Source organism: Pseudonaja textilis, chromosome 7 (assembly GCF_049901715.1).
Source record: "Pseudonaja textilis isolate UNSWEBS1 chromosome 7, rPseTex1.2, whole genome shotgun sequence".
NCBI lineage: Eukaryota > Metazoa > Chordata > Lepidosauria > Squamata > Elapidae > Pseudonaja > Pseudonaja textilis.
This window is the reverse complement of record NC_141996.1, coordinates 17304773-17566897: the sequence shown is the minus strand read 5'-3', so window position 1 is coordinate 17566897 and position 262125 is coordinate 17304773. Positions and strand designations below refer to the sequence as shown.

The following is a 262125-nucleotide window of genomic DNA, read 5'->3' as shown; positions in this document are numbered from 1 at the left end:
TTTGACATCTTTCAAGTCAAAAGGAAATACAGAAACCTAGTGGATGTCGGTGTAGAAACAGCACCCCTGAAGTTTGCATCACATTCTGAGTAAAAGCGACACAGAGGCTATTAAATCATGCAGGAGGTGTAATAAATGAGGAAGCATGGTCAATCAGTGTGCTGTGCGACATAGACAGTGTGGTGTAATCTGCAGCACCATTTTGAATCCTCAAGTAATTTAAGACACAGACATATACCCTCACACACATATATACAGAGAAAGATCTCTCTCACACACATACATAATTGTATATTTTATAACAAATCACATAACCTGAAATTAGTAGATGATCTACTGTTATGTTCCCTTTTCACTTAAAACAATGGGATCCAGCTTTAACAGTTGGGAAAACTTCCCTAGGGTTCATTCTTTTTCTACAAGTTTTTATCACATTACACTCTAGTATATAATTCACCACAGTTTTAAACTTGATTGCCTAGACTCATTGCACACTGATAGCAGAGGAGCATATTACAGGTTATAAAAAGAAGATTGGGTAATAAAAGTACAATTCTTTGTGTAAGAATTACTTACAAAGGATTTGAACATGCATAAATATTATTTTAGCCAAATTAGAAAAAGGCAGTAAGAACTATAAAAACAAAGACTGCTTAAATCATGATAAAACATAAATCAGTTGTGTACAATATAGTACAATTCCCTCACTTAAAAGTCCAAGAGTCTGAGAAAATAGTTCAATCAGTTTGTTTAGCCTCTGGTAGAAGAACAGAGTTGGAAGGGATCTTGGAGATCTTCTAAATCTAGTCCAACCCCCTGCTCCAGCAGGAGACACTATACCAGCAGTCACCAACTGGTGGGCCGTGAGAAAATTTTGGTGGGCCACAGAGAAATCTCACTTCCAGAGCACCCCCACAAAGCAATTAATCCAGGCAGCACAGAAACACAAGGCTGCGCCGCCCACATGGCCCGCAGGAACCCTCCCCACCCACTCACTCCTTACTCAGTATGCCTGCTAAATTGCTATTTTTCGTTTTTCCAACCATCATCTGTTCTACTGTGCCGGGAGATTTAGATTAGCTAGGAAGCAGGAAATGGTTGGATTTCTTGCTTTCTAGCTAGTCTTTAGATCTTTGGCTCAGCACATCCAAACCTCCCTTAGGAGTGAAGGTTTGCTTGCAAGCAAATTCAGTGCAGACTCACAGCAAGCAAATTTGAGAGACTGAGTTAGCCGATGGCAGATAGATAGATCACTGAATGATTCTGTGAGCAACTCAATCTGCCTGCTTTGCCTGATTTTGGGTAAAAGTTGCTCTTTTTTAATAAAAAATTCAATATTTATATAAATATTTATAATATTTACATACAAGCCATGCCAAGCCAGACACATGACCATCAAGCCACACCCACAAATTAGGCCATGCCCACAGAACTGGTTAGTGGTCCCTGGGATCTAAAATTATGAGTTTGGTGGTCCCTGAGGTCCAAAAGGTTGGCGACCCCTGCCCTATACCATTCTGGACATATGGCTGTCCAATCTGTTCTTAAAAATCTCCAGTGAAGGAGCACAATTTCTCAAGGCATTAGTTCCACTAATTAATTGTTCTCACTGTCAATAAATTTCTCTTTAGTTAGGTCAGCTCTCTATTTGGTAAGTTTCCAAATTACCTATTGTCCTGCCTTCAGATGCTTTGGAGAATAGATTGCCTTCCTTCTTTGTAACAGCCCCTTAGATATTAGGAGATTGCTAGCCTTGTTGGGTTGGCACCTTTATTTACACTTGCATAGCTTAACTTACTTATTATTTAAAGTAAGCAATTTATATATTTATATAGCTGCTGGCTCCAGATGGCTTACAATTAAATATTGGAAAATATGGTGGTAAATTCTACCATATACTAACATCATTTTTTTTAAAAAAACCCTTTTCCACCCCTCCCCCATGCCAGCAAGAATACAATTGTTAGCCACTTGATAGGCTCCATTTCCATTTGTGGTTCCCAGGCCTGCTGACAAAGCTATATTTTAGGGCCTTTGAAAAGGCCTTCTTTTGAAGGTTGGACACCAGAGGGAACTAGAAGGAACTAAAGATTACAATTAAGAGAACACTGGATGTATTAAAGGGTATTTGTGAATAATGGACTTGGGAGTTACTTTTAAGAATGTTTGCCATTATAAATAGCATATAAAAGTGTCATCGAAGAATAAGACTGAGACTAATCTGAAAGTGAATTTAAAAATAAAAGGTTACAAGAATGCTAAGAAAAAGGTTGATATACTGGATATACAAATGAAACCAGTTGAGTCTTAATAATTAACAAGTGTTACAAATAACAAACAAGAAGAGTGACTTAGATAACTTTCCCAAATCGGATTTACAAGAGACCTGTTAAAGTAATGAAGGATTTTGTGAAAAGGAACAAATAAAAAAATGAAATCAAATTCTAGAATATTGTTTTAAGGGATTAAAGACCAAGATTGTTAAAAGGGAAGGATTATAAAGTTGATTTATTTGATCCAGTTTAATATAGAATTCTTTATTGGCCAAATGTGATTGAACACACAAGGATTGTCTTGGTGCAAATGCTCTCAGTATACATGAAAGATACATTCGTCAAGAGTCATATGTTGCTATCTCTGGTAACTCTTAATGAAATTTTGCTGACCATCCACCCATGCCTTTTTGCTGTTGTTGTTGTCTATAATTTAAAAGTTGATTTGCCATTTTCTTTCTTTCAATATGTTAATTTCCCAGATGGGGTCCACCCAAGTAATAATTAGGGCTGACCTGCTTTGCTTTCCAGTGGGCACCCTATTACAAAATACCCTGAAAATTAACTTTCATTTTATAAGTTTACTATTAGCTTGGGAATGCCATTTTCAGATCTTGGTTAATATGGTTATTGATATGGGATAGAATTATAAATGAAAGAAATCATTAGAAAAAAAACTTATGATATTGTTTTTAGAATATTTTATATTACATTTTATTTGCATGAAAATAAATTATACAACTTAAAAAATAAAATCCAAAAGTTAAGCAGTACATCAAAATAGTTCAGCCAGACTGCCATACAAGAAGAAACTGCTACCAGTCAAAATTGTACAGCATTATCTCATACGTAGTGGCATACATTCAAACTGTAAATTACCATATGTAGATAGATATTACAACCTTGGAAACTCAAGTTTGCGCTGTACTCCAGGCTACATATAGTCCATTCACAAAAATGCTCTTGAGTACTGTTTTATTTCACACATAGAACCTTGAATTTACAAACACAGCATTCCAACTAGTTCCATGAAAATAATTTTGCACTCAAGATGCCAAAATTTGTCCATGAACCTATCAAAATTCTCCTCTGTATTTTTATATGTGTACCTTTCACAACTGATACCATAATGCAAATAAAATCCAAAGTTTATGATTACTCAGGTCATGTTGCCTTAAAAAAAACGGGGAAAGAACCACCACTAAAACTTAACTACACTATGCTCCAAGAAAAACAATAAATGAATAGATAGTACACGAAGACATCAATGGGATTAAGAAAAAAATGGAAGACTTCAAAGTAGAGTATGAACCTCATTAGTTGTGACAAAACATTTTGTAAGTATAGTTAAAATCAATGCAACTCACATTATTTTTCATAGCATATTTTTCACATTTATAATATAACCTAATACAAACCACAATGGCAATGCTCGTGGCAACATTTTTTTTTCCTAGAAGCAGCACCTCTTTATTCTAGGTCTTTGGAGGGAACAAAAATAATAATAAAAAATAATCCAAAGCTAAAAAAATCAGCTTGAAAAGTGCCATATCGCAAGGACTGATTATTTAATTTACTTTTAGATGTGAAAAGTATCCACACTTCTGCATATATTTTAAATCCATATATAGCTACCTTCACAACTAAGATAGCCTTAAGGGCATCTTGTTGAAAATGTCCAAGCAGAAATGCTAAATGTGATGCTGCAGCTGTAAGAAAATTGCTGGTGTGAGGTTTGAATCATGTTTCACATGGCATGTATTCCAATGTGCATAAATACTGAACTATGCTTATAGCGTATTGTTTGTTCTATTTTCTGGCTTTAAACCCACTTAAATTATGAATGAAATGGGATTAAAAAGTAAGACACGTGTACTCAATATTTTTAATGTAAATAAGTTTTCCACTAGCAACATCCAGGCTAATGTATACCTGCGGATGGTATCCCTTCAGAAAATAATCTTTTACACTGCATCAGTTATCTCTGTTTCTGAGAAGCAAAAGGAAGTATAGAGAGAGGTAATTCTGAGGAGCTATTCATTAAGCCTAAAGGAACTTAAAAGTCAGACACAAGATTTAATTTTTAAAAGACTTGCCCTGCTAAGAAATGAAATCATTCTGAAAGTCAAATTGCTAGCATTTGGACATCATTAAATATGAGGTTTATGGCTGGTTGGATATTCACTGCCACGTGCCTGCTCCTTTCGCATCCGAAGTAACAGGAAGCAAAGTCAAAAGGACTCTACCAAAGAAGTTTAGAAATATGTACATACTTTCTAAAAAAAAGTTTTTGTCTTTTTCTACCCATTTCTAACTTTATTTCCAAATCTAATACGGAGTTTTAGAAATCCTGTAGCATGTACAAAAGACTTCTGGTAAATCAATTTTAGTTTAACATATATTGGATGTTGGATAATATATACAACTTTTTTTCTGACTTTTATTCACAACATTTTGAAATTGAAATTTTAACAATCCTATGTTAAGTTTGCAGCGAACACTTTAAAAAATATCTCTGTTCTACAAGTAATAAAAAATGCACATAAATACAGAAGATGAAACTTCAGGTCAGCACCCTGTCTTCATTTACTTTTTCATAACCATGAATGCCTGCAATTCTTCACTGCATCATAGTAGGGTTTTCTCAACCTAGCCCTGGGGACATTCATTATAGTTGGTAGCTATAATCTGTATGTGTGCATCAGTGCAAGGTTTTGAGGCAGAATTCAAAGACCAGTTTCCAATTTGGAGGAGGAGACAAATTTTCCTTCCCCTGTGGACATGTCATGCACTCTTTAAGAATTTATTCAGGAAGATTGTAGACAAGGGAGTACAGATGAGAAATCAGAAAATCTTGCAGTTTGAACCGATTTCCATTTCCACTGGATTATACCCCTGGCACTGTCTTGTTATGTAAAATACAGCCTGCTAAATTCATTTGGTCCACAATTACAATCTGTCTTGATCTTACTTTTCTACCAATTAGCAGCCATAGTCTAATGTAACAACTGAAAGTTAAGAAAATTCATATGCATTGCTAAAATCTCAAACATAGTTTTGCAAAAGAGGTGCTAACAATATGGCACAATAGGAAATCATTTAGAGAAACTAAAACCTTGGGAGTCCTTCACTAGCATTTATTTTAATCTGACATTCTGTATTCTTTTTTCCCTCTATAAACTATTTCACAGCCTTAGTGTGTGTTTCTTCACTTAAATCTGAGGCAGACTTTTTAAAGGAAAAGAGAAAAGGGCCTTCAACATAGTGATGGGTTTGATACATGTCACTAAGCTTATGGGGCTATGCTACAACTGTTGTTGGTAGAGTAAGTCAACAGCCTATGCGATTGATCAATCTATTAGTTGATCAAACTGGACAAAAAACATGCCTTCTTCCACGCTTTCTCTTTTTTTTTTTTTCAGAGTTTAATTACATGTATAAACATAAGTTTAGTTATTTTCAAATAAATAAAGGAATATATAAGGATTGTCAAAATGTTACTATTTTGAGGGAACTGTGTACTGGTTATGTTTAATGTACTTCTTTTCTGCCAGTATTAAAATAGTGAATGCCAGTATTAAATGTATAAACAAATACATTTAATATTTTTTTTCACTACAAACAGATCTTTCCATGAATAAAGTGAACTTTTTTTAAAAAGGGGGGAGGGGAGAGATTGAAGCAAACTATGTGATATATATAATATATCCTGTTAGGATTACTAGTATCCCAGTATTCCAATCCAATTTTCATACTGAAACACTTGTTTAAGCTAACAGATAAATATGTATATATAGATGTGATGCATTTGTGTGTTGTTCAAATATTACACATGGGGAAGAGATCAAAAGGAGGACAATACATTTAGGCAGTTGTTCCAAAACACAAAGTATGAAGTGCTACATCTAACCTATTTGCTTCTCTCTTTCTTATGTGAAAATGAAAACTAGCAAGTTTTTCAGTGCATGAATATCTTGAAATATTTTTCTTTGTGCAAGTTCTGTAATATAAAAATCCCAGATCTGTTCTTTTCCAGGTACAACTCAAATCCTAATATTCTCACAATGGGCTCTCTGTGAATGTTGTTTCTCCACAAAACCAGCATGCTGTTAAAAATGTGCACAAGATGAGGGGAACACCATCATGCTAACTGAAAAAGAGAGAGAGAGAGAGAGATTCACAAAATAAAGTCCTCTGATCAGGTAAGGCAGGAATTTGAGTAAGTAATGCAGGTCAAGTCCTTTTACAGCACAGTCTTCTTGTATTTTTTTTTCTGCCCAAACCACTCCAACTGCACATTTCTTGGCATTTTCCAGTAAATCCTTAGGCTATGCCATGTATATAAATGTATTGATATCAGATTCATCTCTTCGGATATATTTGTGTTCTATAAGCCATTCAATTTGCTCTTTTATCATTTTCTTCTGTGGCAAGAACATATTTTTTAATATCTCTACTAATTCAGTCTGAAGTTGAGCATTAGTAATTTTCTTCCGCATTTTCATTATTTGGATGATAGCCTCCTAAAAAGAGGGGAGAAAAAAGGAAAAATTGCACTTTGGATATATTTGTCCAAGACAAGCAAAGTGGATCTAGCAAACAAGTTGAAAGAGATATCATATACACAATTGCCCAAGCATCTGGTTAGGTCACTCTGTTAGTCTTCTGTAAACTAGAAGTGTTTGTTTTAGTAACTGGGAAGGTCAGACTAGCTTAGATAAAAGAATACACTTTATATACATACTCACCCACCTGGTTGCATATGGTTATTTTTAGCAATATGGTTATTAGTCATGTAGGAAAATACTAAATGCATATAGCTTAACCTGAAAATGCAACCTTATGTCATACAAAACAATTGCTCTTATAACACTGGATTTTTGTTAACGAATGTAAAAGACAATTTCCATTTGATCTTACTAGCTACTCCAATGGCCTACGTATTTCCGTTAAGGTCCTTTTCCTTGTCCTCTACATTTCTCTACATTGCCTTGTCCTCTATATTTTCCAATCTGTCACTCACTAAGCCACACTGTCTGGGAATTCTGGCAGCTGCAATCTCAACGCACCTAGAAGGTGCCAACTTGAGGGAAGGTTTAATTACTCTCTGTAAGTATGGGACAACATTATTTATGATCCAATATATGGGCAAAATGGGATAGAAGGATCACAGAAAGAAGTGGACCACTCAGAGTTGTCATTTGGACAGCTGAAGGCAATATTTCCTAAGTTATAGTTTGCAACATACAAAATGATCTAGAATATCCATATGGCACTGCAGAGCTAAATACTGTCAGTTACAGGCTGATGACTATCTTATGGCCAAAGTATTCCTTTCCTAGACATACATACAAACTTGGCCTCAAAGTCAAGAAACTTACATTTTAGCATTTTTTAAATTTACAAATTTGTATTTCTTTATATTTTAGACTCTGTTCCTCCACCCCTCCCCATGCCAGATTCTACTAATGGGCACTTGTTTAATAATGCCTTTATAATAGCAATAGCACTTAGACTTATATACCACTTCTCAGTATTTTACAGGCCTCTGTAAAGAGATTTACAGAGTCAGCACATTGCCCTCAACAATCTGGGTCCTCATTTTACCAAACTCGGAAGGATGGAAGGCTGAGTCAATCTTGAGCCAGTCAGGATCGAACTGCCAAACTGCTGGCAGCCGATGATCAGATGTAGCCTGTAGTACTGCATTCCAACCACTGCGCCACCACAGCTCTTGTCATCCATGCAGTATGTGCCTAGTAATGATGAAGCACACTGCTAGAACTTGGTAAAATTTGGTATGCAATGCCAAATGAAAGGAGCCACCTTGAAAATGGCTCCCTGGTATCTTCATTGTTGGACCAATGAACAAGAACTTTTAAGTGGAAGTACTAAAAGATCAATCTGCATTTCTTACTACTCTTTTTTTCCTGTACTTCTTACTACTCTTTCTTTCCTGCACTGTATAAAATGAAACCTACTCAAACTATCTTCCTTGACGTTTTCAGCTTGTGTCTTGTAACTTAGAAGAAAAACTATTTTTCAACTGCCTGCTTTGTGGAGCCCTTCTGATAACAAAGTCAGACAGTTAATGTATGAATCTCCACAGCCTATAGTGCCAATTCTACTTTTCATCTACTTACATATTGTGAAAGAAGGGGGGAGCATTGTCAAGCATCAAAACACCACTTTTTGAACAGCATACTGTAATTGCATATCATATCTCTTAGGTTCCAGAATTACACAAAACAACAACCTAAAATCAACAACCTAACATACCTGGGTTCGTAATATTCTTAACTGGACTATTCCTTCATTCTCTTCTTCTCTCATTCTCTCTGTTGTTAACTGCAGTCTACCAATAAGGTTTATTTTACCTCTTTTTTGAACTTTAGCATTTTTTCTGAAAAAACAAACAGAAAATGCAAAAAAATAAATAAAATAAACATATGTAGGTTAGTTTTAATTGGTGGACATTCTTGAAGATTTGGGAGACATAACTACTTGGACTACAGAGTGGAAACTGAATACAGACATTGAGAATTGTATCCATATAAAATTTCCAATGATTTTTAGGAAAGCAATCCTATTTTTTTCCATTTACTTGAAAATGTAATGGCTTTTTCACAATGCTCACAAAGATTTAATTTTTTTATATTTATACATATTACGATGGCTGAAAGCACTCTGATGGCCAATGGGACATTAATATTTACTAACAAAATAATGTGCTCTAACACTATAATCAATATTACAAATCCTTAATATTCAAAGTGCTTTACTCATATTATTCTGTGTTCTTCATAACAGTATAATTTAATTGCCAATATTGCATATTTCCTAAAAAAACTTTTGTTATAACACAATCTCAATACAATGTATAAAAGAGAACTGAAGCTGAAAAACAGTTCATCACAAAAATAAACTTCAAGCTGAGAACTGCTGGATTTAGTACTTTAATTATATTATTCCAGGCCATCTGACCTATCTTTAATGAGAACTCTATCTAGGCAAATGCTGTTGCCATTAGACAGTATAAGCAACAATTTATGAGAAACTGCAAACAAAATGATTTGATTGCACAAATGACTTCATTGTCCTTAGTGTCAGCAGAGAACATGGCATGTGCATGGGAACAACTAAGCTTGGCCTATCTCTTCTCTGCACTGTCTCTGTATTACTATTTACATTTGGCAGTTAAGAGAGCCAAACCAGGTTAGTACCTGGATAGGAGACTGTCAGAAAATACCAGAGCTGGAAGAAAGACTGAAAAGTTAAACTGTATCAAAAAGAATTGTTCTGCACTGTTACCAAGCATTCTGCATGGTTATGCCATGAAATTTCAGAATTCAAACTGACCTCAGGAGTCCTGCTATTCTACCTTAGAAACATAAAAAACCCACTGCTGCTATATGGATGCCCATCTAATATAAACTATACTATGCGTAGTATTTCATCTCTTTGGGCATTCATATGTTAACAATAATCTGTTTGATATTATGATGGCACTGAACCAAGGGATTTACAACTTTTCCTCAAAGTTCTGGCCACTGCAGCAGCCCTGTAGTCACTGGAACACAATTCAAGTGCTTAACAGCCAGTTTGCAATTATGACAAATTGCAACCACAACGAATTTTTATCTATGGTACTACTTTAAAAATTCTAATGAACTAAGAATAACTTTCTCAGAAGCAGAAGATTATGGTCCAGGGAAGGCAACCCACAGGATAATACTTAGTGCATTACTGGAATACTTAAGGGAGATGGAGTTACCTATACTATACAGTTATATATTTTACAGTTCTGCTTTAAAGATGTCTGGTCATTTTAAAGAAATGGGTTTGCCAAGATCCTTCATTAGCAAAATAAGATAGTTGTAATTTATTTCAATAAAACTTGTAAAGAATTTAAATCTGTTTGATTTAAGATAATCCAAAGAATACTTAAATTCTGGTCTTCAGTCAATATAATAGCTTTGATGAACTGAAATTTCAGGAAAGGAAAGATTTGTATTTCTAAAGCTGAACATACAGTATAGCAAAACATTTAATTCTTACAATTTCAAACTGTAAAAAAATGTAATTTAATTCTAATATATTATTAACTTTATTCAACTTTAAGACCAGTTGAACTATTCAATATTAAATGTTATCTTTGGATATCCATAAAACATTTGTGAGCAAGCCAGTTATCACTTCTTACATTAAACTGAACTCCTGGTTCACTGAGAAGAGAGTTCCCTCTGTAAAGTCTTTGGGTGAATTGACTAGAGGTTCATACAGCAAAACTTGACGTTTCAACTTTGGAAATGCTACAAGAGACTGTAAATTAGGAGAGAGAAAAGAAGGCTGTGAATCAAATATCATCAAATATAGATCAAATATAGAGATCAAATTTTGTCATGCCTTAATTGACAAAATTCATTTAATTTCCTAAGCAAAAGCTAATAATTTTTGTTACCTTAATTAGATGTTAAAGAAAAGCCTTATGCATTACATTTGATCATCCTGAAATGTAACCTGATAATAACCTGATATCAGCAAGCCATTTTAGACTAATTAAAACATAAACATTAAACTGCATATTTTAGCAAAAAGACATAACAAAACATATAACTTCTTTTAATATATTTCACAAAGCTATAACTAATATGAAAGCAAGATAAAATAAGGATTAAGAGAAATTGAAATTGAAAATATTGGTCTATCAATGTGAATATGAATAAGTACAGCATCTTATAATTTGATCTATAATTTGCAATGAATTGGCAAAATATTATTATATTCACATATAAATGAAAAACACTTTATGGAAACTATTTTGTGACAGATGCATTTATCCAAGCTTTAAGAGAAATATTCTGAAAGACTTATATGAACTGAATGCAGAATCAATGCAACAGAGGCAAATGAAATTGCTTTTTAAAGAATAAGAGTGCAAAGAAATGATAAATAAGGCAGAACATGCATTTTATTTATTCAAAAGATCCCATTTCAATTCCAGATACATTTAGAGAAAATATATAGTGAAAAATATATGGAAAACTGCTGATATAATAAATACTTTAAATGCATTTTGGTAGGATGTTCCAAATATTTATCAGCTTGTTAAATATGCTTTTAAGAAGATTGTTATGTAAATTACTCATGCAGCCTTTTAAAGATATACTAGATTAGGTTTGGCATTCTTTTGCACTTTAGACAGTCCAATGCAATAAAACAGCACAACGTATTCAGGTTTTTGTTTTTAAGAGTTTACCAGTTTCTTCTACCTAAGCAACCAGAAAGTAGCAATACAGAAATGCTGGTTTGGGCTGAGAGCCAATTTGGTGTAGTAGATAAGGCTCCGAGCAAGAGACCATGAATTTTAAACCTGATTTAGCTATAAAGCCAACTGGGTTATCTTGAACCAGTCATTCTCTCTCAGTCCTAGGAAGAAGATAATTGGCAAACCAACAGCTAGATGAAACTACTTTTACCAATAGAATAATTCTATTTGGGCAGCTACTTGGTCAGCTATTTTACGACCTCCTCACGTATGCATTTGTACTGGGGCGTGTGGGAGAGGACGTCAGCCAGAAAGTTCCTCCCCCTTCGATGTGTTTTAGAACGAGGTCGAACTGGTTAATAAACAGGAGTGTTTATTAACTTCAGCTTGGATAGAAGCTTTGAGCAGAATACTAGAGAGTTATGTTCTGGCCCTTGGGCTAACATTTTTTGTAGACAAATTCCATATGTGTCCAATCACAATTGGCCAATAAAGTATTCTATTCTATTCTAGACAATGCAAAGCTGGAGAGCAGGGCTAATACTTTAGAGGACAGAGAAAAGATTAAAAAACATATAGCCAAGACTGTGCAATGGGCTTAAATGCAGAGGATAGAATTTAACAGGCAGAAATATAAAGTCCTTCATTTAGGTAGAAAAATGACGGTGTATGTATAAGATGAGGGAAACTGATTTCATAGTATGGAAAAAGAACCTAAGTATTCTTATAACAGAATCAGTCCTGATCAAAGGAAGTTATTTGTTGTTTTTCTGGTCAGATCTCATTTAGAGTAATACAGTAGTTCTGAGCATGATAGTCATGCAGTAACAAACTGAGCCAGGGATAGTAGCTTCTTTGAAAAATGCAATATTACGAATGCAATTATCTTTTAACAGATAATAAGTTCTCATCTTTCCTTCCTAGGAGTCGTATTCCAAAGATAGGTTTTATTTTAAAAGTAGAAAAGATTTAAGTTTCTTTGTTTCCTACATTAATATGAATGTTCCCATAATGCTATTATAATATGATCAAAGAGCCGAATACTTACCCATAAAGTTCTCCTAAGCTCAGCATCTGGAAGTTCTGTCGCTAGTTTAAGGTTTTCAAAGCTAATTTTTTCTCGGGGTCTCTGATTCCATGCAAAAAGCACAGCCAATTGAAACGTAGTAACTTCCAAATCATACTGGCCAACTTCATTCTTGAAAGTTATCTGTTAATGACCAAAAATTAGCAAGTGAATTTAAATGTGCTTGTAATTTCAGGGTGCCAAAAACCAAAATGCAAACAAGTGACACAGGCATGCTTACAATTCCATTGGACATTAAATGATGCCAGTGAAGCTTCCGGCCACTGTGGTTCTTTTTGTAGAACTCTTCAACCTCGGGGATAAGATCTTCTAATTCCGTTGGCAGTGATACAAAAACTTTTTCAGAACTTCTGGACCAAGCCCCAGCATTTAAAATTTTAATATTCACAGAATCAGCTGTACACAAAACAAACAGAAAGCTCAGCCAAGTAACACTAAAACTATCAACCAATATATGAACGAAGTCAAAGAAACTGAATGCACAATTTTGTATTATAGTTATCCAATATGGATTTGTTAATGATAAAAAGCAAGATAAACAAATATAAATAATCTTTCTATAACACTGAGAATTTTAAAAAGTAACAAGTATAAAAAGTACCTGGGAGGGCCAGTTTATTATTTTTGTGCATTTCCTTGAAGGCCTGGTTAAGATCTTCAGATACCTTAATATCCTGAAACATCCTTGCCAATTTATTTACATAATCTGCTGGCATACCTACTTCCTGCAAAGAGAGAGGATTGAAGCAATAACTATATGATTTAAATACACTAAATACTTACTACTGATCTTTTTTGTTAGCAATTAGGGCCATGCAAAATCATTTCAAAGACTCTTTGCAAAGCAAGTGAAGTGCCCCTTCAAACCCGCCTCTTGAATTGTAACAAAGCCCGAGTGGTTTTGTACAGCTCTGAGTAGGTATTACAACTAGCAATATCCACATACTAATGTAACATAAGAACAATTTATTTCCCACATAAAATGTACCAAACCGGAAAAGAAATTCTTCAGTTCTTCACTACATTCATGCATGAGGGGAAAAGCAAGAAGCTAGATTCAAACCACAGGCCAACTAGCTATTCTTTCTATATAAATCTTTGTTAAATCATTGTTAGGACCTTAACGTACAAAGTTCAAATTTTATTTTATTTTTAAATTGAATAAACCACTTGATAACATTAACTTAAAGACCAGGCCACAGATAAGATTCAATAATTCACAGCATGTGTGATTTTAAATTAAAAGCTATGCTTTCTAAAGAAAAGAGTATATAACAGAATTGATGAACTTACTCGCAGCCATTCAACCATGTTCTCTTCTATTTCACTGTCTGCTGATATATCCAATATAAGACGCCTTGTTAAATGAGCTTTGTGGTATCTCATAAAAACATCTTTGTTCTGTACATACTTGAGTACCAATAGCTGTTTTTAAAAAGCATGATACATATTTTTACGATTGCTATTAGTATTTACTCCTATTGCAGAACAGCAATTCCAGAATATATTTTACCAGGAATAATATATCCCTGTATTAACCCCACCCTTCAAAAATCCCTACATGTATCAACGTATTCAATCACCATTGAACAAAATATATCATCACTTCATTTATACAGACACGTCCATATTACTGCCTTTTGATCATATTTTAAATAGCTAAAATATGCTTGTAATCAAAAGGCAGTATACAATACCCACCACTTAAAATGTTTGAATATGAACAGTCCCAAAATGAAACACAATTGCTAGTTCCCAATAAGGATTGAAATTGCTAATCAGTGATAGGAAATGTTCTGAGGTGCAAATTACGTACATTAATATACTGAAGCTCCACTAGTTTGATAGTATTAAACTCCTACTATCATCAAATAGTCACCTTTATCTAAAAATCTATATATGATCAGATTTCAAAAAGATTTAAATATAATAAATGTTACTGTATCACATTTTCAAAGAGCATAGCTTTAAATAAAATATGTTGAGATAGTTTCTCTAAAAAGCAATTTTGAAAGATGGCCATTTGCTAAAACATCTTTCCAACCTATAGCACGCAGTTTCTTAAGATGAAATTTAATTTTAGATGTAGCAGGCTTCCTCTCTCCCTTTTCCTCTCTCTCCAGGGAGAAACAAAATGTCAACAATATCAAAAACAAGGAAATATTACTTTTTTAGACGTTTATTTTTGAAATAAACTTTGGCAACAACTAATAAATTGAAAGTTTCATTTAAATCCAGTGAAGATTACAAAAATAAAACCACAATCTTAAACTTACTTCTTACGGAAATATCACACATTCAGTAGAACCTTTGAGTACTCAAGTACAGGACTGCATTATTACTGATTTATAACCATTAGCTGTATTATGGATGACACCTTGCACTCATCAGCTACTATTTTAAGGATTAAACCAACATATCACTGCATTCTAATCATAACTGACCTCTCACTTCTATTAATTCAGATCGAGAGCAATAGAGCAATGTTCTGATAGTTTTGGTAGCAGAAAGGCTATCAAAGATATTACCCAATCTTCACATTTATTTCTCTCAAATAAAAAACTAGGAATAAAAAAGAACATACCACTTCTTTAAGTTTTGCTTCAATTTCTTCAGAGGTTAATTTTTTGCTTAGTGGTGTTTTTCTTAATAACATATCACAATAATTTGCAAGTAACTCTGGGCATTTGGACTCTGGTTGTGTCTTCAATCCAACACTAAGGAAAAAAGGAAAAATAGTAGCCAAACGTTATACCGAATCACTAACATTGGTTTCCTGCCATTATACCAACTTATTCATCTATGAACATAAAAGGAGAAATGCCTTATGTAAAAAAAAAATCAATATTTTTAAATGTTTGCTTTGTGTAAATTTATTTCTTTTATTTCAAAGTGACTATATTAATTTGTACATATAATTTTAAAATATAAAATAATACATATATGGGAAGCTACAGAAAAGCAGTTCAATATGTATGAGAAATGAAAATTTAAATATTGTAAGATCCTAAAGGAATTGTCAAGACATTTTCTATACTATTGCCGATTTAATGTGCTTCAAAATCATAACCATAGTTCTAAGTGAATAAGCAAAAATGTCTAGAATCATTTATTTTTTAATATAATCCTATGGTTATCACCAACATTATCAGTAATGGGCTTTGGAAATGCATTAAACCAGAACAATGGATTTTGGCTGTTTTAAGAGTAGATATGTAGATATACATATCTGAGTATCTGAGATTTAGTACTATGTGCATGCTTCTGTGCGCATTTTTTCCAAAGTTTGGAATTACCCAGGTTAAAAATAGGTATATTTAAGCATTACAGAAAACAAGGAAAATACTAAATATCCATTCAAAATATAAACAAAAATTAAATTCTGTTATTGTCAAATATTCATTCAGATTACTTACCCCTTCTGTTTCAATGGTAATTCAAGTTTAAATATTGTAGCATCATTAACAACTGCTTTATATGCCTAAAATAAAAACAAGGCATTCAATATAGGCATTCAATCTACTTTTTCATATCAAAGTATGCTCTTAAAAACAAAGCTATGTTAATTTTAAAAGTCACTCTTCTTAAGTACAAAATTCCTACATTACATTGGGAAAATAGCCAAAGCACAGAAAATGTCTTAAGATACTTGCTACTTTCAGGGTGAAGTTTGAAGGTTACTGTTGCTCATGAGGAAGGGGGAAAGGATACAGAAGAAAGGAAGGGGACATAGATGTAAGTCTGCAAGATGCTACTATACCAAATTAGCCCAAAGGTTCAGATATTTTTCTGTATCTTGTTACCCTGCTGTAATCTGTTTATATTTCTAGATCTTCAAGGTGAATTAAAGTATACAGTGATACTATTATTTCTGTGATCCTTGACAAAAATGTCTCAGTGGGACTCCCTGACAGTGTCTTATCCACGTACTAACAAGGCTTGTTTCTTCTTAACTATCATGTCTTACCCCTGGAAGGCGCCTTTACTTTTATTTAATTTGGAATAAAGGACATTCCAAAATGATTTTTCTAAGTACTGTTGCCAGATTAGAAGGCATTACATTTCCTCTAGCCTATCAATATCTTTTAAAATGTTATTTCTGCATTGTAAGATATTATGTCATGCTAGAGACATTTGCTCACTTTTTTGTGAAATTTGAAGTATTTTCAATTCTACCCTGTGATTATTTGAAAACTCTCTAATTAATAATGATTTTCATGAAGATACTGATGAATCTTATTATTAAAGCAAGATTACAAGTATAGCAATGCAAACATATAAATAAAATCCTACTATCTCAATAGCTAAATCTCTACAGAAAGCCCAATTTCTGGTAATTTACTGGTATGATTTCATAAACACCCTGACTAATGCTTCTTTAACATATTTCTAAGTCACTTTCTGTTTTAAAAAAACCAAATACATGTAAACATGTATTATCAAAAAATGAAACAAGAACCAGCTGATAACTTACTTTATCTCTGGCAGTAAGAAATCTTGGGTCATCTTGAAAAGCTTCTTTAACTAATTTGCTAAATCTATTAAACAGTGTAAGCAATTGTTCTACATATTTTTCAGAATCCTAAAATTGAAAAGCAAAACAAAGAATAAAATACCAAGCCTGTGAGAAAAAAAAATAGCAAGCAATCATAATCAACTGAAATCTCCCTCCCCCTCTCTTTCAACTGCATTTCTGGTATAGCAGTCATGAGCCCAGGAATATTACAATAAGGTACAAATGGTCTTCTTGTGGTCTAATTTATATCTCAGAAAATCACACTTTGTGCAAGTTAGTCTCCAGAAAAGTTACCAGCTGCCAATCCAATAGGACATTCTCCCACTTGTTTTCAACTTTCTTGTTTTCTTTAGCCATGATTCCACATGGCATCAGCATGAAACCCAAACATACCTAAAAGTCATAGGATGTTATAAGATACCGCGATAGTTTTTGTTGACTCTTTGACAGCCTGAATGTTAAACAAAATTTATAGGGGTAAGGAAAAGGTTTTTACTTTAATTTCATTACATTAGCTGCACTAGCTGTGAAGATTTCTGTCTAAACAGCTCTGTCAGAATAAAGCAACTATGATGGCAAATTAAAAATAAAAATGCTGCCTCAATACATAGAATAAATGGTCTTAGATTACTTCTTTTTAACCTGTCTTTTTATCGATAGAAAAAAATCATAAGAAGTTGCCACAAAAATATGCTTTTTAGAGAAAATCCTGATTCCACATTTAACTATCTATTTCAGTACCTAATGTCGTATTTAAGCAGCTAATTCAGATATAATTGTTTTATAAGAACAAACAGCAAAAAAAAATCACAAGATTGCTCCTCCTTTATGGATGGCAACAATGATGCTGGTTGAATCACTGGATGAAGCTGACAACTGGCTGGCTTCACAGTAGGAACATCATTCTACGCAAAGAGAGCACTGTAAGGCATTATATCCAATCTTCACTTCAATGACTAGGTTCCAGTTGTTAATTTGGCTAGTCCTGCAAGCAAGGATGCTTTCAAGTGATAGTTTTTAAAAAAAAATCACAAATAGAACAAATTGTTTCAAAGCCAGGATTCTTGCTTGTTGCTCTCAGAACAAGCCAGATAAATAAAATAGGCTGCTTTCCAATATGAGGTGAAAGCCAGAGTGTCTTGTTCAGATAATCTAGCTTCCAAACCATGGATGAAGTCATTTGTGATTTTGCATTCTAATTTTTAAAGAAGTTGTAGTACTTTCCTATTTAATTTAGTTTACTTTAACATTCATTTTTTTCATATTAATTTCAGCAATGTAAGATTTTATTTTGCCAAACATTCTTGGTATTCCTAGCAAACACTCTTAAGAGGAGATAAGGGATAAAAATAGAAAATGCTCACTTACAGTAGTAATAGTTTCAGCAGCTGCTACCATATCTGCTAATCCAGCATTAACAATATGCTCTTCTAAATCTTTTAACATAGGCTCTATTCCATTAGGAACTTTATCCATCAAAGAAAACATTAAATGTAATTCTGAAGACAAAACATATTGAAGAGTCACAAGTCAAATCCATAGTAATAGTTCATCTGTCCATCTCTCTTTCCTTTATATACAGTATTACTCTTGTTTACTGTCAAATATAAGCCATTCAAGGAGATTTGTAAAGGTGACAAAAATACTATATTCTGTTTCTCTTTAAAGAATGTTGATTTCATGTTGTCCTAATTTTCTAATAAACCCGACAAACTACTAAAAAAATTTCTAGGAAGTCTGACTTGAAATTAAATAGCAAACTTGTTCCAAGTTTCTGGTTCCCGCAATTCCTGACTACCAAACTTAGAGCTTGGTTTGAAAATCATGTTCCTGTCCTTGAACCAATTCCCCACCCCACCCCAGCATAACACTTTCATTACTGCAATACATATAAAACAATACAAAACCACAATCCTTAAAAACTAGTCATTACATATACATTAAGAAATTTCCCAAGGACTATTTTTACTCTGTCTTTTGTAATATAGAAACAAAAGAATCTTCTGGCACTTTAATGATATCTGTAGGTGTTACTCTATAAGGATTTATAAATTACAGCCCATTTCATCTGAATATAGGCCTGAGGAAATAATACAAATACACTCACATGAACACAAATACTAAATGGAAGGCAAGAAATTATAAAAGGAATCAAAATGGTAAAGAGAAAGTGATCATTAACAGTGGTTAGAAGTGATATAGAGATTCTTGTATTTCATGCAAAAAAATTTGGTACTCAGCTAATTTCTGAGAAACGGACTGCTTAGCAGACATAACTCAGTTTTTCAGGAAAGAAGACCTAGGTTTCTTATTAAATACCATCTCTGTAGTAATCAATTCAACATAACCAAATGTATATCCATGTTTCAGGACTATATTCCAAGCAGACTCCTCAAAACCTTACACACTAACAAACTGTTATGGGATACGTTATTTGCTGAAGATACACTTAATTTTTGTAAAGAGAATTTAGAGAGAGAAAGGGGGCTGAGGAGAAGAAAGAAAATTACTTTGCAGATTCAAAAATTGAATTCAAAAGATTAACTTCTGGGTTTTTTTTCTGGTTAACAGAGAATTGTCCTGATTGGTAGTATCAATTTCACCTTGATTTATATTGAAAAGCTAGGCAGAATCAATTCTAGTTGATATTTGGGGAAGGAGACAATAAGCCCAGAAGAACACAGTAGCTTTGCCACTACTTCTGTACCAAGAAAACTGTCCTTGAAGTCACCCAGGATTTCGTTCATATATTTTAATTGGAAGTCAGCATTGTTTCTCAAGGATAAATCAGCTTAATTAGTATGGGAGTCAGTGACAGCAATCAGAAGCACAGTTCCTGGCCCATCTTTAAAAAGTCCTTCACAGGAAGATATCAAAGAGCTGGCTTTTTCAACAAATTTGTTGCAGATTGTTATTATGTATTGATACTAGGTAAATGTAAGACAAATCATGATTAAATCATTTGGATTAGGAAGCAGGCACAATGCTCATAATTTGGGGCTATGCAAAGCAATAGCACTTATATTTCGCTTCACAGTCCTTTACAACTCTCTTGAAGCGGTTTATAGAGTCAGCTTATTGCCCCAACAAGTTGGGTCCTCATTTTACCCACCTCGGAAGGATGGAAGGCTGAGTCAACCTTGAACCTGGTGAGATTTGAACTGCCAAATTGTAGGCAGCCAGCAGTCAGTAGAAGTAGCCTGCAGTACTGCACTCTAACCACTGCGCCACCATGGAATTTTAAAGAGTGGATTAGACCTCTCCAAGCTGCTTCGAAGTCTGTCCTGGCAACTTGTGCATTCACATGCATGCACAGATGCTTTGCTAGTAGAGCTACACATGCAGACAGCACAAACAGCCTTCGAAGAAGGTACATGAGCCTTCCCAAAAACATGGCTGCTTTAATGCTTCAGGGACTGCTCTGCAAAGCATTAGTGCAACCACTTTGCAGAGTCCTGTTTATTATATCCAATTACCTTCACAGGAATGTTTAATGGCATACTATTTAAGACAAGCTTCAGAGACAGAACAAACTATGTGGGAAATGCTGCTTTATGCACCAACTTCCCATCACCTTTCATAGGATTATGCAAGGAAGACTATTTGGGTCACCAAGCTGTCTTTATTGTTGCCACTTTCCATAAAATTTCATTCCCCTTAAGAGCTGAAAGAAATATATTTGCATAAGGTATAATATCTTACTATATTCAGCCCTGGATGAATGCCAAACAACTGCTGTCAAGATAGGGAGCCAGAATTATTTTTAAGGTCAGATGCCAACCCAAGCTTTCACTCTGGAAATTAGAAATGCAACTCTGAACTAATAGCAACTGCTTCAAATAAGGAACAGCTTTCAATTTTCTTATTACATAGAATACACCATGTAATCATGAAGTATATTTATGGACTGTAACAAAACATTTGGTTTCTCTAATTCACTTTTCCCAAATTTCATAATTGGTTCACTCTGTTTAAAAAAATGGAAAATAATATGGAGGAAACAACATCAAGACAAGCCCTGGACAAAAAGATGCATAGCTTAATAGGATTCCTAGGGCTTAAAGACATACTTGTATATTTAAACAGCAAATTCTTTGTAATCCTGAAAGGCTGATTAAAATAACAAAGTTGGAAGAGGCCATTTAGCCACCAGATCTACCCTTGTGCTCAAGATAGGAAGCTAATATATTTGAATAAGGAGAGAAAATATATAATAGAGTAGTATAAAGGGTTTAGAAGGGAATTGTATTCCCATATATTACTAAAGTAACTTGTGTTCAAGAATAAGACTAGACAAAAAATTACATTAAACAGATATATGTGATACAAGAGCTGATTTGGACTAGGAACAAGTCAACTGAATCCTTATTTCACTAATAAGAGCAATGAATAACCAGACCCATCTATTTTACCTACAATTTTAAAGATCAACAGTTCTAACATCTTAAAAGAAGGGACGATTATAAGTAATGACAAAAATGAAAACGGCACTGCATTATAATTTAAAACAGGGGTCCCCAACCACTGGTCCCTGGACCAGTACCGGTCCGTGGAACAATTTCTACCGGGCCGCCGGTTTGCTGGGTGCCGCCATCTTGTTTTGATGAAAAAGTGCTTCCGGTGAGCTTTTCCAGGTAGAAAGCAGCATTTGGGTGCTGAAAGAATCCTCGTGCCTTAGTTTCATCAAGGGGGGGGGGCGGCTACGAACAAAACTAAGGCGTGAGGATTCTTTCAGCACGCATGGCAAGGTGAGCTGAGCGACCGTCCCGAAGCCGTCGCGAAGCCCATTGACACAGGTACAAAGGAGGAGTTGAAGGTGGCGAGGAGAAGCAGGGGACGGCTGGCTGGCCGGTCGCTCGGCTCGGCTCACCTTGCCATGCGTGCTGATGCCAGTACCGGGCCGCGGATGATTTTGTGATGCCGGTACCGGGCCGCGGCACAAAAAAGGTTGGGGACCACTGATTTAAAACATGTAACCAAAATGGTGTAGGGCAGAGAATAAGTTTTAACTACACTGTAATATTTTCCTTCTGTCTTTAATAACAAAAGAATTGTAATCCATTTTTACTCCAACTATCTGCACGGATCAAGGGAGGAAACACATTTCTTTTTACTTTCCATAGCTTCACTTACTTTCTGTTTCATTGCGTTTGATCATGCCTTGGCATTCAGCTAAAATTGTCTCTTTAAAGGAAGTCACCAAAGCATTCACACAGCACTCCATAAGCTGGGAGGGGGGAAAAAAAGTTAATGTTCAAATGTACTCAGAATATTATTGTTTCAATACATTTGCATGGAATGGGAAAGTTCATGCAATACTACAAAACAGAGTTTCTCCTTCTCCCCACCCAAGATGTATACAATATCTAAAGAGGAGAATGGCAAAGACCATGGAGAAGTATTAAAATTCTATTAATAACATATCTGCTTAGGTAAATAAAACAGTGATTCTTAACCTTCCGACATCCGAAGGACAGTACGAAAGTCTTAGCTGGCAAGACAACACAAGTGTCATCAAAACTCTGGTGTCTAAGTCAGCAGGTCAAGCATGTGGAACAATATACTTTCTGATTTTCCAAGATTTGTAGTTTCCTAATATATTTAATATCCCGTATGTCCTAGAATGCACCATGCTGGGAGAGGATACCATGTACTGTTATTATACATTTATAAAGTATAAAAGTCTTTAGTATACCAGAGAACTCCTAAGTGCTCTCTGAACTTGGTTATTTTGCTTGCAGATGGTTCATTACCTACTAAGTACAATTATCAGTGCAAGCTGATTATTTTACTAGTAGTATATTAATCTTTATTATGGTGGTCACATTTTTTCATATTTACAAATCAATCAATGCATAGCATTGTTTTCTTAAAAGAGCAATTTCAACAAAGAACCATAAACACAAACTTGCTCATGGTTATGAAACAGCAACTGTTATGTTTACACTTTTAGAAACAGAAGGATCTGCTTGGAAAAAGGAATCATTATCTTGCGTCAACTTCTGCAACAGAGGACTATCTTTGACCTTATGGAATTTTTGTTTTTAATTGCACATGGTATCTGGTACTATGTTAATGCAATCAGATATTCCATAACTAGATTTAAAAAAAACCAAGGTTGAGTATTTTCAGACTTGTATAAGTAGTGATTTAATTTACAAAACCTTTTAACATATTAATTCTTGATATTATTAAAAGAGTACTTACTGCTTCTACAGAGTTACATTCACGCCTTGTTTCTAAATACCGTAGTGCTCTTTTTTCTTCTTCCTTTAATTTAGCATCTGCCTGTGCAGAAACAGAATATCATCACTTAAAATATTAATATGTAACCAACAGACTTCTTCAAAAGAACACCTTCACACTTACATATTTCATATAGTTCTGTACACCATTCTGCTGCAAATACGAAGGGGCTTGAGTTCTATAAAATCTCTCTGTTGAATCTAGGTATGCTTTTTCAAAATTATCCCGATAAATCTGGAGTTTATCATCAGGATTGGAACACAGATTAACTGCAACAAGAAATATCAAATTAAAGTAATTGCTTATCACTGTAAGAAATATACTTAATCTTGAAAACAGGAGTTGTATAAACTACAATAATTTGAATATAAAATCACTACTTGTCAGAATGGCCCTCAAGCAATTTGGGGAATAATAAAATCTATTTTAAAGAGGCTGATCTTGATGTTTTAAATTCAAAAGCATGCTGAAAGTTTTTGGACTGACTACATTACATTCATAGCCACCATCTTAAATTAATTCATATTCCCAGACCATGGGTTTTGATTTATTTTTACTTCCATTTTGTAGGTTTTTCCTATGTAAAAAGCAATAAAAATTTTCCACTGAGGTGTCCAATATAAACCCTTACTTACCAGATGAAAAAAGACAGAAGTTGAAGCTTGTGAAAAACCCTGCAGTTTCTTGGTCATTTAAACTTCACATGGAGACTTAAAGTTCTAACTTGGCATGGCAGTATTAAGAAAACAAATTGACTGAACTTTTTATTGCAATGACTTAAATCATTATACACACTCACTTACACACACACACATTTGTATATATGTATTACTCCTTAACGCTTCTAAAAAAAATTAAAGCTTACTAGTGTAAGCCTACTTGAAGAATGCAAGAATGATTTTCATATAAAATGTAATAATCTTACATAACAAGACATACCGTAAGATTCTCTAACACCAATGACAAGTTGAGAGTCAAATGCTTCTCCTAAACGTTCAGCATGGACCAACTTCATTGCACTGTCTTGAAGGCGAGTTTTTATGTTTGAAAATATGGACTCATTCCAGGTATCTAGCATGAGCTAAAAATACAATAATAATTAAACAGTAAACCTGATGGACTGATTTCTAAAACACAAAACATAACTTTTATTTTATTTTTAGGTTTAAAGGATCTGGCAGATTTAAAATAAATTGTATTTCTCTCTGAACCAGAAGGAAAAGAGAAAAAAATATTTTTTAAAAAAAGCATGCCATGGCTATGAGGTCTATGGTTCAATAATTCAAAACTGAGTCTGCATTTATAAGCAGAGGACACAATTAGTATACAGTTACCATGGAGATGAAGACTGATGGAAATTACTCATTTCTGAAAACAAAAAAAGCTGCGAGTTTTAAATTTGCCCTTGCCATAGATAAAATTCAATATCACTAAAAATAAGTTGCAGTATTTAGGGCAGCCAACAGCAGAAACCTCATGGTTGTTACATCTGGCTTAACTTTTCCCATCTCCTACTATTTACTTTTACTTTTTTTTAAAAAATCTGCATGAAGAAAAACTCTGGATGAATCAAACCTTGCATATTCTTTACTCCTATCTCATTGGTTCCCCAAAAGACCTACTGATTAGAGGTACAGCATTTCATTCTTCTACTTCACCACGAAACAAGGCTACAATGAAACCTAGCACTTACCTTCCGTACAATACTGTCTTCTACGTTGGATTTTTTATTGCTGCCTTGTTTACCCATGAGAGTAATTTCTAACTGACAAAATGGCTTGGGTAAGATATCACATTGTGTGAAGAATTTACGCCATTCTACAATATAGGCTTTCAGTAATGCAGTATCATCTTGGTGGCTCAGCACTCTCTGAAAGCAAGAGAAGGGCAAATACGAAAACATTTAGAAAGAATTTCCACTTCACGGAGAAGTAGACATTACAATCCCGCTCATTTCATTTTGGATATTGAGGTTTAACTTCATGTGAGCGGGTGTGAATGTATACGCACACAAACGTCAACACAATAACATATTTTTTCAGAAAATGGGCCTGAAATTAAGGGAACAACTGCTAAAGAAAAACATCAAGAATATGAATTAGAGCTTAAGATGCCAGCTTCTTATACTTAAGCCTTAGAAGTTATCAAGCCACTGAAGCAATAACCTGAAATGTATTCAAAACTATGAATCATGTACTATATGGAATGATACTATGCATGCTTATTTGGAAGTATGTCCTCAGAATTTTTGATGCTTAGCTCTATTTACTCTCAGTGCATTTGAATAAAAAATATATAATTTTAACCAAACAAATGCAGGTATTTAATAATATGTTTTCATAGACTGCTTTCTAAATAGGTAACATAAATGAACTGAGAATGGGTATCAAAATGTGTAATGAGCTGCTCGATATAAATGAAGAAACATTATAAAATGAGGTTCTGCAATATTTAACTTTTAAAATGAGATTTTACTGACATAGAAGCATTATCAAGAGTTCTTCAGAAAAATACAGGCATACAATTTCCATGTAAAAAATTGTATAGCACAATCAGAATGTTCAGTTCAGAGATTAGTCTGAATTGTATTTTGGAGGCCTAGACTAAAGCAAACATGTACAGGGTGATGACAGTATATGTTTGCTATTGATATATGAGATATATATGGAAACTAAGTATACATGTATAGACTAGATTATCCATACTTAACTCTTGTTAATTTAATTGAGCCCAGATTAATCAAGACATTTATACTGATTTTACAGTGACTAATTTGGTTTGAATCCAAACTACAGTTTAGGTGTTACAGTACTGAGGTTTTTTTGTGCATGATACACAGTATCCTATCAGGAAGCATTTGAATGAAGTGTCGGAGTTCTTAACTCAAAGGTGGATGTAAAATTTCATAAAAATATCATATTATTAAAAATACTTGCCAATTATGTTTAACTTACTGCTTGTGCTTGTTTAATAAAATCAAGGATATCTTCTTTCAAGGCCTGATGTATTTTTGCTGGGCCTTTATCATCCCACAAACAAACGCCATGGACATCTCTACAAAACATGCAAATTCAAATCAAGTTAAAATAATTTCTCAATTTATTTTACGTGTTATATAATAAATTGCTTTTGTGTGGGCACCAAAAATGCACAGATCCCCCCAAAAAACTAACTAAATGAAATGCCAACAATACTATGCTGATCATAACTAAAGTAGGGGAAAGAATAATACAATACTATCTTCTTGACATGTAATACACGTTTTATAAATGAATATGTAAATTCACTATTATTGCTTGAAAGATCAATTAATTAAAGAAGCAATCAGATTCTCACATTTTTCGTTTGCAGATAAAAACTCAAGCAGCCTAAACCAAAGTTCTTATGACATTTGAAGCTAATGATACAAAAGTTAATATCCTATATGTTAATAAGTTATTCCTAGATTATGCCTTTTAGTATATGATGCCTCATCTTAATTGCTTTGGTTGTAAATGTAAGATCTTCAACAGCCCTTAACAGTCAGCACAGATGTATTTAAAACAAATTCCCGTGAGAAATCCATCACAGTGTCTTCCTTTGAACAACCGCTCTGATAAGACACTGCAAAACAAAAAATAGTTTTCTATTCCAAGAAAGAGACATTTTAGAAGTTACTTACGAAAATAGATCAAACCACTGTTGTTTAGTAACAGATTCCTGCCGTAAAAGCTTCAGAACAATTGGGCGCATAAAATCCCATTTGTCTTCAAACTGAAGTGATCCTTTATTCTTTAAAGAGAGAGAGAGAGAGAGAGATTTTAACTGAATGGAAGTGAGTGTTACACCTCAATCATATTCAGAAGCTTTCCCAGTGGGATGTGTTTCCAAAGAAGCATGTATAGTATTGAAACTAGAACAAGACTGATGTTAGACAACCTGGCTTTAAATATTTTATAGCAGATTATCATGTGAAATCCCATGATTATACAAAATGCTGTTTGCATTTCTTTCAGACATAGATACATAAAGCGTATACATATATGAATGAAACACATGAATAAAAATAGCATGAAACACATGAACAATAAACAACTTCATATTTCAAATATAAATGCACGACTGTTTAAAAATATCAGGTAAGAAAATTAGTTCCCATTTCTTCTGAGTGAATAGTTCATGATTCACCATGTAAAATAGGATTATGGGGGGGACATACTATTAAATCATAATGAAACACTGATAAAAGAAACAAATAGACTTAAAATATCATTGCAATTTCATGACTAGATAATAGTCTATACCACGAAGTACAGTACTAGGAATGTACCATTTTTATTTGACTCCAAAATACATATCAGCAATGTTTTGCAATCAATGATTCTGGAACTATATAAACACAAAGGGACCTCATGTCACATTGCTCTCAATCTAGTCTATGTGCCTGAAAAACTGCTATCTCCATATTAAAATATACGATGAAAAGGAAAATACATTTTAAATAGCTGACAGTAATGTTTATGTGATACTCTGAGCTGCTCAAAGGCAGAAAAGATTAATTGCTGCAAGATCTTCCTATTCTACTGAACTTTTAGATTCAAAAATAGTACATAATTATATAAAAATAATCACTGATATCAAATATTATTACCATTTTACTACAGAACTGCCTCTGAAAAATATGGAACCTGCTATATATTTCCAACCTTTGTTCCTATCATATTTTTCTTGACTTATTTTTCTTTGTGCATTGTTTAAAAAAACGCTTGTTTAAGAAAAAGAATAAGAGAAATTCATAATTTAAGCAGACAAAAATAAGATGTTGAGATATAATAATGACAAGTAACACTTATTGTATTTATGAGTTTGCTTCTACATATATGATCATCCTTCTTGATCTTTTACCTGATTCTGTCCCATAAATACTCTTTCAAAAGCAACATATGCTGCAACCCACCAAGAATGCTGCCTCTCTACAACCTATTAGCATCATGGTAACTCCTTCAATGTGACAGAGAAGGTCCACCAGGTACACTCAAATTAAGCACTGCACAGTGTCTGGATTATTCTTTTCCTAATGCTGTTGAGAGTAACTATGTGCGAGTTGGGTGGCCATAGAAATCTATTTAACAAATAAGTAAATAAACAAGTATCTAAAATAAGACCCTCAGAGTATCTTCATGAAATCAAATAATTTTACAAAATTTAGAAGAACAAATCCAAGCAAGGTTTCCACTTATTCTCTTTATGAAGTACTTTTATAGACCATGCCTTTCTTTTCTCGCTTGATTTCACCATTTTCCTGATACCTGATTCTGAATAGAAGCTCATTGCTCAATTTGAAATCTTTTTCAAGAATAGAGACATTAGCAAATAAGATACATGACTTCTAATTAAATATCAATAGTTGAGCATAGGCATAAACTGTCACAAAGCTTCAGAAGAAATGCTACCATATTTTGAGTGCTGCTGGCAGATAATATAAACACTAAGACTACTAGTTAACTAAATTAATATAATGGAAGCTTATATTATACATTATTATTTCTAAATGTTGTGCTATTTCTCTTATATAGTCATATTATATCATCATTATCCTCAAGAACTTTACTGATACACCTGGATTTTTAGCTCTCAATAAAAAGTTTACTACACTACAGTGAAAATGCACTTATTTCTAGAAATGGATTATTCTATGAGCCTAGAGTAGAAGTGTCAAACTGGATTTCTTGGAGGGCCGGATCAGTATTGTGGTTGTCCTCCGCGAGCCGGCTGGTGGGGGGAGAGATGGGATGGATGCCCTCCTGCAGCACCCTGCTGGCCAAAACAGGGCACGGAAGGGCTGGCAGAGTGCTGCAAGAGGCCATCCAGGCTGAAAACTGGGCACACGGGCCACCTGTGTCGCGTTTTCGCTAGCAGAGGCACCGTACTTTGCTATTTCCAGGCCAGCCCCACGGGCTTGAGTTTGACACCCCTGGCCCAGAGCATGAATGGACATGAAAAATAATTTCCCAAGATCACTGAATATAACTACAATGTGCACTACAAATCTGGTCTTTCCACAGTGTGAACAGTTCAACATTTCACACTAACAATATGGCTTAATGTAGTTTTACTGAATAATCACAATTGGATAAGTTTGTAATACGTGCTTAAATTATAAACCAAAGTCTAGTAACCAAAATAACTGAGTTCACAAAAGATATTAAACAGGTTTCCTAATGACTAAGCACACTGGGCAAACTTGGCAATTGAAAGTTGTTTCACTAGTGTAGCTCTACTGCAAGAAGATAAGAAGTGCTGCAATCAAGGAATTCATATCAGCCCAATTTAGAAATGTGTTTCTGCTCGTTTTCTTCTCCCTTTTAAATCTTGGAAGTTAGGAATCTTGAAAGGTAGGAGTACAACAGTTGTTTAGCTTGTAGGACCAACTGGCTGCACAAATAAAGCAAAGAAACAAAGGGCTGTCTAGATAATACAGCTACAAAGAAACTGGGACAAGTGATATTCCAGTAGTACCATCTGTATGAAGCTGCACAAAAGATAAAAAAAGATATCACAGGATGTGCCTGTTGATCCATTAAGGTTTTTATTCTCAAAAAAATATTTATAAAAATGCAGCCAATGCATGTTAGCCCCCCCCCCCCCACACACACCTCTGCTTCCTTCACTAGAAAGAAGGGTACAAAAAACAATTGGTGAAGAAAATATGAAGGAGAAGGAAATGAAGGAAGGAAAACATGACAGTAGCTGGGATTAGAACTCTATCTTCAACAGACTGAGGAGGAAGGGTTGTGTGTGAACATTCCTTGCAAAAAGAAGACTTAATTAGTACCAGCAGCAAACTTTTTTCACTAATCACAGTAGATAAACTAATTGGTTTGATCCAACAAATCAGACTCTTCACTGTAGAAACAAAAGCCTTGCAAAAAGACAACATTAAAAAAAGCTCTAAAAATAAATATTTCCTGGAAGGGGCTTATGTCTTATAGCGAAATACTGATCAAAATATGTCTTTGATCTATTCCTTATTGAACAGAGTGGGAAACTACTCCAATGTTTGGCACTTCATCCTAATAACAAATATTTATCTAGACTTCGTTATGTACAGCTAACAAAATTCGTAAATTCAGATAATTCAACATGATTAGTTCTAAAAGCTATTTTTAATAACAGTGTAGGCCATTTTGAAACACAATGCATGAGGAACTAATGCATGAAAGTTAATCAATAAAACCAATGTTTGGAAGGCCTGCTCACCTAAAACTCTCCTCAGCACCTTCATGCAAACTGCATTAAGTCATGGCATAACTTCTTTTAACTTTGGCTTAATGTGTTGTATAAATCATGTCAAAAGTGTTCTAAAACCATGGTTAAGTCATGGCCTGATGTGATGTATGAATCTTAATACATCTATTGAGAACCATAATTCATGTTGCTTTCATTTTTGTGTAAGCATAAGAATTGGTGGTTTAAAATCCTTCTACCAGCTGGATACATGCCAAGAATGGTATTAATTTTACTTTGCACACATTTACATTTTAATTGTTTTATTAAGCAAGCCAGGACTTAGAAACATAAAAGAAACTTCTGGGTAGACTTCTATTTCATATAATCTGGAATATTATCAAGATAAATTCTCAAAATCCATTTGGTTCTCCTCCCACCAGATTAAAAGCCTGAACCATGCAATATTTACACAGATGGCCAAGCTGCATAACATTGGCATCTCCAAGCACATCCATTCTATTCATAAACACTAGAAAGTTTGAGAAACTAATGCATTTCATGAATTCGTTATACATCAGATTTCCAAGAATATGAACAGGACAATATGAGCCATATGAATGTATGTTGTTTATTTACAAATAAAATGGCAAACAACAAGGCTCAGCAGACCTTGATTGAAAAATATTGATTTAATTTTTAAGTGGCTAACCTTCAATGGAAATATTAGTCTCATATATATTTAAATATCTATATGATCCAAAAATGAAAAGGAAATTTTTGTATGGATCCTTTTTAACATATGATTTTAAATATCATTATACACCACTTCTTATTACTGCTTTCTACCTATTTCTGAGATTCGTATTTTTAAAATAAATCTCAACATTTAATAATCAAAAATAATTTCTGCCCATCTACCGTTTATATAAAAAAAAAATTAAGTTTGAAAATGTTGTCAGTGAATTATTTTAAAACAAATATACTTCCATACATTCCATACCATTTCATACAATTTTGTATAAATTATTTATAGAGTAAAAATGTTAATATTGAAATAGCATATAAATCTTATGATATTTATTTAGTAAAGTTACATTCCATCATAATTTAAAGACTTTTTGTGACTTACAGAGAATACAGGATAAGAAAACATAAACTTTATACAGCCCTCAACATAAAGACAGACTAGCAAGTAAAAACAGAAAATAAAAGATAGAGAAATGCTTATTAATAGAGGTAATAGTTTTTAGTCTTTTCCTAAAAAGCAGCAGGGGGGAGGGAGAATTGAATCTTCAGAGAAAGGCCTTTCCAGAGTACCAATACTGCCATAGAAAGCACCAACACCTTCTAACTTTGGGACACATCTCAGATATGTGGGTTACAAATAATTTCTTCCTTCAAGATCTAGTGGATAGGATCACTGAAGCAGGAGATCCTCTAAATCAGGGCTGTCAAACTCCCGGTCCATGGGTGGATGGATCACGTGTTGGTCATGCCCATGCCCCGTTTCCCAAAGGGAAAAAAACTCCTGATACGTTATGTGGCACCGCTGTGATGACGTGAATTCGACACCCCTGCTCTAAGCCGCTATGTCACCAAACCATGAAGGTACACTACCTTAAATATATCTGAAAACCAATTGGCAGCCAGAATATAATCAGTGTTATAGGCTCCCAATGTTTAGAACTAGGTACACAGTCAGCTGCTACATTCTGGAACAGTTGCAGTTTGAGTTGTATGGCAAGGGCCATGCTAGTTATATCTGCTGCTCAGGGAGAAAATGGGAGTCCAAAAGGATCCCCTAAAATTACATGCTTCTTCACAGGTAGGGATAATACTGGTATTGATAAGAGAATCCTGATGAACCTATAGCAACTTCATTTTATTTGGGTTCAATTTCAGCCTGTTTTCTCCAATTCAAATTCTGTGGCCTCTAGGAATCAAGATAAAACATTGTCAGCATCTTCCTTACAGCTCATAGTATTTTGAAAGTGGCTATCAACAGCATGGGGATATCATACCTCAAAACATCAGATGACCTACCCCAGCAGCTTTGTATATAATTAATATGGATCTAGATACTAAAAACTTACATGTTCACTCCATGAGAAAAAGTACTTTATCCATTATATACCTGAACATCAAAAATTGTCATATGATTTTCATTAAAATCATAATAAATCTTAGAAATGGCCTTGTATTATTAGTTTAAATATATATTACGAAACTTTAATAAGTGATTGTTCTAACTGTAAAATTTAATGTTATATTACATTCATCAATTTATAGCAAGGTTTGGCAATCTCTTCTGCAGACTGAGCCATAAACTAGCCCACCAAATTTTAACCTTATATATCGTGTGAACTACTCAGAGAATTCAAGTGCAGGCTAGTCTGAGCTAGATGAAGCAAATAGTAGCATAAAGTAAAATAGAATAAATAAAAGCATAATTTAGTTTCCTCTATTACTACTAAGACATTTAGTTCATATACATTTTTATTTTTCATGTATTGTAAGTGGTTACATACGCCTACTTTTATGAAATAAATTCAATTATTATGAGCAAGAAACGCTTGATTAATGGAAGTAGATTACTACCAAATTATTGAACACAATATACAAACACAATAAATTAACTGAAGATCTGTTAAAGCATATTAGAGAGATAGGAAACATTTTAACTATGTTCCCAATTTTTAAGAACATTAAATTTAAGCTACTACCCATGTTCAATACTGACAAAAAATATCTGCACTAGAAACCTCTTTAACTTTATTCTCAATACATTTCTAGATTCTCTGAAACATACATTCTCCAAAACACATATATTCCCACACAAATGTCCTCTCTTTCCTTCTTTCCATGATATTGGAGTTCCTCTATAGGCCTATACTTTTATTCTATGGCTATTTAATGAAATATAAAAATATTTAATATTTGAAACGTACGAACATATTATCAAGTAAATTATTTCATCACACTTTTTAGAGCAGGAAAATGCAGTATGGAAACAAAACGACTTTGGGATTTTTTTTTTGACAAAGTGATAAGTTTATTTTCAAGCAGACCACTGTCTGCAGTTAAGGATAACCAAGCAGAAGAAAATCGGATCCACCAGATACCAACCAAAGCCCCTCAGAACATATTGTCATTCATATTTGCATTCACACAACACAACACAGTCAACACAACCATGCTTCCCCCCCACCACCACCTTAACACTTTTTGGGGCCAATCACTCTCCCTCCTCAGCCCAACCCACCTCACAAGAGTTGTGATGGTGAAAACAGGAGGCATGATGAATTTTAGCTGTGTATGTATGTGTGATAGTCATAATAATAATCTAGACTAAGAATATAATCTAAAAAGACTAGTAATAATAGCACTCTCACCCATCAACCATTATTAACAGGGGTTGAGCGCAGACAACACACCAAGTGGAAATTTCTAGCCGGCTAATTTGCCTTATTATTAAGATGTACACAAAGCCCAGCCAGCTTAGGTGGTTTATACGGTGATGTAACCGAGTCCAATTCAGGCAATCTCGGGTTTAGCGCGTTACATGAACCGGGCCCCTCACTCTCTTCCTCACCGATACGGGGTCAGACCTCTAGGTCGGGTCCCTCGTCTTCGGACATGGTCGGTTAAAAAGAGGGAGACCCGGGGGGGGGGGATGTTTGGCCGCTCCTGGCTTGAGAGTAGGGCATGAATAAAGGGTGCGAAGGTTGTTCCCTTTGCAGGACCGCGGAAGTTAAAAGTCCGGGTCACGAATACAAATCCCCCCCCCCTTCACGTCCTTCCAGCCCCACTGATTTAAGACTCCCCTCCGTCACTCCTCCCTTTCCTGACGGCCCTCCCTCTCCCTCAGAAGCTCCTCCAGCCCCGGGGCTGCTGCTAGTGGTCGGACGGGCCAAGCCGGGCGAAGAAGGGGTGCCCGCCTCGCTCCCTCTCACCTTTAAGAGATTAGACGCCGCCATGTTCTTCCCCCAACCCACGCGCGCTCCGGAGCACGGCGGGGCCTTCCCGAGCCAGCTGCTCCGGCGCCCTCCCCGCTCTTCGGGGACGGCCTTCGAGCTGAAGCCGGTCTCCGGTTTACATGGTCTCGGACGGGCCGCGGGGGAGAGAGGGAGGGAGCGAGCGAGAGCGACCGAACGCGGCGGCCAGGCGAGGGTCGACTTTCGGCTTGACTGCTTGCTCGGCGCCGGAGCGGCCTCCCGGGGTTTCTTGCGGGCCGTGGGTCTCAGCGCCTCATGGCGACGGCGGCCCCGCGGGATTCCGGGGACTGGCGGCTGGAATAGCGGCGGCGGTGGAGGCAGCGGCGTTCCGGCTCCTCGCGAGGGGCCGGCCAAGCCCGCATGATGCGGTGCTGAGGAGAGGAAAGTCCAAATCCGGAGTAGAGAGAGAGAGAGAGAGAGCACTGTGCCTCGGGCCCATTGCGCCATCTACCGAGCGGAGGCCGTACTTCCCGTTCCTTGGGAGGAACCCGGGAAGAAATGTTGGCACCGCTTTCCCTTTCCGGTTGTTTGGTGGGTTGGGTTGGTTGTTTGGTGAGTTTGGTTGGTTGGGTTGGGCTGCCTTGGGTTGGATGTTTGGGGTTGCTTGGGTTGAGGTTGGGTTGGGTTGAGTTGTTTGGTTGGGTTGAATTGGGTTGGATGGTTGTTGGGTTGGGTTGGTTGGGTTGGGTTGGTTAGCTACTTTTTTGCACAAATATCTGAAACCAGGTTTATATATCTGATTATGTTTTTACTCATTATGGAAATGTACTTTATTTGCACCACTGTTAAATAGAAAATCTATTTTCTACCTAAGCGAAATGGAGTATAATTATGAGTAACAAGACAATTAAGAAAAACGTTTTGTTTTAAATAGTATTTCTTTCATAGATCTTTAAAGATTCAGAGAGAGATTGTTTATTACATTTTATTGTTAATAAGAGTCGCAGAAGAAATATCAAAAATATTTACTAATGTGACAAGTTTTTGGTTTCTTTGCTATATGTAATTTCAACAATAGCAAAGCATTGCAGTTGAAAAACAAATCCATTGGTGCAGAACAGCATTGCATTATAAGCATTGCAAAGAACAATGTGCAGAACGGCATTGCATTATAAGCATTGCAAAGAACAAAAAGATGCTTTTTGCTGATTTATGCTTGAACCATCTGACCAACTAACAAAAGCAATCCAAGGTTTGGGACAAGATTTCTGTTAACTTCCTGTAATCTTGAAAACTAAGTAGGACTGAGCCTGGTTAGTATTTGGAAGAAGACCAATGAGAAATCCCAGGGCTATGATTTGCAGATTGCAGAAGCCAGTCCTTTATTTGAACGTAGCGTAGGTCATGGTCAAACTCTCCCAAAAGCATAGCAGGCTTCTGCTGTCAGTTTGCCAGAGAAATAACATGGATGTTCTAGTGACATGACATTGAACTTTATTCAATTTCCTAGACATGTTTGAGACTGAACTTGATGTGTTCTCCATCTAGATGTGGCTCTGTGTGTGCATGTGTGTGAGAGAGGGAGAGGAAGGGGATTTTTTTTCACTTCTATAATCATCATCTTTTATCGACCCCATAATCCCTTGCAAAATAGAGTCCAGGCAACTGAATGGAGCTAGCAGAGTGTTTAGTGGCCGGATGCCCTTCCTGCCACCAATGCAGAGTTTTTTTCAGCAGATATATTCTCATTGTGCCCAGAGAAATATCAGCCTCTACCTTGGATTGAACTCACAGCCTCCTGATTGTGAGGTGAGAACTCCACCTTTATGCCACTCCTTTTCACTTCACTATATGGAAGATTTTAATGGACAGAAGAATTTGATAGGTGTAACCGAGGATTTAAATGAAAGGAACAGGTGTCACATTTTAGCATACTGCATTTCAGAAATAAGGGTAAGTAAACCAAAGCAGAAATTCAGTGGAATCCCATGTTTCATAGTTCATTTCAGTTTTACATAAACTTTAAGCAGTCATTTATAAGCAAGAGTATTGTAGAAAATAGGTCACTGCTTATCAGGTTTTGACTTATTTAAGATGATTGCTTGCTTGTTGGGTCTCAAAAGTACTTTTTTCCCAAAAGGCAACTGGAGTTTCTTGTTTTTCTTTGAAGATGTTTCGCTTCCCATCCAAGAAGCTTCTTCAGCTCTGAAAGTCCAGTTGCCTCTTTAAATACTTTTGTTGGGTATTTGGCTAATAATATCCTCCTATAACAACCTCTTATGTTGGTGTATGTGAAGCAGAACCACTGTCAAATAAAGGTCTGGCTTCTCCAATCTTTGTGTGCAGCAACTGATAAAATGTCTAATTTTGTAGAATACAGTTAATGTACAGAAGTTTTGGCATTTGAGCTTACAGGCTTTGGAACTCTAGGAGAGGGTTCTAACTTGTCCATCCTGGCTAGATGTTTGGAAGCTGTAGTTCCAATACATAATAATTTGTTGTAGCATCCTGCATTATAACCAGCATTCTGGGGGAAGAAAGAATTTAGAACAGCATGGACTTTCTTTAGGCCTATATGTTTCATGTTACTTCCAAAGAGTAAAAAATGTGGGCTTAGGTAGCCCTTTAATAATGTGGAGTGCAGCAGGGGGCAGCCTTGGTTGAGTGGGTTTCTCCCTTATCCCATCACCAATCAATTATTTATTTTCATTTATTACTATCATAGTGCCTGGGGTCAAGCTAACTCTTTATGGTTAAGAACATGGATCCCGTTAGATCTCAAGGCGAAAGGCATTCCACAGGGCAGGGACTACTACGGAAAATGCATGCTTCCTGGCTCTCACTAGATGTCAACATTTAAAGCAAGGGATCATAACATTAAGTTCCCTCAGAATCTTGGTTGGCACCCCAAAGCTTTTATTTCAGATTGTCTAGAGCAGGGGTGTCCAACCTGGGCAAATGGAAGACTTGGGGACTTCAAGTTCCCAGAATTCGCCAGCCAGCCATATTGAAGTCTACAAGTCTCAAAGTTGCCCAGGTTGGACACCAATCCTGGGCTGTGGCTCAGTACCGACCTATGAGCTGTTCGCAATTGGGCCACTGAAGTTGTGGGCAAGTGCACACACGTCCATCCCCACTTGTGCAAGCAGTGGCCGAGGGTGTGCTTGTGCGCTCCATTTGCACAAGCGGCAGGGGTGCTTGCCTCCTGCTACTTGCACAAATGGAGCTGCATGCACGCTCGCCTGCCCTTCGCGTGGAACCATCCCCTCTCCTCCCCTGCCCCCGAATCCACATAGCCAGATAAGTTGGAGAACTCCGCTCTAGAGGATATCTAATGAAATTTTCACATCGTCAGTTCTATGCTCCTCTGTGGGTAATCATTGTCCTTCCTGCTCCTGCTTCAATTCTGCTGCAATTATTTATCTCATTTATTTATTAAACATATATGCCACGTGTCTCACTGTAGCAGTGACTCTGAGCGGTTTACAGCATAATAAAAAGATAATACAAAAGAATTACAAATTAAATAACATTAAATAAAGACAAAAACAAATTCAAGAGGACAGGTGACATGGAGGTGGGGATCTTTTTTTGATACCCCTCAGGCACCCCCAGCACTGAGCGTCCCTATCAGGGCACTAGGTGGATCAGCAGAGTCAGGTTATAAGGTTCTTCTGAAAGGCCAAAATGTGGGGGGTGACCAATGGGACAATATTCCAAAGGGTGGGTGGCCACAGCCAAAAAGACCCTGCCAGCGTTTTTCTTCCCAAGGGAACTGGACTGTTTTTTTCCTTGAAGAAGATGAAGACAAGGTTTCACTTCTCATCCAAGAAGCTACATCAGTACTGATGGCGGGAAACGTTTTGCTTCTCCTCTGAGAACCAAAACATTTTCTTCTTCCTCAAGGAAAAAAAGAAAAGAAAACCCAGTCCAGTTGCCTTTTGAAGAAAAAAGCACCTTTGAGACAACCATGATTTGGATGACTGAGGATCTCTACAGATCTGAAGAAGGTTTCTTCAGTTGGAATGAATTGGCTGAACCAATCCCACTGAGATGAAATGGGTCCTAAGTTAGTTATGCTATGGGCATCCCACCAGTATTTCCCAGAGTAATCTTCAGAGGGATCTTTAACTTGGGAGTGAGATTTTACTTTTTTCCAACTCAGTAACACCAACTCAGTAACACCATCGAAATGGTTAAGAGTTTTTTCATCCCTCGGTGTGAGATACTTCTCAAAATTGGAGAATGAGTGTAACAGCATAATTGAATATCGGTTGAAATTCTCAGTTATCCAGGTCATGGTTGTCCCAAAAGTGCTTTTTCAGGATATCTCAAAGGTACTTTTTCAGGAGGCAACTGGATTTTCTTCTTTTTCCTTTTGAAGATGTTTTGCTTCTCATCCAAGAAGCTTCTTCAGCTCTGACAGGATAGTAGGGAATGGAAGGATTTATATTCCTTGCAGATAGCTGGTCATTTGTATTCTTTTAGAGGGTTGTTGAAGCACTTGGAGGTTTATCTGTGTCCTCAGGGTCACCTGAGTAGTACTATCCACACTAACCTGTTAGAGCTGAAGAAGCTTCTTGGATGAGAAGTGAAATATCTTCAAAAGAAAAAACAAGAAAGTCCAGTTGCCTCCTGAAAAAGCATCTCTGAGACAGCACAAGTGAATGTGAATGTATTAGTGTATCTCGCCCCGCCACCAATCTCACCAGGTTGTTCAGTGCTTTCCATCCCCAAAAGGTTTTTCTCCTCCTGGCCTGGAACTTCTTTTGTGGAAAGTTAAACACAGATAAACAAATGGGTAGGCCTGAGGTCCACAGTGAAAACAATATGGAGAATTTGTATGATTAATACATCCTATTTCATGCACACAGTGGATGTGAAGGACACGTGAATGACCATGCTTCACTTTTGACAATATTCACAGTTACAACATATATATAAAAAAAACTTGTTAGCAACAAATGATAAATAAACCTGAGTCGGCTTTGTAGAAAACAGTTATATACGTTTTTCAAAAAGTTGCAAAAGATGAAAACCAAATAATTTTTCCCTGTTAAAAAAAACTGCACTTTTGCTTCCACTGACTTGCTGACTCCCACAACTAACTATTAGAAGCTTGCTTTGCTTTTTAAGCAAATGCTGTTGATTCTTATGATCCTTATAGAATCCTGCAAGCCACACGTAAGTATTTTAGGAGCTATAAGCATCTCAGAAGCCAAAGATCACTTACTTCTGATCTAATGCATCTTTTAAAATGATCTTTTACGAACAGTTGCCTTATTCTCCAACCCTTTGTTAAGTTGCATGGCATGCAAAAGATTTTAGCAAGGGCATTGTTCTCCCAGCGAGGTAGCTTCCTCTGAGGAATGTACAACATTTGGAACAAAACCACTCTTCACCCCTTCCCATCCATCCTGTATTGAAATCTCTCCTTTTTTCACAAGTTCGTATATGTCCTTAGTGAGAATAGTGAACGATTCTTCAACATTTGTGGCTTCCTTGGCAGATGTTTCTATGTATTTCATGCTACAGGCAGATGCTAATTCTTCGGCTTCCTCTCTCGTAACCTGGCGCTCTGATTCCAAGTCGCATTTGTGTCCCACCAAGATGAAGATAATCTGGAAAGGCTGAACATGCATTTTTGCTTCATCCAACCAATCATATACATGTTCAAAAGAAGACCTGTTTGTGATATCGAACACCAGCAAGCCGCCTACTGAATTCCGATAATAGGAACGGGTGATTGACCTGTAAAATTAAAAGGAAGAGACAAGCTCAGCAGGAATGTTACACTTTTTAATGTGTACATTTCAAAAACAATGGGGATGATGACGACAACGAGTATCTGCAAGATCGTGTTGCTTTTTTCAAAACAATAAAAGCATACTCTGTTCTTCCCTACATGTGCCAGGTTTGGCCTTGAATTGTACAAGTGCTGAAATGGTGTGCAACAGCGCCACACTCACACCTTCTATGGATGCAAGTAGAGCTGGATAGAATTAAAGTGAAAACAGACAATTCTGTTGTCTTGTCCAACTTGCTGATTTGTGCAAAAGTAATTCAGGGTATCAATACCAGCTATTCTGGGGAACTGTGTCTCCAGATCATATGTGATGCTGGAATACATAAACCAGCCTCCAAGAAAAAAATAGCCTGTTGGATAGACACTTTCAGTCTAGCCTTCTAATTTCTCAACTTCTTCATGCAAATATCAAACAAAAATGTATTAAATCTCAAAATATCCCTTGCATCTCAGGCTCCTTGCTCCCTACTTCTACCCCAGTTCTTTTTAAGTATTAAGTATTAAAAAAAAATGACAACTCTTAACAAGCTGCAAAGTAAAGCACCAGCCTAAACCAAAACGTTCATTTCCAATGATACTTCTAACTTCAGGATATACACTGGCGGCATTATTATAAAATACTAGTGATGATTTGAAGTTACAATGGCAGTGAAAAAAGTGGCTTATAATCACTGTATGTCATATGTCAAGGAAGGAAAAGGAAAGTGGACTTGTGGACCTGTGAATGACTGGTCACAATTGCTTAATGATGAGCAAAATATTCTTTACATGTATTCAAATACATTTTTTTCTCACTGGTGCTTCACACATCCCAGATGATGGATAACCTGTGATTTGTTCATAGGTCTAGCCTCATAAAAGTTCTTTTTTGTTTTTTTAAAAAAGAAGTCAGAGCCTTTCCAGCTTTGTTTCCATCTGTTACTCTTCTACTGCTGTATTTTTAATACTGCACCATTGTTCGGATTTGGTGCCTAGTACTATTTTTTTAAAAAAATATTTTCAAATGCTTTTAGCCTTTGTTAGCCACCCGAGGAGCAACAAAGATATAATTTCCCAAACAAACAGAATCACCTGGAAAGAAACTGGCCTTTCCCAGGAACGGAGGAGAAACTAACCCATAATTAAGCTTATCATCTGTTTCTCAAGAATTAGAATTAGGGGTGTGCATATTAATTAGAGGTGTGCATATTATTAACATGTAAGAACTGCATTTGCAGGTACTTTACCTGGGGGGTTAATTGGTTTAATAACCTGGCTTTTCCCCTCCTTTTGGTTAAGGGGCAATTTGTCCCTCATTGTGTTTACACAAGACTGTACACCAAGTCACAAGCCAGCTACTACCTTTTAGCCTCATTCCATGTGGTTAGTCTGTGATACAGGCAGTCCTCAATTTACAATAGTTTGTTTAGTGATGGTTTAGTTACAACGGCACTGAAAAAAAGTGATTTATGACAGTTTTTCACACTTATGACCGTTGCAGCATCCCCATGGTTAATCAATCAAAATTCAGATGCTGGCAACTGACTCATGTTTATGACGGTTGCAGTGTCCCAGGATCATGCGATCGTTTTTTGCAAACTTCTGACAAGCAAAGTCAACGGGGCAGTCAGAATCACTTAACAATTGTGGCAAGAAAGACACAAAAGGGGGCGAGTTCACTCAACTAGCTCGTTTAACAACAGAAAATTTGAGCTCAGTTGTGGTTGCAAGTCAAGGACTTAGTCTGTACGTGTGTAAACTTAATAGCAGTTAGGTTAGCAGTTAGGATTAATTTCACAAACCGCAGTTCAGTTAACTGGGACTTAGTATATTGTGTGAAGTAAATATGACACAGGTAGGCAGGCATATCTTGTGGATTTCCTGCTTCGAGAGAATCCAGCTTCAAGCTTCCAGCTGGATCATAGCTGTAAGCAGTGATGGTGTCATCATGACACAATGAGTACAAATTACATAACTGATGTCATGTGTGACATCATTCCTCCAGTGCAGATGCTCAGTTCCACTTGTGTTTTGCAGCCAGCTAGTGTCCAGAGTTATACAACTACAGCTAATACAACTTATAGTTATATAAGCCTTATCCTTGGTGAATCCATCCGATTTCAAAGCTGTGTCAGCAAATGCCTACTAACAGTTCTTATGGCATGGAATTTCTCAGGGATCATGAATCGCTTGAAAGTTTCCCATTGTCCAATCTTGAGTTTCTTTGGTTCTGAATTATCAAAAATGGACCAGAGCAAACAACCAAGGCTTGCTTGTTTAAAGAGAACTCTTGGGGGCAGCTGAGGCTTGTGTGTGTGTGTGTGTGTGTGTGTGTGTGTGTGTGTGTGTGTGTGTGGCAAAAATTATCTCTGTTCTTGGCTTGCCCACAAAGCACACCTTCATTTCAGAAGCCAAGGAGAAGCCACCCTAGTCTACCAAGCAGAGAAAGAAGTGTTTTGCTTCCTTTAAAAATATTTCTTGCTGCAAAGCGCTTGCACTTGCACCTGCACCCCCACCCACCCACCCTTACTTGTACACGCTCTTTATACCCACCCAAGCACAGAGTTCGGGTTATCGCACGAAAGCCACAAATTATATCTCACTGACGGGAATTAATTTCTCCGATTCTTAGAGGCTCAGATTCGAAATCGCAAATTCGAAGAGTGAGTATAAAGTTAGCCGCAAGCACACTCGTGAATTAACGCGCGCGCGTGTACACACAGAGAGAGAGAGAGAGAGAGAGAGAGACGCAAGTGGCAAAAGTGGGCGTGGCCAGGGAGTGGCACTCTGCACATCCTCAGACGCCCAGGCGGAGGATGCGGAATCCGTTTTACTATTTCTCCTCCGGACTCAGCCGTTGGGGGGCGGAATTAAAGGAGAAAGAGAGAGAGAGAGAGAGAGATTTTGGAAGGCGAATGCCAGCAAAAGCGGGGTGGGGAGCCGGAGCACCGACCGGGCCAGCGTCGGCTGTACCTGAACCTCTCCTGGCCCGCCGTGTCCCAGAGCTGCAGTTTGATCCTCTTGCCCGGCTCGATCTCCACGAGGCGGGAGAAGAAATCCACCCCGACGGTGGGATCGCAGTGCATCGGGCCCGGGAAACGGCCTTCGGTGAAGCGATGCAAGAGGCAGGACTTGCCCACCGTGGAATCGCCCAGCACGATCAGGCGGAACTGGTAGATCCAGATGGCCGCGTCCATGGCGGTCTCCCCGCTGCCGTCCGCCTGCTGGCCGCTCCCCTTGGCCTGATTGGGGCGCCTTCTCGGGCGGTGCCTGCACCGAGCTCCGACGGCCCCTATCCCGGGCATTGGCGCAGCAGGAAGGAAGGGAGGAAGAAAGGAAGGGAGGCGCCTTTGATCTGGCGCGGGGACTCGACCCGAAAAGCCGGAGATTTCCCCCCCTCTCCCCGGGGCGTAGGGCTGCTGGGGCTTCCCCGCACCACGGCCCGAGTGTCAGCCAAAAGCCGTGGGGGGATCGATAAGGAGACCCTCACTCTCTCCCTTTGGTCCGCCGTGCCGCCTGCCTTGCCACGCTGCCTCTCGCTCGGCGCTTCTTTGTTCCCGTACGCACCGAGTTGCGAGGTGGAAGACTGGGAGCAGCGGTGGGAGGGGGCTGGGTTCGCCTCCCAATTTTCTGTCCCTGGTGGGTTGCAGGAGGAGGGAGAGGGAGAGGGGGAGGGCGGGGCTTGTCCACAGCCTTTATTCTTGAGATGAGAGGAGGGAGAGAGAGAGAGAATAAGAAAGAAAGAAAGAAAGAAAGAAAGAAAGAAAGAAAGAAAGAGGGGTGAGGGAGGGAAAGAGAAGCTGTTCATTCTTGACTGATGGGTGGGTGTATATGGGGTCAGACTTTGTGGGATGGGAGTTAGCAGGGCTTAGTGTCCTCCTCCTCCTCCTCCTCTTCTCTTCCTCCTCCTCCTCCTCTTCATCATCTTTATCTTCTCTCTTCCTCCTCCTCCTCTTCTTCTTCTTCATCTTCTTCTCTTCCTCCTCTTCCACCTCTTCCTTCAGTGCTCCCTGTTTTGATCTGTGCTTTATGTTTTCCATTAACCAGAAGAAGGCACACTTTGCATATGCTCAGGCATTATTTCAGCCATCTGTCCAGAAATCCTAGGAATAGATAACAGATAATCAGAGTTGGAAGGGACCTTGTAGGTCATTTAGTCCAACCCCCTGCCCAAGCGGGAGACCCTACACCATTCCTGACAGATGGGAATCCAATCTTTTCTTGAAAGTCTCGAGTGATGGCGCTCCCACTCTCAGGATAGGCTCAGGAAAGATTTCTCAGTCCATCACCCAGCAAAATATCAGGAACTGACCGAGCTGGTCAGGACCATTTCTGACTGCCTGGTGGAAAACAAGGGTTCTGACTTGGAGATTCTGACATGTGCCCGAGTAGCTGCCTCGTTACAGACAAATTCTCCACTATAGTGTTGGCAAGTTTAAGAATCTTAAACCATCTTAAACTTCCCAAGGTTGGGAAATACTGGTCTAGTAGAAGTGGAGAACAAGGAAGAAGGGGTGAAAAAGGAAACCAGAATGAAGAATTAGGATGCTGGGGTTGCATCCTAATCTCCTTATTTGCATGCGTGTAGGTATCTGCTAAAAAAGGTTTGAACTGCACAAATAAAAGAAAAATACAAGAATATTCGGTGAGAAATTTTAACACAACCCCCTCCCCCCATGACTCTTCAAGACCTTAGAGCAGAGGTCTCCAAACTTGGCAGCTTAACAAGTCTTAAAGTTGCCAAGTTTGGGGACCCCTGCCTCAGGGGTTTTCTTAGAACCATATCCACCTATAGAGAACCTGGAAGAACCTTGAATGTTAGTCTCCATCTTGTAAAGTTGGGAATGATGGCCACTGTAATCCAACACATCTGGGCAGTATCACATATGGGAAAGTGTCTTGGAGGACTGGAGATCAAATTCCATGTCAGTTTTAATATTTCACTACATTAAAAGAAAACCCAGCCTCTATTAAACACATTGCATTTCAGCGTTATAAATCCACATGCCCTACATTCCAATAATTAATAGTCTATTTTTCCTGTCCTGATTCATCTTCCTTGCCCATTGTATCACAGGTTGAACAGTTCTTTTTTTGTCACTGTGTAACGGATGCTGTTTATGGGCTGGTCCTTACGACTTTTTGCCAGCATACTCTGGCACCCATGCTGCTGTTTTTCAGTAGGGAGGAAAGCCCGCTATAGAAAATGGAGCAAAGGTTAAAGGCAAGGGAGCTATCCATTCAGCACCTCACTTAAAAATTGGATGCATCATCAGCAACAAAACAACAGTCCATTTTCTAAGAACAAGTTGGTTGCATGCTTAATACAAGTGTCTTGTGTGTCTCTGTGTTGGGGTGAGGGTGCAAAGAGAAAGAAACTGCAACATTCTGAGAAAACTAGAAGTAAAATCCAAATTGGCTTCACGTTTTGCAAGCTGGTATCCCCATCTGCACTTTTGAATTAGCATGCAGTAAAAGAAGGAACATTTCTACATCAAAAGAGGAACAACCATTAGGTAAACACTAAAAAGAAAACTAATCATCAACAGTCACTTGGCTGTACATTTATTCTTGCCTTGGGCTGTGGGTCTGAAGCTGCTTTAGGATTTTCAATATTTTTTTTAAAGGTTATTGAATGTTTTGATTTAAATCAGCTCTGGATTCTGTGTGTGTGAAAAGTGCATAATACATGTTTGAAAATAAATAATACAGAGGGATAAAAGCTCTGTAAGGGAGATGGATGGTTAAGAAGTTTGATATATAGATATCAAACCTACACACACACACACATATACACACATACACTCTCTTTGTGTATATGTGTATGTATGTGCATGTGTATGTGTGTGTATCAAACTTCTTAACCATTCATCTCCCTTATAAAGGATCTTTTAAACAATGAAACATATCCTTTATTCTGTGTTCAATTTTTAATCAATAATATATTTATTATTGATTATAGTGTGTGTGTTTGTTCCCTTCCCTCTAGGGATGGGGATCATCTTCTTTTCTTAGCTGACTGAGACAGTGTTGTCCAAAGACACTTCCATGGTCATGTGGCCAGCATGACTATATACCAAGGCCAATGGGATGCTGCTATCTTTCCCACCAAAGTGGTACCTATTTATTTAATTGCATTTGCATGCTTTCAAATTGCTAGGTAGGCAGGAACTGAGGCATGGATGGGAGCTCATTCATCGCACAGCACTTTAACCACTGAGCCATCAAATCCACCTGTGGGGAGGGCAAACTGGAAACAAGTTTTCTTGATAGCTTCTACTTGATTTTGGAAGTGAAATACAAACCAGATTGAATGTGAGCCTTTCTGGCATGGAAATCTTTTGAATCTTGCTTCTTGCTGTGTGCATTTTATTTGTTATTTTATTAGGTCTATGTTCCACCTTCCTCCAGAAGTTATAGAAGGCATATACAGTATTCTGCCTTCTACATTTTCCTCACAACAGTGAGAACCAAATATGGTTACATTTATTGAGCCAAAAACCTCTTGTACATATTCCAGACCTTGTATCATATATCTGATTTTTGACATCAAACATTAGGACCTGATGGAGTGTTACAAGAGTCTCTATTATGCATATTGGATGGAACAGCATGTGTTATATTAGAACAAAAAGAAACTAATGTTCCCAATTGGAAAACTGGGCTTGGTGCACTGAAGACATTTGCCAGTAAAATGTTACTTAGGAGGAATCACACAAGAGTATTACTTTTCTCTTTACTCTCGTCCTTACCTACTCTAAAAGATATGCAAAAGACCAAAGACCACAGGTCTTTCTTGATCACATGAACTAAACAAGTATATCTTGAAAATATCAGATTGATACACCAAATACAGTATTTGATATATCAAAATGATTTATTTGCTGAGTCATCCAGCTTTTATTCAGTTAATTGTCTGGCATATAACAGCCACATTTTATTCCAGGTAAATAATGAAATAAATAATCTGAATTTTTTTACATTCTCATCAACAAAGCTCACAATGATTTCTAGATCAAAATAGTTGGTCACGTTCTGTATTTTATTTGGTATTCTGTATAGGAGTATATCAAAACTAAAGAAGTATTAAATAACCAAGTGTTCGCATCTGAACTTGTGTATTCTTCTTGTTAAAATGAACCCTGCTGATGAATCAGCTAAAACTTCAAATTTTTGTAAAAAGGCTCTGAAGTGATAGAGGATGATATATGTTTCTGGCAAGTGGTTGAATCTGTACAGGAATGCCTTTCTTCTTATGGCTAACAGTCTGAGTTAGAAATGTCAGGAGATGTTGGTAGATTCCAAAATATTCCAGTAGGTAAAATGATCCCATTTTTCACAATACAAAGCTGCAAACATTTCTTGACTTCCCTGTACTATTTATTTTTTGGTAAATGTTTCTACTATCTGGTATATACTTATATTTAAACAAAGTATGATTGTACTGTACTTTTACTCTTTATAAGTATCCTATCAACATTTTTTATAATTAGTGAAAAATGATGGAACCAAAGCTGGGGAATTCTGGGAGCCACACATCTTAAAATTGCCAAGGTTGAGGAACACTGCAAAAATCACAATCAATACAGAATAAATAATGCAATCAATTAATCAATCGCAACGTGTTAAGAGAAAAATGTTAAGAGCATCTAGCTGGGTTTGGCTGAACTTGGATTGCATGGATGGGAGACCATCAAGAAAACCTAGCACTATAGAGTAGACCAGGGGTGTCCAACCTTTCACCTTCCCTGGGCCACATTAGAAGATGAAAATTTGGTTTGGGCCGCACATAAAATAAAATAACAGTAACAATACCTGATCATCCAAAAAAACCATAGAAAACATAGTTAACATATTAAATTTATTTGGAAATGAAGTTAGTGAGATGTTTTTATTATTAATTATTTATTAAAAATTATGTATTTTTTATCACAGTTTTTTTATCACGGTTTTTTTATCATGGTTTATTTTCCAGCCAAATTTTGCGGGGGAAAGCTCGCCCGCCTCGCGCCTACCTCTCCTCCTGCAAATGGCCCAGCTGGATGAGGCAGGACTGGAAGGCAGAAGCAGCAGCAGCGACGGGGGCAGAAGCGGCAGCGACGGCAGGGGCAGAAGCGGCGGGGGCAGAAGCGGCGACGATGGCGGTGGTGGCAACAGCAGGAGGTGGCGCTCTGACGGCGCCTGCTTTTTCTGTTGCTGCTTGGCCTGGCGCTCGCCTCGCCCTGCCTCGCGCCTGCTTCTCCTCCTCCTCCTCACTGGCTCTGGCACAAAGGTTGGGGTGGGCACTGGGCCGCATTACAAGGTAACCTGGGCCGCATGCGGCCCTTGGGCCGCAGGTTGGACAAGCCTGGAGTAGACTGTGAGTTAAAAGAACATTTCAGAAATAAACAGTGGCAAAACAGTTCTTTTAACATCGCCATTGTATATGAGTAAATTTCATAGACATGTCTAAATAGGTTCCTAAACTTGACTTGAAAGAATTCCTTCCTTTTACATGAAGTATATCTGTGTGTTTACACACACATACACACACACACACGGGGGGGGGAGACAGAGAGTGTATATGTGGGATTTTCACATAGCACAAAAGTATTTATTTAACCACATTTTAGCAAATAAATTAAAATTGACTGGATTTCCATCTCATACAAAGCTTTATAAACCACATTGACCAGATTAATGCAATCCACTAAGCAAGCGCCTTATGGTTTAGTATGGTATATTGATTTAACTTGGAGTGGAGAAGAAGAGGAGGAAGAATGGACATCTATAAATGTTTGTATTATGTCTATGTTAATTTACTTAGCATGTAAATTAATAGTTGGCCTTAGTATCGCGGTCCAACTTCTGTATAATGGGATTTAGAGACAAAAAAAATTTTCAGCATGTTATTTTAGTTATTTTAATTATTATTTTTTCCATATGAATCTTACTAGACTTATCAAATGGAGGCCAGAAATAAACCTGTAAATCAGGGGTGTCAAACTCAAGGCCTGTGGGCCGCATCCGGCCCACAGGGTGCTTAGATCTGGCCCGCAGGCCCACCCAAGAAACAGTGAGGGGCAGGCCCGCAGTGCCTCTGCCAGAAAAAACTGGCTCCAGAGTTCCGTTTCCGGCTGCAACAGCCTCCTGCAACCCTCTGCCAGCGAAAATGAGCTCCATTTTTTCTGGCAGTGGGTTACAGAAGGTTGTCGCAGCCGGAAACAGAGCTCAGGAGCCTATTTTTGCTGGCAGAGCTCTTGGGCTGCCACAGATGCCCCTGACATGAGTGACATCAAGCAAGCCATGCCCACTTGGGCCACACATACCCCGTCCCCCTGAGGTCAAGCACAACCCTGATGTGGCCCTCAATGAAATCGAGTTTGACATCCCTGCTGTAAATAAAAACATATCAGCTCTTTTTGACTGGTTGCTGTTCACAAGTGACCTCTAGTGGTAGTGAAAAGCAGTTCCAGATATAAGATATCCTGATTGGTTTGTTTGTTTTTTATGATGGGGATGAAGGTTATAAGCTTGCTTCTTTCTCAGAGAGCTTTTGTAAACGCTCACATTCTAATTCATTCATTCATTCATTCATTCATTCATTCATTCATTACTTGGCTGTCCATCTTACCACAAGGTAACTCGAGCAGCTTACAATATTAAAGAAATAATGCCTATACAATATCTATAAACACTATACTATAAAAATACGAATACTTAAACATAACTAAACGATGGGGAAGGAGAGAGGGAGAAGAATGAGCAGGGTGGGAAGTGGGATCTGTTATTAATCTATCAACCTTCCCCAATTGGCGCCCCAACTCAACTGGCAGAACTATCATCTTTAAACCCAAAAGGCAGGTGCAACGGCAAAGAAGGCTTTTCTCCTGGACACCTTAAGATGGAAAACCATGGCTGATGGGGCCTGCAGCTGGCCTCCTCTGCTCAATCCCAGTGGGATGAGATGGTTCCTCAGCCTGGATCCAGGCCATGGCATTTTCTTGCACTGTTTCTTGCAAAAATGTTTACAGATGTTGGACTGCTGGCATTACCTAGTTGGGTAATGAAAGGTCTGCAAGCCAACAACAAGCTCAGAGAGCACCAATGTCTTCACAGCTTAACCTGAGCCACAATATCATCTTCTATTTCAGGGGTCTTCAAACTTGACAGCTTTAAGACTTGTGGACTTCAACTCCCAGAATTCCTCCTCCAGTCATGTTAGCTCAGGAATTCTGGGAGTTGAAGTCCATAAGTCTTAAACTTGCCAAGTTTGAAGACCCTTGTTGTATTTGTTCTATTGTTTCTACTGAGGCACTTCTAAATCATCAAGCAGTGTACTCGAGTGGTGATAATGGGAGTCTCGTTAGGATGAGAGATAAAAGTAGCCATGTGTGGATCATCTAAGCAATTGTGAATAGTATATTATAATTTCTAATGGTACATTGAATGCACCCTTGGAAGACCTGAAAGACCAGATTAGGGACATACCATCATGGGGGAAAAAATCAGCCTATGTTGTCTCTAAAAACTGACAATGACTTTTTGGCCCATAACCATCATTAATGACACAGTAGCACAATGGTTACCACAACTGTTGGTTTGAAATGCAGTAGAAATGTCTTTTAATTAATGTCTTTTTTTCCCCTGAGTTATCAATTTTGCCCTTGGACTTTTAAAAAGTAAATCTAACAAGATATTGTTTCATCATTTTTTGAAGGAAAAGGATTATATTCCTTCTGGATTTCACCTAGCCTGGAGCAATGATAAAATAACGTACTACTGGATTAAAAATATCTGGCTTAAAAAAAAATACTGATAAAACTTATAAACACAACTCAGTTCCAGTAGAGAGAAGTTCCCTGAGAATGGGCCCCAGCATGGGTCCAAAAGCTTGGAAGAGTAAATCTTCTGTCCTGGTGAACTGACCCAAATTCGATCTCGCAATAAAAATTATTCCTAAACCAGCAACTTTCTGGTCTCAAGACACATGTTCTTCCTATTGTAACATTACAGACAATTACAGGCATTAGAGAGCAAAAGGATGGTAAGAAAGGAATATTTACTTTAAAGCATGATGCGTTGTTTGCAGGTATTTGCATTTTGATGCTTTAACTTTATATATGAATTTTAACTTTACATAAGTACATTTTATATAAAAGTTAAGTCTAGGAAGACTTATCCATATGAAGTAGATAATCCATTCTTTCTTAAAACAAAATGGTGGGAAGACATAGTAGCAAGGTTGTCTAATTGGAGGACATTAATATGGACTTCTTTCCATACTAAATAACTTGAAATCTGGTGCCATAGCTACTCAGTCTAAAATCAATTGTCTTAAACTGGCTTAGAGTTTGAGCAGAAGGCAGGAGCATCTTAAGCATGTGGGCACTTACACTCCAAGATGAATCAAACCTCAGTTGCTGCCTAAGTAACCTCGCTTCTAGAAGGAACAAACATTTAAAAGGATTATAAGCAACAATAAAGTCAAGAACAAAGTGTTAAGTGGAGTTCCTTCAGAATAGAATGTTCTGTTCAACATTCAGATCTAAGAAGATAGTGTTAAAACATAACAGATATTAAATTCTCCAACTGGCTAGGAAAAAAACAAAGGTGCCAGATATCTGGCTTGGTACCAGTACATGTAAAAAAAAATCTAGAAGTCTTTCTAAACTATCAGCTGAAATGAACAAGCAGTGTTGTGCAGCAGCTATTAAGGCTACTGAGATGTTGGGTTGTAACATTCAGAAGCGGGGAAGTAATATTTCCACTGTACACTTCATCTGAAGTATTAGATTTATTTCTAGGCACCCCACTTTAAAAGGGCCATGGAGAAGATCACAGGCAAGCAATCAGAATTATGAGTGTTCTGGATATTAAGCCCCATGAAGTTGTTTCAGTAGTTGGCTATTTTAGGACATAAAGTAGCAGTATTTATAGAGTTGTAGATAAATAGATATTTTATTTGTCTTCACAAACTGTTGCTTTTTCTGACTGACATTTATTTTTTGTTCAATGGATTTAAATTTATTTAAATTAAAACAGCCACCTAGAAATCTTTCAAACAAGGTAACTAATAGTTCCTCTTTATGCAAAATAGATCAGGCATCAAGTAACAAATTCACTTTAAATACCCTCTAATAACAACATCCAGTTGAAACGATGGGGTAAAACGCACCGTGATGTTTTGTTAAAACACATTCCGTGAAAAAAATGTTGGAATTGTTTCTAATTCCAGTAAGGGCATCTGAAATGAGGATTGAAAATTGGAAATGCATTTGGCTTTGTGCCCAGCCTAAATGTAACCTCTTCCAAAACTATTTTCTTACCAGCTATATTTAAGGAGGGGACAAATGCTGTTGAAAGAAAAGCACTATACTACAGTACCAATCATCAAACATTCAATTGGATAAACACTCACAGCCATGTCTCTTAGAACCAGCAAAAACAAGGGAGAGAAAGGACACCATGTGCCTTGCATTTTAATGCTCTGCAGAGTGAAAGGAAAGAGCTTTCGGCAATTTATTCCACGCAGTGGGAAAGCTTCCTCAAAAAACAAACAATTTAAAATGTACAGTTAGTATCTTGATACTCAGCTTCTTTGAAACTCATCGAATTTTCAATGCATTTTCACAAGAAAATGTTGTCCCGATACTTGTCATTTGTTTGGTACTCAACGCACAGGCAAGCACTTGTCGGTGTTGGTTGCCTGATGACTTGTTACCCTCTCCACCCGAAACAAAGAGGGAGACATTAGTCACGCGATAGCTCTGTCTACATCCCATTGCAGTCTTACCTTACCTTCTGTGGTCAGTTTGTGTATTTTTGCTCATTTTAAATTCACCACAGGTAAAGTGAAGTTTCTATTTTAGTTAATCTAAATATTCATTAATTTTTAAGTGTATTTCTCATGTAATGATATACAACACTATATTTTTACATATCACCTTAAAGTGTGCATTGTCTTTGGTTTGGGAATGCATTAAATTTATTTAAGGTATTTTAGTTTTAAATTTAGTAAGAGCCGAGGTGATGCAGTGGTTAGAATGCAGTACTGCAGGCTACTTCTGCTGACTGCCGGCTGCCTCCAATTTGGCAGTTCAAATCTCACCAGGCTCAAGGTTGACTTAGCCTTCCATCCTTCTGAGGTCGGTAAAATAAGGACCCAGATTGTTGGGGGAAATATGCTGACTCTGTCACTGCTTAGAGGGGCTGTAAAAGCGATGTGAAGTGATATATAAGTCTAAGTGCTATTGATATTAACATTATTCTTTATGGGAAAAATTTATTTGGTCCTCACTGCTTTTGGTACTCGTTGTGCCTCCTGGAACAATCAGCACCAAAATACCACTGTATCCAGTGGTGGGATTCAAATGTTTTACTACTGGTTCTGTGGGTGTGGCTTGGTGGGCGTGGCAGGGAAAGATGCTGTAAAATCTCCAGTCAGAAGTGGTATTTGCCGGTTCTCTGAACTACTCAAAATTTCCCCTACCGGTTCTCCAGTACTGGTCAGAACCTGCTGAATACACCTCTGACTGTGTCCTGATATTTCTTGAAACAAATTTAAGGTGTTTTTTTTGGCAGGGAGGGGAGGATTCAACTTTCCTAAAAAGGAATGAAAAGCCAAATTACTCTTTCGTCTGAATTGTGCATGATACACCTGTGTGGTCAATGACTATGCCCTTCCCCATGATACTCTATCCCATAGCTCTCTCTCATCACATTTTCTCTTCCCCTCCCTTCTGAATAAACAAAGTGGTCATTAGAACCACCTAAAGTTTTGTAACACTGATACATAATGTTGGACTCTCCTGGATACACTGTACTCCATGGTTCAGAGATAGGGAGCTCCTAGTCTTGGTAATGACTAGTGCCCTAAGCGTCTTCCCTTTGTCTTTTTAATTGATTTTTAACAGGGTTTCAACCATTCTTGCTTCTGTTTTAATTAAAAAATCACAATCAATACAGAATAAATAATGCAATCAATTAATCAATCACAACGTGTTAAGAGAAAAATGTTAAGAGCATCTAGCTGGGTTTGGCTGAACTTGGATTGCATGGATGGGAGACCATCAAGAAAACCTAGCACTATAGAGTAGACCAGGGTTGTCCAACCTTTCACCTTCCCTGGGCCACATTAGAAGATGAAAATTTGGTTTGGGCCGCACATAAAATAAAATAACAGTAACAATATCTGATCATCCAAAAAAACCATAGAAAACATAGTTAACATATTAAATTTATTTGGAAATGAAGTTAGTGAGATGTTTTTATTATTAATTATTTATTAAAAATTATGTATTTTTTATCACAGTTTTTTTATCACGGTTTTTTTATCATGGTTTATTTTCCAGCCAAATTTTGCGGGGGGGGGGGGAGAAAGCTCGCCCGCCTCGCGCCTACCTCTCCTCCTGCAAATGGCCCAGCTGGATGAGGCAGGACTGGAAGGCAGAAGCAGCAGCAGCGACGGGGGCAGAAGCAGCAGTGGTGGCGGGGCAGAAGCGGAGGCGGCGGGGGCAGAAGCGGCAGCGACGGCAGGGGCAGAAGCGGCGGGGGCAGAAGCGGCGGCGATGGCGGTGGTGGCAACAGCAGGAGGTGGCGCTCTGACGGTGCCTGCTTTTTCTGTTGCTGCTTGGCCTGGCGCTTGCCTCGCCCTGCCTCGCGCCTGCTTCTCCTCCTCCTCCTCACTGGCTCTGGCACAAAGGTTGGGGTGGGCACTGGGCCGCATTACAAGGTAACCTGGGCCGCATGTGGCCCTTGGGCCGCAGGTTGGACAAGCCTGTAGTAGACTGTGAGTTAAAAGAACATTTCAGAAATAAACAGTGGCAAAACAGTTCTTTTAACATCGCCATTGTATATGAGTAAATTTCATAGACATGTCTAAATAGGTTCCTAAACTTGACTTGAACGAATTCCTTCCTTTTACATGAAGTATATCTGTGTGTTTACACACACACACACACACACACACGGGGGGAGACAGAGAGTGTATATGTGGGATTTTCACATAGCACAAAAGTATTTATTTAACCACATTTTAGCAAATAAATTAAAATTGACTGGGTTTCCATCTCATACAAAGCTTTATAAACCACATTGACCAGATTAATGCAATCCACTAAGCAAGCGCCTTATGGTTTAGTATGATATATTGATTTAACTTGGAGTGGAGAAGAAGAGGAGGAAGAATGGACATCTATAAATGTTTGTATTATGTCTATGTTAATTTACTTAGCATGTAAATTAATAGTTGGCCTTAGTATCGCGGTCCAACTTCTGTATAATGGGATTTAGAGACAAAAAAAATTTTCAGCATGTTATTTTAGTTATTTTAATTATTATTTTTTCCATATGAATCTTACTAGACTTATCAAATGGAGGCCAGAAATAAACCTGTAAATCAGGGGTGTCAAACTCAAGGCCTGTGGGCCGCATCCGGCCCACAGGGTGCTTAGATCTGGCCCGCAGGCCCACCCAAGAAACAGTGGACTCTCCTGGATACACTGTACTCCATGGTTCAGAGATAGGGAGCTCCTAGTCTTGGTAATGACTAGTGCCCTAAGCGTCTTCCCTTTGTCTTTTTAATTGATTTTTAACAGGGTTTCAACCATTCTTGCTTCTGTTTTAATTAAAAAAATTTTTTTAAAAAAATCTTATACACTGTTTTTGTATTTTAACTTTATTGTACACTACAAAAGTCTCTCTCTGGGGGAGACAGATGGCTCATAAATGTAAAAAAAGAAACAAATACATAGTCTGGAAAGTTGTAGGTTGCTTTTCCAACTATGTGTTGATTTGTCAAGCACTATTGTATACTAGGTTTCACAAAACAGAAAGGGAAGAAAGAGAAGTCAGAGATGGAGCCCTGCAGAGTTAACCTATTCTCTAAAGCACACGAGGGCAGGACAAGAAGCAATGGATGCAAACTAATCAAGGAGGGAAGCAATCTAGAACTAAGGAGAAATTTCTTGATGGTTAGAACAATTCATTGGTGGAATGACTTGCCTTCAGAAGTTGTAGGTGCTCTAATACTGGACGTTTCAAAGAAGAGATTGGACAACCATTTGTCTGAAATGGTTTTGGATTGGACTAGATGATCTCCAAAGTCCCTTCCAGTTATTCTGTTACCGGAGTGCATCTATAGGATCTTGCTGTTTCCATTGGAATGATGGAAACATTATCAAAATGCACGCTCTTTGGATTGTGTGGATCCTGAAAATACCACACAGGATATGCTTTGTGTAAAAACCGAGTATTTCCCTCCCTCAAGGGCAGTGGAAGTCTTGCAAAACCCTGTTATCAAAAACCCTTATTTCCAGCAGAGAAAATATGGAAGGCAACCATGAATTTCCCGCCTGCTGAAAGTCTTCTCATCACTCCAGGCCAAATCTGACTCATCAGAAGCTACGAGGCGGGAAATGTTGCAGAGCCCGTTCTACAACTTTAAAGATGAATCTCCTGGTATGAGTTATAATGCTATGCAGTCGGTACATCTGAATCAATACTGTTCAGAAAAAGCAGTACATTTTTAGGAAAAAAAAGTTCATAAAAGTGGTCTGAAAAACCCCAAAACAAAAATAGCCTGGAGGTAAAAAAATCAAACAAAACAAAAAGTGACACAATGCTTCATGCAATGCACAGCTGAGCCCAGGTGCTGCAGTGAGAGTGAAATCCCCGTTGTGGAACTTATTTTTTGTGACCTTGCCAAGTAAACACTATTTCAACCTAACTTACCATGCTGTAGTGAGATGAAATGAAAAGGGAAGAAGCATGCAGGCAGCCCTAAGCTCCTTAAAAAAATAGGTGGCAAATATACATGTAATAAACAAACACAGAGCTCTGCCCACATTTTCACACCTAAGAGGTAATTTCACAGTGGGAACTGTGCATACTTACAGCAATTAAAATCATGTTGGAGATTATCATCTTACAACCTTTTGTTTAGTGGCCATTCGACATTACAATGGCACTGAAAAACGCTGACCTCCAACTGGTACCCACACTCACGATTGTTGCAACATCCTCACGGTCACATGATCAACAATCGGGTGCTTGGCAACTAGCATCTATTTATGATGGTTGTAACCTCCTGGGGCCATGTGAATGCCATTTGCGACCTTCCTAGCCAGCTTCTGACAAGCAAAGGCAAGGTGGGAAATGGACTTGCTTAACAATCACAAGATTGAGTTAGCATCTGCCGTGATTCCCTTAATAAAAGTGGAAAAAGGTTAAAAAATCAGGCGTGACTCTCTTAAATGAGCCAAGGTGGCGCAGTGGTTAGAGTGCAGTACTGCAGGCTACTTCTGTTGACTGCTGGCTGCCTGTAATTTGGCAGTTCGAATCTCACTGGCTCACGGTTGACTCGGCTTTCCGTCCTTCCGAGGTCAGTAAAATGAGGACCCAGATTGTTGGGGGCAATATGCTGACTCTGTAAACTGCTTAGAGAGGACTGTGTCATGTTGCCGTCATATGACATATCATGATGTTTTTTTCCCTTCACGGGGCTGGGTCTACGGGCCACAAGTTTGACACCACTGTATTATTACTATTTGTAATCACTATTTGATTTTATACTCTTTTGTTTGCCATAACTGTGAGGCCCAAGACAGCAGTATGTCCACCTCTGATCCCTGACACCCATTTAGTACCACTCAGGGAGCACATGTAACTTAAGGGAGGCTATGGACATGAGCGACTTTTGTTCCCCCACGACTGTGTAAGACTGTTCATGACATGCGTTCTCTGGTCCATAAGATGATCTTTATGAATTAAAACAGCACCTCAAATGGATGCAGAAGACTACAGGCAGTTCTCGACTTGAGACCACCACTGAGCCCAAAATTTCTACTGCTAAGTAAGACCATTGTTAAACACATTGTGCCCCATTTTATGACCTTTTTTGCCATAATTAAGCAAATTAAATGAATTGTTAAATGAATCAAGCGGTTGTTAAGCAAATCTGGCTTCCCCCCACTGACTTTATTTGCCAGAAACTCCCTAAGGCCAGGACCCCAGAAAGGCTGGGGTCGACAATCCCAGGACCCCAGAGAGGCTGCAACCATTGTAACCATGCACCCAAAGTTTGATTCCATGAAGTGGGGCTAGAACTCACAGTCTTCTAGTTCCTAGGCTAGCACCTTAACCATTACACCAGATTGGCTCTGTTTAAATTTATCAAACAATGTTCCAGCTGCAATCAGGAATCATTTCACCAAACTTGATTGCAGGAAATATAACTTCAGCAACAGAGTGATCAATGTCTGGAATACTCTACCTGACTCTGTGGTTTCTTCCCCAAACCCCCAAAACTTTAACCTTAGACTGTCTACTATTGACCTCACCTCTTTCCTAAGAGGTCTGTAGGGGGCGTGCATAAGCGCACCAACGTGCTTACCGTCCCTGTCTTATTGTTTCTTTTATTTTTCTTATATGTATTCATTTCATGTATTCATAACTAAGCTTATCCTTATACTTATTATCTTATAAGTGATTGACAAATCAAATAAACAAATAAATAAAATGAAAACTGTTCACAAGCTTGAACAGTTGTAACAGTGGTATTTATACACTACTGGAAAAAGGCTTGAGTGTCCAATGCTAAAATTTGGCTTAATGAAATTTGTAAACCCTCAGGCTTTGAATTTGGTTTATGCTGGAGAAGAGGTAATGGAGGAATGAAGAAGTTCTTGGAAAAAAGGTAAGAAATATAAAGCAGAATCACAGCAGATGGCACCAGCTAGTCAACTTTGGCTGATGTTAGAAGAAACAAGCAAAGCTCAGACCTGCCTAGTATTTGTACTGAAATTCACCCAGCTAGCTTGGAAAGTCAAAATAATATTTTGTTTGCACAACTCGTGGAGTCACCAGGAGTCAATCTGAACTCCAAGGAGGCTTTATCTTTATTTCTAGAATAATAAATAAAGCTGTCCATAAATGTAGCTACCTAATTGTTGAAAAAACTGTAGCCAGATTTGGGGGCTTCACCTCTATTCTTATCCTGCCTGAGGCAGAATTTTGGACAGCTGGAAAACTAGTATCTTCTTTCTTGCTATGCTTTACACGCCGTTCCAGTAAAATTTTCCTCAAGTAAGAATAACCATCAGTGGTGGGATTCAAATAATTTAACAACCGGTTCTCTGCCCTAATGATTTATTCCAAGAACCAGTTCACCAAACTGCTCAGAAACTTAACAACCGGTTCTTTCGTAGTGGTGCGAACTGGCTGAATTTATAACCATGATGATTCATGAACCAGCAAAGCTGTTGATTGCCGTTTTATACAGATGGAAGGAATACACGAGCACACAATAGATGCAAACTTAAGATAAACCGCTCCAAACTCGATTGCAGAAAATACGACTTCAGCAACAGAGTGGTCAATGTCTGGAATGCACTACCTGACTCTGTTGTTACATTCTCAAACCCCCAACACTTTATCCTTAGACTGTCGATCGTTGACTTCACCCCATTCCTAAGAGGTCTGTAAGGGGCGTGCACAAGCCCACCAACATGCCTATCATCCAGTGATGGGATTCAAAAAAAATTACTATTGGTTCTGTGGGTGTAGTTTGATGGGAGTGGTTTGGAGGGTGTGGCAGGGGAAGGTTACTGTAAAATCCCCATTCCCTCCCCACCCCACTAACCAGCTTTCCAGCTCCGTTCTCCTATGCAGGGCAACAAAAGAAGACCCAGCCGATCAGCTGGGACTCGGGAGGCAGAGAATAGATTGGGGTGGGGGGTGGGGCAGTCAGAGGTGGTATTTGCTGGTTCTCCAAACTACTCAAAATTTCCGCTACCGGTTCTCCAGAACTGGTCAGAAGCTCCTGAATGCCACCTCTGCTACCATCCGTTTTAATGTTCCCTTTTATTCGTATCTATTTCATGTATTAATAGTCATGTTTATACTTGTATATATTATCGGATGCATGCTTGACAAAAATAAATAAATAAATAAAAAATCCTCAGAATAATAATAATAATAAAAGATTATTTCAGGGACAGAGGCGAGCCAAGCCGTCTTACCCAGGAGAAAAATCAAAGGATCTTTCGGCCTGGATAAAAGGGAAAAAAGATGCCCAGTTTTTATCCCGACGTTATTATTGTTTACTGCGCAAACAAAGCACAGCAGGCTAAATTGTAAACACGGCCGGGCTGCCCGGGGACGTTCCCGCCACCTTCTTCTTCGGCCTGCCTGATGGGCAGGAGCCCAAACGAGGCAGGCCGAAGGCGGGCGCCGGCTTGGAGAAGAGGAGCGGGTGAAGCGGCAGTGTTGCCCCGCCCTTTCCCCCTCCTCCGGTGCGGCCCTTTCTGCGAGCATCCCGGAGGCGGGCTGGGAGTGAACTCCTCGCCAGCTCGCCATGGAGGGCGTCCGCTCCGCTTCGGTGATGGAAAACGGCCACCCGGCCGCCCCGCCGCCAGCGACCGCAGCCATGGAGGTTTCCCTCCCGCGCTCCTCCTGCGCCTCCAATCTCTGGATCCGCCTGAGGGAGAAACTCTGTACGTGGTGAGTAGCCGAAAGGCGCAAAGAGGCGCTTCGCGAGAACCGGGGAGGGGAACCTGCTGCGGGGAAGGGAGAGGGAGAACCCCGCGGCTTCGAAGCCCCCCGAGGCGAGGGACATTCCCTCCCGCCTCTTCCTCAGCCGCCTTCGGGTTAGCCTGGTTCTTCCAAGCGAAGAGCCGAGGACGCCTTGCGCAGCCGGCGGGACAAGGAGGTCAGCATGGAGGCTGGCAGTTTCCGAGCCTCTCGCACGTGTTTCGCCTGCCCCGGTTTCCTGCCGCCGTTGAACTTCAGAATGGTAGGTTGGTTCGCGTTCCAGGATTAGAATTTCTTTCTTTTCTTTTTTAAAAAAATGCTGAACCTGAAGAGAGGAAAGGTTCACGGACTGGGTTTGAGTCCCGGGAAGGGAGAAGGAGTCTGCTGGCACCCTTTGCACGTGCTCAATTCGTATTCTATTATCCCAAAGGTGTCTCTCCCCCCCCCTCCCCCCCAAATTCCCCACCATCCAGTCAGAGCTGAAGAAACTTCTTGGATGAGAAGTGAAACCTCTTCAAAGAAAAAGCAGAAAGTCCAGTTGCCTCTTGGAAAAAAGCACCTTTGGGACAACCATGACCTGGAGGAAGGGAGTCTCCAACCTAGAATCTGGGGTTCTCCAACCTGGATGACTTCAACTCCCAGGATCCCCCAGCCTGAAAAGCTGGCTGGGGAATTCTGGGAGTTGAAGTCCTCCAGCCTTAACAAGATTGGAGACCCCTGACCTGGATGACTGAGAATCTCCATAGATATCCTGTTCCATTATTTGATAGGTGCCCCGCTCTGAATTCCAATATAGGACACCTGTTTTCTGTGCCTGCTGGAAAACTCATACAGATCATTGTCAACAGCATCGCAGATAGTCCTCAATTTACAACAGCTCATTTATAGTGACCGTTCGAAGTTGCAACAGTGCTGAAAAGAGTGACTTAGGACCGGTTTTTGCCCTTAATGACCGTTGCAGCATCCCTGTGGACCCACGTGATTTACATCTGGATGCTTGACAACTGACTCACATTTATGACGGTTGCGGTGTCCATGTCCATCCTTTTTGCCAACTTCTGGCAAGCAAAGTCAACGGGGAAACCAGATTCATCGAACACACGTGTTACTAATTTAACAATTGCAGTGATTCACTTAACAAACGGGGCAATAGAAGTCGTAAAATAGGGCAAAACTCACTGAACACATTTTTCATTTAACAACATACATTTTGGGCTCAATTGTGGTCATAAGTTGAGGATTACCTGTACAGTGTGTATGTGTGTTTGTGTGTGTAGGAAAAAGGACATGATCACCAGCAGAATACAGTACTGTCCAGGTTGACCTCTTTCTTTTTGAGTTAAAAAGTTCCAGGACCAGATGAGAAATCTTTGGTGTTCCTAACTGCAGAGAGATTTCTGCAGGCCTTGTGTAAATCTCCTTCACATACCGTTTAACTTCTGCTGACTTTGAAGACACAACCACATCTATAGTTTTCTTGGCAATAGTGTGGAAGTGGCTCAATGTTGCCACTGATCACATTGCTTTTTCATAAACTTTTCCTATCTAGTATTGTAATCTTGGTCTTTGCTGGTAGGATAATCCCGGTCTGCATTTACCTTTCAAGGCTACTCAATGCCGACCACATGCTATTGAATCTAGGAGCTATGAGACCTCTGGAAGGAAAGGCAGCGTGAACTGCTGCAGATAAATACCTTAGATGTGTGTCAGAATATCTGAAGGTGTCCAAAGCGTTTTTTAGGATGTCAGATGCTTTGTACTTGAGAAGAAAGGTGGAGAATCTGTGGCTGGATTTTTCAGATGCCCTCAACTACAATTCTCGGTAGCCCCAGTTAAGCAGCCAAATGGAATAATATCCAGAGTTATAATTCAATATTATCTGGAGGGTTACAAGTTCCCAACTCCTGCTTTAGAGATGTCCTAAAAAATGATAATTCAGAGGTTCCAGAAAGCTTGTGAAAGAAGCTACCAATTTTTTATTTCTAGTTATTGCTATGAGGGAGACATGTGGTTAAGAAGTGCTAAATATAAATAAAGCATGAATAATTGCTCCAATTGCTTAGCCATATCTAGACTGAACCAGGGGGTTTCTATTTGGAAAACCAATATCCCTCTTTTTAAAATTATATTTCTTTCCCCAGAGCGAAAGTACTTTTGCAGGAAGCAATGGACTAATAATATTCTCTGGTAGAGAATAAAAATGCATACCCAACCTTCACTTATCTCTTCTTTTCTAACCCTGTAGTTGTAGTTTTTTTTGTTGGATACTAGGAATTGTATAATATATAAATAATATTGAAATAGTTTATTATTGAGTTTGCATATTAGCCATCCCCTCCATTGACTTGAGCCGTGGTGGCTCAGTGATTAGAATGCAGGCTAACTCTGCCCATAATCAGGAGTTCGATCTTGACCGGTTCAAGGATGACTCAGCCTTTTATCCTTCCGAGATTGGTAAATGAGGACCCAGATTGTTGGGGAAATATGCTGATATTGTAAACTGATCAGAGAGTGCTGTAAAGCAGGGGTCTCTAATCCCTGTTCTATAGACCAGCACCGATCCACAGCATGCCAAAAATGGATCCACGCAAACAAGCGAAGCCCCATCCAAAGGATGCAGGCAGCATGCGAAACCACGCCCCCTCCAGTCCATGGGAAAAAATCTGCAAGTAACAGGTCCCTGGTGCCAAAATGGTTGGGGGCCACTGTTGTAAAGTACTGTGGAGAGGTATATAAGTCTTAAGTGCTATGTGACATTGAAAAAAACTAGGAGTATAATATTGGTTTGTAACGAACCAGCTTAAGTAATTTAATATAGCTACTGTGTGTGGGTCCAAGGGGTAATCAACATATCTATGAGCTCTGCCTGAAATCTATATTAACATTACAGAAAGTGCACAGGGTGTCAAATTCAGATTTCATTGAGGGCCGCATCAGGGCTGTGGTTGACTTTGGGGGGCCAGGTGTGGGTGGCTGGCCAGGTGGGTGTGACCAACTGGGTGGGCGTGACCAGCTTGATGCCATCCCCCAAACTGCTGCCATGTTTCCTCTTTGCATTGGGCAGCCTAGGTTGACACCACGCACTGGATGGGGCCAACTGGGTGGGTGTGACCAACTGGGTGGGCATGGCCAGCTTGATGCCACCCCCCAAACTGCTGCTATGCTTCCTCTTTGCTTTGGGTAGATCAGACTGAAATGATGCGGGCCAGCTCCTTAAATTTTTCAAGACGGCCCCACAGGCCAGATCCGACCACATCCTGGCTGCATTCGGCCTGTAGGCCTTCTGTTTGTCACCCCTGGCATAGACTGATTCACAACAGACATACACACAGGGTGGATCTTTTGGATTCCTCACATAATATTCTAAAAATATTGAATGCCACTCTTTTTATGCCAGAGCTGTAATAAGTTTGAAGGTACTTGGTTATTTGTCTTATGGGCTTGTTCACTTGTAAATCCTTAGCGGGTAAATATTATTACAATAATTAACCAGGCTCTTCAAGTCAGCAGGGGTTACAGATTATTGTATCCCAAGAATCTGGAATTCTTCCATCTCTGAAAATCTTTGGATGAATCAAGTTTGTAAAAGTGGTAAAAATAGTATTCATGCACTTTTGTATGCCCAGAAGTTGCCTTACTAATAATAGTCAACTTTAAAAATTTTGAATTTGGTCTCTATCCACTTTTTTTAATGGACTTTTTTTAATGGACTCCTTAAAATCGGCTTTTAATGGACTCCTCTATTCTTTTCCTTTTTTTGGTCTTTTTTTTTTTGGTATAATATAAGATTCCCCCTCCCCCTTTTCTCCCCCTATAGATTTTTATACAATGGATTAGGTTCTTCTTTGAAATATGCACAGTCTTTTAGTTGTATCTCAGGTAGATTACATATAATATTTAACATTAATAATAACAAATGCTAATTGCAATGTTTTTAAAGTGCAATTAAATGGACAGGGAGTTAGAAAAGGAAAGAAGAGAGGTTATTAGGAAAAAGGCAAAAAAATAAAAGAATCACAGCAGATGGCATCATTAGAGTGCAGCAATATTTTAAATTTTTCCATATAAATCCTACTACGATAGCTGTTTTAGAGAAACCATAGGAATTCATAGGAAAATCTCTCCCTTGAAAGCTTAAGCACAAATACTCAGGGACAGTTTGCTGTCTGGGGAATTCTTGGAGTTGAAGTCCACATATCTTTAAAGATGTCAAGGTTTACTAACACTTCTCCCAGCAAGACCTTGATTAATCTATAACCAACTTCTTGCCAGGCGAATAGCCTAGAACAGCTGGAGAATTCTTTGGCCTAAAGGGCATTGTAATTTTATTATTGTTCCACGACTGCCCTGAACGGTCTTTTAAATTAAAAGTAAATAAAATTCAAACCTTTTTCTGAAGATAATTATTGGCATTCTTTTTTTTTTTACATTGATGAATTAAGCAGAAAAATGGATTACAAAAGAAAATCTTTTTCCCATCTGGCAGCCAAGATCTTCCTGCTCCTGTTCTGCTTAAGGAACTTGTTTTGAGACGTGAAAGACTGGATGGCATTACTGTGATTGATATAAGGGCAGAGTAAATGGTTTTAAAGGTCAGGCCTATTATTATGATTAAAGTGATGCTCAAAAATGCAGAAGAGTTTGTCATAATCCAGTGGTCATTTCCCAGATTCCAGTCTTCCCATGGCGAGTTTCAAATCACAAGGATTTTGGTCACAATATAATCCTTTTGGTTCCCTGGTATAAAATCTATGTAACCCATTAGGTGTCAAAAATAATTTGATGGGACATAAGAAAAAAAATCGTGGTATTATATTTTACCCAACTTATGCGAAGATGTTTAACATCAAAAATGATTAGGGGACTGGAGGCTAAAACATATAAAGTATGGTTGCCGGAATTGGGTGTGCCTAGTTTGATGAAGCTGGAAACGACTAGTACATATGTGCAAGGGGAACCTTTACCTTTACCTTAGTTTGATGAAAAGAAGGACTAGGATGTGATAGCAGTGTTCCTATGTCTCAGAGGTTGCCACAGAGAAGAGGGAATCAAGGTATTCTCCAAAGCCCCTGAGGGCAGGACAAGAAGCAATGGATGGAAACTAATCAAGGAGAGTACCTGCCTAGAACTAGGGAGAAATTTCCTGAGAGTTAGAACAATTAATCAGTGGAACAACTTGCCTCCAGAAGTTGTAAATGCTCCAATACTGGAAGACTTCAAGGTCCCTTCCAATTCTGTTATTCTATTCTATTTTAACATTGGCAGCTTGTGTGTTTTCTCTTAAAGTCTACATAGCAAAAAAAAATAAGCTTGTTTTATATTCCTTATGTGTGCATCAATGGGATTCAATTTTTTTTACTACCAGTTCTGTGGGCGTGGCTTGGTGGGCGTGGCAGGGGAAGGATACTGTAAAATCTCCAGTCAGAAGTGATATTTGCCGATTCTCCGAACTACTCAAAATTTCCGCTACCGGTTCTCCAGAACCTGCCGAATACCACCTCTGGTCTGAATCCACCCAATTATGGGTTTTCAACAGTAATCAATACGTAATGCACTATGTGAAATCAAGCTTTGTTAGCTTTGGCTTCTTCTGTGACACACCATAGATTTTGTGAAGATATCAGAGTGCTGGATTTACATATAATACAAGGAATAAACATGATTTACAAATCAGCATAGTGAATTTACTCAACGGACAAATTCAAAACTAAATGGATATTTTTCTTCTTAGGATGCATACACCCAAAATTAAAATAGATTCTTGGCCTAATTATTCTCTTCTTCTTTGTTTACCAGCTTGCTTAATGAAGAGTTATTGTAAAGGAAATAAAGTGTTCCAGTAACATGGATTTTTTATTCTTTTTCTTTATAGACAAAATGGTTAGTTTTTAAAGTCTGAAAAGGGAAGAACAAACTACATTTTAACATTAGGTAAAACTAATAGAGTTTGAATTCTAGAGTATGCATAAGCAAATTCAATGGAAGTTCATTCTGCCTGATATTCCATCCAAAATGCAATTCTATGAGTATTTGCTTGATTGCAACAATATTATTTTTTATATAATATACTTCTGGACATAAATCAGTTTTAAGTTAATTTAGCCTTGTCTTAATTTATAGGGCAATCTTTGATTTACAAGTAACCTGTTAAAAAATTACCTCCAAACACACCTTTGTGTTTCCCTTTGTCAATTAAAAACACATTTATGAACTCTGTTAGTTATAAATGGGAATGGAATGCAGTTTTGGAATGTTGTCAAAATGTTGAAAGTTATTCATTGTCACTTATTTCTACTTAAAAACGGTCAGATTTAAGGAATCAGACATCAAAGCTCTTTAAAATAAAAGGTGACTTCAGTCTTTCATTTAAAAATCAAAGCTCTTTCAAAATAGAAGATGGCTATAATCTTTCTCCTTGTATACTTGAAGCCCAATTGGGATCAATTTGATTCTTTTTTGTGTCTGGCCCCTTGGAAGAGCACAACCATGTGATTATGTCACATAATCTCTCCTTTTTGTTGAAATAAGTACTAGAATAAGTATGTTAAGCACCCGTTATAATTTAAATAGACCGGATTATCCACCCAAAAGACAAAGAAAATGGTGCAATCCTTGAAGGATAAAAGAATAGGTTGTCTCTTTGTGTTGCATGTTGTTATAAATGCAGTGCCCAGATCTGGATATATTGCAACAGATGAGTCGGATGACTGATTTTTGGAATAATTGTATTGGACTAAAGTGTATGGAGCTTGACCTATCGTTATAAGACAACTGCCTTTGAACCATCTACAGATTCTTAGATCTTAGATTAACAGAGTTAGAAGGTACTTTGTAGGTCATCTAGTCCAACCACTGCCCAAGCAGGAGGCCCTACACCATTTCTGACAAATGGCAGGCCAATCTCTTCTTGAAAGTCTCAAGTGATGAAGCTCCCACAACTTCCGAAGGCAAGCTCTTCCATTGGTTGATTGTTCTCACTGACAATTATTCTGATGATCCCTGAGGGCAGCCCTACACAGAATTAATTAAACTACTTTGGTTGAGAAGTGTCAATTTCAGGAATAGCCTTTGTTAAAATTTCTTATTCAAGGAAAGGCTGCACCAGTCATCCAGACCCTGAGAGCCTCCATGTACTGGTTAAGGACTTTGATTGGATCAACTGTTCTATTGGGACTGGAGATATGCAACAAGTTATCCTCAACATCAACATACAGATGGTAATTGACCTCCCCAGCAACTCCCAGATGGTCCAAAGATACTACAGTCAATGATATTGATTGTTGCTGAGAGATCCATCAGAACCAAGAGAATCTCCTGCTGTTGTGGTCATTTTGATCTATGGAAGTAACATCCCCAACCACTTTTCCCTGGGCACCATCTTCCATCATTGCTTTCCCGCAACATTTTATTTTTTCCCACTCCTCCTCTTCTCACTGCATTTGCTCATATTCATTATGCTCCTTTATCTCCTATAAGAAAAGACTCAGGTGCACCAGGAAGGAAAACCACAACATCAATCCACATTATTCTGTCTTCCTCGTATGGAACACTTTAGCTCTAGTTCGACACAACTGAAGTAGAAATATACACTGAAATGGATGATCTGGAGGCTAGATATGTTTAATCCTGTGATTTTGTTGAATATGTGGGTATGTTCAGTTGAAGGAAAAGAAGATTAAAAGAAATTATGAAGGCATTTCCTAAACACCTGGAAGATTGCTGTGCAGAAGTGGGTCCAGTTTTCTCTTGCTCTGTACAGCAAACTAGTGCCTGGTTGGTGGAAACCTCAGGAAAACAAATTTTGGCTAAAATGAGGGGTGAAAGTTCTTCAACAGTGGAAAGGCTCGCTTTGTGGGCAAAGTGAGGGTTAGATTCTCCTTCTTTGGTGATATGTTTAAACAGAGATTGAATGGCCTCTAATTTAGGATGTTATTTGTCCATCCTTCAGTGCAGTCTGCACTGACCAGGACATCAAGTTAGATGTTCTCCAAGCTCTTACAAATTCTTAGAATCTCTGAAGGCATTGACCATTTAAACCTCTTACCTTCAGAGTAAAACTAAGAGTAGCTATCTCACTACAAAGTCTTATTTCTATTCATTGTGTGTGCACTATCCATTAAGTCCTTGTTCTTTTTAGGTTACTGATTAAAATGCTACATTTATTCAAGAGCCTTTAGTGAGGAAGATCATCAACAAGGTTAATACTTTCAATTTGTTAAAAAAAAAAAATCCTAAGCAATCTGTATTTACTGCAGCCTTCCCGGATAGTTTCGGCTAAAACTCCTACTATTTCTAACTAGGAAGTAATTACTCTACTATTGAGAGATATAATTGATATATCTGGAAAGCTGAATATTTGGTGAGGGGAAGAAATCACCGCTATTCCCATGCACATTGAGACTCTTAACAAATCCTAATAGGTTTAATAAGATCCCCTTTGTAATGGTATGTGGGAACAACCCTGGAAGACAGAAGGAGAGTTACGGACTGGAGAATTGGCATGTAAAAGATGTCTCAGCCCATAGAAGGGGTGGATGCGGGAAATGTTTCAGAATGGGTTGCATTGATAGGTAGGAAAGTCCTTGGGATATGGGGTGGAGAGCTATTGCCTGGGGAATGGTCTGATACATAATAGTATATAGAAATGATGGTGGGAGATTTGTACTTTGAGACTTGCAAGAGTGTAGATCTATATAGAGTAGAATTAGTTTACCTGATAACCTATCTGGCCTACCTGGGAAGGCTGACACCAGTTATGCAAGTCTGAAAGTACCATTCTGCTGATCTTACAGAGGATCCCTCCTGAGCCTCTTCCTTCACCCACTATGCAGCTGTGGGCTGTAATATCTCTTATCTGACTGTTCCTCATGCAGCATCTCTTCATCCATCTCCCAAGGTCTTTCTCACATACCATTACCGAGATCCTCCTTAGTTTTTTCTAGAGAGTAAGAGGAAACAGAGGAGAAATACTTTCAATTTTATAAGACGTAATTAATATATAAAAAAGACAGAGCTAGAATTTCCAAGTGTGCTTTTCATCTGGATTAGCCCATAAGGCTGCTGCTTCTTCCTCGTCCGTGTCTGGAACAAAATTTAAAGTGCCACAATGAAGCCTTGTCATTGTCCAAAAATAAGTCATTGTCTTTACTTGTTTCTGGCAGTAACCAACATACCAACAGATGGGCTGGGTTCTGCATCTCTCCACATTCGCACACTGTTATTATCGCTATGAGCCTCCACTTGAACATATGGGATGACACTTAGACACTCTAACCCACATCTATTCAGGGTCCTCCAAGTAGTATTAGGGTTGTCAGATCCTTTAGCCATATCCTCTAATGTTATGCCTTGCGCGATGGTCTCCTTCCTCCATCTTTTAATCCAGTGTTTTTAACCCATAGGGCTAAAACCCTTGCAGTGAACGTGCAAATGATCAAGGATATTGCATATTCACAGGTGAACAGCCCTTATTGTGGTTTTGGGTTGGCAGAATAAATCAGGACCTTATTCTGCATAACTTAAAGTCTATCTGAGATCATTCCCATTACCTCATCCAAGAAGAAGCGATTAATCTTTTCTGTCATTGTAAAGTGGGGTAGGGAAAGGCAGCCAAAAGATAATTCTTCTTTTATTTATGGGATGATAAATAATTGATAAGAAGTGGTAATCAATAGCTATCCCAGTAGCACAATTAGGAAAATTAGCAGAGAAGAACATGCTTATTATGCAAGCATGCCCGTGGTCCTTTCTTTATGGAAAACAGATTTCCAGAGCTGATATTACAAGCGTTTTCGGCCATCGTTCTAATATTATAATGTTATATTCCTCTCCTTTGTCTTCCTTCAGTAGTAAAACATTTGCGAACACATTGCCTCTTTAATTTCCATCATTTTGGCAGCACTTCTATTTGGCACATCTTTTTATGTACTATTAATCTCCAATATTGATTGTGTTCCATGGGGCAAAAGTTAGGTGTTATGACGCATTGAGCTGTTCACATAACAAAATGCCTCTATGCAGTTTAATGCTAGAACTTGTATGTAATATTGCACTAGGGAGAAGCACCAGGGAGAAGCATAGAAGAAAATTGTTGTAAATAATAATGCATTAAATTAATAGATTTGCATTCTAAGAATAGGCCTCTGAGACCAACGAAGAAAACTATGATATGGTAGGATTCTTAAAGTTAATAAACAAAAGAAGTTATGAGCAATGTTTAGGGTTGGTTGAAATTATGAGATCACGTATGAACATTGGTACTGGCATTAAATGTTTGCCTATTCATACAAAAGTTCTTGTGGATGGATTACACCATTTGCCAGAAAACAAACTGGTGATCATCACTTGCTCTTGGTCTTCTAGGAATGTCTGTCAACTTAGTTTGTTGTTGCTATGGTTCATCAAATCAACTGTGACTTCTGGTGATTTCAAGAACAAGTCCATGCAGGATTCTTGGTAATGTTTCTTCTTAGCAATAGCACTTGGATTTATATACCACTCTATAATGCTTTACAGCCCTCTCTAAGCCTCGGTGGTGCAGTGGTTAGAGTACAGTAGTACAAGCTACTTCTGCTGCAGACAGCTGCCTGCAATTTGACAGATCGAATCTCACCAGGCTCAAGGTTGACTCAGCCTTCCATCCTTCTGAAGTGGGTAAAATAAGGACCCTTATTGTTGGGGGCAATATGCTGACTCTAAATTGCTTAGAGAAGGCTATAAAGCACTGTAAAACAGTATATAAATCTAAGTGCTATTAACCATTGCATCACCATGACAATTGGCGGTCTCTTCCTAGGGCTGAAAGAGAGGGACTGGCACATCCAGTTGACTTTTATGCCTAGGTAGGACTAAACATAAAACCTTAGGTTCCAGTCTAGTGCCAGACATGGCTAATTTCATTTTCTTTTTTTCTGGACAGAGCAAGACTTTTCTAAACAAGGATTGGCAACAATTATTAAGTTCTAAGAACATCTATAGAATCCCTATAGAGCCTGGAGGTATTCATGTGAATGCAAGCTATCCTTCACTTTTCATATGCTACAATTTTTTAAATGAAAAAAAAAAATAGAAGTGCATATCCCACCGTAAAACATTTTCACCTTCATCCTTAAAAATTGCTGTTGCTATTCTAACTTCTGCAGTTTAAATATTCTCCTTTGAGAATGGTAGAAAATTTTCCCCGCTTGAGCTGCTATTGCCTAACAGTGAGAGCTGGATAGCATTGGAAGTTGGTTCAGTAGGATCAGACCTTCTCTTCACCCAAGTAACCAAATGCCATTTTTTTCTTGCTTTTTTCAAGCATCTGGGTCAACTGATAAATGCTTTGCTGATTAAATTCTTCTTGCTAATAGAGATACAAGTGCATTTGCAAGGCCATTGTCATGTATTACGAATTTCCCTATTCTGTAAATAGACAAATAAAGCCTTTCTAAGTCACCCTCCTTTTCCATTTGCAGGCGTATTGTGAAAACACTTCTCCTGGGTCAGATACTCTCCTTGCTGATTTGCGGGACTGCGGTCACAAGCCAGTTTCTTGCTGACAAGTACAGCGTCAACACTCCAATGCTGCAGAGTTTCATCAACTATTGTTTGCTTTTCCTAGTGTACACAACAACTCTTGCGTTTAGGAAAGGTAAAATGGAATACATTGAGTTCAAAGTGTTACTCTCCAACCATGTCCTCCTTTAGAATAGTCCATTCCTAACTTAATTAGTTCCTTCTTAAATTTTATCTCCTTCCTTCCTTCCTTCCTTCCTTCCTTCCTTCCTTCCTTCCTTCCTTCCTTCCTTCCTTCCTTCCTTCCTTCCTTCCTTCCTTCCCTCCCTCCCTCCCTCCCTCCCTCCCTCCCTCCCACCCATCCATCCATCCAATGTATATGGCTCACCAACTCACTAAGACAGCTCTTGATGACTAGCATAGAATTAAAATAATAGGAAATAGCAATAGCACTTAGACTTATATACCACTTTACAGTGCTTTATAGCCCTCTAAGCGGTTTAAAGAGTCAGCATATTCCCCCCCCCACCAACAATTTGGGTTCTCATTTTACACCACCTCAGAAGGATGGAAAGCTGAGTCAACCTTGAACCTGGTGAGATTTGAACTGCCAAACTGCTTGCAGTCGGAAATCAGCAGAAGTAGCCTGCAGTACTCCATTCTAACCACTGCACCACTGTGGTTCATATAGATTCAGAGCCATCAAATCCAACATATACCTCTTATGATGTGGATATCTGACTACCTTAGCCTCAGCTTCAGAGAGTGCCTTTTTCCCACATTTCATTTAAGTTCCTGTGGAACAGAAAAAGGGAGCATCTGAGGAATAGTAGATGGACTGACATGTTTGCTTTTTCTTTAGATGGCGATGGACTCTTGCAGATCCTAAAGAAGAAATGGTGGAAGTACATTTTGCTTGGATTGGCTGATGTTGAAGCTAACTACACCATTGTAAAAGCCTATCAATATACAACTATAACAAGTGTCCAGGTAAAAACAATAACCTATATTTTGACATGTGAAGCATTAATATTTGTATTGCGACAAGAGTTTGTCTAGGCAATCTGCTGTTTATAATCTAATATAGTAGGGTAATCCAAATTAGATCCTAATTTCAGTCATGAGATTCACTGGGTGATCTTGAGACGATTTCTATGTTTTATAGAGTTGGTGCAAGAATGCAGTAATGGTGGGGAAAAATAGTTATGCCACCTTGGGTTTACTGAAATATAATTTCAATATTGTACAATAAATTGGTAGGAGAATAGCATTAGCAATAGCATTTTGACTTATGTACTACTTCATAGTGCTTTACAGCACTCTCTAAGGGAGGGGTGGGGAACTATGGCCCCTTTATGATTTGTGGACTTCAACTCCCAGAATTCCATGCTGGCTCAGGAATTCTACAAGTTGAAGTCCACAAATCAAAAAGGGACCATAATATCCCACCTTTGTTCTAATTAGTTCACAGAGTCAGCATATTGCCTCCAACAATCTGGCTCCTCATTTTACTGACCTCGGAAAGATGGAAGACTAAGTCTACCTTGAACTGGTCAGGATCGAATTGCTGGCAATCGGCAGAGTTAGCCTGCAATACTGCATTCTAACCACTGCAACCACGGGTCCTATCAGAATGCTGGTTCCATCTGTTTTAGTATAGAAATGGCTGTTAAAATACAGCGCTGAGCCTCTCCCTGTAGCTCCCGAATTCAAACAGAAAAGTTACCCCACATTGCTGCACTGAAAAAGTACAATGATCTCATTTTATATGCTCCCTAAAATGTGTCTTAATGCTCAAATTGATCCCTGATTTTTAAGCTACTAAAAGCCTTCAGGCAAAGTAAAGCCATTAATGGAAGATCACAGCATGCAATCTGTGCCTTGCATAGCCTTGAATTCTATCAGCTTTTTTGCAAAGTAAAACATTGTACTTTTGTGCCCTTTGTTATGTCTGAGGCAACTGCTGCTGAGGTGGATGCAGTTGAAGTCACAGCTTAACAGTGAATGCATTCTCAACTTTTCCATAAATGCAAACACAGTTTTAGTCTGCAGTCTACTAGATACAATCATTTTCTTGCTAACAGGATACTTTTGATGTTTCGTCAGGTTTTTTTTCTGTATGAGGACAGCATTTTGATAATACATATATTTGTATTGATGCTGCAGAGACATTTCTATTCTAAAATTAGGACTGAATTGAAAAGAATTGCGTTTATTCAGTTGCAAATTCTCAGGAGAGTAGGGAGGTTTTGGTGGAAGGAACTCTCTTCCCAGCCTGACAATCCAACCTTTTTTCTCTGTAATGTTAAAAAAAAAAATCACAAAATAGTTTGTGGAAGTGGTTAAAGGTAATGGACTAGAAGCTTGGAGATTGTTGTTTGAATCCTCTCTTAGGCATAAAAGCTGGCTAGGTGACTTTGGATCGGTCTGTCTCACCCCTAAACTGGGAAATCAAAGATATCGGTCTACCAACCTGTATTAGATCAAAGTGGAAGATTACAGTCGGTGGGATTCAATTTTTTTTTTACTATCGGTTCTGTGGGCATGGCTTGGTGGGCATGGCATGGTGGGTGTGTCAGGGGAAGGATACTGTAAAATCTCCATTCCCTCCCCACCTCACTAACCTGCTTTCCAGCTCCATTCTCCTGTGCAGGGCAACAAAAGATGCAGGGCAGAGAATAGATGGGGGCGGGGCCAGTCAGAAGTGGTATTTGCCAGTTCTCCGAACTACTCAAAATTTCCGCTACTGGTTCTCCAGAACTGGTCAGAACCTGCTGAATACCACCACTGATTACAGTCCACAACCTTCAGCAAAGAGGTCTTCATCCTGCAGTGGATTGATTCAGGATGTTGTTGAGTAATAAACATTAAATAATACCCCAATCTCAAATTTAGACTATTGATTAACCTGCTTAACTATTCCTTTTCTAAGCACCTGGGTTCATATCGATGTTATAATTCAGTTAGTGTTTGGAGAGCAATATTTCTATCCATAAATCAAAAGAAACTCTCAAGGTCTCTTCAAACTACTAACTCACAGATACGTCTTTGGAAATTACTTTGGCAAGTTGCAGAGTTGTTTTTTTAAAAAAAGAAAAGTACTTAATTTGGTAGAATGACTTAACAAAACATTCACCTCAACTGGAAACTTCCTCCATGAGAGTGATCCAGCTGCTTGTTTTCAATAAGAAAAACCAATGCGGTCTGCTTTGTTTTTCAGACTGATTTTAATTTGAAAAACTGTTTCGCAGATTTCTTTCTTTCTTTTGAGCCTGCTACAAGTAGGAACCCAGTTGCTGTTTCCCAGCTGCTAAGACCATGTGTGGTGATCTTGGCAGTGAGCTTCTTTGCATTGTGGTGCCTCCTTCTGAAGAAATCTGCATAAAATCCTAGAATTCTAATACAAAGTTCTTCTTTGGACCTTATTTAAAGTTCAAAAGATTTATAAAATTTTCTTAGCCTCACCGTAACATCGGAGGTGGTGTTCAGCAGGTTCTGACCAGTTCTGGAGAACAGGTAGTAGAAATTTTGAGTAGTTCGGAGAACTGGCAAATACCACCTCTGACTAGCTCCGCCCCATCTATTCTCTGTCTCCTCGCATCCCAGCTGATCATCTGGGTCTTCTTTTGTTACCCTGCACAGGAGAATGGAGCTGGAAAGCAGGTTAGGGTGGGGAGGGAATGGGATTTTGCAGTAACCTTCCCCTGCCACGCCTACCAAGCCACGCCCACAGAACCAGTAGTAAAAAATTTTTTGAATCCCACCACTGATCGGAACAAATGATCCAGTTTTAACTTGAAAGTCTGTGTGATGACCTGGAGTGTAACACAAATGTAACAAAATCCAGAATGTAAATAAAGGTCTCCAACTTGTCCCCACTGTTCAATAATTCTCAGTTGGAGATAAAACGTACTAAAAATAGTCTTCAAAAGAAAGCCATACAGTCTGAACTTAATGAGTAGATAGAGGTGAAATAAAAAACTGAACAAACTACAATGATAAAATTTCCACAACTGACCAGAATAAGTAATTACCAAATTCAAGAAGATAACAAGGCACAGTCTGTTGGAAGGACACCAACCAGGATAACTTCAGCCCAAAATAAACATGCTTTGCTTCTGGCAACGGTGTGTTGTAACTGTCTCTCTTATGTACTATTCTCCCCAGCTGCAACCAATGAGGAGGATCATGGCCGCTTCCTCTCTTGTAAGCCAAGTTGTTTCCTTCTCTGTTCCTCCCTGCGTGTCCTAGGATGCAGAGGGGATGGGCCTGGTTCTTCCTCTGACTGCCCAGCTGGCCTCTGCTCTTCCCCAGCCTCCTCCACAACCTCCGGAACCACACCTCCACTCCCTGTCGGCTGTTCCTCCTCTCCCTCAGAGCCCGACTCTACCAAGGACATGACAGTCTGTAACAGTGTTTATCAACTGTAGAAAGTTTTAAGATATGTGGACTTCAACTCCCAGAATTCTCCAGCCAGCATGAAGTTCAGTTGAAGTCCACATAACTTAAATGTGTGCTATGGTTGAGAAACACTCGTCTATAATACTTAGTTAAATTTATATCTTGCCTTTTTTCTCTGGAGCGCAGAATTTCCTTTTTTTAACAGCACAGCAATGATCTTACAAGGAAGGTTGAACTGAGAGTGTTGGTTCAAAGTTACCCAACTTCCATGGCTGTAGACACTCTTGAACCTGGGAGTTACTAGTTCTAATCTTAACACTTAACCACTTCTCATGGTATGGAGATTTGGGAATAAATCAGGAGGAAATGGATGCTAAATTTCAAAGATCAGAGGAAAAATCTCTTCAATTCCTGCTGTGTGGTGGCCAAGTTTTTATTTTAAAATATACTCAAGATAACTTCATGAAGCAACATACTTCAGTTGCTGTTATTAATATGTTGTTAAAGTTTTGTCAAAAAGTTTGACTGAGGTACTAGACTTTGACTAGGACAAAGATATAGTTGGCATGAAGGAGGAAAAAAACCCCAAACAAAGCAGAAATTTGCTTTAATTTAAATTTAGAGTAAGGAAAACATGTTTCACTAATTTAAAGCTAATAACATGGCTGGTCCATGTGTAAAGCAACTTCCTTTAATTTTTCAATTTATCGGCAGCTTTGGAAGGACCTTAGAGTTAGTTTATATAGCTCTGTGTTCCACTGAAGCAAATTTAAAAAGATCTCTTCTGAGTTGAGTTCAAACATTGAGCTTTCTCTGCAACAATTTGGAAAGACTGCCTTCTAGAATGTTTTCCCATAGCATAGACTTCAGTCCTTGGACTTCCTTATGGTCTCTTATTGAACTATTAACCAGGTGTCATCCTGCTTGACTGTGGCTGGTCTACCCAACTAGTTGCTGCTACTCACTGTGTAAAGATTATTTAGGCTTTGTTTAACCTGATTTACACCAGTTAGATACCTGAATATCTCTTCCTATTCTTTTTTTATGATGGAGTTCTCTTTCTTTCTGCATATGGCAGCTCCTCGACTGTTTTGGGATTCCTGTGCTGATGGCTTTATCATGGTTCATCCTCCATGCAAGATATAAATTGATCCATTTCATTGCTGTTGCCGTTTGTCTATTGGGCGTAGGGACCATGGTTGGTGCGGATATATTAGCTGGAAGGCAAGATGGTGAAGGTAAGATTTGGGCAAAATAACTTGCTAAGTATGCCATGATAACTTGCTAACTCTAACCATGATAGCAGCAAGGGACTTATTCAATATTTTAAATTCATTGATGAGACTCAGATTTGTGTCTACTAATGAAGAATGTCCTCCAGAAAAATCTGGCTAAACAAAATAATAGCTTTTCTTGTTTGAACACAGACACAAAATTTCTGCTCTGTTAAGTTCAGAAAGTCAGTGTGCTTCATTAGTTACCTAGATATTTCCAGCCTAAAAAAGTTAGCTAGCTAAATTGAATGGTGTGTATGTGTATGTATGTGTACGTGTGTGTATGCACAGTAACACATATTTTTATCTAGACATCCATAGCAAAATAATTTACAAGAAAATCTTTGGCAGGTAAACGGTCTGTTCTCTCTTTTTTTAATCACAAAACAAACTGGGAAAAATAATCCACCCCAAATATTTAGAATTACTATTCTACTATTCTACTATGCTAACTGTACTGTATGGTACAGGGAGTCTTCAATTTACAACAGTTCATTTAGTGACCGTTCAAAGCACTGAAAAAAAGTGACTTTTGACTGTTTTTCCCGTTTTGACCATTGAGGCACCCCCATGGTTATGTGATCAAAATTCAGACACTTAGCAACTGACTCGTATTTATGACAGTTGCAGTGTCTTGAGGTCATGTGATCATCTGTTGCAACCTTCTGACAAGCAAAGTCAATGGGGAAGCCAGATTCACTTAACAACCGTGTTACTAACATAACAGCTGCAGGGATTCACTTAACAACTGTGGCAAGAAGCGTCCTCAAATCCATATTTTGCCATTCAAGATACTTGCAGTATCTTTGTGATACTGTCTGTGCTCTGCAAATATACGATGCTTCAAGTTTTCCACCTTAGCTGCAAAAGAAAGAGCTTACTGTTTTTTGCTTCCTCTGCAGCATATCCCATGCTCTGCTCCAAAAAATCGGGAGCAGTTCTCTTCCTCCAAGGCAGGGGTGTCAAACTTGATTTAACTGAGGGCCGCATCAGGGTTGTGTTTGACTTCCGGGGAGCTGGAGTGGGGGACGCCAGGGTGGGTGTGGCCAGCTCGACATCACTCATGTTGGTGGCACTTGTAGTGGTCCAGAGAAAATGGACTCCCAAGCCCCATTTTCAGCTCCCATGGCCTCCTGCAACCCTCTGTCAGCGAGAATGGAGTTCAGGAGAGCCATACGCGACCCTCCTGAGCTCCATTTTCACTGGCAAAGGTACCGTGGGCCAGTCCTTCCCTGTTTCCAGGGCGTCCCCGGAGGCGGAATACGGCCCCCAGGCCTTGAGTTTTACACCCCTGCTCCAAGGTCTAACCTTTGTGGTGAGGAAAGCTTGTGAGACCCCTTCTTCCCTGCCACCATATTCCACCCCTTATTCCATGCAGTTTTTGAGGAATGGGAAGGAAAATCCAGCACTTTGCATGATTTCACTGCCAGCCCGTTTCTATTGATACGGTTCTTAACTCGGCCACAAAATCCTTTAAAGCTTTAACAAGTCTCTTTTGTAAATGGAGAAATTATCTAGGTCTCTTGGTTTGTTACTCGTGTATCTTTTATAATTAAGACATCATCCAGTTTCTTTTATATATCTAGTGTAGCATCTTCTTCCATATCATTCTTGAAGCCTATTATTTTTTAATCAGTACCAACTCTCATCCAGTAAAACCTGTTCCTCTGGCATAACATCTGTTAAATATAGTTTGCCTTTAGAAGATAGTCTAAAAATTAACCTTTGGGTCCATTGTTCAAAAATATCCTTCGATATGTCCAAAGTTAAAATATTTTGCTTCATTCTATATTAGTAAGTAAAATTTTAAGTGTTCTCCTTTAATTGTGATCTTTATTCCCTCAGTTTCCCTCTTTTATGCTATCATGTTTTTTTAAAGAATTCAAAACAAGCATTTTTCTATGGGAAGGACTCCAAAATCCATCTGGGCCCTTGGTGCATTTATAATCACATTTCTTTTGCTGTTCATTCCAAAGAAAATTGTTTGAAGTCCTTAAACGCGTATTTAGAACAGCTTTCACTAAAGATTAAAGGAAACTTTGCCAAGTTTTTCAGACTTGCCAATCCAAAGATCCCTAATAGCTGAAAAGCAGTTAAAAGTAATTTCCAGAAGTGAGTAGAAAAGAAAGTTCAGATAGTCCTCAACTCATGACCACAATTGAGCCCAAAATTTCTGTCGCTAAGAAGAACTAGGGTGGATAAGATGGCGCTGTTCCAATTCGAGCAGGGGGCTAGGCTAGATGACCTCCAGGATCCCTTGCAACTCTTATTCTACCTTCTAAATGTAGCTTTGCTCTATTTTATGGCCTTTCTTGCCACGGTTGTTAAGTGAATCAGTGCAGTTGTTAAGTGAGTAACATGGTTGTTTTGTGAATTGGACTTCCCCATTGACTTTGCTCGTCAGAAGGTTGCAAAAGGTGATCACATGACCCTGGGATTCTGTCATAAATATTATGAGTCAGTTGCCAAGCACCTGAATTTTGATCATGTGACCATGGAGATGATGCAATGGTTGTAAAAAAGGTGGAAAAAAAGGTCATAAATCACTTTTTCCAGTGTTGATGTAATTTGAAACAGTCACTAAATGAATGGTTGTAAGTCAAGTACTACCTGAATATGAACCCTGCGCCCTTTAGAAGATGCTGACCCTGCCACCCAGTGGTGGGATTCAAATTTTTTTAAGTACTGGTTCTGTGGGCGTGGCTTGGTGGGCGTGGCATGGTTTGGTTGGCGTGGTGTGGCTTGTGGGCGTGGCTTGGTGGGTGTGGCAGGGGAAGGATCCTATAAAATCTCGATTCTCTTCCCCACTCCTGGGGGAAAGTTACTGCAAAATCCCACCCCACTAACCTGCTTTCTAGCTCCATTCTCCTGTGCAGGGCAACAAAAGAAGACCCAGCCAATCAGCTGGGACTCAGGAAGCAGAGAATAGATGAGGGCGGGGCCAGTCAGAGGTGGTATTCCAAACTACTCAAAATTTCCGCTACCGGTTCTCCAGAATTGGTCAGAACCTGCTGAATACCATCTCTGCCGCCAACCCAATTTAAGCAAAAGATGGCCATTCCCTTGTTCTCTCGTAGCTGCCAGAAAACACTGCCTTGCAGTCTCCTTGTGAGGAGCAACTGTTTGGAGCACTTGTGAGTGATCTCATGTCCTCTTCTTAACTGGAGAGGAATTATGAAGAACCAGTCTACTGGATGGCTTTTCATTGTCATACAGTCTTTGAAGCTCCTTTTAGCAGAGCCATCTTCAGTACACAATTTCTTCCCTGGGAGCTGCCTTTTAAGTTTCATAGGGTTTTTTTTCCAAGTAAGAGTTTCATATTCTAGATAAAATCATAAGTGTAATAAAGGCTAAAGTGCTGAAGTCTCTGGCTGCCCTGATGATAGGCAGAAGTCCAGTTGCTCTTATCCTCTTACAATGGCAACATAGTCCTCAGAAATTTTTCATTTGTTTAACATCACTTATTTAAAAGACTGTTACTCTGCCTGAAAAAACATCCCCAGCCCATAAAAATGTGCATTTCTGTTGAAAAGAACAATCTGGACATTGAACAAGGTTTTCAGTAGGATCATATTGCAGTAAGGCTTATTAAAACAAGGACTAAAAGTCTTGGCCTGAAAATAAAATAAAATAACATCCATTTGGAATCTTTCTGAAATGAAGAAGTTGGTACAGCGCTTAAGGAGATTGATCTATTGATTTTCATGGAAAGTTAAGTTAAGCCCTTAATGCAAAATATAGAGAGATATGGGGAGGAAATCTAAGATTCTGGACAGATAATCATTGGCATTAACCGAATGTGTGGTTTCTGCTGGGGTTCTTAAAATATCCAAGAGCGGGCAATACATTTGTTTACTGCAGAATTCTCTATCAAATAGAATCCATTACACACAAGTTGTCTGAATTAGGATTTTGTTTTTCAGTCACTACGTTATGTCTGACTCTTTGTGACCCCGTGGACCACAGCAGTCCAGACTCCCCTCATTCATATTTGTGTTCAAAGTATCATGATGCTTCCAGTTGGAAGGAATAGCAGGTGATCTCCCTGTTGCTTGGAGACACCCAATTGGTGGCTCCTTTCACACCTCCATTAATGTGTCCACCTATCTATCTACTTGCAAGTGCACACTTTCAAACTGCTACATTGGAAGGAGATGGAATGAATTATGGGAACTCCCTCTGTCATGCAGCAGCACTTGGGTTTTGAACATGGACTTGCTGATGGTCAACACAGCATACTAACCACGGGAGCCATTATGCTTCATGCCAGGCTTCTCTGTCCTCCCCTGTCTTCTAGAGTTTACCCAAATTCATGTTCATTGCGTTGAACACTATCTAACCATCTCATCCTCTGCCATCCCCTTCTTCTGTTGCCTTCAATCTTTCCCAACATCAGGGGCTTCTTCAGTGAGTCCTCAGTTCTCATTAGGTGGCCAGAGTATTTCAGTTTTAGCTTCAGGATCCGTCCTTCTAAAGAACAGCCAGGGTTGTTTTCCTTTAGTGTTGACTGGTTTGATCTCCTTGCAGTTTAAGGGACTCAAGAGTCTTCTCCAGCAGCACAATTTGAAAGCAGAATGAGGATTAGGTACCGTGTTTTAGAGCAAGAAATGTTTTCTTATTTTGTAAGGGCAGGAATGATTTAATTTCAAAAGAAAGCCAAACATGGAAGCGTTTACCAAACTGTCGAAAGCAGTTTTGCAGCACAAGCTCAGGTTCTTTCCTAGGTGTGTGTGTGTGTGTAAAGTTGTGACATGTGCTTCATAGAAGTGGGGCTTATGTTGTGATGGCACAATACTGCCATCATTCTCCTTCTCTCCCTTGCCTCCATTGCCTTGCCCTGTAGATGCCAATGAACCCAAATTGTTCTGAGAATGTATCTAGACTTCAGGGTCAAAAATGACTTACAGGAAGTCCAAAACCTATGACGGCTACATATGAATAATTTCAACATCTTCAAAAATGTCTCTAAAAGAAACTCAGGGTTTGATGGCAAAGCTGAGGCAAAAAATAATCATCATCATCCACAGAGGTCATTTGCTGTATTGTTTTATAATCTTTGTGATTTTATGGTCTTTAGATACACACATCTAAAGTCCAAAGCTTCTGTAGAATTTAATAGGGAAAGTTTAGAACTGGGAGGAGACAGGGGAATAAATAAAGTCTAGATATTAACTGCAGCTGCATGTGTGAAGCCCCATGCCTTTTTACGTGCCTAAAAGGGTACAGCTTCAAACACATGGTTGCAACTGCCATTGTGAACTTTTTGATAATCCTAGATTTAATGCTGATTTCCAGGTTTTCTTTCCTTGTTTTTATCATGCTGAGAAGAGAAACTTGAACAATACTTTCAGTCAGATAAAGGTAAAACAGTAAAGACATTACAGGCTAGTTGTTGTACAACTAGTTTTGTACACTTAAGGCCAAACATTTTTGATGCTTGAGTTGAATTCTTTAATTCAGAAGATTGAATTCAGAATTGAATTTTTCAATACCTATAGGTAAGTTCCTCTTTTACTAAACACTTTCCAACAATTATGGGAAACACTACAATTCATATGGAATCTAATAATTGGGTATCTAAATAGTACTATTTCTGATTTTTTGAACTTTTCTAAATTTCATTTTTTTTCTGATTTAAATTTTGTTTTTAAACATAATTTAAAAGGCTTATTTTATTATATTTTGTTTAGAGTTTGTATAATGTTATTTTCTCATAAACTTTAAGAATGCTGTCATTGATCTCCAACTAGCTGATATTTATATTGTTCTGAAGCGTTATTTCCTTCTAAGTTATAAAGAACTATCTGTGCAAAAATATTGGAATCTGAATACCTTCAGTGTTCATAGATAAATTTGCCTGTGTAAAAATAATGACACAGGAAATAAATTTGAATACAATTAAAAACTTTCAACTTGGCTCTCCTGCCTCTTGATATGCTCAGAGACACAAATTAAAAGATATATAAGTCGTTAACTGATATATTTTGAAGGTAAAATATTTTTAAGTTGAGATCCTTACTGGCTGATCTCTAATCAATAATATGGAAATAGTATCATTATTTTAATCTGGGATGTTTTCTGAAGATTCTGGGTGTTTTCCAAAACCTGTCCTCCCAGTCTGATTTTGCTTAGGTTTTTCAGGACAGTCATGATCATTTATTTGGATGGTGTGCTTTAAAAGGAAGGTAAATCTAAGAAAAAGTTCTAAATCTCATCAGTTGTATGTGTGAAACTAGTTAACTCAAATCAGAAGTGGGTTTTGATGAAGCACTAAACACTCAATGTTTATTGTATATGGAGAAAGGAGACACCACCTCTTCAACATTTCAATAGAGTAGAGTAGAGTAGAGTAGAGTAGAGTAGAATAGAATAGAATAGAATAGAATAGAATAGAATAGAATAGAATAGAATAGAATAGAATAGAATAGAACAGAATAGAACAGAACAGAATAGAATAGAATAGAATAGAACACAACAGAACAGAACAGAACAGAACAGAACAGAACAGAACAGAATAGAATAGAATAGAATAGAATAGAATAGAATAGAATAGAATAGAATTCTTTATTGGCCAATTGTGATTGGACATACAAGGAATTTGTCTTGGTGCAAATGCTCTCAGTGTACATAAAAGAAAAGATACATTTGTCAAGAGTCAAGAATCATAAGATACAACACTTAATAATAGTCATAGGGTACAATAAGCAATCAAATCATACTAGGAAACAGTCAATATAAATTGTAAGGATACAAGCGACAAAGTTACAGTCATACAGTTACAAGTGGGAGGGGATGGGTGATAAGGAGTGATAAAAAGATTAATAGTAATAGTAGTGCAGACTTTGTAAATATTTGGACAGTGTTGAGGAAATTATTTGTTTAGCAGAGTGATGGCATTTGGGAAAAAACTGTCTGTGTGTCTAGTTGTTCTGGTTAATATTGGAAATGTTACTAATCATCCTTTTAATTTTACCATTCAAATTCCCTCTGTTGTTATTGTCCCTGTTTTCTGTGCAGGAAGTGACGTGGTGGTTGGAGATGTCTTAGTCCTCCTTGGTGCTTCATTATATGCCATTTCGAATGTGAGTGAGGAATACATTGTGAAAAATCTGAGCAGAATGGAGTTTCTAGGAATGGTGGGCTTGTTTGGGACTGTTATCAGCGCTCTGCAGCTGTAAGAATCTACTATATGTATTTTAATTGTAATTAAAGGAAACCATTCACAGAACAGGGTGGTTTCTCTTCTGTGTATTGGTGGGTGTAATTATTAACCCATTGTTAACATCGCAATTAACCTTTGTGGGTGTTTGAGCATCTGTAGACTTGAAAGGGTATAACCAGGAGAGAGCTTCACATTTCTTGACTTGGGCCACCAAGCTTTCTTATACTTATTGCTTCTTGTCAACTTTTTGTGTCTTTTCATATATCTCTTGCAGTCACGTTAGCTCAGGAATTCTGGGAGTTGAAGTTCACAAGTCTTAAACTTGCCTAGTTGTCTTACACCCTTGTCTTACACATATAATGTATAGGACATTCTGTAATAAACAGGACACAAGGTTATAGGGGAAACTCAGATTTCACCTGACAATTGAAGATAAATACGTTTTGATTTGCTTGCCTGATCCAATGTGCACAATTCATAGCCTGAATTCAGTGTTTATCAGTCTGTGAGCTAACTGCAGTCAAATGGATTGTCAAGTCCAGCCAATGGTTATTCATGCAAATAATCTCTTTGACTTTCATAGAATTAGTCATGGAATTAAGGATTCTATGAGATTAACCATTAGTGGGTTCAGATCTGGACTTTCTACATTCATTGCTACAGACTGTTTTATCTTTCACGGTTTCAGTAAGCAGACATTCAACTATTTTTCTCATTGGTTCATTTCTATGTTTGCTTATTTACTTTAGAATTTGTAGTAAGGCACCTATGTTGGTCCTTTGAATTTCCAACACTTATTTGTAATTACATAGTTAAAACAGAGTCTTTTTGAATTATTTGAAACAGTTCTCGTGTTTTTTGTCATTTGGACTGAGTTACTGTTTATGTATGTTTTTATGTACACTGAGAGCAAATGCACCAAAGACAAATTCCTAGTGTCCAATTACAGTTGGCCAATAAAGAATTATGTTCTGTTCTAATTCTGTTCTGTTCTGTTCTATTCAGTTCACCTTCTCCATACTGATTTATTTGATTGTATGAACTAGAGACTTAAAGCTGTAAATTCGCTGCTAGTACAGTGTTCTTCATACTGTTTCTTAAGTAATAGTTAATATTAATAGCAATCTGATTTTCTGGGTGTGGTTCAATGGTGGGATTCTAGCAGTTTTCCTACCGGTTCAGTGATCGCACACTTTGTGCATGCATGCATCTAATTCATGTGTGCATGCATTTAATTTGTGCATGCACACACCCAGGGGTGGGATTCTACCAGTTCGCATCTATTCGCTAGAACCGGTTGTTAACATTCTAAGCAGTTCGGAGAACCGGTTGTTAGAAGAAATTACTGGCCTAATCCTGTAAGGAAGGCAGGAAGGAAACATTCTGGTGTTGTTTACAGAAACTGCCTCTCCGTTATTACATTCTTGGCAGGACTAGACTTCCTGTCTCAGGAACGTCTCTGGAGTTTTTTTTCCCTCCTTTGCTGGTACTTTGCTTGTGTGGCGTGGCCATTCAAAGTTACAATGCCACTGAAAAAAAGTCACTTATGACCATTTTTCACACTTACGACTGTTGCAGCATCCCCACAGTCATGAGAGTCCAGGTGAGGAGATGCGTGCCTCGATGTGAGTGATATTGAGTTGGCCACGCCTAGCCAATAACATGACCACCAAGCCATGTCCACCCAGTCACATGACCACCAAGCCACACCCATCATTTAAGCCATGCCCACAGAACCGGTTGTTAAAATGTTTGAATCCCACCCCTGCACGCACCTAATTTGTTCTTGCACGCACCTAATTCGTGCTTGCACGCACCTAATTCGTGCTTGCACGCACCTAATGCACACACACAGCTTTCCAAAAACCAGCTGAGGCTCTGCCGCGCCAATCAGCTGAGAGGATAAAGAAGAAAAAAGCGCAGGGGAGAGCAGGACTGCACTTTTCTTTATCTCTTCCTGTGCTTTTCTCTTCTTTTTCCTCTCAGCTGATTATTGGAGCTTTTTTTTTACTACCTGTTCTGAACTGGGCCAAACTGGTAGCATTTCACCACTGGTGTGGTTCCTTATATAATTGAAATAGTTCAAGGGAGGTCAGGGAACAAACCTGCATATTATTAGTCAGACCATACTCTTTGTATCAAAGGCCATTTAGAAGAGGACGAAATATTTACACCAAGGCTAATGATATGCTATGTACTATTGTTTTCTTTGCATTTACTTGTATATTTGGACCAGTTTTATACTTTTGATATGGCCAAATGACTAAATCAATAAAGTTCTTGTTCTATTCTAATAACACACACACACACACACACACACACACACACACACACACACACAGGAGGTATCAGCATTTAGGGAACAATTTTCAAAACCCTATTTTATTTTATTTTTGTTTTAGAACAAGAGATTTCTGATAAAAAGAAGTGACAAAAATTGTTAAAGAATAAATATACTTATTTAGCTTCTTTATAAAATGCTGATTAACTTTGAGAAAATGATGTGGAAGTATATTTTTAATTTCCACTTTAATCATCTGTCCTGACTGAATTCTTGATTGATTGAACAAGTAAATATGTTTCAGTTAGTAAACTTCTTTTCTATTATGATATACTATGAATACCTATTTTTTGATATGCCAAACGTTGAGCTATGGACTTGAGTACTTGAATGCAATAAAACCATTTGTAGGTTTTTATTTGGAAAGTTCTGGGTTATTTTTTTTTTTTAAAAAAAAACCCTCTTAACTTGTGTGTTACAGTTTTCAATTCATCAAAAACTTATTTCTCTGCTTTCTAAAACGTCATATTTAATATATCATCATCATCTGTATGCTACCTCCCAACACTTTGTAGCACATTGTTTTATTTTAAGAAAATTTAATTGGCACATTGGGCTCCTTTCTCTAAAGGTTTATACTGTTATAAATCTGTTCTTTAAGGAGCAAGAAAATGTATCTCAAAGCTGTGATTCTATACATTCTGACTTGAGATGGTCTCTACTGAACCCTCTGGGATTAACTTATAAGTAAAGGTTAATTTGTTGTAAACTGATTTGTCTATTAATTTAATCTATTGCTTGTTATTTTATTCAAGACTCTGAAAACAATACCTTCACATTTTAATGAACATTTCTTTTCTGTTTTTATTCTTTCTCCTCTTTTTCCTTGCCATTTTTAGAGCTATTGTGGAACATAGAGACATAGCTAACATTCAGTGGAACTGGAAAATTGGTATGTATGAGTGTTGTGCAGCACAGGGACAAATAAGCTGAATTACTTTGCAAATCAGGCCTACTTTCACTATGTTTCCTAGTGAACTAAAATAAACAACAAAGTGCGGATAGAGAGGAGTTGGGGTTTTTTTTTTGCAATACTATGTAGCTTTATTAAGAAAACAAATGCATAAAATGCAGGCATTCTGCATTGAATATAAAGGATCATTACAATTAATTTAATCGTCCCTGCATGATAAGTACATAACAAAGTCACTGTGTACATGTCTTCATTTTGAGGTCATCTCTATTTACTATAGAAGGCTATAGACATGACATTAATTGTTAATAAGTGTTTAATTTGGCAGTCTTGAATTCCCATTTGTTGTTCGGCTACTGTTTATTGCCAGCCAGGAAGACCAGCAATTAGGAATTAGGACAGGGGTGTCAAACTCAAAGCCCAGGGGCTGGATCTGGCCCATGGGATGCTTAGTTCTGGCCCACTGGGCCATCCTGGAAATAGTAAAGGACTGGCCGGCAGCACCTCTGCCAGTGAAAATGGAGTTCGGGAGGGCCGTGTGTGTCCCTCCTGTTCCGTTTTCACTGGCAGAGGGTTGCAGGAGGCCACTGCAGCTGAAAACAGAGCTTGGAAGCCTGTTTTTTCTGGGCAGAGTGCTTGGGTCACCACAGGCGCCCCCCACAAGTGATGTCATGCTGGCCACGACCACCCTGGCCATTCCCACCCTGCCCTCCTGAGGTCAGACACAACGTTCATGCGGCCCTCAATGAAATTGAGTTTGACATCCCTGGATTAGGGACATTGTTGTCTTACCTAGTTTGGGAGAATCTGCAGATAGATTATGACAGTTCTCCAGAAGTATTGACGGTGGGGAAAAAAGCAATTTCTCAATATTGGTGTTTTCCCTTGTCTGATTTTTAGATTCTTGGCATTCAGTCTCTGAACTGACAAGTCATTGCTTTCTTTTCCAGCCCTGCTCTTCGTGGCTTTTGCCTTGTGCATGTTTGGGCTGTACAGCTTCATGCCGATTGTGATTAGAGTGACCAGTGCCACCTCCGTCAATCTGGGCATCCTGACAGCTGATCTCTACAGTCTTTTCTTTGGACTTTTCTTGTTTGGCTACAAGGTGAGTGAGACTGGGATCCTGCTAACTGAGCGCGTTCAAGTATGATTGGAATAAGGAATTAAAGCATCAACAGTTTTGCAACCCTTTAATAACTAACTGATTTATTGTAGTGTAGTTCATTGATTAGAATTCACATTTATTGCAACACTTTGTAGACTGTGGTCTACATAAGATGCACAAAGAATAAAAGAGTATCTGCAGATACCTTATGTTTTGAGGGAATAGAAGGATGTTATCCACCTTCCTTGGTAATGCCACTTTGACTGCCAAGTGTCTGATCCTACAGCAGACAAGAAATAAGATAGGCAGTTATTCACATTAGCTTAAATTAGGACAGCTAGTAGCTACATGGAACCCCCAGTCCCTTTTTATGTCCCCAAGAGTCCACATAAGTCACCTCCCCAAAGTCTAGTAGCAAAATATAGAAGTGTGCAGCTTTGCTGGATTTATTAAGCCTCTCTTTATTATCCCAATTTTCCTAAAACCTGTTCTCCAATGAAAAAAGCATCATTTCTGTTCCTTGTGGCTATACCTGGAAAAAATTTTGGAATTAAATAAAGGTTCCCTATCATTTTAACGCTGATTTGTTGACTTACCGTGATTCTGATTATATTTTTCAGTAAGTCAAAAACCACAATTCCAAGACTACATTTGCTGGGATCACATGTCATACTCAGCTAAAAACAAACTGAATAAACTAAATTTTTGTAAATTACTTCAAACGTATGAACACAAGCAGTGTCGAGTTTTCCTAAAACTTGGAATCCTGAAAGCATCATGAATTCTGAGATTTCTGGTGCCACAGCATGAGAAAATAGCAATTTGGAAAAGTCAGAGCATATATTACCATGGAAAGAGGCCAGCCCTCTGTTAAGCGCCCAGAGATAATAACCATACAGTCTGAATAAGACCTTGAAAGTTTACCCTGGTTTATTTAGTGAAACTGTCCGCTTGCTGTAAGTCTCCAACACAGAATGTTTTAGATTGATAAACCAGCATTATCTACTGCATTTGGAAACTGATTTGCTGAAATGTCTTTGAGGGGATGAGATTAAGCTTCTTTTAAGAAGCTTAGATTTATGACTCCAAAAGGTCATTTTTCCTAGCAAAACTGCTGCCTCAGGTTCTTGGCCTAGAGCTAGTTTCAGACCTAAAAGAGTAATTTCTTTTGGTTTTAAAGCTCTTTATTTTCTATATAGATCACCTTTGTACTTCTGATTGGATTTTTAAGTTGTGTGCATCTGACAAGAACATCTTTATACCATAATGTTGGTATATATTGCTGTGCGTTTTATAATGTTGAGGGTTGAATTAGGCAAGGTTAGGAAGTGACTCACAAACAGCTTTTGTTTCCATTCATAAGGTCCATAGTTCAGTCACATTTATTTCAACTTTAACAGAAGGATAGGAAATAAGCATGGCTGGCAGTTTTGGAGAAGCAACTTTGAGTCAGAGTATTTAATAAGGAGCTGGAATGATATAAAGCTACCGCCCAATGAGAACCTTTATTGCACTACCTCTTGTTGATTAAAGATTATTGAAGCTTTTCAGCTTACTCAGAATTCTTTACAGGTTCTTTTCTCAGAAGCATTATATTTAACCAACTAATTACATTTTTCTTATGATGGAAGAGCTTTCCACACGTCAGAGAAATTCATTCAAATATGCGCAGGCCAATGTTTAATTGGACAAAACTTTATTTGTGATTGGATTTAAAGACTTCTAAATGTTTACAGCAGGTATGCATGACGATTTGGGCACCAAAGGCCACACTTTGATTTTGAGTGACGTGCTAGGCCTCAGTGCAGAAAAGGGAACTTGGTTTCATTTCATTTATATTTAAACAGAAATATAGCCAATTATAGTTAATATAATTATTGCCTAATTACAGCAGGCGATGGTATCTAGCCAAACTTTGCTGACCTTGAAAAAACTGAGCAGATATGGATCCAGTTAATATTTGGATATTGGGAATCTCAGGGCTATAAACTTGACTTGGAGGTTGGAAAAACATCTCAAAAGAAGAGAGTGCCAACCTTGTTTCATTTAGTTGCCAATAAAACAGGATAAACATATTAATATAGGAGCTTTCTGGGGCACTCGTGAGATTTTGGAAGGTCTTAGGAGGATCCATGTGGTCAACTGTTGACTAAAAGGATTAAATCTTGCCTCTTAACTTTTAGTGACAGAGATCAGTGTCTCCATGGGAATGAGTCTTCAGGTTCCCTTCCCCAAGTCGAAGGGGGGTAAAATACAGGCCTATTCTGTAAATTTCCTTGTCTACCAGCAGCAATGAAAATATAGCATTGGAAGCAAAAGTGCTCACAATCTGTCTCCTGATTTGAATGACTGCCAAATTAGAGTGTTACAAAAGGTTTTGAGATAGCATTTCACCTTTGCATATGGATTTGGTGCTTTGAATTAGAGCTGTTTCCTCATGTATGGAGCCCTGGTACATTATTTCACTAGTGCTAGATAGCTTGGAGCTGCTTATAGATTCTTCTAGAATTTTTGGCAGGCAGGTCATCTATTCTTCGTCGGGGGACCAAAAGTGCTTCAGAGTTTTTAATGCTTTTCTGATCTTTTGCATCCAAATCTTACAGCTAGATACATTTCAGCATACATACCAAAATCCAAGGTCAAAGCTCAGGATGGATACCAGTAGATACCAGCATAAATCTGCTCCTGTAGCTAAATCATCTTCAGTTTTGAAGGAATGTTGAAGCTAATGCTAGACCTAAGACTTATTTTCTTCTGTCCTTTCTTTGTTCAATTGTTTGAATCAATAATGGAAGGGAAGGTGAGAAGTAAAACTGGCTAAGGAGAGCAAAAGTGATGTGAGTTTGAGACAAGGCCTAGAATTAACCCTCCCTCTCCCATCTTCTCAATCTGTCTGTCAAATAGCTTGAGTTATCCCAGTAATTTATCCAAATGTAATTGAAAGAATTTGATACAGTAAATCCTCTATTGTTTCAGTAAAGCCTTTGCTTTTCAAAAGAAGCAACAAAATGCCTATCCATTTCGTATAAACTATGTTGATGTTGTCTGTATCATATTATCATATACATGACATCATATAATTGATGCAAATTATATCATTTACATAGTTTATGCAGTGATGTCATAAGGCATGTACTATCCCTCACTCCTCTGGATTCCCATGTTTAGGCATAATTATGTATTTATTTATTTTGTTATATACATAAGTAGTGTATACTGGAGGTGATGACCCTTTGAGAGCTGTATGCAACGAAATTTCATTTTAATGCATGCCGATTAGTGTACATTCAAAGTGTCAATAAAGTTATTATTCTATTCTAGAGTAGATGGATTTTATGGTTACCCATTTTGTACGGAAGAGACCATTCATCTCTGTACTTTTCTCTCTCTCTCTGTCTTTTATGTTGGACAGTTTTCCGTGCTGTATCTCTTATCCTTTGTGGTCATCATGATCGGCTTCATCATGTATTGCTCCACCCCAACCCGTACTGCAGAAGTCCCTTCAACCACCTTGCCAATGGCAGATAGTACTGGATTTGACAACCTTGCTTTAAAAATCGAGGAGAACCACTTGGATTCCACTGACACTCTGACAACGCAGAGCAACAAAGATGACAGCCAGGCAGAAGACACACCTACAAAATTAACAGCCTTGTGAAATATGAAATTTCAGCTGGTGGACATGCTCTGGAGACTTCAGAAAGCACCAGGTGGCACTACGTATTATGGTGGACAACCTGGAGAAATATCCATGATGGAATTTGTGTTCATGACAAAGTCTAGAAATGTATCACCAAAACAAGGAGGGCTGAGATCCTTACTTGGAACACCAGTATTAATTCTTGTTCACTGAAGATTATTCTTAGAGTTGACTGGTGAATAGAAAAGTAGAGACTAGACTGTCTTTCTATCAAAGAAAGCCAGATCATACTCAGAATAAACACGTGTCTTATTTTGAGTAATTTCTTACTCTCTCAAACTTACACATGGTCAAGGAGGTTAGCAAAAAGAAAATAGAAAGACCGAAAACAAGAAAAACACAAAACATAAAATCAGATGGCAGCTAAGATCAGAGAGGCTGGGAACAGAGATCAAGGTTAGTGAAGCATCCTTACCTCCCAGACTGCTAAACCATGAGGATGGGAAATCTTGCATTTTGGAAGTGTGAATCCTGTAATAGACACTGATCTTCATCCTGTTAACATGCAGACACAATGTATATTGTTCACGTTAATTTAATCGCAACACAATTCTTGAACACTAGTATATTTAGGTTCCATCACATTGACTCCTGATGCTAATAAATGAAGAAAAAGCACGACTAATGTTATGTGAAAAGATACATCAAACCCTTATTCCAGTTGTGTGCACGTACGTGTATGCACACACACACACTTGAAGTGTACCTGTTCTGTTGGCGTAGTGTGCAGCAACCAAACAAGATATTTTATTTTTTTGCAGGATATAATCTGTGTAGATCAATTTCTTTGACAATCTAAAGATACTGTTAACAACAAGTGGTTTTCCAAATTGTATGAATGCATATGTATATATAAACAGAAGGGAGATATTTGTCACCTTGCTAAAGTATAGTTGCTGAACTATACCTTCCAGCATCTCTCACCTTTGATCACACTAGTTGGAGTTGCTGAGAATTGTAGTTCAGCAACTTCTGGAGGGCCCTGAGTTCTCCCACTCCTGTTATAAACAGAATAAAATGGGAACTCTGATCACCGTTCCAAATTCAACTCACCAGCAGCTCCAAGGAGATAATTTGAATGCTCTTGGTAAAGTAGAAGTAGTATATTCTACTTCACTTGAAAAGTGTGATAAGAAACATACCTGATTTTTTTATGGCATTTAAAAAATAATGTGACACTTCCAAGAATTATTGTCCTACCTCTGGGAAAAGAAAACATGGAGTCAAGTCTTATTTCAAAGTGGCTTGGAGGAAAAACACATAGACTACATTATCTCATTGACCCCTATGCATTTTTGTCTTTTTGGAACACAAGCTACTTGAAAAATTCTAGGGAACTGTTCAGAACAGGTGTTGGTACTTTTTAAAGGTAAAGGTTTTCCCTGTCCAAAAATCATGTCCGACCCTAGTGCATGGTGCTCATCTCCATTTCTTAGTCAAGGAAGCCAGCATTGTCTGAAGATATTTCCATGTTCATGTGACCAGTATCACTATACGCCAAGGCATACAGAGTACTTTTTCCTCCCCACTGAACAGGTACCTATTTATCTACTCTCATTTGCATGCTTTTGAGCTACTAGGTGGGCAGGAACTGGAGCAAGAATGGGAGCTCACCCTGTCGCACGGCACTTGGGTCTCGAACACAGACTGTCAGCTTTCTAGCTGATAAGCGCAGTGTCTTTAACCACTGAGCCATCGTGCCCCCTTGGTACTTCTTTGCCTTATTTATTTCACATCTACCCTATATATTCTTGTGGGAAAAGTAGGTAGCTGGAACTTTCTACGACCACATTGGGGTGGTAAGAGCTATCTTATCTGTTATGGAAGACAGGATTAACTTAAGGACCTCTAGGATCATATGGGAACAATATAGCAACTTAGACTTATATACTACTTCACAGAGCTTTACAACCCTCTAAGCGATTTACAGTGTCGGCTTATTGCCCAACAAACTGGGTCCTCATTTTACACACTTTGGAAGGATGGAAGGCTGCTGAGTCAACCTTGAGCCTGGTGAGATTTGAACTGCCAAATTGCAGTCAGCTGGAGGTCAGGAGAAGTAGCCTGCAGTACTGCATTCTAACTACTGCATCACCATGGCTCGTAATATGCTGCTTTTGATTTTTTTTTTCTAGTTAAAAGATTTACGTTACTGTATAAAATTTAAAGTTACAATTTATCAAATATAGCCATTCTGCCCATGAATAAATAGCAAAATTATTTGAGGCTTTTCATCATCCGTTTACAAAGGAAATGAAATGTATAACTTAGTTTTGCTTAATAGCCACACAATAAAACATTATTCTGAGTTTTCACTCATTGTTTGATTTCATTATTTTAACTTACTCTTCAGAAGAGCACCAACTGGTGCATATGGGACTCCCTTGTCGCTGCAATTTTTTAAGATAAATTAAATATGGTGCAAACTTGGGTTCCTGCTCTTTCTGTGCTTGCTACAGCCCTCTTGAATTATATTGAAAAGTATCAGGCTGTTGTATTTGAGGAAGCATACATGCTATAGACTCAGCTTTTCTATATTCCCCTTGTGGTCTTCCAAGAAGGTGGTGAGTTTACAGCATGTGTATTAAACTCGCCGTGTCAAATTGTCGCCACATGATGTTTTGTGATGTTTTTCCCATTTGTGGAGCTGGGGTGGGCGTGGCTTGTGTGTGACACATCTGGCCTGCGGGCCGCCAGTTTGACACCTCTGGTTTACAGCAAGGGTTAGGCCTGCTAATATCTAATGTTCCTGGTAATGTTTTGGAAGATGTTTTTCAGTATCTTTTTCCAAGATATTTTCAGTCAAACCAATAGCTCTTGAATTCCAACCTGCACCTCATCCATGAATTAACCTGAGCTGATTTCTACTTAACTTCTGAGTTCTGCCCAGGTCAATATAGTCCCACTATCTTCTAGAGCAAGTTTGGTCTTTCAGTTATTGAAATTGTAGGGTTAGTAAGTAAAGTAAGTAAATGAAAAAAGAAAACCAAGAGTCTGATAGCAACTTTTATTTTTTTAAAAAAGTTAAATGGCATACATTTCAATGAACTGCGCTTGCTTCACCAGATGCACAGAATAGCCAGACTGATGTAGAATTTGTGGACTTCAGCTTGTCTGGGGAATTCTGGGAGTTGATGTCCTTAAGATTGTCGAGGTTGAGAAACGTGTTACATTAATACGATCCGATAATTTAGGTCAGGGGTGTCCAACTTTGGCAACTTTAAGGCTTGTGGACATCAACTTGCATGCTGGCTGAGGGATTCTGGGAGTTAAAATTGACAAGTCTTGCCAAACTTGGATACCCCTGATTTAGGTGGTTTCAGAAGGTAAAAATTCCTGAGAGTTTTGAGGTGGTACAATGGTTGAGATATTGGACAAGATCAAGGAGGCCTAAGGCCTTGTCCATCCTAGCCCCAGAAGTTTACTGGGTGATTATGAGTCTGTTGCTTGCTCTCAACCCAATCTACATCGGATGATTGCTGTTATAGGGGTGGAAAAAGTGAGAGTAATATGTGTATCACTTTGAGTTCCTGCACAATACAGGATAAAAAAGTAGACTAGTTCAGGTAGCGAATAAGTTCAAAACCAAGTAAACCTTTAGTCAGAAAATTCTGTCCTTGTAATAAAAATTTAGAGAATCAGGGATCTAATCCCATGGAAAGCCTTTCATAGAGCAAGGATTGTTAGCACAGAACATTTATAGACCCCAATAAAATTCAAATTAGCTTCATCTTGCAAGCTGTCATGTGAGAAAATAAGAATAGCACCAGGTGAGTGAGGAAGTTTGCTAGTGATATTGCTGAAATCTCACCCAACGTTGCACTTTGTATTCTGTGCTAGGTTCAGAAAATTGGTATGCTTTATTCGTTACCTAGATATTTACAGCCTACAAAGATAGATAGATGATAGGTATTATAAGTAGACATAACTAGAGGATTTTAATAAATACATTTTTGGAGAATTTAATGCTTTGAAAAAAATCACGATCCCTGTATTCTTCACTGCAAACAGTATTTACAGATTACAATGGAAATACGTGTGGAGATCTTTAATGCTACTACTGGCATTTGTTCCTTCCTCACATACAAAATTCACCTTTAACTCAAAAAGACTAAAGTGGATCAATATATCATTTTTTAAAAAAAACTCAGGAATCAATCAAAATTTCAAAGACAAGTAGGCTGACAATAAATTATGCATGCTCTCCTTTTCTAAGAATGTGTAATAATGCAGTGGTTGGGTATGCATGTCCCTCATTCCCATGGTACATGGTTATTTGCTCAATTTTCATATAACACTACTGAACAAACCACTTCAGCTTGGTAACTTTAAGATATGTGGATTTCAACTCCCAGAATTTCCCCAGCTAGCCAAGCAATGAACTAATAATACAGGTTGATTTTAAAAACATGGTTGGGCAAAATGTGCTTGTCTATTTTGTTCAGTGTCGTGTGAACAGGTTTAAGTGTCGTTTCAAATAGTCCCAAAGGAGCCAAGCAAACACCAGTGTTTGTTTGGGCCTTTTCAAATGTGATGGGGTTGGAAGAAAAGGCACACTCTTTGGATAGGTTCTAAATATTTTATATTTGCATCTTAAGCCACTAGATGGCATCCAAATGACTTTTTTTTTTTCTATTACCAATGCAGGCATTGGAAGAATTGGGTTCCCTGGAGTAGGAAAGACTGCAGAATTTTTGAAAGAAAAAAAAAAAGATTTTACCTTGAAATGTAAATATAACCGTGGAGTCTTATTTGCACAACTCACTTAATCTGGATGGTTAATACCATTGGCCGCATTTGTACAACATGCTGAAGCTATTTAATTTTGTATGTGATTCACAGCAAACCTGAGGACAACTTCATCATGTATAGACCGATGAAGCCTTAAGCTGCCGATAGCTCTTTAGGAAAACGATCTTGGCAGCCATAGTTGATTCGGTGAGGCTGTTGACCTATATGTGAAAAAGGCAAATTCTATTGTAACGGCCAGTAGGAAAGGAAGAAAAAAATTGTTACCGTTAGCTGTTTTGAAACACAATATTATCATTCCATTGGAATGTAGTGTTCTTCTAAATACTAGTTTCAGAAGAGCCATGAAAGGGAGACCCTGTCTCAATATTCCCGTCGCTAGCATCTGTGAAAAACAAAATGCTGGATTAAGGTTGGTCTCCTGCTCCACCTGGGCTATCCTAATTTTTTTTAGGATGGATCGAAGAAGAATCTGGTTGGACCAAATTGAACACTCATCAAGTACAGCATTTTATTACCCAAAATTGTTTATGGAATTTATTTTATTGCTTTCTGGTCTTTGGGTCAAGATCAAGGGATGAGTAGAAGATACATTTATTGAGCAAATATTTTGATTTTCCTGCCGAAGCACAAGTTGATGCGCATAGTACTTCCTTTTCCATGTCTTTCCTATATAAACCAAGCTTCCATGGTGAAGGATAGACTTGAGCCTAGATTATCTCAGCCATAATCTAAATTAGTGGTGGGATTCAATTTTTTTTTACTGCTGGTTCTGTGGGCGTGGCTTGGTGGGCGTGGCTTGGTGGGCATGGCAGGGGAAGGATACTGCAAAATCCCCATTCCCTCCCCACCCTACTAACCTGCTTTCCAGCTCCGTTCTCCTGTGCAGGGCAACAAAAAAAGACCCAGCCAATCAGCTGGCACTCGGGAGACAGAGAATAGATGGGGGAGGGGCCAGACAGAGGTGGTATTTGCCGGTTCTCTGAACTACTCAAAATTTCCGCTACCGGTTCTCCAGAACTGGTCAGAACCTGCTGAATACCACCTCTGATCTGAATCCTTGATTTAGTATTTCTCAGTCTTGGCAACTGAAAGATGTGGGAACTTCAACTCCCAGAATTCCCCAGTCAGAATGCTGCAGCTGCATTAATCATTCTACACACTGCTTTTCAGTGAAGGTACAAATAGGTCGCAGATGTTCTTTTTTCTTTACCTCTGATGATCTTGTCTTTGTGCTTGGAAATTGTCTGTCATGTGAAACCTTGATAAAAGCATTCTCCTTTAATGAGTTAATTCCCTTTCAAAGCTATCTCAAACAGTAGTTATTCCTGGCAGTATATGTCATATATTCAGCCATGTCTTCAGAGGGCTATAAAAAGTAAAGGTGTTGTACACAATAAAAAGAGATGGAACTTCATTCACATGATTGTGTCACCATCTTAATTAATCTGCACCTAACACTATAGCTATATTCTGAGGATTGCTAGAGAAAAGCTTTCTTAACTCTCTTTCTCCTGGCCAAATTATTTAAGCTTTGTGTCTCTTTGCCCTCTGGAAAGCAGCCCCTCCCTATTAGGAATCAAGACTACATTCTACGACTACAGTGTGCCTCTGATATATGATTGTTCAACATCAATGCAGGATCAAACAGGTTGTTCACACTCTGAAGTTGCTCCCTTAAGAAGCACTAGTGACTCAGTGTGTTAGAAAGCAGTATTGCAGGCAAATTCTGCCCACAGCTGGAGTTTGATCCTGATAGGGGTCAAGGTTGATTAGCCTTCCATCCTTCCAAGATCAGTAAAATGAGGACTGTTTTGGCGGCAATATACATATAATGCTTACATTGTAAATCACCCAGAGAGTGCTGTAAAGTTCTATGGAGTGGTATATAAACCTAATGCTATTGCATTTAGTCTAGTCCCTAGCCCTTAGAATCAGCAACAATTCTGTCTTGTCAGAATTTTTTTTGTGTTTATATGAAGATAAATGCAACCTGAAGAATTTCAGAAAGCTATTAAAATGAGGCATTATAAATTCCCATCTTCTATAAACAGCAATTTCATGTCTGTTCACTTACCCTTGACATAAAATTGTATCTTGGAATCTAAGCTTCCCAACAAATATTGGAAAAGTCTGTCTCTCAAAATATATGTTTCAAAGATGCCCAAGCAATTTATGGATCAGTTAATGAAAAAGAGCCATATTTTACACTATAATTTATAATAGTTTACAGTTCTGTTATTGAACCACATATAGCTGAAGCCATTATGATGATTATAGCCATCTTTAGCAAAAATACAGTTGCATTAAGTTTAATTGAATGTGACATTCTCTTGGATGGATCTTTGACATGAACCTTGACAAACTTCTGAAGTAAAATAATAGTGCTACAATTATGACTAACTTTGATGCTATCTGAATATCCACCAGTGTTGTTATTGCACTCTTTTTACATCAATTTATTTTTTAAAGGAGTGGATCTCTAAATAGGCTACTTAACTCTACAGTTCAATCCTTGTTAACTTTATGAAGCAAACATTATCCTATACAAACTAATTTGTGTCATACTGTTTGAATTATCCCTCCCAAAAATTAAATTAGTGTTCCTTAGTCTTAGCAATTTCCAGATGCGTGGACTCCCAAAATTCCTCAGTGGCTGAGATTAAGAAACTGGTATATATCAGATTTCCCCATGTTGTCCTAATTTCCAAGCATATATTATATGTTCACCAACAAATTTATGTTATTCTTAACAAATTAGAACAGGGGTCCCCAAACTTGGCAACCTTAAGACTTGTGGACTTCAACTCCCAGAGTTCTCCAGCCAGCTACACAGTCACCTTCATCTCTACAGTCAGTCCTACATTCTTAAATTTCAATGGGATTTTTACATGTCCTTTCTGGGATTCTCTTTAACTTCAACCTCTAATTCTGCCTCTGGCATTACAGAACCTAAAATGCCTATTGCTGATCCTGAGATCATCTCTTTCTTTTCTTACATTTTAGAAGGAAGCATAACTGATTTCTTTTGGCTGGGCATTCTAGAGTTTGTTTGTTTTTAAATAAAACTTGTGTTTAATTATAAATAAAATCAACCTTTTTAATAGTCTTGGTCCAGAATACCATCAAATGTTGACATCTCAAGTCTCATTTCAGATATATTGTGCCAGTCTATGCAGTTGCAAAAAAATGTGGCAACATCTTGATGCTAAGGCTAATTAGTGGAGAAATTAAAAATATGACTTGAGTGTTTCTGTAAATTAAAAAGAATCTCTACTTTTCAGGTAGGTGCTAATCTGCATCCATATATATGCTCATCCCGGATCAGGATGGCAACAACTCGCAAGAGCTTCATAAATTGTGGGTTATGTAATATTGGGGAGAAGAACTGAGAATAGATAAGAGGGTAAGGTGATAATTCTACGGTCTTTTTATGCCACCTTTCTCCTCTATGTCTGCTCCTAAATAAATTGTTCTTCTGGTGTCCATATTTTTCACACAGGTAGGTACAATGTTATGTATCAACATATTCAAATTTTAAGAGCAATAGCAATAGCTATTTGAATTTGAATTGCCAAATTGTAGGCAGCTGGCTGCAGAAGTAGCTTGCAGTACTGCACTCTAACCACTGTGCCACAGAGGCTCCTTAATCTTGCCAAAGGTCAAAATTTTGGTACAAAAGGAAAGAACAGGAGTTGTTTTAGTCTTAGAATGAACTGAGATGGTTTTCTGTGGAGGCATGATGTTTGCAGGAACGTTGGTAACTTGACCGACTTATGTTTTCTTCAGCTAAGAATAGGCCATTCTAGGCATCTTGCCACATACCAGGATTGGTGACCATTTAAGAGAACAAAATCCCACACATTCTGAAGGAGGGAGGAGATGGGGTATTACTTAAACAGTTTTGTAAGTAATCTCCTTTACTCCTGTTTTAGGTTTCAGATATTGACAAGAAAAATAATTAATTAAAATGCCTGTCTAAAGATAACCCTGCAAAAGTCCCGGATTGGATTTGTCTTCCCTGATGTGACTCCCATATGGCTGTGAGCTATATGTGAATTATGCAACTGCAGATCACGCTAACATGTCGCCTTCTCTGGCATCTGTCTTCTGATTGAATGGTAAAGTTTGGTCTATCTTTTAAATCCTTGACCTGTGGTAGCACATTTCCACATTTGTGACATGCACATCGTAGTTCCTGTCTTTCTGTGCTTCTAAAACATCGAAAACTATAGGGGAAGAGCTGGTATTAAAAATCCCCTTCCTGAGGAACTTTCTACTGAATGTTTTGGAAATTGAAAGGTGCTGGGGTATGAATAATCAAGGGAGGGGTTGCAACGCAGGCACACTTCCTATGTAGCCTAGAGCTTCTGAGATTACACAAACTGATAGGAACTTCAGAAGTTGCATCTGTGATGGTAACATGAGAAAGGATCCAAAGCTGTTTTTATAGATGCTTGCCATTAAGTAGATATGTAGCCACTTTGCATTATCCATTTGTTTTAGCTTCAAATGTACAAAATGGCGTTGTGTGACATAGGGCACCCTTGCTGTTACTCAACAGGAAATAAGAAACGATAATGTTGGAGTCCAAATAAAGAGCCCGCAGAGGGCTAGCAGCTGTCAAAAATGAGAGGAACATCTTTATAGGGCAAACAAGTTTTCCACATCTCTCTCAGATGGCAACCATAGAGGGACACCGAAGGGTGGGCTGCTGGGGGTTCACAGGGGTTTGGGAGGGCCTCTAGCTAAGTGCAGTTCAGAGAACCCCCAGGTGGGATTCAAATTATTTTTACTTCCGGTTCTGTGGGCATGGCTTGGTGGGCTTGGCAGGGGAAAGATCTCCAGTCAGAGGTGGTATTTGCCGGTTCTCAGAACTACTCAAAATTTCCACTACCAGTTCTTCAGAATTGGTTAGATCCTGCTGAATACCACCTCTGCCCCAAATCCCACTCCTGGCCGGCCCTGCCCACCCCTCCCCGAAATCTCCACGTGGCCTGTTTTGGATGCAGAGAAGTGCAAGGCACTCACAGAGACTCGGGGAGCGTGAAAAATGGGCCTCCTGGAAGGCCAAAAACGGGCCCATTTCTTGCTTCCAGAGAGCCTCTGAGGCCCGGGGAGGCCGTTTTCGCCCTCTGGAGGCTTGAGGAAAGCCTCCGGAGCTTGGAGAGGCCAAAAAGGCCCTCCTGGTTGCTGTGCAGGAGGCCGACTAGGCCATGCCCACATGCTATGCCCACCCAGCAACCGGGCAGAGAACCCATTGCTAAATTTTTGAAGCCTACCCCTGGGGATACCACTGCACTAGTGCTCTCTTTGTTAGATTTTTTTTGAAAGAAACAATATTATATTTGATATTAACTGAAAAAGTCACAAAAACAGTCAGTCTACTCTGAGCTATGGTTCCGGTAGAGAACAAATGCTCATCTGCCACCTTTCTAGAGCCTCCTTTGATCCCCCATCACTTCTTGGATGAGCCTTGTAGTTTTCTTGTCAAGATTTCAGAAGTGGTTTCTTCCTAGAACTGAGAGCAAGTTACTGGCCCAAGGTCATCAGCTGGCTTTGTGCCTAAGGCAGGACTAGAATTCCCGGTTTCTTGGTTTCTAGCCTATTCCTTTAACCACTATACCAAATGGCTCTCTACCAAACATTTTAGGTAGCAATGATAGCATTGCCTTGTTGGCTTTTCATTCTTTTATTCAAAGTTTGGGAGTATCCTATGGGAATGATTTAAGTGATTTGGGAATATGTCATTGGCTGCTTTTTTGGAGTTTCTGGGGATTTCATCTGTGCTTGGGATGGAGGAGTCATCAAGTTGAAGCCCACCTCAAAACTCCTCTCTTTCCTGAAACTTTGCCCCATTCAGTTCTGTCTCTTTAATCAAGAATAGGAACTTTTCTCTGGTCTAAAGGTATTACAAGGTATTGTATTGCCTTTTAATTCTCAGAGATTGCCTGGCTTATGTTTGCAACAGAAACAGTTGTAATGGTTGGGCTTGCATGACTTTGTTTAGCTCAGCACTTAAAACCTCAGAAACCCAATTATTTCTGGATTGCTAGCTAAGGCTGGTAGCCTAACAAGCTTATACTTGTCGACTTGTCTTTTATTAAAATATTTATATCTCCGCATCTTTTTAAAATGTCAAGGTGGTTTACAATAAAATTCAACAGAAAATTAAAAACAATGAGAGTCATTGCTTGTTGTAACTTTGCACTCATCTCTAGTTCTTAAATGGATTGAAGGAGAGACCCTGCAAGTGTTCATGTTTAGCCTAGAGTCATAAACCAGGTCAAATATTTAAGTCTTAGCTAGACTTTCATGCAGCAACACCTGTTGAGCAGGATTAATGATGTTTCAGATGTTTAACAGAGCTGCTTGAACTTCCCTGAAGGTTTTGCTTGTGTTAAATTGAAATTAACAGAACAGAGGTATATAACTCTTATCTATGACCCAAAAGTTTGTTGTTTTGTTAATCTCAAGTTACAATTCTTGCTTTTGTGAACTGGAACAAAAGATTAACCCAGAAGCATTGCTAAATATAGGTTAATTTTTTTGTCCCTTTTATCATGCCCTGGTAATTTGCAATTGTTCTACCTCCCACTTTCCCCCAATTTTGATTTATTTCAAAGCTTATTTTATTGTACGTAAATGAGGAGAACTGGGAGTTGACTATGAGAACTCCATGGGAGGATTAGCTTTCAATTTTTTTCATGGTCAAATTTATATTCTTAAAAGTTGTATAAAGGGCTATATTTAGCACTGGACTGGACATACGGAAAAAAACACAGTACTATACACTGAGCCATTGTAAATGTTCTGCCAACACAAACATGATCAACATGAGTTGATCATGCAGCAACCAGGACTGGCATTGGCGAGTGGAATTTCAGGGAGAGATTACTTTACTGTGGCGTTTTCCACCCTTAGCCACTTGAAGATGTGTGGACTTCAAGTTCCAGAATTCCTCAGTAAGCCTAGCTTGCTAGGGAATTCTGGGAGTTGAAGCCCATACATCTTCAAGTGACTAAAGTTTGTGAAACACTGCTTTACTGTCTACATTGCCTCTGTCCCAGAAGTGGTATTCAGCAGGCTCTGACCAGTTCTGGAGAATCGGTATCAGAAATTTTGAGTAGTTTGGAGAACTGGTAAATACCACCTCTGGTTGCCCCCGCCTGCTCTGGCTCCTGAGTCCCAGCTAATTGGCTGGGTCTTCTTTTGTTGCCCTGCACAGGAGAATGGACCTGGAAAGCAGATTAGCGGGGTGGGGAGTGTTAGGAATGTAAGTCACCTAACAGCTATTTGGGTTGGAAATATATAAACTAAGATAGACATTTTAATACTATATCTTTAAGAAAATGCTAAAACTATAATTGGGTGTGGTTCTTCAAATGGCCATAAGATGGAGCCAGAAACCTGGGTTGTTTTAATCTCAGAAGAGAGTGTGAGTGAGTCTCTGTATCTTCTGTTGGGAGAGAGTTGCCGTTCCTCCATTTTTCCCAATTGACTGTTATTCTTGGATTTGATGTAAGTCTGTTACTGAACTGTTTTTGATACTGGACTTTGTTATTGGATTATCCCTGGACTGAAAACTGACTGATTTAACCATGAATGACTTGGACTGTGTTTGAACTTTGCTTAAATGTTTATTGGAAGTAAAAACCTACATTTACTGTACAGTGTATCTGTGTGCTGTGTGTGTATTATTCAACATTATTCTCACTACGTCTCCCTGTATGTGCTCATTCTCCTAATGGGGAATTACCTCAATGGGGAGGGAATGGAGATTTTACAGTATCCTTCCCCTGCCATGCCCACCAAGCCATGCCCACCAAGCCACGCCCATAGAACTGGTAGTAAACAAAATTGAATCCCACCACTACTCTGTACATTACATGGCCTGTAGCCTGGCAGCACCAGAGGTGGAGGTAATGACACTTTGCTCTTCCTACCTGTATGTTTGTCTTCTTCAAATATGTCTGAAATTGAAACAAGAGCCAAGAGAATCAAGAGACAAGGCCCTGAATCCTAAAGGAACTTAAGCATGTTTACAAAAATCTCCTGTACCTATTATAGTCATCTGAATATCCCAAATAAGCTTCACTGTGGCTTTGAAGAATTGCTGAGAAGAGACAATAAATGAAAGTTTTCTTCTTTAATCAACCATGGGACATTCATGATATGAAATTCTCATTTATTGACTTCTTGAAATGAATGTGCAGATTGAAGTCCAAGAACATATGATCCAGGTTTAACTTACCATTTATTCTCTCTAATAGAGAACTATAGGAATTTTAATTCTATGAGAAGTACACTATGGAATAACTAACAAATTATCATTATTTCATGAAATTACAGTTTCCAAGATCTTTAGAAGCTAGAACAGCTGAAGTGATAACAATTGATTGTATAATAAATAATACGCACATTTTAGTTGTGCATTTTAATTCAAATATATTCTCTTTGATCAAATAACACTAGTAGATTCATAAACAATTATTGAAGAGTTACCTACTAAATATAATAGGAATTACTTCCAAATAAAGATGTAAGACCCTGAGATAAAAATGATTCTTAAATTTCTCACATGCATTCTTCCACTTATATTTAGAATTAATTCATTATTAGTATGTATATTTCCAAGGAATATAGTAGTAGCATATTATTGATGTTTGGAATTAGCATATAAGGAGGGAAGCTGAGACCTTATGGGCTGTAGTGATCTTCACAATGCATGAGATAAGGGAAGAGAGAAAGGATAAATGACGACAGAAGTCAGAAAGTAGGGTTGGGCATAGGAAATATGGAAGGGCATAGTGGTGGGAAGAGATTAGGGCACAGAATGGTTGCATAATAGATTGTAATCAGATATTGTTATTTCAGTTAATACTGGGATATAGCTGCTCAGATGTTTCTTAAATAAAAAGGTATTGAATATTTTCAGCCATTGATATCCTACTCTAGGTATGCTCAAAGATTAATACCTCTCACACCACGTGTTAGTTTGAAACATTTGACGAGAAAAAAGCCTAGTGCACTACAGGTTAAGAGTGGTGGCAGCTGATAATTCCATGGAGATCTGCAAGAGGTTTGATGGACAGCAGATAGCTTAATACAGTGGAAAGAATGCTTGGAGAGAGCAACATCAAGTTAAAAGGCTTAACTTCTGTAAGAAAGTGCTCTTGCGTGAAAGAAAAACATTTAACTATTCTTCATTCTAGCACTACATGTAAAAATCAAAAAAATGATGTTACAGGGAAAATGCATCCTGACATCATCTATTTCTTTATTTGGGCTAATATTTTGTCATTGTTGGTCATGTTAATAGTTTGGAAAATAAAATATACTGACAACCCAGAGTCTTCTTGGAATCTGATGATCACATGCCTTAATGTTTATCACTTACCTACTTGAAAAGGAATGGTGATATGGAAGAACTACACAAGAATATATATATGGACCTGTAGTTGTCTTTTGAAAGTAGAGAACATAATGTCTGATTATGAACCGAAATGGATGCATGGTTCATGCTATAAATATCTACTGCTGTCTTCACTCTGAAAAGATGTCACTCTAATGGCCATTTGGTTATCTTAGAAAAGTTTGGAAAGTTGTTGGAAAGTGTTGGAAAAGTGTTGGAAAGTATTTGTTGGAATCCAAGCTCAACTATTCCGGCATGTGGAGTCAATTATATTATAGGCAAGAATTAGGAGGCCCATTGTGAACACAATGTAAGGTAGTTATACTTGGGCAAACAAGGCCCACAAAATTGTTATGTTTGGAATACATAGGTAGTTGTCTAGTATACCTATTTCAGTATTATTGACTGAGTGCTGATAATGCTACAATACTGATACACACAGTGGTGGGATTCAATTCTTTTTTATTACTGGTGCTGTGGGCGTGGCTTGGTGGGTGTGGCAGGGAAAGGATACTGCAAAATTCCATTCTCTCCACCCCACTCTGCAAGGCAACAAAAGAACACCCAGCCAATTGGCTGGGACTCCAATCAGCTGGGACTCGGGAGGCAGAGAATAGATGGGGGCGGGGCCAGTCAGAGATGGTATTTGCTGGTTCTCTGAACTACTCAAAATTTCTGCTAGTGGTTCTCCAGAACTGGTTGGAACCTGCTGAATACCACCTCTGGATACACACCCCAGAGATTCTGTGTTTCAAGAGCCTGAGTGCTGAGAGATTGGAGGCTGAACTCAAGACGATGGAATTGGGAAGGAGAGAACATTTTATGCTTGTTACCTATTAAGAGTCCTTCTAGCAAGGATGGGAGAAAGATGCTTTGATGTCCTATTTGCGGGCTTCCTAGACTGTTTGGGTGGGCCTCTGGGTGAGAAGAAATGCTGGTAGGTGGGTTAGGCCTATCCAGACAGGTAGATAATTCCCATGTTGTTAAGACAGGTGTTACTCTGAGCACATTTAGCAAAAGTGGAAGACAGTTGGACTGTTTATGTGCTGGCTTTGAAGAGACTTTTTACCATAGTGTGTTTTGTGAAGGAGTGGATGTACTGGGTGATTCTTCCGCTGGGGTAAAAAAAAAAAATAGTGTTGTTTGATGCTCCCGGTGTATCTCTGAAGTCACTGCTCATGTGTCTGCTTGCTATTATTGACACAAGTCATTAAACTTCAAATTGGTTTCATAAACACTTTCAGAATAAAGTCAGAGTAAAACAGCCCATCAAAAGATAAGTATCAAGAACAACTGATTTCAGGGAAAGGTCCTCATTGAAAGATCAGTTTTAAAAAGGGCTTTAACCATGTCGGTGTTAGGGACCAGTGGTGGGACTCAAAAAATTTCACTACCGGCTCTGTGGGTGTGGCTTGGTGGGCATGGCTTGGTGGATGTGACAGGAGAAGGTTAGTGCAAAATCCCATTCCCTTCCCACCTCACTAACCTGCCTTCCAGCTCTGTTCTCCTATGCAGGGCAACAAAAGAAGACCCAGCCAATCAGCAGAGGCAGCGAATAGATGGGGGTGGGGCCAGTCAGAGGTGGTATTTGCCGGTTCTCCAAACTACTCAAAATTTCCACTACTGGTTCTCCAGAACTGGTTAGAACCTGCTGAATACCACCTCTGTTAGGGACCTGAGTGTCATAGAAAGGAAGTCATTCCACAGGACATGTATTACCACAAAGTATTACCCATCTGTGCATTAATGTTAAGTTGAACCATTGAGAAGAATTCCTTTGAAAAACAAAGGTCCCTAGGAGACTCATGTAATAAGGATCTTTTTAAAAGATAAACTCAGTTCAAGAAACATTGTGGAGTCTTGTTCCTTAGAGCAAGAAAGGTTTTGTCTACCAGGAGATAAATTTGCACAACCAGGTTCTGAAAACTTTCATTATGCAATAACTCTGTTACATGATGTTTGCAGGTATGTCATGTAGAACGCATTCAGAGATGTCCTTGTTGTGATTTCAAAACTCACTTGCAGGCAACAATGTTTGGTGGGAAAAAAGGAGCAAGTGTTGATATTCCCAATGAAGAGATTTGGTATTCCTTGACTTACAATCATTTGCTCAACAACCTTTCAAAATTACAATGGCACTAGGTAAAGCAATATATAACCTATCCTCATAATTATGACTCTTGCAACATCTCCAAGTTCCCATGATAACAATTCGGATGCTTGGCAACCAAAATGTATTTGCAATGGTAGCAAAAGTTGTAAAACTGGATGTGAATACTTAATAATTCAAATTCTGGACCTACCGTAATTGTGATTATAAGTCAAAGACTACCTTACTTTTATTCTTGAATTCTGTGCCTTGGAGACTCTCAGATGATGGTGGTAATATATGGAATGAGAACCCCAGTTTTAACAGCTGTGATATTCTATACAAATTAATACATGGATGACCTCAAGTGACACAGTTTAATAAGATATGCTTATTTTTACAGAACTGACAAAAGTGTGAATGTTGTTGCTAATATGCAGCTAGCAGCCCAAATAAAATAATATTACAATGCAGAAAAGCTAGTGCAGGAGAGCTGATTTTTTTCCCATCTCCTTTGCTCCAAATATGTCTTGTCTGAAATTGAAACCTCAGTTCTTTTGCCTCTTTATCCCCTGAAAGTTTACTGTTGACACTATTTCCAGGTATTTAAAAAGCAGTAGCAGAACTGCCCTGCAGTAACTTAGCAACTACAATATTTCTGCAAATGCCTTGGGTATATACTGAAAGAAAAATATGCCATCTGCTCACATGGCTCTCGTTTTGGCTATGGCAACATGATCTGACAAATAGTAATCAGTGGTGAAGAAGTGGGAAACACAGCTGTGACTTCTGACCCAGGTTGTTGGTATTTCTCTGCTTGTACCCTACAAAACAGGGGATTAGGAATTTACAGATTAACAGAATTGGAAAACCACAGATCTTGATTACACCTTAGCAGCACCCCTTAGCATGTAAATAAGACTCAGCACTATCTTTGACATCACCAACAAGATATGGTACAGAAAATAAACCGAACAAAATGGCAGTCACGTCCTTTTCCTCCCTATCCTTTGGGCATGACTAGGATTAAATCCAGCTCCTCTTTTTGCCTAATCCCATCAGACCCAAATTGACCCTTGCTGTTGTGGTTCGCTGGCAGCAGGTGAGGTCAGCTGAGGTCTTGGAGAGCGAGGACTTGGATGAGGGGCCTGTGTGTTATGCAGGGATGGGGCCAGGACTACCAGAGAGTGGAGTGCTGCCTTCGGAGCTTATGGAGGCTGGAAGCAGTGATGCAGAGGACTCCGAGGAGCATGTGCCCAGTGTGCGTGTGCACAGGGCTGCTCGAAGGAAAGAGCAGCTGCAGCAGCACAGGTGACTCGGGAGTAAGGCTGCAAGGTGATGGCCCCTCTCTTTAGGGATAAAAGCCAGCCCTCAGAGGTGGGATTCTTTGCAGGAAGCAAAAACGTCCTTGTACTTCAAGCTTTGTGGAAGTTCGGACTATCGTGGTTTGTGTTTGAAGACTTTTTGTTGGAATATTTCTTGGCAACTTAACCTAGTGCTTTTGGCAGCCTTGCACAACCTTGGCAGGGCTCATTCTTATCAGAGACAATTAATTTTAATAGCCTTTTAACCAAGAATTAACAGAATTCACAGATAAGCATTAAAAGGTTTTGATTTTATCTCTGTTTGGTGTTTGTTTACTTGGAACAAGGTTTGGGTCAGAACACTTGCTGCCCAAACAACCCCCTGCAATCCCATCAAACCTAAGAACAGAAACTTCCTACAAGCTCATAAGTTAAAGGTTCCCCTCGCATGTACATGCTAGTCATTTCCAGCTCTGGGGGGAGGTGCTCATCTCCATTACAAAGCCAAAGAGCCAGCATTATCCGAAGACATCTGCATGGTCATGTGGCCGGCATGACTAAATGCCGAAGGCGCACGGAATGCTGTTACCAGAGGTGCTATTCAGCAAGTTCTGACCAGTTCTGGAGAACCAGTAGCAGAAATTTTGAGTAGTTTGGAGAACCGGCAAATACTACCTCTGACTCTCCAGTATCCTTTACAGTATCCTTCCCCTGCCACACCCACCAAGCACACCCACAGAACCAATAGTTCACCACTGGCTGTTACCTTTCTACCAAAGTAGTCCCTATTTTTCTACTTGCATTTTTTACATGCTTTAGAACTGTCCCAGGTTGGCAGAAGCTGGGACAAGTAACGGGAGCTCACTCCGTTACGCGGTGCTAGGGATTCAAACTGCCGAACTGCTAACCTTTCTGATCAACAAGCTCAGCATCTTAGCCATTGAGCCACCCTAGCCATAGCCCAGCCCAAAGTCAGCCCTAACAAAATGACAACCTGAAAAAAAACCCACCTATTCCAACTTCGATCATTTGATGATTTCCTTCATCATAAACTTCCTCACTCTGTTGTCTTCCTGAAAGGTCCATTTTGCCTAATAATTAGACATAACCTAAGGCAGGGGTCCCCAACCCTGACTGGTAGCAGTCTGTGGCCTGTTAAGAACCGAGCCACACAGCTGGAAGTGAATGGCGGGTGAATGTACCCATCTGGGTATTTGTAGCCGCTTCCCAGTGCCTCAGCTCCATCTCAGATATTCAGGCATTAGATTCTCATAGAAGTGTGAATTCTATTGGAAACTCCACACGTGAGGGGTTTAGGTTGCGTGCTCCCCTCCCCTCAGTCTGTGAAAAAAATAGTTTCCATGCAATCTGTCTCTGGTGCCAAAAATTTTGGAGACCACTGTTCTAAGGTACACTTACAAGAACATGCCTCCTTCTCCAAACTGGCCAGCAAATCAGCAAACCTGGGATTTCCTGCCTTGTAGCTCTTAACTTCTATACAAATATGTAAGTCAGTAGAGATTCTCAGTCATCCAGGTCATGGTTGTCTCCAAAGGTGTTTTTTTTCAGGAGGCAACTGGACTTTCGTATTTTTTCTATTGAAGACGTTTCGCTTCTCATCCAAGAAGCTTCTTCAGTTCTGATAGGATAGGATAATCCTTCCATTCTCCACTATGCTATCAGAGCTGAAGAAGCTTTTTGGATGAGAAGTGAAATGTCTTCAAAAGAAAAAAACAAGGAAGTCCAGTTGCCTCCCGAAAAAGCACCCCGGGGCATACAAATCTGTATTTTCCCAATGTTTGAGGTCTCTCTTTACTTATAAAACAGGCACCTAATGATCATTGCAATACTCTTCAGTATTATGCTCCTTCTTCAGACTGAATCCGTGACAAGGATGATATACTGATGTGCCTATCTCAAGATACTTGCCTCTTCCTATTGCTACCACTGCTGCCTGGAAGACACATTTAGGATCAAGGCTAAATGGTTCAAACTATACAGTACATTACATGCAATATCAAGTGTTAACTGCATCCAGGATAGCCAAGCCTCCAGGGTTACTATAAACTTATGCATTTATCGTAACATCTTTGCCAACTTACATTTCTTTAAATAAGGAGCACAACTATAAATGCTTGCTTCTAGTACAAAGGGTCTCTAGTTATTTGTTAAATTTATTTTCCCCCTATCCTTCCATGGGGCAGCTACAATAATAAAAAGGAGAAAAATGAAAAGGCATGTAAACAGAATGGAATAAAATAACAGAACAATAAAGTATACAATCTTTTTCTTCTTCTTCTTCTTCTTCTTCTTCTTCTTCTTCTTCTTCTTCTTCTTCTTCTTCTTCTTCTTCTTCTTCTTCTTCTTCTTCTTCTTCTTCTTCTTCCTCCTCCTCCTCCTCCTCCTCCTCCTCCTCCTCCTCCTCCTCCTCCCAACCCAGTGGTGGGATTCAAACATTTTTACTACTGGTTCTGTGGCCATGGCTTGGTGGGCGTGGTGTGGCTTGGTGGGCATGGCTTGGTGGCATGGCAGGGGAAGGATACTGTAAAATCTCCATTTCCACCCCATTCCAGGCGGAAGGTTACCGCCGATTCTCTGAACTACTCAGAATTTCTGCTACCAGTTCTACAGAACCTGCTGAATACCACCTCTGTTCCAATCCCATAATCCCTTGCAAGGTGGAGTCTGAGCAACTGAATGGAGCTGAGTGTTTACTGGCCGGATGCCTTTCCTATCGTCATTGTGGAGTTTTCCCCTGTTGCCAATGCAGAGTTTCTTTGCCAATGCAGAGAAGGAAAAAAATTTCAAAATTCATGGGGAGTTATTGAATCAATTATTTATTGTAGCTAAAAGTCTGAATGCAATGTCTATAGCACAAAATGGTTTGTGTGCTAGGTGGTAACAGCAGTCTTGATCCTATGGAGGAACTATGAACAGCAAGGCTAGAAAACAATTCCTTCCATATATTTATAGCATTAGTGGAAATATACAATAAATGATGCTAAATTCTGGGGCAGTGAGATAATTAAATTTATGTAGCCATGTGCTTTTGAAAGACTGGTTTTCTAGGGTTCTAAATGAGATAGGACAGGAAGCCAAGTTATTAAGCTGTACATGGTATATATAGATTGATTTTATTTCCCAAATGCTATCTTCATTCTTCTTGGGAAGGTCACTCAGGTATTTAGCTGAGCAAATGGTGGATAATGAAATATCTTCAAGAAAACTGTGAAGCTCAGAAAGCACCAAGGACTTCACAGTTCAACCCTGAGCTGCAAATATTCTTTTCTGTCAGGAATCAAAACTTTTCAGCAGTCTCTCTTCTTCTCGTCACTCTGCTTCAATTTCTATTCATATTGTATGATGCTTACCAGTACAGAAAGAGACGTCAGATCTAGAGGCCTTTATGGGGAGAGTCAAATAAATCAAGGTAGAAGCTATACCTATGCCAACCTGTAAAGCAAGTGCAGTATTTCAGTTGGGTCAGTGCAGCTGCCATCTTGTTTCATGCTGTGAAAAAAAATCTACTTTATGGGTTTTAGGGATGTGACACATGTTTGGTCACCAGGAGAGAGACATTGATTCAGTTTGATTCTGCCATGGTGTTCTGACCCAACCTGGTTCCAAGAGAACAAACACAAGACAAAAGCAGCAGCCCCCACCATTTAAGGTTTCATTCACAAAATCTGTTTCTTCAAAGATAAAAGGCTGCTTCCAACTAATTAGCTCCAACAAGAAAGAGCCTTGCCAAGTTGTTCTTCAAGGCTGCCAAAAACCCACAGATAAGAAATAGTTTATAAGAGTTTTCAAATACTAACTATAATGTCCATGAGGCTGAGTTTCAGAGCTTCTTTGCCTTCTGTAAAGAACACTTCTTCAGACCTGGCTTTTATCCTCTTGAGGGAGGGGCCATTACCTTACAGCTTACTCCCAAGTCACCCGTGCTGCTGTAACTGCTCTCTCCTAAGAGCAATCTTGGGTCCATGCGCACTTGGCACAGGGTCCTCAGGAACCTCCTCATCACTGCTGCCAGCCCCCACAATCTCTGAAGGCAGCAGTCTACTCCCTAATGGTCCTGGCCCCTCATCTGAGTCCTCGCTCTCCTCCACTATCCGCACCTGCCGCCGGCTAACCACCTCACATGGTTAGAACTTGATCTGAGGCAGGGGTATCAAATTTGATTTCACTGAGGGCATCAGGGTTGTGTTTGACTTTGGGGGGCAGGGGGCAGTGTGTGTGTGGCCAGGCTGGGCATGGCCAGTTCAATGTCACTGCACTCTGCCAGTGAAAATGGGCTCCTGCACTCCGTTTTTACTGGCAGAGGGTTGCAGGAGGCCATCGCAACTGAAAATGGAGCTCGGGAGCCCATTTTATCTGGCAGAGGCACCATGGCCTGGTCTATTGCTGTTTCCAGGGTGGCCCCATGGGCCAGATTTAAGCACCTCGTGGACTGGATCTGGCTCACGGGCCTTGAGTTTGACACCCCTGATCTAAGGGATGTTTTTTCACAAACTACTGGGAGATAATAATGACATGTTCTCAGAAACATCAGTACAACCAGAATGTATGCTCTGATATATACAATAAAAACATATGATAGCCCAAGGAAACGTGCAGTGGTTTTAAAACAATTCTCGTCTGTCATTCTGTCATTCTGGATAATAAATATGAACAATTTATCTGTTGCTGCCTCCTTTGCTTTCCTTCCACAATTATTTCAATGGTGCTGTGAAGACTCCATTCATAGAACACACAAAAAAAAATGTGGACTTGGAAGGGTTCCTAAGATCATCTAGTCCAAGGCTGTCAAACTCCCAGCCCATGGGCCAGATGCGTCACATGCTGGCCACGCCTGGTTTAGCGAAAGGTAAAAGAGTCCCAATATGTCATGTGACACCGCTGTGACGATGTGAGTTTGACACCTCTGATCTAGCCCAACCTTCAGCCTTGTGCTGAAAACAATCCATGCAAGGTAGCTATCCAGCCCTTTCTTAAAAACTTCAAGAGAAGGAGGATGCAGAACTTCCATACTAGTGTTTCTCAACCTCAGCAACATTAAGATGTGTGGACTTCAGCTCCCAGATTTCCCCAGCCAGCATGCGAGCTGAGGGATTCTGGGAGTTGAAGTCTACACACCTTAATGTTAACTGAATGGCATCTAATATCTCTCTGCCCAGCATAATCTAAAAGGAATGTTGTAGGAATAACATTGCAAAAGATATTCCTAAACAAAAGAAAACTGGAAAATGCTATCTTTCCAGCTGCACAGTCTGGATTTTAAAAAGATTGGTTACCAAAAGATTGCTTACTTCATAACATTATGAGCAATTGCATTGCAATCACATAAGATTACCAGTAAGGCTGGCATGCTCCTTGAGGACTGGTCTAAAATGAAATTGACACATGTATGTTGATGATAAATATAGGCTGGTATCTTAAATTACACCATAAAACATGAGAAGGGAATTTAAGCCAGATTTTTCAAAGGTTAGAGGATTTAAACTGATTTTCAGAACAATAATAATTTGCAAAGAGTCTGATAGTGTAGTAAAAGTATATAATTCCCCCAAGAACGTGGGGCATCTAAGCTTTGTTTTGAAGAAACTTTGGTAACCATTTGTAAGCAGATCCTACCAAGAGCTAAAATCCTCAAAGGTTCCATGTCATCAAGGAAATATATGACTTTGTTTCTTGGGGTTGGATGACAAGGCCAAGCTACTATATCTGTAATAGTGGTTGGCTTGAAATTTCGAATGTGAGCTTATTCCAATCATGCAGAAAGTTTGCAAATATGCACAGAGGGTATGAGAGACTAATAACCCCAATGACCAAAGCTGGAGAGCAAAAATCCAGAGAAGTGCTAGAGATCAACAAAGAGATACAAAACACCCTTAAAATGCTTTGTTACCATCCGATGAATTGCTATCCCATGGATTTCTAAGCCCAGGTGATTGGTAGCTCTGTATTGCATTCCTAAACAGGGCGAGGGCCCTAGAAGATCTATATAATGTATACAATTAAATTTATTTTTTCAACTAGCATTCAATGCACTATATTATATAAAGGAGTTAATAAAAAGGAACAGCAATAATTCCCCCCGAAACTAAACTTCTGCAAAGTCACTTTGAATAGTGAGATGGACAGCATATTAACCAATAAAAAACAATAGTCTTGCTTTTTCCATTGTGTCTCTCTTCTTTCTCAGCTGGAATAATTTGCTAACTAGGATAAGATGAATAGGTGGCTTGTAGAAGAGCCAGTGGCAAGAAGGGGAGAAGCTAGCATCCTCAGCCTTCCCATTTATATGTTCAACCACACTCTCATACTCTGCTTCAATGTGGACCAAGGGGTTCCACATTTGAATTTAGCAATAGCAACAGCATTGAGGTTCATATGTGGCCCCAAAGCACTTTACAGCTGTCTCTGGATAGCTTACTGTGAAGAAGCATCATTTGCACATTCCCCCAAAACAATCTGGGTCAGGATCGAACTCCAGGCTATGGGCAGAATTAGCCTGCAATACTGCATTCTAACCACTGCACCACCAGGGCTCTCATACAAACTTTTTAGCACTTATAATTTTACCTAGTTGGGTAGCATAATGAATTGTCTGCAACAAAAACAACCAGGCTCAGAGGACCCAAAGCTATTCAACTTTGGCACTGAAACTTGGGATAAAATCATATTGAATTTAGCAATAGCAATAGCATTTAGGGTTATATACAGCCCCAAAACACTTTACAACTCTCTCTGAGTAGTTTATAGTGAAGAAGCATTATTTGCACATTGCCCCCAAACAATCTGGGTCCTCCTTTTACTGACCTCAGAAGGATGGAAGGCTGAGTCAATCTTGAGCACCATCAGAGTTTGCCTGCAATACTGCATTCTAATCACTATGCCACCTCATACAAACCTTCTAGCACTTATAATGTTACTTAATTGGGTAACATGATGAAATGTCTACAAGAAAACAACCAGGCTCAGAGGACCCCAAACTATTTAACGTTGGCACTGAAACTCAGGATAAAATAATCTTGTTGCAAACATTGATGACTCTTTCAGTTATATTTATCCTTAATATTTCTTCTGGGCTTTCCATTCAAAGCTTAGTTGGCCAGAGTGAGAATTAGATGCTCTATTGGCGTGATTTAACATGGCTCTCCTTCAATGTGTATTTTCATTTCATCTTATGTAAGCTTTCTCTCTACCCACACATTGATTTAGTATTTCTGGCAGGCTCTTATCTCTCAGCACAACACACCTCAGAACTGTTGCCAGCAGAAACTAGAATAGCCACCTGCTTTTTGTTTTGGATGGAGGATCTAACAATATGCGTATGGTATGACATTTAGCAAATAGGGTAGCTGTTTCAAATACTTGTAATAGCAACAGTGATTAATACACCCCATATTTCAAAAACCATAGGTACTTTCCCAACATTATTCAGTTTTTATCAAAGTAACAGGTGAAACTGTCCTGTTTGAAATTGTTTTTTTAACGTTTTATTAGATTTTTATTTTTAAATAAATATGTTATATATATACATGTATGTATGTATGTATGTATGTATATGTCTATAAAATAAATAAATATCAATATCAATACATGAACAGTGTGGCCCCTGGGTTTAATTCATTTTGATACAAACATCAATAATAATAATAATAATAGTTGCTATATTAATCAAATTTATATAATCTATTAATATACATGGTTTTTAAAAAGTGGTTATTCAATATTTCAATATTCCATGTTAATGCAAATGAAGTTATAAGCATACATGATAATATCATCTTTCACCCTCTAATAATTTCCCATCAAATTATTACTTATATTTGATTATTTAAAAAATTATATCATAATATCCTTTTTCAACCTCCAATCTTTCCATCTAACTATTGCTTCATATAAAGGTGTATATTCTTGTTTCTATCTCTTTGCAAATTTCTAATCAGGCCATCATTATATTAGAAAAAAAGAATGTGTGTGTGTGTGTGTGTGTCTGTATGTGTATGTATGTGTGTGTGTGTATGTGTATATATATATATATATGTGTGTGTGTGTGTGTGTGTGTGTGTGTGTGTGTGTGTGTATTTCTTTCTATCTGTTTAAAATTGTTTTGAACTTCCTTTCGCCTTACCCTCCAGCCCTGGCTTTGAAAAATTCCATGTTGCATTTTGCAGGAGTTTTCTGGAGGTACACTTGTGATATTTCAGTTCAGTTTCTACACAATTCCCAATTCCAGAAGAGAATACTTTTTTATATATAGTCAATCATCTAATTTTATTTGCCTTCCCTGGGAAGACTAATATGTAGACATGTTAACGATGGGAAAAGGAGTAGAATACAGGGTTCCAGCCTGTCCTATTCAATGACTTTCTGCAATACCATTCTTGACATTCTACATTCTTTATATTCTGCAGAACACTGAAGAAACAGCAGCCTACATACACATAGTTTCAGGGGTGGGTTTCTACCAGTTCTGTCCACCTCTGTAGAACCAGTACCTCTGAAGAGCAGCAGACATAGCCGCCCACCCGGGCTCTTACCTGACCTTTATTTCCTGATTTTTTCAACTTCAGCTGCCGTGCGAGGCACAGCTGCAGTTTAAAAAGCAGGAAAAAAGGGCTTTTTGAAAGGCTGCTTCTCTGCACGCAGCATGCTGATGACAATTTACAGGCGCGCGCTGCAGCGTGCAGGGAAGCACATCATAAATCACTGAACCACGTAAATGACCTGAACTGGTAGTTAACCCTGTCGGATCCCACCCCTGCATAGTTTCCTCTACAGAATTCAAACCTCATTGACACAGAGCTACTAGTTAAGTGGAAGAACTTGCTGTTAAGTGGAAGAACTCTGCACCAAAGGTGCAGAGATAAGAACCAGTTAGGAAAGTGACTTTGGTGTGGAATAACACAGATACATTCTAAGTCAATTTTTCCCAACTTCATGAACTCTAAGATATGCAAACTTCAACTCCCAGATTTATTTAGCCAGCTTGCTCAGTAACCCACCAATGAGAAGATAGCTAAGCAAGGGAGCTTAGTTCAACCTTCTTCAGCCTGGGTAAATTCTACTTATTTTGGACTTTAATTTTAAGGTAATGGGCTGGAAATTCTGAAATGACACTTTTTTGAAGGATGTCCAGGTTGGGGAAATTCATGTACACTATCAATACTTCATCTTCTCTGTCCAAATTAGCTTGGGCATCCTTTAAGTAATGCAGCACACCTGTAAGTATTATATATATCTTGCCAGTTGGCAAACGAAAAAAGAAGGAAAGAAATAGAAAGAAAGAAAAATTAAATTGGATAGGCTGCTAGACTTCTAAAATATTACTCATTGGTGATGTTAACTGCTAGGATCTTCTGTTAGATAAATCAGAAAAGTGTTATTTTAGTCACTCTGTCTTTGTGTTGCATTTTTTTGAGGGATAATAGAATATATTTTCACTTAAATAATGTATACTGAAGCATATGACATGATTTTGCCAACCATATCAACTGAGAAAGATATTGTCCAATACCCTCTTTCTTAACGATGATGACACCCAAATGACAAAATGTGCATGAATGTGTCATGATGTGAATGCTGCTCTTTTGAATGAGTGTTGCAACACTGCATGCAAATACAAAGGAGGAATACTTTGAATAACAATGACATGATACACATACCTACCCCCCTGTGGATACTTGTTGGAATAGCCATGCAACAGGGACAAATGAGTTGCCTGCACATATTTTGGCATCCTGAAGAGCCCTCTCTGATTCAGTAGATAAAAGTTAATGCCTCTTTTTTTAATACATAGCCTAACAATAATGAACATTAAAAGAATAGAAATGAAACTTTATTGTCACTTTGAATGTATACTATTGGCATACATTAAAATGAAATTTCGTTGCATACTGTTCTCAAAGGGTCATCACCTCCAATGTACACTACATAACCATGACAGAACAAACAAACAAATAAATACAAAATTATGCATATACCCACGTATACTATATGACACAGAGAAACAACACAATCTAGTTCGGATGTATACAATCTAGTTCGGATGTACATGGAGAGAAAAATTTATCTTGTGAGTAATGCACATGTAGTGCACGATTAAACAAGAGAATTTCCAGTCTCTCTTATTTCTTTGTCGGTAAAATATAAATTCAACACAGAAATAATTTGTCGCATAAGCGACTGCCCGTGAAGGCTCCTGGATTGGGGCTGAAAGGCAAAAGCGGCAGCAGTATGCTCCGTCCCATAATTGGGTAGACCAGATTGCCCTGATAGACTGGTTTCACTGGGAAAACACTTAAGAGAACTTTCAGAAAAGATTGCCTGGTGCCCCCACATGCAGGACTTGGCCCTGCTCAGTTTATCCCATTTCTCTAACTCTTTACCTGAAAGTAGCAGTCATCTCTCAAGTTTGTAGATCAGTTTTTAGATCAGCCTTATATGGCTGGTTCTAGATTTGCTCACTGAAACTTCATAGGAAGGAGAAGGTGCATACATGCAGCCCTTGGCTGAAGATTAGAAATCCAAACATTACTTTCTTAGCATGACACTTGAGCATCTGTATTGAAAATAGAACTGTTGGAGTTCCGGTTTGTCAGGCTTCGGAGGCGGCAGGAATTCACGTTTGTGCGTGATCCCTGCCGCGCTCGCTGCCGGAGTGCCTTCGATCCAGTTGGATTGGGAGGCTATAGTTATCCTGTAGGGATAACTGAAGAGAGGAGAGATCCAGGCAGCGGTCTGGGGGCATCGCAACCCCCTTCCCCAGCCGGCTTAACTCCCTTTTCCAAAGGTGGTGGAGCGGCGGTCAGCCATGGCCGCCACAAAGAACCTCTCAACTGGACAAGTTTTGTGCAGGAGGAAGTTGAGAAAGTGAAAGCTTTTGGCTGAACGGGGACAACAAGCAACACCTGAATACCCTGGAACTTTGGCTTTTTAAGTGATACATTGTTCCCAAGAGGATCGCAAAGCTGCAGTTGAAAGTGAAAGTGAAAGCTTTTTTTCTCTCCTCACTTTCTTTCCTATGGAGACAGCAGATGGAAATTGGAAATACCCACTTTGGCAGCAGAAGGTACTAATTTTGAAAATTAAAGCCAAGGGGACATTAGATTTCTAAACACTGGCATTTAAAAATTAAAATCTTTTTGCTATAAGTGGGAAGGAAGAGAGGTAAATGATTTATACCAAGATTTGTTGAAGGAGACTGCTTGGAGCTTATAAAATCAGAGATTAAATTGCAATAAAACTTCCAAAAATTACCTTGGAATTGTGTAATTGAATTCTACCCCAGGAAGAGAAAGTATTAAAAGAAGAAAGTGCTAAATAAAACAGTTTGTGCTGACTTTGATTGCTTGATGACTTTGGGACTTTTGTAAACTATCTTTTGAAAGACTAAAAAAAACATTTGGATTGTTTAAAAAAAATTTTTCACAATGGTATCTGTTGAAGAATTGAAAATGGAATTTGAAAAGTTAAAAGAAGAGGAAGAAGAAGGCAAGGGCTCTTTTGGATCTATTTTTCGCTTCTTAGAAATGGCGATTTCTACTTATCAAGAAATGCAACAACAAGAAGGCTGGGATGATGAAGAAGAAGCCATCTTTAATGGACATATAATTTTAATTGAGGAAGAAAAGAGTAAAATGGAAAAGAAAATGGAGAATTTAAGTTCTAAAAAAACAACCAAGAAAGGGAAAATAAGGTGAAAAATCGATATAATGTCGGAAAGCAACAGAAAAGAGGAATACAACAGAGAGGGGAGACTAAGAGGCTGGAGATTGAGAGAGAGGGGGGTAAAAAGGCTAGACTTGACAAGGAAGGAAGGGAAAAAGTGAAGAGAAGTTATAAAGGCTTAAAACAAGATGTTAAAAAACAGTTTTTTTTCAGAGACAAAGGGTAAAATATAATCTAAAAAGAGATTCTGCAAAAGTACATAAGATTGTATTGTAGTATTTGTATTTGAAATAGTTAGAAAATTGGAATAACATATGTGTTAATAGAACATTGTAGGGAATGTGTAAAATGTCTAAGAATTAACTAATAGAGTTTAATTAATTAATTTGTTATGGAATATTGTTTTTACCATACTATAAGTTCATTATGTTTTTTATTTTAAAATGTTATGTAGAATGTACTAAGCAGAATCAGAATGGAAATTATGTATTATTTTAAGTGTTAAATTTGTGGGAAAGATACAAAGGTGTAATACTTCAACCAGTGATTACAGGAAAAAGTTTGTATTAAAGAGAAAAGATAAATAGATAATTGAAAAAGAACGGACAAAAGATACAAGTATAATGATTTAAATTGAGATTAAATAAATAAAATAGAATTAAGAGAGTGAAAAGAGGGGAGAAGACATATGGAAAATATAGAATGTTAAATAAGATATGAAATAGTATATAAGGTGAGCATGAATTTGATTTATGTCTGTACAAAAAGTTGTAACCCTGGGTTAAGCTGCTTTCTAAAAAGAAGTTTTATGTCTTTATGTTATGTATTTTTTGTTTATGTTTGTTTATTGAGAATTAATAATGTTGGATAAGAACATATGAAACAGTAATAATATGAAATATAGTAATATGAAATAGATGAAAGTATAAGTTTAATGAATAAAATTGAACAGAAGTAAAGGAAGAAACAGTGAGAAGTTGGAAAAAATAATAAGTTATGAAGTTGAATACATAAGATGCATATTAAATTGTGTTTGTATGGAAATGTGATAATTTAGAATTATTTTGTACTTAAATAAGATGTTTTATTTGTTTTGATAAGTAGTTCTTAGAAAAGATGTTCTATGTTCTTACGTTTTATGTTTTCTTTATCTGTGTATTGTCTTTGAAAATTAATAAAATTAAAAAAGAAAAAGAAAATAGAACTGTTGGAATGAGATATTTATTTACATCGCTAGCAGTTAACATAGAAGCAGAATATTTGTTCAGTTGGTTAAGGGAATTTAATAGTTATTCTTTCAGGATTTTGCTCCATTTCAGTAAGTGGTCTAACTATAAGGTCCTTGAAGCTTTCTGAGCTTGATTGTTTTCTTGCAAATGTTTCATTATCCAACTAAGTAAATCATCAGTGCTCAATGGCCTAATTCTAGATGGCAGATTTGATAGTTGTTCACCTCTTCTTTTATGAACAGTCTCTTGAAAACCCTGTCTTCTTCATGGAACTCTACAAATTGGTAGTCAGAGAGTTTCGTGAGAAGTTCAATTGTACTTAATATGCTACATTATCAGCTTTCAAATGTGAAAAAGGAATGTTTGTGTTAGATGCACTTTTATTTCTGTCATTAAAAACAGAAGTAACATTTTCTTGCATTTATTCTTCAAATCTACATCCTCTCTTTCTGCTTGTACAAATAGTAATGTAGAAACACCATGAGGAGGTTTACAACAATGAAACAAAAAGTAAACATAAACATAATACAAGTAATATCAATTAAGAATTTATAGCTTGCCAAAATTGCTAATGGGAATCCCACCAGGTAGCTTGTTACTGGGTATTTAACACCAAAGAATATAAAATAGAATGTTCTTTATTGGACAAGTGTGATTGGCCAATAAAGTATATATAAACATAAAGTATATTTATGAATGAATTTATATTCCAATAAACTTCTTGAGATAATGAATTAGGAGATGAAAACATAGGGTAAACTTATGAATAACTAAGTCCACATGACATTGGTTCAGAGTGAAAATTGGAATCCTTTGGTCTTCAGTTTATAATAGTTTAGCTAGTTACTTCATCTTGTAATACAAAGAAGGTTTGGCACCTGTTGTTCTTTCTTTCTTGGACTCATCCTATAGGAATATGAGAAGCTAAAAGATTACTATAATAAGAATGTGGGGCAGGACAGAACAAGTGGCTGTGCTTATCAAATAATCTGCACAGAACCTGGAATTTGGAAGTTCGTTTCTCAATAGATTAAGACTTCTTGAGCTTAAAGAATATTGAGAATTCCAGGCAATTACCTGTTTCTCTTTCTCATTGCTCTGTAGGTTACTATGTACTGGATGCTTTGAAGCAGAATCAACTTTCTGGAAAAAAAAATATAGAACTACCCTCCCTGATTCAGAATTCTTGACATTCTTATAACCAAGTCAGATCTGGATCTGAAAATATGTAAATCTAAACATATTCTTGCCTCCCTACCCCCAATACCTAAATAACCTCAACTGAATTCTGCTCATCGGCTTAACCCCACTTAAATAGGAAGCCTGTGACATCACTGCTTATGTTACCAATGTTCTCCTCCCTCAGACTACTTTAGTTCCAGCAGCAGAATTCTCACACAGACAGCATTGGATGATGAGAACAAGCTGAGAAGCTCTGGGCATCACACTCTGGTGCTCCATCCGTCGTCTGCAGGTAGAGCAATAGATGCATTTGATATGCCTAGATCTTATTTCTTCTTCAAAGAAAAAAAAAGAAAACTAACATTCCCCCTGAGGTTTAAAGCTGTAGGAACTTCTGGCTTTCCCATTGTATTTATGTTTCCAGGAAACTTTTAATGATGTATAGTGTTGACATTCTTTGTTTCTTATTAAGGTACTATTACTAATCATTGGACATAATACTTTATTAGGGACACAGGATTATCCTTATGTACATATTTAGAATGGAGGTTCAGTGAAGCTGAATGAACCAGGAACACTGGTTGGATTTGATGGGACAGGGTCATTAGAATTCTAATATTGCAAGGCCATGCAGATTTACCTTTCACAGAACTAACATAGAAGCTGAATAACATAGAAGCTGAATTTAACATAGAAGCTGAATAATAACCTGAATGGAATCTCAGCTTGTTGGTGGACCAACTCAGGAGCTTTAGGCAAGCTTCCATCTCTCAACCCAAGACTTTTGCAGAACAGACAACATTAATTAGTGTTATATCAATGAAGATTCCCAGATATCCACGGCAACTGGACTTCTTTTCTTATTGGTTCGAAATGTTTGGCTGCTTATCCAAGTAGCTTCTTCAGTCTGAGCAAATTGGTCAGGGGGAACCAGCCGACCAGCTACTTGGATTGAAGAAGCTACTCGATAAGCAATGAAATATTTCAAATCAACAAGAAAGGAAATCCAGTTGCCATGGCTCAACTTCCAAACATTAGTTAGTGATGTCCCTTAGAAGACTCTCAAGCATTACTATGGACCTTATACTTTTCAAATGTTTATTATGTTTACAGCTTTGTGCTTTGCTATATTGCTCCCCACTTAATAGTACTAACATAAAAATACTATTGTAATGTTTTGTCAAGTTAACCTATAGCTGGGAGATACCTTAGCTGTGTATCCTTTCCTGGATACATGGAACTGTGAAATCAGTGTAGGAATTTGGTAGAACTTAGTTTCTTCACTTATGGATCATGTAGAAAGCTTGAAAATTTAAATACATAAATCAAACTCAAGATCACCGAACAAAATGAAAGTATTTGATGCTCAGATTATTTTGCAAGATGTTCCTGTAGCCTCTTAATATTCTTTAATTCCTAAAATAAATGGACTAAACTACTATTAGGGCAAAAAAGTATGGAAAAAAACATTCACACAATTGCAGAATATCTAACTAGTTTATCTTAAACTTGTTGTTCCAAATATGGCACTAGGAATTTCTTGCTTCCTGCAAATATAGAGCTGTAGTCCTGCATATGCAAGAAATAAATGTATTAAATAAATATAATACATAAATGCAAAAATTAATAAATAAATGTAAACTTATGGTCCTCAAATATCAGAAAAGCACCAGGCTGGGAATGCTATTTGTCAGGGTATTAATCAGGGAGAATAAAAAGAGTTAATGAATCTTGAATAATAGCTATGCTATTTTTAAGAATTATTCTTTTACATGTCTTTATATGGCCCAGGGACCATATCTGAAAAAGGACAAAGGAGAGGGAGGGGCAAAGAATATTAATTTCTTTTCTTAACTACATGAAAGATTACAACTTTTCCAAACAATGGAAATGACAGTTCTTCCCAAGATAAATTTCTAACACAAATGTATGAAGGGAATCAAAAGAGAGAATGCAATCACTGCAGTAATTTACATCCAATCAAGAAATCTATATGAACGATGGCATGAAATTTAATGCTGCCTATTTTGCCTTGATTAAACTCCTTTGCAGAGACTTCTATGCATATCAAATATCCACTGTCCTATATACTATAAAGCTTAGTGTGTGCTGCAAATTTGGTCTAAAAAATATGAAAGGTAAGGCTACCATTTGCTCACCTAGAGTTTAACTGTACCTTAAAGCAAAACTGACATGATGATTAAATCAGCACTGTAGGTAGGAGAACCAACAAAGATCCTCTAATTTAAAGGCTATCTTGTTGCAAGACTACTGGCTTTTTCCAGCATCAATTTCTGTAATAACTGAGCAGAGTTCTTTAGACCAAGATGCTTGGAAAAGCCCAATAGGCATGGAATTCTCTTACATAAAGAGGGTGGTGGGATTATTATTCATTTCATTCTACATTCTGTGAGGGTTACTGAGGTCATGGCAGCAATTTGATCAAAATAGGGCAGAATCAGAATTACTTCTCTTTTTCTTTTCATTTGGGAGTTATGGTTATATTCTGGTTCATGTCAACAATGCAGTGGATGGAGGCATAGTCTTTGAAGACCTTTCAGCCTCCCCAGTTGTCCTTCCCTAGGAAGGGAGGGATGGAGGGAGGGAGGAAGGAAGGGAGGGATGGATGAGGGAGGGAGGGGGTGGGAGGGAGGGAGGGAGGGAGGGAGGAAAGAAAGTCCTGCCTATACCTAGCAGGACCTTTCCAAGATAGTCCAAGATTCCTAGCCATGTAATTCTGACTCCTTTGGAGGGTATCTGATAGGGAAATATTTCCTTTAAGATTTCATTGCAGGTCCTTCACAGCTTTGACATTTTTCCTAAGAAATAAACTTCAGATATGTAAATCTCCAGCATCTGCAAACTTGAACTACATCTGCAGCTGCATATTCATTAACATTTGTGGTCAAGATCATAAACCCAAACCCAGATCTCTACTGTTGCTAAGAAAAATGACTATGAGATGAAAATCTTTTCTTGTCTTATGAAATGTCTGTTTACTACTTTGTAGGCTTTTAAAAGTAGCGCTATCTTTTATATGTTTGCTTTAAAATAAGCTCCATTTAAGTGCAATGAGACATATTCTTAGGGAAGTGAATATTAGGATGCAGTCTAATACTTCCAGTAGAAACATATGCATGCTTGTTCAAAAATAAGGCCCATTGTATCCAAGCAGTTAGGAAGTGAACTGTGGTCTTATAAGAAACATCCTGTTGGTTTCATTCTCTCATTCTCCAATTTAATTAATCTGACTGTCTGCAACTTCCTCAACTGAGGAGATAAAAAATGGCCCAGATCTCAGTAAATCTTAAATCTCATGAGTGTTTTGCATTCCCTTGCAGCTCTTGTGATGCACTGAAGGGAGGGAGGGATGTTCTCAAAAGATCACACAAGCTTTTGGGATTGAGATTGATGGGGAAGGATCTGCGCAGGAAAAGGGATGATGCAATAGTTAAGACTTCTGTGAAGAAGTGAATGCGCCTTCTATAACACCATACATTGTTTTATTATAAAGGTCATTTGGATCAATGGAAGAAGGCTACTATATTTTCATTGCCCCATATTTGGTAATGGATTCTATTTTTCATTTTGTATGGACTTTGAACTTCCTAATGCAGGGTTCACACCCTTGAAAAGAACTGGCCTTGCAGAAAAGTGAGGAAGGAAATCAATGCTAATCTTCTCTTTAAATAAATGATTTCTCTCCCCTCTTTTACAATGAAGAATAAAACTCAATTGATAACTTCTCAATGTCCCAAGATGCGGAGCTTTAGTATTCTTATTTTCAGTATCCTTAATCTGAATTACTATTTTTGATTGCTGTTTTGTGTTCTGCTTTGCTTGTGTGTCGGTTTTGTTATGTTCCATTTGTGTGCATAGCTTTATCTGGGCTCCCCCTCCATTGTCCTGGAGTCCTCTAGATGGAGGGTGATCAAGAAATATTTTTAATTACTTCAGTGCAAACCATTTATAGCCCTGGCCATGCATACAGATGGATTAGATGTCTAGGTAATTTCAGTTTGGCAGTCTCTAGACAGGGTTCATGTGCTCAGATCAGATCCCATCAAAATACATTTGATACTACTACCTTTTTAATCACCCTGATTATCACAGAGACATCCTGTTGACTGGGAAGTCTGAGAGTCAAAATCCATTAATACAATGGGCAACGGGTTGGAGATGGTAAGTCTAACCATATGGAGAGATACTCACTTGCAACTTTCTGCTGGTGTTGGAATTAACATAGTAACAAAAGGACAGTGTTGGAAGGGACCTTGGAGGTCTTCTAGTCCAACCCTCTGCTCAGACAGGAAACCCAATTCCATTTCAGACAAATGGTTGTCCAATCTCTTCTTAAAAACTTCCAGTGTTGGAGCATTCACAACTTCTGGAGGCAAGTTGTTCCAACATGAGTTCTAACTGTCAGGAAATTTCTCCTTAGTTCTAAGTTGTTTCTTTCCTTGATTATCCACCCATTGCTTCTTGTCCTATCCTCAGGTGCTTTGGAGAATAGACTGACACCCTTTTCTTTGTGCTGTCTTCTCTATTTTCCAAAATGTTTCAGGAAAATTGCAATTATTGATAGTAACACTTTGCTACCATATCAACAAAGTATTAAAAGTGATGCATTGTGGATCTTAAGTATGTTAAACTTTTGAATTATCGATTTCACTATCTGAGATATCTCTGTCTTTTCGTTTGGCAAATATTTACGTGTAGTTGGATCCCATTTTGTTCTTTAAACATGTCAAAACTGAGCAAATATGTGGCATGGGATTATGATATGGCTTTCATCTTTCTAATCTCAAGGAAGAGGCAGGACAAGTCTTCATGCCATCTATATGGGTCACTTGATTTCTTGTTTGAAATTTCACCAATTTGATGTAATGTCATTCCTTTCAATAGCACTTCAGTAGTGCAATAAGATAATATAAAATGAGATTGACATCCATGTTGTTTTTTTGGCAACAATACAGAAATGGTTTTCAACCACTCAGTCTATTAGATTTTCTGCTGGTCTGTCATTCATTAGATTTGGCACTGCCTTGCTGTTTGAAGTTAGCCAAGGTTAATTAGGTATTTCAATTAAATTATGCTTTTATGAAACATTTTTGAGAAAGGAAAAAAAGAGGCAAGAAAGGGCAGCTAAACACTACATAAATAGAGCATTTACAGGTAACATGGAATTAAGAATGTTCAATATTACATAGATTTTAAATAAATATACTGTATCATAAAAATTGCAGGTAGTTATTAAAATCTAAGCCATATATAAGTATCAACAACAATAATCCACAGTAAATAAATCAAACAAAGAGATTAGGAGTCACCGAATTTCCATCCAAACAGCTGAAGATTTATTCTCATTTAACTTATCACTGAAGATATAAGAATAGTAAGAGTTTATGTTAAAAGAAATGTAACATTCATACAAGGTACAAGACCATTATAGAATTATAATTCCCAAATGGGTTAGCTATTCCAAGCTGCTGTTAGACAATAGTAAAAGTCAATGGTTAAATCAATATTTTACAAATGATCTTGGACAAATCTGCCAATAAAATGAAAAAAAAACATAGTAGTGTTTGGCAATATTTAGTTAGTAACAGCCTAAGAAAATAGATGCTTAAAATCTATTGTTAAACTATTTATGATAACCTTTTGTTCTGAAATGCTATTACTGACAACTATTGAAATATTATATACAATAAGTAATATTCAATACAATTAAGTAATTAATTGTAAATTCATTTTAACATTGTTAAAATAGTTATTGAACAAATAGTACCATGAAAAAGATGCCTTGCTTGCCTATCTTTTCCATAATATTTAAATATTTTTATTCATGTAAAAATTCTTGCATTTTTTAGTTGTATTATGCAAGGGGGAAACCAAAATCTCACCAATCATGGGTCCTTCTACCTCAAGGATGGATCAAAAATAGGTCAAAATCAAAAGTAGATATGTGGGTAAATCTGAAATAGCTTATCAAAGGATTTTCAACTTCAACCCACACATTTTTCTTCACGTTCCCAGATCACATTCCCATTCCCAATCAAACAAAGAAATAAATTGTAACCAGCAATAGACTATTACATCCCAAAACTACTGAGTTTTCATTTTCAGAACAGAATTCCTAGAGTCGAGATCTAATAAAATATATATTTTACATCGGGATAGATACTTTTAAATCTTGAGTTCCAGTAAAACAGACTAACAATACAGGCATCCAAAATATACCCAAATTTCAATGATTTTCTTCCAAGAAAGAAACTCACACCCTAGTACAAAAGCAATTTCAAGTGGAAATTTGGCATGTTCACATTTCAATGGAAAACACATTAAAGGCAAGCTAGTTCTAGTATTTGCTTATTGAGAACCAGTTTCATACAGTGGTTAGGGCACCCAGCTGGAAACCAGGAGACTATGAGTTCTAATCCCATTTTAGGTACAAAGCCAGCTCAGTGATTTGGGCCAGTGACAGTCACTCTCTCAGCCCTAAGAAGAAGGAAATGGCAAACTACTTCTGAAATCTTGCCACAAAACCTGTTGGTACTTACACAGGCAGTTGCCAAGAGCCAACAATGACTTGAAAGCATGTCTACACAGACAGACACACAGATACACAGACACACATATGTTCTAGTATTTGGATTTTAACCATGATATACTTTTGAAACAGCTGAAAATGGGCCTCAAAATACATGGAAGGAAACCTGTGCTTCCTTTCGTTTTAATGATGATAAGAATGTAATCACTAATAACTTTTCAGTGTTCAAAGTTATGGTTTCGTGTATACAAAACCATAAAAACCAAAAATAATTGCAAATCTAAATAGCATTCTCACGAAGGCTATGTTTGTTGGGGCAGCTGGGTGATGTCGACAAGAAGGCTTGTGGTTTGATAGAAACTGAAGAAGGTGATAAGCTGTTAGAGATATCTTCTGCCTTTTTTAATATCTCTTGCTTGCATAAAGGTTAGCAATAGTAATAACATTTACTTATGCTAGTTGTATTATTAATAGGCCTGGAGAATGCTTGTGATACTCACACCTCTAGTTTTGTTGGAATCTTTCTTGTTCTTTAGGTGAGGACAAGGTTGATCACAAGGACAAACGGAAGCAAGAGCTTCCATAGCCTGTTCATCCCACAGACGAAGTTTCTCCTTCACGTTGATTCTTCCTGGCCATGGATAGATCCACGCAAGAGCTTTTCCTCAACTTTATGATAGTCCTGATAACAGTACTGCTCATGTGGCTTCTGGTGAAGTCTTATCAAGAATGAAAGACTCATATTCCTGGAATCATGGAAGGATCTGCTTCTGGTGAAGGATGAGAATGCTACTCCTCATAAGTGCTTCTTGGTGTGCTCCAAGTTTCAATGTGGAAAAAAATGTAATGCATTTTTTTAAAAAATAAAAATACCTCATTTATATGTATCTAACAATTCAAATGGATCTAAGAAGGTGTACATTAATTTTTCTTCAAAGCACGGCATAAACACTCCTTTACCTGAATTTCTTTTTGTAAATGATGGGCGTATCTCATTAGAATCACGAAAGTAGCTACAAACATGACAACTCATTAATGCATTAGCTTACTGTGACTTAGACGCTCATGAAGTCTTCATTATTTCAATTTTATGTAATCAATTAGTGGACATATGCTGCTCTACCATTTGTTATCATTTGGATAAATAATAACATTTGATGCGCTTTCTGTTCTTTTTAATTGTCTTCTTGATGTTGCCTTTGTAAGCAAGCCTTTTCTTACAGGATAACAGAATGTTATGGTATTTCATGAACACTAAACTCAGATCTTTAAATATTGTTGTATGCATTCTAATTCAGCATATACAAAAGCAGGAATTTGGCAAAACACCTAGATCAGGAATGGATGAATAAACAGAGTTTTGATCGGATAACTTGTTGAAACATGAATCTTAAATGCCTGGAGGTACCATGAATCTGGAGCCTTCAACCCTGCATATCAGTGAGCCATGTCATTTCCGCACCAAAACATAAACACATAAACATAAAACCTTGCAATTGAAGAGTTCCAGAATAGGGATCTGCAGAAAGGATCTTGCAAAGGCAGAAGAAGGGCATAATATGGTGTGTTAAATCCATTTAACGTACAATCTAGTTTCTTAATTATGCACAGAAATATATCAAATAAATATACTGTATATATCAGGGGTGTCAAACTCACGTTATCAAGGCATCGTCACATGACATATTGGGACTTCCCTCCTTTTGCTAAATTGGGCGGGGGCATGGCCAGCACGTGACGGATCCAGCCTGTGGGCTGGGAATTTGACAGCCCTGGTATATATCTTCTCAGAGATTTGTCCCCTTGGGGAATCTCATTACATTCATTGAGACTTTATTCACAAATAAACGGGCAAATTCCCTGTAGACTTTTTTCTAGATTAGACTAGAAATAGTCTTCTCATTTCTCCTGTTGTCCAGAAATGGACTTCATCTTTTAAAACCCTAACTGAAACATAAAGCAAATATGATGAGTACCATTAATCCTCAAATACTTCACCATTTTCCTGCTTTTGTCACACTGGATAATGTAGTCTAAGTCTTGAGGGGTCTCATCCAAAGCTTTCAGAGCTGTATGTGACCCTGGGGTTGTCCAATTTGCAAGTCACTAAGTCCACTTCTACCCCTAATGTTAGAAGACCCATTGCATCAGATCTTCTTGCACCCTCTCAGGCTTCTTGTTGCATACATGATGCCAAACATTAGTGCATATCACACCATCCTTCCAGCAAGGTAACCTGAGAAGATGGTCAATGAAATTGACTTATGGTAAAAGAGAGATTATACATAGCCTTGACATTTAGCATCTTCAATCAAAAGAAGCAACAACTATTTCAGTAATTTGCAAATTTCTATTCCACTTCCTGGCTAGTTGTTGACCAATAGAAGCACCATACAGAAAAAAAAGTGATCTATTTTTTGTGACTTTCCTGTCACTGAGGCATCTCAGTTTCATATACTCTTCTGGTATCTATCCTACTTGAATATGTGTGTCATCACATATTCTCAGATCTCTACCCCAGCTTAAAAATACTTCCCCACCCCTTGGGAATATACATATGAAACCAATGCTTTAGTGCTTCAGTAGCTGTTGGCCTAGATTCCCTGCCTTTGCTCAAGTATGGAGCCATGGAATGTGCTTGAAATATACTTCTCATTGATTCAAAGGCCATGTTTAAAGGCAAGCAGAAAATGTGATTCAGCTGCTTGACACACATCAGAGAAGCCAGGGGAAATCCCGTCCCATGAGAGAGACAGTTGTATGGCACTTTTTAAAAATTAACAAAGAGTCCCAGCCCAGGACACTTTAGGCTTAAGCAAAAAAGCTAGCGAGAAGCAGAAATTCTATTTTTCCTATAGCTTTCCCGCCCCACTCTTTCTAATGGTGAAAAGACATGGGGTGTTTCAAGAAATACAAACTTCTTTAAAATATCATTTTCTTATCCTCTTTATTATATTGTTTCTAATATCTTAAGGCAGTGAACATACATAATGCAGTTTCCTCCTCCTTTTTTCCCTCAACCCTCCTGTGATTTGGGCTGGGCTGAGACAGGAGGACTGGCCCAAAGTCATCCAGCCGACTTCCATGCCTAAAGTGGAACTAGAACTCACTGTCTCCTGGTTTTCTAGGCTGGCCAGCACCTTAACCACTTCACTGGACTGGCTCCCTATATGAAATATAGTTAGCTATATTTTATCTTTTAAAAGGTCCATTTAGAACAGGAGTGGGCAATTCTTGGTGAATGGTAAAATAATACGTACACTGGAGCTGACCTCTACTGCTCTGTAACATTTCCTTGGTAACAATCAGAGGTGGGATCCGACCGGTGTAACTACCATTTCGGTGATTTTATACTTTACATTTTAGAGTCAAAACCAGAAGAATGGTGAGGAGCAGAGCTGCTTGAGCACTATGGGTTATAGTAAATTCAGAGATCATGATGACATAGCGGAAAAATTACCTTGGATATCCCTAAAAGTATTACATAAATTATGACTTGCTTTCTGCCTTCTTTAGAGGTCTTACTTATTCTGCATGTCAGTCCAGCCCTTTGAATCTGTCTTTCAATGTTTAGCATCAATTATGCTATTTATGGTGATGTTGGAACCACTCACTTCACTGCCACTTAAACCCTAAAGATACAAAGAGTTGCGGTTTTCAAGTGCTCTAACAACCTGCTAGTGCTTGGCAACCGTATCATATCAAACTTAAAGGGATCCCCTTTAAGATGTTTAATCCTTACAGAGAACTCAGATCTCCCTCTATCAGTCTCTGTTCCAGTTGGACTAAGGACCAGCAAGAGACTTAAATGGGGTGTTTCCAGACAGGAGATTATTTTGCACCTACATCAATCTTCATTCCATTGGTTTTTGTCCCTAGGTTTAAAAAGTGGGAAATGTAGCAGGAAGATTTATTTATTTAATACATTGCAACCCAGAGAATATAGGTCCACTGTTCCACATCTGAGCTATAAAATGGGACAAGATGGAAGGACAAAAGAGAAACTCTCTTTAAAGATAAAGGTAAGAGTTCCCCTTGCACGTATGTGCTAATCATTTCTGGCTCTAGGGGGCAGTGCTCATCTCTGATTCAAAGCTGAAGAGCCAGTGCTGTCTGAAGATGTCTCCATGGTCATGTGGCTGGCATGACTAAATGGCAAAGGCGCACGGAACGCTGTTACCTTCCCACCAAAGTGGTCCCTATTTTTCTACTTGCATTTTTACATGCTTTCAAACAGCTAGGTTGGCAGAAGCTGGGACAAGTAACGGGAGTTCACTCTTTTACGTGGCACTAGGGATTTGAACCACTGAAGTGCCAACCTTTTGATTGAGAAGCTCAGTATCTTAGCCATTGAGCCACTGCATCCCTAAAGTCTCTTTACTGTCATTCAAAGAAGATCCTTTTGCCTTTATGAACTTCCTACAAACTCTGAAATGAACCACATTAAAGTGGGTTCCCCAGATTTGGGGATGGATTTAAAATCAGCTAAATCTGGATTCTACCATATCATTAGGAAAGAAATTATACACCATTTCTCCTTAGTGAACGGAATTGAGTAAGACAGTATCATTCTTCTTCCAAACCCTTCTCTTGAAAATACTTGAGCAGAAACACTTAACATTGCTTCATTTTAAATAATGACCCTCACACACTTTTCCTGTTTGGAATGATATTGTTTATTCATATAATTCACAAATAATTAGGCAATACCTCAAATTCAAACTTGCAATGTTAGCAATTTCATAGCCTACCCTATAACAGTCAGAATGATTTTAAAAGAAATAATGGTACAGTATGAAATACCGTGGTAAATACAACTGAGTGTAGATTACCCAGGGTATCAAAGGGAGCTGAGGACAACCGAAATGGACCTGTTCCTTTGAAATCCCACTTAAAAAAAAAAGAATATTTGCATGAGCTTCATGGAAAAGGTAATGCATCTACCAGTCATTTCAGTACAATTTTATGAGAATGTTCTATACAGAATGTGCACATTTTCTTCCCTTAAATCACTGTCTTTGCTTAATAACCAGTTACGTTTGCTCCTTTCACGCATCTTTGTTAATTCCTTTCAGCTAGGAACAAAGCTGATCATCCAAGCCCAAAATTCAATAATTGAAAAATGAAGAAAATATAGTTTGTCCCTTTAAAGCAATCCAAAACATACTCGCACACAATCCAATTGCACTCAGATATGCATAAATACAACCAGTGAATTCTGCACTTTCAAAGTTTAGCTGAATACTGTGACTATAGTCCAGTATAAACCATCAAGGAATAAATCTCTCTGTTCTTTTTCTCCAAAAGGATACTTTTTTATAAGCATGGTGGTTGGCGGTGAGAAGAACATCTGATGAGAAGAACAGTCCAGCACATACCGTATGAAGGCCACCAAGTTACATAATGTTGGTGACTTGCTTACATCCATTAATTCTTATCAATTTAACTCATTCCCTCAAATTCATTCAACCTCCCTGCCATCATAGCCTCATTATAAATTCTTTATGTATGATAAAATTATTCACACATTTTTTATTACAAATCTTACTATTGATTTTTTTTTTCATGAAGCATGCACGTTTGCATGAGGGAGAAATCGTTACATTTAAATGTATTTTGTCAAGACTAGGCTGAAGTCATGTATACTGCCTTCTAAATAATATTCAATGCATGAGACCAGTTTAATACAAGCCTTTTTCAGTCCTTTTCACTTCAGTGCCATTCAGTTAAACAGGACTGAAAAAAGTTGACTTACAACCCCCTTTTTAAAAAAAGAAAACAGTTATCATAAAACAAAATGAATAAGTTAAAAGGTTTTCACAGTACAAGTTTCCAACTAAATTATTCTGTCTATATAAACAAACAAACAAACAAAAAAATCCCCCACCCAGCTACATACAGTTCTTTAATTAAATGAAATATGCAGTAGCAAAGCGAAGAGCTAAGAACTTAAAAAGTATGTCCTAATCATGACAGCTTTCAGATGTGTGAACTCCAACTCCCAGAATTCCCCAGGCGGCAGGGGCTGACTGGGGAATTCTGGGAGTTGAAGTCCACACATCTGAAAGCTGCCAAGGTTGAGACACATTGGTTTAAAAGAAAGGAAAGAAACACAGGACATCAATTCAAAGTGTTTAACACTGCAAGATATTGCAATATGAGCTCTCTTTGACAGTAACCAAACTCCCCTCAGAGCAGTGGGAGGCGGTTCTTGAAAGAGAGCGCGAGAAATGAATACTGCGTCAAGAGAAGCAGGCATGCACTTGCTGTGATCATTCAATGTATCTGCAATTTATCTCTAGATGGTGGCATAACACAAGAACCAGGCAGTGTTTCCAAATCAAACCATGGGAATGGCTACAGGTTGATCAAGCTTTCCGAGGCAGCGAAGTGAGGGCATAATGCCATATTCGGATTCTGCAGCTGCCGGATAATCCGTTTGTGGAATTTCTCTCGCACCCGATTGAACTCCATTATGTCCAGGGGGTCCTCTTCAATCCAGAATTTATGAAATTCATGCATCAAGTAGCCTACGGGGACAAAAAGTCAACGGAAATTTGAATTCAAGTGAATCAGGGTTTTCCTTTGGTGCGTAAACAGTTTTACCATTCCTCTTCTAAATATAACCTAATCCAAATGTCAATGAATGCTATGACTTTCTTTGGCAACGTGGGAGAATACGAACTGCACGGAGAGAAAGAAGCATTGCTGAAGGCAAGTCAGCCCAAATGGGCTCTCGTAAATCTCTGCCCGCATGCACACAAGACAGGTGAAAAGGACTAGTTTGGAAAAAAGCCATGTGCTATTTTTTTTTTTAATGCAGATAGAATTACAGACATTTTAATGTTGCAGTATTTAAGTGTATGTAATTACTTTTTCACCTTTTCCAGGTGCTCTTTTTTTAAAAATCAAAGTCCTAAGAGTCTTTTTTTTTTTTTCAAGAGGCAATTGGACTTTCTGGTTTTTCTTTGAAGACGTTTTGCTTCTCACCCAAGAAATTTCTTCAGCTCTGAAGCTCTTTCAGTTTCTTGGATGAGAAGCGAAACATCTTCAAAGAAAAACCAGAAAGTCCAATTGCCTCTTGAAATAAAAAAAGCACCTTTGGGACAACCAGGATCTGGGTGACTGAGAACCTCCATAGACTATTTTTTATCAAAGATATTTTACGTCACCCCAAGAAAATGTTTTTTTCTTATCATTCTTATTATCACTAACTCTTCTCCAAAAGGCCTTGACTTGTTTCTTCAGTGCAATTTTTCTAGGTAAGGACAAAACCAAAACCAAATAGCTAAGTTATTGTTTTAAAATTTAAACCATCATTTTTAAACTGTGCATTTTAACACTGCATTTGCACGAACCTAAAATCCAAACCTATAAAGTTGGAAAAAAATGAAAAAGAAGCCTGCGGTTGGAATTCTAGCAGAGCAAAAACCCAGAAGGTACAAGGATTAATTGAAAAATTTAGTTTCTTGTAACATAGGGCTGTGGGGGGTGGGGCGGGGTGGGGTGGGGAGCCTGTGGGGTTTTTTTCCTCAAAGTCTGTTTGCAAAAGTGTCCTCCAACTTTACCCAAATAACAGTAAAAACAAAACCTCCAAAACACGAACCTCACAATGTTATCCTTTTGAATGTTTTTTTCTAGCAGAATCTGTCTCAAACTAGCAATGCAGACAGCGTCCACACTGTTAGTCGAAGAGCATCTTTTGAATAAACAGTATAAAACCAAGGATATGAATGGAAAATGTAAATCTGTGACCAATGGAGAACTATTGTGCACCAGAATTTTCAATATAGAATAGAATTCTTTATTGGCCAAGTGTGATTGGACACACAAGGAATTTGTCTTGATGCGTATGCTCTCAGTGTACATAAAAGAAAAGATACATTCGTCAAAAGTCAAGAATCATAAGACACAACACTTAATAATAGTACCTTATGATTCAGGTATGGCAGCCATTTCAATCAGGTAAAATGAAATATAAATGCTGAACCAATAGTTCTTCCACAAGATCAAGAAGTCCCCAAATATATGATATATATCGGTGTTTCTCAACCTTGGTAACTTGGAAGATGCTTGGACTTCAACTTCCAGAATTCCCCAGCCAATACACATGCATACACATACACACAACTTTTGGCAGGTTCATAATGAGTAGTTCTTGACTTATGAACCACCACTTTGTGACTATTTGAAGTTGACTGTCAGATCTTGAAAAATCTAGTTACAACCCAGATTCGAAGTTCTGATAGCCAGGCCTCCATGCAGTCACATGACCATATATTTTGGGTACTTGGCATCGGGCCTGCATTTGCAGCTATATGTAGTGTCCTGACATCCCATGACTGTGATTTATGCCTTTTTGCTGGTGTTTACTTGTATTTTTTGGCAAAAAGCCATCCAGAATTATTTGGTTAAGTTGGGCAGCTATAGAAATTCGTATGAATGAATGAATGAATGAATGAATGAATGAGTGAGTGAATGACACCTCAGAGTGAGCCATGGGTTCACTTTACAACAGCAGCATTCATTTAATGACCATGGCATTTTGTTGCAAAAAAAGGATTGTAAAATCAGGCTCAGTCATATGGTGACCTGCTTAATGACCATTGTGACTTGTGACCATAATGGCAGGTTCAATTATGGTAGTAAGTCACATACAACCTATATGTACATTCAGTTTTGAAAGTATGCATCAACCCTTTGTATTTAGCAGCTTTAGATAAATTGAAATTGGGAGAACCAAAAAATCTACTTCAGTTGTTGATGGCTAAGCTTCACACAGGAAAATGCAATAAAAGGCAGTGGGAATGAATGAATGCAAAATTAATCAGAATTTGATCCGGTTACTGCAAAGCAACGTTAGTGTATTTGACACTTTGCAAAGCAACGTTAGTGTATTTGACATTTTGAAAAAAAAAGATCTGAAATGTATGACTTCTTTCTCTTGAAACCTGTTGTTGCTTAGTGAATGGAAACTATCACAGCTTTGGCTGAAACAACAAAGGAATTGTGCGATATGTTGAAATCCTGACGTAGTCAAAGTCCATGTTATTACAGAAAGAATAAGGAAGGGGCAGAATTGGAAGACAAGAATTAAAAAATGAGTGTTTGATTGTGGCAGAAATAAAACAGCACCATCTGCTGGCCTTGGCAAATAATAACAACATTTCATCCTAATGTCACATTTGCACAAATCGTCCTGAATAATGTTAAAAATTATTTAACATAAAAGTTTTAATCATCTAACGATACAGAGGAAAGTGGGATCTGGGAGACATTTCAAAACTGTTTTTTTCAGGCGGGGAGACTAGTCAACTTTAGCCAACATGGGGAAAATGTTCATTTGTTATGAGGTTTTGCATAAAACAAATTGGTTTATTTTTCCTGAAACAGATCTATTCCTTCCAAATATTGGTCATTCTAAGAACCTAATATTAGTTTTAATATAAAGCATATATTTAGTCATTGGAATGCAGCAACATTTTATGTAATTGTGATTTGAAGAAAAATTGTGCACCCGCATGCATACATAAATGCAGTCATTCTCTCTTACACAGAGAAATCCACCCACCCAACCTTTCTCTCTCTCAAACACAAATACTCACAAAATGTTTGCTGGAAATGGGCTAACGTTGGAGCTTCCGGGGCAACATTGTAGAAATGTGTCTTCAGAGCACCGCTCACAAGCAGGTTGTATGCAAGTTCTGTTATGTTGATGCCAACAATAGCAAAGGAATAGCTGCAAGAAATACAGAAATGAGATTGCAAGGAATGAAATTAAAACGGATCGAACTATGACAACTAGAAAATCCACAGTCATTTCTCTCTCTCCAAAAAGTCACATTTAACAGTTTATTTTTTCAGTTGCAATTGCATGCCACTATTTAAAATCTGAATTTGCCATCTTTTGTTGAATGTCTACTTCCTGTCTCATGCTTTTTTTCCCAACATCACAGCATGACTGGAAAAGAGTATACAGGTAGTCCTCAACTTATGACCATTCATTTAACAACTGACAGTTATGACAGTGCTGAAAAATGGACTTACAACCAGTCCTCTCGTTTATGAACCCTGCAGCATCTCTGCAGTCACAGGGATTTGCACACTGGAGGGTCTTTTCACCTGGAGGTAGTATACACAGTCTCCCTTCATTGTATCCTTCCCACCACTGTGCAAGAGGGCTGAGAGTGAGAATGACTAACTCAAAGTCATCTAGTGAACTTCCTTGGTGGACGGTGGACTTGAATTTGTTCTAGTCCACCATGGTAACCACTAGACTATGCTCACTCCCCAATGGAGGACAGCATGGAGCTTATTAATATCAACAGCTAAGCAGAGTGTTATCACATTGCACATCTTATCTCATCAATCATCATCATCTCCTTTTAACAACTCCATAATCCTCTGTGGGATGGAGTCTGGGCAACTGAATGGAGCTGAGTGTTTACTGGCCAACCCCATAATCCTTTGTGGGATGGAGTCTGGGCAACTGAATGGAGCTGAGTGTTTACTGGCCAGATACCCTTCCTGTCACCAGTGCAGAGTTATATTCAGCAGATATATTCTTGACGTGCCCAGAGAGAGAAATATCTGCCTCTACCTAGGATTGAATTCATAGCCTCCTGATTGTGAAGTGAGAGCTCCACTGCTAGGCCACAGCACCACTCTCGTCACCCATGACTTCAAAAAATGAACTGCATGAAGCAGAAGTATTTCTGGAAGATAAGAAATCTCCTTCTATAATTCTATGGAAAGCAAGCAGGAATTTAATTATAAAATGATCAGCAAATGTGGATGACTCTAATGAGATTTCTGGTTTGGAATGTTGCACTTACCCAATAGCTTTATCATACTTTTTCTTCTCCCATTCAGTCTTGCTATATTTGCTGGAAAAATTAAATAAAGGAATGGTTTACAAATGAAAATGGTTTTGTCCCCGTAGTATGCCAATTGGAAAGCTAATCAGTTTGCTAGCATTTTATTCTGTCTTTTGAGTTGGGCTTTCAAACTGTTTATCTCTGAAGCCAATTTAACTTTGGCTTATAAACCTATTTCCGTGTTAAATTGTTTCTGAGACCGATCCTCTTTGTGTCATAGACACGGACTAATTCTTCAGGCAGCCTAAAAATTAGAGCACACTAAGGAGAGGGGAAAATGTAACCGTTCTATATTTCTTTCACATTTTTGCAAGCCTGACTGCAGCCTAAGGCAGGTAAGACAAGTCACTTGAAAAAGCCAGAGAAAAATAACATTTTCTTATTGGAAGGAGAAAAGAGGAAAATGCATTGCCTTCATGTGGAATTGTTTTTAAACATCTGAAAACTAGTTTACGTGTGATGTCCCACATTCCTGATAATGTATTCATCTGGTTTTGAAAAGTGAATTCCCCTAAATCTAGATGGGAAATCGCAGGTCTCAGTACCATTAAAAAAAAGGGGACAAATAACCCCTATTCCCTTAAATCAAGGGTTCCCAACCCCCGGCCCATGTCCCAATACCACCAGCACCTGCCTTACGCCCTCAAGCAAGATAGGCTGCATCTCAGGAGGCTTCTTATGTGAGAAGATTGTTAAAAGAGAAAGGAGTGATTTCGAATCTATTTACTCTCCCCCCCCACACCATCTTATCCTGCCTAAAAGGAAAATAAACCCAGTTACAGAGCTTATGGAATTGCAATGTAATCACATGCCCTGGATTACTGGGGTAGGGGTGTGTGCTGGGGGAGTGCTACTAAGATGGAGAATGGTGATTCTATTATTACATTTTGCACGACAATTATTCAACACCTTCCTGGGAGGAAAAAGTATCTGGGAGTGAAGAAAGAAAAGCTTGTCACTGGTGAAATGGTAGAAATACCCTAAGACATTTTGGATAGTTAGAGTTAATATTAGAGATAGCTCAGTAGGGCTTCAGCAGGGGGTTGGAGGTCCAAAGGTCCCTCCAACACTATTATTCTGTTTCTTAATCACTAAACTTTCAGTTAGAGGAGATATATGATACCATTCCCTTTAACTTTTAAACATCAATAACCCCCAAGAATATTTGTAGTTTAGGATTGAACTGTGAGGTCCTTGATGCTCTATGAATTTGGTTGTTTTCTTTCAGACATTTCATTACCAAGCTAGGTAACATCATCAGTAGCTCTGATTATATTACCTAGTTTGATAATGAAATGTCTGCAAGAAAACAATCAAGCTCAGAGAGCACCAAGGATCTCACAGTTCAATACTGAGCTACAAATATTCTTTTCTGCCAGTTTTTTTAAAGTCATGAGATGCCCATAGTCAACTGGAGTTAGCTGCTTTACCTAGCTAATCTCTCTCTCTCTCTCCCTCCCTCTTTCATGGATGCTTTTAATTGGAGAATTACATTCATGTCTGCAAAACTAATTCTGAATTAAAATCTCTAGGACAGAAACTTTGAGACAGAATAATAGGAACATTTGAAACTCCTATTTGTCTTTTGGAAGAGGAAGAATGACTTCATCTTGTTATGTGGAAAGGTGTATATTCTGATTTCCAATAAAGTTTAATTTGTCCTCTAAAATAGACAAATAGGCCAGCATTTTCCCTTAAAAGCAAAATTAACAAGTCACATTCAACATTCAATATATTTCTCCAATTGTTTTTTGAATTTTTGAATCCAGCATTCTCGGCTATTGTCTTTTTTTTTACAAAAATAAGAACTGGAATTTTATAGTATAGTAGGATTACTGATTGACATGTTACAATGCAATGTGATCATTGTAGGGATATCTGAGGTAGATATCTGAGGAATTCTCTTTCCTGCTATGAACCTGCTTTGTTATTTCTACCGGTATGAAAAGTCCTTTTGGAGATGTCCTGCTGCCCAAAGCTTGCTGAACTATCACATGGAAAAGAGGGCCTTCTCTTCTTTAGCTCTCATCTGGCCCTCAGGAAGTGCCCCAGAAGTCAACCCAACTGTAAGACTTGAAAAAAAAATCCCCCCTTGAGGAGACTTACAAATAGGCATGAGAGGAGACCATGGAATCTACTCAAACTCACAGATGAACAAAATCCTGAAACAGAGAAGAATGTTGAGGCTGTTGAAACTTCTAAGCAGAAGTTCCTTTTTTGATGAAGGCAAAATATAGCTTTCTATAACTTAAATCTATTAAATCAGGGCTGTCAAAACTCACGGCCCATGGGCTGGATGCGTCCTGTGCTGGCCACAACCACACCAGGTTTGGCGAAGGGGGAAAAAGTTACGATACATCACGTGACAAGGCCATGATAATGCGAGTTTGACACCCCTGTATTAGATGAAGACCGGACCTCTTAGAAATAAGACTTTGCATTTTTTTTATCTGAGAGATTTTCAGAATATTTACACTTTTACACACACACACACACACACACACACTTAAACTTTCATTGAGTCATTCCTTCAGCCTCATCAGTGGTAAGGAAAACATATTTCTTTCTTTCAACCTTTCTTTCTTGGTTCTTTTTATTGACTGACTTCTTTGTCCTCATCTGCACCTAGACTATGCAATCACTCCTTTCTCCCTCATCAAGGTCTTCTTGCAAGGAAGCCTTTCAGGGTCTTTAATAATATTAACAATAGGTACCTTGGATGCAATGCCAAAATAACTAACAGGAGCACCACCTGAACACCGTCAGCATTGACATCATTAGTCAATTGCAAAGGCAGCTTTACTTGGAACAGCTTACATCCTGGGATTATACCTTTAACATTATTAAACAAAACTGGAGTGACTCGATAGGTGGGCAAAAATGCCAAATTCAATCTAAACACCTGGTTGGCTGTGCAACTGCCATCACTATCACCAATAGTAATTAATTTATATAATGTCTGACTTTCGGTAGAGCCAACTTCCCAGATTTTGTTTTAGTTTATCCCCCTGAATCTCTTTTACAACTGTTTCCAAACTTTAGTGCAAAGCTTATAAAATAGAAAAGAAATATATGTATATATACCTTATTTCCTCTTTAGTGATTTCCCTTGATTGTGAAAGATGAAAAAAGAAAAGAAAAGAAAAGAAGTAAAAAAAAAAGTCTAAACGTGGATTCATGTTCATGATTTGTTAATGAAATAAATATATCAAAGCAAGGCATCTTATCCCATCCCTAGCCCAACCCCCAAGTAAAAGAATGTAAGAAAAGCAGAGTATTTTACATCAAGGAAAAAAGGGATGCAAACTGATCTTTCAAATGATTTATTAGATACTGTTGCTAATTCCAGCTTCAAACATTACCTATATTTGGGCTGAAGAGAGTCTAAGAGAATTTGCTGAGCTGCAGGTCCATCATGTTCAGCAAAGTATCTAGAAGGGAGAGTGAAAAACACATATGCATGACAGGTATTTTTTTTTCAACATCTGGATAGTCTTAGAATGCACAGACATACCACTCTCTGTGTGTAAGAAACTGAGACCTGTTCTTTCCGTAAATGAAGTACTCTCCTGTTAAAAATGATCTACCCTAGTGATTCTCAAATCTGTAGCCTGCGGATCCCGGGGGGTCACAATGTCATCACAGGGGGTCCGTGAAGTCTTGAAGAAATGCTATGATTTAAATTGTGAATTAAGTCTTGGGGATCCATGGCCACAAAAGACGTTAAGAGGGCCCATGGCAAAGAAAAGGTTGAGAACCACTGATCTAACCAAATGCATACCAGGAAATGTTCTTAACTTGTCTAAAAATATATGGGAACATACACCAACTGAAGAATCAAATCATTATATATGAGCACCACGGGTGGAAAAGGTAGAGATCTGATACTCCTATTTTTTTTAAAAAAACTGCTGACATTATAATTGTTGTGTTTAAAAACCAAACCCTTGGTTTAGTTTTCCTACACTGTAGGCGCTATCGTGTTGATTTTGAAGAAATTATCATCAACACAGGGACAGATAGTTGCAATGAATTGAATACAGACTACCCAAATGTTTGAAGAATAGTTTTCTTGACAAAGCCTGGATTTTTTTCCGAAAGAAAGAAAGAAAGAAAGAAAGAAAGAAAGAAAGAAAGAAAGAAAGAAAGAAAGAAAGAAAGAAAGAAAGAAAGAAAGAAAGAAAGACCAATACAATTTGTACCTTTTAATTCATGATATGAAAAGAAACAAAAAGATACTTACATCAAGTTATACAACCCCAGGAGCCCCATTCCTCTAAAATCTGTTTTAGGATCATCACCTTGGAAACCAATTTCACACCACTGCTTGGAAATCCGAGCTTCCAAAGGAGAATCAGGTTTCAAGCATTTCCATAGCTTTGGAAGTAAAAGAAAATCACAGATCTGTTATAACACATTGTGTGCAATGATTATAACTTTTTTAAAAAAATCCATCCTTATTGGCTTTGCCTTCATTGTTATGCATGATGTTGCAGGATCCTGGGGCGATGTGGCAGCTAAAAATCAGCAAGGTTTTCTTCTTGACACTGCAAACATTTCAAACATGGCCCCTGGGAAATCTGATTTGCTTTAATACAGAAATGGTGCAAGAATCCTGATCAGGCCTTGATAGTTATTTTCTCTAGCTTGGCACAAACCTCTAGGCAAAGCTGAAAATCATAGAATGGCTGTAAATACCATTAGCTATAAAGGGATTTTTTTCTTCTCCCTTATGCTAATTTTGTAAGAGCATATCAGGGGCTGTCATACTGGAGACGCTGTTGCCCCCAAAAATGGATATTCATGCCTCAGCTAGGGCTTAAAATTCAGATCAGAATGTTGCTAGAATACCAGGCAAGCAAATGGCTATAATGTTTTCAGTTTTCAGAGAACTGATATGAAAAAAATACTTGGTAAGTTTTCATTAACGTTGGAACTTTGTTGAAGCTATTAATTACCAGCATTTGAACTGTGTCCAGGAGCTTGTGGCAACAAATGAACTGGCTGCAAAAATAGGTGTTAATCTGCTAAACCAATTAAAGGCAGGCAGGCAGCCACAATCTGTGTCAAAGGGAGTCTCTGAGTCATCTTCAAGTCAATTCAGTGCAAGTGGAATTGTAGTCATCTAATTGTGAGATGACAGGAGTCTCTCTCATCATCATCTTCCATGCCTTCTTCTGCTTGTTTGAAAACTGCCCCAATTAACCAAGACCCCGGGTAATGTAAAGCAAAGAATAAAATAGATAAAACTATATAACAAAAATAGAATAGCATAATAATAATTCTCTAGAATTGTTCAAAGCCAAAGACACAGTGGGATAAAGGAGATGTAGGAGCTGTCTAAGCTGAACCTGAGGGCAGGGTCAAATGCACCATCAGTTTGAAGTCTCTACGCCCCTGTAAGATTCATAAGTCTAGTCCCCCTTGAAGTCTGTTGGTTCTTATCTGACGTCAATTTGCCCTGACCATTAGTATCAGATTGTTGTGTCTAGATAGCATGAAACTAACTTGCAGTACTTTTGAACCCTATCCTGGCTCCTGATTTCTTGCACCTGACAAAAATTATCTTAATGACCTTAGGAAATTCAGGAAGGGACAGTACCTGTGTGGTGTGGCAGCATGTTCCAAACTGTGGGGGTTACTAATGAAAAGGCCTGCCACTTGACTATTGCCCTCTCAAAGAAATGGATTCAGATGGTCATCTCTAGAAGCTTGAACTGGCCAGGCATTCTAGATTTTGGTACTGGATATATCCTGGTGCTCTATTATATAGGGCTTTTCAGGTAATGATCAGCACTCAGAATTCGATCAGTAAGGCTACTGGCGTTAGAGCAATGACTTTAATATTGGTGTTTTTGTGCGAAAGCAGATTTGGCCCATACTAATAAATAAAATTGATTTATATATTGCTTCCTTTAAGAGCAAACTTTCTGGCAGTGAAGGTTGATCAGCTGTGGAGTTTCTCTACTATGAAAAGTTGTGGTCCTCTGAGAGATTTTTAAATAGATAGAGGAAGCAATAGTGAATGGAACAGAACAGGAATTATATATATTTATTGGCCATATTAATGCTCCCCAAAGTCAGGTTTTCCCCATTTTATCCATTTTTATTTCCCTATCTCTCATAACATCAGATTGAAGATCTTGGTTATACTAATTTTAATACCAGTTTGTTGCCTGTGGTCTTTGGAAGCTAATGAAATGAGCAAAAAATTATACCTTCCCACCCAGTTTAGAAGCTCTCCAATTCACTCAACGATATCTAATTTTTTTATCAAGGCTCTGAGCATGCAACTAGCCATCCATGGCCTTCTTAAACAGATAAAGCTCGCTGGTAAGCATAGCTCCAGCACATACCTTCAGAAGCATTTCTTCGTGTTGATCCTCTTCAGAATCATATGGCTCTCGACGCAGTTTTTCCACCTCTGCAATCAGATTTCTGTATCCGACAATCTGCAGAAGGCAGGCCTGCAGAGATATACTTAGCCTAAAATGAAAAGATAAGGCAAAGAACATGGCAAATTCAGTAATTCGGCTTTGTGGGATTGGTATTATTTTAATATAGAATGGTGGTCTATTTCTTTTTTCTTTTTTTCCTGGATGATCAGCATTTTTTGAGACAACATGTACTGCTCAAGAATCTGACTTTCTATGCATTCTATATCAAGCTGCCTGCTTAGAGTGACTTTAAGGAACTTCTGGCCATGCCATCTTTCAATTCATCTTTTCTGTTTTCCTTGACATTTATCCTCAGAGCTAATTTGCATCCTTCTTATTTAAGAGATGACCGAAAAGAAATATTTTTTCTCTCTTTTTTTGCTGGGGATAAAAGAAATCTGTTTATTTTGTCTGATTGAAATAAAAACTTATGACATTGCTTTGCTTCTAAGGGAATAACTAAGATCTGAATGTGCACTCTAAGCATTATATATGAAATGATCATTCGATAGTAAGGTAAAGTGGTAAAGAATTGGTTCCAGGTGAAGATGCAGCTGTGCCTGCTGTTGTGGCACAGTGGTTAAAATGCAGTATTGCAGCCTACTTCTGCTGACTGCCGGCTGCTAGAAGTTCGAGTTTTACAGGCTCAAGATTAATTCAGCCTTCCATCCTTCTGAGGTTGATAAAATGAGACCCAGATTGTTGGGGGAAGTATGCTGACTTTGTAAAACACTTAGAGACGGGCTTTATACACTGTGAAATGGTATATAAGTCTAAGTGCTATTGCTATTGCTGTCCATCAACAGCATTAGTCGAGAAATTATTTATCCAAGATTGTGGCACTGGAGCTCATGAGGGATCATGTCAAAGAATTAGGTAGTTCTTGACTTACGACCACAGTTAAAGATAGTTTGTTGCCAAACACCCAAAATGCAGTCACAGGACCATGACTGAAGGGAATGACATTTTACTGACCTCAGAAGGATGGAGCCAACCCTGAGTCTACTTTGAGCTTAGTGAGATTTGAATTGTTAAATTGCAGGCAGCTGCCAGGCAGCAGAAGTAGCCCGCAGTACTGTACTCTAACCACTGCGCCACTGTGGCTCTTAATACCTGTATCTTTCACAAAATGTTTGTCAAAATGTGCAAAACATGGGAAATGTGTGGGAAAACCAACTTTTGAAAGAAATTAAAGGGCGAAATCTGAAACATTCTGTTTCCCAATGCTGCTTATTTAAAACTTACTGTGGATTTACATCTGGGTTAATCTTTTTCAAGCCTATGATGGCATCTACCGTTTTTTCAATTGCATCTGGATGAACGCTAATGGAATTTTGGAGCAACTGAAACAAAAAGAATTGATCATATATCAGTTTTCCCACAGGAAGTGAAATGTACTAGAAATAAATGACTGAAACCATTATTAATCGCTGTCAGAGGGATATAACCCTGATCTACTTAGGCTTGCATCACACCAAATCATGATTAACTCCACACTGAAATATTTGTAGGGCCTATTTGGGGGTGGGGATGGGGAAAAGCAAGGCAAATTTTAAAAAATCATGATGAGAGCTGTATCAGCAATCAAACTCTGCCCCCCTTTGTAATCCATTATGCATGTTATAAAAAGGTGGAAGCCATTGTTTTCTGTCCTCCTTATCTTCTGGACACCTATGCATCATGGTGTCCAATAAAGATGATCATTTGTGTTCTTTTTAACTGAATAACAATAAAACAGAATAGTAATGAAAGCCTTCAATGCATGAGGAACTTTCAAATTTCCATCTCATGAATATTTGACAGCTATCAAAAGGATATGGGTGGAAAGACCACTATTTGCTAAGGCAAATCAATGAGCAATGATAGTACCAGGCAATCAATTCCTGAACCTCTAAATACGTCAAATAAGTATCTCAGAGCCAATAAGACATAGAGATTATGTTTCATTTCCTTCAGTTATCTGAATGTTTTCCTTCAGTCTTATTTGTAACTGAGCTCAAATACTCCTGTTGTAATATAAATCACAGGGCTAAAATTGTCACACCAAATGAACACAATACAGAGACTTTTACCCACCTTGTTTTTTGAATTCCTCAATGATGTCTCTGTTGGGAAAAATATTTTTGAAATTTTAATTATTTTATTATATGTTAGCATTTTTAACAATATGGACAATAGAACCACATAATATTTTATCAATGGGCTTTCACCAGCAAGGAAAAATGAACAAAGGGAGGGATTTTATTAGAAAACAAAGAGGGTCAAATTCTTACATGCATACAAAATATTTGGGGAGAATCAATGATGTTAAAGATTAATAAGTTTTTTTTAAAAAAAAGCTGTTTTACTCAGTTATTCTTTAGGCAGGATGGCCAATTGGGATCCCCAAATCATCAAACATTGGACGATATAACCAAAGTCATATTTAGGATAAAAAAACAGAACAAGTCAGAAGTTATTGCAGTATATAGACAGTCCATTTTTACTGAGGTTGTTAAAGAAAGCACATGTCCATTAAGCAAGTCACACGGTTGTTCAGAAAATCCAGGTTCCCCAATTGACTTGCTTGCTGGAAACTGGCTGGAAAGATCTTAAATGGCAATCGCATGATCAAAGGACACTACAGCTGGTTGCCAAACACCCAAATTGTGGCCATGTAACAGTGGGGATGGTGTGACAGTTGTAAATTAAGACATTGGATAACCATTTGTCTGAAATGGTATAGGGTTTTCTGCTTAAGCAGAGGGTTGGACTAGAAGACCTCTAAGATCCCTTCCAACTTTCTCATTCTAAATGTGAAGACAGCTATAAATCACTTTTTCCAAGGCTGTCATCATTTTGAATCACCCTTAAATCAATGGCTGTAAGTTGAGGACTACCTGCATTAGATCAAGTACTATGAAGGAGAATTAATGATAAGAAACCCAGACTATACCAGAAAACAGAACAAGTGGCTTTTGTTCCATTTTGTTTCCATTTTGCTAAATTCCGCAGGAAAAAGAAAGTTGGAAATAACTATGTGTAGTCCAAGGAAAAATTGGTTTTTTCCTATATCAACCACTGTTTGCTCTTAATAAGGAAACTGATGTAATATGATAAACGAACCCAACTTGATAAAACATTTGCTTGCTTGCTAATTTTTGTCTTCTGTTGAAAACATCTTGTCACAGATAAACTGTTCTAACCCAAACCTTTTTCCAATAAGACAAATAACCAAAGGGAACAGAAACCTTTTAATGAGTCTTACGAATCCTCGGTTAAAAGGCTGCTGCAAACTAATTAACTTTGATAAGCACAATCCTTGCCAAAACTGTATGATACTGCCAAGAATCACAGATAAGAAATATTTCACAACACAAAGAGTCCAACTTAAGAGTTGAGTTTGCTCCATGTTGGAGAAATCTACAACTGGTTTGTAAAATCTATTTACGTTTATAAAGATGTTAAATCAGACATCTGTGTTGTTTTCTGACACTGAATTATCGCTGCGAAACTCTCAATAAAACCAAACAAACCAGTCAATCCTTTTATTATGAGCATGGTGAATGAAAATAAAGATTAAGAGTTGCCCTAAAGGTGCTTACCAATTTTCAAGGTTCTTTCGGCTCCAGGCTTGATATTATAACAGATCCTTTGTAGCTCACAGCGTCCAGTCAGTTTCCGTGCCACAAATTTCAGGCAGCGCCATAAGCATTTGCAATAGAAGTACAGGCATACCTGGACAAGCATTCTGTCAAAAGAATCCTTAAAATGAGAAACCAGGAAAGCCTTTTTTTTTTAATCAGCAAAATGATCCTTGGTGGCAACAACATGTCTGAACTTCACTGAATTTAAGAATTTTTAGGACAGTTAGACTTTTAAAAAAGGTTTAGCATTGTAAACAAAGAACCACTAACAAAAATAATTGTTCTTGAGAATTGCTAGGGCTATAGGGTATGAACAAGGGACACCAATAGCATGATTTATCACACCCATGGCTTAATTTCTGTAGCAATGCAATTGTTCTATGTTATGGAGGAAAACTCTTAGCACATCCTTTATATTTTAGAGCAGAATGGGAAACTCATGAGCCATACGACTTTTTTAAAAAGAAAAAAAACCCTTTCTAAATAATATTTTTGCTGAAATGAAGAGCAAAATAAGACTATTGGCTTTAGACTATTGACTAAAGGCTATGAATAAAACCAGCCCCCTAAAAGCTTCTGCCAAAACTTCAGCCTTATTTCCCTTGGTTTTTTTTCATCAAGCACTCTTATAAAATCATAGATCTGGAAGGGACTTAAACCGTTATCAAGTCCAACTTCTTCCATACTGCAGGATTCTCTAAACCTGATGTTTCTGACCTTGGAAACTTTTAAGACTTGAGGCTCCTGATCTAGACTACAGAATGGCACTACTTCCCAGCTATTTTTGCATAGCTTGTTTAATTTAACCACTGCCTTTTGAAATCATTGTTCACATGGTACAAAGAATTACATAGTTAGTGGGATGTGCAAACACAGTTCCAGTAAGGTAATTGATCTAAATTACTCTACCATGCACCCATACTGGATGTGTCCATACAATATACTAATCCAGAGGTCCCCAACCCCTGGTCTGCAGCCCGGCATCAGTCTGCGGTGTGCCAGGAACTGGGCCATGCAAAAAAGCGAAGCCCCATCCGTGCATGCATGGGGTGTAGGCAGCATGTAAAACCACCCCCCTTCGGTCTGTGGAAATCCCCTCTCCTTGGAACTGGTCTCTGGCACCCAAAAGATTGGGGGCCGTTGTATGGTTTGCTTAAGCAAATAGTTAAGCAATGGTTTGCTTAACTATGTTATAGTGATTAAACCAGAATGAAAGGGGTTCATTAGGCTATAATTACACTATGTGGGTTTGCTAAAATCCTAAACCCCACAAGGGCCTTCGATTTTGGCCTTAGTACATTGTATGGGCATTATGGTTTGATTGGGGAAAAGGAGCATTGTGCCTTAATTAAATATCTCTTTTTGCATGTGTGGCAGTTGATGTATTCAGTTAATGCTATTTTAAAAAATGCTGAGTACATAAATGATGGTTTCATATTGGGTTTTTTTTTTCAAACAAACCATAATTAAGAGTTATAACTGTTTATTGGTTTCAGACACACAGTGCATGTAGCCAATCCTCATCCTCATGCTCTTCTTTGCTCTGTGTGTGCGCGCACAATGTGTGAACTTAAGATTTGCTGTGGTTCATGGCTTGCAGGCTCAGATGAGTTACCGTTTAACAAATGAACATAGTCATCCTCAAGATCTGGCCACATGGAGGTCTTGTACATGCAGTTTTCCCCTTTGTTACATCTTTCACTGCATATTGTTTCCACATGCTGTCCTTGAAAGCACTAAGTGGCCTCTGTCATTTAAAGACGTTATGAAGCTTGCTTACATAGGAACCCTGTGAACTTTAGAAAACAAGCTTGAGGCAAGGATCCATCATGTTCTATTATCGTACTACAGTTTGTATAATACTTATGAACTGCACAATCCTAAATACCTTTTCTCAAAAGTCTCAGACGTTGTTTATACAACATAATTAGGTTAAAAATCGGGTTGGCTCATTTCTGTGCATTGGATGAAGGCAGTCAGGATGGTTAATTTATGAATGAGCATATTGGTCAAACAGACAATTAGCTAAATTCAGCATTGTATGAACAAAGCTCTACAGTATTTACTGAGGCTTAATCCCTGGTTAAGTGCACAAAGGGTTGCAATCTACATAAATTAAAATAATGTGTACACTTTAAAAGGCATGTGCTAAAAAGGAATTAGTTTATTCTTTCTATTCACTTCCTCTTCCATGGAAGTAGAAAAATGTATGTTGCTTAGTTCTAGTTCTCAGGGGACATGTTTTTTTCCACACTTATCAAGAACAAATTCGTGTGATCTATCTGCAGCTGGTTAAGAAACCTATGTGACCAGTGACACTGTGTTTTTAAAAGAACCTGGCACAAGGAATCTGTACCCTGTAATTATTATTCCTCAGAATACACATTCCACTCTATACCCAGTCACACTTACTAAGACCATTTTATTTCCTAACCAACATTCAAAGGACCGAGCTGCTTGGCCTTAGTCAAACTGCAAATTAAACTGAATAGAATTAGTAGTAAAGACCACATCACAGTCATAACACTAAAATTGATGGTGGGGCGTATAACTATATTACAGTGGGGTACTACAAAGGAAGTGCTATGTCTCAGAATGGTTATCTACAGGAAGTGAACATTCATTTGATGGGTACCTTTAAATGATACACTATTCCTCCATCTTAAATTTATGACATTGGAGATCTTCTTTAGGAGCAAAATGGTATTGACTTAAGTACAGTTAAGGCTGTTATCATTTCAATGGTTTATTTATATACAGTATAAATTCTTGCTTGTAGAAATCCTGCAATAAAAGCACACTATGAAATGGATTAGGTTTTTAAGATGGTCTGACTTTTCTAATTTTACCAAGATCACAAGATAATGCCCCTCTCTTAAAAAAAAAAAACAGGAGTACAATTTCAATGCCAAATAATTATATTGCGAAAGGTACTCTTGCACCACATGTGTATTGTTGTTCTAACTATTTGTTTGTGTCTGACTCTTGGCGACTTTATAGGCAAATGCTCCCCATGTTACTCTGTCAAGCACAGCTTCTTTCAATAGTTGGATGTTCACATTCGTATCAGATTTGATGTTATCAAGCCAGCATGTTCTTAGATTGCCCCTTTTTCTTGTTCCGCTAACCATTTCTAGCAGCGTTGCCTTCTCCAATGAATTTGAATGCAGGACATGGCCAAAGATGGGGAGAGAGCTGTCACCAGCCTAATCCTACCTCTTCTAATAACGACATTTGAATCAGTGAGAGTTGTAAGGTTTTTTTTTCTCATCAATATTGATTTCTTTTTGCCTGGATGCCATTCCCTAGGAAAAGAATAGCTCTACCTTTTTTTCTTATTGAAGCAAATAAACCTCCAACCTTACTATTTGAGGAACTTTTTAACTTGGGGTGGAAGGAACAAGCTGGTTGTTTCTTTGCAACCCACTTATGTTAAAAATGGATTTTAACAAGTACCAAATTTTTTGCACTATAAGATGTTCCAGACTGTAAGATGCACCTAGCTTTGGGGGAGGAAAACAAGAATCTGCCTCTGCCTCCCAGCAATTTGTCTCCTTGCAGCAAACAGCAAAGAGCCTGGTCAGTTTCAGCACAGCCTGATTAGTATGAGCAGCTGATTGGTGGCTGGATCAGCCTCCCAGAATACCACTGATCAGCTGTTCCAGGCTGTGGGGATTGCCGATGCCCATCGTCAGTGCTGTTGATCACTGTCGCGCCACCTAATGCTGCTTTCGCACACCTCATTTTTGGCCTCTGCACGCCCCATTTTTGACCCTCACATATCCCATTTTTGGCCCATTCTAGGTGGCGGGGATTGCTGCTGCCTCTGCCGATCCCTGCTGATCGTCGCAGCCATGGCAATTGGCAGTGGCAATCCCCACCACCTGGAACGCACTGAAAACGGGACACGTGGAAGCTGAAAATGGGGCGTGTAGAGGTGGCGATCCCTGCAGCTTGGAACAGTTGATTGGCGGTATTCCGGGTGGCTGATCCAATCGCCAATCAGCTCCTCATGCTAAATCAGGCTGTGCTGAAGTTGACCAGGCTGTTTGTTGTTTGCTGCAGGGAGGCAAATTGCTGGGAGGTAGAGGCCGAAGGGTGGGGGCTTGTGGGTTGGCGGAGCTTCGACAACTTTTGCTCTATAAGACTCACAGACATTTCCACCCATTTCTTTTTTTCGGGGGGAATGAGTCTTATAGAGCAAGAAATATGATATATATATAGTCATGTTGCAGAGTGGTGCAATGGCCTAGAGGTGGAGCTCTCATCTCACAATCAGGAGGATGTGAGTTCGATCCTAGGTAGTGGCAGATATTTCTCTCTCTGGACACGATGAGTAAAATATCAGCTGCGAACTCTGCATTGGTGACAGGAAGGACATCCGGCCAGGAAACAATCAGCTCTATTCAGTTGCCCCAACTCCACCCAATGCAAGGGATTACGGGGTCATTAAAAGACAATATATATATATATATAGTCATGTTGCAAATAACGTAACTGTCTCCAGCAATATCTTAATTTATTAAGGCCCTGAAAAACATTATCAGAATGTGTAAATAGTGAGCATGGGAGCATCATGATGCTTCGGAAATGGATACATTTGTCTTGGAAATATTTCTAGGACTCAAGCTTGACTCAGGGGAATTTTTATCTTTTATGTATCTGTTATGTTGTTGTGATTGTCCCGATCCAGCAATCGATTCTGGATTTTTTCCACCTTCCCTATTTAATTTACAGGAGGTCTACCTATAGAAAGAAGCATCTGCTTAGTGCCTAAAGCAGAAGTGAAAGTAATCTCCAGCGACATAATGATGGACTCTGAACTGAATGCAAAGGCATCTCATTACACCAGGCGTGGGCAAACTATGGTAATTTTATGACCATCTGGCTCAGGAATTCTGGGAATTGAAGTCCACAGGTCATGAAGTTGCCATAGTAGCTCACCCCTGCATTACACCCAGCCTTATGGAAAACTAACAATGGTTGTTTTCCTGCAGTTACCAAAATGCAACATATAAATGCAAGCCTATTGCCCGATAATAAAAACATACGTGGGCAGAAACAACGAAAATTACCAAGTAAGCGATAATGGGCCTGAATATTTGTTCAAGTTTGGAGTACATATTTTATAACACATAAGATCAATTAAAAAAACACCCTAATTTGGATTTGGCCACCTTTCTCTGTCTATCACTGATGCTATTTTCGTTTTCCTTGAATTTTCCCCAATAACAACTAGATTTTTTTCAGATTAAAACAAGACTGGTTTTTCATTTTATCCATCTGTTTAGATAAAAAAAAGCACCATGGCAATCAGAATTATTAGCATAATAAAGCGTTCAAAAACACTGCAGACTCTGCAGATTGGTCTCGCGATTCAGCAATGATTTATTTCTCTAGATGTGAGTGGAATAAATATCACACCCACCATAGATATTTGCTGTCCCTTGTAAGGAAGCTACAAAATTAGTGTGCAGAAATATAGTAAAAATGGATCTATGGATCCTAAGCATAGGCAATCTGGAAAAAAGCACAATTAACAAAAGCAACCGGCTAATTAATCCCGCCTATCAATTCCATGATGAGCTTAAGTGTCAAAAATTCCCAACTAAAATATGGATAGAGATGACTAGTAGAATGGATAGCTGTTTCCCAGTTTCCCCCAGACGTATGAATTGGACTAAATCTGTGACTATTCCCTCATGAAGCTATGTGTTACCACTCCATCAAAATGGATGTTTTAGGAAACATTTGCTTCTAACCATAACCCAAAAGTGCTTATTTAATTATTGATCTTCGCCTCTACATATATCTATAGCATTTCAGCTTCAGAAGATTATCATTCCCTTTTAAAATGCTTCATTGGCTAGAATCTGGGTTTTCCCCCCATGTTTCTTAGAACAACATAGCTCAATACTCTCCAGAGTAGTCTCTAAAGAACAAATACAACTCCTCCACAACCTTAAGACCTTAATTCTATTTAAAGCTTTTTGGCACCTGATTATGAAGTAAAGTAAAACTACTGGTTCTTGTATTTTAATTTCCTTCCCCTTTTAGGCAGTTTTGTTCTGCTCTGACTGCTTTTTAAAATAAATTAAGAGGCCTGATAGAATAGCTCTGATTTGTAGCTAAATAGCTCTTTATTTAGCAACAGGACCATGGAGAGTACCAGAGAGAATGATCTGCAAAGATTAACTCACTGGGTCTGTTTTGCAAGCAACTCAAAGAGTTGTAGTTAAACACTTTGTCCAGACAGAGACAAGGAAAGTGGTTTCTTCTTCTGATAGATTGGGATGAGCAACTCTAATAGCAATCTCATGCCTTAGGATATATAGCACATTTATAGTCTTCATTTCCAGAAGTCAGCCATTCTCATATATACCCAATCCAGGATTTATTTTCCTTGTGTGGCTTGGATTTTGCTAAAAATACTAAGTTTTCACAAACGTTTGGTATCGATAGCAATGGGATTTTTAGCATAAGAAGGTGAAAGAACTTAATTCTAACATGAGCAGCTGCAGCAGCCTATAGATTCAGGATTCAGGGTTGTTCTGTACAGTCCTTACACTACCATCTCTAACTCAATGAAAAAAAAATTCCCCATCCAAGTTCATAAAAAAAGCCAATTCAGAATAAATAACTGCAATTCTGTTGACACATGCAACAGGATTCCCTTCATGCTGAATCCCCCCCCCCCCCAACTGTGACCTGCAGACAGCCGTGTGATCCTGAGCCACCACTTTGCTTTTATAATTTAGGTCACAGCATCAAAGTAGAAGATTATGAATGAGCAGATCATTTCACCGTGCCAGAACAAAATATTTCTGCTTTGTGACACCTGGGAAGAATGCAGCACAGAGGGGAATGTTCAAAAAAGGGACCTTATAAGTTATTATTATAGGAGTAATTCATAGAGACATTATTTACAGGAATGTCTATGCAAGTCTTCCCTGATTTATAATCACTATTAGGAACAGTTTATGTCTGTTGCTAAGCAGGTGGTTATTAAGTGAGTTGTACCCATTTTTATGATCTTTTTGCTTTGATCATTACATGAGTTATCAGAGTTGTTAAGTAAATGACATGGTCACTAGGTGACCTCTGACTTCCGCCATCAACTTTGCTTGTTAGAAGTCATCTGGAAAGGTTCCAAATGGCGATCGTATGATCTTGGGATCCTGCAACTGTCATAAATATATGCTGGTTGCCAAGTGCCCAAATTTTAATCACATGACTGTGGGGATGTTGCAGTGTGAGGACTGGTCATAAGTCACTTTATGGAAGAGATGCAGTGGTGGGATCAGGGGTGGGATTCTACAGGTTTGCACCTATTCGCTAGAACCGGTTGTTAACATTCTAAGCAGTTCGGAGAACTGGTTGTTAGAAGAAATTACTGGCCTAATCCTGTAAGGAAGGCAGGAAGGAAACATTCTGGTGTTGCTTACAGAAACTGCCTTTCTGTTAACCCTTATTACATTCTTGGCAGGACTAGACTTCCTGTCTCAGGAACTTCTCTGGAGTATTTTCCCCCTCCTTTACTGGTACTTTGCTTGTGTGGAGTGACCATTCAAAGTTAGAATGGCACTGAAAAAAGTGACTGATGACCATTTTTCACACTTATGACTGTTGCAGCATCCCCACAGTCATGAGAGGCTAGGCGAGGAGATGGTGCCTCGATGTGAGTGATGTTGAGTTGGCCATGCCCAGCCAGTCACATGACCACCAAGCCACGTTCACCCAGTCACATGATCACCAAGCCACATCCACCACCAGTTTGGTGAGCGTGGCTTGGTGGGCGCGCTTTGCATGCATGCACATGACAAATTCGCACTTTGTGCAGGTGCAGAACCATTTGCGCAGGCGCAGAGTCGTTCTAACTCACTTCCTGCAAGCCTGCACGATCCCAGTTGGTTCAGCAGCTGAAACACAGCATTATTCTGTGCCGTGCAAAGCAGCTGAACTTCAAATTCAGCGGATGAAGGTGAGTATGGGAGCCCAGGCGGGCAGATGGTATCGTCCTCACTGCTCATTGCTGCTACCAGCTCACCAGAACTGGCCAAACTGGTAGAATACCACCACTGGTGAGACGGGCAGCATAGAATTTAATAAATAAATAAATATCTTTTTCAGTAGCATTGCAACTTTGAATGGTCCCTAAATGAATAATGTTGAAGACTACCTGTAATACTGTATATTAGAGGTAATTAAAAGACAGAATGAGATCACTGAACTAACACTGGGAGATTGTCCTTTTTAGCAATAGCAATGTGAGTTCTTGCTGAAATGAAGGTCAAAATTACCAAAAATGGGTTTGTATTAAAAAAAAAAAACCTATTGAGTTATGGTACAAAATATAAATTCCTCAGCTCTAAAATGCCCAGTTCTAACAATAAGTCTTTTCTATCTTGCACTGGTCACTGAACTTCTGCGTTCTAATAAGAACAACCTCAACAGCCCAAATTAGATCTGATGCTTGTAATCTTCCCAGCAATTTGAATGGTATTTTTCCTCCAGCTTATCAAACATTACAATAGAATAAAAAAGACTCCCATAAAAAAAGAAACAAAAAGAAAACCCTACTTCACCAGAAGCACAGAGTGAGATTCAAGCTCAAAAAAGATTGTATCACAGTATTTCTCTTGGTCAAAGAAGCACAAGCTATTTCTTTTCCTTTCTTTCCTTTTTTCTTGAACAGACTAATTTGTTACTAGTATTGTTTTTTCAAATATCCCAATTGTGACATGCTTTAGGAATGTCTTAAACTGAGAAATTACGTCTTGAGAATTCTACAAGTCCACAAACATGAAATTACTGTAAACTCAGTGGTTATTTTCAATTAACATCTTAAATCAGCGATATGTGACAATTGTTTATAGACAAGAGAGGCAGACACAGATTTTACTGTGGTCAATGACCAGCGCAATTTTTAAAGACAACTCGAGCATCAGAATTATACAATTCAACAGGTGCAGAGACACAAAACATTCAGAAAGACTGAATTGTGACACCTAAATATTTCAATGACTTTATTCCTACGTAACAGTACACATCTTTTTCCACTATTTCTTGTTGCTTTCATAATTGTATATTATAATACAATGCAATTTGTATGGTGCAACTTTAATTGTAAACTGCTTGGAAGTGTACCTTTACGGGAAATAGTATAAAATACCTTGTATTAAAAAAAAAACTAGAGAAATCTTGGAGATTTGGAAATCATATAATCAACATGCTAATATCACACGATCAGATTTTGCTGCATACAAAATTCCAAGGCAAAGATAATTTCCAGAAATTTTGCCTAAGGAGTAAGGAGTAAGGCACAACCAGTGTTTTAATTTGATTTGTTTGCTTTTAATAACTGGGAGAATTCTGGGAGTTGGAGTTAAGTAGAAGTTAAAATAAGTCTTAAAGCTGTCAAGTTTGAAGACCCTTGCCTTACACACTTCACAGAAATGTTGGATAGAAATATAATGAGTACATAAATGAACAAGTAATGAATAAATTATGGTTGGTTATGTAATTTGCTCAATAGCAAACAATTATATAATCCAGCTTTCCTTGAGCAAACTGATTTCCTAGATGAAATATTTTAGAGCAGTCTCAAACCAATCATAGCTGGAACTTTTCTTAATCAAGGGCTTTCTACAAACAAAGGAAAGTTACCTGAGGAAGTGCTTCATGATGCTGGTTTTATTTTTCAGTTATAGCAATGATCTTCAATTAGACACAGGCAAAGGACGTCTCCAGAACTGGTAGAGGCTATGAAGAGAAAGTGATCAGTGAAAAATAAACAGCCTCCAAGCACAGCTGAATCTTCTTTTCAAACATCATCCTATTACTGAAGTTCAAATATATTTTTGAAGAAAATATTTACCTAGAATGTGAGGCACACTACATTAAATGAAGTTCAGTGTCAGATACATGAAAAACCTAACAATTTTTTGAGGTCTTTGAGTCAACTTTGACCCCTGGCACCTGCTTGGATTAATCCCTGAAGTTTGCTGGGCAAGATTTTTGGAAGTGGTTTTGGCATTGTCTTCTTCCTAGAGCTGAGAGAGTAACTTTTCCAAGGTCACTCAAGTGGCTTTGTGCTTAAGGCGGGACTGAATCTGAGGGTCTCCTGGTTTCTAGCCTATTGCTAGATATTTCAGTTCCCAGAATCTTTCACCATGGGCTCGACTGATTTTGTGATGACCCGGGGCATGACACAAAAATAACAAAGTCACAAAAGTAGAATAAATTCCCTTTAATGTCTCCAACTTGGCCCCCAATGTCCAATTATCCACGGGTGGATATCAAACTCTTCCAAAAACAGTCTACGAAGGAAAGAAATGCAGTCCAAACCCAAAGTAAAGATAATTAGAAATAAAAAACCAACACAAACCACACTGAAGTAATTAACATGGCAGGCCAGGATGACAAATTACAGACTTCCAAACAGATAATGCAGCATCCACAGTTGGGAGGATGCCAAAACCCCAGATAAGCCTGGACAAAGATAATGCATGCTTTGCTTCCAGCAAAGAGCTGTGTGCAAATGCCCCACTTATATCCTGTTCTCCCAGCTGCAACTAATGAAAGGGATCAGGGCCTTTTTCTCTCCCATAAGCTATATTGTTCCCTTTTCCGTTCCTCCCTGCCTGCCCTAGGATGAAGAGGGGATGGCCCTGGGTCTTCCCCTGAATGCCCAGCTGGACTGCGCCCTTCCCTGTTTCTTCCACAGCCACCGGAGCCACCTCCCACTCCCTGTCAGCTGCTCAATCTCTCCCTCAGAATCAGACTCCAACAAGGGCATGACAGATTTACACCATTAGGAGTAGCTGGCCACACATTATTAATCCCTAATGATAAATACCTGTCAGCTATGATAGCTACCGTATTTCCCCATGTATAAGCACCCCTTTGTATAAGCCACCCCCCCAATTTTTGAACTGTGAAGTTTTGAAAAAAATATTTTATTAGAGAAACAAGTTATGAAGAAAGAAAATTTACAAAGAAACAAAATTCGACGTCTAGATCTACAACTTCGGTCATGGACGCAGCAGCGGTGCGGCGACGCTAGCAATCTACGCATCGGGCGAGAGTAGGACGAAGCATTCAGGCCGATGCCTAGCGTATGCATTTCTATCGCGTACTCGCACTCGTAATCGTATCATCACGTACAATTTTTACAAAAAGTATAGCATACTGCTGGAAAACCAGTTTATTCCTACTTTATTATTTTATGCATTTTTCACGTATAAAAGTGTACCTGCTTTGTATATGCCACCCCCCTACTTTTTGGGCTTAAAATTTTTGGAAAAAAGGGGTGGCTTATACATGGGGAAATACAGTAAGTGCAAGCTCCCTAATTCGATCAAGTCTACTTCACAAAAAAGAAATAACAGAAGGCCCTCAATTTTAAGTTGAACTTGTGAATTTAGTTCCCCAGAAATATTTCGCTACCCTAGCCCGAAACATAATTACTGTTATATCATCATCATCATCATCATCATCATCATCTTTTAATGACCCCATAATCTCTTGTGGGGTGGAGTCTGGGCAACTGAATGGAGCTGAGTGTTGACTGGCCGGATGCCGTTCCTGTCACCAATGCGGAGTTATATTCAGCAAATATAATCTCAGTGTGCCCAGAGAGAAAAATATCTGCCTCTCCCTAGGGTTGAACTCACAGCCTCCTGATTGTGAGATGAGAGCTCCACCTCTAGGCCACCACTATTAATCTTACTATTGTTGTTCTTCTCTGTACCCTTTCCAATTACTTAGTGTCCTTCAGATATTACACTGCTCAAAAAAATAAAGGGAACACAAAAATAAGACATCCTAGATCTGAATGAATGAAATAATCTTATTAAATACTTTGTTCATTACATAGTTGAATGTGCTGACAACAAAATCACACAAAAATTATCAATGGAAATCAAATTTAGCAACCCATGGAGGTCTGGATTTGGAGTTACACTCAAAATTAAAGTGGAAAAAAACACTACAGGCTGATCCAACTTTGATGTAATGTCCTTAAAACAAGTCAAAATGAGGCTCAGTAGTGTGTGTGGCCTCCACGTGCCTGTATGACCTCCCTACAATGCCTGGGCATGCTCCTGATGAGGTGGTGGATGGTCTCCTGAGGGATCTCCTCCCACACCTGGACTAAAGCATCCTCCAACTCCTGGACAGTCTGTGATGCAATGTGACATTGGTGGATGGAGCGAGACATGATGTCCCAGATGTGCTCAATTGGATTCAGGTCTGGGGAACAGGCAGGCCAGTCGATAGCATCAATGCCTTCGTTTTGCAGGAACTGCTGAAACACTCCAGCCACATGAGGTCTAGCATTGTCATGCATTAGGAGGAACCAGAGCCAATTGCACCAGCATATGGTCTCACAAGGGGTCTGAGGATCTCATCTCGGTACTTAATGGCAGTCAGGCTACCTCTGGCGAGCACATGGAGGGCCGTGTGGCCCCCTAAAGAAATGCCACCTCACACCATTACTGACCCACTGCCAAAACGGTCATGCTGGAGGATGTTGCAGGCAGCAGAACGTTCTCCACGGCGTCTCCAGACCCTGTCACGTCTGTCATATGTGCTCAGTGTGAACCTGCTTTCATCTGTGAAGAGCACAGGGCGCCAGTGGCGAATTTGCCAATCTTGGTGTTCTCTGGCAAATGCCAAACGTCCTGCACGGTGTTGGGCTGTAAGCACAACCCCCACCTGTGGACGTCAGGCCCTCATACCACCCTCATGGAGTCTGTTTCTGACCGTTTGAGCAGCCACATGCACATTTGTGGCCTGCTGGAGGTCATTTTGCAGGGCTCTGGCAGTGCTCCTCCTGTCCCTCCTTGCACAAAGCAGAGGTAGCGGTCCTGATGCTGGGTTGTTGCCCTCCTACGGCCTCCTACACGTCTCCTGATGTACTGGCCTGTCTCCTGGTAGTGCCTCCATGCTTTGGACACTATGCTGACAGACAAAGCAAACCTTCTTGCCACAGCTCGCATTGATGTGCCATCCTGGATGAGCTGCACTACCTGAGCCACTTGTGTGGGTTGTAGACTCCGTCTCGTGCTACCACTAGAGTGAAAGCACTGCCAGCATTCAAAAGTGACCAAACCATCAGCCAGAAAGTATAGGAACTGAGAAGTGGTCTGTGGTCACCACCTCCAGAACCATTCTTTTATTGGGGATGTCTTGCTAACTGCCTATGCTTTCCACCTGTTGTCTATTCCATTTGCACAACAGCATGTGAAATTGATTGTCAATCAGTGTTGCTACCTAGGTGGACAGTTTGATTTCACAGAAGTGTGATTGTCTTGGAGTTACATTGTGTTGTTGAAGTGTTCCCTTTATTTTTTTTTGAGCAGTGTATAATGACCAGAACTAGATCTAGTATTCTAGATTCAACTCTGAGCAGTGTAACATAGACAGCATTATCATTTCCCACAATCTTGACATTACATTTCTGTTGATGCTGCCCAAAATTGCATTAGCAGTTGCAGCATATTGCTGTTTTGTGCTTAATTGCTGGCCTACCAGACATTAAATCCTTCTCACAATTGCTCTTAAGCAAGGTACCTATTAGAGCTGTGGTGGTGCAGTGGTTAGAATGCAGTGTTACAGGCTAATTTAACCAACTGCCAGAAATGCCATCCTGACTGGCTCAAGGTTGATTCAGCCTTCCATCCTTCCGAGGTCTGTAAAATGAGGACCCAGATTGTTGGGGGAAATATGCCGACTCTGTAAACTGCTTAGAGAACTCTGTAAAGCACTATGAAGCAGTATATAAATCTAAGTGCTATTGTTATTTTAAGTCCATAATTCTTTTGTGCTTTAAGAACACTGCACCTGCAGTAGATGACAATATAGTGCCTGTGCCATACCTGTGCATCTCGGTTTCCGTACCTAAGTGCAGAACCCTACAGTTTAGAAATTACTCAGGAAGGTGATCTATAACTTCCACACATGTACAAATAAACGACATGGTCCAAGTCACAGATCTTTTATTTCTTATTCATGATAGAACAGCATCTCCTGCAGGCTTTCTCTTGTGCTATACATGTAGCCCTTGACTGATGAAGCATCATTTAGTGACTGTTTGAAGTTACGATGCCCCCACCCAAAGTTATTTGCAACCTGGTTTTTAAGTTCTCCTGTTGCCCTCCTCCCATGGTCATGTGATTGCATATAAGATGTTTGGCAACCAGCCCACATTTCCAGATGTTTGCAGTGCTCTTCAATCACTGGACAGCTGTTCTAATCCAGCTCCCCAAGCATGAGAAACCTTCTGTATTTAAATCAATGATTCCTTTATTAGGAGCACCAACCGCCCCGGCAAAAAGTTTCTCTCTCAACACAGGCTAACAAGTCTGTCTGGCAGGGAGATGAATATTCATCTCTGTCCCCTGCCTTTTATCTGCAGAGTTAGGGTGGGGTTTCACTAGCAGCGGTAGCTCTTCTGTCCCAAGAATCGGCCCATGGATTTCCACTGCTCTCCTCTCCTCTGCCTTCTGTGCACCCACACATTAGGCACTGAGCCCAGCTATTCCTCCTCTTCCTCATAAGTCACATCCAGACCTGGGGGCTGATGGACAGCCCAGGCTCTGCCTCTGACTCTCTGACATCTCCATTCTCTCTTCCCCCTCAGAGCTCTCAGGTTGCCTTGATGCTGACCCTGACTCCCATGCCTCCTCCTCCTCCTCCAATTCGGCTGCTGGAGGGGCCGGCAGCCGGCAGGCCACAACAACCACAATTTACAATGGTTTTGCAAGAAACCAGCACTAATTTCTGGTTCAGGCAAAAACCAGCCCAAGGCAAACAATGGGTTTGCTTAATGGCCACAAAGTTTACTTAATGACTGCCATGAAAAACATTGTAAAATCAGGTTGGGTCATGTGTGGTCACCCTCTTTTATGACTATCACAACTTATAAACATAATTGCCAGTCTCAATGATGATCACAGGGATTACCCCTATATCCATGATGGTGAACCTATGGCACGCGTGTCACAGGTGGCACACAGAGCCATTTGTGCCAGCACGCGAGCTGCAGGCAAACTTACCTCACTGCGCATGTGCATGCCTCACAGCTGATTTTTGACTGGTTTGAGGCCTTTTTCGGCCTCCCAAAGACTTGAGGAAGGCTTCTACAGGCTTTGCAGGCCGAAAACTAGCCCTGTTTCATCACTTCATGTTTTTCCAAAAATACTGGAAGTGACGAAACTTCCAGTAGTTTTTGGCCTGCAGAAGCCTTCCTTAAGCCTCTGGGAGGCTGAAAAAGGCCTCAAACCAGCCAAAAATCAGCTGTGAGGCGCAGTGCAGGTAAGGCAGCGGGGGGTGGGTGGAGATTGCACACGCATGCGTGGGGGGTGCACATTGTCTTCTGGGTGCTGGCACGGGAGCACAAATGTACAAGCGCACACACACTTTTTGGCAAGGAGCCCGAAATGGTTAGTCCCCCCCCGCCCTATATGCTGCTTACCGAGATCCTATTCTAAAAAGAATAGCCCTGTGCTAAATGTAAAACTGAATTCAGCTGAGTGTGACTTGCTTTGCAAATATTATCTAAGTAAGGCATTGAAAACCAAGTTCTAATCTATGCAGCGTTAATCTATTCCTGCTTTTAGAATCAGTGACAAGCACAGACACTTTCTTCTCAGGCACAGTTTTGTTTGAAGCAAGCAAGAGACCAGCTTTTATCTTGGCACAATTCCAAATCCACTAGAATCCATTTCTGTCTGTATCAAAACCTTGATGTGCTCTCTCTCCTGACTACAATGCTGCAATTAAAATCATTCGAATGTGATAACTCATACTTTATAGATACATTTTAAACATCAGTGCAGGCAAAGAAATATTCGGGGCATACTCAGTGCTAAGGATCCCATGCCATGAGCTGAAACTCCCATTCATTTAAGATTGTACAAACCGAATATAACCCATAGCTCAATGACAAATCTCATTTCTCTCGTCAGACTGTTTTAAAGGACTCGGTAGTCCTTGGGAAAATCACCCAATCAGACTCTGCAATCCAACAAAATGGAAGATTAAAGGCAATCCTTTGTTCCACCTATCAATTTCTTTTCCTTTCATATTTTTTTTCCCAGAACATTTGTGAATGTATCTACTGTAATGTCACCTGCTAAAAGCAAGCATTCAAAAGACACTTTCCTGTTGGTAAGTGGTCATTTAAAAACTAAGCAAATACAGCCACACGGGCAGTTTTGGGGCTCCTAAAGATAGACCATATAACCCCACTGCTCTGAAACCTGCACTGGCTGCCAGTGTGCTTCTGGGTTGCAATTCAAAGTGTAGGCAATTACCTTTAAAGTCCTTCATGGCCTGGGCCAAGATGACTTGAAGGACCATCTCATCCCACTGGGATTGGCCTGCCCCACCTGTGTCAGCAGAGGAAGCATGGTTCTGTGCTGCCCTGCCCACTTCACACACATAGGTGTATAGCAAAAGTTCTACAGGTGTTTATTCAACCCCCGCAAACAGGTCCTCAGAAAACACCCCTTTGTGCAGGTTCAGATTCCAGCATGAATAATCGAGTCCAACAGGCATACACACTAAAGCAGTCTATGAAGTATGGAGCTGGGCATGTTGCTCCAGCAACACTCAAGTCCTCGGCGAGTGATTAAGTAAGTAGGGCCAATGCAGCCCTTCGCAAGAGGCAAAGTTGCCTCCTCATGAGTAGGCTAACTGACCAGCGTTGTGCCTGTCTCCTCTCTGGCCCATGTGTTTTTGGATCGGGAGAAGGTATGGACTCTACCTCCTCCTCATTGCTAATGAGCAGCAGCTGCTTCCTGGTCCTTGCCTGGAGCCTCCTGGCCAACTTGTTGCAGCTGTGGCTCACCTCTCTCAGCCTCAGCTTGTCATTGTTCTGTTAGGCTAGCATTCTCTGAGCCCCATACAGGATACTCAGCTCCGCTCTTTCCTCTGCCAACTCCTCCTCCACACTCTCATCCAAAAAGGGGTCTGGAGGCAGATCCATGACAGATATGGGTCCCATCAGCCAGGGTATTCCAGCTGGTGGGCCCAGGAGAAGACCCTTCTGTGCCATTGTTCTTGTCCTTTGGAACTTCTTATCCCACCATCACTCTCAGTGAGGTCACCTCCAACCTCCTTACCTTCCATAAAACTGGCTCTGCCAGCTGTCTTGGGGCTCCAATGTGAGGGTTTCACAGAGGGAGTGGTTGATAGATTAACAACAGATCCCACTCTCTTCTCGTCACTTTCCCTCCCACTCTGACTTTCTGAAAGCCAGGAAGATAATGGCTGACGATGATGGTTGCTCCACAAGAAAAAGTATTTGTATATCCTTATCAACTTATTCTGACTATCCCTCATTGTTTCACTTGGACTCTCCATCTTACACAAATGGGGAGGGTGAGCTGTCTACTTGTATCGATCCATCAGGTTAATAGATCATTCTATTAATAATAAGTTGGGAGATCTCAGAAATGTGAATTTTAAATAAAAAAGTTTGTATCTCACTTTTCCTTCAGATTCTCAAGACAATGTTGTACAGTGCTTCCATCTCTTTATTTTCCCTATAAGTAGGCTGGTAGGTTGTGTTGAGAAAGTCTTCCAGAGTCTCCCATTGGGTTTCTGTGGCCCAATATGGACTAGAAAATGACATTCACCATTTCTAATTGAACATCTTAACCGCTACAGTGCATAGGCAATTTTTAATCTTTGTAAACTACCCTTAATGTTATATGAACAGAAATAGAAAAATGTCTAGAATTAATAGACTGATCATGGTCAAGCAGGTTAAAAGAAAAATCCACCTATTTCAGGGTCAGCTTTCTCTAATATGCAGTCCAAACACACCTGAGAAGTAGACTGAGGAAAACTGACTCAAGATTCAAGTTAAGTAACAGTGTACTCAGAAACAAAAATGTACCTTTAGACAGATTCTGTGATGCATGGCACACTCTTTTCTCCATGTAACATCTACAGGCAGTTTACAACAGTTCACTTAGTGACCGTTCAAAGCTGCAATGGCACATGGTCATGTGATCAAAAATTCAGACACTTGACAACTGACTCATATTTATGATGGTTGCAGTGTTCCTGGGGTCATGTGAGCACCTTTGGTGACCTTCTGACAAGCAAAGTCAGTGGGGAAACCAGATTCACTTAACAACCGGGTTACTAATTTAACAACTGCAGTGATTCACAATAAATGTGGCAAGAAAAGTCTTAAAATGGGAGAAACTCAGTGAGTGTCATGCCCCTGTTGGAATCTGATTCCGAGGGAGAGGTGGAATAGCTGTCAGGGAGTGGGAGTGTGGCTCCGATGGTTGTGGAGGAAACTGAGGAAGGGCACAGTCAGGCTAGGCATTCAGAGGAAGAACCAGGCCACCCCTTCTTCATCCTAGGGCATGCAGGGAGGAACGGATAAGGGAGCAACGTGGGTTACAGGGGAGAAAAAGGCCCTGATTCCCTTCATTAGCAGCAGCTGGGAAAACAGCTCCTTGCTGGAAGCAAAGTGTGAATTATTTTGGTTTGTCAAGTCTTATTTGGGTTCTGGCTTCCTCCCCATTGTGTGTGTTTCGTTATCTTTTGAAGTCTTCAATTCCTTATCCTGCCCTGTCTTATTAATTGCTGCAGTGTGGTTTGTGTTGGTTTTTATTTATAATTTATATGTACTTTGAGTTCGGACAGAATTTCTTCCCTTTAGAAACTGTTCTCGGGAGAGTTTTTTCTCCAGCCGATGATAACTGGACATTGGGGGCCAAGTTGGAGGTATTAAAGGGACTTTACCTATTTTTGTGACTTTGTTGCTTTTGTGTCATTCCCTGGGGTCATCACACTGAGCAAATGTTTCACTTAGCAACATAAATGTTGGGCTCAATTGTGGTTGTAACTTGAGGACTACCTGTGTTATTCTACTATTTTCTTTAAGAAATATAGCTACTATGATCTACTATTCTACTACTTTCTTTAAGACATATAGCTACAACCCAATATTTTGTCTGACAATGTCATTCCCCCACAAGGGACAAAGCAATTGGTAGAAGGATTAAGCGTGTTGGCTGAAATCCAGCATTTTTACTCATTATTATATTCATTTTATTCATACCACTAATGCCTTTCTGTTTATTTTAGGGAAATGGTTTGTCCTTAGTTCTAGAACAGAAAGGAGGAAGGAAAGCAGCAAGAAATCATTCTACTTCAAAATAATTCCATCTCTCTCAAAGACCTCAATTTCGCATTCAGCCGTGTTACTCCAATTTGAGATGTACAATCTCGCAGTAGCCCTTGACACACATAGATAAGACTAAGCAATGCTATTCGGAAAGGCCACTAAAGTTCCACATTTAGCAAAAAGCAGGAACAATGACATATATCTGCAGAACGTTTAGATGAGGCACTGAAGATTGCCAACTGGAGCGAGGCAAATAGTTTGCTCTCCTGTAAGCAGAAGGTTTTTGAATAAGTGACAAAGAGAGAGAAAAAAAATCAGCCAACTTATGTAGCAATACATTAGCATTTTGCAGCTAGAATGAAGCTTGGCTGTCTAATCCTATTGTATCTGTCAGCCAACTCCCCAGGCACAAGCGGTAAAGAAAAGGTATCTTGTCATTCAACAGACTTTATAATTCAAATAAACATACTTCTCTGGATCTCCTGGTGCAGCATTCTTTACTGCAGGCCCTGGTTTGTAAAACCAGACAGATTTAAATGTATAATTGTATTTCAAAAAAAGAAACATGAATTTTTCTATGAATATATATTTCTATACATTTTGAAGAATTGAGAATTAATGATCTTGTGTTTTTCTTTTAATAGCACTGAATTAAAAAAAATGTAATTTCAATGATCCTAAGAGCAACATTATTGGGAATGTAAGTTCCTAAGGGGTTAGTTAATCTTTGTTGGTAAGGTTGGTTGTTAGCTCTCTGAGAATTGTTGAGGCGACTTGGGGCTTTACCTGTAACCTCAGTGTCACCTGTATCAGAGTGCAAATGGATATGGGACCTTACTGGGACTGCTGAAAGGACTGTGTTGTAGACAGGGAATAGGTAGTGTCATATTCTTCCCCCTCTGTTGTTCAATTTTAATATAGATGGCCTCTTGGACTCTCATTCAAACCAGTGGTTCTCTCTGTCCAAAATGTGGACTTTGCTGACTTCCAAAGAGTAACCTTTGTCTTTCAGGTGCAGATGGACTGCTGAATCTTGTCCTGATGGATTTGGTCTCCTGTGTCATAAGTGGAAGGGCAAAGCTCCCACAATGGGACTGTGGGCAGGTGACGCTCCATAGACTTTGGAGAAGCCAACCCACTTAGGAAAACAAACTTCAAACTTAAACCCAGAAAAAGAGAATAGTAAACTTCTCGTTTCTCATTTAGTTATGCTATAGATAAGCCTTCCTTAATTTGACATCTTCTAGGGAAAACAGGTTGCTTTGACAAATACTGAGTTGGCAAGAAACCAAGTAGTGGTCTCCTCTTACAGGTAAACGGATGCATGCATGTGTGTTTGTGTGCATAGTTTTCATTCACCCCTAGAATTAGAAAAAATGTACAATCCATCATGGCATCAAACTCCTCCAACTTCTGCTTCAATAGCTCATAAAATTCCATTATCAAGAGCTACAGCAGAATGTATAATTTTTTCATAGGATGGAAAAAAATATTCTTGTTCTTGGAAGCTCATGCTTTGCTTGCTTTCTGTAGTCCCCATTTCTAGGGAGACAAATTCTCCTTAGAAATGGATCTCAAATTTGGTATTGTCATAATTTAGATCCAAGATGGTGAACCTATGGCAAGCATGCAAGAGGTGGCATGCAGAGCCCTCTTTCTGGGCACGCGAGCCATCATCCCAGTTCACTTCTGCTGCGCATGCATGCCTCCCGCTGGCCAGTTGGTCTTCAGGCCTCTGCCGCGCATGCACAGGGGTGAATGCACATGCAGTGATTGTGTGCGCATGCATGGGGCGGGGTGCAGACGGTGGTCATGAATGCATGCACAGGAGGTGGGGGGCACACACGCATGCATGAGGCATGCACGTGCATTGCAATTTGCACTTTGGGCACCTGGTGCCGAAAATGTTAGCCATCACTGACTTAGATTGAGGCTGCTTCCATTCTATCTCACTGGAGCTTTTGTTAAAAACCTGCCAACTGCTCCTCTTAAGCTTGGAGATGCCACACCATCAGCACAACTTAAATATTCCAGAAGAACAAGATAACCTACATCCTGCCTTGCTTAACTATTGTTTCTCTAAGGAGCATATGCAAGTGTGGCTAGGGCGAACTTTGCACAAATTTGTCTGATGTACCTAATGGAGCCCTTTCCTAGGTCGAGAGGCCTTGCTCATATTCACTAATCCACCCAATTGGACAACTGCAATGCATCCTATATGGGGGCTGCCCTTGAAGACGACACAGAAACTTCAACCGGTCCAGAATACAGCAGAGCACACAGTAATGGGGGGCCCCTAGGTTTGCCCATGTAACACTTCTGTTGCGCTAACTGCACTGGCTTCTGGTTTCATTTTGGATGCAATTCAAGGTGCACAAATCATCACCTTTGAAGCCCAATAGGGCCAGGATACCTATAGGACTGCCTTTCCCGAAGGACATCTACCCATCCTACCAAATCAGATAAGGTGAGCACACCCCTAGTCCCTTCCCCTAAATATTGCCATTGAATGAAGGCTGGGAAGCATGCTTTTTCTGTGGCAGCGCCTGCCTTATGGAACACTGTCCCCTGAAGTTTGTCAGGCCTCCATCTTTTTAGCTTTCTGTAAAGTTTGAAGACCTGACTGACAAGGGTTGGGAGAGGATGGCACATTAGCATGGCTGGCACCAGTGTTTTGTTGTTTTTAATGTTTCATATTTTAATTTTATAAAATTTTAATGTTATAGTTTTTAAAATGATTTTTGACTGGGAACCACCCAGAGTTGTCTGAAAGATTGACAGCTATATAAACATTATAAATAAATAAATGGTACATATTGACATTATAATTCAAGAGACGTGGTGGCCTAGAGGTGAAGGTGCTCGCCTCCCACTCGCAAGGTTGAGAATTCTATTCTAGGTAGTGTCAGATGTTTTTGTAGTAGGGCATAGAGAGACAATATCTGCTGCGATCTCCACATAGAAATCAGGAAGGGCATCCGGCCAGTAAATGCTCAGCTCCATTCAGTTGCCCCTGACTCCATGTCGAATTAAAGGATTGCAGGGTTGTAAAAAGAAAAAAAATGTTATAATTTAGTTGGGTGTTTGGGGAGCAATATTTCTTCACTATCTTCATCCACAGATCAAGACAAACTCTGAAGGTCTCACCGTCAACAGATGTGTGGGGAAAGCATCTGTCAAAACTCCCTATGAAACGACCAGCTATGTATCTCCTGGGGACATCAGATTTTTATACCTAAAGAATCCACACAGCTTGGTACCCAGTTTTAAAGAACTGCAATGTAAACTGCATTCGCTTTCCATTGCTGGAATCTAACTTATTTAAGAATGGTATGCTTACAGCATCTTATAAAGAAGGAAGGCAGAAGCTTTGGAGCCAAAAATACAGTACCCCCTGGCACCCTGCTTCCTGCCAATTCCTCAGTCCATACCTTTGACAATTCTGATGTCAACCCTGAAGCTGACCTGACCAAGGCCATTTTGAGGCTTCAGTGTTGCCACACTGGAGCTGAGGGATAGGGAGTGGGGGGAATAGAGATGGGGGGGAGGTTTGTAGTCAAAACAAAATACTTTCTCTTGGGAACCAAGGACATTCCCACAGGTGGCTGGAGAGAGGAGGAGCGATGTAACCGGGCAACCGGACAGGACAGTGATTGGACCATGTGACTGATTGTTTGGGAAGAGGGAGAAACTTTTACTTTTAATTAGGTGAAACCGCAGGAATATTCAGAGTCAGTTTTTCACCAGGCTATGCCAATATGATATATCCAATAAACCAATTCTTTGATTTACTTGCCTTGGAGTTCCGTTTGTTATGGGCGTATTATTTAGAGCCCTGACATCTGATTCTGCAGGGTTGGCTGTGGCATCTGAGCCATAAACATCTGGATAATCACCAGATGACAGCAAAGAGAGTTCTCCGTTCCTCTTTGTTTTCTCAACATTATATTGCAATTTTAAAAAACAAATGCAGAGAAAATGCAGAGAAGATCCCCATTCATACAGTAAACACAGTTCAACACTGTGAACTATATTAGTTAATTACTTAATTTCAGAATAATATTGAAATGTATATAAGGAGATGCATTTTCAGGTTAGACATGCCAAATATATCATGGTTATATCCCAGAATCAAAGAATCTTGGTTATATCATATTGAAAGACTGGGAAAGTGCTTTACCTAAATAGCACAGAGTATAACTTACCACTTTTTGAAAAGGCTGTTTTTCTACTAATCAAAAAAATGACCCCATACCTTTTGGCATAGATTTCGTATCTTACAAGCATTGATATATTTTTATGTGAAATTTGATAGATTACTGTTCAATGGTTAAATGAAAATATAGCAAATCTAGGTAATTTATATTTATAAATATAAATTATATATTAATTTAGTATATTCATTCTCTAGGTCAGGGGTGTCAAATTCACATTGTCACGGCGACATCACATGATGTATCGTGACTCCTGTTAAACTGGGAGTGGCCAACACGTGACGCATCTGGCCTGTGGGCTGCGAGCTTGATGTCCATGTTCTAGTTTTTTTCTCCCATTTATTTTATTTGTTCTGTTTTTATTTGGCCTGGTATTATGTTACTTTATAACAGTTTTTGCTTCCACAACTGGTAATCACTTGGATTTCTAAAGCTCTTGCTTAGTGCTGGAGTGGATTATGGAGTAAAGGAAACAAGTGGGAGTAAAGCTGCAATTGATATTACTTTGCCTCCACAGCTGTTCTCAAATCAGCTGTTGTTTCAGTATGCTGAGCTCCAGCACAGGAGCCCTTGACATCTTCCCAGGGATCAGTATTGGCTACTCTCTTCTTTTGTGTTTGAGAAGAAACAGGCACAGCAAAATTGGGATGTTAAGCAAAGAGATATATTTCACTCTGCTTTGGGACCAATGTCAGGCACAAGGAATCAGACTCACATGTTAAGTTCTAATTCAGAAAATCTAATGCTCAACCTTATGCACAAGAATCTAATCAGCTATTCAGCAGAACTAAATTGGTGCTAGATAAGAGTCAATGGAATTCAAGGAGTGCTGGACTTTAATTGCTTGTGGCAACATAATGATTCCAGACTTACAACTCTCTTAACTCCACCCCCAGGCTCTGCCTCTTCTTCTTCTATGCAGAATTCTACAGCCTCGTTGAAATTTAATTTGTGAGTTAAATCCCATTGAGATACATAGGAGTAGACATGTAGGTTTGTACTGTGACCAATATGGGACTTAATTATAAGTAAATTGCCATAGGATTGAGCTGCAGTCCTACAAAAACTTACCTAGAACTCTACATGATCAAACACCACTGAGCTAAGTCATATGCTGGATCTGACTGATTTTGGTTTAATATATTGAGCTAGTGCATTTTATGAATTGTGACTTGTAGCATTTTTAACCATGGTTTAGCAAACAGTGGCTTACTGCAACACGTGAACTCTTGGTATATTGTGTAAATCCATTCTATGTGGTTAATGTATGATTCAGTGTGCCTGTATAGTTCAACGCCAACTCCTAAAATGGGATATTACTCATCTGAACAACTCATGGTTGCATTATAGAAAAATGTATTGTAAGAACACAGCCGCCATTTCAGGTCTATAACAGAAGGAAATTAGTGAGCTCTTTAGAACCACTGCATAAACAAATCACCCAAAAATCTTGATAGCCATTCTGCAGCCAGCTATGGTATCAAACTATGTCCCAAATGTGCTTTTTTTCAGGAGACAACTGGACTTTGTTTCTTTGTTTAATTTGAAGAGGTTTCACTTCTCATCCAAGAAGCTTCTTCAGCTCACATCATCAAAAGAAAAAAAAAAAGAAAGTCCATTTGACTCCTGAAAAAGCACCTTTGGAACCACTATGACCTGGATGACTGTGAATCTCTACATACTTTTGTATCAAACTATGGTTTGATTAGAACTGTATCTGAGATGCAAAATCCAGGAGACATTTGTTTTCCTGCCATCTATTGGTAATCTAGATTTTTGCACCCCAGATGTTAATCTTAGACCCTGTTCAGTGTACTGGTACGAAGTAAATTGTCTTTGTCCTAAAGAATTTTATGCAAAGGGTGTATCTTTTTCTCTCGTGAGAAATAAAAGGAGGAGGAAGAAATAAAACCCTCCCCTTTGAACAGTAAAGTCGTCCTTTTAAAAATCGATTGAAACAAATGAAGTCAGAGAGCCCCTTAAACCCATCTGCTTTATCGTTTTCCTGTCCCACTTCTCTGCAATAGTGTGCTCTTTCTCCAGGTGGGTTTTTAAGTTAGATCTGTTCTCTTTTATTCCTATTTTATTTTCTGGACTCTCAAGTGTCAAGGTTGTTTGTTTCACAACTCCACATCAGAATCAATAATAAATGACAAAAAGGTATTCATGACACCCTCATCTCCCCCTGGGCTGGAAGAAAATGTTTACAACGCTAGCACAGCCCTACTATCCACAGCTATCCAGCAACACCTTGCATCGCAACCCAGGTATTTTCTGCCAGGTAAAGCACGCGGAGTTAGGATCGCCTTCCTAAAATGGTCAGCTGTGACAGCGCTCCAGAAACCCAACCTGTGAATTAAATCCACAAATAATAATACAAAAAAAGGAAGAAAGAAAGAAGAAGAAAAGTCCGTTTTCTTTCGGTACTCACCTTCCAGGGGCGCCTCTTTCCCACCTTTGCTAAACGGCAGGGGTACCTTTTGGAAGGCGGAGTGGAATCCCCTCTCTTCCCCCTTCCCCCAGCCGCACGATCCCCCAATATCCCGGAATCGACTAGGGAAAACCACTCCGCCACAGCGGGCCGCGCAGAAACGACGGATGCCCCAAAGCCACAATCAATAACCGCAATGCCGCCGCCCCTCCTCTTCCCCCCCGCCTCCCTTTCTGCGGGCTCGGAAATCCAGATGGTGGAACCGGGCAGCGGGGTAACCGTGTGCGCCCCCGGGAGATCGCGCAGCTCCTTATGATTAATTGATCGCCGGTCGCTAGGCGACCAGCGCTGGGATTTAAAGTCTCTCCCCTACCCCCCACCCACCCCGCAGCAGCAACCTCAGCCTGCTTGGCCGCTAGAAAGAAACCCGCCCCCCCCTTCCCCAATCCCCAATGCAAGCAACGCAGCCTTGGGGTGGGGAAGGAATTAAGCTTGCGCTGCCCGCTGCAATAATGCGCGCATCATTTCGACGCAGCGCCGAGGTGCAAAGGAAAAGAAGGGCAAGGTTTTAAAAGGGTGTGGGGGGGGGTTATGTCGAGGGGTCGGCGATCCAGGATTTGGATATTTCCGCCGCTGCAACGAGAAAGGAAAAAAAAGGGGGGGGCGATCTGAAGGCAAAGGGATCCTACCTCAACCCCTGCCGCTTGCTCACCCTCTCCTCAGCCACCACAGCGCCATCCCTCCCGCCGTCTCGGCGAGTTTTTTTTTTTTTCGCGGCACCGACGAGAGCCCCCGGAATGTGGGTCAGCCCGCAAGGCTTCGAGGAGGGAAGGCGACGGCCGCCCCGCAGACAAGAGTCGCCGCGCTGGGCCAGGTGAGGCGCAATCGCTGCCGGCAGCCTGGAGAACCCACTCGGCCCGCCGCCTGCCGGCCAGCACGGAGAACTGCGAGGTCAGGGAGAGCGCGGAGCCCCCCCGTCCCCACTCCCCACAGCGAGGGTCGGGCCTGGTTTCCTGGGAAGGCAGCCTCCTTAGGGTTAGGTTCGCTGAGTAAAGGTGTTAGTAGCCAAGGAGAAGTTGTGCGAAGGCAGCCTTTGCCGACTTGGTTCTGAGAAGAGTTTTAAGCTTGGGCTTCTGCGTTTCCATGCTTCTCCCTCCCTCCCACCTGGGAATACAGTTGTAGTTTGGTAATCATCCAGGCATTTACTGTTTTTGAGCCTGAAAGATAAATAAACATTTCCCAGCAGCCTACATTTCCAAGGATTGAACTGAAAATTCCTCTTCAAGGAAATGTCCTTTTTGTGCCTTGCTTTACGCCAGGGGTGTCCAACCTTGGCAACTTTCAGACTTGTGGACTTCAACTCCCAGAATTCCTCAGCCAGCTTTGCTGAGGAAGTCCACAAGTCTTAAAGTTGCCAAGGTTGGACACCCTTGCTTTACGCCCTACAATCCCAAAGGTGGTTTTTCAAGAGGCAACTGGACTTTCTGGGTTTTTCTTGGGAAGATGTTTCGGTTCTCATCCAAGAAGCAAGAAGATGAGAAGCGAAATGTCTTCCAAGAAAAACCAGAAAGTCCAGTTGCCTCTTGAAAAAGCACTTTTGGGACAACCATGATCTGGATGACTGAGAATCTCCTTAGACATTTATACCATGCAAGTTGTCCTATTGGGTTTATATTCCTTTCCCTGAGTACATTTACTTTAAAAGGCTCCTATAGGCAAGAATAAAAGGCCCACCTATAGTCTGTAGCAGGATAGAGGTTTTGCTTCTACAAAAAAACTGAACTTGGCAGACTTCTCACTGAAGTTGCAATGGTAAAAACCCTTGACTGAATTCACACGTGACACATCTTAAAACCACCATGTGAATGGTTTCCTTATTACCAGTGCTGGTGCAGTGATCAAAGCTCTAAATGACTTACAGTAGCAACATAGTGCACAATAAAACAGTATCCATGCCAACCATAATACCTAATGAATGGCACAATTAAGCAATCATAATATTTTGATTGTAAAACCACAGAACATGAATGGTGAGAACCTAGAACTCCTTACAGACTTAAATCTTTCTATATGATCTCTGAATGCCCTTCAAAAGAGATGGGTCTCCAGAAAAATTCTAAATTCCAGGAGTAAGAGTGAGAAGCGTCTGTCCAGTAGTGTTGCTGTTTGGATGCAATTAATGTTTAGTATGGCATGTGAACAGAGACAGAGTAAAGGTTAATGCAATATGTGAATCCAACGTCCTGTTCCTGCAGCAGTGAATATGAATGCATTATGAGTAGTTCTCAACTTATAATCACAATTGCAACTGGAATTTTGAGCATAACATGATGCCTTTATTAAACAAGTCATCATATGACAGGATTGATTTTATGATCATTTTTACTGCAGTTATTAAGCATATCACGTTAAACGAATCACATGGTTGTTAAGTGAATCCAGCTTCCTCAACTGACTTTGGTGGAAGCTGATTGAGATCAAAAATCCCGATTATGTGATTGCAAGATACGGCAACCATTGTAAATGTAAGCTGGTTGCCACCCGCTCAGATTGCGATCATTTGGCTGTAGGGTTGTGTGACAATCATCACTTCAAGAATAGGTTTTAAATCACCTTTTGTAAGTCTATTATAACTTCAAAATTTCAATCCCAATTTTGACTGTAACTTGAGCACTACTTATAATGTGCTCACATTTACTGCTGTAGGAACAGAATGGATTCAACGGTTGTGTTTACACATTGCATTAAGCTTTTATTCTGTTCATACCAGAGGTGGTATTCAGCAGGTTCTGACCAGTTCTGGAGAACTGGTAGCAGAAATTTTGAGTAGTTCGGAGAACCAGCAGATACCATCCGTGACTGGATATTTTACAGTATCCTTCCCCTGCCACGCCCACCAAGCCACCACAGAACCCACAGAACCAGTAGTAAAAAAATTTGAAACCCACCATTGTTTCATACCCCATATTAAACATTACTGAGCCATGGTGGCGCAGTAGTTAGAGTGCAATACTGTAGGCCACTTCTGCTGACTATCGGCTGCCTGCAATTTGGCAGTTCAGATCTCACCAGGTTCAAGGTTGACTCAACCTTCCATCCTTCCAAGGTGGGTAAAATGAGGACCCAAATTGTTGGGGACAAGAGGCTGACTCTGTAAAACCACTTAGGTCTGTAAAGCACTGTAAAGCGGTATATAAGTCTAAGTGCTATTGCTTTTACATGGGTCTACAAAGCAAACTCCTCTCAACATAGGCTGCTCAATTTATCAGAATTCAGAAGTTTTCTTGTTAATACCTGTAGCATCTTCTGTTGAGAAATCTCACCTGTGTGTGCACATTTTGCTAACCCATAATATAGTTTGTTTTATCTAGGCTTAATGCTATCTATTTGGCTTATACTTTTGCATATTGTATGGTCAACCCAGTTATTCTATTCCACAAATTGTGGTTTAATTTAATGCAGCATGGTGTACGAATGCAGGCTTATCCTCCATCAATTCACAACCTTGCCAAGCTGGATGCCTGTCCCATATACCCACTGTTTTCTTTTAGTTGGGAAATGTCATTCTGGTCTCAAGAATCAAGACTTTTATCCCCATTGCAACGTTTAAGTAGGAATGCCCTGGTCCTTTAAGTGCTCCATTTATTTTTGCAAAGCTTCTGCCAATAGAACAGTTCAAGGACTGGGCAACCAATTTAGCACCTTAGAAGAAAAAGCAACTAGGGACTGCTTAAATTCTTAATTAAACTTGTAAGCAAATTAAACTTAAACGCTACTATGGACTATAGCCAAAAATACATTGCTTCAATCAATGGGATCTAAGCCAAAAGCCATCTAGGCTTTCAGGATATGCAGCACTTTACAGTGCCTTAACAAGACACACAGATGCAGAAACGCAGGATAAGAAGGGCTTTTGTTGGAAAACCACTTGATTACTTGATGTTGTCTCTTGTGACCTCCATGAGATCCTTAATCTCCAACTGCAGCAAGGAATCTGCTGCTAAGGGGAAAACATTCGTGATAAATGGTGGTTGTGATCCTTCAAACACAATGTTTCTCTGAATTTACAGAGAGGTGATTGTGTTAGTCTTTCACACCAGAAACAAAGTAAACATAAGCAAAAATAGAACAATTACTCCTTATGTTATCATAATGTTATTTATTGGTGTTCTTTTGAAGACAATCCGCAGTTGAAATTTGCTAGAGTTTCCTCTAATCTGGTTAGCCAAAACCAACAAGATGATCTGAGGCAAGAACTATACAGTAATCATCATCATCGTTTAACGACCCCATAATCCCTTGCGGGTGGAGTCTGGGCAACTGAATGGAGCTAGCAGAATGTTTAATGGCCGGATGCCCTTCCTGTCTCCAGTGCGAAGTTTTGTTCAGCAGATATATTCTCATTGTGCCCAGAGAGAAATATCTGCCTCTACCTAAGATCAAACTCACAGCCTCCTGATTGTGAGGCGAGAGTTCCACCTCTAGGCCACCACACCACTCTTAAGAACTATAAAAGTAATACAGTAATGTATATTACAGTATTGTAAGTAATGTAAGTCCTAAAATAGCTTTAAAAAAAATCAGAAAAGAACAACAAAAGATCAGAACATCCTAGTCTCATCCATTTTGCACCACCACCCTGCTTTCTGTGGCCCTCACCTTCCTGAAATATATTGTAAGAAGCGAGTTGCCCATCTCTTTGTGAAGGAAAGAGCCAGCCTTGTCATTTGACTAAGAAAGTTGCTTTGGATAACAGAATGTAGGCCATAGAGAAGGAATGCAAAGTGTTAAAAAAGCATATATAAGGTAGGATTTGATTTGCTAGATGTTGCCATCAGGATGTCAGATTTTTGAGATTGGCCAGATCAAGAAACAGACACACAGGGATTTCAGGAATGCTATTTTATTTCAAAACAGCCATTAACAGAATTATAAAATGACACCCAGCTCAAGCTGGGGCTGTTTTGAATCTTTTTCTCATGCTTTCTACTTTCCCATGATGAATTATTTTCACTCTCCCATCTCCTTTTCAAGACCAGAGCCAAATTCCCCCATGCAGTTGTAATTCTTTTGACAGCATTAAAGTAAAATTCATCATCATTTTGACTAGTTTTTATACATGGAATTGGGGGAAGTCATGTGTTTCATTTTTCAGAAATGCATAATATTGGGTTGATCTTCATTGCCCCTAAAAGTTTTTCCTTCATTATACTTTTTAATATCACAAAAGAGGGTATTTTTTAAAAAAAAACCACTTTACTGGAGAATACTTTTAATAATGTAATTACATTTAATTTCATTTGAAATGTGGAAAGGGAACTTCACCAGGACAGTGGTGACACCCAAGCAGGAAAAATGCGAGGGGAACATCAGGCTAGCCATAAAAGCAAACTTGCATAGGAAAAGAGATTTAATAAAAGGTATTGGAAGAAGCCCCCTAGACAAAAGCCAAGTAATTAAGAAAGCTAGGGAAACAAGAAAAAGAAATCCCTTACAAACAAAAGGTCATGCCAAATCAGCAAAACAAATAGACAAAAGACACGAAATAAATCCCATAGCAGACAGGAGATTGCCACCAAGCAAATATAAGAAAACATTAGGATGAAACTGATAATCCAATCAAACCACCCCGCAGAGTTTACCCTCTGGCGGAAATGAAGACAACCCCCTGACAGGATTTAAAACATTAAGAAATACAAACACAAGCACTCACACACAAAAGGAGAAAAGGTATAAAAATCAGGAGTTTATTACACAAAGCTGGCTAGCCCCAGGAACGCAGACTTCTTGCTATCTCTTGCCTTCCTGAAAATTAAAGGAACCCGCTTCCAAGCAGTTGTCTCTGTCTGTGTCCTTGCACCGGAGCCCTCCCAGCAGGAAAACCGAATCCTCAAAAGAAAGGCATTTTCCAGCCTTTCAACAGAAATAAACCAAAACAAATTTCTTTATCCAGTAGAATTCAGTATACATTTATGTCCACAAGCTTAGAAAAGTCACACATCTTGATTTGATTGCGTAAAAATGATAAGCTCTTGATTTTTCATCTTGTGTCAGTATTATGCACAAACCATTGTGGTTGCCTGGTATGATCACCAAAGTGCTCTGAAACAATACTAGTTAACTTGCTTCCAGAAAACAAGGAAAATTGGTGCTACACACACTTCTTAGAATAAGTTGTTTCCTGGTATAGAAGCCACCATCAAAAGCCTGTTGGCTTGTTCATGCCCCATCACTTACTTTATGTATTGCCTTTTTCATATTTTTGTACCTAATATTGTTATTAATATTCTTTTAATTATTACCCAGAGTTGCTTTGCAGAGTGAGATGGCTAGCATGTAAATTTAATAAATTAATAATGTACCTTGAGAAAGGATTCTTCAATAACTCTTCCAAATGTCTGTAATAGGCAAATGTTGTTTTGGCAAACAATAATGTACTACCACTTCAAATAGAATTTAAAAAAATATTTATTGTCACTTTAAAAGTACACTCATCAGCATACATTAAAATGAAATTTTGTTGCATTCACCTCTCAAAAGATCATCATTAGGCATATACCCACATACACACACATATATGACACAGAGGAACATCACAGTCTAGTTCGAATGTGTGCAACATATACATGGTGGAAAAAAAAGAATCCTGTGAGGTTATAAGATGGATGGCATAAGGAACAAAGCTGATACAGCATCAAGTAGTCCTGTTACAGATATTTCGAACCCTCTTCCCAGAGGGGAGCAACAGAAACAGACCGCAAAGTAAGTGTGTGGGGTCTCTAACAATGCTTCGAGCTCTAAGCACACAGAGCTTATAAGTACTATCCTGTTTTCTATAATCTTCTCAGCTGTCCTTACCACTCTCTGTATGGACTTTCTATCTGAGGCACTGCCTCCACCAAACAGTGATGCAGTTTATTAAAACGCTCTCAATTGTGTCTTAATTGATTCAAAGAAATCTAATTTTGAGTAGATTCTTAGCCCTGAGATTACTTATTGTCACCATAAAAAACAAGCAGAAAATATTGTGCAGAAAATATTGTATTGCAAATGCTGTCTGGTTGATAGCAGTTAAGATCCATGTTCATATCCTGGGGTGGCCATCCGGGGGAGGGGTGGGGACAGGAAAAAAAAAAGGTTGGAAGGAGGCAGTGGGTGAAAGAAGGTTAAAAACACTGGGCTAAAAATACATATTGTTCCTTGCTCTTCCTTATCATGAGGGAATGTGACATCTTGTTTCTATGATTAAAGAAGGTGAGAGACTTCCTCAAAATCCCATACAGTTCTTAGATAATCTTGAAATGTGAAAAACAGCATGATGAAAAGGTAAAATCAGGAGCTTTATTAGAATGGAAATCATTGGTATTATTCTTTCTGGTATTCATTTTTCTTTTATCTCTGTGGAGTTTGCTATGGAGAATTGGTCTTTCTTTCCTCCCTTCCTTCCTAGAAGCAGAAATATAATTTAAATAGGTCACTGCATATTTATTAGACCAGCTTTCTGCCTAGAACATAACTGTACTCTATAAAAAAATCTGCTACTTCCCATAATTTACATAATCCTGTAGTTTACATATCCCCCAAAGTAGTTCAGGGAAACACTGATTTTAATGAACTGTACCTGACATTATCTTTCCCATTTAAATTAATTTAAATCGGTGGTTTTAAAATAGGTCATTTGAGGTAAATCATGCAGGGAATTCAACTGTTTGGGCAATCGATTTTTTTTAATGCAAAGTTTTAATGAGGAAGAATATTCTGTTAATATTGCTATCTTATACACATTCACAGATAGACTGTATTTGTAGAACATTCTAATTATGCTAAAACAGGTTTTGTGGTTCATAAAAAAAGGGTCTTGAACTCCCTTGAGTTTAAAATTCAATAGTATCCCTTCATTGTTTGTTCAGACTTCTAATCATGGTTTTCTTTTCTGGCAGCATTCAATCATCCTTAAAATGTAATGCTCACAACTGCTTGGTGTATTTAAGACAGGGACTGAATAATGTAAGATATAGTGGAGTTCTGCATAATTATTTCTGGTTTGGGGTCACAACTCAATGCAGCCTAAAATGAAAATTTCCATGTCAGCAAGGATATCACTTTTGACACATATTAGCATATGATTAACCGCAATCCCAAGACCTTCTTTGCATCAAAGTGGCATAGCACCATCCTGTACCTATACTTGCTTTTTCACCCCCAAATGAAGAAGTTCACATTTATATATGGGAATTTCATTGCTATTTTTCATCCTGGTTTTTTGATCTAGCAGGCTCACTTTTTTTTGTTTACCTGACAAAGATCTGAAGTTCTGAGTGATCTGCTTATGCCGTGGGTCTTGGTTCTCCTTTCACTTCCGGCCATCTACTGCATTGCCAAGTTTATTCACTTAGACTTCTGAGCAGGAATGAGTGTTTTTAACACACAGAGAAGTGGTATTCAGCAGGTTCTGACAGTTCTGGAGAACTGGTAGCAGAAATTTTGAGTAGTTTCGGAGAACCGGCAAATACCACCTCTGACTGGCCCCACCCTCATCTATTCTCTGCCTCCTCCGTCCCAGCTGATTGGCTAGGTCTTCTTTGGTTGCCCTGCACAGGAGAACGGAGCTGGAAAGCAGGCTAATGGAGTGGGGAGGGAATAGGATTTTGCAGTAAACTTCCCCCAGGAGTGGGGAGGGAATGAAGATTTTACATTATCCTTTCCTTGCCACACCCACCAAGTCACCCCCCCAAGCCACACCCACAGAATCGGTAGTAAAAAAAATTGAATCCCACCACAGAACACACCTTCCTCCTTCCTTTCTATTATTTCTGCTCCTTTTCAACAACTGTTATCTTTGAGTTGCCATATTCCAATTGCAGAAGTATGCCATTCATTCTGTTGCAGCTTTTAAACAGAATTTGCTTTCCTTTATTAAGAATTCAGATTCATTTTATTTACCATATTCTTCTCAATAATCAATAGGCCTTGGAAATGAGGAACTACTGATAGCAATTGTGATATTGCGTTCGCACAAGACGCTGACACGACACGGAACTTCTTCAAGACAAAGCAGTTTATTGTTACGATTCTGCAGAAGCGGGTTCACATCCAAGGCAGCAGGATGGAACCCAGAGCTAAGTTAAGCATACACTTTTATACTCCCAGTACAAAGAAGCGAGATACAATGTATCAGCAATACGGAACATTCTGTTGCTTCATCTATCTGGAGCTTTGCACGTATACCAGTTAAACAATAACCACTTCCTTGTTCTTGTTTCTCCGAAAAACCACTGAGGTTGCTTTTTGAAACACACACACACATACACACAGTGGAAAAGTACAAAATACAAAATGGAGAGCTTATCTAAAATGGAGTTACATTGGTTCACTTCTCACACAATGTTCTTAAGAAGTTTGCTTGTTCCTGCTGCCTAGCTCAAAACAAGAAGAGAAAGTTTCTAATCCTTCGAATGTCAGACGGGCTTTCCATACCGGTAGCTGCATTGCAATAAACAGAGCAAAGGGGCACCTTAAGAACCAATAGATTTACGGTGGCAGAAAACTATAATGGCTCAAATTTCTACCTAGCTATTTTATACCTCACAGCAAATAGGACAGGTGGGTTAGAAGGACCAGTTATTGTTCCCTTGTTAAATGTCAGAATAATTGATCTCATTTAGTTCTAGAACATTCTTTATTGACTAAGTGTGATTAGACACAAGGAATTTGTCTCTGGTCCATAAGCTCTCAGTGTATATACAAACAAGAAATTAATATAATAATAAGATACTAATAAGAGAAAATAATAGGAAAGATGAGAAAGATAATACCGGTAGTAATACAGCCCTACTACATAAGTAAATATCCTAGAGTGCTGTAGGAATTAAGTGTTAAATGTTAAAAAAGTTGTTAAATGTTTCATTTAGTTTTAGTTCAGGAAATCATCCATCCATCCATCTATATTGAATTTATATAGCTGCCCTCTCACTGAAGGCGAGTCTGGGCATTGCATAAAAATATATAGATATACTGTGTATAAAAAAGTATAACAATCTAACAGTAAATATAGAACAGATATATATATATAATCTTAGGTTAGGGGGAAATAAAAACAGCCGTCTCAGCGATGGAGTTATCTAACAAAATAATTTTGTTCCTCTGCTGTGGAAAGAGGCACTTTCATTTCCAAAACCTGAAATCTGAACACTGGATGTGTTTAAATTCAAGTTGAACATCCATATCTTCAGGGATTCTTTCATTGGGATTCCTATACTGATTTAGACTCAGGGACCTAAACTTTCCCTTCCAATTCTGTGATTGTAACTTTAATTGGAGATAAACTCTTCTGTAGCAACATCCACAGTTTGGGTATGATGTGGGATGTGGTATCTTGTGTGTTAATGGTTTTATTGCTACAGATAGGCAAGAGGTTGGCAGTGTTTATTTAAATATAGTTACTAGATATGAGCTTGAAAAAATAAGATGAGCAATAGATATAGTAGAACAGGGTGTCTAACCTGATTCCATTGGGGGACGCATCAGGGTTGTGTTTGACCTCGGGGGTCTGGTGGGCATGGTCGGTGGGCAGGGGTGGGATTCTACCAGTTCGCATCTATTCGCTAGAACCAGTTGTTAACATTCTAAGCAGTTCAGGGAACAGGTTGTTAGAAGAAATTACTGGCTTAATCCTGTAAGGAAGGCAGGAAGGAAACATTCTGGTGTTGCTTACAGAAAATGCCTCTCCGTTAACCCTTATTACATTCTTGGCAGGACTAGACTTCCCGTCTCTGGAACTTCTCTGGAGTTTTTTTCCCCTCCTTTGCTGGTACTTTACTTGTGTGGAGTGACCATTCAAAGTTACAATGGCACTAAAAAAAGTGACTTATGACCATTTTTCACACTTACGACTGTTGCAGCATCCCCATAGTCTTGAGAGGCCAAGCGAGGAGATGCTTGCCTCAATGTGAGTGATATTGAGTTGGTCACACCCAGCCAATAACATGACCACCAAGCCGAGTCCACCCAGTCACATGACCACCAAGCCACGCCCACCACCTAAGCCACACCCACAGAACTGGTTATTAAAAATTTTGAATCCCACCCCTGGGGGTGGGCATGGCCAGACGGATGTCACTTGTGTTGGGGGCACCTGTGGTGGCCTGGGTGGGGCTGCGGGGATCCATTTTCTCCAGCAGAGGAATGTGCAACCAGGGACCTTTGTCCTCGAGGAGCTTTACCGTCTCTCTTGGGCCATGAGGAGGAGTCCCAGATGGCAGCACAGGCTATCCAGAGCCCTAAGCAGCAGAGGATACCCAGCCTGGCCCTCGAGCTCGCAGGGCATTGGGACCCCACAGCCCAGCCCTGCTTCCACGTGGGGGTGTCCAGCTGTGCTTATCTCCTCCTCAAGACTGCTGCTGCTGCTGTTCTCGCTCTCCTTGGCCAGGGTGTGTGCAGGAGGGCAAAGGGTGCTGGTCAGAGGGAGGCCCACTCCCTCTCCACTCAAGGAGACCCAGCTTTGTAACCAAAGCATTCTCAGGATGGGAGACCACCAGGAGAGGTCAGGAGGAGGAGACAAGGGGATGGCTAAAGGGCAGCAGGGCTGCTGGTGGCCAAGTGCTAAGCATGCTAAACCAACCTTCCTTCCTTCCTTCCTTCCTTCCTTCCTTCCTTCCTTCCTTCCTTCCTTCCTTCCTTCCTTCCTTTTCTTTTTCCTTCCCTCTTCATTCTCCTTTCTTCTTCCTTCCCCTCTTTCCTTCTTCTTCCTTCCCCTTTTTCCTTCTTTTTCCTTCCTTGCCCTCTTCCATCCCTTCTTTTTCCTTGTCTTTCCTCCTTTCCTTTCTCTTTTCCTGTTCCTTCTTGGATGCTCAAATGCAAAAGGGGAAACATATATCCTTTTGTTTTACTTTTAGTTTGTTTTCCTAATTCTCTGCCAGCCAAAACGGAGCTCCCCTGCCCCCTGTTTCTGGCTGCGATGGCCTCCTGCAACCCTCTGCCAGCGAAAATGGAGCTTGAGGAAGGCCAAGTGTGAGCTTGGTTTTCACTGGCAGAGGTGCTGGGGGCCGGTCCTTAGCTGTTTTCAGGGTGGCCCCACGGACCAGATCTAAGCAACCTGTGGGCCGGATCCAACCCATGGGCCTTGAGTTTGACACCCTGTAGTAGAGACATGCAAAAAATGCTCAGTTTTTATCATATGGATTTTTACAGCCCGGATTTGATAGATTTGGTTGAATAGCTTTTGAATTTAAAGTTAATGATATTAGTTAAAGGGGCAATAATTTATGTATATTAATTCTATTGCTGTGTCCTTAATTATGTCATGCTAGAAGATCATGATTTAAATACTGTATATTAAAAATTTGCAGATCAATTTGCAGATCAAAATGGGTTCTGCCCATTTTTTCATTAATATAAAGGATTGGAATATTCAATATTTTAAATGGGACTTTCTCCCTCTTCGATGTCTGCGGTGGCCTTGCACGTGAAGGCAGGCACAAACTACGTATGTGCCAGCTGTAACATCTACTTACTTTCATTTGATATCTACTAAGGGGTTAAATAGCTGGGCGTTCATAAGCATGATGGGAAATGTAGGCAACGAGGTTCATGGGAATTGCAGTTCTGCCCTCCAACATGGCTGCCTTCTGCTAGGTAAGGGGATATTTGTCCGCTGTGCTTCCTCATCAATATTTAAAAATAACCGAGAAAAGTTACTTTTTGCAGGGGAAGGAGGTAGAATTTAGTTTAGGGAGATTTCTGTCTCTGACTTAAAGTCTGTATTTGCATCGGAGCTTTTGCACACTACAATGTTGTATTTCAGTTGCTGCAAATAAAAATACTTCGATGGGCAAGGCAGTTCCTCCAGATGTCTAATTTCTTAGCTCATCTAATCTGATGTGGTTGAAAATTGTAATCCACTGAATCTGGACTAAGTAGAAATAATCTAACAATGGTGATTCTATCGGTACTGTGCTTGTTACAATAGTTGCACTAAGCACGTTTATTGAGAGGAAAAAGTTTCTCTGCTTCTTTTTCCTTCTTTCTGTGTCAAATGCCCTTAAATAAGGATATGATTTTTATGGCACCATGATAAAGCACAAAAATTGAGAATCCTTAGCAGCAGGCATAGAACACACCTTCTAATCACGTGTTGAAAATCATTTGCAACACACCTTCTAATCATGTGTTGAGGAAACATGCAAGTACATCTCATGGATGTCTGGAGCCCTTTGGGTTTGTATATGTTTTCGGTCATTGGCTAGATTTATCATATTTTAAATTTTTTACTTGTTCTTCTTTAGCTTGCTTCTTTATTCATAGCGTACTGTTTTGTCTGTTTTATTGAAAGCTGCCCAGAGTAATTGAGAAGATAGGTGATGCCTATATCAAAATATATGATGAAGTTTGAAGGGAAAGGACTAAAAAGCTCCTGAAAGGCTCTTTGTTGCCAGGTATTATTTCAGCACAGTGTTTTTAATAATATGTCAAAGTTATATGCTGCTGGACTTCCTCTAGCCTGATCCTAATCATGTCTCCCTAAAGACCAAGTTAATATACAGTTTCCATTTCTTTCCCTCACTGTAAAGATGTTACTGATATGAGTTGGTCTTTTCCCCAGGAAAAAAAATCCTGAAATTCAATAGTGGCATTCTTTGATTAAAATGTGTTATTTAGGCACATGTACATGAGCAGCATGTACTATAAATTTAAAATCTTTTATTCAATGTGTGTGTTGATGCACGAATAACACTCTTGATCCAGATATAAAAGAAGGTAAGCTGTATTTTTTGTCTCTATCAGAAAAGGGAGTCAAAATTTTATAACCAGTATTTGCTCTGACCGCATTTGAAAATAAGTTTTTAACATCTGATAAAAGTTAATAAAAGGCTGTGTTTATATTGAATTGTTTGTTGTCTCCAATTATCAATTGCCTCTTAGTAGTTCTGTTCTGTGTAATAGACTTTTCCAGACCCACTATAGGAGAATGAACATACTGGGCACTGAGTTGTTTGTGTTATGTTATAGGAACGTGTTATGTTTCTATATAAGGATCTAAATGCTAGATATGTTTTCCACTGAAAATTATCCATTTATTCAACTAACTTGCCGAAATAATAGTGAAGGCAAGTATAAAAAGTAAAGCTTGAACTGTTGCTAATAGCAAAATTACACAGGTGTGTATATGTTTTTATATTATCATTAGTCTCAAAACTAAACATGTGCAAAAATGAAATTTAAAATGGTTAGGAAAGAAATAATAAATTGTGGCATTGCACCATCTGCTGGTACACAAAAACAGTCTTAAATGCTTTGAAGAAATGAAGTTAGTTTCCTAGTAGGAAGCCTAACATATGCATTTGTTTAGTATCAAATTATATGTTCAGTGAGTGTTTCTCACAGGTAAACAAACTATTTTATTATAAAATAAAAGTTTTATAATAGGAATGGCATATAAGGCGCTAACCTAAATATTCTATAATAAAAAATTGATTTTGCATCCTGAATACATTGCACAAATTAAATAGATTTGATTCTTTGAATTATTTTATTTATTGAGCTTTCATAATTTTTGATCAGGGAGAAAGCAAGGAACTGGCACTTTTATCATCTGCAAAAAGCTGTTCAAATCTAATATTTTAGTTTCTTTTAATATATTTTATTTATCAACATATCTTTTTGTATGTTTTATATACTTTGCTGCTTCAGCCTTGAAAAACTCCCAAAGAGAAAAGAGATTGCTTGTTGCAGAATATATTCAGTTTCAATAAATCTAAGATGTAAAATTCCTTAATATTAATTTATAATGCATGCATGTGCACATTAATCCTTACAACAATCCTATAAAGTATGCTATTTCTATAAATATAAAACTTAAGCAGTGGTGAATCTTGTAAAAAGGTAAAATATCTGAATCATCTTTCATTTCTAGTCATTTCCAGGAAAAATCCACTTTTTTTTCCTTGACAATAATTCAGGAACAATTTGCCATTAAGTTCTGGGATGATTTTTCAATTTTCCACCCAGGAGATAACTGTAGGATTTCCAGGGGTCATCCATCCTAATGATAAGCAGATAAAACTCAACTTGGCTTTTTCAGAATTAGCCATGTCAAACCTGCTTCATTTTTTCAGATTCCTGGTTTCTACAGTCTAACAGAATTGTTTAGGTGTTACCAATAAAGGTGAATAATTGTAGTTCATGGTTGAAATGAGGCCCCTTGGATTTTAGAGAGCACCAAGGACCTCTTATTGTTCAGGTGTCTTGGCTATAATCTGCATCTTGAGGGGGAGGGGCTCATATGCATATTGTGATGACTACAAATTCAGCTTCAGGTGGGAAAAGGTGGTCCTTGAGCTACTCTAATCCCCAAATAGTTAGCTGTAAATCAAAACTGGTATTACACTATATAGAAATATCCTGTGTTTCACAGTGTGCCACACCCACTGAGTTTTCAGTTTAAAAAAAAAATTGGAATTCTGTTTTTTTTTCTGTGCTGTTTCATTTTTTTTTTTTTTTAAGGAATCCCATTTTTGGCACTTTCTTCCAATAAGTTCCTACTTGGCCCTTTCAGTATGGAACTAGATGACATCAGTCTTCAGAACAAGAAACTAAGCAAAGCAGAAAAGAAGTTGCGGCAAAAACAGATGAAGGCCAGATACACCTTGCTAAGACACGAGGGTATTGAGTGTGTATCATACCCAACTAAGGTAATTAAAAACTGGACTCTTTTTAGGATTTGTCAGATTTTTCAACTTTCTTTTTTTTTTAAAACAAGTTTTATTGATTTTACAAACAAACAAAACAAAACATCATTAAACATTAAAAACATAAAACCTCTTTCCATTGTAAATCTTTACAAGGCAGGTAACACATTGTTTTTTATCCCATTTCCATATAAACACATAAATTCCCTTTACCAAATTCCACATTGTTTCTCTTTAATCATTATTCAATCATATTTCCTGTCTAATTTATCTGCTATTCAATCATCACATTTATATTTTCCTCTGGCTTGTTTGTAATTGTTCTCATCTAGTCTTCCTCCGAGATTTTATTATTTAATTCTTAATTGAACACACACACATAAGACATAAACATAAAAACATAAAACTTTCTTTTAGAAAGTAACTTGGCCCCAGATTACCTCTTTTTGTATGGACTTCAATTGAATTCATGCTCTTCTTATATACCATTACCTATCTTGTTTACCATTCTATATCTATTATATAACTCCTCTCCACTTTTTCCTCGTCTTAATTCTGTTTTATATATTTAATCTTGCTTTAAAGAAAAATATTTTTATATCCTTTGTCCATTTCTCCATTTACATCTGTCTCATTTCCAATATAAAAAAGAATAGTTTCCCCTGGAATCACTAATCAGAGTATGATGCCTTTCTATCATTCCCCTAAATTAAAATTTAAAATAACACCTAAATCCCAATCAGATTCTGCTTAGTACATTCTACTATTTCAAAAACCAATACTACAATAATAAATCCATAACAGTCAACAGTCAATCCATTAAACTCTATATTTAAACTAATATTTTAAACATTCCCTTTAATATTTTATTAAAACTTAAAATCATTCATTATTAAACATTTTAAAGTTATACCTTAATATTTTAGTCTTTTATTAGATCTTAAAAAGTTCTGATTATCTACTTATAATACAAATACCACTATTACAATACTCATGTGTACTTTGCAGAATCCCCCTTTTTTTAAGAAAAAAAACCCCATACATTACCCATTATCCCTAAAAAATTTTTTCTTTTCTCCATCTTATTTTATACCTTTGTAACTTTTTCCCCCTTTTCCCTTTCCTTCTTAGCCCGCCTAAACTTTTTACCCCCTCCTCTCCAAACCTCTGCCTTCTTGGTTTCCCCTCTCTGTTGCATTCCTCTTTCCTTTTGCTTTCTAGCATTCTGTTGTTTTTGCATCTTATTTTTCTCTTTCATAAATATTTTTTTATTTCTTAAGTCCTTCCTTTTCGTTCCTCCCTTTCTCCTTTCTTTCTTAGTCACACCATTTAGTTCATTAAAAATGGCTTCTTCTTCCTCGGCTTCTTCCAGCTGTTGTTTAATTTGCTGACACATGACAAGCGCCATATCTAGAAAACAAAGGGCTTCTCCCATAACATCTTTGCCTTCTTTCCTTATTTTTAAATATTGTTTTTTTTAGTTCATCAAGAGATAGAGCCATTTTAAACTGTTTCTTCTTCTTTTTCTGTATCCTCTTCTTATTATTAAGCCAATCAGTTATTTCCAAACTTAAAACAGTTCCCAAAAGTCCCAAAATCCCAAAGTCATCAAACAATCCAGGCAGAGTACAAACTTCTTCTTTTTACAATTTCTCTTCCAGGGGTGAAGTCAAATTAGGGAAAGTAAAAACATCCAGTCTGTGCTTTAAATCTTTTTTACAATTAATTTCTATTCTCTCTATCTTCAAAGCATCTCCTCCAGCAAAGTCTTAGAATAATTTTTTTTTTCCAAGCCTCTCCCTTCCCACTTATAACAAAGGGGCTTAGGTTTTACCTTCTATTAAAAAGCAGGTTTTCCTTGTCCATTTGTTAATTCCATAAGGGAGGGAGAGTAACTTTCCCTTTTCATCGCCGCTGAAAACATCAGTCGGTAACATTGTAGGGTCCAGAAAAAAGCCAATACTTTCCCAGGTGTTGAATATGTCCTTAAGGTCCCAGTTCGACCAAGAAAAAACTTTCGTTTTAAAACTCCTTCTTCTTCCTCCTGCACATTCTTTATTCAGTTGCCGGCTTCTTCATGGCGGCCATTAAGACCGCCGCTCCACCGTCTTGAGAGAAGGGGGTTATTGACGGCTGGGGTGGGGGTTTGCGATACTCCTCGACCCCTGTCCGGATCCCCCCTATCTTCAGCTGCCCCAACAGGGCAGCCTTAGCCTCCAAATCCATCAGGATCGGAGGCACCAAGGCGGCTAGCACAGCAGGGATCGCGGAGAGACGCGAATCCCTGCTGTCACCGAAGCCAGGCAAACAGGAAGTTTGGATTTTTCAACTTTCAATTGCCAAACATTGGGGTGCTTAAAAGTTGTGACATGCCTTGGGGATTGTAAAGATATTTTGGTTACTTTGACATAATTTAGATGTGCTTATAATTTTACACAAAATAGGATTACAGCATAGTTGGTTAGGTTTGTATAGCATCTTAAACCAAAACCCAACAAATCACATTTCACCTTAGTAAGTTGTATGAACCAAGTCTGGAGCATGGTTTCAAGAGATGATTTATTGACTATTTATGTGCCATTGTCTTGGTATCAACCAGTGGTGGTATTCTACCGGTTTGGCCTGGTTCTGCCAAGTCAGTAGTGATGAGCAGGAGAGACCAAACTGGTTCTCTCCTCCACTCTGTTGTTGGGCCCACCCGCCCGGCCTCTGAATTTGAAGCGGCAGCTGCTGAAGCGACTGGGATCGTGCAGGCTTGCAGGAGGTGAATTAGAATGCCTTTGCACCTGTGCAAACGCTCTGCACCTGCGCAAAGTGTGCGTTTGGCACACACACGCAAAGTGCGTACACACACACAAAGTGCGCCCACCAAGCCACACCCACCGAACCAGTGGTAAAAATATTTGAATCACACCACTGGTATCAACACTGATCAAACACAGATCTGTGGAATTATATTTTTCCAATCTGATTCTTAAGGTCTTTCAGTACCCATCACCACTGTAATCAAGTCCATCCATCTAGCCTATTGTGGCTTATCCAGTTTATGGTTCAAATTCATGCATATCCTTCACCCTGATTTTTACTTGAACAAGTGATAGTCTTCTTTGCATAAAACACTAAGTTAGAAAATATCAGTTTGCATGACTCAGTAAGTCACTGTCTGAGAACCAGTGTGATGGTTCTCAGTGGTTATGATGTTCTACTAGGACCAGAGGCCATTGGCTGACTTTGGCTGATTTAAAATGATTCTCTCTCAGTCAAATCTATATTCTATGGTGGTGGTTGTGGGGAAAAAATTGTAGGAAGGAAAGTTGTACATGCTTCCTTTAGGCTCTTGAAGAAAAGTGGGATATAAATCTAGAAGCCAGAAACCAATAAACCATATTGTGATGTTATCCATGAAGAAGGCCAGTAACTTAAATAATGCCTATATAGATATGCCACACATTTCATTGAGTCCATGAATATTAATTGTAGCACAAGACTACTTCAAATCCGAAGATTTTATATAGATCTTTATGTAAAGGTAAAGGTTCCCCTCGTACTTATGTGCTAGTCGTTTCTGGCTCTAGAGGGCGATGCTCATCTCTGTTACAAAGCCGAAGAGCTAGCGCTGTCCGAAGACATCTCCATGGTCATGTGGCCGGCATGACTAAACGCCAGAGGTGCACAAAATGCTGTTACCTTCCCACCAAAGTGGTCCTTATTTCTCTACTTTCATTCTTACATGCTTTTGAACTGCTAGGTTGGCAGAAGCTGGGACAAGTAATGGGAGCTCACTCTGTTACACGGTGCTAAGGATTCGAACTGCCGACCTTTCTGATTGACAGGCTCAGAGTCTTAGCCACTGAGCCACTGCATCCCATATATAGATCTTTAGAACTGATCAAACAGAAGTTCTGGGACAATGGTCTATTTTTCATTTAAAAAAGAAAACAAATTTTATTGATTTTACAATTAAAACAGACCAACAACACATACATAAATGTAAGAGAGAAAAAGAAAAGAAGAAACTATTTTTCATTTTTAATTACCATGTTTACAGAATGCTATTTCCAGATGAACAAGTCAATGTTAATTATTGGTATCTATGTCTCTTTTATTCTTTCCTTCATTAGAGTCTGGTTATTGCCAATGGAGGTCTGGGTAATGGTGTTGACAGATGCCAATTGCACTCTGTGGTAGAAGAATGTGGACAAGTAGAAAGCCTCTTAATGCCTCCAAATAAACCCTATTCATTTGTGCAATATGGAAGGATAGCTGACTCCAAGCAGGCCTATGACTCTCTCAATGGAAAGGAACTAATATTAGACAACTCCAGCCAAAAGGTTGTTCTGTACTTCAACTATGTAGAAGAAGGTATTACTGAAGAAGCTTGCTTTTCCGCTCTGTTTTTCTCAACATACTGCTAGAGAACTCAGTTCATAACTCATGAAGCTCAGAGAGGCGTTGATCAATTTTGAAAAAATTGGCCTGATGGAGACCTTTAGTATCTGTCAAAAATTGTTTTGAATATTAGTGTTTAATTCACATTGAATTAAAAAAAACCACAAATTTTCATGAATGCTTTTAATATTTCCTATGCTACTAGTTCCTTGGGAAGAAATGAGCCGTTCAGTCTTGCCCCCTGGTTTGAGAGTAATTGAAGAATTGGTTTCACCTGAAGAAGAAAAGATACTCCTGGAAAACATTAATTGGACAGAGGATGAGGTCATTCCCAATGGTATGTTATTTTAACAGTGTGTAAGCCAGATTGTGGGTGTTTTGCTTGTGCTTTAAGTTCTTGAAAAACATGTGCTCTACATACATACATACATACATACATACATATTAAATTAAGAATAAATACATAATGGGTTATCATGATGTGTGACTTCAACCACATTTGCAATAGATGATAAAGTATTCTTGGGCATAGCAGAATACTTCCATAATCAATCCACATGATTTGTTCTAAAGTCCCTATAAAAAAATAATAATAACAACAGACTTGGGCATTAAACCATCCAGAAGATGAGGTGGAGTCTTTCCAATCTATCCAAGTTACTTAAGTGTGACTTTTCAAGTGCAGCCAATAATTTGGAATAGTTGGTCCCTGCCAATCGGAGAGTTCTGACTTGGAGGCGGCTTAGGTGACCAGGTGCAAGAAAGGTTCCTTGGGGACAAGAAAATAGTTTTTGCTAGAGAAATCAGAATAGAGGAATCTGTAGTCCTCCAGCTGGAGTATAGCTGCCAATGATCCTAGTTCATCTACCCAACAGAAGGGGAAACTGCAAGTAATGTCTGAAGAGCCATTGGTGCTCACAGCCAGCAAATCGGTTGGTGATGTAAATGCAGCCCACCTCTGACTGGTTACCCTTAAGGGTGTTGAGAGTATTCAGCTCCAATGATAGCGCAATTCCATTTTGGGACTTATTACTATAATAGTAATGTTAACAACCAGTATAGTACTTTCAAATGTTCGCAATATCAGTTCAATTTCATTGCAGAAGTTGGAAGTAGGAAAGTATGACCTTCCTGAGACTACATTGTGAGCTTATGGCAGAAGCGGGATTTGAGCTGAGCACTGATTCATAAGCATAGGATTACATAGCCTCATAACCAATATTGTATTTACAACTATATTTTTAATCCCTTGTTTCTATTTCATAGCTCAGAAATCTTTAAAACATAGGAGGGTAAAACATTTTGGATATGAATTTCAATATGATAACAATAATGTCGATCGAGACAGACCATTACCCGGAGGTGGGTATCTAATCAGAATCTTCCTGTATCTGTGAAATGGTTTTCATGCCAATGAGCAATAATTTCATTTTCGTTCTATACAAATATGGCTGCGTTTCTTTGCAGTCCCATTGAAATAACTGAAACTTACAGGTAGTCCTTGACATGTGACTGTGATTGAGCCCAGGATTACAGTTGTAAATTCTTCTGGTTGTTAAGCGGGTTACTACATATCCATATAATTTAATGGCCAATTTTGTGGTCATCTTTAAGTGAATCTATTGCAGTGGGTTGTTGTTTGTCAGAACCAAGAAGTAAATGCTGGTCTCTGGAAGAATATCGTAAATCGTGGTCTTGTGACTGTGGCACATTGCGAGTGGCCATAAATGCAGTTTGCCAATGTGATCAGGTGACTGTGTAGTATAAGTGGCCATTGGAACTTTGAATCTGGGTTTTAAGTAGTTGTGGGATAGTCTGATCATAAATCAAGGACTACTGTACTTTAAGTCCATATAAAAAATGGGGTTGTGTACTCAATTCCCATTTAAGTTAATGAGGACATGCCTAAGTATGTTTATAGAATGGTCAACCTAAGTAGGATGTTTCTTGACCAAACTTTAGAATATGGAATAGAAGTATCACAGACTACATGATTTCAAGGGATCATACAAATTCAGGAGTGGTGTGATGGCCTAGATGTGGAACTCTCGCCTCACAAATCAGGAGGCTGTGAGTTCGATCCTAGGTAGAGGCAGATACTTTTCTCTCTGGGCACACTGAGAATATGAACAAAACTCTGCATTGGCGACAGGAAAGGCATCTGGCCATTAAAACATTCTGCTAGCTCCATTCAGTTGCCCAGACTCCACCCTGCAAGGGATTATGGGGTCATTGAAAGAAGATGATGATGATGATGAAGATACAAATTCATGGAGGATATGGTTATCCTGGGGAGTAACAATGAGAAGATATTGAACAGCACTGTCTTGTTTATGGGCTTGTAAAAATCTGATTATTGTGAAAGCAACATCCTGATGCAGAGCAGTGTTTGAGCAGCTTGATTGCTTTGATTAAAATAATCCTTATCAATTCCCATGCCATTTTGGGGGAAATTGTAGCAGTCTAAATATTATAAAAGTAAAGGTAAAAGTTTCCCCTGTCCAGTCACATCTGACTCTAAGGAGTGATGCTTATCTTTGTTTCTTAGCTGAGGGAGGGAGTGCTGTCCAAAGACGTTTCTGTGGTCATGTGGCCAGCATGGATACAAACCAAAGGTGCACAGAATATTTGTTACCTTTTACTTGCATTTGAATGCTGTCGAACTGCTAGGTTGGCGGAGCTGGAGCAAGTAATGGGAGCTCACCCCATCATGCTAGGGACTCGAACCCCGGTTCTCAGCTTTCCATCTGACAAGTTCAATGTCTTTAACCCTGAGACATTGTATTATAGAAAGCTATAAATAGTAACGGACTCCATTCTGTTTTTCAATTCAAACTTTATTACATGCTAATTTATCATATATAGTCTCTCTTATGAAGAATTTCTGAGAGGACAAAAAAGAGGCAAAAATTTATCTTTGTTTTGAAATATCAGGTCTCCCGGATTTTTGCACCACAATTCTTGCAAAGTGTCTGAAAATGGGATATATTAACCAGAAACCTGATCAACTGACTATAAATCAGTATGAACCTGGACAAGGTATGTACCTGGGTTCTATATTATCCTCACCTGATTGTCCGGGACCAGATTTTCTAATATTGTAAATCCAGCATTGGGGAAAAATATTAAGTGTGGAGATGTGAGAAGACTGAGGAGAATTGGCAGTCCTAAGGATAAGGATAAGTACCCATGACAGTAACATAAAATCAAGTATTCTGTATTAATAAGATCATACCAGTGCTACCTTTTATCAGTTCAGACCAGTCAGCATGAACAGTTATAATGCTGTATTTTTAGGCTGCCCATTAATATCAGACTTCATATCTTTTACAAGCCTGCACATTCTTTACTGCCAAACTGGAGTTCTTGACCCTATAGAACAGGCCTGTCAAACTGGCAGCCCACGGACCAGATGTGTCATGCACAGGCCATGCCCACCCCCGGCTCTGCAAAGGCAAAAGTTGCGATACATCACGATACATCTTGTGACATGATTGAGTTTGACACCTGTGCTATAGAAGAAAGGATAAAACAAGCATATGTTCTGCATTATGGTATTCTAAACGTATGACCATATAATCACAATAATGTGCTCATTTGGGTGAGAAATCCATATCTGCTTTAGAAGATCTGTTTCCCACCATTTCATATACCTTTGTTCCCCAAATAAATGTCATCAGAGGGCTGTAGTTATTCTTATTTTCTACACTAAAGTAGGACTAATGATGAATAAAGGCTGATTGATTTCCTCTTATTCTTTGTGTCTGTTTTTATTTGATGTTATAGGAATCCCTCCTCATATTGATACTCATTCTGCTTTCGAAGGTGAAATAATATCTCTAAGTTTAGGAGCTGAGGTAATTTTTAAAAAATCTTTTAAATATTTCCTCTAGAAGTTGAAAGCATGCTAATTTATATTTGTTGCTTTACCTTGCACCTGTTCTTTGCAGAGTGTGTACTTCCAGTAGGAAGACATTTTTCTTGAAAGGTATTTTCTTCTAGGCTTGATTTTTTGGGTGTGAGCACAACTAGAGAAATAGTTTACGATAGGGAAAGTGGTCTTTATAATAACTCAGGAACGTTCTTCCCCAATGTGGTATATCTTCTGCAAATTGTAGCCCCAGTGCATCTGGAAAGAGCAGGTTTGGGAAGGCTGCTGTGAAGACAGATAATGATTTCACATCTCTTATTTAGCCATGATTTCTTGAGCTATTCTGTAAGATTACATCATCATTTTTACTAAGGTCAATAGCGTTTTAAAGTAGGATTTGGATACCCACATATAGGGAAGTTAGCCCTTTTTCAGTTCAGTGGGATCTTCTTATAACGTTGTATGTTATTAACTGCATATCCATGCATCCATCCACCCCTCTATCTATGGAATATATATTTGGAAATCCTACCAATGTCTGGAAAGGACTGGACTAAAAGACAGTACTGAGGGATTGATTATAATAGCACAGGAACAGCAGTAGTGAGATTTGAAACTTTTTACTACTGGTTCTGTGGGCATCCCATTCCCACCCCACTCCACTAACCTGCTTTCCAGCTCCGTTCTCCTGTGCAGGGCAACAAAAGAAGACCCAGCCGATCAGCTGGGACTTGGGAGGCAGAGACTAGATGGGGGTGGGGCCAGTCAGAGAAGGTATTTGCCGGTTCTCCAAACTACTCAAAATTTCTGCTACCGGTTCTCCAGAACTGGTGAGAACCTGCTGAATACCACCTCTGAGGACCAGGCACTAAGCACCAGATCCATAGAAGCAGTGGTCTACCACGATAGACAGAACCAGAAGGGCAGCTTGTATAGACAGGTCTCAGATACATCCCAACACATAGTGACAGGGTGTAAGATGTAGGCTGGAACAGCATACACTGAAGGGTACAATCAAGTAGCTGGCATTGTGCACTTTTCCTGAGCTTTTTTGTAAGCACATGATTGTCAGGACATCAAAGAATTTTCAGCTTTCTTGGCTTAGCTGCTTAAGATATCTTAGTCCCATAGCAGATTAGGAATTCCGCAAGTTGCAACCCCAGCATATATATTGTGTATTCTATTGAGGCAATATATTTCTATTTCATATATTTGCTGACAGCTCATTTCAGAGGGGAAAAAAGTCCTGCTGTTCTTAAAAATAAGTTGCCTAAGGAGGAAGAAAGATTTTGCTTTCTCTTCTCTTCACCCAGGAGTCATCCTGCCTCTCCCTGTTGAATTTTTAATGCAAGAAGAGAATTTCATAGAAGTATCTCTGCTGCCAGCAGAGCTCCTGTAGGGAGCCATGCCTAAGAAGCCTTTGCAAATGAGAAGTTATTTTATTCTGTTATTTTACATGTTATTGATAAAATGTTCCTGGCATTGAAGTATCTTGGTTCAGAAACTTTTGTCTTTTTGTCTTTCTACTTCAGTTACGTAGGTTGACATTGTTGTATAGAAAAGAAAACTTGAAGTGCAAAAGGAGAATCTGAATTATTTCAAAGACTTTAAGTTGAGTAGGTCTATCAAGTTCCATTTTGTCTCTCTCCAACTTTCCCTTTTTGGGGAATGTTGTTGAGAAGGTATTCACACTGTAGCTTCAAAGAATCCTGGAGGAAATGGATTATCTAGATCTCTTTCAATTGGGTTTCAGGCCCTGATATGGGACAGAAATGGCATTGCTTATGCTTTTTGATGATCTCCGGTGGGAATGAGAACAGGAATAGTGTTCTTGATCTATTTGTCCTTTCAGTGGCTTTTGATAACGTTAACTAGTGGTCCCCAACCTTTTTTGTACCACGGACCGGTACAATCCACGGACCGATCCACAGACCGGTACTGGCATCAGCACGCACGACCAAGGCAAGGCGAGCTGAGCGACTGACCAGCCAGCCGTCCCCCGCTTCTCCCCGCCACCTTCAACTCCTCCTTTGTACCTTCTCACGGTCGATGGGCTTTTCGGGCTCTTTCTTAATCTCCCCCTGAGTAACGTGAGACTCCACCGCCATTGGGACGGCTCTTCGTTCGAAGCCGCCCCCCCTTCGACGAAACTAAGGCGCGAGGATTCCTTCAGCACCCAAACGCCGCTTTCCAACCAACGACCGACAAGCTCACCCGGAAGCACTTTCTCAAGCATCGTCGAAACAAGATGGCGGCGCCCAAGCAAAATAGGTGGCCCGGTACAAAATGATCCACGGACCAGTACCGGTCCGGGGCCCGGTGGTTGGGGACCACTGACGTTAACCATGGTTGGCTTCAGGAGCTGACAGTGAAGAGCACAGTGTTGTCCTAGTTTGCCTCTTTCACCATGGCTGGTCCAGTCAGTGTTGATCAGGAGTGAAAGGTCCAGCCCTCGGTTTTTACTTTGGGGGTTTCCACAGGAGTTAGTGCTCTCTCTGTTTTTGTTCAATATAAATCTGAAACTGTTGGGTGAGATATCAGTATGCTAATGATACGCAGCGATACATCTCTGGTGAATTAAGTGATGACATGATTGTCCTTTCCCAGTGTCTGGAGGCTGTTAAGATCTGGATGGAGAATATCTGAATCCTTAAAACTGAATCCTTTAAGGCCAGAGTAGCTTTGGGTGTGGGGCTCTTTGTTTCTTGAAGAATTACTGTCTTTGGTTGTGGATGGGGTTACATTGCCCCAGACAGATCAGGTGCATAATTTGAGGTTCTGCTGGACTTACAACTCCAACTTGAGAAGCAGGTGGCATTCATGTATGTTGTATACCAGCTTCACCGTTCCTGGACCACTATAGCCTAGTCTCCTCTCAGTTGAACTATATTGAAACTAGCTGGATACCTGTGCTATGAAACTATGTGGTCGGGCTTAGTTTTGGGGGAGGAAAATAAGGGGGAAAAAATTCTGCCTCTGCCTACAAGCATCCATCTGTATTCATCTGGCTTGCGTCCTGTCAGGGTGTGAGAGAGTTGAGGGCTGTTTGGATAGAGAGAAAGAAGGAGACAGCAAGGAACCTGACCATGGCTTAGCTCAACTGTTTTGTACTAAATTTGCTTGCTGCTCTGAAACTAAAACTGAAACTCTCCTCCGCTTGTGTTTTGCAGGTGGGGAGGAGGAGTATAACTCCTTAGCATCAGAGCGTGTTAATAATTAATATATGAAATACTAATGCTCTAATGGTCATTTAGAAAAATCCTTTCTTAGTGAGCACCTAGAAACCAAGAGGAACATATGTGCCAAATTTCAGGTTTGTAGGCATTATGGTTCTGGAGATTTTGTGATGATGCATGAGTGGCATTTCACTTTTATATATATAGATGTGTTTTACCTGGGCTGTCCATGAAGAGTATTTGGAAGCTTCAGTTGGTCCAAAATGCAGTGGCTCACATAGTTCTGTGCATGCCTCTTCTGCAGTAGCTGCACTGGTTCCTGATTTTCTTCCAGGTGCAATTCAAGGTGCTTGTTTATCACTTTTAAAGGTCTGCCTGGCTTGGGGTCAGGGCATTTGAAGGGCAACCACTCCTCAGTTACATCTGCCCAGCTCATCAGAGTGGGAAGACTGGGTATGTTGTAGGTCCTGTCAATTAAGGAAATACACCTAATGGGACTTAGAAGAAGGACCTTCTCTGTAGTGGTTCCCTCCCTTTGGAACATCATTTCCCTGGAAATAAAGTTAGCCCCCTCCTTGCAACTTTTCTGAAAGGGACTGAAAAAATGGTTTTTATCAGTAGGCCTGAGGACCTCAGGTTGATTTGGAGCTGAACAAGAGGCTTGTATGATTGTGTTTGTCACTGCTGTAAGGTGAGGGTTGGATGTCGGATGTGTTTATATTGTTGCTTTTTAATGTTGTAGACTATCTAGAGCCACTGTATAAGTTGGAGGGGCGTATAAATCTATTTAATAAGTGAATAAATAATCAAAAAAAAAATCCCACGTACAGGTTGTAAGTTGACCTGTAATAGATAGTTTTAACTGAGTTTAAATAAAATCACGTAAAACTGTATTCAACCCTTTTGGTCCCTGGGTGCAAAGTAGAATAGAAAGCAACCTTAACCTGACTTCCCATCTGTGATGGTAAACAAGCCCTTCCATTAAAAGGTGGTAAAAAGCACTATTTATCCTCATGTCAGAGAAAAGGAACATGAGAGTCATTCAATAACTTTGAAGAAGTCTTTAGGAAAATAGCATATTGTAGCTAGGCTTGTCTAGCTGGTCATTATGGCACCATCAGCAAAAGCAATGCAGGTGGAAAGAGAATAGCATTTTAAAAAAGCCTTCAGCTTTAAATTAGTGGTTTTCAGACCATTTGCCTTTAGGAAAGCCTTTATAGATTCATTGGCCTGTCAAATCAAATAACCTCTTCAAGCCACAGTCTGTTCTTAGCTCAACTGCTCTGGCATTTCAGGTTGATGATTATCCTCGGGGAATTGGGATGAGCAGGGGTTTAGGTGCCCTTGTCCAAATTATTTTCAGTGGGACATCTTTTATAAAGGGATTAGAACATGCTGGCGAAGAGTTCTCGCATGCTTTCTGCTAGCCTCATGTAAGCTGTATGAAAAATAAGGCCTTTCAACGGTTTTCAGAGTAGAGTGTATAGCTCATCTCAGCACTCTATGAAACCGGCTTTGAAGATGAGAGTCAAGATTAGTTACATGGAATATTTTTCTGTAGCATCACATAAAGTCTGTGACTAGAGCACACGAAGCTCCTGAAAACCTTGCTTGAATGTAGTGCTTGGAAACCTCTGAAATATGTTATTAAACTAATTTTAATACAGCAGAAGAAGATACATGACTGAGAGTAACCACATTAGCCACATTTACTTTTTAATTACTTTTAAAGGTATGTTAAATTAATGTTATATTTTGCTAATTGTTTGGCTGCAGAAGGTAGCTCCAGAAAAAGGTACTCAATGCTGGATGAGTACCTTTCAGTCCAGAAAAAGATGTACATCCCTTTTGTAAGAATCTTTCAGGTTGACAAGTCTATTGTATCACGTAAAATAATGTCAAGATTTGTCAAAGCAAGATGCAAAATAATTATTTAAGTTATAGGAAGACAGATTTTAATTGCACGTTATAGAATTTTTTTTTTCTAATAGTATGAACAATGCAATCATAGCATTATTTGCCCAGAAATGTAATGGGTTTCTTTTCATTGAATATGCCCAAGTGAAAGTTAGACAACCAGTTACGAATTTCAAGATGGGTGGATTTCAATTCCCAGAATTCCACACCTGCACAAGCAGGGGCTGAAGTCCAACCTTCTTGAAGTTCTCAGGTTGAGAAATATAGAGTTAGTTACTGGCTTTCTTCCTTATTTGTAATGTTTTCCATGATGCTACAGAATTGTAAAATTAATTAAAACTAAGAAAAAGAATGAAAATACTGTATTTTTCTTCCAGAATTTCAATTTTATTTCATTATATATTTTAATTATTTTTATTACAGTGTAGGTAAAAAGTAATGGGGTTCAGTGGTTAAAGACGCTGAACTTATCACGCCCAATGGGGTGACCTCATCTTGCCCCAGCTCTTGCCATCCTAGCAGTTTAAAAACATGCAAATGTGAGTAGATAAATGGGCACAACTTTGGTGGGAAAGTCACTATTCTGTGTTTTTGGGAAATACATGGATTGCTCTTCACATGTCTCCAGTTGCCCATTTTTCCCAAGGCCAGAATGATTGAGCAAACTCTCAGATTAATGCAACATTGCTGACTGAATTCATTGAATCTCTTAGCATGCTATAATTAGAACGTCTACTTTTAATTCATGTCTCAAAACAGAATACCAAATATGAAGCACACTTTTTTTAAAAAAAAAGAAAAAAAGAAAAAACTTGTAACATTTTGAAATATTTCAACAATGGGTGACCTTCTGGGGCCGAGAGGCCATTTTGTCTTTTTTCTTTTCCTCCCCACCTGCAAGCTGAATAAATGTTAAATAAATATTCACAGATTAATCGACCGGCTATATATTAGCTTAACACAATGTTGCCTTTCACATACCTTGGATTTATTTCTGTTGTCCACCTCCACTTACTACACCACTGTTTGTCATATTGCTGATTTGTTTTTAAAAATAGGGGGCTTTACGTAACCTTCGTCCTGTGTGCGCCTTCACCCTCAGTGACGTTAACTGTATATAATGAACATACATCATATGCTAATTACAAGCTTTTCTGCTGCCAGTGTTGAGGGAAAGGAGCAGAAAACCTTTCCAATTTTCCAAAGATACAGATATTAAAATAATTGACTACATCCTCGTTCGCACTTGTCACTTTAGCTCTAGTGTTGGGTTTTTATGAGGAACTGCGTCTTCTTTTTGACTGAGATCTATCCTGGGATAGACGAAAAGCTGGTAATAGTTGCTAGGCAACTACTGGATTCTAGAGTAAAGATGGGTATCAATTGTTTCCTAGCAACCATGATGTGATTTCTCCTCCCCTTCATCCAAGACATGTGTTTGACTGTGTGTTACCTTTATTTGTTAACCTCCATTTTGTTCCTCAGAGTGATTTCTAAAAGTACTTCTAATTTGGGTGGGCAATGTATGACCTACAGACGTTGCTAACCTCCAGCTTCTCACATCTGTTACCGTTAGTACAGCTAATGGAAGTTTATTAGCACCAACTGAAAGACCCACCAATTCTCCAGGCTTGGTTTAAGATTTTACCAATTAACATCTAATTGGCCTTCTTTTCTTCCCTTGGTTTCATTTGACATTTTAAATCTGTTTTCATAATCTCTTTCAACACTACTGTGTTTGCTTTATTCTTAAAATAAAAGACTGAAAGTTCTGATACTTGATCATCTTATTTCTAACGGATAACATTTTCATTTCTTTGTTCTAACATTCAGTCCCAAAAATTCTATAAAACAGTGCCTCTCCCATTGTGTAAACTTTCTTTTTTCAAATTAAGGGGATTTTTTTTTAAAAAAAAATCAAAAATAAATTTAATACATTTTTAATCAAAACCCCTTTTTGCAATCTATTTTTGGAAGATCAATACATGGAGCATGAAATGAGACTGCTGGTGCTTGTCAGAAATTAACAGCTGTCAAGGTGAACTCTGGTGCTTTAGCAAGGAATTGTTTCAACTCAGTAATGTCTCTGCCTCAGGAGTTCAATAAAGGGGGAGTAATTTCATTTAGCCTGTGATGTCATTCCCCTTTTGTTATAGGGGTCTATTTTAAGGCCCGCAAGTCTCAGTTGCAAAGTTTTCTGCCTGTACATGAAGCTGTGGTTTAAAACTGCCAGTAGGAGGCACAATTGGTTTGTCAAACAGTGAAAAGTCAGAAAACAACCAATTATTGCAGTTCACTGATAGTCTCCCTTCTGGATGCAAAATAAACATTGTTGATATTTCAGTCCCCAAACTGGCTATTCCTATTAGTGCATGATAGAGAGTCCCATTTAAAAAATAAAAAATAAAAATATGTGCCTATTACTGTATTTGTGTAACAGACTTGTATATATATCTAATTGTTCTACTTTCTGCACAAAACATAGTCACCAAAATGATAGTAACACCAGTTGAATCCCACCTTTGATCATAAGATACAACACTTAGTGATAGTCATAGGTTACTAATAAGCAATCAAATCATATATAGGTTACTAATAAGCAATCAAAACATACTAGGAAAACAAAACAAATTGTAAAGATACAGCAACATAGTTATAGTCATAAGTGGGAAGAAGAAGTGGTAATAGGAAGGATGAGAAGAATAATAGTAAGTCTTACTAAGTAGTTTGGCGGTGTGTTGTTTAGCTGAGTGATGGCATTCAGGAAAAAACTGTCCTTATGTCTAGTTGTTCTGGTGTGCAGTGCCCTATAGCATCATTTTGAGGGTAGAAGTTGAAACAATTTATGTCCAGGATGTGAGGGGTTTGTAGATATTTCCACAGCCCTCTTTTTGACTCATACTGTATACAGGTCATATACAGACATATATACATACATACATATATACATACATATATATATATATATATATATATACATACATACATATATACATACATACATATATATATATATATATATATGTAGATCTTTGGTTGTTCGGGTTTTCTCCCGCGTAAGATTCAAAGTATCTAGGCAACGTTTCGATGAAGTCTCATTCATCATCTTCAGGCTCCTGTCTCCGGCTCTGTGCTTCTCAGAGTAATGGAGATTGCAGCTGCTTCCTCCTTTTAACTGCCAGTGGGGGTGGGACTTGATTGGGTGGGGGCTTGGCTGTGTTCTGATTGGGTGGGGGGGTGTTCTCATTGGTAGGGGGTTTGGCTGTGTTCTGATTGGTTGGGGGGTTAGCCGTGTTCTGATTGGTTGGAGGCGTGTTCTGTTCAGGAGGGGGCTTGGTTGTGCTCAGGTTAGTTTTAGTTGCTGGGGGATTTGAGCTGGAGAGTTGTGATCTTGCTGTTTGGCTTCTAGTTCGTGGTCCTGCTGCATCTTCATAGTGGGTGTTGGTTTGCTTCATGTATGGCTCAGAGGGGTTTGAAGTGGGTAGTGATGCAGCTGCAGTGCAGCTTCTGGTCCATGGTCGTTTCTCATTTTCTGAATGGGTGGGAGTCTGTTTTCTACATGGAAGTGTGGTGGTGGCATCTTGTGTGGCTCTCATGGGTGTGGGTCCGGTGTCCTTCTTCATGTTAGGTATTCGTCTGTTCATGAGGGCGGGTTTCCAAATGGCTGGAAGGCGGGAGGTGTCATCTCGTTTGTTCATGCTGTGTGGGCGTTTTCTATCTCTATGGCTTCTCTGATTATTCTGCTGTTGAAGTGTTCGGTTTTGGCAATAGTTCTGGTATTTTTAAAATCAATTTCATGTCCTGTGGCTTTGAGGTGTTGGACCAGGGAAGAGGTTGTTTCTTCTTTTTTGATTGAGTTCTTATGTTCTTCAATGCGTGCACTTATTCTTCTGTTAGTTTGTCCAATGTATGTGGTAGGGCAGGCAGTGCACGGGATTTCGTATACTCCTTGGTTTTCTAATTCGATTTTGTCTTTGGGGTTTCTTAGGATGGTGGATATTTTTCTGTTTGTGCAGAATGCTGTTTTGATGTTGTGTTTTTGGAGGATCTTGCTAATTTTGTCTGTAGTGCCTTTTATATATGGGAGGAGGGCTTTGCCGTTTTCTTGTTCTCTGTCTTGGATTTTGGTTGGGGTTTCTTTTTGGATTAGGTGGGTAATCTTCTTTCTTTGGAATCCATTGGCTGTAAGTACGTTGGTGAGAGTGTGTAGTTCGGTTTTTTGGTGTTGTTCATCGGCTAAGCATTTTGTTCTGGAGATGAGTGTCTTGGCTACGGAATTGATCTGTGCTGGGTGGTGGTGTGAGAGTGCATGTAGATAGCGGTTAGTGTGTGTTTTCTTCTGGTAGATGGTGTGTCCTAGGGAGCCATTGGATCTTTTGTATACCAAGACATCTAGGAAGGAAGTTGATTGTTGGCTTCTGTTTCCATGGTGAATTGTATTTTGGGGTGTAGGCTGTTGAGGTATGTGAGGAAGTTGTTCAGTTTTTCTTTCCCGTGTGGCCAGATTATGAAGGTGTCATCTACGTATCTGAGCCAGAGTTTGGGTTTGTGGTCGTATTTTTCTAGAGCTTGAGTTTCAAAGTGTTCCATGTAGAGGTTTGCGATAACAGGTGAGAGGGTGATCCCATGGGTGCTCCTTCTGTTTGTTTGTATTTTTGTCCATTGTAGGTGAAGTAAGTATTGGATAGGCAGTGGTTGGTTAGATCTAGGATGTGCTTGGGGGTTGTATTTGTTTTGGATGGCTGTCAAGGCTTCTTTTATTGGCACTTGGGTGAAGAGGGATATGACATCGAAGCTTACTAGTAGGTCGCTAGGTTGTAAGTTTTGTTTCTTTATGATCTCGATGAACTGGAATGAGTTTCTTACGTGTGAGTTGATGGATTCTGCATAGGGTTGTAGTTGTTTGGCAAGAAATTTGGCCAGGTTTTGTAGAGGTGAGCCTATGGAGCTGACTATTGGTCTGAGTGGGGTTCCTTCTTTGTGTATTTTGGGGAGACCATAAAGCTTGGGGCATCTGGATGATTTTTCTCTGGGTATGATTCCTTGCTGGATTTCTTCACTGATGGGGGAGGCTTTTATTTTGGATTTGGTAGTTTTTTCTAGGTAGGTGGTGGGGTCTGTCTTTAGGGGTTTGTATGTGGGGTCTTGGAGTAGGTTGGTTAGCTTGGTTTGGTAGTCAGATGTGTTCATTACCACTGTCGCGTTGCCCTTGTCTGCTGGTAGGATTATTATGCTGGTGTCTTCTTTCAGGTTAAGTAGTGCAGTTTGTTCTTCTTTGGATAAGTTGCTTTTGGGTGGTTTGCTAGTGCAGAGGATGTTGGTGATTTCGAGTCTGATTTTGTTAGCGTCATCAGGGTTGGTTTTGGTCAGGCTGGTTTCAACTCCACATATGATGGTTTCTGTGGGGATGTGTTTGGGAGCGACAGCAAAGTTGAATCCTTTTGAGAGGATCTTGGTTTCAGCTTCAGTGAGGATCTTGTCTGAGATGTTGTGCACTGTTTGTTTCATGTGTGGCTGTGGGGGGAGGAGTTGGTTTCTGGCATTGTTGTAGTTTCCTGAGTTTGTTGGTCTGTGTGTCTGTCTTGAGGATGGTCTGTGTTTCGGCTCTCCAGACAGCGAGTTGTTTGGATTTGTCCCAAAGTAGAGGGTGAATCTTGTTGCTGAGTCTGAGGTGGAGTGTGAGGAGATCTTTGTTGATTTGGTCTAGGAGAAACCTTTTTGTGTGAAGTTCATTTCTAATTAGGGCCAGTTCTGTTCTTTTAAGGATGCGTTTGGTGGCTGCTCTGTTGGTGTGGAATTTCAATTGGAAGCTTGTGGGAATTAAATTTTGATCTCGGCAGTTGCATAGGAATGCAAGGTCACATAAAATGGAGGCTCTTTGGACTTCAAGTTTTTCATAAGTCCTGGTCAGATGGTGGGTTTCCTCCCGTAGAGGTGCAATATTTGTTTTCTGAGGTTCTCGGGTATTTATATGTAGATCTTTGGTTGTTCGGGTTTTCTCCGCGTAAGATTCAAAGTATCTAGGCAACGTTTCGATGAAGTCTCATTCATCATCTTCAGGCTCCTGTCTCCGGCTCTGTGCTTCTCAGAGTAATGGAGATTGCAGCTGCTTCCTCCTTTTAACTGCCAGTGGGGTGGGACTTGATTGGGTGGGGGCTTGGCTGTGTTCTGATTGGGTGGGGGGTGTTCTCATTGGTAGGGGTTTGGCTGTGTTCTGATTGGTTGGGGGTTAGCCGTGTTCTGATTGGTTGGAGGCGTGTTCTGTTCAGGAGGGGCTTGGTTGTGCTCAGGTTAGTTTTAGTTGCTGGGGATTTGAGCTGGAGAGTTGTGATCTTGCTGTTTGGCTTCTAGTTCGTGGTCCTGCTGCATCTTCATAGTGGGTGTTGGTTTGCTTCATGTATGGCTCAGAGGGGTTTGAAGTGGGTAGTGATGCAGCTGCAGTGCAGCTTCTGGTCCATGGTCGTTTCTCATTTTCTGAATGGGTGGGAGTCTGTTTTCTACATGGAAGTGTGGTGGTGGCATCTTGTGTGGCTCTCATGGGTGTGGGTCCGGTGTCCTTCTTCATGTTAGGTATTCGTCTGTTCATGAGGGCGGGTTTCCAAATGGCTGGAAGGCGGGAGGTGTCATCTCGTTTGTTCATGCTGTGTGGGCGTTTTTCTATCTCTATGGCTTCTCTGATTATTCTGCTGTTGAAGTGTTCGGTTTTGGCAATAGTTCTGGTATTTTTAAAATCAATTTCATGTCCTGTGGCTTTGAGGTGTTGGACCAGGGAAGAGGTTGTTTCTTCTTTTTGATTGAGTTCTTATGTTCTTCAATGCGTGCACTTATTCTTCTGTTAGTTTGTCCAATGTATGTGGTAGGGCAGGCAGTGCACGGGATTTCGTATACTCCTTGGTTTTCTAATTCGATTTTGTCTTTGGGGTTTCTTAGGATGGTGGATATTTTTCTGTTTGTGCAGAATGCTGTTTTGATGTTGTGTTTTTGGAGGATCTTGCTAATTTTGTCTGTAGTGCCTTTTATATATGGGAGGAGGGCTTTGCCGTTTTCTTGTTCTCTGTCTTGGATTTTGGTTGGGGTTTCTTTTTGGATTAGGTGGGTAATCTTCTTTCTTTGGAATCCATTGGCTGTAAGTACGTTGGTGAGAGTGTGTAGTTCGGTTTTTTGGTGTTGTTCATCGGCTAAGCATTTTGTTCTGGAGATGAGTGTCTTGGCTACGGAATTGATCTGTGCTGGGTGGTGGTGTGAGAGTGCATGTAGATAGCGGTTAGTGTGTGTTTTCTTCTGGTAGATGGTGTGTCCTAGGGAGCCATTGGATCTTTTGTATACCAAGACATCTAGGAAGGGAAGTTGATTGTTGGCTTCTGTTTCCATGGTGAATTGTATTTTGGGGTGTAGGCTGTTGAGGTATGTGAGGAAGTTGTTCAGTTTTTCTTTCCCGTGTGGCCAGATTATGAAGGTGTCATCTACGTATCTGAGCCAGAGTTTGGGTTTGTGGTCGTATTTTTCTAGAGCTTGAGTTTCAAAGTGTTCCATGTAGAGGTTTGCGATAACAGGTGAGAGGGGTGATCCCATGGGTGCTCCTTCTGTTTGTTTGTATTTTTGTCCATTGTAGGTGAAGTAAGTATTGGATAGGCAGTGGTTGGTTAGATCTAGGATGTGCTTGGGGGGGTTGTATTTGTTTTGGATGGCTGTCAAGGCTTCTTTTATTGGCACTTGGGTGAAGAGGGATATGACATCGAAGCTTACTAGTAGGTCGCTAGGTTGTAAGTTTTGTTTCTTTATGATCTCGATGAACTGGAATGAGTTTCTTACGTGTGAGTTGATGGATTCTGCATAGGGTTGTAGTTGTTTGGCAAGAAATTTGGCCAGGTTTTGTAGAGGTGAGCCTATGGAGCTGACTATTGGTCTGAGTGGGGTTCCTTCTTTGTGTATTTTGGGGAGACCATAAAGCTTGGGGCATCTGGATGATTTTTCTCTGGGTATGATTCCTTGCTGGATTTCTTCACTGATGGGGAGGCTTTTATTTTGGATTTGGTAGTTTTTCTAGGTAGGTGGTGGGGTCTGTCTTTAGGGGTTTGTATGTGGGGTCTTGGAGTAGGTTGGTTAGCTTGGTTTGGTAGTCAGATGTGTTCATTACCACTGTCGCGTTGCCCTTGTCTGCTGGTAGGATTATTATGCTGGTGTCTTCTTTCAGGTTAAGTAGTGCAGTTTGTTCTTCTTTGGATAAGTTGCTTTTGGGTGGTTTGCTAGTGCAGAGGATGTTGGTGATTTCGAGTCTGATTTTGTTAGCGTCATCAGGGTTGGTTTTGGTCAGGCTGGTTTCAACTCCACATATGATGGTTTCTGTGGGGATGTGTTTGGGAGCGACAGCAAAGTTGAATCCTTTTGAGAGGATCTTGGTTTCAGCTTCAGTGAGGATCTTGTCTGAGATGTTGTGCACTGTTTGTTTCATGTGTGGCTGTGGGGGGAGGAGTTGGTTTCTGGCATTGTTGTAGTTTCCTGAGTTTGTTGGTCTGTGTGTCTGTCTTGAGGATGGTCTGTGTTTCGGCTCTCCAGACAGCGAGTTGTTTGGATTTGTCCCAAAGTAGAGGGTGAATCTTGTTGCTGAGTCTGAGGTGGAGTGTGAGGAGATCTTTGTTGATTTGGTCTAGGAGAAACCTTTTTGTGTGAAGTTCATTTCTAATTAGGGCCAGTTCTGTTCTTTTAAGGATGCGTTTGGTGGCTGCTCTGTTGGTGTGGAATTTCAATTGGAAGCTTGTGGGAATTAAATTTTGATCTCGGCAGTTGCATAGGAATGCAAGGTCACATAAAATGGAGGCTCTTTGGACTTCAAGTTTTCATAAGTCCTGGTCAGATGGTGGGTTTCCTCCCGTAGAGGTGCAATATTTGTTTTCTGAGGTTCTCGGGTATTTATATGTAGATCTTTGGTTGTTCGGGTTTTCTCCCGCGTAAGATTCAAAGTATCTAGGCAACGTTTCGATGAAGTCTCATTCATCATCTTCAGGCTCCTGTCTCCGGCTCTGTGCTTCTCAGAGTAATGGAGATTGCAGCTGCTTCCTCCTTTTAACTGCCAGTGGGGGTGGGACTTGATTGGGTGGGGGCTTGGCTGTGTTCTGATTGGGTGGGGGTGTTCTCATTGGTAGGGGTTTGGCTGTGTTCTGATTGGTTGGGGGTTAGCCGTGTTCTGATTGGTTGGAGGCGTGTTCTGTTCAGGAGGGGCTTGGTTGTGCTCAGGTTAGTTTTAGTTGCTGGGGGATTTGAGCTGGAGAGTTGTGATCTTGCTGTTTGGCTTCTAGTTCGTGGTCCTGCTGCATCTTCATAGTGGGTGTTGGTTTGCTTCATGTATGGCTCAGAGGGGTTTGAAGTGGGTAGTGATGCAGCTGCAGTGCAGCTTCTGGTCCATGGTCGTTTCTCATTTTCTGAATGGGTGGGAGTCTGTTTTCTACATGGAAGTGTGGTGGTGGCATCTTGTGTGGCTCTCATGGGTGTGGGTCCGGTGTCCTTCTTCATGTTAGGTATTCGTCTGTTCATGAGGGCGGGTTTCCAAATGGCTGGAAGGCGGGAGGTGTCATCTCGTTTGTTCATGCTGTGTGGGCGTTTTTCTATCTCTATGGCTTCTCTGATTATTCTGCTGTTGAAGTGTTCGGTTTTGGCAATAGTTCTGGTATTTTTAAAATCAATTTCATGTCCTGTGGCTTTGAGGTGTTGGACCAGGGAAGAGGTTGTTTCTTCTTTTTGATTGAGTTCTTATGTTCTTCAATGCGTGCACTTATTCTTCTGTTAGTTTGTCCAATGTATGTGGTAGGGCAGGCAGTGCACGGGATTTCGTATACTCCTTGGTTTTCTAATTCGATTTTGTCTTTGGGGTTTCTTAGGATGGTGGATATTTTTCTGTTTGTGCAGAATGCTGTTTTGATGTTGTGTTTTTGGAGGATCTTGCTAATTTTGTCTGTAGTGCCTTTTATATATGGGAGGAGGGCTTTGCCGTTTTCTTGTTCTCTGTCTTGGATTTTGGTTGGGGTTTCTTTTTGGATTAGGTGGGTAATCTTCTTTCTTTGGAATCCATTGGCTGTAAGTACGTTGGTGAGAGTGTGTAGTTCGGTTTTTTGGTGTTGTTCATCGGCTAAGCATTTTGTTCTGGAGATGAGTGTCTTGGCTACGGAATTGATCTGTGCTGGGTGGTGGTGTGAGAGTGCATGTAGATAGCGGTTAGTGTGTGTTTTCTTCTGGTAGATGGTGTGTCCTAGGGAGCCATTGGATCTTTTGTATACCAAGACATCTAGGAAGGAAGTTGATTGTTGGCTTCTGTTTCCATGGTGAATTGTATTTTGGGGTGTGAGGCTGTTGAGGTATGTGAGGAAGTTGTTCAGTTTTTCTTTCCCGTGTGGCCAGATTATGAAGGTGTCATCTACGTATCTGAGCCAGAGTTTGGGTTTGTGGTCGTATTTTTCTAGAGCTTGAGTTTCAAAGTGTTCCATGTAGAGGTTTGCGATAACAGGTGAGAGGGGTGATCCCATGGGTGCTCCTTCTGTTTGTTTGTATTTTTGTCCATTGTAGGTGAAGTAAGTATTGGATAGGCAGTGGTTGGTTAGATCTAGGATGTGCTTGGGGGGGTTGTATTTGTTTTGGATGGCTGTCAAGGCTTCTTTTATTGGCACTTGGGTGAAGAGGGATCACCCCTCTCACCTGTTATCGCAAACCTCTACATGGAACACTTTGAAACTCAAGCTCTAGAAAAATACGACCACAAACCCAAACTCTGGCTCAGATACGTAGATGACACCTTCATAATCTGGCCACACGGGAAAGAAAAACTGAACAACTTCCTCACATACCTCAACAGCCTACACCCCAAAATACAATTCACCATGGAAACAGAAGCCAACAATCAACTTCCCTTCCTAGATGTCTTGGTATACAAAAGATCCAATGGCTCCCTAGGACACACCATCTACCAGAAGAAAACACACACTAACCGCTATCTACATGCACTCTCACACCACCACCCAGCACAGATCAATTCCGTAGCCAAGACACTCATCTCCAGAACAAAATGCTTAGCCGATGAACAACACCAAAAAACCGAACTACACACTCTCACCAACGTACTTACAGCCAATGGATTCCAAAGAAAGAAGATTACCCACCTAATCCAAAAAGAAACCCCAACCAAAATCCAAGACAGAGAACAAGAAAACGGCAAAGCCCTCCTCCCATATATAAAAGGCACTACAGACAAAATTAGCAAGATCCTCCAAAAACACAACATCAAAACAGCATTCTGCACAAACAGAAAAATATCCACCATCCTAAGAAACCCCAAAGACAAAATCGAATTAGAAAACCAAGGAGTATACGAAATCCCGTGCACTGCCTGCCCTACCACATACATTGGACAAACTAACAGAAGAATAAGTGCACGCATTGAAGAACATAAGAACTCAATCAAAAAGAAGAAACAACCTCTTCCCTGGTCCAACACCTCAAAGCCACAGGACATGAAATTGATTTTAAAAATACCAGAACTATTGCCAAAACCGAACACTTCAACAGCAGAATAATCAGAGAAGCCATAGAGATAGAAAACGCCCACACAGCATGAACAAACGAGATGACACCTCCCGCCTTCCAGCCATTTGGAAACCCGCCTCATGAACAGACGAATACCTAACATGAAGAAGGACACCGGACCCACACCCATGAGAGCCACACAAGATGCCACCACCACACTTCCATGTAGAAAACAGACTCCCACCCATTCAGAAAATGAGAAACGACCATGGACCAGAAGCTGCACTGCAGCTGCATCACTACCCACTTCAAACCCCTCTGAGCCATACATGAAGCAAACCAACACCCACTATGAAGATGCAGCAGGACCACGAACTAGAAGCCAAACAGCAAGATCACAACTCTCCAGCTCAAATCCCCAGCAACTAAAACTAACCTGAGCACAACCAAGCCCCTCCTGAACAGAACACGCCTCCAACCAATCAGAACACGGCTAACCCCCAACCAATCAGAACACAGCCAAACCCCTACCAATGAGAACACCCCCCACCCAATCAGAACACAGCCAAGCCCCCACCCAATCAAGTCCCACCCCACTGGCAGTTAAAAGGAGGAAGCAGCTGCAATCTCACATTACTCTGAAAAGCACAGAGCCGGAGACAGAAGCCTGAAGATGATGAATGAGACTTCATCGAAACGTTGCCTAGATACTTCGAATCTTACGCGGGAGAAAACCCGAACAACCAAAGATCCACATATATATATATATATATATATATATATATATATATATATATGTATACAGAGCAAAAACAGACATGTTTCAAACATGTCATGATAAGGGATGTGGAAGTGAAGTCTTGTGAATAGGGAGGACGTGGAATTTGATACATTTATCCTTGAAAAAAAGGCAACCAAAGAGCAATATGGTAGCACAGAAAGAATGCCACATGGGAGATCAAGATCTGTTATTTATCACCCTGGAAGGCAGGATATAGAATAAAGATTTTAAGTTGCTGGAAACTTCCTAATAATAAGATCTATTGGATGGTGGAACTAATTGTTGCTGCCAGTGTAGTTAATTAATATTTCAAGAGCTATGGTAGGATTATTTCTCTTTTGTAGCTTTTTGTAGCTGTTTCTGTTGTATGTACCACCAAATGTTGCTATGGGGATTAAGTAGTTATTAAATAAAATCAATTATCAAAAGAATTGGTGAACTCCCATTCAAAAGCTGATTGATGTTGGATATGCTTTAATTTGGATTCTTGCACTGAATAGGTGGCTAGGTGGTCTGTATAATCCTCCCTAACATTCTGATTCTATGATTCATCTAATATTTAATCAAAATTTGCTTCCCTGCAGTTTCTACATTGTTTTTAATCCTGCTTTTAATGATAATAACCCAGAGGTCTGTTTCATTTTTGTGTGAAACTCTTTTCAAATTTTTCAAATTGTAAGTTTAATTTGTTCTCTTTACCGGAGCTATAATAATAATTAAATAAATTTATTTCTAGAGGTTTAGCAATATCAGTTTCATAAATCAAAAAGGAGTGTTGTGAGGTTATAAACGGTAAGAGATTTATCATTGCTTTTTGGATTGTATTCTAGTCATGCTGATAGGAAGGGGTAGGAGTTATTGTTCCTATACAGATTTGTTGAAACCTTTAAAATATCAGGTCAAGTGAGAGGTTTCCTATCTCTCTACTTAATTTACAACTCAATATGTGTTCCAGTATTGTTTAAGATATCAGCCAAAAAAGGAGACTAAATTGCATTAAATAGTTCTTGCTTGTAGAAATAAAGTGAGTTAGACAACTATGAGAGTCTTTTATCTGGAGCAAAACATGGGCAGTTAGTGAAATCTAATAATGCTGGAAGCCTAAGTGAATCATTGGTCTTGAAATCATAAAAGGTGCCCATGGCCTGCATTACTTTTCCTAGAGGGATTAAGTTCTTGATATACCAGTCAGCTGAAAGATCAAGAGACAATGAACACCATTAAGTTCGCTGCCCCAGGAGTCGAAAGTTCTTGGCAATAAGCTTGCAACAACGAATATTTTGCATGGTAGGGAAACTAAACTCATTCTAAACAGATTGGGAAGGGAAGAAGGAATAGTTCTTAGCCTGATGTAATGGAAATTTTGGACAGCGGATAAAACAGTAAACTATGTTGAAGTCATGTGGAGGATTACATCCCCTTGGCAGATACAATTTTATCCTTCCAGTTGGGAACTATTATTTAATCAGAAGGAATGTGATAATATTTACAAAATACATAACAATGGAACATTCCCTAGAATGAGCTTTGTTGCTGTGAAACCTGTGTGGTTAGATTTTTCTATCTAAGGTCATTTCTATTGTGCCTTGGAACTTGTAATACTAATTATATGATTTAATGCATTTACAGTATACCCACCTTTTCTTTTTGAGCACAAAGAAGCATTCAAGGAGGTAATACAAGCCAGCTAAATTTCCTCCTTTAGGTTGGACTGTGATAGGCTCATAATCATTCTCTAAGATAGATGGTCCAATGGAGTCTTGAAATTGTATCTCCCCAATTCATATCCAAATCCATACTCACTCCACTTCATACTGCCGGATCTCAGAAGCATCATGTCTTGCTGGGTATTGAACTTACACCCTCAAGAACATTTTTTTGGCCAACTGAGGTCTTGTATTTTAAATCCCTTTCCTGGAGTTCGCACAACAGTTAAAACAATGGGAAACTATAAGCTGTGTTGTATTTTTCTTTTGATCAAGATGAATATGTAATTCAATTTCCGGGAGCAAAAACATCTTTATAGAAACTATTTGCATTAGACTATTGTTGAAACATTTGATTCCATCCTCTATTTTAAGCTCGTTGTGATAAGTGTTCTTTCTCTGAGTTGCCACTGGTGCCTGAGACAAAATGTAAATTGGATTAGCATTATCACAAAATGATTACATACAATTGTGAAAATATGGTAATGAAACAGAATTGGGGAACTTTTGGATAGCTAGCTCATTTTGAGAGCAATCTAAAGGCAATAAGTGATGATAGAAAATGGAAATATTTATCTATTTTCTGGGTTTGTGTGTGTTTTAAACCATCTGAAAGCTATTTAAGGCTTATGGATATTTCCTGATTCAAAATGGTTTGAAAAATATGCTGCTGTGTTTCAGAGACTGGTGTAGTTCTCATTTAGTGACCATATTTAGGAATGGTCATTAAGTGAAATGTTTGCTAAGTAAAACCATGACTGTGCTTATAATCTTACTTCAGTTTTCTGTTGCTTTGCATATATGTAAAAGTCATAATAAATATGAGGGTTGGTTGCAAAGTTACATTTTCATCACTGTCATAACTGTGAACGGTTCCTGTGTGAGGCAGTCACTACCTATATTTCTGTATTAAACTTATCATTGTGTGGATTTTTTAAAAAAAATCTTCAAGTTACAGTTGGATGAACAAATGTTATAAAAACTCTACCAAATAGATAAGAAATTTGAAAGAGCATTACATCTAACTAAACTAAACATTAACTAAAACTATTTAGGTTACATTTGTCATATCATTTAGTGTAATTTATTTTTAGATTTATTCCAGAGTTTAAAGTGGTTTACATGATTCTTCTACTCTGTGAAAAAGGCTTTGCTGAAAGAGAATAACTGGCCCAAAATCATCTAGTGAGCTTTAATGGCTATCATGGACTTGAACCCTGGGCATCTCTTATCCTAGTTCAACTCTTAAGGTACTATACCGCATTGGTATTATTCCTAGTCTTATTTTTTCTTTCAGTGTTTGTGTAGGGAGGAAGAAGTGTGCATACACGTATGTATTGTGTGTAGGGTGGGGGTGAGAATCAGGCTCTAGTTCTGCACTTGAAAAATTCAATACAACATTACTGTATTGAGGTCTTCCTGTTCTTTTCTATAAACTCTGTTGTTGCAGGAGTTCAGAACCATTTGAGCACAATCTGGAAACAATAGCAATAGACTTATATACCACTTCACAGTGTTTTACAGCCCCCTAGCGGTTTACAGAGTCAGCTATTTCCCCCAACAGTTTGGGTCCTCATTTTACCCACCTCAGAAGGATGGAAGGGTGCTAAGTCAACTTTGAGCCTGGTAAGATTCGAACTGCCAAATTGCAGCCAGCCGGCAGTCAGCAGAAGTAGCTTGCAGTACTGCACTCTAACCACTGGGGTCACTGTAGCTGATGGGATGTTGCAATGTTTCCCAGAATTTAAATGTTTTTCTTTTGAAAGTTTTTCATATTTGTTTTAAGGGCTTTGTATCGCTTATTCTCTGTGCTAATAGTGCAGTGACTATGAACATCATTAAACAATGACTCACTTTATATAGCATCTTTATAGCCTCTTCAACAATTATTTCTCTGCCGTCTCTTCTATGGCTCACCAGATCTAATTTCATCTCTGAACAAGCAGCCTTGCACAACTTTCATACCTTTAAGAAATAACTCTTGCTCCCTCTGTTCTTGTTTGTACATATCCCAACAGATGCTCACACTTTGCTTGCATTATTTGGGTTGTGTCTCACATAGCAGGAGCAGCATTCAAAATGCAAGTGGTGGCTTATAGCTGTCTGAGCATCTCTGAAAGATCCATCACAGAGTCCCTTAGCACAAATGTTGGCTGCAGCGTCATGTTTTTCCCTGCAGAGCTATATTATTAGCTTCATGCGTGTTTCTCCCCCACGTATAGTTGCAAAAAAAAAAAAATATGGCAAAAGTTTGTGTGAGATCAACACATCAAGCTTCTTACTCTTTTCTCTGTTTTTTTTCTTTTTTAAAAAAATTATTATTGACTGCAGTCTCTGATGATGTATTATGGGCAAGGTAGAAATTTGATCTTTATTGACTTTGCCACCTTTGGGAATAAAGAAAATGGATAAGAACAAAAATAGTAATTGGAAATAGCTCCAGTTGGAGAGAACCTGTCATGAGATGAATTGATTCAGCAGTGGCAGAAGTAGCGCTATTGATTGGGAGCCTTTAGTGAATTAAAAAGAGGGCCAGGCATCTAATATGCCTCTTTCTTTTCTTTTGAATCTATGGACGTGTGAGGGAATGAAACAAAGAAGTGGAAATTTGCAGTTCTTTTGTTGGACAAAAATAAAGATTCACAAACAGGCACAACAAGGTCATCTCTGTCTCCTTTGGCACCTGGTTTTTAATAGTGAATGGGATCAGGACTTTTCCACGTGGAGGCAAGATGGTGATGATGAATTAGGGGCAGACGTTGTTTGAAGATGAATGTAGAAGCTTGTAAATGCTGATTTTCAACTAGATATATTTTTTAAAAAATATATTTAAAAGGGGATGTGGGTGGGATTAAAGAAAACAGAAAAGTTTTAGGCCAAGAGCACACACCTTGAGATCTCAGGGCCACTTACATCTGTGAAAGCTTAGAATTGTAAGTTTGGAAAGTTGGAAAGGACTACCAGGATAATATAATGTATCCCTCTGCAGGAAACCAGTTAAACTATCCACGCGAGATGGTTTTCTATCTTCTTCAAAGCCTCCAACAATGGAAAACCCACATCAACAAGACTATTCCATTATTATGACAGCCTAAACGAACAGTTATACAGATTAGTTATCATAAAGCCTTTTTAATTTTTTTTAATGAAATGTAGGCTGTTGCAGCTTAAACCTGTTACTTTTGGTCCTCATTTCTGTGGCCGTGAACGATAGTTCTTGACCACCTTCTTTCTTTCTTAGTGCATGGTATCATGAACCCTCCTCCTGTGAATACCAATGTGCCTTTCAGGGCCATTAACTTATGATACAGAATGCAGAAAGGGCATTAGTGTGTCTCTCACCATGTGATCTGAATCGTAAATCTTGCATCTTGCAAATACATGTTTTGATAACTTTCAATGACAAGAAATAACTCTGGATTCCATTCCTTTTCTGCAGATTGTTATGGATTTTAAACATCCCGATGGACGCACAGTTGCAGTATTGCTGCCTCAGCGTAGTTTGCTAGTGATGTCTGGAGAATCCAGATACCTCTGGACCCATGGGTAAGAGCTGGTATTTACCTTGCAGTCAAATAATTATAAATTGGCAGTTTATTTTTGTTAGCGGTCAGTAACATAAACAGCCTATTTATCCTATAAATAATATGCATAAAAGACAAGTCACCATCTTAAGGTACCTATCATCTAAATTTTGATTGACTGTGAGAGCAGTTATGAAGGAAGAGGTCTTATACATATTAAGCTCAGTTTTCTGTTCTATTAACATCTAAAGAATTAAAGTTTTCATACAGGACTTATTTGTTGAGGAAGAAAACAAACAGAGATGCCACCTGGGTGAAGGTGCAAGTATTTATGGTGGATGACATTTCTTAACCCTAATTTTCCTTCAAGGAGCTTCCCCAGATGTATATTTCATTTTCACATTAATTCTGTGAGGTCTTGACTTTAATCATCTGCAAAGCTTTATGGCAGCTGAATGATATGAATTGGAATCTCCTTCCACCTAATTGAACCTGTTAATCAGTGCGACACCTGGATTCCAGAGGGCATCAGAATGAGAGCAGGATATGTTAGCAGTTACCGGAAACTTAAGAAGTAGGAAACTAATAGAATTAAAGCAGCCTCCCTCAGTTATTGTGAATAGTCATGCTTAGCTGGGAAGCTTGGAGTTGTAATTCCAACATTTAAAGACAGCAGCTTAAGAATAGTGAGCTAGTAGAATAAAGCAAACTCATGTTGCATTGATATATAACATTGAACTAGGAGTTTTTGAAGTAGACATTGCAAATGAGAAAAGAAAGCACGGATGATTTGGTTAATTTTTTGGTTTTGGGTTTGTTTGTTTTTGTCAGCTTGTATCTAGAAAAGTGTGGAATAGAAAAGCTGGCTAGAAATTATGATTCTGGTAAACTGCATTTAAAAACAAGCTGGGATTTGCAAACTAACAAAAAAACAGGGCTTCACGTTCCTTTTTAATTGCTCCATACATCATGTCAAATTAGAACAAAGTATCACTTTGTGGTGTAATAAGATCTATGAACTTAGAATGTAGTAAATCTCATTGAAATCTAATCTATAAGTAGTCCTTGACTTACAATTAATTCAGTGGCTATTCAGAGATGCAATGACATTGTGAAATGTGATTTACAATTAGCCTCGGACGTACAACCTATGCAGTATCCCGAAAGTCACATGTTAAGAATTTGATTGCTTGTCATCTCAGTGTGTGTTTACAGTGGTTGCAACATTCTGGGATCGTGTGACCCTCATTTACAACAGGGGTGTCAAACTGGCTCTCAGCTACTCTTTGGCACAAATTCAGGGAGAAAATAAGACACTCTTAGCTTCAGTATTTAGTAACACAAAAGCTTATTGTTTATTCCTTCCTCCGCAAGGAGTCTGAGAAAATAGCTAAGCAAACAAAATAATGTTGGATCTAACCCGAGTTTCCTGGGATTCGATATTTATAATAATTTCCCCTCGTTACCCCAATTATCCTTATTACCCATGATTACCATTTTTAATGATAATTATTCGTATGAACTCAATCACATGAATTGTGGCTAATGCATAGAGCTTCACCTCACAGCATTTTACATAGACCGCGCATATTATTACGATACAGAGTTTATTCTGATGAAAAGGAATGCCATCCTTCATGACGCTGTGGCTTCGATTCAAACGCGTGTGTTGCGTATTCGCGACACTGGCGGCCCATGCACCAGATGCATTACATGTACGCCACACCCACTCCAGCTCCACGAAAGAAAAAACCACGATATGTCACATGACGGCAACATGAGGTCGCAAATTTGACACCTGTGAATTTTCAACCTTTCCAACTGACTTCCAGCAAGCAAAGTCAGGGGAAAAGCCAGATTCGCTTAAAGACCACATGATTCACTTAACAACTGCAGTGATTTGCTTAACAATCATGGCAAAAAAAAAAAGATCACAACATGGGTGCAATTCACTTAACAACCACCTTGCTTAACAACAGAAATTCTGGTCCCTGTTGTGATTGTGAATTGAGGACTACCTGTAATATACATAAAATGTTCATCAATTTGGCCAGTTAACACCCATTTCATGAAAATGAAAGATTATGCTTCTGGCATTTATGAAATGTGTACATAGGTGTATTTGTGTTTGGTTTCACAATAGTAGCCAAAATTGTGGAAACCTTTTGGGAAAAGTGTATTTTTATGCCATCACTACCAAACACTATCCTCTGTCCAGGTAACATGGGTTTTAGCCCAGTTCAGTCTCTTTGTTTGAGAGATAAAAGTGGCTTTTTTGTGGAATTCTAGATTTTAGGCCAAATTCCTGAAATCTGTGATGAACAGTCCTTGCACTCAACTTCACATTGCATTGCGCCATTTCATTTTGTATACACCCAGATGATTTTCTTCTATCACGTAGGCACAGTCTCTTAATTCTTCTATCATCACTTGCTGTTGTGCATCTTTCCCTGCCTTTACCAGTGTGGTTTTGCAGTGACTGGGTCTCCTTATACCTCTTCAAAAACTTAGAAATGCCACCTTTGGTTAAGTTTCCATCATTTTTTTTCTAATTTCTTTATAACTGTAGCCTTGTTCACTTTATAATAATATTTTACATTGCATTTTGGGCGACGAGTCAACTCTTTGCACCATTACTTTAATTTTATTATGTATTACAAGCTCACTAAATGAAAGAACACAAAATAGTGTGTGATCACATAACACACTGGCAAATGTCCTCCTGTCAGCTTCAATACATGACCTCAATAACTGAATCCTACTGTGATCTGATTGGCTTATTGCCAAAACAAGAAGACACCTTATTGGCTCTCTAAACACATGCTCATCGGCTACAATCAGATGGAAGGAAAGCTACCTGATATCAACCTAAGCAAATTGTGCTTCCTTTTTTTGGTTATTTGACTATAACGTTTCGTAGAATACAGATAATTAAACTTTGTTGCTTACATTCTTAATTAAATTATCTTTCCATTGATATATAATTTTATGGTACTACTCCAAAAAAGTGGTGTTATTAGCCATCAAACCTTAAAAATACACTTTTCCCAAAAAGTTTCCATAATTTTGGCCACAACTGTACTTTGCTCATCAGTTACAGCCACCCATTATTTTGCTCTCCAATAATATTTTTTCATCTTGCTGTAGGTCCTTTGACGAGGCTAAATTCAGGTTTCTAACATAGACAGGCAGAAGGCTTATCTGGTTGGAAATAAAATGCTGATGATCCTGAAGGTTGAAATTCTGGGGATTTTTTAAAGCCAGCTGGTCCATGTCAGGCCATGCTAGTTCCTAGAGGCAGATTCCGCACTGTGGCAGCTGATTATCAAACAGGATTATTCTAAGCCCTCTCCGTATTATTCAATATTCCCTGTTTCCTGCTTTCTTTAATATGAAACAGATGCTTTGGAAATAGCTTTTTGCTGCTGTTTGCTTCCTACCATCACATCATCTTTGAACTGTCCTCTCAGGATTGTCTTCTTTTCATGATCCGCTCCTAAGCTCATACATTATTTGCGATTCAGCATGTGGACATATTCCTATGAGGGAAACCTTTTTATTTTTATTACATTAAAGAACTATTATTATTTGGAAAAGTAAAATGCCAACTTGTTATGTTAAAAAGCTATAGAAGAGAGAGAAACAAGCTCTGCGCTAAACAGGATCGAAGAGATAAAAATGGCAAAAAAGAAATCTAAAATCCATAAATCTAAGATATAAGCAACAACAACAAAAAACACCAAACCCATCAGAATCTTGTCCGAGTATATAGCAGATTTGGCAACACAACACTCCACTGTTGTAAGGAAAAAAAGCAGGATGCACCTGGACAATTAGGCTGACCTTTGATTTGTTGTGTGCTCTCAAAAAAGCTTTACTTATGAGAAATCCCACTGGGGAGACTACTACAATATAGCCCTTGTTCTTCTGATCCTAGAAATACCTAGTTTTTCTGTCTGCCTGCCTTTTTTTCTCATGTTGCCTGTTTTGATTCTTCTTTTGATTCTGGGTCTGCTCTGTAGGAACAAGAATGATACTAGCAGGAATGTCTTTGCAAGTGTTTTGCTTTTAATAGAAAGGCACCATTCTCATGTCCCCTTTTAAACATCTGGATGAACGTTCAACTGAAGTTATGCTGCCTCCATACAGTTTTCTAGTGATGTCTGGAGTATCCGCATTTCTTTTTAAGGTTTTAGTTTTAGAGCTGTATGTGTGTGCGGTTACGTCATTGATTGTCAGACATATGTATTATTATTTGGGGGCGGGGGAGATTCTTTACAGAAGGAATTTCAGGCACAGGTGTCATAGGCTGGTTTCAGGGCACATCCACAGGTGAGAAAGTATAGATGGAAGTCCTTGGAGACTTCAGCGTTAACACCATGTCAGATCTACCATCTTCGGCATCCTGCCATCAAAAGCTAGGGGAGTGGGGACACTGGGAGAACAAATGGACAATAAACCTGTATCAGGATAGTGCTGGGAAACTGGGAGTGGGGAATGATTGTTAAGGAAGACCAGGGATGCTTTGAAACAGTTCGTGCCAGTTTTCAAGGACGCCGAGAAGCCGAAGATGCTTGAGAATGGAATGCTGATTACTCCAAATACTGAAGGTTCCCGAAACACCTAAACATCCACCCATTGGCTGGAAATCGACTGGTCAAGGTGGGAGGGATGGATTGAAGGGGAGAGCCTGTATTCTTTCGCGCGGGAAATTTATTTCTAGTCTGACTCTACTGCAACCAGCACCCTTTAATAAAAGAAACTATCACTTCAAACCAAATGGAGTTGAGGCAAAATAGGCATTATTGTATAATACATACAATTCAAGGCGTTTTATATATATATTACAACATCATTGTCAGGGCTCCGGCATCCACCCCCATTTAAATCATGAGTGTCTAGCTGCATCAGAGTTTAAAGATTTATTAGGAGTGAACATGCTGGTGCTACCTGGGTGTAGCCGACTCTGAGACACATCATTCATTTCACCCTTGACCCTGGTTTTTCCCCTATCCCCCTAGATGTATATTCTCCAATGGGACACATCCTCCGGTAATAATCTTACCTGCCAGAAGCTTCCGTTGCCTAGAAATTATTTATGAAGCATTTAAGGAATGTACTACTGCCCCCACTCCCTTTCTGCTGGCAACTCTAAGAGACCAGAGAAAATTTTTGAGTTGACAGTCATAATATCTTATATGAGTCCATTCAGCAGTAATATCATTTAGTCCATATTTTACCATATAATGGAGATCATGAAGCATTCTGTCAAAGACTGTGTGAGGTATTAGTCTCAATCTTTTCCTTCTCCTGGGCTAGTATCTCTATTAAAGGAGATAAGGTGATAAATCCAGAATTATTTGTTTGTTACAAAACCCATTCTTACCCCTGTTAATTGAAGCATGCTTATTAAAATCTCCATAGATGTGCAGCTTGATAATGTTTTTGAAGATCTTTCCCAATATAGATTTTAAAAAAGCAACACAACTGTTGTTTCCCAGATCTTCCCCCTTGCTTTTTTTGAAGATGGGAATAACATTGGCTCCCTTTCTGTCTTGTGATTTTGCTAATCTTTCAGGAGATTTCAAAAGATTGGGATTTCAAGAATGATTCTGTGATTATCTCCTTCAATATCCTAGGATGTATTCCTTCTAGTCTTTACTTAAATTAATTTCAATTAGCTAATTTGTCTCTTTATCTTTTCCTTGTCAGTCTTAAAAGCATAGTTCCTTCCTTCAGTAGTCCTGGACTGGTAGAGCTTCATTTTCCTTCTCAGAAGACATTTGCAACATATTATTTATTTATATATGAAATTCAGAGACTGTCCATCACAGTCACAGAACAACTCTGGGTGGTGTACCGTTAAAAACACAAAAACCATATAAAACATTATATTTCAACAAAAGGAGGCAGTTAAAATAAAGATAGAATAATTAAAGTTAAATGAGTTACCTTGTTATCATCACTTATTACCATTTCACCATTTTTCTCCTTGTAGTAGCCCTGTACTTTTTAATTTTCCTTCTATTTCTAACATACCCAAATAATACATCTTTATTGATTTTGATATCTCTTGCAAGCTACACTTTTTCAGAGCTTTAACTTTTATTTTGACAGACTTCCCACCATTTCTGGATATGATTTTATATTCTCCTTCAGTTATGTTCAGCTCTTTTCATATATCCTGTACATAACTTCATTAATACGTGTTATTATTGCATATTTTAATTAACATTTGTTTTAATTGGGTTAATTGTTTTATTATATGGGTTATGGAAAGATCACAGATTCAGGAACAGATTATGAAGTTTTTCAGAATTTTTTTTCTTGAATTTAATGAGGTTTTGCACATCTCTTTTGTTGTAACACTTTTCTTCTATTTAACATTAAGCTCTGAAGTTTAAATCTAAATATTCCCTATTTACCATCCTTATTATGGTATGATAAGGTGATTTTTCTGCTACTTCTGTATACAAATGGGATCAAAGGTTTGGTTATGGAGTGCTTTACTTAACTAACCTTCCTTTTTGGTCACTATCCTTGTTTGTGCTACTATCCTTTGACACTTACCACCTGAATTAATTGGGAGGAAAAATTAGTGGTAGATAAAAAAAGATTCTGTCTTTGCTGAAATTGTCCTAAATATTCATATTCTTTAATGTTTCACAGACTTTTAAAAATCTAGCTCAAAGCATGTGTGGCAAAATGTGATATTTATGAAATATATTAAAAAAAAGAGTGAAATCCTGACCTCTGTTTTTATTTTAAAGCATTACACCAAGGAAATTTGACGTTGTTCAAGCATCAGAAGGAGAGAACGTGGGAAGCATCACTGCTGACATCAGAAAGTTAACCTTAAACAAAAGAAGAAAAAGAATATCTTTCACTTTCAGGAAAATAAAGAGAAGCCCCTGTTGCTGTTGTAAGTACTGTGCTGCATGCAATTTGAGCCTCTTTCGGTGAGAATCTTTTTCAAAACTGTGTGATTTTCAGTAATCATTTTAGCTTTTGAAAACAGCAATCATATGTCCCTATTGCAGAATTGTATTAAAATTTTTTTCCACCCATCTAATCATGGAATTGATATTGAATTAAGACACGTCTGATTATTTGTGAGTTACATCGTAGCTTATCTTTACTACAGTATGCTACCTATATAGTCATCTACCTCAGAGGTGACTTTAGATCAGGGGTGTCAAACTCGCGACCCTCAGGCTGGATGCGTCATGCGCTGGCCATGCCCACCCCTGTTTTAGTGAATGGAAAAAAAGTTGCGATATGTCACTTTGACAATACGAATTTGACACCCTTGCTTTAGACAGTCTATAGAGGGTTAAAATAAAACAACATGATTATTAAAATAATTACCCAAAATAGTAACTGAAGAGTTCTGTAATATAATTAGATCCAGGGCCTAAAAGTCATCATTCCTTTTTCAATCATGATAAGAACTAGACAATGATGATAAGAACAAGACAGATCTACCCACAAGGCTGGTTTAAAATTCCAGCTGCTGATACGCCTGAGGGAACATTCAGAACTTTAGGTAAAGGTAAAGGTTCCCCTCTGGCTCTAGGGAGCGGTACTCATCTCTGTTACAAAGCCAAAGAGCCAGTGCTATCTGAAGATGTCTCTGTGGTCATGTGGCCAGCATGACTAAATACCAAAGGCGCACGGAACGCTGTTCCCTTCCCACCGAAGTAGTCCCTATTTTTGTACTTGCATTTTTACATGCTTTCAAACTGCCAGGTTGGTAGAAGCTGGGACAAGTAATGGGAACTCACTCTATTATGAGCACTAGGAATTCAAACCACCAAACTGCTGACCTCTGTTCAACAAGCTCAGTGTAGCAACTGAACCACCTTACAAAAGGCCAAGAGTTCTAAAATTCTGGAGAACTAGAAAGCTACTTGTTTGTTTTATTAGTTCTTAGCTCTGGGGTTTCCTACGCTCTTTGTCCTGATGGACTCATTTGGAGTTATGAGAATTTTTACTTACTATTACATTTATATCTTTTTTATTTTTACAATTCAAAATGGTGTTCATAAGGTTGTGTATCTTCCTCATAATGGCAACTTTATGAGATGGATTGGTCTGAGAAAGAGTGCCTGGCCCAGCCAGGATCCATGCCTAAGAGTGAACTAGAACGCATCATCTTGCTTTCAGCACCTTAATCTCTCTAATATATTGTGAATATGTAGGAAGTCCTCAATTTGTGACTGTTCGCTTTAAAAAGTTACAACCTATTTGATAAAGGGAAACTTATAATGCAGAACTGAAATTCCCCACCCGAAGTGGTCAAGTGACTGCACATTACTCAGCAGTGTGACCTTATTTGTGGCTGTTTGCAGCATCCCAAGGTCAAGTGACCACATTTTACAATGTTTTTGCTGAAAATCGACACTTAGATCCAGTTTTTGGCAAAGCAATAGCAAAAGCACTTAGACTTATCTACTGCTTCACAGTGCTTTACAGCCTTCTCTAAGCGGTTTACAGAGTCAGCATATTGCCCCCAACAATCTGGGTCCTCATTTTTCCAACTTTGGAAGGATGGAAGACTGAGCCAACCTTGAGCCTGGTGAGACCCAAACTGCCAAACTGCTGGCAGCTGGTGATCAGCAGAAGTAGCCTGCAATACTGTACTCTAACCACTGTGCCATCGCGGTTCTTTGGGTTATGACTTACGATTGAAATGGACAAGCACCATTATGGCCATAACTCGAGGAATACCTGTATAAAGGAGAATATATGGTAAATCAATGTTACTCAACCTTGGCAAGGTGAAGGTACCTGGACTTCAACTCCCAGAATTCCCCAGCCAGTCAGGCCAGCTGGGGAATTCTGGGAGTTGAAGTCCAGGCGCCTTCATTTCGCCAAGGTTGAGAAACACTGTTGTAAATGTTCTCATAAAATGGCTGTTAGGGAGGGATCTCCAAACTTGTTTTAAGATTGTGGACTTCAACTCCCAGAATTCCCTAGCCAATCTTGAGGGAAATTACCAAGCATCACCCCCAGACGTTTCCCACTGCTCTTTTTCTGTGCAGATGGCACATTTCCAACAAAGCTGAAAGGCCAACTATCGATTCTTTCTATCTTCCAAGATATGTAGATGAGGCTGTAGGCTGGTGCTTTGCTTTCCAGGATATTAATTTCCTATAATAGAAGTTAAATGGATGCTATATGAATGTAAAAATAAAATAGTTTGTTTAGCATGGTCACTTGTAACAAGTGTCTTGGGATAATAGCTTTGTTTTCCTCTTTCAAATCGTGTACATGAAATTCACAGCCAGATTTCTTATGTTTATTTTTGTGATGGTACATTAGGCTACTGATGAAAAATTTTGTATGGAAATAAATGGGTTATGTTGAAATACAGTGTATAAAGTCTGGGCCATTAAAATTGGTGTCACTGTGGTATCATTATACATAATTACTTGCCTAGACAATAAAGGTCAGCTTTTTCCCCACATAATTCTTTCTCTGTTGTTTGGCCTTGTATAAACTGACTAGGAATTCTGGGTGTTAAAATCCTAACATGGCTGGTTTAGTAAATGGTTATAGAAAGCAAAGAAAAACAGTGTTTGGCTTCATTGTGGTTTTCTCTCTTCCTTCTGTTTTGATCAGTCCGAAAGCTCTGAAAATCTTGGACGAAATGGAAGAAATAAATAATCCCCTTATCTCATTGACCATTTTTTCTAATTAACTTTAAAAAAATGAGCGCATAGGTAGCTAAATTACAATTAACATTGACATTTATAATTGCTAGAAATCAGAGGAAAATAAACAGGCAGGCAGAGGGGATTCTTTGGGCTCCCTGAGAAGGGGCTTCTCTTCAAATGAAATCCTTTGATGTCTCCAGAAAGGCCATTCCAGAAGGTTCTAAGACTCTAGAAGATTACAAGGACCTGGAAGTAGAAAAGCGGAGGGAGCTCCAACATACAAGTGTCCAGTAGATGGCAGCACCAAACTAACTTTGGCCATTCCCAAACAGGCTAAATAAAGTTGGATCTGTTTAGTCTTTGGGCAGGGAACCAACAGAAGAGTTGGAGTCTATGCTGCAAAGTTGAAAAATATCCTTGAGGAACGTAATGACAAGCTTCATCCATACTGTTGGCTGGATAAATGTGTGAATGTTACCAGCCACCAGCCTGACATTTTTATTTGTTATTATATTAATAGAGAAATGTTTGGGATAGATTAGATCTTGGCCATACCGTTTACTGCGTATTATTCCTGGAAAATGATTTTCATAGCAGCTAATTCACTGTAAATCATTTATTTACTTTTATAGCAGGGCTAGGCATATTTCTAATTTTGGGAACATGTTGTAGGCATTTTCCCTAAAAGGTGTGGTTAGTTTCATTGACAATTACCCAAAATAAACAATCTGGTGAGATTATTCTCTAATTTCCTCTTTGTCTCCTAAATTTGTATGTTCTGCAATATTTTCATAGTTACCATAGTTTCTTACCATAGTTTCTATGGTTAAGAATGCCTAAGACATCTATTTGAGGTTCAGAGGCAAATAAACAGATTTTAGCCCGTTGGCTAAAATTATATATATTGTGTTTAACTTATAAAAGAGTATTAGGAGGGACAGGAAGTTTGTTGGCTGCCAAGAGAGATATCTACAGACTCATTGCTTACTCCAATCCTGTTTCATAATGTCCTAATTAGGGATGACTATCCCTAATTAGGTACGGCAAATTTTCTAATTTAAGAGGAGTAGATCTGTTCATAAGCAACAGACTAGGGGCTGGCATTTTTATTCATGAACTATGGGTGAGCCTCCCTTAACAACTGTTCAAATTTATTGTGGTGCTGAACAACTGGTAGTTAATTGGTAGCAATGTCCTACAGTCTTACAGTGTATGACATCTTTTCTGGCTTCCTACAAGCAAAGCCAATGGGGAAGGCAGCAGGAGGTTACAAATAGCAACCACATGACATCCTCACTTAACAACGGTGCAAGATTCACAGCACCGTTGTGCTGTGAACAATGCCTTAATTTCTTTGCAAAGCAATACAATCATGTCGCGCTTTACAAATGTATCACTTATCAACAGAAATTCCGGTCCCAATATCTGTTGTTGACCCGGGACTATCTGTAATTAAATTTTGCAATAAAAATTAACATTGAAAGTTGCAGTTCGATTTGCAACTGTCTGTATTTTCTCCATTAAGAAAATAAAGCCAAAAAATATTAGAAGAAATTACACATGGCTGGAAAATATGATAAGACAAAATATACCTGAAACCTGAGACATTTTTGTTGGGCTTGATTCCAGGAAATTACAATAAGGGTAACACATATTTGGTTCTACACATCCTAACAGCAGCTAGGATTGCATATGCACAATGTTGGAAAAGCCCAAAAACCCCCGCAGACGATATTATAATCAAACAAATTCTGGAATGTGCGGAGAAGGATGGGTTAACCCTAAAAATTAAAGGAAAAGAAGATTCGGACTATTTCATAACATGGAAACTATTCTATAAATGGTTAAATGACAGATATTGAGGTTAGAGGAGTGGAATTAGGTGAAATATGGTTTATAGGAGAAAGAAAAACAGATGAGTAAATATTTCTGACGGTTATATAATTGATACTATAATGGAAGATAATATATGTTATAATATGATTGATGTCATCATATTACTGCATATTTGTTTATGTATGTATGTATGTATGTATGTATGTATGTATGTGGCATTCAGCTTTGTTCGGGTATTTTCCCACGTCATTGTAGTTGTGCTTTTAAAGTTGTAGCAACGTTTCGGCAGAATCTCATCTGCCAGATGAGATTCTGCCGAAACGTTGCTACAACTTTAAAAGCACAACTACAATGACGTGGGAAAATACCCGAACAAAGCTGAATGCCATACATGTAAGTACCCGCGAAAACTTAAGAATATATACATACATACATACTTACTTACATACATACATACATACATACATACATACATACATATATATACATGCATACATACACACATACACATATACATACATATACATATGTATATGTGTGTGTGTGTGTGTGTGTGTGTGTATGATCATAATGATGATGATGATGTTTGTTAACACCTTGGACATCTAGAGAGTACACTGTTCAACATAGAAAGGAAATGTATGATATAAAACAATTAAAAATATTTTTAAAAAAGAAAATAAAAATTTAAAAAATGATAGTTCTGGGTCTAAAACATAGCAATTAAAAATAAATGTATCTTCCACCTTTCTTCTCCCAGCATTTCCTTCTGTATGCGACAGTCGGCATAAAGAGAGGGCGCCCTTGTTTCACAATAGCGACAAAGACGCCTCTGTGCTGGAGCAGAAGTATGTCCATGAAGTGTATGAAGACATTGCCAGGCATTTCAGCAACACCAGGCATAGTCCATGGCCACAAGTGGTCGAGTTCCTTAAAGGTTTGCCACATGGGTCAATTGTGGCTGATGTTGGTTGTGGCAATGGAAAGTACCTAGGCCTCCGCAAAGACTTGTATATGGTAAGATGATATATGGTTTGCATTTCTGTAAGTTTTGTTTATGTGAATGAAGGCAAATAATATATGTCCCAGGATAATGTTGCAGGATCCAATCTTGCTCAGTCACTGAGACCAGAGGTATAGTCTTCTGAGATAGTGGAAGTTCTCCCTACCAGAATGTGTTTGTTTATGTGCTACATTTTTATGCCATTTTAAATTTAGAACAGATAATCACTTGCAGTTGTTGGCGTCCTTACGGGCATCCCACCAAATTATAGCAGTTCATTTTATTTTATTTTTAGATTAGAGTCAAGAAGCAGATTAAAAGTATGGTGAAATCCATAAATAATCAAAGCACATCTAAACTGAATAAATCTTCAGAGAACCTTTACAAGTTGTTTCAGAAACCCAGTTGTTGTTTCACAAACCCAGCTGCAAAATAATTTTGGCTAAGTTAGATATATGAAAAATCCCCCAAAGCTTTTATTAGGAGAGGCTGTGAAAGAGGACAGGTAGTCCTCAACTTATAACCATTTGATTAGTTACCATTCAAAGTTGCAACAGCAAAAAAAAAAAAGCGACTTCTGACATTTTTGACACTTATGACTGTTGCAGCATCCCTGTGATACCATGATCAAAAATTGGATGCTTGGCAATTGGCATGTATTTATGATGGTTGCAATCTCAAGATCATGTCATTATACTGTAATTGTACTGAGTTGGCCTTGAAGAAGGTATCAGCAGCTATTAAATAAACATAGCTTAGCCCCAAAAGGTTGAATATTGATCAACCTTGATTCTCTTTGGTACAAGATCAGTAAAATATAATCTTTGCCAGGCCTTTAAGATTATATTATTGTACACTTTAATAATAAAGTGGAATTCCATAGTTCTTATAGTTTCTGTTTCCTGATCTGTCCGACTTGACTCATACAAATCTGAAGTATGCCTTTAAATCTAACAGTACAGAGTCCTGGATAGGATTTTAGGCCTGTTCTTAATATTAGATTGCACAGTTCCTAGCAAGGAATTTTCTGACTATATTTACCAATCCCATTTGTTTTCTTTCCATGGCTTTCACATTTTCCCCTTGAGTGTGTCTGAAACAGCTACTTTCCATTTTCATAGAATAAATCAGGCCACTACACAAAGAATAGATAGTAGGATAAATCAAACCACAGTCTGGTTCACTATGTCCAGATTCATATTAGTTATAAAATCAGACAATATCTGCTGGAAGTATCATGTAATCCTATCCCCAAAAGTCAAGAAAATATGAGAGCACAGACAGTGAAGCAACAGGTTTTTAATCTACATCTGAAGATTAAACCATAGGAGAGATTGCTTAGCTTCAGATTATTTTAGTTTTTTTTACAATTGCTGTTCAAAGTGTTGGGCTTGATGGAGTGTAATCTGTAAAGTGAATGTATTGTCCTCCCTGGCTTCTCTAAATTTGTCCTGCCTACTTTAAAAGGTTTTAGTTGTTCATTGCCACATGGCCCAAACCAAATATTGATTGTGGGGGCCATATGTTAAAGTCATTACCATCTAGGTGTAAGAGGTTAGGTCCATGTGGTGGGTATAATCAGGAAATTACACGTTCTCAGAAGTATATACAATTAAGTATATACAATTAATTAAAACTGGATAGCATTTTAGGAGCTAGTTGAAATTACTTTCAGTTAGGGGCTGCTGGAGCTGAATAATTGTTTCACTGATCTGCAGGTTGCAAGTCTCATGTCATTTTTCATGAAGCCTCTGCCAATTTCAGATGATTGGATTTTTTCAGATAGGAAGAGTTATAAAGTACTTCTTGTTGCAGCTGAACATTTTCTGATCACCAGGTTCTACTGACTTTAAACAAATAAGGAACACCTGATACCTTGAAATTTAATTAAAAATGCACAATAATTTTTTTGCCTTTGCTATTTCAGACTTAACATGGTTACCAAATTAGAATTGTTTGGGTTTTTTTGTTTGTTAGAATTATATCTACCGAGATTTTTTGGATCATCATCTACATTAGCAGTAGCATGGAGTATTGTCCATAGTGTGGGGTGACAGGAGATGAGAAAATAAGTTTTGAGGGAAATAAAATGTAGGCAATCCAAAGAGTAAGGTAAGTAGGAGAGACTTTACACTGTCAGTCCATAGAGCAGTTGTGAGTATAGCAGAAACTTTCTTGCTTGGTGATTGCTTGGCGGAGCCGTGTGATAAATGTCCTTTGGTTCCATATAATTCATTGGAGCAAGAATGAAAAAAGAATTTGTTGACGTTTAGTGCAGCTGTTTCAAGAGGAAATGTGCCTTTGTAGCTATTTTTCTTGAGAATGGCCATCTTGAGGTGGTTTATAGGGACTTACTTAGAAGAAACGACTTTCTTTCCTATTTTATTTTCTTTGAAGGTCATTTTAGGAAATGGGATTATTTTTGTCTAATGAATAATAAATCTAGGTTGCTTGTTTTGCTTCAGGTAAAACCATGGGAATTTTAAGCTACAACACAGTGGGTGCTTACTTGACAGTCAAAAACAGCAAAGCTTATTTGTTAGTGTCAGTCAAGCATTGTTCTCTCCTCAGATATTGAGACTACAATAAACAGCTGGCTGTATTCTTACAAAACTGTTGCAAGTCATAGTCTATGGATAATGAATGGCAAGTTTAGTCTTGACTGATACAATGCCGGTGGAATCAGAGGTCATGGCCTGAAATGTGGGTGCATCCTCGTGCACATATAACCCTATATATTACACATAACATACATATGTACAGTGCAGAAACCTCATCTCCTCCTCCCTCTCTTTAAATGTTTTCTTACTTTCGCTGGAAGCATGAAGTCAGTGTTCTGGGTCTCAAGTGATCAGCTAGCTGTTTTGAACTACATTGCAAAGAATCTCTACTTACGCAGCTGACAATGTTGATCAGATGGTCCCTTTTCCACATCCAAATTCAAGAACTGCATTGTTTTATTCAACTCCTGGGCCTTTAACAAAATAGCAGATTGGAAGGGGCACCAGAGGTCCTCCACTCCAACCCCCTGAACAAGCAGGAGACCCAGGTCTTTTCTTAAAAACCTCCATTGATGGAGTGTCCATAACTTCTGAAGGTAAGCTGTTCCACTGGTTAATTGTGTTCACTGTTAGGTAGTTTCTCCTTAGTTCTAGGTTGCTCTTTCCTTGGTTAGTTTCCATCCATTGTTTCTTGCCTTGCTTTCTGGTGCTTTGGAAAATAGGTTGACCCCCTCTTTGTGGAAACCTCAAAACTAAATCTTTATTTTCTTCGTTGGATCTTTGTTAATGTTTGTTGAATCCTTGAAGCTAAAAAAAAAACCCTTTCTATTAATTTCTATAGATACTTATTATCAGGAAAACAATTTGATATGGAGATGCCAAGAAATGAATGGAATAATTATAGAGATTCCTATTTTATGTAGACAGTGGGAGAGTGTCAAAGAGACTTCTCATATTTAGTTTCATGTCCCTATTTTTTCAGTGAATAATTCAAATCTAATCAAAGGCATCCATCATGATGCACAGGGGGAGAAATTGACATCATCATGCAAGCAACAGAAGTTACACCTGCTTTTGATGTCATGCTGCACAATTGCAGAATTGCATAGTTTATGCAACAGTGTCCTGATGCTCATGATATTTTAATATCATTGTGGCTTGTTATGAATGCCTGCAGCCTGGGTATTGTAGTACTTCTTTGTAGCAATCTTACATTCGGTCATAAAGACGGATCAGCAAACCCAACATCTACAGTGAATGATCACCGTTGCATGATATTGCAGTAGCCAAAAATCCAAATCAAAATAATATGTAGGCTGAAATCTTATAAGAATGAAAATGCAGATGTTGTAAAATCCAATTGGATGAAGGTCATTAAAAAGGGTATAATACTTTTTTAATGAGTACATTAGTTGTCAGTTCTCCTATGTAGGTACTGTCAAAGACAGATTGCCACAGGTGAAAAATTACAGCCTCCCAAAGCAAAAACACAAATGGTCAATCCAATGGTGGAATTCAAATTTTTTTACTACTGGTTCTGTGAGTGTGGCTTGGTGGGCATGGCTTGATGGGAATGGCAGGGGAAGAATACTGTAAAATCTCCATTCCCTCCCCACTCCAGGGGAAGGATACTGCAAAATCCCATTCCCTCCCCACCCTACTAACCTGCGTTCCAGCTCCGTTCTCCTGTGCAGGGCAACAAAAGAAGACCCAGCCGATCAGCTGGGACTCGGGAGGCAGAGAATAGATGGGGTTGGGGCCAGTCAGAGGTGGTATTTGCTGGTTCTCCGAACTACTTAAAATTTCTGCTACCGGTTCTCCAGAACTGGTCAGAACCTGCTGAATACCACCTCTGGGTCAATCTTAATATCAATTTATTTTTGGAGGCAACAAGGAAATATTACAGTTTTTAACTTTATTTTTGTGGGAGTCTATCATTAAGATGCTCTGATTTTTCTGTCCAGTAGGTCTTGCTCAAAGATTGGAGTCTACAATGTAACTAATAATTATGTCCAAGCTACATCTTTCAGGCATAAATATGCCTGTTCATAATTCAATAGATTCCTCATGATTTAAAATAGATTGCTGAAAGCAGATGCATTGTAATAGCCGAGATTTTAATAGCAACTTACATTTTGTAAATGAATAGAAAAGAGATAAATGTGTCTGCCAAGGATGATGATGATGATAATAATAATAATAAAGCTTTACTCTGAAAGACTCCAACATTTTTATGATGACAATATAGAGAAAAAGTGAAAGAGGGGAAAAGAAGGTCATACCTAAACTTCTGCTAACACAAAATGTGGCAGCCATTAGTTGTACACTCCTTAGAACCCTATTAGACTGAAGCAGTATATAAATCATCCTGTCTGGTGCAATTTTTAAAAAATCACTCCTACAAAATAATTGCTAATTGCAAAAGGTCGTGTTCTTGTGTTCTGTGACTTTAGAGAGACAATGGAAAGACAAGAAAAATAATTGAATACCACCAGTTTTCTATTCCTAGAGTAGAATAACAGAATAACAGAGGTCTTCTACTCCAACCCCCCTGCTAAAGTAGGAAAGCTTATCCATTTCAGATAAATGGTTGACAAATCTTTTTGAAGGCAAGCTGTTCCACTGATTAATTGTTCTAACTGTCTGGAAATTTCTCCTTCGTTCTAGGTTGTTTCTCTTTTTGATTAGTTTCCATCATTGCTTCTTGTCCTGCCTTCAGGTGCTTTGGAAAATAAGTTGACCCTCTTTTCTTTGTGGCAGCCCCTCAAATATTAGAACGCTGCTATTTCTTTTAATTACACTAGACATACCCAATTCCTGAAACCGTTCTTCATATATTTTAGCCCCCTAATCACACTTCTTACGGTCACTAAGGTCAAGAAATACTGCTCTAGATTGTGTCTCTTTGTCAGGAGTTCATTTTTGCCCCCCTAATAAACACATTGTGTGGTCTAAAAAAGTTTGCAAACGCTTACTGCACAGGTCCACCATGTTCAGAATGATTCTGGCAGGCCCGTGAAATTACCCCAGCCAATTGTGGTTTATTTGATAAACCATGGCTTAGTGCAATATGTGAATTAGTTCTGTATCGGCAACATACTGCCAAGATCCTTCAGCAAGATTGTCTCAGTTCCCTGCCTGTGAGCTGATTCACCACCATCATCTCTCTCTGTTGCTACTGAATATTCAGGGATCCTTCCCTTTGAGTTGATTTTGAATTGCTTTGCAGTGGGAAAAGTCAAGGCAATTATAGCTCCTTCTCCTTGTTCCCTTGCAGACGGCAGGTGAAAAATGAACAGGAGACAGCAGAATAAGGGGGAGAACACCCTTACCTCCATGGCAGGAGTCTTGTCGGGTGCCCAACTCTACCCAACTGTTTTGTAATGCCCTTCTAAGCACCTTGAAACATCTCACTTTTCAGATTTGATGGAATAAATCAGTAGATCATGGAAAATATTTCTGTTGTTTTGAAATGCCTTGGAGGCATTCCAGGCAACCATTTGTAGTAAAAACCATTGATGGATGTCATTTCTGCTCCACAAAATACCAAGGGCTCGCTTGTGGGAAGCTTGGATACTCAGATTTTATTAGCAGCCAAGAAGCTAAAGTATCTTGGAGATTAAAGACTAGAAACAGCAAACAGCGAAAGCTTAAAAGTATAATGCAAGTTGCCGGAAACGCATCTGCCAGCGAGATAGGCTTCTGATTTTCAATATTGCATCTTTTGCCCAAAAAGGTGATATGGCATTCTCTGTGGTAGAAAACAAAGCTTTATGTGAACCAAATGTTAAAGGCCGATTCAGAACAAGTAGACCAATGGAATTTCTCTCTTTTTCTCTGCATGCTGTCATCCTTCTTGCTGTGTTTGTATGCATTTGCCAGAATTTAATTTGCTTTCTCAAGATTCTCATGCTATTAGTTATAGCTGAGATATTTCTCTGGGGAGCCACATAATTTCATTTGGTGGCTGGATTTCAGAATTAGATGTAGTTCTCTCTCCATTAGCTTTCTGATACATTACATCAATCAGATTTCAATGGACTTAAATGATTTAATTCCACCTGGTGGAGTTAGTTATTATGAAGTAGAGCTAAATGCCCACAGCATCTCATGTTCCTTTTTGTTCCCTGAACTTGGATAAGTAATTAATCTCTCCTGGGTTGCATGCTCCCTTACAATTATTCTCTTCTGCATTTTCTATCTTAATTGCTACTTCGATAATAGAAATAAATGGGGCTACTGCTGAAATATGGCTACAGTCTAGGATGGAACCATAACATTTTGACTTCTTTCTTTTCTGGTCTAAAGAAACACAGTCATCCGATGTCAAGACCAAAAATGGGACAGAAGCTATTCTTTTATATATTCTATCCTTTATTTTATTGAAAAAAAATCTAAGGAAAATGGCTCTTTCAGTAATTTTTCTGAAGGATAATTTTTGTGAAGTAAAAGTCATTTGATTTTTTAAAAATAGTTGTTATCATGCAGAGACATGAGTTCTGAAAGCATGTTTTCTAATTGATGAGGTTCATTACCTGGAAATTGACTGAAAATGGCTCTTTACTGCTATTTATTAAATGCTACTTCCATCAACTGAGGGGTAAATTAAAAGTTACTTTCTCCTCACGATTGTATTTTAATGTTGTTGTAGTTTTTGGTGGTCATTTTAGAGCCAACTTCTTTTTTTTTTTTGTAAATTTAATTTGGGTTTTCACAAAGAGAAAAAAAAATACAAATAAAACATCTTTTTTGAAAGTAGCGTAATCCCGGGTTACATTTCTTTGTACAGACACAAATTCAGGTTCATGCTCATTTTTATATTCTATTCCATATCTTATTACTATTTTACATTTTCTGCATAGCTTCTCCCCTCTTTTAATTTTCTCAATTTTATTTTAATTATCTCATCTCAATTCAAATCATTGTATTTATATTTTTTGTCTATCCTGTTTCAATCATCTATTATCTTTTCTCATTAAACAAAATTTCTCCTGTAGTTACTGATTGGAGTATGACGCCTTTATATTTTTTCCCTAAAGTTGTAACATTCAATATAATACATAACTTCCATTCGGATTCTGCTTGGTACATTCTTAAAATACACACTGTATTCTTAAAAAAAGAAAAAAATTCTATGTATATAATTAAAACAACATTCCATTTCAATTCAATTCTATCATTAATATTAATATTCATTAAAGTCTTAACATCTTTAACATTACTTTTCAATTAAATATCATACTTCTATGGGAACAATTATAAACTTTCCATAGTTAATTTCCCCCCTCTTCACTTATATTTTATAAAACATTAACTAATTAAAATGTTCCTGTTCCTTCCTAATTCAACTTTCTCATTTATTTTATTTCACTTATTTTATTCACAAACATTTCACTAAATTACGCGAACTATTTTATTCCTCATTTTAATCATACATTGTTTCCAATTTTCTAAAGTTATTTCTATTACTAATATAACAATACAATCTTATGTACATTTACAGAATCCCTTTTTCAGTTAGATTTTCACTCATTATCTCTAAATAGGTCCTGTTTCTCTATATCTTGCTCCGGTCCTCTGTAACTTCTTTTCCTTTCCTTCTTCCCTCTCTTCTTTTCTCTCCCCTTTTTACCCCCTTGTTTCTCTACCTCTATTTCTCTCTTCTGTATTCCCCTTTTCTGTTGCTTTCCAGTATTATACTTATTTTTCGAATTATTTTTCTTTTCTTTGGTTGTTTTTTTAAGTCTTACATTCTCCATTCTCTTTCCTTTTTCTTCCCCCCATAAAATTGCTTGTTCATTAAAGATGGCTTCTTCTTTGTCCCAGTCTTCTTGTTTTGCAGTCGTTTCTTGTTGTTTCTCATAGTTCCAAATCTCCATTTCTAAGAATTGAAAAACGAAGCCAAAAGAACCCTTCCCTTCTTGTGCATCTTCTTTGTACTTTTTAAGTTCCATTTTCAATTCATCCAGAAGTGGTGCCACTGTATAAATTTTTAAACAACTACCCGATTGATTTTAGTCATTCAAATATAATAACCAAGAATCCAAAGATCACCAAATAATCCAAATACACGCAAGCTGTTTCTTTTTTGCTCTTTTTTTTTCACTTTCTCTTCCTGGGGTTACTATTTAGTTGCAAAGTTTCAGTTAAAATGTATCTTTTAGAAGTCTTGTTGAAGTTTTACTGTAGATTCTTTTTAATTCCAGGCAGTCTCCTCCCTCTTCCAGATCCTGCCCTTATTCCTTTTCTCCCCCTTCCTGCTTATGAAAAAGAAAAATTTTAATGTCCAGAAATCTTTATTATCCCTTTGGCATTTTGTTTTATTTTCAGCTTAATTGCCTATTGATGTCAAAGCGGAATTTTCCGATTTCTTATTTAAGTCTCTTAGTTGTCAGTATAGGGAATGAGAGAGAAGGAAAAAAAGCCAAACCTTTCCCTTTTCACTTTCCTTTGCTGCTTCCAACTCTTCTTTGGGAGCGATGTTATTTTTTGTAAGTTTAAATTCCAGGGTACCTTAGTTGTTGCTTTTACAATTTAACCCGGTCAGCCAAAACTTTCACTTCTTATCTTCCTGCACATTCTTTTCCGGTCGAGTTCTCCTTTGTGGTGGCCATTTCTGACCACCGCTGCAACTGCCTTCGGGAAAGGGAGTAATGGCCAGCTGAGGAAGAGAGATGCGGCTCTCCTCAACGCTTCTGGTGGTCTCTCCCCTCTTCATCACCTCTACGGGGTGGCTTGGCCCCAAAACCAGCCGGCTTGGGGCGCTCCAGCGGCGAGCCCAGACAGAAACTGTGCATGATCACAGATTTCTGTCTGTCGCCGAAGCCCTTCAAACCGGAAGTCCTAGAGCCAACTTCTATATAAATAAAATACAGATAATTCTCGACTTACAACAGTTTGTTTAGTAACCATTCAAAGTTATAATGGCACTGAAAAATGTGATTTATGACTGTTTTTCATAGTTACGACTTTTGCAGCATCCACATGATCATGTGATCAAAATTCAGATGCTTGGCAACCAGTTCATATTTATGACCTTTGCTGTGTCCCAAGGTCATGTGATCACATTTTGTGACCTTCAGGCAAGCAAAGGCAATGGGGAAGCTAGGTTCACCTACCAAGTTACTAACTTATTAACTCCAGTGATTCACTTAACAACCGTGGCAAGAAAAGTCATAAAATTGGGCAAAACTCACTTAAATACATAAATTTTAGGCTCAATTGTGGCTGTAAGTTGAGGACTACCTGTACATGCACAAGATTCAAATGTTAGCCATAAAATAACAATGACGTAACAATGAAGCAGCAGTATTACTAATATCGGCAGCCAACCCAAAATATCAACATATAAATTAAAACAGATCAGAGGAATTCCTGTCTATTTCAGGATTCTTAGCACAGACAGTAATGCAACATCTGGAAATAAGAGTACGCTTAAAGATACATCCACAAATATTCATACCATGTAGTTGACATTTTTGCCATGATCAAAAAGAATACACACAAAAGAATCACGAATATATTTCAGGAATTAAATTCACAAAAGGGAAATATGACCCTACCCTTCCTGGATATACTCTTAACTGAAGGGTGAACAACTATGGCCACTTTATGACTTGTGGCCATGGTTGGGTCAGTGTTCTATCCTAGGCTTCCCCAAAAAACACTAAGCAAACTCTGTGTCCCAGAAAAATCTCTTTTATTAAATGAATGTGAATTTCTTGCATTAACATTCAACCAGCGGCCTGGCAAACAGTCTTTCAAAAGTATAATTATGAGCCCAGACCCTATCTATCTTGAAAAGCTGCCCGGTAAATATTTCCAAACAGTGCTGACAGGGAAGGGCTGGGCACAGAGTCTCTAGGTTATACAGGTAGATCTTTACGAGGCTGGAATGAATGAACGAATGGTTTCCTGCAAAAGCCTCCCCCCACCCTTTGGTCCTCTTTTAATCCTTATGGGAGGGGCCATTCATCGTCCACCTGTGGCCTTACTCCCACATCAACCCCGAGTTCTTAATTGTTCCTTCCTTTTGGCAAGTCTGTGCATGCGCAGGCTGGGAACCGGTTCCAGAAGCTTCCCCAGCTCACTGCTATCCAAGCCGAAGGCATCTGATGACTGCCAGCCTGCCCTGACCCCCATCTCTGCCTCTGACGCAGAGACCTCGTCCGAGCCTTCCTCAGCCTCTAGGACTGGCCCGGGTTCCTCCCCAACTTTCTCGCTGTCCAACTCTGCTGCCAGCTTTGTCAGCCGCCGCCGGGCCACAACACTCAGGAATTCTGGGAGTTGAAGTCCATGGGGTTCTATGCCTCCTTGCCTGAACTCTCCACGATTCTTTCATCAGTTGCAGCGTGACCTTTTTCAGTTGCTAGTTTTATCTGTCCCCATTACACGTGGCACTGCTTTCTATCCTGCATCTTCTTTATTCTCATAGTGGAAGCTCTTCTGCATTCTCTGGACTTCCTTGCTTTTCTGTTCCCGTTTGTTGATATGGGCAGCCACAAGGCTCAAGGTTGCACCTCTCCTTTCTGTCTTTGCTGTCTATCCAGGGTATGAATACAAATAGTGTATCAAATGCAGAACATCTTGTTGGCAAGCTGGGTGATTGTACCGCTGTTGGAAAAAAGTTCATCGTTATTCATCTGCATTATTGCACATGCTCCGACGTTCAGCCTTGGCATTCCAAATCGGCTGCTGGACTGAAGTTCGTCTCTGAATAAATCCTGATCACACAAGCATGTCGAGAGAGGAAGAAAGTTAATTAGTTAGAAAAAATGTTAAAATAACCTCTGATAATCTGAATGAGATCACAGCCTTAATTGGGGGAATGATAAAATAAAAAGTTTGCAGTAATCATCTCTTTCCAGTTTCCGTGGATGTGTATCCAGCATTCATCACGTTTATGCCAAAGGGAAATTTCCTCAGGAGCTGGTATATCCTTTGTATTTTCATCACACTTGAAATAATGGATGCTCCAAAGTATTTTTATTTTTATTGCAAGATGTAATCTTTTTATTTTGGGCAGTAGATTCACTTTGCTACATAGGACAGTACAATTATGACTTCACAATTATTTGATATACTTTAGATGCAAATTGGAATTTTGTACTCTGGCTGTCATATGCTTTATTCCTTTTGGTTAGCTAAGCGATGGCTCATTACATTTCATCACACTACAGTGTTATTGTCTTTTGCAAGGTTATCTCAGGCTTCTTTTTGATTGAATCCCTGCTTCTCTGTCCATTTTTACTTTTTTACCGGGACAGCAAAAAGTGATTAAGCTGAATGCAATTTCGCCTCTTTATAAGATATCCAAGTTTGCCTCTTGAGTTTCTATTTCGTTGCTGAGATGTTCATATGAAGGACCAAATTCTACCCCTTTCTCCCAGCTCTAAATTATCTAACAGGGCTCCTTGTCAAAAATTGTTTTCATCACTGTTTTAACTTTTAAACTTTGTAAACACCAGAATGGACCAATTTGTTTGTTTGGAGGGCAATCTGTTCTGCAGATGGTGGGCTCTGGTGCTGTAAATGTTCTTAATTAAAATCAAAGTCTTTATGATCATACCCAGTAATGAAGTTGGCACCATCAGCAATAAAGATTTCCCAGTTATGGCAAATCTATGATATTAATAGCATTATGTACAATTGGCATGCACTTTACATTTACCCTAATCCAACAGAACTGAGATGTGGAATATTGTATGCTTTTTTTTCTTACAGATCTTTCCCTTTAATGAAATGGAGCAAATCTGTTTTGTGGATTAGATCTGGCATATATTCTGTCAATAAACCACTTTGTAACTGGCAGTTAAAGCTGACTAAATTGAGAATTTAATCTGTCTTGGCTGGAAACACTAAAATAAATAATGTTGTTAAATGTTGTTAAAAAATTCTATTTATGTTAACACAATCGTTAACGTAAATAGTTAGAGTTTCCAAAGGAAACTATTTATTGGTTTTTGTATGTCCCATCTTTTGACTTTACATGGCATTGTTTTCATTTGATATATGCAAGTGCATGAATCAAACCAGGTTTACAGCTTTCGCATTCTGTTTTTATTGTCTTCTAGCAGCTAATCCATCAACTAAAATTAGTCTTGTAGATCAACATTTATATTCATAGCAAGCAATCCGTGGCACAAATTTACATGATTCCCTGTGCTGTTGGTTTTTTGCTGTAATAAACTTTTTATATGTAATTTATTATCTTTCTGCAAATATAATATCTTGCCTGTAAACAGACTGATTCCTGGATTGCCGTGATGATTATGAATAACCATAAGTTTACATATAATCCATGAATAAAAAAACCCATAGATTTATTTCACTCACCTTTCTGTTCAGAAAGAATTATGGGATTTTTGGAAATAGTGTGATATATTGCAGGAGAATATAAATCAGGAGTCACAACTTATGGAGGTTTAGTGGATGTTCCTAAATTTTGAGAGCGCGTTATACACATTTTCACAAAAGGCTGCCATAGGGGATATGCTTAGTCACAAAATACCTATTTATCCAAAGGCAAAATTGTAAAGTTTCCAGTCTCCCTTTCTGGCTTTTATGGGTCCAGGTAGAAGTAACATTATTTGACATAAAGGTAATGTTCGAGACTGAGTTGGCTTTGCAAATCAATGTTAGCTTTCTATCTTAAAAAAAAAAAAGAATCTAAAAAGTAATAAAACCAAGTAGAACATGGGGCCCAGCAGGCACTGCAGGAGGGACAGTGGGGAAATGCTACTGGTTTGGCCCAGTTCAGCCGAACTGGTATCAAAAATTGCTACTGTTCGGTCAAACCTGTAGTAAAAAAAGCTCTTGACGATCAGCTGAGAGGAGAAAGAAGAGAAAAGCGCAGGATCGGTCCTCCCACCTGCCCCTGTGCTTTTCTGTTCTTTATCCTCTCAGCTGATTGGTGCAGGAGGACCTCAACTGGTGTTTGGAAAGTTGTGTGCGTGTGTTAGGGGAGCGCACACCAGTGGTGGGATTCAAATTTTTTTTACTACCGGTTCTGTGGGCATGGCCTGGTGGGCGTGGCAAGGGAAGGATACTGTAAAATCACTAAACCAGTAGGGAAACTTGTAGAATCCAACCACTGAGGAAGTATCCCTGGGGACCATAGTAGAGTTTTAGGCTACAAGCGTAGGGCAGAATTACCAAGCTTGCTTGTTTCTTGCACCAATCGAAAAACTACTTGGGATTCAGCCCGGTGCTTCCTTTTCAAATCTCCTTCGTTCTATAGCTGCTGCTCTCAAGTTGATAGCAATAATACAGTAGAAGTGTTTCTGCTACAATCCCGCTGGCCTTCCAAAGCTATCCACAAAGCCTTTCCACGTTGTTTGATGCGATCTGAAGGTCAAATGAGAGTGCTACAGTGCTTCTTTTCTTGAGATGGAAAATTGAAGTGATCTCTCCCGCTGTGTGTTTCCATGCTATTTGAACTGGGCTGTGATAGGAAACATACAGATGGTAGTAAATTAATAAACCCAATTCAGGCTGTCTCTGAACTTCTTATTGATTGGAAAAAAAGGGAGGAAGACAACTATAAAGCTGTCTAACAGCAACAGCATAAATGCCCTTTTCATGCCGTAGATTATTAAAAACAAACAGAAAACCTCCGATTTCAGGCCAAAAGCAGATGTCTCAGTGATTCTATAGATGGAATGCTCTGCCAGTTGAGACTGGTTTGTTCCAAAATTTAGATAAATCTATTTGAATAAGAACAAGTTTATTAGGGGATAGAAGTTCTTCCGTATTTACAATCACTGCCAAAAATTGTTCTTAGTAGTTTCTAGAACCGTGGTTTATATTCCTCATAAACCTAAATACTATCCTACCAAGGGGTGGGTGTCAAAAATCCCAGCAACTGGTTCGCTGACTAGTTACTGGGTGGGCGTGGCCTACTAGAACTTCTGGTTCAGCTATTTTTCCAGAGGTTTCCCTCAGACCTGTGGGAGGGTGAAAATGGCCTCCTTCAGGCTCTGGAAGCTGGAAATAGGCCCATTTTCAGACTTCTGAAACTTCTGGTTCGGCCCGTTTTTCACCCTCCCAGAGCCTTCGTGCGGACCCTGAATTTACCTGCATCCAAAACGGGCCACCTGGAGACTCCTGGAAGGGGAGGGGTGGGATGGGCAGGGCCAGGCAGTTCAGCAAACCAGATATAAATTTAACATCCGGTTCGCTTGAACAAGTCCGAACCGGTAGAATCCCACCCCTGATCCTACCAATGAAGCCAGGCTGAAGGAACTTGTGGTTCAGGTCAGCCTAAAGCAAAGACGATAGCTTAGTGCAGATACATTACCCGTGACAAACATTGTCTCAATCTGAAGTTGTCTCCTATTACCTGGCTGGTTGCTAATTATTATACTAACTAACAGGAACAGAGGTTAGAAACTAAACAGAATTTTAAAAGATAACAAAAATTTGCACTGAACATTTTGCAAGATGGATAAACTAATTGTATTATTATTCTGTGATTAATATTGATAGAGTTATTAAGATTGCTAGTATGATTATGGTTATCATTGTATTTTTACTTAAAATTAATTGTGCCAGGACAACACGTGGTTCAGATAGACATGCAATTTGTTATGTTTCTCAAAGAAAAATGTACAAATATTTTTTTAAAAAAAATATATTTTCAGTTATAAAGTCTTCTTCTTCCTAACATATTCCCGCAGGTTCAGATCATTGAGTGCCACTTTGCAATTTTATAAATTTTTAGTTATAAAATAGTCTTGTCAAAAGTAACATTGGACAGTAAGAGCAGCTAAGTGGCTCCAGTTAAACAGTAATCTCGATCCATTTTCAGAGTACTGTTCTCATGAAAGATGTATTGTTAAAGCCATCTTTAGTGGAAATTGGATAAATGGTGGGTGGAACTGTGCTTGGCCTAGCCTTTGTATTCAGCCTATCCTACTATGCCTTGTATTCGTTGTAGTTTTGATGTCCTCTGCTGAATAACTGTATGTGTATTGATTTTATTCCAAACTGCTTTGAGTGTTGTACAGAAGAGAAGCGAGGCAGGAGAATGTATTTCAAATAAACAGGGTCATAGCTAATATTGCTGCAAGCATTCCTAAGTGAATTGTCTTGCGGGAGAAAAAGCAAATAAAAAGGGCATAGGTAGCCATGTTTGCTCTCATTGCTATCCTTCCCTCACACTTTTTTTTTAAAAAAATTGCCAAATTGACAGAACGTACAGTGGGAATTGCAATCGGTGGAAGAAATGAGAAAACATTCCCTTTCCCTGTGGGAAACTTGGAGCACAGGATCAGTCAGGATCCATTTCCAGTTGTTTCTGTGCATATCAAATGATAATGGAAAGTGGAATTAAAATGCAAACCTTACTTTTAATTATCCCAGATGGGGTGTCTTGATGGCAGGAATGAGATAGAGAACTGCTACTGCTGGATCAAACAATAGTTTGCTTTTGATACTGTTTAGACAGAGTTGATAAGCTCACCTTTTATAAAATGCAGCTAATATTGAACTATCTCTTGAGTCTTGGTAGGGGAAAAAAGCAGGTTTATAAATCAAGGCAATCAGTGTGGTGTATTGTGTTAAAGAACAGCATAAAAGAGAGAAACTTAAAAGCTTTGATGCCTGCAGGTGTAATTTGGAGTTTACCGTCCTTCACATCTGGGCAGCCAGCTGTTACTGTTCCTTTCACTGAAGAAACATGCGTGCATGCTGTTAATCCAGCACTTAGATCATTATTTTGGTTCTTCCCTAAAGAGATAAAATTAATCAATTTTCTGTATTCTGCACAGTAGCTGGAAAACTAGATTGTTTATTTCTGTAAAACTACATAACGTTAATGTTCATTCCTGGTTTATGTACAGCCTTTTGACACTTTTTTTTTATTTTAACAGTTGGGCTGTGACCGTAGTAAAACTCTGGTAGACATCTGTGGAGAGAAGGAGTTTCAGGCTTTTGTGTGCGATGCGCTCACTGTGCCAATACGGAGTGGTTCTTGTGATGCTTGCATATCCATTGCGGTCATCCATCATTTTTCAACAATGGTAGGTTAAAACTGCCTAAAAGTAAAAAATAATAATAATAATTTGTCCTTCTGTTTCATGGTTGTTGTTTTCATTCCAGGGAGCTGTGATTCCCAGTTCCATTTTTGAATCTTCCAAAGAACTTCCAGAGATTGCTCCTTTGATTTTTACATCACAGTTATTGGTGTCATTGAATTAAGGCTTACTGTTCTATTTTTTTTTTTTTAATCTATACCTTTTTCTAGGGTGGGACTGGGGGCAAGAAAGAAAATGGGAAATAAATTCTGGAGAAACTTCCCATCCTGTGAAATTCCTGTACTGTTAAAAAAAAAATTAAGTTTCTTAACAGCCCGTACAGTCTGCAATACAAATTCCTAAATTCTATCTATTCTGATTGGCAGTGGTTCTTCATGTTCTCTGGCATATTATCTTAAGTTTTTGTTCCCTGAAGATGCTGCTGCTAAATCTGAAATGTTTATACAAAGCCCATGTGGGACCACTTAGCAGTGATCCCGTTTCAACCTCACTGGAGATGGGCCTATCGAAGCAAATTATGAATCCAGGGTTGTAGTGTGGTGTGAGATCCTTCTGAATCTTCTGAATCGATTTTTGCAAGACTTCGGTCACCAAGTTAGCCAATATGGCATAAACTTTTCCTATTTTGGATGTGAACAGATCATAGAACTTGCGTGCTGTAGTTCTCAGTTTTACTAGCTACATCACAGTCAATATATTTGTTGTAAGCATCAGAACAGAGGATAAAGGATTTTAGCTTAGCTACTGGAAGACCTCTTTTGCCTAATTTTTTTTGTTGCAGCAGTCATAAAGCAAACACCACAGTCATTAAGTGAACCATTATTCACAAAGGGTGTTTTTTTCACAGAAACTGAAAGTAAATGTAGTTTCCAACAAAAATGTCATAAACTGTAATCTCATGACTGCAGGATGCTGCAAACCACTGTTGATGCAGTTCCCGAGTACCCAAAATGCAGTCATGTGACCGCAGGGCATGGACAGTTCTCCGAACTCTGAATGTGATCATAAGTCTGTCATAACCTCAAATGGTCACTAGGCAACAACCGGTTGTAAGTTGAGGACTACCCATAATTAAAATGTTTCTTAGTTCTTTCTTTCCATAAAGTTGTTCTTTCTTTCCATAAAGTTGTTCTTTCTTTCCATAAAGTTGTTGACACGTTTATGGTAGCCATTTCTTGTTCTGTAAGTTTGTTTATTTCATTCTTTGCTGAATTTATAAAAATAAATATTTCATTTTATATTCTATTCTATTAATTTCATTGATATAGAATTCTATTAAATAGCTGAAAAGCATGAAAGAAGTAAACAGACCACAGAATAGTACCGTGTTCCTAATTCTCTGAGCTCGGTCTTGTATTTTGTTTTTGTTCTGAGTACGGTTTTTAGTTTGTTACGTTTTTACCTTTAGAATGAGTATCTGTGTTTCTCTCCCTTGACTAGGAGAGGAGGCAGGCTGTGCTCTGTGAACTGACTCGGCTGCTGAGACCTGGTGGGAAAGCACTTGTTTACGTTTGGGCAATGGAACAGGAGTACAAGGAGCAGAAGTCGAAGTATCTGAAAGGGAAAAATGCTAGTGATAAAAGGCTTGGCAAAGCTGTCAGCGACAGGCTAAATCAAACAGGCAGCACTGAATGCCAAGGTTTGGCACAGCCCAGCAAGGACTGTAATCAGCCTAATGGGACGAGCAACAGTCCAGACAAGGTAGTTCCTACCAGACTTCCAGTTCATACAAATAGAACTTCCTTTGAAACTCAAGATGTCTTGGTCCCTTGGCACCTGAAAGATGGAATAAGGAAAAAGACAGGACATGCCAAGCTTTCTCAGCCTCTGGATGGCCCTCCAGAGCCCAACCCGGTTTTTCACCGCTATTACCATGTCTTCTATGAAGGTGAACTGGAACAGCTGTGTAAACAACTAGACTGCATAAAGGTGCAAGGAAGTTATTACGACCAAGGAAACTGGTGTGTGGTTCTTGAAAAGCAGTGATGCCTTCACAGTTCTGGGGAGGCAGCTGTGTCTTTGATGAATTTATTGATACAATTATTTCCATGGATATTTCTAAAACATGGTTGGTTACCCTGGCATTTGGTATTGTGTTTACATTAAAAAAAATAAATACCACTTTTACATGCTGCGACGAGAGAGAGCTGTTTTTCTTCCCCGATTTATGAAATTCTAGCCTGATGATCAGATTTCACGATCATCCTTGCAATTTACAGATCTGTTGGTTCTAGGAGATGTGATCAAATAATGAAAGCTTCTGATTTGATGCACTCATATGCAGTGGAACAATTGAGAAATGTCAACATTATGGAAGGATATAAATGACTATTTTATTTAGCAAAACTAGCGGGTGAATTTCGGTCCTGTGCATCTGGGGCAGGCCAGAACAAACAGCATAAGAATACCTCAAATCATTGTAGGGATTTGATCAAAGAAACACAGAGCATGTGCTCAATATAATGAAACAAAGAGATGTATTTGTACCCAATGCAGGAGCAGGCCTGGAATGGTTTCAGAGTAGGAGAAGCAACAATGGGACATTTGGAAAGGTAATATAACATCTTTGGTTCAAGGCAGTGCCAGCATTCTATTGTTATTCTAGCAAGCTTGCCCATTTTCTCCTTCACCACAATTATTGCAGAGAAAGAGAAATAAGAGGCCAACTGGCACATTCCCATGTACTTAGCAATCTCCCACAACTTAAACTTGGTTGTGAATTTTAAAGGCATTTGGAAAAGGACCTGTTGATTTTTAATTATATACACAGCCTTGCAATTATATTTGGTTGGTGTCTATAAGTGTATAAGATACAAACATCACTGGCATAGAATTCAGTCAAATTAATATACAACGAGAGAGGGAGGGAGAGAGGCAGGAACTGATAAATAATATTTTCTAGTGAATATTCCACTAATTTTCATTACTATAAATGTAGATTACAGAGTATCAGAAAACAAAGCTTCAGAATACAATTTCTATTTCTTCTCTATATGTTTATGTTTCCATCAGCACTTCATTTTTTAAATAGATGTGTGACCCATGTGTCATTTTTTCAGAGATATTTTGTTAATTAAACAGAGAAATACAGTAACCATGACAGGCAAAAAAAGCAGTGGGATCAACTTCCAATTTCCTTCCTTTTGAATTTCTTGTAGAAAGCTGGCAGGGAATATTGGAAATTCCCTTCTTCTTCCCCTTCCATTCTTCCAGGAGGTGAGGAAATAATTGCACAAGTGACCAGGACGGGGTTAGGGAACGTTGTAAATGAGGATCACATAATTGCAGTGACTGAAGCAGCCACAATTTCCCAAATTTCATTCCCTTAGGACAGGGCTGTCAAACTCCTAGCTCGCAGGCCAGATGCGTCACATGCTGGCCATGCCCATGCCTGGTTTAGCGAAGAGGGGGAAAGTCCCGATACATCATGTCACACCGCTGTGACGATGTGAGTTTGATATCCCTGCCTTAGGAGTACTAAGTCCCGGCATTCTGAAAGTTAATCCATTAGAGTTATCTCAGTTCAATAATTATTGATCCAGACCTTCTAATTTTGTCCAATTGAAAGTTACAAAACAGACATGACAATTTTTGTACTCTATAGATGCAGCAGAAAGCTTGCATAAATACAAGAATGGTATTTCTATGCAATTTAGAATCCTAGATGCGCCATGTTTAACATTGGAGGTAGTGGGAGGGAGAGGGAACAAAACACAAAAAATAATAGTAGCATCCTTATTACCAAAAAAATAATTTTAATAATGTTACAAGCCACATATTTCATTTGCAAAATAAAATATACCCACAATTAAAATCTAATTAGGCCTCATCACAACTCACAGTAAATGAATCTAGTCTAATAAGCTAAATCTAACTGGCACAATGTACTTATACTAAGTATCCTATCATATCCAAATAATAAAAATCAGTGAACATAATATAATCAGGTTCTAGAATCCTGCTTCCATTAGCTTCCATGGAAATAATAATACACAATACCATGTTATTATTTTGAGAATCAATCAAGTTTTATATTAGATCCAGAACCAGACTGCAATCAAGGAAATTATATTAGATCCCTGCAAGAGAATACAAGTAGTCCTTGACATACGACCACAATTGAGCTCGGAATGATTGTCATATGTTGTGGTGGTTGTTAATGCCCACATGATTGCCTTGCTTAATAGCCACAATCCAGGCTCTCCCAGGTCAGTTGTTAAGCGGACCAAGGGGTGCTTGGGGAGAAGAGACACTTTGGGAGGTCTACCGTGTTTCTCCAACAATACGGCCTCCTCCAATAGGAAGTCCCAGCATGTTTTATAGGCATAAAATCAAATTAAGCCCCTCCCCCCAAATTAAGGCCTATATTAAACATGTGAAATGGGGGGAATGGCGGGGTGGGGGCTTGCCATTAGGAAGTACTTTTGTTGCATACCTGAATATTGTGCTGCCTGCATTGACTTCGGCGTTGGTGGCACTCACTTTCCAAAGATTGACTTTCAGGGTCGATCTGCCGTGTGACCCTCCTATACAGATGCCACATGGTACCATTATTAGGTTTCATTACAAGATTAAAAAAAAGTAAAGAAGAAAGCAAAGTTAGGAAAATAAGAGAGAGAAGTGCAAAGGGAAAGCAAAATAATGGCTTTTAACTTTCTTCAATGCTGCAGACTACAGAAATAATACAACATCAACTTTTTTCTTTAATTTCACAACATTTCAAACAGCTTCTATAGTTACAAAATCATTCCGATCATCAAAACCTAAAATCAACACTTCATTTTCTTTCCATCTCAAGCAAAAAGCCCAGATGTAGTTTCCAAAGAGAAACAAAACTAGATAAGTTCTTTTTAAAAAAAATTAAAATAATTTTGCCATCTCCACTAATTCTATCACCTTTACTGCCTATTTTCCACTGTGGGAATTAGTGTGTCTTTCCATCTTTGCACATATACAAAATGAGATAAGTTGTTTTCTTTAATTAAAACAATTTTGCCATTTCTGTTAACTCTATCACCTTTATTCCCCATTTTTCTGTTGGGGGAATTAGTATGGCTTTTCATCTTTGCACGTATACTGTAGGTTTCTTGCTACTGTCAACATTATACATTATAATATCAAAGTTTCAAAATTTCTTTCAAGTTCTATGTCCATCAAAGCTATGTTTAGCATTAAGATAACAAATACAATAATAATTAACCCAACTTAGAAGCCTAATTGATGGGATACAGCAAAATTTCCAAGGAGAAGCAGAAAATGAGAGCCACTTTGGTGTAGTGGTTAAGACTCCAGGGTCTGTCTGTCTGTCTGTCTCTCTTTCTCTCTCTCTCTTATCCATCCATCCATCCATCCATCCATCCATCTATTTATATCTATCTATCTCACAGGGTTCTTGTAGTGAGGAAAATAGGGAGAAAAAGATCATTTAGATAAGTGTGCTACCTTGAACTATTCATATAATAAAGGTGGGATAAAAATAAATAAAAACAAGGAAAATGCAGGGCAGCTACATAAATTGAATAAATAAGTTACAAAAAATAACATATTCCAAGCCTTCACAGGTTTTTTGGGTAGGGTTTTTTTTAAAGTACTTGAAATTAATGCAAATGAGAAACTGCTTGTCTGTAAACATTACCTGCTTCTTTCACTGCTTTTGAAATAGAAATTACATCCAGCTTCTGAACACACTTACTTGGGAATCCCATTATTCTATATTTAGAATGTACTGAGTTCTTAGATGAAGAAACCAAGAATTCTGTAACTTTAAGGGGTTCTGACAGAGAAGTAATATGCGGCCAATGCAATTTAGCAGAGGCACCATTAGTTTTAATAGGAGTGGAGATGGGGTTTGGTTGCCGTTCTGAACTCTTGATATGAATGCACTAATATGAGTTGGAGCTCCAACTCCCCCAGTCTTTGTTCCTTTCTTGCAGGAGGCTTGACTTAATTAGCTAAGACCTAAGTCTGCTTCCCTTTAACGATGCCAGTCTACAATTTGTGATTCAGAAGAAGTTGAAAACCTGTTTGAGAAGTATATCCGTGTGCGCAGAGGAGATTGGCTGAAGACAATGTCTTTGGTGAAGGTCGAAAAGAGAGCTGCAGGTAATGAGACAACATACTAACTAGTTGAAAAGTTGGAAGGCCAGGAGAAGATATAAAGTGAAAGAATTGGGTTAATGCAGCTGCAGCAGGGGTTTAAAGGCGTCAGATAAATGAGCATGACAATGGGAAGCTGAGACAAATGGCAGCCAATTAAATGGAGTCAGCCCAGTGGAATGGGAAGTGCGATGAGTGCAATTAAAATAAATGACCATGGGTAGATATTAAATATAGCACAGAAGCACAGCCATCACGCTGCCTGGCATGGGCAAGTAAGAGATCGCTCAAGTCGGTTGGAAGCAAACAATTGCAAATGTCTGCAAAAGTTGTAGCTGGGGGCTGAAAAGCACTGATTTAGAAAATATAGATATTTGCACACAACCTGGCACAAATCTGAAAATTGGGGTTTTAATGTGCCCTGTTTGTGAGTGACATAAAATATCCCATCAATTCATAATAACAATTAAATGCTATGTATCAGCTACATTTAAATGAAGTAAATCTCCAAGAAGAATGGAGAAAAGGAGTCCAGATCTGTTGTGTCTTTTGATCTGTTAAAATCAACAGGTAAAGTTCCTTACTTATGCAAATAAATAATTCCTTATATTTTCAATGTTTAGGCATGAGTGCAAAATCTTACTTATATATTGACAAAATTTAATACTACTGTATATTCCAAAATGGTAGGTGCTGAGGGATTTTCTACCTCCAGGCCCTATTAGAAGGAGATAAAATGGCTCAGCAGCTCATTGATTCATAGCAATTATGTGTTTGTCTGTGTTGTTGAGGATATCTGGCCTAACCCATACTTGTCACTACTTTAGAGCTGATGGACCATGATTAGAAGGTGGAGGACAGCACAGTTAGTCCATTCTCCATGTCAGATAATTTCTGCTCACCACGACTAATCTTTTCTAGAACGAGAATTTGAAAGTCTATTGTGGGTCTTCCTGGGTTCTTGTGGATTTTCCTAGCAATTTCACAAGCGCATCAGCTACAAACCTCATTCATTTCTGCCTCTGAAATGCAGAAGAAATAATGGCATTGCAATGATTGAAGCCAAGTGATATCTCTCTGACCAAAGATCTAAACAAGCATAGCCAATGAAATAGCAGAAGTGACATCTACAACACTAGTGCTGGAGGCTAGAAGATGAATGTGGCCAGTCACTACTATGAACCTACATAGTGGCAAAAAGGACAGTGGAAGCAGAAGTAATTCCAGGTGGTGTTGCATTGCCACATGGTCCAGAGAAGCACACCCAGGACCATTACCATTAATAATAAAGTTACATTAACACTAATTAACATGAAAGTCCAAAAGTACCAATCCCATCCCTCATTTTATATTTCCTAAAGGTAGAAAGCTTTTGAAATGCTTTTGCCACTCCTCCTCCTCCTCCTGTGGACACAAATTTCATTTCACAGATCTTTGTCTAGGCAGTAGTTCTTCCTCCTGTCTCCCAAGGTCATTCCCACATACTATTACAACCTCCTCTTAAAGCAGCACATCCGTAACTGTTTGTTTTATTCATCGCTTCTTCTGTAACCACGGGTACAATCAGTGGCTAGGGGAGGCTTTACCCAGCTTTGGTTCATGTGCTGGTAGGGACAATAGTTACTCATGTCCATATTATAGATTAGATGTAAAGCTTTCTACTTGGAGCAGCCTTGAAGACCACTCCAAAAATTTACTTGGTACAACATATCATGGCACAATACTAGCTGGGGAAAGTTACTTTAGCAGTGTTATCTGCAAATGGTGGTTACCATGTTAGACTTTTTCTGAATTCAGTTCAAGCTACTGTTGTTAAGCTATGATGACCAAATATTGAAGGGGGAGGGAAGGAGGCTGGGAAGGGCAAGAAAGGAGACAAAAAAGGCATGTTTCAGAATCCCAAAAGATGGCATTGTTTAATTTAAGGGACCCAGAGTGTTTCCACCCTCTTGGGATGGGCAGAGACAATTGAATAGTCAAGGAGGAACCACCCATTTCTCATGTTAGTCCCCCAAAACCAGACTATCAATTTCTGATATTTCAAAAGGCTAAAAAAACGCAACCCCACTCTGTAGAACATTGGAGACTTCAGTTCTTGTTGCAACCTGGCTGCTTTTAACTCTGATATGTAAAATTGGTTAACAATTAGTTTTAATTTTTCATCTTCCTTTCAGTAGACTTACTTATTTTAAATTAATGTTGTAGATATTTATTTGTACTTTCTGCCCAGACAGGACATGAGTTTCATTTATGAAAGGTGGGCAATAAATCAC

At 38.8% G+C, this 262125-nt stretch overlaps 6 protein-coding genes across 16 annotated transcripts; 3 read left to right on the top strand and 3 right to left on the bottom strand.

Annotated features, from left to right (window-relative positions):
• Window positions 1–2962: 2962 nt before the first annotated feature.
• Window positions 2963–34994, bottom strand: CUL5 (cullin 5). The gene is made up of 19 exons (XM_026721022.2): window positions 34553–34994; window positions 27052–27161; window positions 26345–26444; window positions 25084–25260; window positions 24330–24471; window positions 23514–23659; window positions 23352–23432; window positions 22278–22371; window positions 18513–18643; window positions 17103–17210; window positions 16045–16109; window positions 15213–15345; window positions 13922–14053; window positions 13230–13353; window positions 12849–13024; window positions 12590–12751; window positions 10477–10595; window positions 8553–8676; window positions 2963–6796 (listed from the first exon to the last, which is right to left on the bottom strand). Exons 1-19 carry the CDS (start codon window positions 34574–34576, stop codon window positions 6602–6604), a joined length of 2343 nt encoding a protein of 780 aa, XP_026576807.1. The 5' UTR covers window positions 34577–34994; the 3' UTR covers window positions 2963–6601.
• A 2944-nt stretch (window positions 34995–37938) lies between these two features.
• Window positions 37939–43882, bottom strand: RAB39A (RAB39A, member RAS oncogene family). The gene is made up of 2 exons (XM_026721026.2): window positions 43293–43882; window positions 37939–40285 (listed from the first exon to the last, which is right to left on the bottom strand). The coding sequence occupies exons 1-2, from the start codon at window positions 43622–43624 to the stop codon at window positions 39859–39861; spliced, it is 759 nt and encodes a 252-aa protein (XP_026576811.1). The 5' UTR covers window positions 43625–43882; the 3' UTR covers window positions 37939–39858.
• Window positions 43883–60529: 16647 nt separating this feature from the next.
• SLC35F2 (solute carrier family 35 member F2) lies at window positions 60530–95537 on the top strand. The gene is made up of 8 exons (XM_026721031.2): window positions 60530–60800; window positions 72287–72462; window positions 73189–73316; window positions 77806–77965; window positions 85019–85175; window positions 88344–88396; window positions 89368–89522; window positions 92935–95537. Exons 1-8 carry the CDS (start codon window positions 60655–60657, stop codon window positions 93178–93180), a joined length of 1221 nt encoding a protein of 406 aa, XP_026576816.1. The 5' UTR covers window positions 60530–60654; the 3' UTR covers window positions 93181–95537.
• A 6539-nt stretch (window positions 95538–102076) lies between these two features.
• Window positions 102077–132580, top strand: SLN (sarcolipin). 3 transcript variants are annotated; one of them, XR_015744268.1, is made up of 3 exons: window positions 102077–102092; window positions 125054–125161; window positions 131956–132580. XR_015744268.1 is itself a non-coding variant. In XM_026721034.2 (2 exons), the coding sequence occupies exon 2, from the start codon at window positions 132057–132059 to the stop codon at window positions 132150–132152; it is 96 nt and encodes a 31-aa protein (XP_026576819.1). In that variant the 5' UTR covers window positions 125038–125161; window positions 131956–132056; the 3' UTR covers window positions 132153–132580. The 3 variants fall into 3 exon arrangements, 2 of the variants coding, with proteins under 2 accessions (XP_026576819.1, XP_087793243.1); XM_026721034.2 differs by lacking the exon at window positions 102077–102092 and having other exon boundaries at window positions 125038–125161; XM_087937117.1 differs by lacking the exons at window positions 102077–102092; window positions 125054–125161 and adding an exon at window positions 126871–127007.
• Window positions 132581–136077: 3497 nt separating this feature from the next.
• On the bottom strand, window positions 136078–179084 carry ELMOD1 (ELMO domain containing 1). Of its 5 annotated transcripts, XM_087937115.1 has the most exons (13): window positions 178850–179084; window positions 162026–162121; window positions 154995–155143; window positions 152318–152463; window positions 150810–150838; window positions 149979–150076; window positions 148653–148782; window positions 146540–146673; window positions 145659–145727; window positions 145381–145404; window positions 142255–142305; window positions 141025–141158; window positions 136078–137949 (listed from the first exon to the last, which is right to left on the bottom strand). In XM_087937115.1, the coding sequence occupies exons 4-13, from the start codon at window positions 152460–152462 to the stop codon at window positions 137777–137779; spliced, it is 987 nt and encodes a 328-aa protein (XP_087793241.1). In that variant the 5' UTR covers window position 152463; window positions 154995–155143; window positions 162026–162121; window positions 178850–179084; the 3' UTR covers window positions 136078–137776. The 5 variants fall into 5 exon arrangements, with proteins under 5 accessions (XP_087793241.1, XP_087793237.1, XP_087793239.1 ...); XM_087937111.1 differs by lacking the exon at window positions 154995–155143; XM_087937113.1 differs by lacking the exon at window positions 154995–155143 and having other exon boundaries at window positions 178873–179084.
• An 11659-nt stretch (window positions 179085–190743) lies between these two features.
• ALKBH8 (alkB homolog 8, tRNA methyltransferase) lies at window positions 190744–255888 on the top strand. 5 transcript variants are annotated; one of them, XM_026721033.2, is made up of 12 exons: window positions 190744–190793; window positions 193662–193849; window positions 197968–198208; window positions 198441–198572; window positions 199502–199597; window positions 201170–201274; window positions 202022–202092; window positions 224637–224743; window positions 231492–231643; window positions 236977–237233; window positions 253592–253741; window positions 255197–255888. In XM_026721033.2, exons 2-12 carry the CDS (start codon window positions 193715–193717, stop codon window positions 255740–255742), a joined length of 1992 nt encoding a protein of 663 aa, XP_026576818.1. In that variant the 5' UTR covers window positions 190744–190793; window positions 193662–193714; the 3' UTR covers window positions 255743–255888. The 5 variants fall into 5 exon arrangements, with proteins under 5 accessions (XP_026576818.1, XP_087793235.1, XP_087793233.1 ...); XM_087937107.1 differs by lacking the exon at window positions 190744–190793 and adding an exon at window positions 191486–191593; XM_087937108.1 differs by lacking the exon at window positions 190744–190793 and adding an exon at window positions 193213–193323.
• The last annotated feature ends 6237 nt before the right edge of the window (window positions 255889–262125 follow it).

Excerpts from the sequence above, each read along its gene's own strand:
- CUL5 (XM_026721022.2), bottom strand. The coding sequence starts at position 34,576 with ATGGCGGCGTCTAATCTCTTAAAG. Across the intron at positions 24,472-25,083 it reads AAGACAGTATTGTACGGAAG|CTCATGCTAGATACCTGGAA; the intron begins GTAAGTGCTAGG and ends TTGTATTTTTAG. Across the intron at positions 23,433-23,513 it reads TACAGAACTATATGAAATAT|GCAGATGCTAAATTAAAGGA; the intron begins GTAAGTGTGAAG and ends GTTTCTGCACAG.
- RAB39A (XM_026721026.2), bottom strand. The coding sequence starts at position 43,624 with ATGCCCGGGATAGGGGCCGTCGGAGCTCGGTGCAGGCACCGCCCGAGA. Across the intron at positions 40,286-43,292 it reads GCGGGCCAGGAGAGGTTCAG|GTCAATCACCCGTTCCTATT; the intron begins GTACAGCCGACG and ends TTAATTTTACAG.
- SLC35F2 (XM_026721031.2), top strand. The coding sequence starts at position 60,655 with ATGGAGGGCGTCCGCTCCGCTTCGGTGATGGAAAACGGCCACCCGGCC. Across the intron at positions 60,801-72,286 it reads AGGGAGAAACTCTGTACGTG|GCGTATTGTGAAAACACTTC; the intron begins GTGAGTAGCCGA and ends TTCCATTTGCAG. Across the intron at positions 89,523-92,934 it reads TTTTCTTGTTTGGCTACAAG|TTTTCCGTGCTGTATCTCTT; the intron begins GTGAGTGAGACT and ends TATGTTGGACAG.
- SLN (XM_026721034.2), top strand. The coding sequence starts at position 132,057 with ATGGATAGATCCACGCAAGAGCTTTTCCTCAACTTTATGATAGTCCTG.
- ELMOD1 (XM_087937111.1), bottom strand. Across the intron at positions 142,306-145,380 it reads ATCACTAAAGAGGAAATAAG|CAAATATAGCAAGACTGAAT; the intron begins GTATATATACAT and ends TAATTTTTCCAG. Across the intron at positions 137,950-141,024 it reads CCATTTCCAGCAAACATTTT|GCTACTTGATGCATGAATTT; the intron begins GTGAGTATTTGT and ends TTGTCCCCGTAG.
- ALKBH8 (XM_026721033.2), top strand. The coding sequence starts at position 193,715 with ATGGAACTAGATGACATCAGTCTTCAGAACAAGAAACTAAGCAAAGCA. Across the intron at positions 198,573-199,501 it reads GGATGAGGTCATTCCCAATG|CTCAGAAATCTTTAAAACAT; the intron begins GTATGTTATTTT and ends TCTATTTCATAG. Across the intron at positions 224,744-231,491 it reads AGATACCTCTGGACCCATGG|CATTACACCAAGGAAATTTG; the intron begins GTAAGAGCTGGT and ends TTTATTTTAAAG.